Source organism: Rhinoraja longicauda, chromosome 6 (assembly GCF_053455715.1).
Source record: "Rhinoraja longicauda isolate Sanriku21f chromosome 6, sRhiLon1.1, whole genome shotgun sequence".
NCBI classification, from domain to species: domain Eukaryota; kingdom Metazoa; phylum Chordata; class Chondrichthyes; order Rajiformes; family Arhynchobatidae; genus Rhinoraja; species Rhinoraja longicauda.
This window is the reverse complement of record NC_135958.1, coordinates 65,926,627-66,214,984: the sequence shown is the minus strand read 5'-3', so window position 1 is coordinate 66,214,984 and position 288,358 is coordinate 65,926,627. Positions and strand designations below refer to the sequence as shown.

The window sequence follows — 288,358 nt, the reverse complement described above, 5'->3', positions numbered from 1 at the left end:
TCCTTTGGGCTTTCTCGTTAATCCCTGACGTCCGCGGGAAGACCGTGCAGCCGTCGTCCAGTAGCGTTGACCCCCCCGCTCCTTCGGTTTCCGTGTCATCCACCCCGACCGTCCAGGCCGTCACTACGACCTCCGACCCATTTGCTGCGATACTCGCTGATTTCCCGGAGCTCCTAGTCCAGCGATTCGACACACCTGCTGCCAAGCACGGAGTCGTGCACTTCATCCCCACGGAGGGACCGCCTGTTTTTGCCCGAGCCCGACGCCTACCCCCCGATAAGCTGGCAGTCGCTCGCGAAGAGTTCCTCACTTTGGAACGACTGGGGATCATACGCCCGTCAGACAGCCCGTGGGCCTCACCGTTACACATGGTCCCAAAAGCATCTGGGGGGTGGAGACCATATGGCGATTACCGACGCCTGAACGCCATCACCACGGCTGACCGATACCCGATCCCGCATATTCAGGATTTTTCGGCCAGCCTAGAGGGTGCCACGGTTTTCTCAAAACTGGACTTAATCCGAGGGTATCACCAGATCCCGGTTCGCCCTGCAGACATCCCTAAGACCGCCACCATCAACCCGTTCGGGCTTTTTGAGTGGCTGCGGATGCCTTTCAGCCTCAAAAACGCCGCCCAGGCGTTTCAACGCCTCATGGATCATGTGGGTCGGGGTATGCCTTTTGTGTTCATCTATCTGGACGATATTCTCGTGGCAAGTCGGTCGGCTCACGAACACTGGTCCCACCTGCGCTCCATATTCCAAAGGTTGCAGGACCACGGTCTGATCCTACACCCGTCCAAATGCCAATTCGGACTATCCTCAGTCGATTTCCTGGGCCATCGGATCACACAGGCCGGTGCCGTTCCCTTGCCCGAGAAGGTGGCTGCTATCCGCTCTTTTCCCCGCCCCGACACAATCAAAGGGTTACAAGAGTTTGTAGGGATGGTAAACTTTTACCACCGCTTCGTCCCGGCAGCAGCCCGGATCATGCGCCCCCTTTTCCAATGCCTCGCGGGTAGCCCCACCGAGCTCGTGTGGTCCCCTGCTGCCGACGCGGCTTTCGCGGCAGCCAAGCTGGCCCTCGCGAACGCCACCATGCTCGTCCACCCGCGCGCCTCTGCCCCCACGGCCCTCACCGTCGATGCCTCCGGCGTGGCGGTGGGGGGCGTCTTAGAACAGCAGGTTAACGGCCTCTGGCACCCTTTGGCCTTTTTCAGCCGCCAGCTCACTCGCCCCGAGATAGCGTACAGTGCCTTTGATCGGGAACTCCTGGCCCTCTACCTGGCGATCCGTCATTTTCGCTATTTTTTAGAGGGTCGCTTTTTCGTGGCTTTCACTGACCACAAGCCACTGATGTTTGCTTTTTTGAAGGTTTCCGATCCGTGGCCGGCCCGCCAGCAGCGACACCTCACTTACGTTTCGGAATTTACCACCGACGTTCGGCACATTGCGGGAAAACTAAACGCCGTGGCGGATGCCCTGTCCAGACCGGCGGTTTCCCCGGTTGCCGAGGTAAGTTCCGGGGTGGATTTCCAGGAGCTCGCGGAGGCTCAGCGCCTGGAAGACACCCCATCCCTATAACCCCACACCACCTCGGGGTTGCGGTTGGCACAGGTAGCCTGTGGTCCCACGCGTACTAAACTCTGGTGCGACGTTTCCCTGCCGCGCACCCGCCCGGTAGTACCCACTTCCATGCGGCGCCAGGTTTTCGACACTATTCACGGCCTGGCACACCCGTCCATACGGGCCACTTCGGCTCTGATTGCGGCTCGATTTGTCTAGCACGGGCTGCGGCCTCCTGGGCCCGCTCCTGCATTCCGTGCCAAACCTCCAAGGTCCACCGACACACTCGGCCCCCCGTCCAGCAGTTCACGATCCCCGCAGTCCGATTCCTCCACATCCATGTAGATATCGTCGGCCCGTTACCCCACTCCAGGGGCTACACCCACCTCCTCACGGTAGTCGAGCGGTTCACCAGGTGGCCAGAGGCGCTCCCGTTGTCCGACATCTCAGCAGCCTCCTGCGCGCGGGCTCTGGCGCTAAATTGGGTTGCCCGTTTCGGCACTACCGACCGGAGCGCCCAATTCACCTCATCCCTGTGGGTTACAACAAACCACCACATATCACCCCCAGGCCAACGGGATGGTGGAACGGTTCCACAGGCAGCTTAAAGCCTCACTCACTGCCCGCCTGTCCGGCCCCGACTGGGCCGACCAGCTCCCATGGGTTCTCCTGGGTATCCGCACGGCTCCGAAGCACGATCTCGGAGCTTCCTCGGCAGACCTGGTCTATGGCTCGCCCCTGCGGGTACCAGGCGACGTTCTCCCCCAATGCTCCACCCCCCCTCCCTCCATGACAGCACTCTTAGCTGCACTCCGAGCGCGGGTGGGGTCCCTGGCCCCGGTCCCTGCTTCTCGTCACGGGGATCCCCCTTCACATGTCCCGCCGGCTTTGGGCGACTGCGAGTTTGTTTTCCGGCGCATAGATGCCCACCGCCCCCCTTTCCGACCAGTTTACCAGGGTCCGTTCAGGGTAGTGAAGAGAGGCACAGTCACCTTCACATTAGAAGTGGGTACAAGACAAGAGGTCGTCTCGGTATCCCGCCTTAAGCCTGCCTATTTGGACCCAGACCAGCCCGTCACAGCGGCTCAACCTCCTCGCAGAGGCCGCCCTCCGGCCGCGGCTCCTGTACAGCAGTTTCCCCCCTCGCTGCCCCCGTTCGGGACCCCGCTTCCCCCGGTCTCCTTGCCACTGCCCCCTCAGGCTCCGGCAGTTTCCTCTCCTCCCGCGGTGCCGGTTTCCCCGTCCCCACCCCCGGCAGGGCCCTCCTCTCCTCTCCGCACCCGCTCCGGTCGGGTGGTCCGGGCACCTGCCCGGTACCGCACCGAGGGTTCTGGGGGGGGGGGGTCATGTAGGGAGACAGGGATTGGTCCAGGCCATCGAACCCTCTGATTGGTAGACGAGGTGAGGTGGTACGCAGGTAAAGGGAACGAGGCAGTCTCGTTTAGTCCTCCAGCGGAGACAGTAAGATTTATGGTTGTCTGTCGTTTGATGCGTTGATTGTCACGGTTGTTAATGTTATAATAAACGTCTACCTCAACGTACTTCGCCTACGACTCGCCATAGCTCGATCATTACAGACACGGCTCTCCCCACCATTGAAAGTATCTACATGAAGGCTGCCTCAAGAAGGCAGCATTTATCACAAAGGATCTCCACCTCTTCATCTCGCTGCGCAGGTGACGTTACAGGTTGGGACCCATCTTTGGACAAAACAAGAGTCCCAATCTGAAATGTCACCTATCCATGTCCTCCAGAGATGCCGCATGACACTCTGAGTTACTCCAGCACTTTGTGTCCTTTTGAATTGGGTGCCTGTTGATCTGGCCAGTTTTATTCCATAGTCTTAATGCTGTCAGCCACATCACTATTAGTCAGCAGTCACCAGGCAAGGACAGAGGAGTCCCATCCCTGAAGGACATCAGGGTACCAGATGGGTTTTTATGACAATTTAGTTTGTTTCATAGCCTCCATTAAAACATCCCAGATTTATTTAATTAGATGATTTTGAATTCACCAGCTGTGATGAGATTTGAAGTTATAACTCAGCATCGTTAACAAAGTCTTCTGTCCAATTACGTAGGTTCCTCTGCTACTTTACCTCAATGTTGTTAATGAACACACAGCAGAAGTTTTGCAGAAGTTTAATTGTATCAGCCAAGGCCAACAAGAATTTTTTAACCTAAGTCTCACTCGCCATCTTGTCTTACATTTTGTCAAGGGTATGATGGACTAATCTTCTCCCACCTGAATAGGTCAAGCATGAACAGTCAGGAGATTGAGGAGTGCTCACACTGGAAATGTTTTCTCCACTAATGGCCTAGTCAGTCGTCTCCACATCCACAAGTGCACTGCGCTGGAATACTTGCCAGTCAAAGCAAAGTCTCACAAACAGAATGAACATTTCAACCAGTTTAGCTGCTCGTGGCAATAGTCACAAAACATGATTGTGCTAACTTTTGACAAATCTACCCAAATACATCTGAAGTGGGTGGGATCGGCATGGGCACTCAAAATAATGAAAACACAAGGAACTGCAGATGCCGGCTTGCAAGAGAAAAGCACAAAGTGCTGGAATAACACAGCGGGTCAGGCAGCATCTCTGGAAAGCAGGCAATGTTTCCGGTTGCACCCTTCTTCAGACTGATTGTGGTGGAGGAGCAAAAGCTGGAAGAGAGGTGGGGGCAGGACAAAGCCTGGCAAGTGAGTGATGCTTTGAAACAGAAAGTAGTGGACTGATTCTCGAAACAATCAAATAGCAAATAATTTAAATAATCCAAAACAATTCGAAACATGAAAGTAAGTCCAGAAGGTGATTATTGCCTGGACCTTGGGAGAGCAGTGACTAGTTTAGAGTCATGGAGTCAGACAACATGCAAACAGACCCTTTGGCCCATTGAGTCCACAATGTCCATCCAACATCCATCGGTTCTGTTTTATTCCTCTGACATTCCAAGCAACTCCCCCAAATTCTCATCTACACACTAAGTGCAGTTTACAGTGACCAATTTACCAACAAACATGCACATTTTTGGGATGTGGGTGAAAACCAGAGTATGGGGGAAGACAATTAACCTACAAACCTGTACATCTTTGGAGATGGGACTGGGGAAAACCCACAAAGGTCACAGGGAGAATGTACAAACTCCGTACAGACAGCACCCGTAGTCAGGATTGAACCCGGGTCTCTGGCCATGTAAGGCAGCAACTCTACCGCTGCACCACCATGTCGCCCAAGTCTCCAGGTCTTACTGTCTGATCTATGATAGCTCTGAGGCCTAATCTTGAGATTGAGACTACCTTGATCAGCCTTTTCATATCAGTGATGCCACAACCTCCATTGCCCAGATATATACACAACTCTCACACTATTTTATTTCCCAACCTCTGGCAAATTGTGTCCAATCAGTCCCTCTATTGGCTTCATGCAAATGACATCTTAACAGTTCAAAAGCCTTCATCAGATAGTCGGAAGTCATAATGTGTGGAGCCTTACATCACAGGCCGACATATCAGGAAGTCTACGCAAACTAAAGACAGAAGTGTATCCATTAATATTACTTTTGACGCCGACAGATTGCATTAAACATCATGTTAAGAATTAATGCTGCAATATCTCCAGGCCCCAAAGCGACTGTAAAAAAAATGACTGCAGTTTTCAATGCTTCATGACTAAAATATGAAAATTAGAATTTTTCTATGGATTTCGTGGAACTGTTCATTTTTCAAACAAACTTATTGGGACGCGGTTTCAATCACAGTTTCTAGTTGTTACCACAATGTTGAGAAAAATATGTCAAATTGGGAAAGTTGGGCTGGTACATTGACTGGAAAGTACTGTAATGCTGCCACGTTACACCTTAAGCTCAAAGAATTCATGATGAAATAATTGGAGTCTTAAACTTCAATTAAAGGCTAAAGATGAAATAATTGGAGTCTTAAACAACATAAAATAAATTGTAATATCTGTTTCTGGCAGTTCTGGGGAGAGTAGAATTGGGAAGCGAGAAGATGCCAAATACCAGGCCGAGGCTGTTGGGTTGTGACTGCTTTGGGATGGAGGGCACCCACCTTAGACTGTGCTTTGTCACAGTCTCTTGCCCAGAGTAAGGGACTCAAAAACAGAGGGCATAGGTTTAACATGAAGGGGGAGAGATTTTGTAGGAACCTGAGGGGCAACTATTTTACGCAAAGGGTGGTGGGTGTATGGAATGAGCTGCCAGAGGAGGTAGTTGAGGCAGGGACTATTGCAACATTTAAGAAGCAATTAGACTGGCATATGGCTAGGACAGGTTTAGAGGGATATGGGCCAAATGCCGTCTAATGGAACATGTAGATGGGACATGTTGGTCAATGTAGGCAAATTAGGCCGAAGGACTTGTTTCCACACTGTATGACTCTATGACTCTTTGACCTCACTTGCCCAAGGCTTCATCACTGTATTTCTTGGATTTCTTTCGACTGTTTTTATGGATGAGAATTAAAATTTGTGTTATTTACGTCCAGATTCAGCTTCCAGTTCTCTGAGCTCAGGAAAGATGAAAAGCAAAGACCTGCCCACCCTGTCCTAATCTTAAATGCAGAAGGCCACCTTAATTGCATTGGTGTGATATCTGTGTTGTTACATTGGCCTTACCTATACACTCTGCGAGAGATTAACTATTCAGGGTTTCATTTATATTCTCGTTAAAATATAGCACAAACCAATTAGTGAAGTACTTCACAACTGCATTCACAGCTGGAAAGTCAATTTGCACGCAGCAAGGCCCTGTAATAGGATGGCATTAAACGGCATTGAGAAAAGTGATCATTTCGTCTGTTTTATTAGTGCTGTTGGTTTAGGGAAAAGTGCTGTGCAGGGAAAGCTCAGCTCTTTTTCAAATGATACCCCAGAAACTCGTAAGGCCATCTAAAAGGGCAGATGGGACCTCCGTTTATTATCCAATTCAATATTGATTGCCAGTTTGCATTGAATTACGGTAGTTTTGGAATGCGAATTTGTCTCCATTGGGAACTATGTGGAGACTGATGACTATTATCACGTTAATCTGGGCTTGATTCCAACCCTGGTTGCGGCACTGAAAGGACAGAGTGCTCAATGTCAGTGGCTAACTGCTAAACTGCACCAAGGGGAAATTTAACAGTTTAGTTCTTGCAGTGCGGGCTTTGGAAATGGAACCACATGTCGGGAATTCACGAATGGTGATCAACATGCCAATTCGTGGCCATATTTCTCAGTCTGTTTAACACAAAACATCCATCCAGAAATGTTAAACAAAGAGAGTTCAAACTTAGTTTCTGGAGAATTTGAGTTTTTACAGGCTTACTTTCTTGAATTCTGCCCGCTCCTTGACTTGATGGATATTGGTTCGTGTGACTGAGAATTAATGAGAGGTGAACTGTGCCACAGGCTAAAATTGAATAAAATATTTGGCCCAGACTTATGTTGCTATATGTAATTGATCTGCCTGTCTTTCTTGTCACTGGATCTGTAATGGTTGTAAGGAAGGTGAATTTGGTTACACAATCACCTGTTGTAGTGGGAAAATCTGGTATATTAATCAATGTTGAACAGTTGCAAGTTTTATTTTTCATTCCTTTTGGAATGAAACCCACATTTATTGTCTCTCCCAGTTTTGATGCAACAGCATTGCGTGCTACAGCACTTGGGAGAGGGGGGTCATTAAGATTGACTGCAATGGTATGGATTGGGAGCACTGGCATGTCAAGGTTAATACCTCCTCTTTATTTCACACATTTGTTAAACCAATTACAAAATTTGAAACTGCCAAGGTTGACTTTGAATTCACTTTCAACTTGATTATTGGTGCAAGTCTTTAGCTTATTTGTTTGGTAACGTCATTGGTACCCTTTCAGAAAACTTCAGTGAGGTGGTAACGCTTTTTCGGAATACAGTCCACAAGAGGATCATTGTTAGTCAAGCCATAAGTTGGAATGGTTGGCTGTGAGCAACATTAAACATTTGTGAGGAAGATAATTGTATTTTGCTGTCTGGGGAGGTGGAAGGTGGATTCAGTGCTGCTTTTGAAGAAGTTTGAAACTGGGAACCTGTAGTGTGGGTGAAGACAGTGCCTCTCTTAAGAGAGAAGTCACAAGTACCACTATCTCTATCTCCAGTCTCTCGTACTTTTATCATTCATCCTCTTTAAACAGAAGCCCAACATCCCATGTTTATGGGCACCAACTGTCATTCAAGTAACATTAAAATTGGAATAAATTTCCTCCATGATTGTCAAGCAAACCTGCAGATGCTCGAAACACTCAGCAGGTTAGGCAGCATAAGTGAAAAGAGAAAGAGACTTAACTTTTTACATTCCAAACCTCTTGTCTAGAACTGGAAAAGAGAGAATCTAAAACATTAACTCTGCTTTTCTTTCCAAAATATTACCCGAGTGTCACTAAGTGTTTCTAGCATGTTCTCTCTTTTATCCTCCATAACTTCATCCACCTCAGTCCCAATGACGTCTTCCACCCCCACACACCTCCATCAACTCCACATACCCACTTCTTTCAATCCAAGAACCTCTGCTACTTTTTTTCAAAAGGCCCTAAGTACTGGAATTTCCTCCCGAAAACTTCCGGGTTGTTCTTTCATTAAGCCAATTCCAAAATGTTGTCTGTTTGACTAAACGTTTGGTCAACTTCCCCACAGCTCATTTCTTCTTGTTGGGTTTTCGTGTGACAAGGTTCTGTGGGATTTTATTAATGGTTTATGGGACGGGATGGCACTGGTATTTAGTACCTGTTCCTTATTGCCTCTGATTTGGGAGGCAGGTGAGGCATCAAGTGCATTGGTGGATCAGCATATTGGCCCAGCACAAGTAAGGGTGGCAGATCTCCTCCCCTGAAGGACATGAGTGAACCAGATGCGTTTTTACTACCATTCAGAAGATTCATAGTTACTGTTACCGATAACAGATTTACAGTATAATTCTAGATTTATTTAATTACAGATATTTAAGTTCTCCAGCTGCTGTGGTGGTATTCAAAGTCAAGTCCCTCGATGCAATATTTCAGGCATGATGATGCTCGTATCCAAATAAAGCTTTGGCCTTTTCCTAAATTTCCGGGACATTTGATCAGTCAATGTGCTGCAAGTTGGTAAGGAGTTCAGAACTTAAAAGAAGACAAAGATTTGGCAAATAGTTACCAAAATGTAAGTAAATTGTAGATATAAGGCTGGGCTGCAGATAAAAGTAAATTCAAAGATATTTGATTACGGGAAAACAAAACAAAACATTGTCGGATAACAAAGAAATGTACTCGGAATAAACTGATGTAAACATGACAAATAGCACAGTGGATCAGTAATGGGAAATAATTAAACAGCAGATGGAGGAGCTCGAACTAATTATATTCCAGACGCTGTCCAGTTCAATATTTGACGCTTAAAAATATTTTTTAAAGCATTTAAAAGTAGAAAGAAGATAAACATGAAAAAAAAAGGCTTCAAACAGTACAATTAAATAGGCAGGATGAGAAGACGGTTTAAGATGATGAACATCGAGGTTATTTAAGAATGCTATTAGGAAGATGGAAGATTGAAGGCAAGTACCAGCTGGATTAAAGGACGGATGCTTTATTGCGGAGGGGGAATAGCGAGTGTACTTTGCTTCGTGTCAATAGGGAAGTATGTGTAGAGATTGCAGAGTCTTTGCAAACAGCTGTCAAACTGCTTTTAGAGATAATTGCCAAATGACAAACAAGACTAAAGCTGATACTTAAACCAACATACAAACAAATGAAATAGGAGCAGGAGCTGGCCACTCGGCCCCTCAAACCTGCCCCATCACGATCAAATTATGGTTGATCTGATGGCAACCAACACTGCACTTTATCTACCAATGCAAATCTTTCATCCCTTTGCCTATCAAGAAGCTATCTACCTCCACCTTAAAAATATTAAAAGACTCCATAGCGTTTTGATTCCAAAGACCTATAACAATTTGAGAGAAAACAAATTGCCTCACGTGTGTTTTAAATAGGATTTGTTATTTTTAAACAATGATTGCTCATTCTAGATACTCCCAAAAGAGGAGCCATCACGTCTGTATCCACCCTGTCAAACCCCCTGAGAACATTATCTGTTTCAGCCGGGTTCTCTCTCACTTTTCTAAACTCCAGCAGACGCAAGACTAGCCTGTCCCACTGTCCCTCAGAAAAACCCCCTACCATTCCTGCTATTTGTGTGGGAAACCTTCCCTTAATTGATTTCAATGCAGCAACAGCTTATGTTAAATAAGGAAACTAGTATTAAATAGTGTGCTCCCAAGGTGGTCTCACCCTATATAACTGAAAGCATACCACTCCTACGTTTACATTTAATTCCCCTAGCAATAACCAGTAACATTTGCGTTGGAAGGAACTGCAGATGCTGGTTTAAACCAAAGATAGAAACAAAAAGCTGGAGTAAATCAGCAGGTCAGGCAGCATCTCTGGAGAAAAGGAATAGGTGACGTTTCAGGTCGAGATCCTTCTTCGTATCTATAACAATTGATTAGTTTTTCTAATTATTTACCGTATATTTGTCTTTTGGGAATCCTACTCTAGAACACTCAGATCGCTTTGCCTCTCATAACTGTGCAACCCCTTTGGATATGCTTCCTTTTAATTTTATCTATCAATTTGTGCATTTCCCCACATTACATTTTTTTTTTTTAGAGATACAGTGCGGAAACAGGCCCTTCGGCCCACTGAGACTGCGCCGCCCAGCGATCCCCGCACATTAACACTATCCTACACACACTAGGGACAATTTTTACATTTACCCAGTCAAATACCTGTACGTCTTTGGAGTTTAATTGCATCATGGTCTGGTGTGGCAATTCCAACACACAAGAAAACACAAGAAGCTACAGAGAATGGTGGACTCAGCCCGGTCCATCATGGGCACAGCCCTCTCCACCTTGAAGAACATCTAAAAGACTACAACATCAATAAAGAATCTGTCATCAAAGATCCCCAACATGTGGGCCATGCCTTCTTGCCACTGCTACCATCGGGCACGAGGCACAGAAGCCTGAAGTCCCGCACCATCAGGTTCAGGAACAGCTACTTTCCTACAACTATCGGATTCTTTGAGCGAACCTGCACAATACGAATTCCATCTATGCAACAGAAAACGACAGACTACCACTTGCACTACCTTGGACTTGTCTTTTCATTGTGTTTTGCACTAACGTCTTGTTTTTTTGCACATTTCTTTCTTTTCACTGTCTGTAGAATGTATGTATAATTTATGTTTTTGTGTGTTGTCTGAGTCTATGTGTCTGTGATTCTGCTGCAAGCAAGTTCTTCCCTGTACCTGTACCTCACTGTGCTTAGGTTTAGGATTATTATTGTCACATATACCAAGATTCAATGAAAAGTGTTTGTTTGTGCGATATCCAATCAATGGCAGCACGGTTGCATGGTGGTGGAGCTACTGCCTTACAGCGCCAAAGACCCGGGTTCGATCCTGAGTATGGGTGCTTGTCTGTACCGAGTCTGTATGTTCTCCCTGTGACCTGTGGGTTTTTTCTGAGCTTTCGGTTTCCTTCCACACTCCAAAGACGCACAGGCTTGTAGGTTAATTGGCTTGGTACTAATGTAAATGTGAAATCGTTCCTAGTGTGTGTAGGGTAGTGTTAATGCACGGGGATCGCTGGTCAGTGCGGGCTCGGTGGGCCGAAGGGCCTGTTTCCGCGCTGTATCTCTAAACTAAACCAAACTAAATCAGATAATGCTATACATGAATACAATGAAGCCAAACACAGGACTTGTACATTTGCCAAGAAACTCACCGATTCCCCCATTGAACAAGCACGGTCACCACTTACCGCACCACTGTACTGTTGAATTTTAGGTGCCTTACAATTTTTAACCCAGGATGATTGACCACCTATCTTCACTCCCAGCGACACTATCTGCCTCACTCAACCCATCCAAGATAACTTCTGTTGCCAAATTTCTAAGTCAACTGATCTGTACTTCCGAAAGTCATTATATTGTCAAGTCAAGTCAATTTTATTTGTATAGCACATTTAAAAACAACCCACGTTGACCAAAGTGCTGTACATCAGTTCAGGTACTAAGAATGAACATACAATGGCACACAAACATAACAGCACATACATAAATAATTCACAGCGCCCCCTCAGAGGGCCTCAAACGCTAGGGAGTAGAAATAGGTTTTGAGCCTGGACTTAAAGGAGTCGATGGAGGGGGCAGTTCTGATGGGGAGAGGGATGCTGTTCCACAGTCTAGGAGCTGCAACCGCAAAAGCGCGGTCACCCCTGAGCTTAAGCCTAGACCGCGGGATATTGCTAAAGGTCAGATGAATTCTGATTATTAATTTTGGTGAAATAACTGTTCCAGTAAGCCTGCTCATTGCTCTCTCCTTCCTCTCTATCAATAATCATTCAACCTTCCTACACATCGTATGCACACATCTCTACTCAATGATTTTACCCTTTTCTCTACAAATGGTTTCTGTCTTTAGAAAATCAAATCAAATCGGATTCATCATTAATATATCACAATGTATACTAGCTAGACTCAGACAACACACAATCCATAAATTATATTTAAATTACACATAAATTCTGCAAGACAGTAAAGAAGATTGCAAGAAAAAGATATGTGCAAAACATAATTAGAAAAGAAAACACAATTGTAGTACAAGAGTTGTTCTGTTACTGAGATAGGATTCAGGTTGTGCAGGTTGGTTCAAGAATCTGATGGTATGTGACTTTAGGCTTCTATACTTTGCCCTTTACTGTCCTATTATTTCCCCCCATCAAAGATCTTCCCTTTGTTCCACCCTTTGCACCTTCACTGCCCCCTAGACTCATTTGTTTCTATCGCTCTCAGTTCTGATGTAAAGGTCTGAGACATGAAATATTGATTGTTTCACTTTCCACAGAGGCTGATGGGTGTTTCCAGCATTTTCTGTTCTTATTTCAGATCTGCAGCATCTGCAGTTATTTCTGATTTTCAATCGTTGACCAAGCTGGTTGAGTCTTGAAGGACATTGTTGCAGGGAGGGGCCTGTGATAAGTAATAAAACAACCAGTAGGAGGGGAAAATCTCCACTGATATAAAACAGAAAAAAATAGGAATACTCATCAGAAAAGTTAGTGATCTGAAATATTAACTGTTTCTCTCTCCACTGGTGCTGGCTGACTTGTTGATTAATTCCAGTTGTGTCTATTTATAATTCCGATTTCTAGCATCTGTAGTTTTCTGTTTTTCAATCATCTTTTTCCAATCAACCAAATGTATCTGTACACAATAGTATTGGTGTGCGATCTCACAACCTTTGTGAAGGCACAGCTCACCTTGAAGTTGGATCGGCTGGGACTTTTATTCTTTGCAGTGTACAGGGCAGGGGTAAACTTATTCAGGTGTACAAGATCATGAGGGGCATGATAAAGTGAATGTTCACAGTCTTTGTTCCACAGGATAAAGGATTCTAACACTTGAAATGATCGGCTGAAGGTGAGAGGGGAGAGGTTTAAGTGGGATCTCAGCAGCAACCTTTTCCACGCAGAGTGTGGTATATATCTGTGCTGCCAGAGGTAGCTATAGAAATGAATACAATTACGACTTTTAAAATACACTAAGACAGATATATTGGTAGGAAAGGTTAAGAGGGCTATGGGCCCAGTGCAGACAAGTAGGACCACCCCAATATGCCAACTTGGTCAGCATGGGAAAGGTGGGCTAAAGTACCTAATTCCACACTGTGTAGCTGTATGACTCTATTTCACTTGCATAATGAAATCACGTCTGTATTTCTGGACACTACAACCTGGGAATGATATATTGGCCTTGGAGGAAATGCAGTATTGATTTGCTGGAATGATACCTGGACTGCAAAGGTTAAATTTGCATTGGGATTGCACAATCTAGCATTGCATTCCCTCGAATGCAGACAAGTACAGAGTGAGATGAATGTCTGTCTAATGCTACCAATTGCCATTTCTCTCCCTAGTTATTGAAATGTCAATGACCTGGCAGCATATTCTAAACATTAGAGGCCACTCTTTCTGGAGTAAAGTTAGTGAACACTACAAAAGCAAAGGATGGAAATCTCTTCCAGGGATGTTAACTAAAGATAGGCCAACTATTAACATTAAATCTCAAACTCAGAGACTTTAACAACTGAAGGGAAGTGTTTTATAGAATGCTGGGGTAATGTGTCAGATCAGCCACTGTTTATCACAGAACATATTTGGGAAGTCAAATGGCTGACTCCTGCCCTTATATTCCTTATTATACACTCCATACACTAGTATCTGTAACATTATTATCATCACAAAACTTAGCACAGGAGAATACCTTACCCTGTCCCTCCCCCAGTTCTGTAGTTCAGTATTGATGTGCACAGTTGCACACTGTACACACAATGCAGAATTAAACAGTTAAGTGGAAAGTTAATGACCCCATTTCTCACCTTTACAACTGTTCATTGTTCATCTAAATGACTTGGTTGAACACCTCATTACTCAATAGCCAGCCGATTACATATTAGAAATGCCAAACAACCCAGCTCTTTAGGAATATCTTAAAGATCCTAATATCCTAATGATTAGTAGAATCACACAACAAAGGCTTGGGTGGAGGCCATTCTGTTTTGCAGGGTTGTTATGGTCCCTTGAAAGATCCATCAATCACGTGTCAATATTTATTCAGTCACGTGACGGTGGGCATGCAGCTCAGAAACTATTTTGTGCTCAAAAATATACTTTATGTATGAAATTTGCATTTAGATGTGACACGGTACATTTTTTTGTCTCTCTTCACAACATAAGATATTTGAGTAAAGACTCACTCTACATCAGGATTGCATCAACCTTTCTTTCGAGTGCCTTCTTTGAGATTCCTCAGTGTCTAGTGATGGAGGGCCCAAAGATGTGTCCTTTCCCTCTGGACCTTTTGTGTCTCTACACCAAGTTTCAGTGTATCCCTCAGCTCATATTCCTGGACCTTGCAACGTGCTGGTCATAGAGTCATAGGCATAGAGTTCTATAGTGTGGAAACAGGCCTTCGGCCAAACTTGCCCACATTGGCCAACGGCGTCCCAGCTACACCAGTCCCACTTGCCTGCGCTTGGTCCATATCCCTCCAAACCTGTCCTCTCCATGTACCTGTCAAACTGTTTCTTAAACAATGGGATAGTCCCAGCCTCAACTACCTCCTCTGGCAGCTTGTTCCATACACCCACCACCCTTTGTGTGAAAAAGTTACCCCTCAGATTCCTATTAAATCTTTTCCTCTTCATCTTGAACCTACGTCCTCTGGTCCTCGATTCCCCTACTTTGGGCAAGAGACTCTGTGCATCTACCCGATCTATTACTCTCATGATTTTGTACACCTCTACAAGATCACTTCTCATCATCCTGCGCTCCATGGAATAGAGACCCAGCCTACTCAACCTCTCCCTATAGGTCACACATTCTAGTCCTGGCAACATCCTCGTAAATCTTTTCAGAACTCATTCAAGCTTGACAATATCTTTCCTATAACGTGGCGCCCAGAACTGAACACAGTTTTCTAAATGCGGTCTCACCAACATCTTATACAACTGAAACATGACCTCCCAACTTCTATACTCAATATTCTGACTGATGAAGGCCAAAGTGCCGAAAGCCTTTTTGACCACCTTATCCACCTGCAACTTGTCCATGGTCTGCAACATTCGGTTGAGGAATACTCCTTGCACTGGAAGTCCAGCGAGCTTCAGGCAGATCAGGAAGTGTCCTTCTCCTAACCACTGCTAATCTTCCAGCTGCTTTAGTTTAGTTTAGTTTAGTTTAGAGAAGAGATACAGCGGGGAAAAAGGCCCTTCGGCCCACCGAGTCCTCACCAACCAGTGATCCCACTAACACGTCTCAGCGCCCGGTGCGGCTCGGCCGCGGGAACTTCCATCCCCTTGCGGGGACTGTGCGGGTCGGTCGGGGACGAGCTGTCTGTCCGTGGGCGTGGGGAAGAGAGTGGAAGTTTTGTTGCCTCCATCAGTGAGGGGGTGTTTGGAGTCACTGTGATGGACGTTTGTGTTGGGGTCATGTGTCTTGTGTTTTTTTTTGTGTGTGACTGCTATGTAATTTTGTTCGGTACCTTGGTACCGAATGACAAATAAAGCTCTGTTAAACTGTTGAACTGTTGAACTGTTGAACTGTTGAACTATCCCACACACACTAGGGACAATTTTTACATTTATACGAAACCAATTAACCTACAAACCTGTACGTCTTTGGAGTGTGGAAGGAAACCGAAGATGGCGGAGAAAACCCACGCGGTCACAGGGAGAACGTACAAACTCTGTACAGACCACACTGTCGATGTTTGCCTGACTGTCCATTCCTAGGAGAAGCCTTGGGAGCATAGAATCCTGAGTTAAGTAAGTGCACGGGTTAAACTGCAACAAAGATCATTGCATCTCTTTGTGGGTCTTTGTGACAAATATACTTTGAGTCCTAGGGTCATACAACACAGGAATAAGCCCTTCAGTCCAACTTGTCCATGCCAACCAAAATGCCCCCTTCTTAGCTGGTGATAGAATTGGTTCAGTTGCCTGATAACAGCTGGGAAGAAACTTTCCCTGAATCTAGAGGTGTGTGTTTTCACACTTTTTTAACTTATTGCCTGCACCATAGAATTACCAAATAACGATCAACTGCAATAAGAGGGTGTCCATCTACATGTTCTGGACATTCAGTGACAATACCATTACTGAGTCACTGAACATCAACATCTTGGGAGATCATCACTCACCAGAAATTTAACTGAGCCACATAAATATTACGATTATAGTTAGACCAGTGAATTGGTAGCCTGTGGCAAACGACCCATTTCCTGATAACCGATGCTAAGTGTTGCTTTTAAGATGTTCAACACTGTAATGGGGAGAGAAAATGAGCTGTGACGGAGGTGGAGGACACAACACTGAACCAGGAGGCTAACCACGGTACAAAAAAGTTTGTATTCTGTTGAACCTAGTTCCTTTGTCAGGATCTCAGTCACGTAAACATTTGTCTGCAATCCTGTACTCACGAATGATTACATTTTCTAATTAAGAGAACTAATAAAAAATCTTAATTGAAAATTCTATTTAGTTTTAGTTTACTGACTGTAGGTACCAGAGGAAAAGTTAATATCTACACAATATCTTATCCAATTCTGGGGGTGCTAATGAGAGATAGCAGAAGGACTGAACGCTGTGCTCTGGGGACCAGCTCTGTACACTTGTTAATCCTTTCATTCCTCTCGGTTGTCTGAGTCTCCTACAGGCAGTAGCTTCCGTGATTTAGATCATTTCAAATACTTCCCCTGGTCCAAAGTACAGGTGTCTCCCACCTTGAGATAAATCCTGCTCCCTTCCCGCTCTGAATGCAAGCTGTTATTGCTTTCCTCTGATTTATGGGGTGCAGTGCTGGACTTCTCCTTACTCCCCAACCAATTATAGCAAACTCCTCAAAGCTAATCTGCAAGAAAGAGCAGGAACAAAACAAATGAATGTCAATTACTCAAAACTGACAGGAAAACAGACCTTTCTCAACATCTGTGGAAGGCTCTCTGACATCAGAAAAATGAAGGGTTATTTAACAAAAAGCAAGGTGAACTTTCCTGCAGTCATCAGGTGTCAAGCACTCATGTTAACCTGTATCTTCCCACTAGGCTATTTTTAGGGGAAAAAAACCTGCAGACGCTGGTTTAAATCGAAGGTAGACACAAAATGCTGGAGTAACTCAGTGGGTCAGGCAGCATCTCGGGAGAGAAGGAATGGATGACGTTTCGGGTCGAGACCCTTCTTCAGTCTGATCTCCTCCTCAACAGAGTTGCGACCTTTATCGTGTCGTATCTCCGTTCGCACTACGGCCTAACACTGTGGAGTCGGCGGCCTCCAGCTGGGATCGACCTTGAAGACTCCAGTCGCAGGGCCTGGACTTACCATCTCGGAGGCTTCGGCTGTGGGCCCTGCAGACCGCAACATCAGGAGCTCGCAGGTCCCTGGCCGGCGACCGGCTTTCGGGAGCTCCAGCCGTAGCAGCTTCGACCGCCCCGAATCGCAAGGTTCGATCGACCCGCTCGCAGGGCCTCCATCGCCCTGCGTGGCTCGGCCGCGGCACTTTCCATCGCCCGGTGGGGGCTTAGGACCTTCATCGGCCTGCTCGGCTCGGCCTGGGACTTTCCATCGCCCGGCGGGGGCTTCAAAAGTCGGGAGCCTCGATCGCCTCGAGGTAGCAGTTTGTCTGCCTGACCACGGGAGAAGAATGAGGAGGAGTTAAGACTTTTCTTTGCCTTCCATCACAGTGAGGGTGTGCTTGGAGCAATCACTGTGATGGTTGTTTGTGTTAAATTGTAATTGTGTGTCTTGTGTTCTTTATTGTCTACTGCCGGACCCTGACGTGAGAGAACGCTGGCGCTATTTGTTCGCCGCTTCTCCGTCAGGACAAATCTTTTGTTTGTTTGTTTTTATGTCTTGTTTGCTCTGTAAAGCGTCTTTGAGTATCCTGAAAAGCGCTATATAAAACAAATGTATTATTATTATTATTATTATTAACATTCCCACCAATCTCACTCCGTTAAAATCACTGAAACAAAATCAAAACCAAATCCATGATTTCTCTGCACACTTCCCTGCCCTCCCCTGTCTCCAGTACCCATTCTCACGCGACACTAATCAGAGCCTCAGGAGTACTTTCCTTGCCAAAATAAATGATCATGGAGACAAGACCCATCCAATAGGTTTGAGCAAGAGATCTGAGCTGGCACTCTGGTGCAGTATGATGGGGTGTTACAGTGGAGGCTGTCGGCATGAAGAAGGATCGCGACCTAAAACGTTACCTATTCATGTTCTCCAGAGATGCTGGTTGACCCACTGAGTTACTCCACCACTTTGTGTCTTTTTGTTTTGTAAAGCAGCATCTGCAGTTCTCTGTTTATACATTTTACAGCTCCATTGCAAAATCTCCTCTACATATGCCTACTTTGAAGAAATTCTCCCCTTCCCTCGAATGAGGGTACCGTGGGACCCTCTCTCACTGCTCCCCCTCTGTGATTCCTGCTGCTCTTCGGCTCTACGACTACGCTCTGACCCGGACTCACGACCACAGCCACGTGTGTTTCCTCAGCACCTGCCTGCACCGCCATCTTGTGTCTTGTGGCTTCCACTTCTGTTTCCACGCCTCCCAGTTCAGACCCAACCAGGCAGTTTATTTCCAGCTGCTGCCGCGATATCAACTGGACGTCTCCACTCCCCTCACCCACTCCAATCTCACCCCTCTGAATGCAATATTTTGAAGATGTGTTGGCGCTTACGTCTGGTGATCATGGCAACACCGACCCATCAACAGACGACACTGGTGGCACGGTGGTGCAGCGGTAGAGTTGCAGCCTTACAGTGCCAGGGAACCAGGTTCGATCCTGACCACGGGTGCTGTCTGTACGGAGTCTGCACCCTTCTCCCTGAGACCCGGGTGGGTTTTCTCCGGGTGCTCCGGTTTCCTCCCACACTCCAAAGATGTACAGGTTTGTCGGCTAATTGGCTTGGTAAAATCGTAAATTGTCCCTAATGTGTGTTGGATAGTGTTAGTGAGCGGGAATCGCTGGTCGGTGCGGGCCCGGTGTGCCGAAGGGTCTGTTTCCATGCTGTATCTCTTAACAAAACTAAACTAAACCACTACATCGGATATTCTGGTCACTTCCCCGCTGCTGCTCGTGTGAGCCCGCTATCTGCAGGTTGGACGCTGCTTTTCCTATTTACAAGATTAATTACATTTCACAAATATTTCATTGGTTGAGAAGTAATTTCAGAAGCCTCGAGGTCATGAAAAAATGCGGCGAAGATGCTGGCATTTCTTATTTATTGAAACTTTCTTATTTATTTAAACTTTGTCACCGACTTATTTAACACCTTGCACTCCTCATCTCCCATCCGTCTGGTGTCTGCTGATCTCTCATTGAGACAGTGGTCGTGAGGAAGTTCTCACACTGGAGTGGCATTGCCAGCCTGAGCCTCTCTCCAGCATCACTGGTGAGGAGCTGAACTGCACCACCAGCTTTGTTTTGCTCCTGGTGAAGGAATAGAACGTTCCCAATCTGCCATTTGAGCTCATCTGCTGTGTATGGCATTTAGTGGCTCTTTTAGTGGGTGCTGGCTGTACGGAGTATGTACGTTCTCTCTATGACTGCATGGGTTTTCTCTGGGAGCTCCGGTTTCTAAAGATGTATAGGTTTTTGTAGGTTAATTGGCTTCTGTAAATTGTAAATTGTCCCCAGTGTGTAGGATTGTGCTAGTGTACAGATTGTTGGTGGGCATAGACTCGAAGAGGCTGTTTCCCGACTGTATTTCTAAAGTCTAAAGAGCCAGCAGGTTGAGCTTCAAGCTACCACTGATGCTTTCTCTGAAGAATGCAAGCGAATGGGCCCTACAATCAACATTTACGATTAATCTGCCTCCGCTGCATTGGGAGACCTGGAAAACAGGAGCTACTTCCCATAACTTGGGAGTCACCCATCAATGAAGGCAGATAACGATGACAAAATCCACCTGTCACATTAATGCACCTGCACTGCCTTTGTTCAATTGAGGAAAATAATATTTAAAGAGTGTGATCTTTAGACGACATCTCAGATCACTCTCTTTAAATATTCTTGCCTATCTTCTGCATTTTCTATTTGCTGTTAAAGTAAAATTGATTAATGGCGAGGGCAGCAACAAGAACCCCTTTGGTTCCTTGTGGATGGTGTTACAGGATGATATGTATCCACCTGGTTTGATTCCTCACCCACATTTGACTCCTATGTCAGGCAGCACCACAGGCTGTCTTCTAGATCCTGCGATCTTTTGACTCCGAGTCAGGCTTCCAGCAATGAGCTACCAAGGAGGATCCATATTTCAAAATCATAAATTACAGCAGAATTCTATTGGAACTGTTAGCAATATAGATTAATGCAATCCTGTCGAAAGACGTTAATTTAATTGGAATGGACCCTGTTTAAAGGGCTGAGTAACCTTTGCCCTTTAACTTTCCAAATGCTTTCATCTTTCTGACAAGCACTTTGATATCTCTATGTCTGATCTGTTTCTATGGGAATTGCAAAACAGAATTAAGCCTTATTCAGCAAAAGCAATAATAATAAAGCCCAAAGTTAAAAAAAAAATGTGATGAATTTCTTCTGTAGAAATGGTAAGATGTGAAAGCAATTTATTTAATAGATGGTTCTTTGGCAGAAATGAGAGAGATCTGTGTGTATGGAGGACATTAATTGCACTTTTTGCTGATGTGATTTAACTAATCCTTTAGCATAACCTCTGGCCTCTTGTAAGAGGTAAAGTACTGCTAAAAGGGTGACCATTTATAGATTATAATTAAATAATGGAAGTCTGAAACCAGTTGAGTGTGCGTAGGATGGGTTTTTCAGAGAAGATCTCCACAATGACTGTGAAATGGAATTGCTGACAAAATGCATTGCAGAAAACCTGGCCACACTTCATAACGAACCCACGTTGAGGAATTAGCAACTGAAATGGCAATGATGCGCACCTGTTAAAACAAAATAAAGTATTTGTATATTTTATATATGTGCACCATTAACTGTTCCACTCCCCCCCACCCCCCCCCCCCCCCCCACCCCCCCCACATAGAAAGCCACAATCTGCATTAGAGCCATAACATTGCAAAGCGCAGTTACTGTTGTAATGTAGCTGTAATACTGTAATGTTATTTTTCTAATGCAGGAATCTAGTCCATTACATGTGGGCCAAATGTAAGACTAAGTAAAGCGATCTACAGTTTGGGCAACTACTGGAGGTTCTGGATAATCTTGGATGACCATTGAAATAAATATTTGTGAGATCATATTTTTCTTCATTGAACACTATAAGATGGATTTCCACACAGCAACGTGTCACATGCAGCATGCGCCAATGATCAGATAGACTGGTTTAGGTGATGTTAACTGAGGGATAAACGAGGCTGGTACCTATTGAGCCACTGAAGCGATGTAGGAGTCAAGGATAGAGAGATGAGAGTAGGAGTGCGATGAATCATTAAAGTGCCAGGGTCACTTTTGCTGACTGAATGGATGTTCTTTGTAAAGCAGTTGCTTCAATACAGAGGTTGTCCAATGCAGTAAAACCTCAATGTTCCTTTGATCCAGAGTGGACCAAGAGTGACCACTGATGTAATGTACTAAAACATGAGCAAGTAAATCACTGCTTCATATGGAAGTGTAAGAAAATAACTGCAGATGCTGGAACAAATCGAAGGTATTTATTCACAAAATGCTGGAGTAACTCAGCAGGTCAGGCAGCATCTCAGGAGAGAAGGAATGGGTGATGTTTCGGATCGAGACCCTTCTTCAGACTTCATATGGAAGGATTGTTTTAGTTCCTGTATGGGAAAAGAGGAGGTGAAAAGGCAGGTGCTGCACTTCACACCATTGCTGGGGAAAGTGCAATGAGATGGGGATAGACACGAAAAGCTGGAGTAACTCAGCGGGTCAGGCGGCATCGCTGGAGAAAAGGAATAGGTGACGTTTCGGGTCGAGACCCTTTCTCAGATTGAGAGTCAAGGGAAAGGGAAACAAGAGACATAGATGGTGATATAGAGAGATAGAGAACATATGGATGAGTGATATGCAATTGGGGAATGTTTAATGGAGATGGAAGAGCAGACCAGGGAATTACAGAGGGGACGGTCCGTTTGCAATGCTGAAGGAAGAGGGAAAGATGTGACTCGTGGAAGCCCACTGGAGACGGAGGAAATTATGGAGAATGGGATGAAAGGTGAGGGTGAGGGGAATCTTGGTCTGATTGCAGGAAGAACGATATACTTTGTGTATAAATCACACCCCAATTATTTTCTTCTGAAACTAATCTATCTGTCTCAAAAAGATTACTGATCCTGTATGAAATCAACAACTGCTTTCTGCTAAGGTAGTTATATCCTATGACAAATAAAACATACAAACTGGAAGGAATAGGCCATCCCTTCTTGCCTGCTCCATAATTGTCAGGTCTGATTGTAACCTTAATTCAGCATTTGTTTCCTCCTGTGGCAATCTTTCACATCTTGACTTATCAAGTATCTCTCTGCCTTTGCCTTGAAAATATAAAGACTCTACTTTCATTGTCCTTTGGAGAAGTGTTCCAAGGATCTCACAATCTTATGTGTATTTCCCTTTGTCTCATCTCTGCCGTAAGTAGGCACTCCTGCTTTTTTAAGAGTGAATCCTAGTTCTAGATTCAACCACAGACTAAAACGTCCTCTCCACATCCACCCATCAAGTGGCCTCAGGATCTAATACTTCTTTCTTCTATACTCTGGGTGATACAAGTCTAGTTTGTCCAATCTTCCTTCGTAGGATTTTTATCCGGCATAGAGAATTCCAGAGATTCACCCCCATCTGTGAGAAGTTCCTACGTAGATCTGTTTGAAGTGAACACTCCAAACCTCGTCACCTCGTCCCTTCATTCAACATTCTCCACCAGAGGAAACATCTCAACACCCATAATGCTTCCCAAGGATAGAACAAAGAACAGTATCCTTGGGATCTTATATGTTTCAATAAAATCACCTCCCATTCTTTGAAATTCCAAAGAAACTAACTTTAGAAAACCAGCAAATGCGTTCTTCTTCAGACAGCCCCGGGTATGTTGTGGTGACTTGGTTAGAGGAGGTTTTGCCTGTTGTTGCAAGATCCCGATCCTCTTGAGTGGCCTTTACTGCCATGCCTTTACCGAAGCCACCAATTATGAAGAGTGCCAGCAAAATCACCACTATTTGCTGAGCAAGTAAATGCTGCATTCTGGTTGTAGTGTACTGTAGAGACCTGGGATGATGTTTGAATAGTCTGCTTTCTGCTCTAAAGCTGTACAACCAGGTCTATTAATATGAGCAGAATATCTGTATAAAAACGGAGAAAAACAGGAATGTAGCACCATGTGCTTCTACGTTGAGTGAAACTGTAGCTGGATGCTCATTTTTGGAGACACAAGAGATTACAGATGCTGGAATCTTGAGCAAAAAATGAAATTTTGATGGTCCGAACCCACAATGTCATCTGTTCATTTCTCTCCACAGATGCTGTCTGGTTCACTGAATTCCTCCAGCACTTTGATTCTTGTTCATTTCTGGAGCTTTGAGCACCACTTTATGCAGCTTCAGGCAGAAGCATACTATTTCCTATTAATGAAATCAACAGGTTTGTGCCTGATACCTGGAATAGACAGGCAATTGCATATTGAACATAGATGTATATATTCAACTTATTGTATTTTCTACAATTTCTCCTAAAAATGATCGTTAATGCAATCTAGTTCGGGAAATATGCAATTTTGGATTGGGTGATGAGTAAAATAATGGACAATCTAATTTCGAGGTTCATAGAAACATTGAAACGTAGAAAATAGGCGCAGGAGGAGGCAATTTGGCCCTTCGAGCCAGCACTGCCATTCATTGTGATCATGGCTGATCATCTACAATCAGTAACCTGTGCCTGCCTTCTCCCCATATCCCTTGATTCTACTAGTCCCTAGAGCTCTATCTAACTCTTTTAAATTCGTCCAGTGAATTGGCCTCCACTGCCTTCTGTGGCAGAGAACTCCACAAATTCACAACTCTCTGGGTGAAAAAGTTACTTCTCACATCAGTTTTAAATGGCCTCCCTTTTATTCTTAGACTGCGTCCCCTGGTTCTGGACTCCCCCAACATTGGGAACATTTTTCCTGCAACGAGCTTTTATAATTTTATATGTCTCTATAAGATTCCATCTCATCCAAAGTCATATATCATGTAAAATGAATGTAGACATGGCCTGTCACAGCAGAGGCAATACCTGCTTGAAAGATTCCACATTACACTTGAACCACACACCTCTGAAACTGATGGTTAAAGAGTAAAGTATAAATCCTCTCTTCCTAATTTTAAAAGGTAGAACCTATCCTGAAGCTCCTGTGTTGTAATGCTTACCGGTGTGTTATCATATGGATTCCATTTCGTTATTTTTAAACAGTGGATTGCATCCATCTGATAGAATGAAAGATAATTAACTTCTTGCTCCCGGTTAGAAGCTGAAGATGGGACTGATGTGGCTTCTGTTCTCTGGCACAGTCGGGCTACAGTTAGCAGCACTTTCACATAAGCATTTAAAGATGCTTATTTAAAGAGTTCCTGCCTTACTTCAGAGACTGGAACACATGGTCTAGCTTGAAACCCCAGCACATTATGGAGCTGAAATCCGTCAGATGATTTGGTAAAATATGACCCAATTTACCCTCCAGGCACAAACATAAAATAATTTCTCTGGCACCATTTAAAGGACAGCGTTTTCCTTGGTGTTCGGCATAACATTTACCTCTCAACCAATGTCACTAACAGATCATTTGATCATTGCCATATTGCTTTATGTTAACATTTTGTGTGAAAATGGGCCACTGTGTTTCCTACATTACAATAGTGATTTTGAATGAGAATGGGAAGTGACACTCTAATTCCCAGAGGTGATGGCACCATTGTATAAGGTTTAGCAATGCAACGGTTTACCAATTTACCAATGCACAAAAAATCTGGTGTGAGAATTGAATACATTTCAGGTAGTTGCAGTAGGACCATGGCTCTGAGACACAAGAGACTGCCCCGGTTCTAGAATCTGGAGCAACAAAGTATCTTCTGGAGGAACTCAGCAAGTCAAGGAGCATTTGTGTGGGGAAGGAATTGTCGGACAAAAACGTCCTCAAAGTGACAATTCCTTCCCCCATCCCCACAGGTGATGCTTGACGTTGAGTTCCTCCAGAGCAAGGGTTTTTGCTCAATGGGCTGAAGGATATTGCAGTCAACATGCACCCAGTTCCAGGATCGGCCAGTTAAGATTTATTTATAAATGTGACAAATATTTACTATTTTTGTTTCTGAACTATTTACAAGACAAAGATTTCACATTCGTGCAAAGGTATATGGGTTGATTGGAATCACACGATTTATATTGTCCTCAGTCATTTCCTGACAGATGCTGGAATCTTGAGTAAAACGCAAAGTGCTGGATATACTCAACGGGTCAGGCAGCATCTATGGAGGGAATGCACAGGCGATGTTTCAAGTTAGGACCCTTCTTCAGACTGATATTACTCCTGACATATAATGTCAGCAGAAGATGACAACACTGACATCATTAAATAATCAGCTGGCCAGGCAACATCTCTAGAGAACAGAGATAGGTGCCGTTTCTGATGTTTTCCAGAGATGCTGCCTGACCCGCTGAGTTGCTCCAGCACATTGTATCCAGGAGTACCAATGTCTTGTGTGCAGGGACGAGTCTTTCCGCATTATTATTACAATAAGTCAAACCAAATCAGGTGAGAAAATGGGTGTACAGTAAATGGGTGTACAGTAAATGGGTGGCATGGTGGCGCAGCGGTAGAGTTGCTGCCTTACAGCGAATGCAGCGCCGGAGACTCAGGTTCGATCCTGACTACGGGCGCCGTGTGTACGGAGTTTGTACATTCTCCCCGTGACCTGCGTGGGTTTTCTCTGAGATCTTCGGTTTCCTCCCACACTCCAAAGACGTACAGGTATGTAGGTTAATTGACTGGGTAAATGTAAAAATTGTCCCTAGTGGGTGTAGGATAGTGTTAATGTGCGGGGATCGCTGGGCGGCACGGACTCGGTGGGCCGAAGGGCCTGTTTCCGCGCTGTATCTCTAAATCTAAATCTAAATCTAAAATGCAGGACAGATATTGTGAAGAATAAAAATGGGCAGGTGTTCCTTTTGGGTGTATCTGATTGATCGAGAAAAGCAGGTAAAAGAACATCAGGTAGAGAGGATCATACATCTGTAAAAGGATTCATCCAAATATCCAGTGGGAGATCCAGATAATCTATAAAAGGCTTTCAGTTTTTTATATTTTTCAGATGACTAGTTGCATGCAAAATGCCTTCAATTATGTTTAAGCTGCCCATCTGCTTTTATTCATAGGGTATTAATGGTCTTGTGGATTCAGTAAGCAGTTGGATGTTATCAGATCATAGAGATACAATGACAATGTTGGTGTATCTACTTCATTGTGACAACTCTAGCAAAGCCCGAGAGCACAATGGCTCCTTTGAACATCTTTACTAGTACCCGAATGAGACCAGTTGCCTTAACACTGAATTGAGATTGAATTTTGGAACTGGACGAGGCATTAGCCTTTTTCCCAGCTCGTGCTACAATCAGCATGAGCCATCTTCACACACCAAAGGAAGTTAGGAAAATTGATTCGTATGGGTGTCAAGGATTATGGGGAGAAGGCAGGAGAATGGGGTTAGGAGGAAGAGATAGATCAGCCATGACTGAATGGCATAGACTTGATGGGCCGAATGGCCTAATTCTGCTCCTGTCACGTATGACCTTATGACTTTATGAAAAGTTGATCTGACTTTGGAAATGTCACTGTCGTTTACCTAAAGTAAGAATTCTTCAAATATCTGGAAGAGTGTGAATTAAGATTAGAACATCATAAGGAATAGAACTAGGTCATTCATCCTATTAAGCCCCTCGCAATATTCAACACCACTACAGCTGATCTTCTGCCTCAAACACAATTTTCCAGCCCTGTTCCTATATCCCTTGATTCCTTTATTATCCAGAAATGTATTGTTCTTGGCCTTGAATGCAATTAATGCCCGAGAACAATATCCAGACCTCCAGCATTGAAAATGTCAAAGTTTCACCAGTTTTCAAGTGAAGATATTTCAGTTCTAAATGGCTTACTTCATTTTTTCAGACTATAACGACACCTTAGCCAGGTGATGTATCTTTGTTGTGTCTGTTCTGTCCAGCCTGCAAGAATTGTATGTTTTAACAAGATCACCCGTAGTAAATTCTAGAGAATAGATGCCCAGCCTCATCATATGACAAACCCTGAAGGCAGACTGGTGAATCTCTGCTGCTCTCCCTCGATAGCAAGTCTACATATTTTTGGATAAGGAGTCCAAAATTGAACACGATTTCCCAGGGGACTTTTTGCAGGGGACACGGTGGGAAGAAGTGTAGTCCAGATAGCTGTGCGAGTCAGTGGGTTTATAGTAGATAGAAAAATGGAAAATTATCCACTTTGGAAGAAAGAATAAGAAAGAAAATTATTACTTAAATTGGGCGAGATTACAAAATGTCCGAACGCAAAAGGGTCTTGGCTCCTAGTACATGAGAAACAAAATGTCAGTAGCAGGTACAGAAAGTAATTAGGAGGGCAGAATGTATTTGTTCAGCTTTACAGCATGGGGTAGAGAGGGTAAAAGCAGTATAAATCTGATGCGTTTTACAATGAGACTGTACCTGGAATATTGCGTACAGTTTTGGTCTCCATTCGTGATTTATATTGGAGACAGCGTGGGGAAGGTTCACTAGGTTTCTTCCATAGATAAAGGGATTGACTTATGAGCAGGTATGGTTAAACTCATTGGATTTGGAGTGCATACTGTGAAGATGTTTCCCTTAATGGGCTTATCTTGAACTATATATGTATATGTTCATATTCAATCCATATGCAGTTCATTATGACACATGACGCATCCAGGTCAGCCCATCGAATTGATAAAGGCTCTCAGAGAAATGACATCAATCCCGTCACATCACTTATTTCCTATAAACCTATTCTCCACTCCCCCTTGATGGAGACACGGTTTCAAATTAAAGAGGTCACCCATTTAAGACAGAGATGAGGAGAATATGTTTTCCCCTTAGAGTATCAAGGATCTTTGGACATTCTATCCTGGAGAGCTCTGGCGAGACACATTCAAAGTGGAGAATGAAAGGCACTCAAACAGCAAGGAAGTCGAAGTGTTTGTGGAGAGACCAAGAAAGCATTACAGAGGCCAAGACTAGATCAACTATAATTTTATTGACTGGTGAAGCATGCTCAAGGGACCAATTTAGTTCACATCTATCTCTATGTTATGTTCTGATATTGCAAAGAACCTGTGCCAGTAGATTAAAGCCAAAGATCAAGTCCTTTCACGAACTCTGCTATTTACTTTAAAAAAAAATGGTGTTTATCTAAATTATAGGAGTTTTTATGTTTAGATTATTATTAAAAACAATATGCTTAAAATGCATAATTTATCAATTCGCTGGTACAACAATAACTAATAAACAGATTTGTAGTTTTTTTAAATGTCTCTGAACGACAGAAACATTAGTAGACATTCATGTCTTCGATAGTTCTGAAAGCTGTCTACGTTTGGAGGCAAAGCTTAGCCAACTGTCAAACTGAATTTAACATTTCTATAAGTGGGCCCCCACCATGTGAGGGAATGTACTTTGAGTAGAGATCACTGTTAAGCATGCGACCCGTTTCGCAACGGAGTTGTTGTCAAAGATTTATTAAAAGTAAGAGTGGAATTTGCAGATGGGTGAGTACCGAGTACTGGTAACTCACTGATTTCACAAATTCTGGGGTATTAATAATATCTGGAACTGCCGAGGGCAGGAGAAAAATAAAGAAAGAAGAAGAAAGGAAGAATATAATTTTAAAAGTTTAATTACTGCTGGAAGCAATTTGTACGAGATCCCAGAAACAGTAATCAGATAAATAAGTAGGTGGGTGTATTTAGAAATACGCCTTCAGACGTTAATGAGAGGTAAGTGACAAAGCCAATATTTTGTGGGATAAAGAACTCTTCTATCTTTGCTAGGCTTGCTAACAAACTTTCATCTGTACTCCAGCATTGGGATTCACTCAGTGTTTGTTCCCTGTGTGGTAGAAATAAATAAAGTAAGGCATGCCATTCAAATAGTGAACGCTTACAGCAGGAAGGGCTCACCAGAATCTAGAACTGTCATTGCCTAATCTCTGAAAACAATCTGCAGAAGAATTTGAAAAAGTTTGCGTCACAGGCCCACTACTGTCTTTGAAACGGTGACACCACATTATTGTCAAGACAGTGACTAGTGTTATTCCTACTGTCAGGGCTGAGGACAATGACACTGACTGGAAGATGACAAAGGATTTAAATGTTTATTTCTACCATCCTTCACTTTGAAAAAGGCAACTGTATAGTCATTCACTTTTGCGAATCCTTCTACTAAATAAACACTGGCAAGATATCAATGAGGCAACGTCAGATTCTGAAGATACAACATCAAATGCACAGTATGTGATCCTATCTTCAAAAGGATTCAAATCGACTAAACAATCTCACCCCAATAGAAATCACTCCTCCATGAGCTGCTTTGACTAGATGTGGCACAAAATTAAAATTTGGAGTCGTAAACTACTGAACAAGTGCCTGCGAGTGAAGTCAATGAGACCGCAAGTCCTGCTATACACAAACGCAAGTTACAAAGATACAAAGCAGCAGCAGGAGTAGGCACCTTGGGCCACTAATAAGACTGCACTGGAATTCTTTGTAACCTCAGTTACCTTTGACTTCCTTGCTTATCAGGAATCAATCTACCTTTGTCTTAGAAATGTTTCAAGGCTCTGTTTCCACGATCTTTGAGGGAGAGAGCTCTGAAGATCCACCAGCTTCTGAAAGAAAAAAAAATAACCTCATGTCTTCTAAACATAGTTGGAAATGATCTGCAGCTCTGACTGTTAGTGTCATACTCTCTGAGCTGTGCTGATGATGAGAAAATCCACCTGCAACTGTGTTAGTTTACATCTTAGACATGTGCAATTTCTTTTAACCCGATGAGTCAGTTAAGAAACCGTGACTCATGCATGAATCTAGATCACCAACAATGCATGTTCATGTGTGTGCATGTGCGTGCGTGACACAGGCACAATGCATACTCGTGCATACATTTAAACGCAGGTTCAAGAAACGCAAACAGGTACACAGAATCATGCATGCAAGCACACAAATACACAGTCATGTTCAGGTTCATACAACGTGCAGCCACACAAACGTATCTATGGATAAACACTCAGAGAAATACTCAGGCACACTCGCATATCCATATATATGCACATAGTTGCACAAATGCATACACAAAATTATGCATACGGGCACATTCACACGCACAACAAACACAGACATTCACACACAGACACACACATGTGGACACATGAACAAACACACAGACCAACATAGATACAACAGATACACACAAACACATAGACACACACACATACACAAAATTATGCACACAGGCACATTCACACGCACACGGACCCACAAGCATACACACAGACCAACATTGATACAAAATGGATATACACAACCACAAAGCACGCAAGCACGCGTACACTCAATCACACACACACACACACACACACACACACACACACACACACACACACACACACACACACACACACACACACACACACACACACACACACACACACACACACACACACACAAACAAACACACACACACACACACACACACACACACACACACACACACACACACACACACACACACACAAACAAACACACACACACACACACCCCACAAAAACACACACACACACACACACACACACACACACACACACACACACACACACACACACCAAGTTGGTGACTATAGAAGCCAAATGACCCTGATGTTTCCCCAGGCCGTGCTGAAGGATATGCAGCCTGGTTCAGCACCAAACTCTCATGAACTAATTCAGCCCAAAATTAGAAAAGGCTTTTTCTGACATGAGCAAAATGACTGGTTATTGGGCAGTTGAATGACTGCAACAAGCCTGGGAGAAAGCGAGTCTCACTTACATGGCACCACTCATACACGAGTGATAAGGGTTAGGCTGTGTGCACAACGCTTGTTTCATCTTCATAATCCAGTGCAGGTGTATGACCACCCGGCAGTCCTTGTGGAGACTAATCCTGGCTTCACACTGTGGATATCCTCTGTCATGCTGCTTGCCACCACGACCATAGTACATGGGATAAGTTCAGAATTGACAAGCAGCTCAAAGCTGAGCATCCATTAGGTCATCGACAGCAGCAGGGTTATATTCACCGTAACATGTAACGTCATGACCAAGCATATCCCTCACCGTGACATGTAACGTCATGACCAAACATGTCCCTCACCGTGACATGTAACGTCATGACCAAACATGTCCCTCACCGTGACATGTAACGTCATGACCAAACATGTCCCTCACCGTGACATGTAACGTCATGACCAAGCATATCCCTCACTGTGACATGTAACGTCATGACCAAGCATATCCCTCACCGTGACACCAGCATCAAGTCAAAGGGCTAGTTCCAGCTTGATGAGCACCAAGGGTGAGCACGCTGGGAGCAGTAGAAGGCCCTCATCCATGGAAGCCCAGGCAAAGGGCCACACATGTGTGAAACAGCGGAAGCTGTGTGCAAGAGGCAATAGATCAGATCAAACATCAGCAGTTGAGCCACAAGCAGTTGTGAGTGGTGGTGGACAATTAAACAACTGAAGGTGGAGACTCGGTGAACATCTGCCTGTTCAGTGTGGTGGGGGGAGAAAGGTTGTGATGCAACTCCAATCAGTTTTGTTATTTGCCAGCCCATTCACTACCTTAAATAATTACTACTCCACCACTGGCACATTGTGCTACAGTGTTTACCATCTGTACAAAGCGTCTGTCCAGAGGCACATGTGATTTGTATAATAGAACATAGAACATCAAACAGTGCAGCAAAGGAATGGGCCCTTCGGCCCGCAGTGTTTGTGCCGAACATTATGCCCAGTTAAACTGGTCTCATCTGCCTGTATATGATCCATATCCTCGATGCAATACTAGATATGTATTCCTTTAAGAACTGTACCATGCTGTATATGATCCATATCCTCGATGCAATACTAGATATGTATTCCTTTAAGAACTGTACCATGCTGTATATGATCCATATCCTCGATGCAATACTAGATATGTATTCCTTTAAGAACTGTACCATGCTGTATATGATCCATATCCTAGATGCAATACTAGATATGTATCCCTTTAAGAACTGTACCATGTGGCTATCTGTTCTCCATGCACATATTGCTTTATCGTGACTATTGATCTGAATTGACTGATTGCGCATCTGGGAGTAGGCTCACAGAAAAGAAGCACGCTGTCCCTGCTTGAAAGTTATTTTGTGAGTTTAACTTACTAAGGCTGCTCCATGACCAGTAAATGATACTAATACGACACCCTGTGTCATCAATATTACTTTAATGGCACTTGACAATTCCCAACCTGAACTATCTTGAAAGCCCTGCGGGGAACACCACCCCTTCCTCTTCCTTCGTCGTATACGTTATTTGACTTGGAAATGTATTTTAATTTTCTGTCATTGGTGAAGAGAATCCCACAGCTCAATTTTGAACAACACTGTAGGATTACCTTTCTCACAAGAAGCAAGAAAGTCTGGGCTTTGTCATCAATGTCCACATCCAATGAATGCTTTTTGACCTTCTGTGTTTGGGATATGCCAAGGTGAATTAAGTGTTTTTGAATTGTGGTCTCTGTCTTGGCGTAGGAAAAGTGATTGCCATTCTTTCCATAGGAGGCCCCCGCAAACATCAATAATGATTAGTAATAATGATTGGCTAATATGCCGTAAGAAATTTGGTTGGGCCATAAATATTTAAGAAATATCCATATTCTTCTTCCGTGCTGAAGAAGGATCTCGACCCGAAATGTCACCCATTCCTTCTCTCTAGAGATGCTGCCTGTCCCGCCGAGTTACTCCAGCACTTTGTGTCTATCTTCTTCTTCTTCAAGAATATACCTTAGGAGATTTTATCTTGATGGAAGGCTACATAGCATCATGTTGAAAGATGAACATTCATAGGTGATTATATAATTAAAAATAAAATCTGCAACCAAGACCTGAGACAGAGGAGCTTCACAATGCGTGCTGACGTTTGAGAGTTAGTGCAGGGATAATGACCACATCTGTATCTCTCTACAGCCATCAGGGCCATTAAACACTACAACCTCTAAATATTGAATTGAATTGAATTGATTGAATTGATACTTTATTGTCACATATGACAAGTCACAGTGAAATTCTTTGCTTGCATACCCAAGGTATGCAAATAGTCGCCTAGGGCACTTACAAAGTTACAAATTCCCCCCCCCCCCGCAACAGGTCCCCCTTTGTTCTTCCCCCCCACCCTCACAGCGCCCCCACCGCGCCGGGTCCTCCATGTTCATTGTTCCTCCTCCAATGGCAATCACGGAGGTCCCCCCATGCAGGGTCCTCCTTTGTTCCTTCCCTCAGCAGCGGCGTCCTCATTTCAACGCGTTTGTCCTTGTCCGTTGGTCGGCCCCATCATCGGCTGCCGCACTGACCTCTCCAGGGTCCTCACTGGATGTTTCCTTGGCACTGTCCCAGGCCCCAGCCGTGGGCTCCGCAGACCCAGGCACCGATGGCTGTGGGCTTCTTCGACCCGCGAGGCTCTACCTCCGACCTGTGAGGCTCTGACCCGCGAGGCCTCGGCTTTTCAACGGCACCTCCGGATAGCTCTGAACTACACAGATGGGGGCATAGGTTTTGTCTTTTTGCACTATTCCTAGTGTTTGTGGGTTTTATGTGTGTATATGTATGTATGTATGTATGTATGTATGTATGTATGTATGTATGTATGTATGTATGTATGTATGTATGTATGTATGCATGCATGCATGCATGCATGTATGTATGTATGTATGTATGTATGTATGTATGTATGTATGTATGTATGTATGTATGTATGTATGTATGTATGTATGTATGTATGTATGTATGTATGTATGTATGTATGTATGTATGTATGTATGTATGCATGTATGTATATATGTATGTATGTATGTATGTATGTATGTATGTATGTATGTATGTATGTATGTATGTATGTATGTATGTATGTATGTAGCCTGAACTTTCATTTATTACCCTGTTTACAGAGTACTATGTTTACATATTCTGTTATGTTGCTGCAAGTAAGAATTTCATTGTCCTGTTTGGGACATATGACAATAACACTCTTGACTACTGATTGAGACTGGATCTCTCCCTCATAAAAAAATCCCATGGTATGCACTTGTGTAAAACTACAGAAGAAAATTGCACCACAGTTTCAAAACATATTAGAGCATTCCCGTTGTTTTGCAATTACTTATACAACTTTCTTATTCCAGATTTTTACTTAACAAATTTAAATTAGCCAAATTCTGTGGTGAGGTTTGAACATGGTCTGTAGTTCAGTAGCATAACGACTGTGCGCCCATAGCCAAAGCCATAAACGTAAATACTGGTAATTATTCCTAATATGCGTAAATGAACAAAATCTCACTCCCTACTCCTTTTCTATTTGCCTGAAGTATGTATGTAGTGATGGAAAAGTTTGCAGTCTGGCTTTTCTCTTCTGGCGCCACACGCTCAAAAAGAACTTGCATTTATAGCGCCTTTAATATTTTAAAACTACCCATTGCATTTTATTGAGTTCGTTATTGGAAACATAATTAGTCACTGCGCTAGAGTTAGTAATCAACATGGTTTTGTGAAAGGAAAATCATGTTTGACCAAATTATTACTGTGTATAAAGAGGAGTTGGTGGATGTATTCAATTTCCAAAAGGCACTTGATGAGGTACCACACACAGATTATGGTGGATGTGGCCTCAATTTTTTCCCCAATTTCTATACATGACTTGGATGGAGACATTGACTTTATGGTTGTTAAATTTGTTGATGATTCAAATGTATATAGGAAAGTAAGTTGTGAAGAGGATGTAAGAAAGCAACAAAAAGACATACGTAGATTAATTGAGGGAGTAAAGATCTGGCAAGTGCAGTATAATGTGGGAAATAGTAAAATTTTCCTTTTTGGCTGGGACATTGAAAATCCATGCAAATTATATCACTGGTAAGAATTTGCAATGTTCTGAGTTGCAAAGTGGGATCCCAGGGTAGGTTCCTAAAGGGTAGCATGTAGGTAGTGTAAGCTGTTAGAAAAGTTGACAGATGTTATTGTTTATTGCTGAGAAGATAGGTAGGGGACCTATTCATATTTGGGCAGCACGGTGGTGCAGCGGTAGAATTGCTGCCTGACAGTGCCAGAGACCCAGGTTTGATCCTGACTATGGATGCTGTCTGTACGGAGTTTGTAAATGCTCTCTGTAACCGCGTGGGCTTTCTCCTAGACCTTCGGTTTCCTCCCACTCTCCAAAGATGTACAGGTTTTGTTGGTTAATTGGCTTGCTATAAGTGTAATTTGTCCCTAGTGTGTATAAGATGGTGTTAGTGTGCTGGGAATCGCTGGCCGGCGCAGACTCGGTGGGCCGAAGGGCCTGTTTCTGCACTGTATCTCTAAACTAAACTAAACTAAACTAAGCTAAACTATTCAGATGCATAAGAGAAGGCCCCATCAGAAGTCCCGTATACAGTATTGTTCCTTTTATTTAAAGAAGTAGTGCGTTGGAAACAGTTTAGCGAAGATTTAGTCAAGTTTATTGTCATATGCACAAGTACTGTGAGGCACAGGTACAATGAAAAGCTTCCTTGCAGCAGCACCACTGGCACATAGACTCAGGCCACACACAAAACATAAATTGTACACAAATTCTACAAGACAGCGAAAAGAAAAAGACTGTGAAAAAAAACAAGACCTCAGTTCAAAAATGCACAATTGGAATAACCAGACTAATTAATACCTGCTTTGAGCAGGTTGTTGTTGAAGAATGGTTGTCAGATTAATCTTGTATCTGGTGGAGATTTGCAGAGTGAAAGGAAAACTTGATTGAAACACGTGAGGTTCTGAGGGGCTTTGATAAGGTGGCTATTCTCTTATTGGAGAATGTAGAACTTTAGATTACCGTTTTTAAAAAATGGTTTAGTTTAGAGATACAGTGTGGAAACAGGCTCTTCTGCCTAAGTCCGCTCCGACCAACAACCACCCCATGCACTAATTCTGTCCTATACATTAGGGACAATTTACAGAAGTCAATTAACCTACAACCTGCACGTCTTTGGAATGTGGGAGGAAACCAGAGCACCCAGAGAAAACCCACGCGGTCACAGGGAGAACGTACAAACTCCGTACAGACAGCGCCCTCTAGTCAGGTTCGATCCCATGTCTCTGGTGCAGTGTCATACTTAAGACAGCGATGAGGTGAACATTTTCTTTCAGAATCATTGGGTCTTTGCCGAGATGCCAGAGGAGATGATAGAGGATAGATGATAGATGATAGTTTTCAAGAGAGAGTTAAATTTAGCTCTTGGGGCTAAAGGAATCAAGGAATATGGAGAAAAAGCAGGAATGGGGTACTGATTTTAGATGATCAGCTACAGTATGATCATATTGAATGGCGGTGCTGGCTTGAAGGGCCGAATGGCCTACTCCTACACCTATTTTTCTATGTCCTATGTTCTAGAGGCAGGTACAATTGCAACAATTAAAAGACACTTGCACAGGTACAGGAATTGGTAAGGTTTGGAGGGATATGGGACAGGCACTGCTAGTGCGACTAGCTCGGTGATACCTTTTAATCGTCATGGATACGTTGGGCTGAAGGCCCAAGTTGTTGGGCCAAACTGAAGTTGGGCTGTTTCCGTGCTGCATAATTCTACGGCCCCATCACTATCCTCATTAAAGTACCGTAGAGGCAGAGTTCAATGAATATTTTTAAGGTCAAGTTAGATGGATGCATGATGTGAAGGGTTAAAAGTTACCAACATTAGACAGGAATGCAGAGTGAAGTTACAATCTAATCAGCCATGATCTTTGTGAATGATGCTCCTTAAGGAGCTGAGAGGCTGACTGTAGCTCCTAATTTGTATGATTGTCTGTCAGGGGAGGTGACTGAAGGATTAGTCAGAGATTTGTCTTAAGGAGCTTCCGACAGTAAGATTGAGGTTTTGAGAGAGAGTTCTAGAGCCTGGAGCTCTGGCACTGTAAACATGACTGTGGTTAAATACCATCCCATGCAGGACAGAACAGTTCCCTTCCTCTCAGTTTAACACAATTAAACAGAAGGTTGGAACAAAGTGATTTTGTCGTTGATGGAAAGGATTTGGCCCGTTGGCATCCTTTTGCTGAATGAGTGTGGGGGAAACACTTGTTAAGGCGGGGTATATGGAGACCTTATCAAAGTTAATAGCAGGGCCCGAGAGCCAAGAGCTGCAGAAATTAAAGTGAACTGAACTGAACTGAACAGTTCAGCCCAACATCCTGCAATGTTTACAGCATGTGCAGTGAAGGAGAGGACAAGTCTTCTAGCCATGGGCGTGGGAGTTGGTTGGCCTACATTCTGGTTGACAGTGAGTTTGACCCAGGAACTGGTTTCCTGTGAATTTGTTCCTGGATATGGTTCTCAGGGGCTCTGCACAACATCAGGGTTTGACACAGGCTTTGTCTCTCGGTGAGTTTGGCCTGGGTTCTCAGTAGGTTTTGGCCTGGGCTCTGTCCCTGATGTGTTGGCCCAGGTTCTAGCTCGCAGTGGGCTGTGTACAGGATCTATAACCCTGCATCTGAGTTAGGCCCAGGGTCTGGCTCTCGCTGGGCTTGGCTGGTGACCTGACTTCCTATGGGTTTTTTCCAGGGTCTGATTCCCACTGTGTTGACAGGGGCCTGGGCTTTGACTTTGCGAGGAAAATGTTACCCTTACACTGCCAGTGGTGCACATGTTTATAGTTATGTAGGATTAAGTAATTTGATGAGAGACTTCAGTGAAGTCGACCAGGGGACTCATTTGTTGTACATACCACATATCGGGAATTTCTTGCTGCAAGAGTTAGAATAAGCACCCTGGTTCAAAGCTCTTGCAGCTCTTGCAGCCTGTAGTTGTGATTGTAAATAGAACTTATCAGAACTCAGGTGTTCTTACCTTGGGGCTTCCTGATGACAGTAAGAAATATGGCAAAAGAAGAGAGCAAGCAAATCTTGGCATTGAGCCCAATAAGGGCAAATGGTCCCATTGCATCTGAACAAAGGGGAGCAGGGAGACTGCAAGCACATCCATTTGCTTGCAGGACAACAGCACAGTGACAAATTATAAAGTGAAACTAAGGCAAGGAATACGGTGCTAATTTGTAAATAATAACGTCCATGTGGACAACCGCAAAGTGGTTTGAGGGGGGGGGGGGGCAACACTGACAAACAGGGGCAGAAGGAAATTGGCATTTCAAACACAAGTAGGCTTCATCAGCAGCCTGGGGTGTGCAATAAACCGAATGAATTAGTTACATCCTATGTGGAGAAAAGAGAGAGAGAGAGAGCATGAGAGAGAGTGCGAGAGAGCGTGTGTGTGAGCGAGAGAGCGAGAGAAATGCTTCTCATGCCCGATAATTTACGTGAGGTGGAGGACCGTGCTACAATTGCGCAGACGATAAATATTGCAGTGAGGTAATGTTAGGAAGCAATATTACTCACGGAAAGCAGCTCCAAAGTCTATTGCACACTCAATAATTTAATAGCTTGACAGTAACACAGATACCTTGTTTTGCAGAGATGGCTATAAGCTGGAAAAATGCTTCAACATGCAGCCATTTGAGACAGTGGAGAGCAATAAATTAGGCACATGAAATTAAAAGGTGGCAGAAACTGTGAGTGATTTCAATCTTACACTCAGAGACTGAGGAAGGTGGAGCAGCTACAGAGAGTTTCTAGATGAACACTCAGAGATGGGCTCATGTATGGCCTGACAAACGAAAGGGTCTAATTCAAGATGCTTGCCACAAAAATCATTATATTTGACTTAGCTTTGAGATTTGTGATTTCCAGAGAGTTGGAAGCCAAGAATGATAAGGAATCCCATCCTGCCTAAGCCATAAATAAGCCATAGCCTAACTTCAAGGGACAACTCTTAAGGCTCAGATCCAGATACAAAGGCATCGCAAAGTGCAACAAGATCAGCAATGCTGCAAGAAAAGCCCAAGAATGCAGCCAATACTTTCTGTCAGAGACCCTTCCACAGCCATCATTAAATTGAGCTACCATTATGAATTAGACAATTGTTATTCCCCAGATAACTCTTCTTTTAAATTGCCTAAGTATTACTCCAATCAGAAGGAAGCAAAGCAATTGTTTCTAAAACAAAACAAAATATAATAGAGGGGGAAGTAACATAAAACATATATTGGTTCTTATATATCTACCTGCTTCCAATCAGGCAACATGGAAACCCACACGAAGTTAAAAGAAGTCTTGAGGAAGGCTGATGCTCCAAGGTTACTTTAACTTCATGCTGCATTATCAATTGGCTAACTTTTAAAAAATGCCATAAGATTTTTATATTACCAGTTTTAATAGGGAGAGTTTTAATTGCACCCATGTCTTTTGCATACAGTTCAGCTTTCTATCGTTTTACTTAGACCAGAACAGCAAATGAAGGAAAAGCTAATGATTCAAGGAAGAGAAAGGCAAGTACAGGTATGTAGGTTAATTGGCCGGGTAAATGTAAAAATTGTCCCTAGTGGGTGTAGGATAGTGTTAATGTGCGGGGATCGCTGGGCGGCACGGACTTGGTGGGCCGAAAAGGCCTGTTTCCGGCTGTATATATATGATATGATATGAAGTGTCACTAAGTGAGAGAGCTTGCATCACCAAACCAGTGAGCAAGTAGGAGGCTCAGCAATGGGACCTTAGTTTAGAGATAATAGACAATAGACAATGGGTGCAGGAGGAGGCCATTCGGCCCTTCGAGCCAGCACCGCCATGCAATGTGATCATGGCTGATCATTCTCAATCAGTACCCCGTTCCTGCCTTCTCCCCATACCCCCATATAGATACAGCGAGGAATCAGGCCCTTCGGCCCACCCAGTCTACGCCGACCAGCGATCCCTGCACACTAACACTATCCCACACACCAGGGACAATTACAATGATATCAAGCCAATTAGCCTACAAACCTGTAGATCTTTGGAGTGTGGGAGGAAACGGGATACCCTGTAGAAAACCCACACAGGTAATGGGAAGAACTTGAAAACTCCATACAGACAAGCACCCATAGTCAGGATTGAACACGGGTCTCTGGCACCGTAAGGCAGTAACTCCTCCCACACTCCAAAGACGTACAGGTTTGGAGGTTAATTGGCTTTGGTAAAAATGGCAGATTGTCACTAGTGTGTAGGATAGTGTTAATGTACAGGGATCGCTGGTCGACGTAGACTCGGTGGGCTACCAATAGAAAAAAGGTGCAGGAGTAGGCCATTTGGCCCTTCGAGCCAGCACCACCCTTCAATATGATCATGGCTGATCATATAAAATCAGCACCTTCCTGCTTTTTTCCCCATATCCCTTGATTCCGTTAACCTTAAGAGCTAAATCGAACTCTCTCTTGAAAACATCCAGTGAATTGGCCTCCACTGCCTTCTGTGGCAGAGAATTCCACAGATTCACAACTCTCTGGGTGATTCCACAGATTCACAACTCTCTGGGTGAACAATGAAAAGCTTACCTCAGTAGGCGTGACAATAATAAACAAAATTATCCTTACAGACAGGATGAAATTATAAATGTGCAGATGAATCTCTTTGCATATATTTGAAGGGAACTTGCTAACTAAGTTAATGTATCATAAGGCAAAAGACTTATTATTACTCTGACCAACTTAGAAAGTGGCGCATTGTTTACCGATGAGAATGCCTAATAGCAGCATATCGCACCTCAATCATCGCTTCTTGTAGTTGGACCTTATTTAAAAGCCCGTGTTCTCAGTCAAGTCCCGATGGAAATCCTGGAAGATCTGTGAAATCCTCTCATTTCCTGATATGTTAACTTACTGGGTTATTACTTCTGTTGTTTGTCTGCAACAGTAAAAGTACATCTTTTGCTACTTCCTCTGGTATAGCCGCTGTCTTGTGGCAGTGTCTGAGCCAGTCAGTCTGCTACGTGAACGGTCTTTCCATGGCACACTCACTAGTTTAGTTGTCTCCATGCGAATGTGTGTCAGGAGACCCCTGTCTCACCCGTGTCCTTCCGGGTAGTAGGTTCAAATCATTCATGATTGCTTGTAGTGTAATCTGATAAAAGTCACACTGACGTTGGAACGCAAGAAAGTTGGAGCAAGACTAGCCCCCCTGGTCCCTCAGAACTGCCCCACCTTGATCATGACTGACCTGTCCTGGGCCTCAGCTCCTCTTTGGTTCAGGTGCCCTAAAGCTGTTAATTTCCCCATCTTTCCAAAATGTATCAGCCCCTCTTCAGATATCTCCAGCGGTCAAGCCTCCACAACCCTCTGGGGGTGAATAGTTCTGAAAATTCACTGCAAGGAGAAATATCTTTGCACCCCAGTTGTAAATGTTCTTACCCTTTTTCTTGTAACAATTTCTCCTCATTCAAGATTCTCTCAGGAGAAGAAACTCTTTCACATCCACCCCATCATGCGTCCTCAGGACCTTACCTGCTTTAGTCAGCTCATCCCTCATTCTTCTAAATGCCAAAGAACACAGATCCAACATTTTATATAGAGAGACACTGGAATCTGAAGCAAAGAAACTGGTGGAGAAACTCAGCAGGCAAGGCACCTTCAATAGAGGCAGACGAATATTAGACACAGTACAGCACAGGACCAGGCTCTTTAGCCCACCAGGTCCGCGCTGAACATAATGCCAAGACCGACCCTTTTTTCCCTGCACATAACCCATATCCCTCCATTCCCTGCAAATCCATCTGCCTATCTAAAAGATTCTTGGATTCCCCTATCATATCTACCTCCACCACTCCCCTGGCAGTGCGTTATAGGCATTCAGCACCCTTTGTGTAAAAATCTTGCCCCGCACATCTCCTTTAAACTTTGCTCCACTTATCTTAAAGCTGTGCCCTCTAGAATTTGAGATTTCCATCTTGGGGAAAAAAGGTTCTGATTGTCTATCCTAGCTATGCCTCTCATCATTTTATATACTTCTATTAGTTATCCCTGCGACCTCTGGCGTTCCAGAGAAAACAACTCAAGTCCAACCTCACCATACAGTTAATACCCCATAATCCAGACATCAATGTGGTAACCTCTTGGAGCTTTGCTGTCACTGGGATGGACCATGGGCACAGGAGTACACATTACAACCCTCACATCTTGCCGAGCTCCCGGGATCCCTTCAACCCACAAGTTTTTGGGATGTGGGAGGAAGCCGAAGGATCCGGACGAAACCCACATGGTCACAGGGAGAATGTGCAAACTCCGCACAGATGGCACCCAAAGTCAGGATGGAATTCATGTCTCTGCCGCTGCTCGACCAGCGTCTGGCATGTCTCTGTGAGGCAGCTGCTCGACCAGCTGCTACTTTTCCTAGGGATTTTTTTTTAGAGATACAGCGTGGAAACGGGCCCAGCGATCCCCACACATTAACACTATCCTACATCCACTAGGGACAATATTTACATTTACCAAGCCAATTAACCTAAAAGCCTGTACGTCTTTGGAGTGTGGGAGGAAACCGAAGATCTCGGAGAAAACCCACGCGGATCACGGGGAGAACATATAGACTCCATACAGACAGCACCCGTAGTCAGGATCGAACCCGGGTCTCCGGCGCTGCATTCGTTGTAAGGCAGCAACTCTACCTCTTCTGCACCCTCTCCAAAACCTTTCCTGTAATGGGGCGACCGGAAATGCACACAATACTGCACAAACAGCTGAACCAAAGAACTATAAAGCTGCATCATGACTTCAGTATAAGATGGGAGTCTCAGCCTAAACGCAGACCATCCCTCTGTCTCCACAGATGGTGCCTGACTTCCTCCATCAGTTTGTTTTTTGCTCCCAACATTTTTAGGCATTCATGATAGGACAACCCTCTTTTCCCAGAAATTAGCCTAGTGAACCTCTTCTGACTTTCTCCACTGAGTTTAGAGATTACAGATACAGCATGGCCGACCGGGCCCACACCGGCCATCAGTCACACTAGTTCTATGTTATCCCACTTTCTCATCCACACCCTACACACCAGGGACAATTTACAGAGGCCAATTACCCTAGAAACCCACATGTCTTTGGAATGTGGGTAGGAACGTACGTGGTCACGGTGAACATGCAAACTCTACGCAGACAGAATGTGGGGTCAGGCTCGGGTTTCTGGCGCTGTGCGGCAGCAACCCTACCAGCTGTGCCACCATGTCGCGAGCATATCCGTTCTTATCTCAGCACTTACAAAAGACATCTGTACCTTGCTTTCATTCACATTACTATTATTTGATGACACAACAAACTGCAGATCTGGAATCTTCAGCAGAACACAAAGTATTGGAGGAACTCAGCGGGTTGGGCAGCATCTGTGGAGTGAATAGACAGATGACATTTTGGATTGGGCCCTTTCTGACCCTGTTTGAAGAAGGGTCCCGACGCAAAACTTCATCTGTCTATTCCTTCAGCAGATGTTGCCTGATCTGCTGAGTTCCTCCAGCACTTTGTATTTTGCTCATTAATTGACGCTGGGCTTCTCAGACAAGCACATGGTGAGCTTCATCATGGAGGTGTTGAGCAACCACAGCTTCCGGCTACACACCAGCAACGGGGTGAGGAAACTCAAGAACGGCGTCCCACAGGGCTCTGTGCTGGCACCAATGCTGTTCAACATCTATATCCATGACCTGCCTGCAACCCAGTCAAAGAAGTATGGCTATGCTGATGACCTGGCCATTCTACTCAGTAAGCCACCCTGGGAAGCAGCAGAAGAGGGCCTCTCTGAAGACATGAACACCTTGTCTTCATATTTGATGAACTGGCATCTTAAGCCCAGCACGGGTAAGACAACATCCTCAATGTTCCATCTTAACAACAGGGAAGCGACTCTTGAGATGGACGTCATGGTGGATAACGCCCGGCTACAGTCCCAGCCCATCCCCACGTACCTCGGAGTGAGGCTCGACAGAACGCTGTCATTCAAACAACACCTGGAAGGTGCCAAGGCAAAGATAAGCGCCCGTGCCACACTGATACGCCGCCTAGCCGGCACCACATGGGGGGCCACGACGAAGACACTGCGCATGTCCACAGTGGCCCTGGTGTTCTCAGCCGCCGAGTACTGCGCCCCGGTCTGGTGCCGTAGCCCTCACGCTAAGAAGCTGGATGCTGCCATCAACAGCGCCCTACGGACTGTCTCCGGATGCCTACGTTCTACCCCAGTAAACTAACTGCCCGTCCTTGCCGGCATCGCCCCGGCCAACATCAGACGAGAAGCAGCCACGCTGGCCCTTTTTTCGAAAGGCACAGACTAGTGATTTCCACCTTCTCCATCAGATCGTCACAGAGACACCACGACACGTGCGCCTCAAGTCACGGCGCCCCTTCGCCATGCAAGCCCACGAGCTGTTCTGTACAACACCGGCTGACACTTCCAAGGTCACCTGGGTCAAGACGAGATGGAGAGACCAGTGGAAGTCAGCGGAACCATCTAGGCTACACCACTACATCGGTGAACCCATGGACGTCCCTAGCCAGGACCTGTCCCGAAAGCAGTGGATAACCCTCAATCGCCTGAGGACAGGCGTCGGACGCTATGGAGTAGCGATGAAGAGGTGGGGGCCTCCTGCGAGCGTGGGGACCCAACACAGACAGTGGAGCACATAGTCACCAGTTGCCCCAAATACCGGCCACCGAATAGTGAACAAGGTCTGATTGACCTGGACGATGACACATTGGCCTGGCTCGCCTCAATGGAGCTGCAGGTCTAAAAGACATACGGCAGAAGAAGAAGAAGGCTTCTCAGACCCAGACTCCCTCCCTCTCCATCAGCAAATATGCTTGTTAGGACAGGACAGAGATACCTTGGACTACTTTGCTGTTTGCAAGGAGTATCCAAAAAGGCATCTAGGATTCTGCAGAGACCCACTAGATTTGCATTGCCATTTAAGGATGCAGCTCGGGCTAGAGTGGCAAATGCTTCCATTTTTTGAAAGCTTTGAAAAAATGAGACAACAAGAAGCGGCAACAAGCGCCTGTAATGTGGACTTTACTGGAACCGTGAGAAAACAGCATGACTCGCAAAAAAACAATCATGTAAATATAATTTATAGAAAGGGGAAAAAAAGCAACAAGGAGAATAGAAGGCTGGCTTTCTTCTACAGGGCAGGACGACATGGGAACTGTAAGCACAAGTGAGTTATAAAAGCTTTCCCCTGCCACACCGTAGAATAGATTCACTGTTTTCCATTCATTTATATCTCAGGTAGTAACATGGGAGGAAGTAAATTAGTTTATTGAAAAATAAAGTAAAACAAAGCAAGCAGTTAAGCTCATAACGTCAGGATGCTGCTACTACAACAAAGCAGGAACTGTAATGACACAAAGGTAGTGTTAATCCACAAAACAGTGCGGCTCATGGGAGCCAAACATTGCTTCATAAAAATGACAATATTTTCCGTGGTACAGTGAGTGAGTGCTAAAGAGAAACTAAAGAGGTATCAGCCCTGATGTTACTTAATTTTGTGACTTTGCTGTTAATAGAGATATATATATATATATTTATACATATGTATATATTAAAAAATCAACAACCATTGCTCAGGACCACTGCAAGCAAAAAATAAAGTCAATCTGCATCGCAAGATGGACATTGCCCTTTTAAGGTGTGATGAAGATTTGAGTAAATATTGAGTGAAAAAGTCCACAGTTTTTCTTGGCGTCTTCAAGATCTGTGAAGCAGCAGATGCAGAATGCAGGCGAGCCCAGCACAGGTCCTGCGGGTTATAGATGGATGTGTTACATCTTCGACGACATGCAGACTTGGGCTGTTGGCAACCCGATGGCTTCCCCTGCTTCCGCCGTCATTCGGTTTGTCGTCACTGACTCCGCCCGATGGCCCACATCCCCACCTCCCCTGGCCTCATGTCACTCCCAGCCAAAGTTCTGGCCAGTCATTTGATAGAAATGCCTGTTGAAAGGGCGGTAGAAGTCTCGCAGTTTCTCGACCACCCCCGGGTCGATGTTGGGATGGATCCTGCCTTTTGTTTTGCCCAGGCAGTGAGGTTTCCCATTGCCCTGCGGCTTCTTCAGGCAAGGGAAACCCTTGGTCTCGTTGAAGAAGAAGTGGTCATCTGTTATGAGCCTCTGCAGGCCCAGGAAGTCTTGGACTTTGCCCAGCTCACCAGCTGGGTCAGTGATCAGTTTTTCCCCACTGACAAAGTGCATCTGGGACAAGGGGAAATACTGCAGCCAGTTCTCTAAGTGCTGGGCATAGATCCCAATCCATAATGGGCTCCACGACGCATCAACCAGGCCTGTAGTCCTGTTTTTGAAAGTGAGAGTTTCAAAGCCAGGGATGTCCGCAGATTTCGAGATGATCTGGGTATAGTCTGAGATGGCTCTGGTCACGGGGTCCCGCACGACCACAATCAGCTTGGTGTCTTTGGACATGGCGTGAATGCGAGCTGGTGCCTCAGCTGTCACAAAGTACCTGGGCGTCTTCTCCATCACAATCTGACCATCAAGCGCTTTGGGCATCAGATTCCTGCAACAGATCACAAACACAACATAGTTATGGATTAAGAGTCTTCCTTAGTCAATGCCAAGCAAGAGATTCATGGAAACCTTCAGTGTGATAACTATTTTCAGGGGTGATTCCTCCCGGCGACACGCTGGCGCAGCGGTAGAGTTGCTGCCTTACAGCGAATGCAGCGCCGGAGACTCAGGTTCGATCCTGACTACGGGCGCCGTCTGTACGGAGTGTGTACGTTCTCCCCGTGACCTGCGTGGGTTTTCTCCGAGATCTTCGGTTTCCTCCCACACTCCAAAGACATACAGGTATGTAGGTTAATTGACTGGGTAATATGTAAAAATTGTCCCTAGTGTGTGTAGGATAGTGTTAATGTGTGGGGATCGCTGGGCGGCGCGGACTCGGTGGGCGAAGGGCCTGTTTCCGCGCTGTATCTCTAAATCTAAAATCTAAATCTATTGGGCTCCCAAATCGGAGTGGGATGATGCAACTGCAAGCAAGATTTTTCATTGTGCCTGTATCTCTCTGTACTTGTGCGCATGACAATAAACCTGACTCGGCTTGGCTTGCCTTGACTCAAACCCTACAGCAGTCCAGACCACATAACATAATTAGCACATAATTAACACCAGCACTCTGATAAGACTCGAGCAGTTAATGGAGTTATTCCCAGCAGATGGAGGAAGTTGTAAACCAAAACAGAAACTGCAGGAGGTAGGAGGTGAGTCGACCAAGGTTGATAACTTAGTGTAAGAAAATAACTGCAGATGCTGGTACAAATCGAAGGTATTTATTCACAAAATGCTGGAGCAACTCAGCAGGTCAGGCAACATCTCAGGAGAGAAGGAATGGGTGACGTTTCGGGTCGAGACCCTTCTTCAGTCTGAAGAAGGGTCTCGACCCGAAACGTCACCCATTCCTTCTCTCCTGAGATGCCGCCTGACCTGCTGAGTTACTCCAACATTTTGTGAATAAAGGTGGATAACTTGGCAGCTTCTGGGGGAGCTCAACGATCTGAAATATTGATCCGACCTTCTTCTACTCTGACCACATTCAGAATGTTCTGTTTATATTTCAACAAAAAAAAATTGGATAAACAATTGCCAGAAATGTACCCTTTGGCAGAGTGATTGGGTAATGCGTCTTGGCACAGTCTACGAATTTGATGAAGTAACGCTCCTTAACTCATTGCTACACTATTGGAAAGAGAGAATTTCACTGGTGATTATTTCCGAGGGTTTGCATCCCTCTGAAGATCCAGTCTGAGCAGTTCTTGCCGTTTCTGCACGAGCTGAAGCAGCCAAGGTCGCTCCCGCATCGCACGTCTTGGAGCTTTGCTGTCACTGGGATGGACCATGGGCACAGGAGTACACATTACAACCCTCACATCTTGCCGAGCTCCCGGGATCCCTTCAACCCACAAGTTTTTGGGATGTGGGAGGAAGCCGAAGGATCCGGACGAAACCCACATGGTCACAGGGAGAATGTGCAAACTCCGCACAGATGGCACCCAAAGTCAGGATGGAATTCATGTCTCTGCCGCTGCTCGACCAGCGTCTGGCATGTCTCTGTGAGGCAGCTGCTCGACCAGCTGCTACTTTTCCTAGGGATTTTTTTTTAGAGATACAGCGTGGAAACGGGCCCAGCGATCCCCGCACATTAACACTATCCTACATCCACTAGGGACAATATTTACCAAGCCAATTAACCTAAAAGCCTGTACGTCTTTGGAGTGTGGGAGGAAACCGAAGATCTCGGAGAAAACCCACGCGGATCACGGGGAGAACATATAGACTCCATACAGACAGCACCCGTAGTCAGGATCGAACCCGGGTCTCCGGCGCTGCATTCGTTGTAAGGCAGCAACTCTACCGCTGCGCCACCGTGACAGCCATGAATGGCATGCTGGATTGTTTCCTCTTATTATTAAATCAGTTCATATGAAGTCTTGTGTGTTATCAGTGGTTAATTCAAATAGAGAAATGTGGCTCAGTTATTAGTCTGGGAATTGGAGCCCTCTCCCTTACTATTCAAGTCTTGCTGGAGAAATTTAGTGCAAAGGCTGACAATTTAGTTCAAGACTGAAGGGGAATGGCACTGTTGATGAGACTGTCTTTGGGGCATTATGCAATGAAGGCTCAGTATCTACTGCCAGACCACAGGTACTGCATATTCACTGACCATGATGTGCTTTTCAATGCCCTTAAGGTCTTGTGGTAAAACGTTTTATGCATAATTAAACAAGGAGGCTCACATCAATAGACTTCTGATTTGTAGAGCTTGCATTCAAGGCTCCACGTTGAAGTTGGAACAACACACTGCAGATACCAGAAAGTTAAAGCACCAACAGAAAATGTTGGCACTCAACAGGTCAGACTTCATGACGTGGACCCTGAATTGGTCACGTGCTCCCCCATTGATACGTCTCTTCCCTCTGCCAAACAACTTAAATATGCCAAACTGTAACACGTCAGATAACCAAGCTTCTACTGTATATTAATGCTCTTCCCAGATAATATGGCTACAGCAGCCTCCAGACGTACAGGATCAATCCTGAACTCTGATGCTGTGTGTGCAGAATTTGCACATTCTTCCTGTGCTGTGTGACAAAGCAGCCAGAGAAACGGATGTTTGCGGCCAGACCTGTGACAGTAGTAATTGATCACCCCACACCACCCCTTCTGTCGGCTTCTCCAATCAATACTGCCCTGAAGCTGTAACAAGTGCTCTTGAATTGATAGATACAAAATTCTTGAGAAACTCAGAACGGGTCAGGCGGCATCTGTGGAGAAAATGTATTGGTGACGTTTCGGGTCGGGACCCTTCTTCAAACTGATTGTGGGGGGAGGGGAGGGGAGGGGAGGGGGGGGGGTGGGTGGGACTGGAAACTACAACAACAAAAAAGGGCAAATTGGGGCCAGCCACATTTGACCTCAGGCAAAGAGGTTCTCTCTTAGGCCAATTGTTGGTAAGAGATCGGACTAAAAGGGATACCCCGTTACAAACTATGGCACTGGTTAATGAACATTTAGTGGAGGAAGAGGGGGGAAGGGGCAGGAAGAGGGGGGAAGGGGCAGGAAGAGGGGGGAAGGGGCGGGAAGAGGGGGAAAGGGGCAGGAAGAGAGGGGAAGGGGCGGGAAGAGGGGGAAGGGGCGGGAAGATGGGGGAAGGGGCAGGAAGAGGGGGGAAGGGGCGGGAAGAGGGGGAAGGGGCGGGAAGAGGGGGGAAGGGGCAGGAAGAGGGGAGAAGGGGCAGGAAGAGGGGGGAAGGGGCGGGAAGAGGGGGGAAGGGGCGGGAAGAGGGGGGAAGGGGCAGGAAGAGGGGGGAAGGGGCAGGAAGAGGGGGGAAGGGGCGGGAAGAGGGGGATGGGGCGGGAAGATGGGGGAAGGGGCAGGAAGAGGGGAGAAGGGGCAGGAAGAGGGGGGAAGGGGCGGGAAGAGGGGGGAAGGGGCAGGAAGAGGGGGGAAGGGGCGGGAAGAGGGGAAGGGGCGGGAAGAGGGGGGAAGGGGCGGGAAGAGGGGGAAGGGGCAGGAAGAGGGGGAAGGGGCGGGAAGAGGGGGGAAGGGGCGGGAAGAGGGGGGAAGGAGCGGGAAGAGGGGGGAAGGGGCGGGAAGAGAGGGGAAGGGGCGGGAAGAGGGGGAAGGGGCAGGAAGAGGGATAGGAGGGGGGGGGGGGGGGGTGGGAGATGTTTGTAGAAGTTACCTAAACCTGGACAATTTAATGCTCTTACAGCTGGGTTGGAAACTACTCCAGCATTTTGGCTCTATCTTTCATATAAACCAACAATTGCAGTTCGTTTTTAACACGTATAGCTCTTGAATTGATGTTGAGGAGGACCTGTGAGTATTGCATTTACCACACATATTATGAATGCAATAGATTTTTGGAAAGGAAAAGGAGGACTGGTGTTCAAAATGGAAGCTGTGCCTGAGGAAGTCGCTGGGCATCGGCAAATGGAGCTGAAAGGCTGTTTGCGGATAAATTCCAAGCACCAAATCTCCACCTGGGCCCGTTGGCTGAGCAGGCAGTGATGGTACTGCTCCAAGTCTGGGCCCAGGCACCAGGTCCAGCATCCTCTTGATCCTCTCAGCTTCAACAATCTGCTCCTCTTCCCACACACAACATATGGTTGAAATAAATTATCGAAGATACAGCCAAGATTTCTGCTAACCAAATGCTCGGTGCAGTACGCCTGAAGAATATTAACATCAACCCACGAGCAATGATAAGTTACCAATGTCAAATCAATCTTTTACTTAACTGGAAACAATTATGCAAATAATCAAGGCCTGAATCATAAATGGAAGGCTGGTCAGTGTGTAAACATGGCAAGTGTTCTTCGCTCCCCTAGGTCTCTTATTTCTATGCAAAATGCTTTCACTAAACAAGTTAATTGATTCTGTCTTTGGATGGTGAATTCCCTTAATATTTTTTTCCCAGCGTAGCCAGGCAGCAGTACTCCATCATTATTCAGTATTTAGTGCTGTCCTTTGAATACAAGGCCTCAAGGACTTTTAACGCGTACAAAGTACAGCTTTTGATCACACGACAAGTGGCCATACCTTGTTCAAGATTCACGTCTCAGACCAGAGCACAGCAGGAGATAGAGCCAATATTTTTTAGCCAAAGGGTGGTGAATCTGTGGTGCAGAGCACACAGATGCAAAATGGCCACCAGTTCAAAGGTTATTTTCCAGTCAACATCCCAGTCAATTAAACTTGCATGCCTGAATTCAATAAGGCAATTCACCAACATTACCATGGGTATGTCCATAGGACATAGGAGCAGAATGAGGCTACTCGGCCTCATTCAATGAGGCTCTACCATTCAATCATGGCTGATCTATTTTCCCTCTCAACCCCATTCCCCTGCCTTCTCCCAGTATCGTTGACATCATTACTAATCTAGAACCTTTTACCTATCATTCTCCGATTTAAAAATACCCAATGACTTGGCCTCCACAGCCATCGATGGCAATGAATTCCACAGATTCACCACCCTTTGTCTAAAGAGATTTCTTCTCATATCCATTCTAATTGCAGTTGTGTGCAACATATCATAGGTGTGGCATGGGAGACCGGTTTGATTTCATGAGTCTGACAAAGGGTCCTGACCTGACATTCGCCTGTCCATTTCCCTCCACAAATGCTGTTTGACCTGCTGACCTGCTGAGTTTCTTTAGCAGTTTGCGTTTATGCTCAAGATTCCAGCATCTGCAGTTCCTTGTGTTGCTGTATATAGTCATTGCATAACAGTTATGGCCAGGTGAACGAGACATCAACCAAGTGATGAAGGGAGCAAGTATTTAAGATGGTGGATGGGATGCAGATCAAGAAAGCTGCTTTTTTTCTACACAATTGTGGGGTTGGGACCTTTTATCCAGGTGCGGAGTGTATCCAGTGACAAAGGGTCTCTCGACCTGAAACGTTGTCTGTCCATTTCCCTCCACAAATGCTGCCTGACGCATTGAGTTTCCCCAGCACTTTGTTTCTAGCTCCAGGTTCCAGCATCTGCAGTCTTGTGTGTTGCTGCTGTTGTGTTTTCCCATTGCCAGTAACGTGGGAGGCAGAAGAGCAGATGGGCAACTCTCCATCAGGGAGGTGGAAAGTGAAGTTAAAACAGATATCTCAATGCCAATAGATAAAAGAGTGCAGAAAAAATGGCCCCAGGACATAGAACATCGAATGTAGAATGTAGAACAGTCCAGCACAGGAACAGGCCCTTTAGACATGTCCACCTCGATGCCGATTTAAACTAATCCCAAAGGCCTGCACTTAGTGCACATCCCTCCGTTCCCTGTCTGTTCACGTACCTGCTTCTGAAATATTGCTATCGTATCTGCTTTCACGACCTCCTATGGCAGTGTTCCAGGCACCTACCACTCTATGTAAAATCTTGGTTCGTAAATCTCTTTTAAAATGTCACCATTTTCACCTTAAAGATATGATCTTTAGTATTTGACATGTCCACCCTGGGAAAAGACTCTATCTACCCTATCTGTGCCACGTATAATCTTATAAACCCATTAGAGGTCTCTCAGCGTCCAACACTCTGGAGAAGATAATCCACGATTGTCCAACCTCTCTTTCTAGCTAACACTCTCAAATCCAGGCAAGAGTCTGGTGAACCTCTGCACCCTCTCTAAACCCACATGTGCACCACATCCTCCACATCCACCTCTCCACATCCACCTCTCCACATCCACCTCTCCACATCCACCTCTCCACATCCACCTCTCCACATCCACCTCTCCACATCCACCTCTCCACATCCACCTCTCCACATCCACCTCTCCACATCCTTCCTGGAATGTTAAGAGCAGAGCAGCACAGAATAACAAAGGTTATCGAGAGTAGCTCACAGTCCCCTTCTCATGGGCAGTAAATGGTGAGCAATAAATGCCCATTTTAACAGTGATTCCCACTTGCTGACAATGAATAAATTACAGCATCCACTCCATCGTGCTTTAGAAGCTTTGCTTTGGAACTCTGGAGTTTTGCAAAAGTATATAAAGGCAGGTCAGATTTGGAGAGCAATTGCAATATTGAAACAGCTGTTAGGCCACTTTGATGTAATAACCATGAGTGGGCAACACTGTGAATTCAAAGTTACTCAGATGCCAGAACCGTGACTTTGAGCTTCAGCTGCAAGCCTTCCCCAAAGAGGAAGGGCTGCATTCTAATTCTTAGCTTGTTCCAAGGATTTCTGCAGTGCAAGATTGAACGAAAAGGATCGTTTCCCAACCACCATCTATTCAGCAAGCTCTTCATGTCTGCTGGGAACTTCAACCTCTGCTCTCTGCCTGAGCAGCCAGCATCAAACCAGTTGTAAGACAATGGGAGTTAAGGGAATATTAAACAACGTGGATTTACACTATCTCCGATGGAACTGCTGTGAAACAACTTTGCTTAACATCAATGGTATAAATTTATCCTGAAGCTAGAATGCTAGTAAAACAATCACATGAGCAAAATAGGGAGAGACCTATTCATCTGCATCACAGTTCATCTGCACTCAACAGTTCAAGTTCCATGGCCTGATTTACCAGTAAAGGAATATTTCGAATTCCCGGAATAAGAGTGCTCTGCAATACTCAATGTATTTAGAGGTACCAATGTAAGGATTAATACCTTTGAGTGGCCTAGTTGTACAGAGGTAATGCCATTTAAGGTCCAGGGTAATGGTTTGGACCATTTAGTGGAGCCGGTGTAAAGGGTAATCCATTTAAATGCCCAACTATAAAGATTTAATGTAATTTAGCAATGCCGATATTAAACATTAATGCTATTCAGATATCCCGGTGAAAAGTTAAAAATATAATCAATTTCCTGTTACGTTTACAATGCTGAATACTTTGCAGATGAAAGGGCGTGGTGTGGTTAAGGGATGCTCATTTTGATATTAGTCCTGATGCCCTTTTTGTAATGTAGCCTTTTAGGCTTCATTGAATAGTCTCTTATCTGTGTACAGGCTTGACAGGGGTGCTGCTGCTGATTGACTCCATTGAAATTATCAATAGAGTTCCAATTAGTCATGCACTCAAATGAAGTGGCTCTGTTTTAAAAAAAATCTGAAAGAGTTTTAATGACCACATAAGTATTTCCTTGCCTATGGGATCAGACATTCACATGAATTTTTGATCTCGGCACTCTTTCAGGCACTTACAAGGGTGCACTTAGAATATTAAAACACTAGTTGGCAACAGTTAGCCTTTGAAAATATCATGAGAGCAGTTTAGAACTTCACTAACTTTTTTTGCAGGAGGATACACAAACTCGTTTGGTTTGGTTGAAAATGATTGATTAAAGAAAGAAAATACTTACTGCTTCAACAAATAATGCTGTAGTTGAGTATTTAAAGTGCAATGATTTTCTATGATTTCAGTTGAATTATTTTTGTAAAATCTGCATTAATAGCAGAATGAGCCGGAAAAATAATTCCAGCAATTGTAAGATTTGCAGAAGTTTTATAACGTGTTGAGAAAGCTTCAAGTCCCGCATTTTATATATGTATGTACTTTAGTTTATAGAATGTCAACAACTGGTGCAATTTTTGAGTGCGCAATGCAAGCAGTCCATGTCGTACCATGCCAACACAACTTGCATTTATAGCATCGCCACTGTAAACAGGGACAAAAGGGGAAACCGCTACAAACTATGAATAAGAAAAATAAGAGAGGAGAATATAAATTTTAAGGAGGACATTGACTGAAGAAGCAAAATGGAACATAAATGAATTTCAGGCAAAGGATTCTAGCCAAAAATGACAATATTTAGAAAGGGGGTGGGATGGAGTGAGTGGTCTAATGCATGGTAGAGGGAAGAGGCAAGTGTTAAGTCAACCAACATGAACCTAAGAAAGCAAAATGCTGCACATGCTGGAAATCCGAAATAAAGTGGAAAAGATTAGAAAATCTCAATAAATCAGGCAACATGTATGGCAGGTACAGAGTTAATGTTTCAGGTCAATGACCTTTCATCAGAAGCTTCAACATGCAGAGAAAAGAAAAGGGAAGAGAAAATCCAGCTGAAGTGCTACATTTGTTTCTCTCTTCAAGTAATAATCAAGAGTAGTATTTTATAACTGCTGTGGAACCGTGGAGGAACAATGAAATTGGAAGTACGCAAGGTACTAATGCCATCTGTAGATGAATGGTGGCCTTCTTACTCCTGAATCACAAAGTAATGGTTTCCATTCCCACACCAGAAACTTTAGCCCCAAAATGTTGCTTCTCTTCCTCTGAAATCAATTCCCTAATCGCATGAGAATCAGGAGCCAGGGAGAGCTGGAAGCAATAAGTGATGAAAATCGAAAAACCCAGTCTGTTAGAAATAGTCTTCTCCTCAATTAGCTGTGGCCTACCTGCTATAATAGTGAATTTTGTCAACTTTGGGAATTTAAAAAAAACTTATTTATTTAACTCCTTCACTGGACTGGATCGAGTTTTTTTAATCGTTACCTCATTGGTCGAGGCAGAATTACAATAGACTATTGCTTTTAGATTGATTTTAATTCTGAGCATTGGCCCAGGCCAATCTCTGTATTGTTGGCAGTGAAATGTGGTCCCATGCATAAACTCTAGGTTGGAGGACAGGGCAAGAGATAATTAATTCCTTCTTGATGGAATTTTCCTGGTCGTTTGCTGTACTATTGTTCTGTTCCAAGCTAGGTTTTGGACCCTGACATAACAGTTGTTGGAAAGAGTGTAGGCAGGGATGCTGTCAATGAAACAAAAGCTTTTACTCATTCTATATTTCCTCAGAAATATGTTTGAATTAGGTTTGAGTTCTATGAAATTCAATGAGGTATAATAAGCTTGATGTCTTTAACTGGTTGTCAATGATATACTACTGTTTAGTATACACCACGCTGTTAGAGAAATGACATAAAGTTGCATTTATGCAGCAATATTAATATTCACCAGGCATTCACAGAAGATGGGAATGAGGTATGGTGAGGTCGTGGAAATTCTTAATTAGGAGTAATGACATGAATTAGTGGGGGTAACCTTGATTTGTGGGATAGTGTAAAATGAATGATAAGTGAGTTGACAGCTGTTTTATATCCTTCTGATTGATGTTGATGGAAATAAAAGTCAGGGAATATTAATCAGTCTGCTGGCTTAGTATCAACCATTTTACACATTTGTACAAAGTCAGAATCTATCCCAATGAGCAGAGCAAAGAGCTGTTTGATCCCGAGGGAGTTTTTGAAAGTGATAGAGTTGCAGGAGCCTGAGGAGGGATGTCAGTATGGATGACTTTAGACTTTAGCGACACAGCTTGGAAACAGGCCCTTCGGACCATCGAGACTGCGCTTGACCACTTCTAGAGGAGTGCTGTGCGTCTGTCTTTAACATTGGCTTAACATGGCCCCAACCTCACGTTATCTGCCAGTTTTAGACTTTTGAAGAGAGAACAATGCTTCTACCTGGCCACACCCACTTGGTCCCTACCTTCACTGAGCATGGCTCCATATCCCTAAAAGAGGAATGAAAGGAAAGATTATTAAAAGAGGCTATTTGCTGAAGGATGGAAATATAACCACATCTTGGAAAGAAATGTCAAATCTCTGCATTAATAAATTAGTGCGAGGGACATGATGATAAGAACCTCAAAGCCTTTTTCCTTCAAAAGAACACCACAAATTTTATTTTTATTTTACTTTTTCAAATCACTCAAGTCTGTCTCCTGAAGTTGCAAGCACTAACTTAACAGCTAGTGACATCTGTACCCATGTTCAATAAAGAACAGACACAAAAAGCTGGAGTAACTCAGCGGGTCAGGTAGCAACTCTGGAGAAAAAGGATAGGTGACGTGTTGGGTCGAGACACTTCTTCAGACTGAGAGTCAAGGGAAAGGGAAACAAGAGATATAGAAGGTAAATAGAACAAATGAATGAAAGATATGCATTCAGAATAGATGGATGCTCAGGTGCAGGTAAGTCAAGCAATCTACTGCAGTTTACTGATGTGGATAATTTCTGAACACATCAGTCATGGAGTGCAACTGAAATGATCATATTTCACCAAATTTACCATATTTTTTTACCCGCATTTACCATTTTTGGTGGCCAGCAATAGAGTTGCTGCCTTACAGCACCAGAGACCTGGGTTCGATCCTGACTATGGGTGCCATCTGTATGGAGTTTGTACATTGTCCATGTGACTGCATGGGTTTTCTCCGGGTGCTCCGGTTTCCTTCCACACTCCAAAGATGTACAGGCTTGTAGGTTAATTGGCTTTGGTAAAAATTGTAAATTGTCCCTATTGTGTAGGATAGTGCTAGTTTATGTGGATCGCTGGTCGGCATGGACTCGGTGGGCCGAAGGGCCTGTTTCCGCGCTACATCTCTGAACTAAACCGCTCCTCCTTTATGGTTTTGGAGTCTGAGTCTCAGTGACAGATATAAATGCTGAGCGTATTTTTCCCAAGACTGTGTTCCCTGGAGCAAAGGACACTGAGGGATGTTGACCTCGAGATTATAAATTCATGAGGGGCATAGAGAAAGTGGATGATCACAGTCTACCTCCCAGGGTAGGGAAGCCAAAAACTAGAGGGTATAGGTTTAAGGTGAGAGGTGAAGTATTTAGTAAGAACCGGTGAGGCACGTTTCTTACACAGAGAGTGTTGGGCATATGGAATAAGCTGCTCGAGGGAGAGGGAGAGGTGGGGAGAAATGCAACTTTTACAAGACAATTGAACAAATACATGGATTGGAAAGTTGTAGGGGGATATGATCCAAATGTAAGGAAACAAAAGGACTTCTTATAGGAGGTTTACGAGAATGATCCCGGGGATGATTGGGTTCACATATGATGAGTGTTTGCTGACACTGCTCTGGGCCTGTACTCGCTGGAGTTTAGAATGATGCGGGGGAATCATTGAAACTTACCGCTTAATGGAAGGCCTAGATGTGGAGAGAATATTTCCACTAGTGGGAGAGTCTAGGACCAGAGGGGACAGCCTCAGAATAAAAGGATGCTGTTTTAGAAAGGAGATGAGGAGGAATTTCTTTAGCCAGAGGGCGGTGAATCTGTGAAATTCACTGCCACAGATGGCCGTGGTGGACAAGTGTCTGGGTATTCTTAAAGTGGAGATTGATAGATTCTTCATTTGTTAGGGTGTCAAAGGTTACAGGGAAATGGTAGGAGAGGGAAAGATAGATGAGGCATGATTGAATGGTAGAGTAGACAATGGGCCTGGATGGCCTGATTCCTCTCCTATGACTTTTGAACATGAGCTTCTTTCAAATCTGTTTAAACCTCAGGACAATTTATGTACAACCCTGGAATGATTTATCTACAGGTACCGGCAAAAAATATCTAAATATAATTTCATCTATCATCAGAATAATTACATGAGTATCCAAGTTGCATTATTAACTGTGCCAGCTCCAGACTGGCCTAAATTGTCCATTGTTTTGCTGAATGTTCTTCTAATGCTCCCCTTAATTTACCTGCTGTTTTATACACATTCTGAGTTCTGTGCAACAAGGAATACATTGAAATAAAGTATAGGAATGGAACTGCAGATGCTAGTTTACATGGATGGTAGACACAAAATGCTGGAGTAACTCAGCGGAACAGGCAGCATCTCTGGATAGACCCTTCCTTATCGCTGTGTCTCCCTCTCCCCTGACTCTCAGTCTGAAGAAGGGTATCGACCCGAAACATCACCCATTCCTTCTATCCAGAGATGCTGCCTGACCCGCTGAGTTACTCCAGCATTTTATGTGCATCTCCATTGAAATAAAGGCCCATCACTTCCTGCTTTAACCTAAAATGACGGCTTTCTTTTCTTATTTTACAGGATTTAAACCAAGCTGGGCATCACAGCTTCCTGATTTACCCCACCACCTCTCTTTCTCAATGCCATCTGACAGTGTTTTGAAATATATTTCTTTGTCACTTGACTGTAAATTAAAGAAAGCATATCAAGGAGTTTCAAGTATGCTTTGTTCCAACAAGATCTAAGTTCTCAGAGAAAAAAAAATCCTCAAATATTACAAGACAGTGATAAAGTGATTCACAATAAAAATCATTTCCAATTACTGTGGAAAATCTTAATTTCAATTCCCAAATATCGGGATTTTGGCAGACATCAATGTGGTAAAAAAAAGCTGGAGATGAAACCACATTATCTATAGATGAGGTAAAAATTCCCAATAATAGTATTTATTAATCCTTCATCATTGAATACAATAGAAGCATTGAGTTCATTAATTACTTCCCCACAGGCTTATGAGTTTTAATTGGTTATTAAGTACTCTTGAGAAAACTATTTAATAATCTGTTCTAGTGATCTAATACCATTGAAAATAGTAATTAGCGTTTAATTAGGGAGGCGTGAGTTAAGCATTACACTGTGAAATGAATGAGTTTAGCAGTCTCAAGACAACCAATTGAAACCACACAGAGATTGTATTTATTTAATACCCTCCCAGGTCCCACAGACCAACCCATAGCCTTCAAATTACCCATTGTCTCCTCAGTGTATCACAGGTCTTGTACTTATTGCCCACATGCTACCTGCTTTAGTTCATACTAGATTTATAAAGTTAGCTTTGCAGTGCACCTGTAATTCAATATTTGTTATCAGTTGTTTTACTGAATTTACAGTCCATACACATCCAAATAGATGCAAATGTTTCCCTGGTGCCAATAAAAAGAAAAGGTTTAGTATGAAGCACATACTCCATATTTGTCAGTGAATTCACTTCCCCTGCTGGTTGCATTGAGTCTGGGAGGAGATCTTTTGAGAAGTGTTCAATGACTTCTTGCAGAATGGATGAAGATTTGATGTAGAAGTCTAGCCATCACCACTGTAGGTAAATTATTCCTGACCAACCTTTAACCTGCACTTTTTTTATTCCTTTTGTTTGATTTTTCTCCTCGCCCAGCATTTTCTTTTCTGAACGTGTGTGTAGGCATCCTGACTGAGCAGTTCCAATACACCCTCCAAACATGAGGCATGGAAATGCGGTTCACTCTTAACTACCTTCTGAAAGGGCCCAGCATGTTAACCAAGTGGATCAAGAGGGTCTAGGAATTAGCTCCGCACCGTGTTCTCTAGAGCACCGTGTTAACTAGAGAATCCCGATATTAAATAGTTAACCAGTAGGTGGTGGCAAACTAATGGACCACAAAGTGTTGGCTTGACATCAACTGGTGCATGTTTTGTGTGAGCTTTACAAGCAGATCATGATTGTCCAGCTTTCTCTAGACATCCAGAGAGAACTAAAAGTTCTACTTTAAATAATTTAATAATTCCTGTAAAACCGAAGACCTTGTGCACAGCCAACATCAAAGAAATACAAAACTACAATAAACAGATAAAACTAAAAACATATTCCATCTGTTAAAAGTCATTGATCATTACCCTCACTTGCAGGAGCTTTACCAGGAAAGATTCAAGAACTAATCCACAAACACCAGGCTGAGTGTAAACCAGTTGCCAATTGCCGGCCACTGTGGACATTCAGTGTGGTTCGGGAAACATCGTTGCCTTCTTTCACTGACACAAGACAAGGCTCTGAGCATCATTATCACAAACACCCACATTAATAATAGTCCAGGAGGCAGGTGTAGGGCTTGAGCAACATTAATCATGATGGGCTGTTGACATACATGAGGAAGACAAATGGACTGAAGGTGCCCTCTTTTCATTTCAAGATGGGTAAGGGCAACACAGCTATCTAATCTGCACCCCGCAGTCTTGCAGAAGAGGCTGGTCTGGATAAAAGCAGCAGTAAAGCTGCGCTCTCATCCGCCTCAGGACCCCCCTGTTCTTGCATCTATCTGACGTGCTGTTCATTAGGCTCGCATGGAAAGTCTTGATCACCGCACCTGATGTTTGTCACATGTGCGAAGTGCAAAAGCACAGTGAAATTCTTTTCTTACATCTCGACGACTCATATGTGGTCACCTTAATTGCAGATTGTGTCAGGGGCCCCGATATTCCCAAAGTAACTAATCATCAGATTCTTCCAGATGTAACGTCGCCAGGCTGATGCTGATGCTGCTGCCCCGGGCGGTCTTGGTGCTGAGAACCAGGGCTAGGATAGTGATGAGTCCTGATGCAACATAACAGGGCGATGTGCATGGGCCACACCAAGCCTTACCCCTGGAACTCCACTGGAAGTCTTTAACTGCCAATGAAGTCCCAACATTCCACAGGGTTTTTTTTTTAAACGTCTTTGACATCAGGAAGCATTCATAAACTATTAACAAAGAATTGAATAATCAAAAATAATGAAATTATTTTAAAAATTCTACAAATAAACTTTAAAATCCTTCTTAAAAAGTTAATAAGCAAACACAACTAAATTTCAACTCTAACCTTACTGCAAACCGAGTTGTCTCGTGCATTGTCACTAAAGTAACATGGAAGTAATGGCATCCTATTTCTATACAGCAAGGATGTTGAAATAGAAAAGTGACATTGGCCATCTATTCTGTGTTGTTGTTGGGACATGTGAGAACGTTTAATGCTTTTCTTTCCACATATGCAATTGTTGGGCAGGTCAGTTGGGAAGGAGAGGCCAGGTAGCTTCCACAGCCTCAGACGCACCTTAATGGTGTAAAGGCACAGTGGCTGAAGGCACCCACTGGGCACCGTGGCCTTTGCGGGCAGCCGGCATGGAGTGTGGTCGACTGTAAGAGCCGGTGTGGCCGAAAGGAAGACCCGGCATGGAGTGAGGAGCATGGACTGCCCTATCTCCCTTCCCCTGTGTCTTTCCACCCATATCCCTCCCTCCAGCTTTACATTTCATTCCTCCTCTTCTCTCTTTATCTGTCTTCTTTCTAGCCCTTGACACTTATTCCACCATCTGCTAATTACCCACTGTCACCTGTTTTCACCTATTACTTGCCAGGCTTTGTGTCGCACCCCCCCTCCCCCCCACTTCCCTTTTCTAACTTTCCTCCCTCCTATCAGTCTGAAGAAGGGTCCCATCCTGAAAGGTCTGCCCATTCCCTCCATTGGTGCTGCCGAACCTGCTGATTCCTGCCGCACTCTGTGTGGTGGTCAAGGTACATGGCATGCTTGTGGCAAATCTACTTAGTCACAGAGTCATACAGCAGATCCATGCCAACCAAGCTGCCTTCTGATCTAGTACCATTTGTCTGCATTTGGCTCATATCCCTCTAAACCTTTCCTATCCATGTATCTATCCAAATATCTTTTAAATGTTGCAGTTGTACCTGCCTCTACCACTTCACCTGGCAGCTTATCCCATATACACACCACCTTCTGTGTGGAGAAAGTTGCCTCCACAAGCCCTCTTTAAATCTTTCCCCTCTCACCTTAAACCAAATACCCTCTAGTTTTAGACTCCCCTTCCCTGTGACCTTCCACGTTCTCTATGCCCTCTCTCATGATTTTATAACCCTCCACAAGCTCACCCCTCAGACTCCTTCACACCAGAAAAAGCAGTCCCAGTCTCTCCTGTCTCTCCTGGTAACACAAGCCCATCTGTGCCAGTAACATCTTTGTCAATTTTTTCTGCACCCGTTTCCGTGCTGCAAAACTTGATCACTTTGTGACTCCTGTAATTTAACCAGCTGAAATCGCACAGACTATTAAAACTTGCCACGCCGAACTATTCCGCCAACTTAAACATGCCACGATTAAAACACTTCTTCCCAATTTACTTCAATACAGTTCAATCAGAGTAGATAGAGCTTTGCTCATCTTTTAAACGTTCCCTTCAGTAATCCACGTTAAAAATAAAAGAGGATGTTCAGAAGTTCATTGTATCCCAGTTCTAAGTTTAGAAGTAGCATTTTTTGTTGAGAAGAGCAGAGAGGTTGCCGCCTGCTCCAGAATTTGGTTCACATCGCTGTCCCTGAGTGGACAAGTGCAGCTGATGAGATACTTGTACAATCCATCTTCCCATTGAATAACGTGACTGAATAAGGGGTGGCAGCTGGATGCGCTAAAGGGAATCTTTGAACTGACAGCTTCACAACAGTGGGATAAATCGTTGACGTTGAACCTTCTGATCATCCATACTTTCCACTCAACAATTAATGGGTCAGACACAGGTGTGACTGATCGAGTGATTAGCGACCGTCCTCCACCAACATCCCAGTTGTAGTTTATTTTTCACTTCATTAGACAGGCTGCACATAATGACATCTTTATCCTTCGTGCTTCAGGTTTTCTTTATTAGCACTCAACGCCCCTCAAGGATTTAATTTTCTAGCCTTCAAAATGAAATGTGTTTCAAAATGTAGCAACAAAAGACCCATCCCTCTGTGTCGCTTGATGACCTGGCAGTAGGAATGAATTACTTCTTAAGTAAAACATTCATTTTAGATTCAATCTGCTGCAGACTGATGTCCTGGTTACACCTTTGCCTCCTTCTGAAATTGTTTCATTTGCATTATTATTGCGATCTATCTGCATCGCCTTGCAGACAATTTGGGAATTGGCACAGAAAAAAAATTACTGGGCATTTTTAAGCAGGTTGGGTTAAAAGATACAGAGTATGAAGTACACCATATCCTCAAAAATTAAAGCACAAAAAGCCATGCAATGTTTATTGCATTTGCCCTGGTGTTTTCCAGTCGTGTCTCCAAACTTCTGATCAATGTTACACGTTGGTTCCATAGATGTTTTTCTCTGAAGTGATCCATCCTAGACTGGCCATAAATGATCCATGCTTGGCTTGGATGCTCCTAAAATTAATCCCCGGGACACTACTGCACAGATCCCTGAAAATTCACAACCACATCAAAGAACATGCTTGTGCTTTATTACTGCTTTAGTTTAGTTTAGGGATACAGCGTGGAAACAGGCCCTTTGGTCCACCGAGTCCACGCCGAACAGCGATACTCTCACATTAACACTATCCTACACACACTAGGGACAATTTACACTTATACCAAGCCAATTAACCTAAAAACCTGCGCGTCTTTGGGGTGTGGGAGGAAACCGAAGATCTGAGAGAATACCCACGAGGTCACGGGGAGAACGTACAAACTCTGTACGGACAGCACCTGTAGTCAGGATTGAACCCGGGTCTCCGGCGCTGCAAGCGCTGTAAGGCAGCAACTCTACCGCTGTGCCACCGTGCCGCCACTGTGCTTTTGTGATCAAATTGAGAAAGAGTTGAAAGTGATGAGAAAATTATAGCGAACACTCTCTGCAGGCCAAGTTGGCAATCTCATGACAACATGGTAAATAAACAGAACCCTTTGAATTGAATCTACTTCGCCAGCCATCCTCCATCTACTGCGCTGCCTCTGTCCAAACCAAAAATCTTGCAGACCTACCGGAAATACTTTTGCATTCTCAGCTTTGAGTGAGCTACACTTGGTCTGATGCACACAGACCCCTCTGCTGTTTAGCAGATAAGGCTGTGAGATAGTAGGAGGGTCTGCAGTAGCATTGGAGGGTAGTTGCACTGCTGAAATGGGTATCTGGACAGGGCCATCCCTGTCAAATCACATAGGTGGGGGAGTCTAATGGGAATGTCTATGACACACTAATAGACTGGGTAATTGGCAAAGCAGAGATCAATACAGGGATCGAAAGGCAAAGGTTTTTAGTTCAGTTTAGTTTGGAAATACAAAGCGGAAACAGGCCCTATGCCCCACCAAGTCCGCGGCAATCGGCGATCCCCGCACATGAACATTATCCTGCACACACTAGGGACAATTTACAATTTTACCGAAGCCAATTAGCCTACAAACCTGTATGTCTTTGGAGTGTGGGAGGAAACCACTGCTCCCGGAGAAAACCCACACAGGTCAGAACGTACAAACCCTGTACAGACAGCACCCATAGATGGGATTGAACCCAGATCTCTGGCGCAGTAAGGCAGCAACTCTACTGCTGCGCTACCATGCTGCCCTACAAGGACGGTCAGAAGGAAATGTTCCTAATTTTTCAGTGGTCCCGTGCACAATGGGGTGGAGACATTGCAGACAGGGACATGCCAGTTGGATCCCCAGGTCAGTTGTGTGATGGTCTGCCAGTGGTGGTGCCCCACATCTCCTAGGCTTGGCCATTTTACCTGCTAAGTGGCAGAGAAGGTCTGCAGGCATGGTGTGAGGTGTGGAAGCTGAAAACTCAGACACATTCCAGTTAGCAGCGCAGGAGTTTGTTTTGCCATCAGGCGGATGCCGTTGCTCTGTTGCTTGGCAGTCCTACGTGCCAGCTTGCACTCCACAGCTGTGCCGTGTAATTAACTCTGTGGATCGTCCTGGCACCAACCTCAGACAGACACTTATCCTCCAGTCCACAGCCAAAAAAAAGCTGCACAGCACAGCTGCACAGTGCAAACAGATCCCAGTAATGCCATCTACCCTTAATGGCATCTCCCCAGTGGTGTGAATGTAACATTATGGATAGATTTATCCACAATAAAACAGCATATGGGATCAGGAAAATTGGCCGAGGATTCCGCCTGTAAAATAAGCTATTATTAAAAAAAAAAATTGAATACCAAGCGCAGAATTAAGATCCATGGCACTGGAACGCATCAAGGTCAAAAAAGATTACAAAATAAAGCAAGAATATTTAGCTGACTACAGGATTGTTTGTAAAACCTCCGTAGGAGGATTGAGGTAGAATGTGATAGAGGGCATAACTTTAAGGTGAAAGGGGCAAAATTTAAAGATGTGCCAAGTAGGTTGCCTGGAACACATTGCCTGGAACACACTGCCATTGGAAGAGTGGCAATGGAAGATACAATTGTGACATTTATGAGGCTTTTCAAAGGGCACTTGGATGTGCAGGAAATGGAATGCCATGGATCATGTGCAGGCAGATGAAATTAGTTTAACTTGGCACAGACATTGTGGGCCGAAGGGCCAGTTCCTGTGCTGTACTCTTCTATGTTCTATGTTTTATGTTTTTTGCTCTGTGAGACACCTGACACGTTCTCTTTCATTTCCTCAAATGCAAGGCAAATTTAGGGTGAAATACCTAAGGAATGAATGAGTATTTATAGAGCAATCCTCCTAAACCAAGGATGGTTGAAAAGTGCTTGAAAATAAAAGGACACATTTTTACAACCAATGGAATATTTTTCTTACATTCTGTGGAATTTTTAAACATTTAAAGGCATATTCTTTTACAACCAAGAGTGCATGTTTTACAACTAATGGTATTCATTTTTATGGCCAATGCAAAAATTTTCTCAGCCAATACAGTATTTGTTACAACTAACGGATTATTTTTTTACTTTGGTCATTGTTTTTAATGGATACGAATCCTGCTCCCATAAACAGGCACGAAATATTTAATCAGATAATTTGTTTTATGTGCTGGTTGAGAGGTAGTCAGGCAATCAGGAGAAATCTCTTGTTTCTTTGTTGAAATACTGCAGTTAGATCCTGTGTATTCATTTACCAAGATGCATGGATATCTTATTTCAACTTAAAACTCCACAAGTTAAAAGCTTGTGTGGAGTCATTGCGGATGAATTGCCAATGGAATAAGAATATAAGGAGTACAAGTAGGGCTAGGTCTTCAAGTCTTCTCAATACGAACAATATGCTACGATTCAACATTTTAGCTGCCTTCAAAATTCTGATATTTTAGCAATCCATGCCAGCAATCTCCTCAAAAACGTTGTTGGATGCCAAACACTACGAGTATCTCTGAAACAAAATGTAGTGAAATAATTATGGAAATATTCTTTTCCTTTATGCTTTCTCTATTATCTTGTAAATTCCAAAAATGATTAAGGATTACTCTTTGTGTGTAACCGAGTTTAGTTTTGTGGAGAGATTGGATAGGCTGGGCTTGTTTTCTGAACAGCAAAGGAAACTAAGGGGTGACTTGAAAGAAGCATTTAGGATTATGGGAGGCATAGATAGAGTGGAAAGTCAATATCTTTCTCCTATTGGTAAGGGTATCAAAAACGAAAAGGCAGAGGTTTTAAGAGAATGTTTTGTTTTAAAGGGGATGTTAAGAGTAAGTTATTTTTACACAAAGTTTGGTTCATAACTGAAATGGGCTGCCGGAGGAGGAGGTGGATTCACTCACAAAAACTATGTTTGAAGAGGCATTTAGACAGACATTTAAATAGGCAAGGCACAAAAGACTACAGCCTTAATGTGGGGAAATAGGATTAAATGTAGATTTGCAAAAAAGGTTGGTATGGACTTGGTGGGCCAAAGGGCCAGTTACTGTGTTATGTGACTTTTTGATTCGATGATACTATGACACATTAAATACAGAAAGAAAAATCACCAAAATTAGAGAGGTGAGTAAGTCGTTCACCTATTTTTTTGTTCTCCATGTGTATTGAGAAAGTTTCCTTGAGAAAGGGTCGAGCACCATCACTTCGCTCTTTGACCAGAGTCACTACTGTGCATTATTACTGAATTTATCGATGGGGTGAGTGGGGTGAGGAACCATTTAAATTTTTTACAATAATGCCTAACATGTAATACCAGCTCTGTTAATTGCGAAGCACTCCTTTTGTATTTTGTTTTCCACATGTGACTTCAAAAGTATTTAATCAGCCATAAGGCCATGGGCACAGCCAGAGGTCATGAGAGATGCGATACATAAATGCAAGTCTTTCTTTCTTTTATGACCTCTTACCCACATGCCCTCTGACCCTAATCTTCCACGGATTCTCTTTATTTTCCCCTTTCCTGGAGGACGAGAGGGAAGCACAGGAGTGCGATTGAGGCCGGGCTGACACCATGTGAAAAGTCCATGGCCTCAGGTCAGCTGCTAACTTGCAGCTGGCCAGCTCGGAGGGAGGCTCCCGTGTAATACAGCCGAGCTAATTCATTTTGTGGAAAGACATGGTATCGGAGGACACAGGTGCAAATTGCAATCTGGTGTGATGAAATGACTGGATGCACTGCAGCCATTGGAAGGACCAAGGCCGCAACATTCATTATTCCATCCAAGCGATCCCATGCCCACAGGTCCTTTAACCTTGCCACTTGCCGGGGAAGGGGGCTGATGGTTGTGCAGCTGAGTACTCAGTAATGAGGCCTAAGCAAGGTGTGGGGGCAACAACGTTTTCCACCAAACCGTCATCTAGTCACCTCATATTTGCCCCAAGTTGAGACGATTTGAATCAGCGTACAGTGTCTCAGTCTTTCACTCAACTTGGAGGTTTTTATGTGTGAGCCAAGACAATGAATCTTGGCTGGGGTAACATTACTGATGTTGTCACACACCTTGGTAGGTACGAAGCTAAGTTTATTACTGTCACGTGTACTGAGGTACAGTGAAAAACGTTGATTTTAATGGATAGCATGCAAAACAAAGCTTTTCACTGTACCTCAATACACGTGGCAATAATAACCATACTTATCTACCTACCAAGGTGCCAGGGTGTAGGCCAACATCAGTAATGTTGCCCCAGCCAGGTCTCATTGACTTGGCTCACACAAGAAGCCCTGAAACTTGGTGTAAAACTGAGAAAATTCACCCTGATTCAAATCATCTCCAGCAGGAGAAAGAAATTAGGCAAAAGACAATGTCTTTTGTTATCAAGTAAAATGTCAGCTTTGTGCATGATGCCATAGCTTTAAGTAGTGGATGAATATATACTGTAGCTGGCTTAAAATAAGCACATGTATAAAGGCAATGCGTATAACTTTTGATTATGTCTCTTAGAAAGATCTCACTGTTTCTGTGTGCACTGACAGTGAATGAGGGGATGCTTGACATCAGCATCTGTGCAAAAAAAAGAGAGATGAAAAGAATCTTTTACACTGCAAGCTGCAATGATTTAGAATGCATTATCTGAAAGGACAATGGAGCAGATTCAATCGGGAATTTCAAAAGGGAATGAGTTATGTATTCAGCTCAGGAAAAATGTTGAGTTTTGTAAGGAAACAGCAGGGACCTGGGATGAATTAGATCGTGCTTTCAAATGCTGACAGTGAAATAATGGACCGAATGGCTTACAATCATTGAGTTGTGCAGCAGTGAAACAGGTCCTTTGTCACAACTCACCCATGCTGACCAAGATGCCCCATCTAAGCTAGTTCCATTTGCCTGAGTTTGGCCCACATCCTTCTAAACCGTTTTTTCTCCATGTGCATGTCCAAGTGTCTTTTAAATGCTATTATACTATCTGCCTCAACTACCTTCTCTGGCAGCTCGTTCCATATACCCACCACTCTCTTTTCAGTGAGTGAGAAATGGGAAGCCAGAAGCTGCTGAGGGCTGCTGTGACTGAGGAAATGGGAATGCGGAATAAGCTATTAAACTGTGTTGCATTACATGAGGGGAGAGCATTCATTAGGACCCCCTACTTGTGCTTCAACTTACATGAGAATAAGCAGGAGGTAATGCGCTCCTTTGGTAATGGGCCGAGCTGGCATCCTGGTGATGTGCCCAGGTCCTGGAAAGGGTTTGATGTAACAATCTGAGTCAATGCCACCCACTGAGCTCAAGCTGGCAACACCAGGGCTTCAAATATAGACTTACACACCAGGAGTAAATTGTTAATATCTGTGACTGAAAGCATACTGCATGCCAATTCCTTTAATGATTTCCTGTTAATTCATTTCTTTCAAGCGCTGTTGGAGCTTTCTCACTGCAAAGGCTTTATTGAGGTGCCATTGCTAGGTTGGGGTGTCAGCAAGGCATCATTTGAATTTATGACACTGATTTAATATTAACATGGAGCTCAGTGGAAAAGAGCTTTGCAACAAAAAGACTGAAACACTGGCATCTATAAAGCTTCTTTCACCACCTCAGGACATCCCAATGCACTTTCCGATTAATTAGTAAATACAATGTAGGACACGTTGCAGCTAAATGCACACAGCAAGCTCCCAAAATTGATAATTGGTGAGAATTCCCCCTGTCCATCATCAAATCTGCACCGGGTGATTTTTTAACATATATTTACCTGAGAAGCTTAAACTTAACTGAAAGGTGGCAACTCTAAAAGGACAGCACTCCCTCCGCCTTATACCGGCATTTCCGTCCAGAAATTGTACCGAGTGGGTCCCAATCTCCCAACTCACAGGAGAAAATGTGCCCAATGACCTCTCAAGATGTTATTGAGAAGATTGAAGTTTGCTGTTTTAACACTGTGATGGGCTGGATTACGAATAGTGACGAGACGAAGTACAGGAAGGAGACAGAGAGCTTAGTAACATAGGGGCAAGACAACAACCTCTCTCTCAATGGCAGCATGATGAAGGAACTAAGTATTGACTTCAGGATGCATGGTGGAGTACATGCGCCAATCAGCATCAACGGTGCTGAAGTGGAAATGGTTGAGAGTTTCAAGTTCCTTAGCATAAATATTACCAATGATCTGTCATGGACCAACCACATTGAAGTTACAGCCATGAAGGCACACCAGCATCTCTACTTCCTCAGGAGACTGAGGAAATTTGACATGTCTCCAATGACTTTTACAAACTTCTAACGAGGCACTATAGGAAGCCTACTTTCTGGTTGCATCACAGCTTGGCTTGGGAACAGCTCGTCCCAATTCCTCAAGAAATTGCAGAGAATTGTGGATATAACCCAGTCTATTACATAGACTAGGTTCTCCACCATTAACTCCATTTCAGATCACTGGCTGAAAGTCACTGCTTGAGGTGGAAAATGAGGTCGTTGGTTCTGTTTGATCTCATACACCGATCAGCCAAAACATTTTGACTACTGGCAGGCGAAGTGAATAACATTGGTTATCTTGTTACAATGGCACCTGTCAAGAGGTGGGATATATTAGGCAGCAAGTGAACAGTCAGTTCTTGAAGTTGATGTGTTGGATGCAGGAGAAATGGGCAGGAGTAAAGACCCGAGCAACTTTGACAAGGGCCAAATTGTTATGGCCAGACGACTGGGTCAGAACATCTCTGAAATGGCAAGGCTTGTGGGGTGCTCCCAGTCAGCAGTGGTGAGTACCAACTGACAGTGGTCCGAGGAGGGACAAACCACAAACCAGTGACAGGGTGTTGGGTCCCCAAGGCTCATCGATGCGCGAGGCCAACGATGGCTATCCCGTCTGGTCTGAACTGACAGAAGGTCTACTGTGGCACAAGTTACAGAAAATTTTAATGGTGGTCACGGGAGGAATGTGTCACAATAGACAGTGCATCGCACCCTGCTGCATATGGGGCTGGACACGGACCAACAGCATATTAGGCAGGTGGTCATAATGTTTTGGCTCATCAGGTCATAATATTTTGGCTGATCGGTGTATCTATCCATTGTGTAATCAGCGATTTGACCTCAGCCGGAGCAATGTTGCATTTGGAGTTTAAAAGTACCTGAGCCTGTGAATGGGCTTGACCGCTGACCTTGGCATGTGTGGTCAGGATTTAACTCTGCTCAGGTAGCGAAGCAGACCTATTGAAACCTCGTTGTCCTGTATACACCGTTATTATTTGCACCTTAGCCAAGGTGTCAATGACAAGCAGATCACATGAAACAATACCCAGAGCAGGCTGCACTCCTGCACGGTTCGCAAGTCTCCACACGTGAATTAAGCTCCTGGAGCTGATTGCAAGAAGAACAGAGCAAATTCTCATGCAGGATTAAAAAAATATATTTTCTAACATTTCTCAGGGCATTTAGTCTATTGACTTCGCCACCTTTGATGGGATCTGCAGGAAGCTGGTCACACTCTCAACTTACTGCCTCCATCGGGAAGACGATATAGGAGTCTGAGAGCCGTTACCTCCAGATTCAAGGACAGCTTCTACCCATCAACCAGGAGGCCCAGACCACCTCCACAATCTTAATCACAGCTCTACCTCAGAACCAAACTACTATGGACCTTGAACATCTAAGGTTCTACGATGTACTTTGGCTTACACTATTGTGGCCTGGTTTAGAATAACTAATATTTGATTGTATATTTATTTGTTGGGTTGTTGTATTTAATATGCAGTAGCAAGTAGCTGCAGCTATGACTATGACTCTATTGCAGGCAAATGGGACTAGCTTAGGTGGGGTATCTTGGTCAGCATGGATGGGTTGGGCCGAAGGGCCTGTTTCTGTGCTGTATGACTCTGTGACTCTCTATATAAGAATTCATTGTTCCGGTTCTTGTGTATATGATAGTTAAACATACTTGACTCTTAAATCCTATTATTTGAGCAAAATCAAAAGAGATATGAAGAAACTGGTTGGCCTGAATCATACAATTTAACATGGAGATTATCCTTTTTCACCAGGTAATGTGGGAGTCGGAATCCCATGAGTTAACACGTTAAGTGATCAAGCATGAAAACCTCCAGGAAGGCAGGTGACCACAGCTGGCAATCTCAGCACAGGGTGGAGATCTCATCAAAGCAAGGGAAATTAGAAGGAGGAGCCATGGGAAAACAAAGTTTGAAGCAGCTTCCCACCGCCCTCATCCTTCACCCCCAACATTCACTCATTTACACTGAATGAACTCTTAAACACAAACCCTGCTCACCACCTCTCTCAGGCAGGGTAAGCTGAAATACAATATAATTTTGCAGATTGCTGACACTGTAACGAAGATTATTTACACATTTCTTACCAGTCAACATATCTTTTTGTTGTTCAACTTTTGCTTCTGTTTGTTATTGGTATTGATTTCCAGGAAAGGCCCACAATGGTCACTAAGACTCCTCAATACATAAAATCAGTGAGAACTCACTGAAGCCCACGATACATTATCTGTTCCTTTATTCCTGCCTATGCTTCTTTCAAACACTTCAGTGTTTACCCTGTCCCATTAGGGAGCCGTGAGTCTATTAGAGAAGTGCATCAATTATTCAGACACTGCTCTTTGCAAGCTCAATATCGAGGGCCAATGTCTTTTTTCTCTCTTTTGCTCTGACCCTTTGACAATGGAGACAAACCAAGTTTAATCCTTTGCTTTATCTTTGATCGCATATTACCAGAGCTGCAATAAAGGCACAGGAGCGAAGCAGGGGAAAGGATTACATCAGATCAAGACTCTTATTATAACTAAACATAAGAGGAATAGATGCAGAAGCAAATCTTCCCCTACAATTCCCAAATATTTGTTGGTTAAGTTACTAGATTGAGTTTGAATGAAATAAAGTCCAAAGCACAATTTTAACCAGCCTGGACTCAAAAGATTGAGTTGCCGCAGTTTCTTTCAGAACATATTAGATATTTCCTTTCCTTAGGCAAAATATAAACTTCCTACATAAACATTGAAAGGAATCCCATTCAATACTGAACTCTTGTGAACAGTGATGTGCTGTGATAATGGTGAACCTCAGGGCCTTGCAGAGAAGAGCAATGTAAAATTCCTCCAGTTTTTGCTGATAATGTAGTTCAAGAGAAACATCAGAAAGCGGGGATATGACTTGCAGCTTAGGTATTTTGGAGTTGATGTGGATTTATTAACATTGTGATTGGGATGTGTGGTGCACAGTGTGGTGAGGGGGTTGCAAAAAGAAGGTAGATTCAGAAATAATCATTGGGGAAAAATTACATACAGTGGGGAATAATTATCCCTGGGAGTTTTTATAAATGGATATGCTCCCTAAATACTATTTACACATCTCCTGTCCCAAACACCTTTGACCACTGCTACGTAACCATCAGGGATGTCTATTGCTCCACCCCCTGCCTGTATTTTGGACGATCTGATCATCTGGCTCCTACTCCCTGTTTATAAGCAGAAACTAAAGCGTGAGGATCCCATATGGAAAATTGTGCAGTCTGAGGAAGCACATGAGATAACACATGACTGCTTTGAGTTGGTGAACGAGTTCATATTCAAACACTCTACGATGAGTATGCGTGCAGTCATAGACTATAGTCAGCTCATTGGGCTGAATGGCTCTCTGATGCAGTGAATAGAGGTTATGATGATTGTGCACAGCTTCACCAAAACCTCAGTAGCAAATCTGACCCTTCAGCAGAGGTCCCAGTCCCAATGGCATCACCGCATAATATCGGGTGCAATAGCATCCGTGAGTCTGGGCTAATTACCCATAGATCGAAGTTTGAAGCGAACCATGGCAGCTGGGGAATTCAAACTCAGTTGGTAACATAAACCTGGAATAAAAAGTTAATAACAGTAATAATGGTTAATTAGTAATATAGTTAGTAATACAGTAATAAAGTAGTTGGTTAGTGATAGTTAGTAAAGCTTGTATCACTACAGCAGTAGAGTTGTTGCCTTACAGCGCCAGAGACCCAGGTTCAATTCTGACTAAGGGTGCTGACTGTACGGGGTTTGTTCGTTCTCCTTATATTCACATGAGTTTTCTCTGGGTGCCCCAGTTTCCTAACACACTCCAAAGATGTGCAGGTTTGTAGTTAATTGGCTTCAGTAAGTTGTAAAAAAATTGTCCCTGGTATGTATGATAATGTTAGTGTACGGGGTAATCACTGGTTGGTGCGGACTCGGTGGGCTGAAGGGCTTGTTTACACGCTGCATCTCTGAAGTCTAAAGTCTATTGATCAAGGTGACATAATTTGATTTTTACAAAAGACCAACTGGTTTATCAATGTGCTTCAGAATTGGAAGATCAACTCTGTCATTTTTATCCTTCCGGCCAATATGTGGTTTGCTCTTAACATCCTCTAAAATGGCCTGGCAAGGCAGTAAGTTCATGCACAATTTGGAACGTACTTTAAATGCTGATCCAGCAAAAAAGTCACATCCAACAACGAAAATAAAAGCATGAGATCACGGTCAGATGGATTGTAGGCATGAATCTTGCTTTGGAGGAGGTATTTATAAAGCATCTGCTCACATTTATATATTCTCCTGCTGTTTAAATAATACTTAAGGATTTTTACATAATTTACCTTGAGTGAGTTTGCTTCATCCTACATTTTGTTATCGTTATATGATCACAGAGAATTAACTCCCTGAGCCACAGAAAGCCATCTTAAAGTATAAGAAAATAACTGCAGATGCTGGTACAAATCGATTTATTCACAAAATGCTGGAGTAACTCAGCAGGTCAGGCAGCATCTCGGGAGAGAAGGAATGGGTGACGTTTCGGGTCGAGACCCTTCTTCAGACTGATGTCGGGGGTGGGACAAAGGAAGGATATAGGTGGAGACAGGAAGATAGAGGGAGATCTGGGAAGGAGGAGGGGAAGGGAGGGACAGAGGAGCTATCTGAAGTTGGAGAAGTCGACGTTCATACCACCGGGCCGCAAACTGCCCAGGCGAAATATGAGGTGCTGCTCCTCCAATTTCCGGCGGGCCTCACTATGGCACTGGAGGAGGCCCATGACAGAGAGGTCAGACTGGGAATGGGAGGGGGAGTTGAAGTGCTGGGCCACCGGGAGATCAGTGGCGTTAATGCGGACCGAGCGCAGGTGTTCAGCGAAGCGATCGCCGAGCCTGCGCTTGGTTTCGCCGATATAGATGAGTTGACATCTAGAGCAGCGGATGCAATAGATGAGGTTGGAGGAGGTGCAGGTGAACCTTTGTCTCACCTGGAAAGAATGTTTGGGTCCTTTGATGGAGTTGAGGGGGGAGGTCTTAAAAGCCATCTTAAATGTAGATTAGGCAGACTACCAAATCAAGATTGTGTACTCTTGTATAACACGTTAATATTAAGACGGAGAGAATATGTTGAGCATTCACATAGCAGTTTGCAGCTCAAGTGGACAAGCATATTTCATTCAATGTATACAGAAGGGACAAATTTAATCGAGTTCTCAGGTGCCTTGGCACCTTATCGAAGAATGAACAGGGGGTGGGAGGGAAGCAGGGGACAGTAAGAAAGGCAATGCACTTCATTCAAGGTGCTATGCTTCATAGGCAGCTATCCCATTGTACAGAAGAGTTACAATACTTGTGTTTATCCCGTGTTTGCACTTTGGAGACGTCGGTCCAGGAAAGGTGTTCCTGGAATAGTTAGAAAGACAGAGGGATCACATTTTCCAATAAGCTACAGAGAGACCGAGATACTCCAGGTACTGAAACAAACATGTACGGCCTAGAATAGAGAAGGTTAATATTGCTGGTCAATTGATTCTTAATCTGCGCAGGTATTTAATTCACAACTGGGACAGGTATAGATATTTGGTGGAAAAGTACAAATTATTGGCAAGGATACATTGATTCTTACTTTAGGAACTGTTTTCTGTTCATTCATGAAAGTTGACTAATTCTCAGTATCTTTGGAAAAGCCTGGAGAACGTGTGGGAGTGACATGCAAGATTTTATATTCAGCGCACGAAAGGCATCAGTTGCAATGAACCTCAAATCACACTACTGTTTAACTAGATATCACCGAATAATAATAATGTGCTTTGCTTTTGAGGGGGTCGCAGGGATCACTTACAGGAATGTGTAACTGTGCTGAGTCTGAGAGACTGTCAACTACACACCTACAATTGTTTGGACATATCATAAGCCTCACTTTGATAGTGTAGCCTATACTTCAGGGAATAAATCATTGAACTAACCGGCCGTAAAGTGGACAATTTGTACTCTATTTAAGTCGTGCAAACAATCTGTTTCACATAGCAAATTCTGTGCACGGATGTCAGACTCTGCAGATGTTTAATGAGTAACATGCTTATGGTTATATAACACCTTTCACCTGCTTTTCAGAACATGCCAAAGTACACTGTGGCCAATTAAGTTCTTTTGGAAATGCTGCCCCTATTGTACTGCTGGAAAGGTGACACGCAATTCATACCAACAAGCTCTAAGTAGCATCAGTCAAATTGATCAGTACCTGATCAAGGACAGTTGATAGAGGGATAGAGGATTTGATAGAAGACAAGACCTGGCTTTGGAACAGGAATGTGGTGCTCTTCCCAACTACACCCCAAGAACTCTTGGGACTTCAGCATGGCACTTCTGATATTGCAGCACTCCTTCAGAATTACTCTCCAGTGTTAGTCTATGCTTTGTGCACGTCTCCACAGCGACACTTGAATCTATAGAATGAATGCTGTAGTAGGATATTGCGTTATACATGAGTGAGCAGTCAGTAATACCGTTGCAATAGCAACCTCATTTGTCAAACCGATCCAAAACATTGATTGTCTATTTTCTTCCACAGATGCTGCCGGACCCACTGAGTTCTCCAGCACATTGTTTGTTGTATATTGAGTTCTTCCTGGCATGCTTTTTATTGTGTTCAGCAGTGTGCATGACATGCTGTACTGTAAGGCAGCAGACTCCATCCATTTAATCACTGGTAGGTCTTCCGCCATTGCCAGTTTAAGAGACGTGAAATTGAGTGCCGCCATCTTCACCACTGGCACTACAACAGTAATATCTCTTTGTTAAAGGAGATGGCACAATGGCCTCTCTACTGCAAGGAGTACAAGTGCTGCCTTTAGTTGTTGTATATCCTGGTAGTTCTCACTAGTCTCAAATCTTTCTGATTCTCTTCTATATCTGTCTTTTTCCTCCTCCATCCCATAGCTTACCCAAAGGAGAAAGGATTACGACTGGAAACACTTGCATGGCTTTGTGGGGTGTTTGTCTTTCTAATGAGACAAAGCTGAGTTCTCTGGCTTACCACTTACACAATGATTCCCATTTATATTTGTTAGCCGAAAAACTAGTCTTTAGTCATTCAGAGCATTTTCGGAAAAAAAACCCTGCTCCCTTTGAAGTTGGCTTTAAAGGCTTAGTGTCATGTTGAGCACATGTCAACCCTCCTGGTGATAAAGTGTCCTATTTAGTTGTAACAGAAAAACTGATGCACGGTTTGAGTCTGCTATGATTCTCCCATTTTGTCATCCTGCATAGTCTCCAGGATGAACTCTTCATGAAAGTAACATTTGCATGCCGATCTCCCTCTTCCGATTGACAAAAAATATTTTCCAGCAGATTTAATTTGTCCAGTACCCTCGAAGACATTACTGAGGAGTTAGTTTATCCCAAATGACATCTAAATGTGCAGAACGAAGCAGATAATTCAATTGTTCATGCTCACTTTTAATGTTTGATTAGAAAACCATTACTTTTATTTAAAAAAAAATGAAAGTGTGATAAACCAGTCTGGTCACAGGATGAAGTTTGAATAGTGAACATCTTCATTGAATTATTTCACGTCAGCAAAACATTTTGAATGGAGTGGTGAATCTGTGGAATTCTTTGCCCCAAAAGTCAATGGATATTTATGAGGCAGAGATAAATAGATTCTTGATTAGTACGGATGTCAGGGGTTGTGGGGAGAAGGCAGGAGAATGGGGTTAGGAGGGAAAAATACATAAGCCATGATTGAATGGCTGAGAAGACCTGATGGGCCAAATGGCCTAATTCTGCTCCGATCACTTATGACCTTATGATTTTACACACAAGCTAACTTTCTCTTCTCGGTGTTACAAAAGTTAACTGATGGACAGACAATGTACACTATTGTACATATAACAAACTGAATAAGAATACCATAGCTGCAAAATAAATGCTTTGTAATATATGCAGTACTGCATATATATTGATATTAACTATTACTTTCATAAATTTCACTGCTATAATAATTTGGTCTCATTCTCAATCATGGAATAATCCTGACACAATCCAATCAGTATTATACATAACAAAAATCCATTGATATTTATATACAGCATATATTATGCAGAGGCAGACTATTCTACAACAGCCTAACAACATTGGTCATTACCAAAGATCTAATAAAGTGCAAAATTATTTCTCCATTACCTTTGCTGAGCTAGAATTAGCTGCTTCATTCTGCATATTAAGATGTCATTTGGGATAAACAAACTCCTCAGTAATGTTTTTTAGGGTAGTGGACAAATTACATCTGCTGGGAAATATCATTATTAGAGAATCTGAAGAGGGGAATCTGCATATAAATATAACTTTTATCAAGAGCTCACCCCAGAGACCACGCAGGAAGACAAAATGGTTGAATCATGTTGGATTCAAACTATGGATCAGTTCTTAACCAAGAGAGTTCTCTGCCATTATCCAGTCTACATTCCACCTTAGGCTGATATTAAGCTCACACTTGGGGAAATGAGCACAACGATTAACAAGTGTAAAATAGCATCCCTAGAAACAGTCAACATCATTACTGGGGACTTCAACCAGGCTAGCTTGAGGAAGTATCATCAACACATCACCTGCAACCTCAGAGGACCCGACACACTCAACCACAGCTCCGCCAACATCAGGAGCATCTACCATTCCATCACTCGCTTGTACTTTGGAAAATCCGCCCAGCTGACTGTGCTTCTTCTTCCTGTGTACACTTAGTGACTGAAGCCAACGAAGAAAACTACAAAGAGCTGATCGGGGTGCAGAGGAGCAGTAATGGTTCGGCTTCACATCGGTGTATTGGACCTTGCCCAAGGATTTATCAGTTGGTGATAGTTGGAAAGGTAAAAAATTTTTTTTTTTGTGCTGATGAAGCAGCTGGGGGATGGGTGGAGACAAAGGCTAAGAGAGTCATAGAGTCATGCAGCAAGGAAACAAGCCCTTCAGCCCAACGTAGAGAAATACAGAAACAAAGGTTGGTAGAAAAGCAGAGGGTGAAACAGTTGTTTGGGGCTGCAAGAGTTAAAAATGACTGAGCGAGAGAGGAGGGAGAGAGTGAGACCATCCTGCACCTGCACACTGAGCCTTGTGGACGTTCATCCATCGTCATTGCCTGCGATGGACGCAGATGTGAACAACATGGCCCAGATGCCAGCGAGGCCATTTGACAAATGACTTGAGGAAGCTTTGTATGTTTGTCGTCATTTGATTGATTGATATAGGAGAGCAAGTGGCATGCAACATCAAGTGTGGAGACCACCGTAACAACTGAGCAGTTTTACTTGTCTTCTCTTTGGCCTTTCCTCACGGAGGCAGTGGTGGTGATCGTCCTGCTGCCGATTCCTTGTGCACAAGTCAAGATGCAGGAAGTCAGCAGCCTATTGAATGTGCCAGACCTGCCACTGCAAACGCACAGTCTGCAGCAGGGATCCCACAGACCTTCAACCTTCTCCTTGTGGGCATCTCCCCCCCCCCCCCCCCCCCCCACACATCTCTTTCCTTACATTGGAGCTTAGAAAGCTCTCCAATGCCTCCTTTAACCAACTCTGCTTTGTTCCCTACATCCCACTTGAAACGGTGCTCCCAAGCACTTGAGAGTTGGGACTTATCAACTCCCACCCTTTTCCCCTCAAATCATGTTCCCTTCCCATCTCCTCCCCAACATCATCACCCTTCTGAACACTCCTCAGACCCCACTTCCCTCTCTAGTCCCCATCTTTCTCTCCCCACAACACTCACAGTGCTCTCTCCTCAACCTGTACTACACATCTCCTCCTGCTTCTTAAATCCCCACCTCCCCTTCCTATTTAATCTGCACATCCCACTGCCCCTGAGCCTTACCTCCCTTTTCCCTTCAATCCCTGCTCCTTTTTCTCTCTAGTCCCTACTTCCCTCTCCCCACCTAATTTTCCTCCTCAATTTGTTCATCTCTTCACAACCACCATCTCTCCCCCCCCCCCTCCCCCGTCCACTATTGAAAACCACTCCACTTTTGTCTTTGAAATGCTCTGATATCTCCTTCTTAAATATAAGAGATTAGTTTCTGCCATTTGTGGCCAGAAATGAGAATGCGGATTCACTTAACATTCACAATGAGTTCCATAAACCCACAACCCTCCCCTCAAAACATACCATCCCTTGACCCATTTCCATTCAAAATTAACAGCATAATCTTATGTTCTGATCTTTAGCAGTCAGGGAGGAATTTCCCAGCGGCCTTTCTCACTGACTTGGCCTATGACTGCTTTTGTTGTCCTTCCGAGGAGATTAAATGGCTGTTGGTCGAGTGCTCACTGACCTGCGTTGTCTTCTGATCCAACAAATCTTTGACTTTACCCTAAACATTCTTATCCATGACCTTATCCCTCCCTAAATCAGAATAACAATGACCAGCCAGAGTAACAACCTTCTGTAAATACCCTCTTCTGTGTGTCAGTCAGTTCTGCATCCAAGTGGCCTTGTCAACGTTGACAGAACTTTGACAGAGGTTCAAGAGAGTGTCCATCACTGCACCAACCAGTAACCTCTGTGAGAAAACACGAGTGCGTTACAGGTAAGAAAAGACTAATTGAGACTCAGTTTTGCATAAAGTGAAAACGTTATGCAAAAAGTTTTTGTTGCATTTAAAAAAAAGCCTAATTTCTTTGTGAGCGTGAGTTTGCAAAGGCACCTATGACACAGGACATGGGGCCAAAATGAGCAGTTCATTATTGCTCACCTTATTATTGTGGAAAGAGACCAGCGGCCTTACAGTGAACAGAAAATACCCATGAGATCTGAACCCCATGAACAATGCGTGATAACACCTCCAGGCAGGAGAACAGCACCAAACTCACAACAGCACATGAGACCCATGAAGTTGCTGATTTTGCACGTTAATTGGCCATTAAACTCATTTCAGAGATGGCCGGTGCTTAATAGTAAGCCTGCATTTTAATGAGGAGATTTATGTATCTGCATTGCCACTCAGCCTCTCTGGGACAGACAAGGAATAATGGAAGCTATATCTGGTAAATTATTGTCGGTCTTTACATCCTCTTGCATCTCGTCTACATATTTAATCTAATCTTTTTTAATCGACTCCAATTTATTCTATTTCCTTCACTATCATTCTTGGTGTTCTTTCTCTCTGCGCTTAAATCCTGATGATTAAATTAAAAGCAGCGAATGAAGACACTTCATCAGAGCCCAGTCAGAATTCTCCCCAAAATGTTAATCTTGTTTCTCCTTTCACGGATTCTGCCTGCGTTTCCCATTTTTATTTCACATTTCCAGCATCTATAGTTCTTTGATTTACATTGGCTATGGCGATGGACTCGACTCCCCTGGTTCACAATGGTGCCAGTCAGTCAGACTATCCATCAACCATCAACTAATAAGGAACGTGTGAGGCAGGATAACTGATCAGACACTCCATGAGGTACACTGCAGCAGTGAAGCCGGGGTTTGTGTATTGTGTCAGGACCGTGTTTAACCACGATAGAGCCATTATATCATTGGGGAGCTGAAGAAATGAGCACACAATATAATCTTTAAAATCCCTCTCTCTGTGTTTGCATCACTGGGTCTCAGTTACCTTTAATTTGATATATCAAACTGTGTGAATCCTTAACATTTGTAAGAGCAGCAGATAGTGGCTGAATGGTAATAAGTTTTTAGCCCAGGGGTGACAGATCCATATGCAGAAGCAAAGAAAACCAATTTTTCAATTTTCAATAGCAATTTTCTTTTTCAAACTGGGATTGCGTCAGCTTTAGTGTCGAGTTTCTTCAAAGACCAGTCCCCCCCCTTGGGGAGTCTACAACCTTGCAAAAACGGGCAACTCAGTCCCTAAATTGAACAGTGTTTTCCTTTCCTCCTAACCTGACTGTAGTAATGGCAACCACATATGATAGAATCACGTTAAAATTACAAAATAAAGAAGATATAATTTTGTTTACAGTACCTGTGAGGTGCCGGTATAATGGATGGTTCTTTTCTAAGTTTTGTGCAGCTAGTGGGAAGCTCCCGTGTGAACGAGGAAGGTTAATTTAATGTGTGACTCTACTGGCAATGAGCTGTCTCTCTTTACTGCTAAATGCTGTTTGTCGGGAGCTTGCCTTCAGATCCTGTGCGAGGTTAGACTGGGCGAGTGATATGCAAGATCTTCAATCTCAGTTCAGATGGCAAATGCTATCACCTATGCGTATTCCTGGTTGCTAAACATTTTAACTCCCCTTCCCATTCCCATACGGACCTTTCTGTCCTGGGCAACCTTCACTGTCAGAGTGAGGCCACACACAAATTGGAAGAACAACATCTCATATTTCATTTGGGCAGCTTACAATCCAGCTGTATGAGTGTTGATTTCTCTAATTTCAAGTAACTCCTGCATTCCCTTCCTCCCCTCCCTCTCTGCCCCCTCCCCCACCCTAGTCAACCTACTAGTTCCACTGTTCGCATCCTTGTATCCCTCTCATTAGCTCATCTTCCCCAGCCATTGTGGACTCCACCCTTCCTTTCATATCATATCATATCTATACAGCCGGAAACAGGCCTTTTCGGCCCACCAAGTCCGTGCCGCCCAGCGATCCCCGTACATTAACACTATCCTACACCCACTAGGGACAATTTTTACATTTACCCAGCCAATTAACCTACATACCTGTACGTCTTTGGAGTGTGGGAGGAAACCGAAGATCTCGGAGAAAACCCACGCAGGTCACGGGGAGAACGTACAAACTCCTTACAGTGCAGCACCCGTAGTCAGGATCGAACCTGAGTCTCCGGCGCTGCATTCGCTGTAAAGCAGCAACTCTACCGCTGCGCTACCGTGCCGCCCTGAGGTCATCTGTTCTGGCCTTTTCTCACTTTGGCTGTGCCTTTGGGATCTGGGCAGTTCAGTTGGCAGAGGTAGTCACTGACTTTGTTACCCCCTCACTCCTTTATTTTGAGATCCCCCACCTGCTTCCAGAAGACCAATATCACCCTGGTGCCAAAGAAAAATAAAACTTGATGACTAATGTCCAGTGGCTCTTATATCCACCGTCATGAAGTGCTTTGAGAGATTGGTGATAGGGCACGTTAACTCCAGCGTCCATTGGCATTAATATTACTAATGTAAGAAAATAACTGCAGATGCTGGTACAAATCGAAGGTATTTATCTCACAAAATGCTGGAATAACTCAGCAGGTCAAGCAGCATCTCAGGAGAGAAGGAATGGGTGACGTTTCGGGTCGAGAATGATCTGTCTTAGAGCAAAGACATTGAGGAGTTAACCAAGAACGCACACCAACTCCTCCAAGTTCAGCATATCTCCAATGACTCTTACAAACTTCTACAAATGCACTATGGAAACCATTTTGTTGAGTTGCATCACAGCTTGTTTGGGAACAGCTATGCCCAAGACCACAAGAAATTGCAGAGAGTTGTAGAATTAGCCCAGTCCACACACTGACTAGACTTCCCACCACTGAGTACATCTATACTTCATGCTGCCTCGGAAAAGCAGCCAACATGATCAAAAACTTGTCCCACCCAGGTCATTCCTTCTTCTCCCTGTTCCTGTCAAGCAGAAGTACAGAAGCTCGAAAGCGAGCACCATCAGACTCAGGAATAGGTTCTTCCTCTCTGTTATCAGGCTTCTGAATGGTATTTCCATAATCTGGGACACAGTCTGATTCTCCTCTACTCCATTGTGGACCATATATTTTAATGCTACAATGCTGTTTACTGTATCTTCCTATTTGCCCTATCTATTGTACTTGAGTTTTACACGATTGTATTTATGTACAGTATTATCTGATCTGCTTGGATAGCATGTAAAATGAAGCTTTCTAATGTATCTTGGTAGAGGTGACAATAATACTCCTAATCCTAAACCGGCCACTTTGTTCATTTTAGCAAAGCAATCAAATTCACATGGAAAGCAGAATTTAAAAAAATTAAAGGCAAGGGAGAGAAATCAGCTGGAACATTTCCACCCAAAGATTAATAGGGTAAAGAAACATTTTACCATAAGGTAAGCCCTTGAACTCACAGGATAAACGTGTCGTAAAAGCAGTTCCGATGTAGTTCTAGAGTGAGACACATTGAGAAACATAATCGAGAAGGAGATTTGCATCTGATATCTCACTGTAAAAGTAATTGGATCGCGATTACTGACTGGGCCGATGTAAAGGAAACCCGTCTCGTAGCCTGTCCTGTGAATGAGAGCATTCTGCTGGCTCCTTCACCTTGCTCAATGACAGCATGCCTTCCTTTGCAGGGTCACCACTGACCATTCCTCTGACAATTTCTGTCAGTGTATTTTTTGCCAGCAGTGCTTGGCAATATGTTCATCAAGGAGCTGGTCCAGAAGAGCAATTGTAAGTCAGCCGAACAAACACCCACATTTCCTGCAGCTTATGAATGATGTTTTCACTGATGCTAATGCCACCACATGTCATGGCATCTCCTCCTCACCGGCCCACAATTATACAACCTTCGATATTCCCTTAAATAAACATATTTAACGAATCAACACAAAAATGAGAAGAATTTAGCAATTATATTTGTGGCAATTCAATGAGCATGCCCCTTTTGTAAAAGAATTTGAAAAGTTTTAATGAGTTCATGAATATCACGTAGTCTGAATATTTCAGACCAGTGTTTCTTCTTGGATCATGAAATAACCACTTTGTGATCAAGGTAGAAAATGGCTGCTGAAAATTTGAACAAAAGAGCGCTGAAAATAGTGAGAAAGTCAGAGTTTCTGTGAAGTAGGTGGGGGGTGGGAGGAAGTGGGGGGGGGGGGGTTGGGGGGAGAGGGAGAGGAAGAGATAGATGGGAAAAGAGAGCATGAAGAAGCTTGGGGAGAGTGAGGGGAAGAGAAGGGGAGTGGAGACAGCAAGGGATGAGACAAACACAGAGGAGATAGAGGGAATGGAGAGAAAGGGGAGAGTAAGAAAAAGGGAGAATAGAGACAAGGGAGACACAGAGGTAGCGAGGAGGATAGATAGAAAGAGAGGGAAGAGCAGGAGAAGCAGAGAGGGAGGGGAAGAAGAGAAGAAGGTAGTGAGATAAAGGAAAAAGACAACGACAGGGACAGAGGGAGAAAGGCAAATCAATCAAAAATGGGGACAAAAAGTGAGGAAGACGGAGAGTTGAGGAATAGAGGAATGGGATGGAAAAAGGCAGTGAAAGGGTATTAATGTGTTGGGTTGTATGTAGTTCTGTTGAAGGATTTATGGCTTGAAATATTAACTCTCTTTCCATAGATGCTGCCTGGTGTGCTGAGTGTTTCCAGCATTTCTGCCCACTTGCAATCATGATGAGTGAGATGGAGCTTCTCCCCAGCCTCCTCCTAAAGAACCTGACTGACAATGAGGAAATATCGATGAAGCTCCCTACTGCAAAAAAAAATGCTGACAATGGACAATATAAATCAACTATGAACAAAAATCTAAGAGATATAAAAACAAAATTTAATTGGAAACTAGAACAGGATGGACCCGTTGGGCCCAAAGCTCTCCTGCATTGGTCTAGCACCCTCCCCTCCCCCACTGCCCTTCCCCCCATTCCCTCCCCCCCGCCTCCCACTCACCCACTCCATCTCCCCTCAACCTGGGCATCAGTCAGACCCCCCACATCCCCCTCCCCTGCAAGAGATTAATATATATTAATAGATATACAATATAACTTTTTATATACTTACATTATTATATTTTAAGTATTATTATTATTATTATTTCATTATTATTTTCATAATTACCCTGGAGATATGTGTGTGTGTGTGTGTGTGTGTGTGTGTGTGTGTGTGTGTGTGTGTGTGTGTGTGTGTGTGTGTGTGTGTGTGTGTGTGTGTGTGTGCGTGCGCGCATGTGCCACGCTGCCCGCTGGGTGTTGTAGTCCGGGGTGCTGGGGTGATGGTCCGGGGCGCTGGGGCCGGGCGGGAGCGTGGACTACACCTCCCGCCTGGCAGCGCGGCTCCTCACTCCCCCCTGATTGGCTGCCACTCCCATCACTCGGGTGGGTCCTGTCCCCCTCCGAGCTCACAACCGCGCATTGGGTCCAAACCTCTCCTGATTGCCATTCCCGCCCCGCGGTTCCTCTCTTCCCCCCCCCCCCCGCCCACCCATTCACCCACTCCATCCCCCCTCAGCCCTCCTTAAAACTCCTCCTTGGCCGTGGGCGGGTGAGGGGGGACAGGGAAGGGGATATGGAGCGGCGAACGGTGGCGACAGCCATCTTGTTTGACCCTCTGCCGCCACGCTGCACCATGGGAGGAAAGTCCGCGCTGCACCCCGGGAGGAAGGTGAACACTCCCCCAACTGCACATGCGCAGAACTCCTCATTGGCCGCCACTCCCGTCACTCTGGAGGGTCCCATCCCTGGCGGCCATCCATTGGCCGGCACTCCCGTCACTCGGGCGGGTCCCATTGTGACGTCAAACGTGGCTGCGGCCAGTGGAAATGGAAAAGGTACTTTCTAAACTTTAAAATGTCAATGACTTTAAAAATATAACACCAATTGGAACAAAACTTCCTCCAACCCGCCCTAGGACAATGGTGAATAAGGTGGGCCTAAAATGGTCATGCTATCGTGTACCGTTTTGGCTGTATTTTGGGATCAAGTAAACTGACAAACCAACAAACCAACAAGATGAGAGGTTTAGTAATATATACATAGATAGATAGATGCTGAGGGCTATGAACCTATGAACTCAACTAAAGGTAATTCTAAAACAGTATTTTTCTTCAATTGAAGATCTATGTTTTTAAGGAGCATGCTAATCCCAGCACCTGCCAGGAGTTTGTGCAGTCTCTCCACCCCGTCCCTCTACAATCGCCAGGCTCTGCTCTATCACCTTCCCCACACATGCCCCAAGTGATCGGTTTGTTCCCTCATTCCTCTGCCCCACAGCACTTCTCGGAGCTTCTCTTGACTCTTCACTCTCCATGTTCTGCTCTGTTTCTTTTCTCCCTGTCCACTGCACTGTGCCTTAGCTTCCTCTCCTCCACCCCCTACAGCGCAGCAATGTCGGAAACACGCTTTCACACAAAGGGCAGTGGGAAGCTGCAGCTCCCTGAAGAAGATGTTGAGGTGAGCTCCACCCACAATGAAGCTCTTAGGATTTTGTTAGGGTGGGAAAATATGTAAATGGAGTTAAAATCCCGGTCGGAAATAATGTATTCAAGGTACTGGTGCATGCTCTTTGTCAACATTGCACTACACGAGACCCCACTCTCCTCCAGCCACCCGTCCCAAGCTCCCACATGCCAGCATTCCTCAGGACACGAGGCCTAGTTCATGAGAACGTCCGCCCAGACCATGGGGCAGGGTACTCCTTCCTCTCACCATCACACAACTTAACGCAGGACCACTGTGTGTCGCAGACAGTGCGTCTGCACACTTATCCAGCTCCTCATCTCCACCAAGTCAATCTCCCCCACCACACACTCTACACTGACAAACTGCATCACTGAAATAAAATCTTGGCTTCAATCAAATTTCCTCAAACTCAATTGCAACAAATCTGAAATCATCATCATTGGTCCAAAAACGCTCACCAAATCCACCCAAAAGTTCATCCTCAACATTGATGGTCTCCCAGTATCCACCTCCCCTCACATCCGGAATCTTGGAATCATCTTTGATCAAACCCTCTCCTTCGACAAACACATCAAACACATCACAAAGACAGCCTTCTTCCACCTCAAAAACATTGCCCGTCTCCGTCCATCCCTCTCCTCCACAGCTGCAGAAACCCTCATCCACGCCTTCATCACCTCCCGTCTGGACTACTGCAACAGCCTCCTCTATGGCGCACCCTCAAAAATCATCAGTAAACTTCAATACATTCAAAACTCCGCTGCCCGTCTACTCACCCACGCCCCGATCCGTGACCATATCACCCCCGTCCTTTACAAACTCCACTGGCTCCCCATCCCCCAGAGAATCCAGTACAAAATCCTCCTCATAACCTACAAAGCCCTCCATAACCTGGCCCCATCCTACCTGACCGACCTCCTCCACAGGCACACTCCCACCTGCACCCTCCGCTCTGCTGCTGCCAATCTCCTATCCCCCCACATCCGGACCAAACTCAGATCCTGGGGGGACAGGGCTTTCTCCATCGCTGCTCCCACCCTATGGAACTCACTAATCCAAACCGTTAGAGACTCCTCCACACTCACCACATTCAAAACATCGCTGGTCTCACCTGTTCAGTACTGCCTTCAACCACTGAAGGTCACCTCACCTTCTGTCTCCTTTCTCTGTTCGTTTACTTATTTACTTATTTATCTATTTATTCATTTCCCTATGTTCTCTAAATCTCTGTAAAGTGTCTTTGAGTATATGAAAAGCGCTATATAAATGTAATGCATTATTATTATTATTATTATTATGAGTGCATGTGTGGGGATCGGAGGCAATTATAAATGGTAAAGAGTTGTGGACTCAGCCCAATCCTTCACGCAAACCAGCCCACCCCCCCACTCCCCCCCCCCACTCCCCCCCCCCCCCCCCCACTCCCCCCCCCCCCCCCCCCCCCGTTGACTCTAGCTACACTTCATGTTGCTTGAGGAAGCAGCTAATATAACAAGGACCACTCACACCCTTGTCATTCTCTCTTCTCCCTTTGGGCAGAAGATGCAAAAGCTTAAAAGCACTTACCAACTGATTCAAGGACAGCTTCTTCTCCACTGCTTACAGCCTTTTGAACATTCCTCTCATAAGCTATGGATGCATTCCTCATCTCCTATTCTACCCCATTGTGACCATTGGACACAGGAGCCACATTGGAGAGAAGTACCTTTTGAACTGTGGTGACTGCGAGTCACTAGGATGGCCTGCCGACCGGGGGGGGGGGGGGGGGGGGGGAGAAACATTTTTCATGCAATACTGACAAATAATGGAAGGGAAAGACCAAACTGTCCAATTAGAAAGTTGAGTTTAGTTTAGAGTTACAGCGTGGAAACAGGCCCTTTGGCCCACCGAAGCCGTGCCGACCGGCGATGACCCCATACACGAACACTATCCGACACACTAGGGACAATTTACAATTTTACCAAAGCCAATTAACCTACAAACCTGTACGTCTTTGGAGTGTGGGAGGAAACCGGAGCACCCGGGGAAAACACACGCGGTCACGGGGAGAACGTACAAACTCTGTACAGATAGCACGTAGCAAGGATGGAACCCGGTCTCTGGCACTGTGAAGCAGCAATTCTACTGCCGCATCACTGTGCATCCCCTAAAGGAGAGAAACAATGAGATGAGAATAAGAAAATGGACGAACAGGCAATGCTGGCGGCAGAGACAAGAGAGGGTCTATTATTTTTGTTTTATCGGGATGGTAGCAGCTTCAAAACAATCAGCAGCCTATTGTCCCAGTAACATTGGGGAAGCAGCCAACAAGATTCAGAAGGACGGGTGTTCAAAAGCCCAGCTGTTCAGGCATCGGGGCTCGAACGTATTAATTGGTCCAATTGCTTGGCTGGCATTGCTGATACCCAATTTAGTTTGGAACCTGGGAAGTTTAGCTTCACATCAAATTACATTGGGTAGTCCAGCAAAAGTAAATCTTGAATTGTTCATCTGGGCTCCCAGAGGAGGTGAGAATCGTTCCTTTATTTCTGACAGACTTGGTTATAAAACCCGACCACGAGCCAGCGTTTATTATTAAGGCGCAGGCCACCACCATCAGGCATCAATCCCACACGACACAAGTGCTCATGAAAACCAAAGCAAATACCCAGTGCACAAGTGAGCCCCTGACAGGCAAGTAATGAGTTCTACATCATCTCTCCCTCTTTTTTGGCAAATAGCTAATAAAATGACTCCAGAAATAAATGGGAGTTAGCCCCTCCTCTTCATCAGTTTGTCTTATTGTATATAGTCTTATTTCTTTGTGTTAATATAGCAGAGCTGTGATGAACGATGCAGTTGCTAACACTAACGCAGACATTATTCAGAAGTCACTGTGGATTCTAATCTCTAAATCCAAAACTAATTTCCAATGAAGGCAATTCATAACTCATAGATTAAACACAGTTTCAGAAAGCCGATTTACATAAAGCCATTGTATAGATAGATTTGATGTCAACTACTTTGGCATGTTAATAACTACTTCCCTGGATCATAAGGGGAAGCACAGACTGGCTTGGTTAAAAGGGTGCAGTTGATGGAGGGAGGGAGGAGGCAGCAAAGCAGTTAACAATGTATTGATTGAGAATCCATCCATGGAGGATTTCTGCTGGGCAAACTGAATAGGGAGAGGTGCAGGAAAGGAAGGGAGTGATTCAGAAGAGCTGTAGAGCAAGAGGGTGGTGTTGAGGGGCAGAGATTGAAAGGGTGCAGAGGGTTGAATGTGGTTGGGGTGGGAGGAATGATTTAGAGTTGTGGGGTGATTTATATTGCATCCATTGCCGAAGATGAACTGATGTTCGACACCTGCAAACAGAGGCAGGCAGAAAATTAAAGAAATGACACTCACATGAATTGTTGTGTGGAAACAGTGCCGGTCACATAAACAAAGCAATACCAGGTCACAGCAGTCAAAGATAGCGGGCAGACTGTGAGAGACGGTTGCAAACACACAGACAAACAATATCGACATGGTGCATCCACAAGCACAGTCAAGGCTGCACAGCGAGGATGTCAGCTCCATTAAGATCTTGCTGCCTGCCAACATGTTGTAACTGGAGAACAAAGAAACAAATCATGACTGAGTTCAAAGACGTTTCTGTCGACACAGGTGTTCTGACTGATGAATTTCACGCAGAGCCACAAAAGCAGGACCCCGACACTTAGCACAAGGTCGTGTGTGAGGCACATCACGTGGAGCCTGTGCAACAGCGAAGATTATCATACCTAAGACCATGCTGCTATGGTGACGCGAGGAGAAATCCTAAAGACGAATGAAGTCGTCAAGATGAAACATTCTGCCATTTTGCCAAGAAAAGTTAATGGCTGGATTTCGTTATTTCTCTGCCCGCAGTGCCAGGCCGGAGGAACTAGCAAGTCCCGTCACTCCACGTGCCACCCATGTCAGTGGCAAACAATGTTATCATAGGCACAGCGCACATTTTCCTGGCATCAAATTGTTTCATGGAGCTTTCCAGAGGAGCTCACTCCCTGTGGTGCCTTGCACTGTGGTGACACTGTGGTGACACTGTGGGGCACCAGGTGCAAGAATGCATTGATCGGCATTATGTTTACTAAGGAGGGGTTTTAGCTGAGCAAGAATTGTACATCTCAGTTGATTGCTTAACGGACACGGGAGTGGGAAGAGGTTTCAGCTCAGATGCTGGCTATCTCTCCTCCATTCTCTCTGTCCTGGTGCACGGTTTTGACCCAAAGCGTGACCATCCCTCTGCCTCCATAGATGCTGCCTGACCCGCTGAGTTCTCCCAGCAGTTCGTTCTTTTGGCTAGAGCTTAGAAAGTGGGTTTCACCATTTTTTGATGCGATAAACTGGCATTGCATTTATCAAGAACGTTCATTCATATTCCTTGCAAAAGAAAAATAAACTAGCCAGGAAGATGTTTAAAGCAGCATTAATGTGGCTTTTGCCCAGGAACATACATTATTGAGGCCACACTCAATTAAACAGAGTTGAGGATTGCTAGCTGTGCATCAATGATGGAGGTGTATGTTCTTAAAGGTACACTCCCCATGACAGCTAGACAACAGCAATGCACACTACTGCAGGCCTGGAGGAGAGAGATTGTGCAGGTAGAGAAAGGAGGAAACAGCTCAGGCTCACATTGGCGATATTGAAATGCTGATGCAGGTGGTCAGGATTGATGTTCTGCTCACTGAGATATAGGGGTGGGGTTGTGGTGCAGCAAGGTACCTACACAACCGTCAATGGAGATAGCTGGGACTATATTGACTGGTACTGACAATCCCTGAAGTAGGGGAGACATTTCCCCACCTTATTACAAGTGTCAAGGCAAACACTCACATTCCACCTTCTGCACTCCAAACCATTGCAGATGTCTCGATAAAGACAATGGTAAAATGTCAATGTCTTTCATCACCTCCATGCAGATAAGGAGAGTGAGGAACAGACGGGGGCCATTGCCAGTGGAACTAATGTGCCTGATGAACACTGCACCTCCAACCACCACAATGCACAATAGGAGGAGCCAGTGCTGCCCTCGCAGCTGCGGCTTGCCTGCAGTCCGTTTGTCTTTTGTGTTTTTTGTTGTTTTTGTCTTAATTGTAGTTTAAATATGAAGTAGTGTTTGTGGTTGTGTGTTATGGGGGGGTGGGGGGTGGGGGGGGGGGTGGGGGGGGTGGGGTGGGAACTGTAAAAGTGTCTCTCCCGAACGGAGTCCCGACCTTTGTTTTCTGGGTGGTGTCTCCGTTCCCGCTGCGGCCTACCACCGGCCATGCACCTGGAGCTGGCGGCCTCCACCTACCACCGGCCATGCACCTGGAGCTGGCGGCCTCCGGCTGGGACCACCTGGGCTCTGGTTCGCAGAGCCCGCGGCCCGGACTCACCACCTGCGGCGCTGGCTGCCTTCAGATGCTGCGGGAGCGGCTGCGACTCGTCTCCGGAGGCTTCGGCACGGGCCGCCTTGACGTCGGAAGCCCGCAGGCCCCTGGGTGGGGGCCGACATCGGGAGCTCCGGCAGCGGCAGCGTCTTCGCCCGCCCCGAATCGCGGGGCTTGGGTCGGCCCGGCAGCGGACCTTTCTCCGCCCGGCGCGGCGCTTCAATGTCGGGAACCCCGACCGCCCCGACGTGGCAACTCCAACAGCCTGACTCCGGGAGAAGACGGCAGGGGAAGAGAAAAAGACATTCTGGCCTTCCATCACAGTGAGGAGGTGACTGGAAGAGACTCACTGTGATGGATGTTTCTTTTGTTTGGTGTTGGTTTATGATTGTATGTGTTATTGCATATTTTTATTGCTTATTCTTATTGGTCTTATTGTTGAACTGCGGGTAATTTTTCATTTCATTGCACATTTATGTGTTTGTGACAAATAAATTGACTATTGACATTCCATTGCGCTCGCTACCTCCCCCGATGAGTGCAACTCTCTGATGTTTTGTTTTGTGGGCTATGTGGATGGGCCACATGTTTCGTCCTGCCCAGAACACCATCTGTCTGACACGGGAGTGGAAGGGGACACTGGAGGGAGGGTGGGATGATGATAATGAAGAGCAAGGTGCTTCTGAGTGTGACAACCTTCAGCATTATCACAGGGACTGGCACCACAAGAGATGAGCAGATTCAGGTTCTCCTACTAGAGACTCGCTTAGTAAGCTGCAGTTTGGCATGAGGCTGAGGGAGCAGGTATGGGGCTTCTTCCAAGTGGTGGTCGTGCATGCACACCATCCCATGAGCTTGGGCTGACACACATCTCCAGGCTACCGAGGGAGTTTGAAGGAATTCTCCCCCAAGCTCTCAGTGGAAACTCTGCAGAGCCAGAGCCCATGACCTTTTCTGGAGGTTATCCATTGGTTTGCCGAGATTTGAGAACAGTCCTGTCTCAGAAATGTATACAGCTCAGATAGCATGTGTGGAGAGTGAAAAAGAATGAATGTTTCAGGTCGATGACCTTTCATTGGCACCGTTCCAAAACTTTAAACCTGGCTCACTGGGAAATCTTGTCCACTTGAATGGATTTGTCAATATTTAAATGGTGGAGAAAGAACACATTGTTATATTAAAGCAACCTCTGTGGACCTTGGTGGTTGAACAGCCCAAAGCAAGTCAAGAAGCTGCTGATCGGTTTTCCTGCGTCAGAAGGGTGTGTTTTAGTAGCAATAAAGCACACAAACCATGCACACTTTGTGATATTGCGACACTACCAATTGTACCAACCTACAATTGTCGATTGACTCCTAAAGCTTTCATTTATCTTTTTTAAAGACAGCAATGGTCGCTGAATAACTGGTCATACCTGATGCCAGAAAGGTGTTGGGCGAGATAACATTTGCGTGTTCTAAGTTTGCCATTGCAATTTCACCAAGAAATGGGTTGCTGGTAGGATCTTTAGACTTTAGAGATACAGTGCAGAAACAGGCCCTTCAGCCCACCAAGTCCGCATCAACCGGTGATCATCCCGTACACTAACATTATCCTACACACTTGGGCCAATTTACAATTTTACTGAAGCCAATTAACCTATAAATTAACTGTACATCTTGGGATTGTGGGAGGAAACCGGAGCACTCAGAGAAAACGCATGCGTTCACAGGGAGAACGTACACATTCCGTACAGGCAGCACCTGTAGTCAGGATTGAACCCTGATCTCTGGCATTGTAAGGCAACAGCTCTACCCCTGCGCCACCGGGCCGCCACCAATCTACCTAAGGTTAAACTGATTACTGTGTGACTTTTGTACGATTTCAATATAAAACACTAATCAATATGGACACTAATTGATGCAGTTTTTAGGCTGGAAGTGACACTGAAAAGTGATCAACAGCATCAGCATGCCATCCCATCGTGCTCGAGCATTGTACTGATAAGCAGAGCAACATTCATGCCCAGACTGTGAACACATCACTACTCACGATTAAGGAACATCTGGAACGTGGTACAGCTGTGCTAATTTACCTAACAGAGAACATCTCAATAAATTTCTAAAGAAAGCAGGCAGGTCAATGTTTGGTTAATTTGTCAGGTGGGACATTCGTACCGTCACCACTTGATCCCCAAACTGTTGGGATAGATTACTCAGGGGGAGTGATAATGGATAGAATTGGCCAATGCAAAAGCCATCTTCTTGACCAGTTTACTGCCCTGGCCATCCCTGTGTTCAGAACTCAAGATGGCCCAATTGTGCAGCTCCATTAAGTAACATTGGCTCACCAGGGAGTTGGTGCATTCCCAATGGAGTGCAGCATTGCCAGTAATACCACCTGCACAGAGATCCATGCCAGGGAGTCAGGCCAAGGCACATTAGCCTCATCCGAAATAATCATAAAAAATAGTAAAAACTTGATACCCTGGAACATATTCTCCCTATCTCATTAGGGGTAAGCACACACACCTCCCCAAAGAACTAAGCATTTAAATTCCTCTGTCTGGTGTATGTAATATTGATTAAGAATAATGATAGTTACTTTAAGGTCTCACTGTTTCATGTGAGTAACTGCTCACTGGGTTGTCTTGTCGAAAGTTCCAGAGAGGCAGTGTGTGAAGAGCCTTTAATAAACACGAGTGTTTGTTTGTGTTTCACATGTCCCATGTGTGTGTCTCTATGTTCTTGCAATGGACATTTTTTTAAATTAAGAGGCCAGTGAGCACTCAAACTGTACTGTGTGAGACCTACTCTGTGTCATCAAAAGCATCACTGATTAGGCAGAGGTGCAGACATAAACAGAACACTCCTCGTAGAAGGCAGTAACTCTCAAACAACTTGTACTAGATGATTCTTCTAGAATCATCTAGTACAACTACCAATTAACATTATACTTTGTGGTACAATCACCTATCGACATTATTCGTACCACACACTGGAACAAGAACAAAAAAAAAATCACTGCCATTAAAAGTAACAAATTAACTGGGGACATTGATTGATAGATAACAGTTTTATAGGGTAAGTACGTAAATCTCATGATTAATTGTAGCAAGTCTGAGTTTCGACTTAAGAATGAGAAAGCTGAAGAAGACAGTGCCTACAAACTGACTACAGAGAGAGTATCAAGGCTCGTAACTGTCAACATTGTGAATGATATGAAATGGCAGGTCGATCCTACACTAGTTATGTCAGAAAGCTTGGTGGCTACTATGAAGCACAGGAGCCCTTCAATTTGTACGTAAGATCGATGTAAATGTTTTATTTTGAGTGAATATTATTAATATAGAGACCGAGGATGAAGGTGTTCAGGACAAGTATATACCTAAACGCAAGGAAATGTTGACAGTCATAGGATCAAACAGTATCCCCAAGGACAACTAGTTAGTCTAAGTGCAGAAAAGGTGGGAGAGGGCAATGGGGGGATAAAAAGTGAATGTTCACAATTGGGGAGAAAAGATGCATCCATTGAATGGTCATTCAAGCTCTATACTACCCTGCCTTCTCCCTTTCTCAGCTGTGATGATGGGGCTTTCACCTGATTTGTTAATTGTTCCTCTTTCCATAGATGCTGCCTGACCTGCTGCGTTTTTGCAGCATTTCTGTTCTTATTTCAGATTTCCAGCATTGGGAGGTTATTTTGATTTTCAGCCACTTTGGAATATCCTAAAAGGTTCGATAGACATGCAAATTGCTTCCAGCTGTACACCACTTCAAATATTGCAGCAGCTGCAGTAAAATGGCTCTAAGAGTCTTCCAGTAAGCTGTCGAAACTTTGTTGTTAACTGTTGTTAATATCAACAGAGCAGCCAATTGGCCACTCTGGATGCTGCTGACATTTGGCCACCAATGTGCGTACCCACCCACAGCCAGGCTTTCACTAATGAGCATCTTCCTCGGTGTAGCTGGGCTCTGCCAGGGTCCGACAATGACTGCTTTCATTCAAGCACCCTGGTGAAGATTTAAAATAAACTGCTGTGCAGCTACCCAGAACATCACCCCCTATCAAGCAACACAGATACGTTGCCATTTCCCCGTGTCAATTTATTTGATTGGTACCATTTTGTGCTACGACTTTCTGGTGCCAGAATTTTTAATTAATAAGCTACAGCGCCGTAGGTACCCATTGAAATAACCTTATTTGCTAATCGTGGCGCAAAAAGGCAAAAACGTTCAAAGGTCACTGACACAATATTGCCGGCTGGAGTTGTGTCACAACATCATTTATTCAAACCGAACCCTAATAAGCGTGTCGTGAATTAGGTCAAAATCACCAAGTTTGTCACCGACTCCTGATTAATGCAGGCTGCTTATGTTAATACAAGCCTCAGCTGGTTAAAAGCTGGCAGCTGGAGTGTGTACACAGACTGGGGGTTGATCTCCATCAGCTGCTTGTTGTGCTATAGCAGATGTGCTGCAATTACAGAGCCATTTCCCTTCAGCTGTTATCTACCTGCCTTGCTTAAATTGCAGTGCGCTTGCAAAACCCTCCCTCCTGCTCCCCAAGCCCAGGGCATAGGTCTGTCCAATCGAAGATACAAGCGGACACATTGACCACAGGCATCTCCTAATATATATATACACGTGCAAAATCCCAGTATAATTATTTGTCCAAAAATACACGTTCACTTTGGTTTTCAGGAGTTTTCTGTAATGATTCTATTATTCTCCAGCCTACTTACACTGACCCCTACTCTGCTCTACACATATCTTGTTAATCAAGATAAACTCGGAATTAATGCTTGAAAAATTAGTGGCATCTATCTTCTGGCCGATGTGTGACAGAGTTGTCAGCTGGGCTAAGGTTTTCCCCTAGTGCCTGAAGCCTGGATTTTCAGCCAACAATTGAATGCAGTCCCAGGTGGTTATGGAGAGTTAACAGGAAGAAAATATCAGGAAGAGTCTTGTAACCAAAATGAAAGCCGATTCAGATTTTCTTCCCGTATTATGCTGTCTCATCTCATAATGCCTCCACAAAACAACATGAATTGGGAGTCAAGGCTGGGATTTAGATTTGAGGTTAAGTGCACTACTTAAACAATGGAACATAACAACTTAATCTCATCCCATTTTCCCTCAATGTATATACAGTTGCATTAGAGCCATGGAAGAATGCAGTTCCTGTTTGATTTCCCACAACAAAAACTTTGGAACAATGAGGCAATTTCACACTTGCTCACAGAAGGGAAATTGAAAAGGAAATGTACTGCCTTGCGCATTTAGAGTAATTCAGAATGATACTCAGTTGCTTGTTGTTTATATTCATTTTCTATTGATTCTATTATTTCAGATATCTTAAAAAGTTCACCTTCTTAAGATATTCTACAAAGCTATTCTAAACCATAATAGGGAAAAGATGACTCAGCAAATGTTGAGTACATTACAACTCAATTGCAGCACTTAAACTTATATAACTCAAAGAAAGGAAAATGACTCAAGATTATGGATCTATTACCTACAAGGTTTTAGGAGCCTTTTGTACACAAGCAGGCCAGAAGACTATTCAGTCCTTGAATGAAAAGCAAAAAGTCCAGTGTTGGAAGTCTGAGATAAAAACAGGGGTTATTGGAAATATTCAGTTGATCAGGAAGCCTCTCTCTCTCTCTCTCTTTTTCTGGGAGTTGGGGGTGGGACTGCGAGTAGCGATGGGGGTGGGGTGGGACTAGGAGTGGGGCTGGGACTGGGACTGGGGGTGGGGGTGAGGTGGGGGTGGGAGTGGGACAGGGAGTGGGGGTGGAAGTGACTAAACCTGGGACTGGGAGTGGGGCTGGGAGTGGGGTGCGGTGGGGGTGGGAGTGTTGTTGGGGGTGGGACAGGGAGTGGGGTGGGGCTGGGGATGGTGGTGGGGCTGGGACTGGGACTGGGAGTGGGGGTGGGTCTGGGGGTGAGGTGGGGATGGGAGTGGGGATGGGGATAGGGGTGGGACTGGGTGGGACAGGGAGTGGGGGTGGAAGTGACTAAACCTGGGACTGGGGTGGGTGGGGCTGGAGATTGGGACTAGCAGTGGGATGGGAGTGGAGGTGTGAGTGGGAGTGTGAGTGGGAGTGGGACTGGGAGATGGGATAGGTGTTAGGGTGTGGGTGTAGGTGGGGCTGGGGGTTGGGACTAGCAGTGGGATGAGAGTGAGGGTGGGGGAGGAGGTGAGTGGGGGTGTGAGTGAGAGTGGGACTGGGAATGGGATAGGTGTTAGGGTGGGGGTGGGGGTGGGGCTGGGGGTTGGGACCGTCATGGCCAACTTGCCATTTGTAGCAATGTGGCATTTCATTTCCTTTGTACTGGGATCACTGCGTCTGTGATGCAGTAGAGACCGTTGCTAATTACAGGCTCACTGTATTTATCGTCACTGTATATATTCTGTTTACTACATGAGCTTTTTGTCAACAAGGCATTTCATTGCACCCTGGTGTATATGGCAATCAACTAATGTGAATCTGATTCTGCCCCCGAGAAAAAAAAGAGAGAGAGAGAGAGAGAGAGGAAAGAGAGAGGAGAGGAGAGAGAAGAGGAGAGAGAAGAGGGGAGAGAAGAGGAGAGAAAAGAGGAGAGGGAGGAGGAGAGGGAGGAGGAGAGAGGGAGGAGAGAGGGAGAGAGGGAGGAGAGAGGGAGGAGAGAGGGAGGAGAGAGGGGGGAGAGAGGGGGGAGAGAGGGAGGAGAGGAGAGGAGAGGAGAGAGAGGAGAGGGGTGAGAGAGAGAGAGGAGAGAGAGAGAGAGAGAGAGAGAGAGAGAGAGAGAGAGAGAGAGAGTGAGAGAGAGAGAGAGAGAGAGAGAGAGAGAGAGAGAGAGAGAGAGAGAGAGAGAGAGAGAGAGAGAGAGAGAGAGAGAGAGAGAGAGAGAGACAGAGAGAGAGAGAGAGACAGAGTGCCGTGGAGATTCATTCAAGAAGGCAGATACAGAGCTCTAGTTTGGATGAGCAGTGACCTGCAGATTGATGAGGACCGGAAGCAGCAGTCTGCTTCTCTATCCACCATGTAAACAACAACAAAGTTATGTCAAACTTATCTTTTCACCGGGTCAACACGCAGTCTATATAAGAGGAGAGGTTAGGATGTGGTGACCCAAGGCAGGTAGAGCATTAGTTAAGCTGCGTCTCAGCTCACAGGACCTGCCCCTCTGGTCTGGAATTTCACAGATTCATGCCTCACTCCAGAGAACCGAGCATAAAAAGTTAAGCTGATGCTTTAATGGTGTTGTGTTCTGAGCAGCCGCTGCCTTTCAGGGGAGACATTAAAGTGAAGCACCATTTCCACCCGTGGATGTAAAAGATGCCGTGAATTATACCAAAGTGCAAGTAGCTCTCAACTATAACTTGGCCAATCACTTCTCATCAAAGTATGGGAATGGCATTGAGATGAAATGAGGATGGGAGAAGCTATTATAAAGAGACAGGCCTGAGCTATTTCTAGGCTCTATTTTTATGCAGCCGGTTCTATTGCAGACGTTTGGACCCTAATGAACCCATTTATATTTCGGGGGCCTTAGTATCTACTCCTGGCAGGAGCTTTGCACTGTCTGATCACTGGCTTACTCCTAGGGCAATGTGGGGGCAAATTAATTGGGAATTAGTTTGTTGCCAAAAGAAAGAAAACAATGGGAGTAATTTTCTCCTCATGACTCTGGGACATGTATTATAATGCCTGAGATTACACCATGAAAGATAATCCTTTTAGACACAAAGAGCTGCAGGTGCTGGTTTTCTTTTTCCAGTTTGCCACGTCTTCACAACTTTCTTCATCTGTCTATTCAATCTCATCTTCACGATTGGCATATTTTCAGCCTCAACACTTAAAGTTGGAAGTCAATTGTGCAGCCCTGCAAATTGGCAGCAGTGGTTTGCCTGGCCTCTGTTCTATACATTTATAGGGGTAGCGAATCCTTCTGAACCCCAGCCACTTGAAACGTTTCCCTGTTAACTCGGGGCAGAGGGTTCTCATTACTCAAGCATCTGAAGACACTTCTGAGCAGATAAAAGTGTTCCAAGCTGCTTGCTTGAGTACAGTTCAATAATGTGTTCTTTGCTGAGCATTACATCACTCTATTGAGGTATGTGTGATTATAGTTAAGTTGCAAAATGAACACCAGGCTTGCTTGCACATCATAGTTCACCATTGGATAATGGGCTGCTGTTAAAAGTCTTGAATCCTTTGTCTGTCAATATACTGGCCATACTTGTAGTTCTATCTTTTCGAAAGAAGATCGGACCTGGATTAGATACAAAAGGAGGAGCTTTGGGATGGAGGGTCATTGGATTTACAGCATTTAAATTTTGTCTCAGCAAAATCCCTTCCAGTTTCTTTCAGAACCAATCCATCAGAACCCACCCTAAATCTCCATCCCAATGATACGGCTCACTTTCCTCTCACCTCACACCTGGCCACAGACCAGTGAATTAGGTGGTGGTAGGGAATGGAGGGAGAAAAGGATCAGGTTCAATTGCCATTCTCCATCATTATTGTCCAATGTCCATAGATCTGGTGAAGCCGGTTTATCTGCTGAATTAAGCAATGGCCAAGAAAGCACACCAACGCCTCGACTTCCTTAGAAGGCTTAGGACATTCGGCATGTCCCCAACAATTCTCACCAACCTCTATAGATGTGCCATAGAAAGCGTTTTATCGGGATGCATCCCAGCACGGTTTGGTAACAGCTCCATCCAAGACTGCAGAAATTGCAAAGAATTGTGGACACAGCCCAGACCATCGGACAAACCAACCCTTCCTTACCTCAGCTCTCAGCATTGATTTGCTTGAATATTACTTTCCATAAACCTCCTTATCCAAAAGGAATGCATTTTTTCCTTCCATTGGAATACATGACCATCCACTCATTATTTAAAAATCTAAATTTCAAAATCTGCCGCAACCTTACACCAAGCTGCCTCAGCCTTATATCATCTCCCACCATACCCTTGCATTATTATCTCTGACATGCTGTTTCCATTTTACTTCAACCCAACCCTGGAAGAGAAGGAATCTAACCTGCATAGACTTTGGGCGACACATGTAGTAGAGCTGCTGCCTCACAGTGCCAACCACTAGGGCTCAATCCTGCCTGTGTGGAGTTTGTACGTTCACCCTGTATCCATGTGAGTTTCCTATGGGTGCTGCGAATTTCCTCCCACATCCCAAAGACGCCAGGTTTAGTTTTTTAGTTTCGTTTTAGAGATACAGCGTGGAAACAGGCCCTTTGGCCCACCGAGTCCATGCCAACCAGCAATCCCCGCACACTAACACTATCCTACAGTTGGGACAATTTTTACATTTATACCAAGCCAATTAACCTACAAATCTGTACTTCTTTGGAGTGTGGGAGGAAAGCAAAGTTCTTGGAGAAAACCCACGCGGTCACGGGGAGAACGTACTAACTCTGTACAGACAGCACCCGTAACTAGGATCGAACCCGGGTCTCTGGTGCTGTAAGCGCTGTAAGGCAACAACTCTACCGCCCTTAATGGACGCTGTTAATAGCTCTTAGTGTGTAGGTAAGTGGTGGAATCCGGGGGGAGTTGGCGGGAGTGTGGGGAGAGTAAAGTGAGAACGGTGCAGGATTAGTGTAACTGGGTGCCGATTGTTTACATTCTCAGTGAGCTGAATTGAACCTAATGCTCCAAAAGACCCCCTAACCCTCTCTTTCATGCTGAAATACAATTTATGCAGCAAGCTTACCATCAGTGCATGAGAAATTGGAAAAAAAACCCAGACATTGGAAATCTGACATAGAAACAGAAAATGCTGAAACTCTCAGCAGGTCAGGCAGAATCTATGGAAAAAAAAACCAGAATTGACATTTCAGTTGGAGACTATTTTTCAGAACTGAGAAAGTGATTTAAACATAATTTAAAATTGCATAGTAGTTGGTAGGAGGAATAGATGGGCCAAAGGGAATATCTGTGATAGAGTGAGACCACGTCACATGTGTGCTAGGCGGTGATTATGCTCCTCCATTTGTGTCATGCTTTGCTGTACAATATAACTAGTGCATCACCTCTTATGAGCTCCATCCCCATCGATTAACATCTTCTCCTTTGATCAGTTTTTAGCTATTTCTTTCCCTCGTTCAGTGAAGGAGAGTTGGCATATTACAGTCATGATGCAAATGCAAGCGGTCATTGGCACAGATGGACAAAGAAAGTACAAGACCAGCATCTTAATGGGACTAGTAACACGTGGGAAACATTTTGCATCTCCTTAAGCAGATAGTATTGCAAAGTATATCCCATTCTTGCTTCAAACAGTAAGAGTGCCTTACTCCAGTCTATTTAGCAATCCCTTACTAGAACGTCAAAGGATCTCAAGGTCTGAAGAAGGGTTCCGACTCAAAACATCATGTATCCGAGTTACCCCAGCACTTTGTACCTTTTTTTGTAAACCAGCATCTGCAGTTCCTTATGTCTCTAGAATCTCCGTGTGATTTTTTCTGATTTTATTTGCAGCTGATTATAGAGTTAGAAAAACCGTGATCATTGCTGTATTTGTGGTCTGATTCTGATGAGATTGCTCTTCCTTATTCGATAATTCAATTCAAGCTATTGGGTAATAGTCTAAATTATTGGGAATGAACTGTATCATTAGCAATCTCAATGGGATTATAAATTGTGAAGAAACAAAGAGATTAGGTATCCATGTACGCAAGTTATCAAGTGGACTAAGTGGATAAGTGCAGTTAAATGGGATTAATAGGGATGGGTGTGTGATGGTTGACAGAACCAGTTTCCATGCCTCATGGCTCTTTGACTCCATAGATGCTCTTAATATCAAAGGGTTCAGATACAAAGATATTATACTTCCATCGTATAAACTTCAAATTCCATATTATGTTCGGTTCTGAGCATTGTGACTCAGTGTCAGGATTGGTATTGGATGGAAACAGCACTATTTAGAGGGTTAAATTCTGAATCAGGTTGGATATATTTCATTTTTATTCCTTTAAGTAGAGAAGGAAGAGGATAAAGTAACTGCAGGTGCTGACGGTAACAAGGAAAATTGAGTAATGCAGATAAAGAGAAGCAATTTCCTGGGGAAATCCAGAACAAGTGGACATAAGCTTAACGTTTTGGTTGAATATCCCTTCACGCCACGAAAATTTGGAATTCTTTCTGTTTCAAGGGACCATTTGTTCACCCAAATGAACTTTCAATGCTGAGACTGAGAGATTATTGTATCTTTAGCAATGTAGCAAAGACTAGAAACTGGTTTTCAGAGCGGCCTTTGGCCTGTCTGAAGCATTACCAGTCAGTAAAAAGCACCCAATGCTGATTTTCCAGAGGCAATGTTGAAAGGCAGAGGCAAAACTGAACACAGTGTCATTTGAGTCATGGAGTGATACAGTGTGGAAACAGGCCCTTCAGCCCAACTTGCCCACACCGGCCAACATGTCCCAACTACGCTAGTCCCATCTGCCCGTGTTTGGTCCATATCCCTCCAAACCTGTCCTATCCATAGGAATGGAGAACTTAAAGAAATCAAACGTTTTTGCGCCAGAGCCAGGTCATCCCCCTCACTGTCCTCACAGATACCCTCAGCATAGATTTCTAAACACCTCAAATATCAAATCCCTATCATTGTATCAATGCCTCGATGCTGTAATTCGCACAGCAGCACTACATTCTTCCTAGCTCTCCATTCCTGTTCACAATGCCCTTTCTTGCAGTTGCACTTACACCTTCCAGGGTCCTGCAGTCTGGAATTATCACTCCAGGCTAGTCCTTCTCCTTCTTTAGTACCCTGCTGTGAATCCTGACAGTAATAGTTATAACATCTTCCGTTCCCTGCCCATCTTTATTCTGAAAATCACCATGGGACATATTTCTCCATTGAAAGCACAGGCTTCAATAAACCTACAGTGCATGGACATCGTTGATCTTGCCTCCTCCATTGTCAGAGTGAGGCCAAACGCAAACACCCTCAGCTAACAATGACCTGTTTCCATTATCATCATTATTTTTTTTGCATATCTTTCATTCATTTGTTCTGTATCTCTTTATATCACCATCTACTTTGGAAGAGGAAGAATGAGGACCCACAATCCTGCTTAGAGAGAGTCAAAAACTTCAAATTCCTGGGCATGCATATTTCCAGATTTTTCCAGGACCCAGCACACTGATGCAATTATAAATAAAGCACCATCAACACCTCTACTTCCTGAGAAGATTAAGGAGATTCAGTATGTCAAAGAGGATTCTCTTGAACTTCTACAGGTGTACAGTAGAAAGTGTATTGACAGGTTGCATCACGGCCTGGTTCGGCAACTTGAATGTCCAGGAGCGGAAAAGACTGCAAAAAGTTGTGAACACGGCCCAGTCCCTCACCGGCTCTGACCTCCCCACCATCGAAGGGATTTATCTGAGTCGCTGCTTCAAAAAGGCAGCCAGCATCATCAGAGACCCACGCCACCCTGACCACACACTCATTTCACCCCTGTCATCGGGAAGAAGGTACAGGAGCCTGAAAACTGTAACGTCCAGGTTCAGGAACAGCTTCTTTCCTCCTGCCATCAGGCTATTAAACACTACAACCTCAAGTAAGCTCTGAACTACAATGGACTATTATTATTACTATTATTATTATTCACAGTGTACTATGTTTACATATTCTGTTGTGCTGCAGCAAGTAAGAATTTCATTGTTCTATCCAGGATATATGACAATAAAACACTCTTGACTTGATCTATATCTCGTTTTCCTTTCCCCTGACTCTCAGTCTGCAGAAGGGTCTCGACTCGAAACACCACCTATTTCTTTTCTCCAGAGATGTTGTCTGACCCGCTGAGTTACTCCAGCTTTTTGTGACTATCATTGATCTTGGAGTCAGTTGAGAGATTAGACATTTACAGTATGACTGACACGTAATTAGAGCACTTCTCAAGTCGATCTGTGCACAATTCCATCACTTTAGTAAATTAACAAAGTAAGAATCAAAGGCGCCACCACGTTGAGAAGACGCTCCCTCTGAGCGGTGTTTCCCTCTGGAACCACGAGATCACAGCTTTACCTTGTAAAGGTCTGTCAATGTCTTAAATCTGAGTGCAAACTAATGTTAAATAACACTGGTGGAAAATTGTTTGTAGTGTCATTGTTAATGCATTCTAAAATAATATGCTGGTGATATAACTAACACACAGGAACTAGAACAATACCTGATGTAATTATACATAGAAGAATGCATAAATGAGTTATGAGGCAGGAATCTATTCAGGAGGCTCCCACAGTTAATAACTACCATCTGACTTACATGATTAAATTTTGACTTCGAACCCAATCCCAGATGCCCATTACATTTTCATACCATCTACTGTTTTATTTGTGGAAGGTTTCTGTTTTACTTATAGTGTGCTCTCTGCCTATGATGAATGATGATTTTCATCGTGGAATATTAATGAGTTTTATTTTACCATAATTTACCAGGGTTTTGTATCTCCATTATAGTTTGCAATTCAATAAACCACTGAATTACAAGCTGGTGATATAAAGGGAAATCACTTCTCAGTAATGTGTCACAATGGTGCGATAGTTATGAGAAAAAAAATTAACAAGAAAGTGTACTGAATTTGATCCAATGTAAGATCTGAATACTTTGGGAGAAACAGTATTTGCTATTGACCGTAATCAGTATTTAATAACAGTGTTTTTTTACACCCCCAAAGTAATCTATAAATGTAAATCAAAAATTGCAAATGCAAGAAATCCAAAAATAATTTTGATCTGAAATGTTAACTCTATTTTTCTTCCCACGGATGATGCATTATTAGTTCCAGCATTTTTATAAATGTTATGCTTATCTAATTAGAGATAGAGTTATACAGCATGGAAACAGACCAATTGGCCTGCCGAGTACATGCTGACCATTGATCGCCCCTTCACACTAGTCCTGCCTTATCCTATTTTCTTATCCACTCCCTACACACTACATCAATTTATAGAGGATAATTAATTTACTAACACACAGGTCTTTCGGGATGTGGAAAGAAACCAAAGCACCTGGAGGAAACCCATGTGGTCACAGGGAGAACATGCTAACTCCACATGGACAACACCCGAGGTCAGCAACTGGATGAAGTTTAAGACGTTTGAGTGATACCTCTTTGTATCTATTTCAATGAATTTCAATTTATACTTTAATGGGCGTCACAGCGGCACAGTGGTAGAGTTGCTGCCTTGTAATGGCAGGGACCGAGGTTCAATCCTGACCATGGGTGCTATCTATACGGTGTTTGTACGTTCCCTGGGTGTTCCAATTTCATCCCAAACTCCAAAGACGTACAGGTTTGTAGGTTAATTGGCTTTTGTAAAATTGTAAAATTGTCCCCAATGACAGTGTTTGTGTACGGGATGATCGCTGGGCAGCATGGACTCGGTGGGCCTGTTTCCGCACTGTATCTCTAAAGTCTAAAAAGAATAAATGGAAAATCCTTTGGGGCTCTCCCAGCTCGGCCTACCTCCATCTTCTCTTTTTAGATGATATTTTTTATTATGGTCAATGCAGTGCCCAGTTTGAGTTATTGAGGGATGCGTAAACGACTGCTAACTTATGACGGGGATTTCAAAGTAACCCATTTGTCAGGAAACTGATAGAGTCGTAAAGTGATACAGAGTAAATACAGGCCCTTCGGGCCAGCTTGCCCACACCGGCCAACATGTCCCAGCTACACTAATCCCACCTGCCTCCGTTTGGTCCATATCCCTCCAAACCTGTCCTATCCATGTACCTGTTTAACTGCTTCTTAAATGTTGGTATAGTCCCTGCCTCAACTACCTCCTCTGGCAGCTGGTTCCATACATCCACCACCCTTTATGTGAAAAAGTTACTCTTTGGATTCCTATTAAATCTTTTCTCCTTCACCTTAAACCTATGTCCTCTGGTCCTCGATTCAACTACTCTGGGCAAGAGACTCTGTGCATCTACCTGATCTATTCCTCTCATGTTCAGTATTGCCTTCAACCACTGAAGGTCACCTCACCTTCTGTCTCCTTTCTCTGTTCGTTTACTTATTTACTTATTTATCTATTTATGCATTTCCCTATGTTCTCTAAATCCCTGTAAAGCGTCTTTGAGTATATGAAAAGCGCTATATAAATGTAATGCATTATTATTATTATTATTATAAGATCACCCCTCATCTTCCTGCGTGCCAAGGAATAGAGTCCCAGCCTACTCTGCCTATAGCTCAGACCCTCTAGTCCTGGCAACATCCTCGTAAACCGTCTCTGTACCCTTTCCAGCTTTCCTGTAACACGGTGCCCAGAACTAACCACAATACTCTAAATGTAGCCTCATCAACATCTTATACAACTGCAACATGACCTCCCAACTTCTATACTACTGATGGGAAATGTAGCTTTACCCTACACCCAATTTATGCTCCTCTGAAGAGAACAAGATAAGACAGGGTTGAAAATCAATGTCCTGCTCCATCCATGAGTTAGATGAACATAAACTCAATTTCAATATAAAGAATGTGTAAGAAAGAACTGCAGATGCTGGTTTAAATCGAAGGTAGACACAAAATGCTGGAGTAAATCAGTGGGACAGGCAGCACCCAAGGAATGGGTGATGTTTCGTGTCGAGACCCTTCTTCAATATAAAGAATATGTGACATAATTATGTGGATTTTTGTAGTAGGAAGGGACAAGAATGGCATAAAACGTCATCAATTTGAAAGACACAAGGAAGGTTGTGACAGAGAGAAGCAGAGGTTAGAAGTTATTAACAGGCTCCCCTTTATAATCAACTGTACATTAATACAAAATATAACAATTTAGTGATATGCGATTTAATACAAACAAAATTACAGACAACTACATTATAAAAATAGTTTATAGTCTGGCTCTCTACCATGCAATGACCAAGCAGGGACTGAGGATGCAAATTACAACTTTGTTGCCAGCTTCATGGCACTGGTGATGCTACTGTCATTCAATATAACCTTCAGAGAACCAATCACCTCTGTTGCATGGTACATTTTCAATATCCATTTTAAGATGTCTCCTACTCTTTAATTCTTGGATGTAAAATGGTGCTAGTTATCACTGCCCATGTGGGACATCTTTAAGAAGCATTTCCTTGTTTTGCTTTTAATTTGGACTGTAGGTTTTTAATTGCTGATACATGCTTCAGCGTAATTGTTAATCGGGTTATGTGTACACCACATGGACTTTTTGTGAAGTTTGACATCAATTTGAACACAAAGCTTTATCAAATTGTGAATGTTAAAAATCCTAGTCCTAAACTCGACTCAATGTCCCTTCATGCACGCACAAACATTTCTTATCACTCAGTCTCGAAAACAATAGGACTCAATGGATTGAGTGAGGGAAAGGCTTTATCCTAAATATAATTCTGTACCTTGACAGTCATTCAATTTCAATATTGATTTAAGATGCATTCAAACAATAACTCCAACTATAGTTGGGAAACACACGTGAAAGATGCTTGACTTGCTGGGAAACTCTACATATCAACTTTCCTGCAGGTGGCTGTTTATAGTACAATTTAAAAAAAGAACAGAGAAGAGTCTTATTTTTCACTCAAGATAAAGGTGGACTCTGCAGAACAGTTTCTGTCATAACCATCCAAACCATCTTGTCCTGAGATTATATTACGGTTATTTATTTTTCAGATTCCATGTGCTCTTCTTTGCCCAAGTAAATTCAGCCTATTTGGGAATTATACTGTGATAAATGATGTATTGAATGTAGCTTGTTAGACCTTGCCCGTACTTCCCCAGTGAGTTCATAGGTGACAGGGTCAACACGCAGGAGGTGTTGCATGATCACTGAATGGAAAATGGTGTGTGACAGGTTTTTACTGTAACACCTCATAGTTTTAAATTTGTGGAACAGGCCGCAAATGGGCAGCACCTGGTCCAGCATACATTAGGAATAAGTGTAGACCATCCAGCCATAATGAGTGCTCCACACATTAAATCAACTCATTTATCCACTTTCGTCCCATGTCTCTCGATGCACTTACTAAATAACTCTTATCATTTAGTTTTGAAAGCTCTGATTTCCTTACAAAATCCAAAGACTTTCAGAGAGAGGATTCCAGGTTGTGTTAACTAGTTCCTGACCTTTCCTTCTGAATGAATTAACTCTCATTTTAACATTGTGGCACTGGTTCTGGGATGGTTTCTCACCCTCTGTATTAATAAGTGTTTTGTGGGCTCTTGTGGTTTCCACAATCAAAAGCCCCTGTCGGACCAACAACTCCAAATTAGCTCGTTTCATCAAAGCTTAAAGTCCAAACAAATCAGCCAAAATTAAAACTATATGAACATTCTGTTTGAACTGTTTAAAGAGTAAGTTGGATGTTGAAAAGTATTCTTTATAAACAGAATGCAGAGTATCATGACTGCTGCAAGATGCGGAGACTGATTGCGACAGTAATTGTATTGAGTGGAAATGGTTATAGACCTTTGATTAACGTTCAGTTCAAGTTAAACTTACCCCAATAGCTCTTTAATGGCAGTACAGATTCTGAAAGGAAACTAATTACATGAAGGCAAAACAAATGAATGCAGACTAATTCAATAAATAATGTTAAGACTGCAGCTAATGACCCCTATTACATTTCTCTTTGTTGATAGCAGCAAGGGGAGAGCTGGCTAGCTGATATTCATAGCTGGAAGCTATACATCAATGTTTAAAGTGCATTAATAATATAATTATGCAAAAGAAACTGTAGTTTTTCCATTTGTTTCTCAAGTCAAATCATTTTCTGTGAGATAAATTACATTTCACACTCTTTTCACAGGGGCATTCAGATTCCCCACATTATCTGTAATATGATGAATACCATTCTCATTAAACATGTTTCTATTCAAAATGTAATAAACCAGTAATGGATTTTACAAGACTGCTACCAACAATTCATGTTTTGCAATGAGGCCTACGAAGGAACAAACCAATTATTTCGACACAATAGGTCAGCATTTCATTTTTACATCATTAAATTTTAATTTGGTCCCCAATATTTAATCCTTTTTTCTGTAAAGTCCATTTCTGACGAGCTTTTTTAGTTTTAACTGTGGTGATACTGCATGGAAACAGGCCTTTCGGCCCACCAAATCCACGCTGATCATCGATCTACCATTCGCACTAGTTCAATGTGATCCCACTTTCTCATCCACTCCCGACACGTTAGGTTGCAAATTACCGAGGCCAATTAAAACCACAAAGTCACGTGTCTTTGGGATGTGGGAGGAAACCGGAGCACCCGAACAAAACACACAAAGTCTCCGGGAGAACGTGGAAACTCCCCACCGTCAGCGCCGAGGTTGGGATCGAACCTGGGTCTCTGGCACTGTGATGCAGCAGCCTTACCAGCCGCACCACTCTGCCGATCAGTGTGGTGGGGAGCAAACTGTTCCAAGGGCTCATCACAATGGTCTCAATGCCGGTCTTGCTGCGAAGCTTCATCAGAGGACAGCACGCCTGACAGTACAGCAGGCTCTTGTCCTGCCTCGACATGCCAGTCAGAAATATTCCGTGGGCAGTGGATCCATTGAGCTACAACTGCATCTCTCAAAGTGCAACTATATCATCTAAGGTAGCTTCTACCCCAACAAAAAAATATTGACAGTAAAAACATGTCTTCCGCATTATTTGCTCTGCATTTTTTGGCGTGTTCGGTTTTTGTTTTATTATATTCCGTGCATTGTATTTTTAGTAATTCTCAGGGACCAGAGGAGAAAATGAATTTACCCTCAAACAATTGAATGGGCAGGATGATAGAAAGGTCTCTGCAACAGAAGTGTTGCACGATTAAATGGCAATGGGCCAATTGCTTTCTAGCCTATATTCTTAAAGTAAGGCAACAAAGGGAAGGAATTAGTGATTGCAGAAAATGACTTTTTCTTTTGCTCTTTTTCTGTACATTTTCAATAAGCCTACTCAAGAAACCAGCATCCCATGAGGCCAACTGCTGGGGATTTAATCACCTCTTCCGCTGTTACTGGTTCCAAGGAGCCTCTGACTGTATCGCAGGCTTTGCCAGCCTTCCAATAAAATCTGCAGCTTATTGACATTCCCTAAAATCACAGAGTGCTTACATGTGGAACCTGAATCCCCGTGGAGAATGCACAAATTAGATTGAAGCAGGATGTGACCCCTGCTAATTGTAACTGAATATCCACTGACCAGGGCTAAGCATTTTGATATCTATTTTAACTCAAGGTCAAATGGGGTGTCTATCGATCCCAGGCACTGTGCAGGCACAGTTAGTATTATTGCATTTTTTATCCTCATTGCTTGCACTTGTTTTAAGATGACCACAAACACAGACCCGCAGTTATATAGAAACATAGTCGACTTTTCATGAAAAGCGTATGAAATGATTGACAGATGTTGAATATTAACAAAGAAAAGAGATGAAATGCCACCTTCAGAAAATACATTAAGATTGGCTCCCATCTGTTGGGAGCCCACTACCCCTTTCATCCCTTCAAAAAAAACTGTCAATATCTATTTGCCTGTCTATTACTCTCTTCATTTGAATTAAAGTCAGAAATGTAAGCTTGACTCAATTGCTACCAATTGGCTTGTGTCTCCACGCCCCAATCTATCCACTTCTATGCAAATTTTCCATTGCGAGAAATTGTGGGCTGCACTTAAGGTTCAAAAATGAAATTCAAAATACCAAACACAATGACTTAGGTGAATACTACCAATCCCATTCAGCTATCTCAGAGTACTATGGTTCCAATCCCACTACCTCAACCAATAGATTCATTAACCATTTGTATCCTGGGTGACTGTGGGATCTGAGTTGGCCCGATAATGTTTCCTCACATACCCACGGTCACATTACCTCTGAATCCTTTCTGGAAGGTTATATAATACATGCCAAACTTTCTGTTTTCAGGCTACTTGGAAGTCAAACCAGACCTGAAAAAGTGTCTCAATCCGAAACATCACCTATTCCTTTTCTACAGAATGTACTACAGTACAAGGTGGAACTAAGATCAAGTAAAGTGGGAGTGCACAGGTATAATGAAGTTATTACTGAAGCAGGGTTCTGACCCAAAATGTAGCCTATCCATGTTCTCCAGAGATGCTGGCTGACCCATTGAGTTAATCCAGCACTTTGTGTTTTTTTAAATTGAAGTTATTGCTGCAGTCACACGGTGCCATGGTTAACGTAATGTCAGCATAACTAATTATCATCAATGAACATGTAGCTTAATTTTGTTTAATGCTTGTAAACAGTATAATTTTTCCCCCAGCTATTCCTCCCTGAAAAAAGATGTCCATTGAACCACATGTGGACCTCCATTTCATGCTCTCTCTCTCGAGTCCATAAAATTTATCTCTCATATCCAATCACGTCTGCCTCTCAGGAGTTCTCATTCACTTCTAACAGCTTTGCCAAATGATGGCTAATGGCCCATTATAGGTTTTACTTAAAATCAGTGCACATGTTACCAACTTTTCTATTTCCATTTACCCATACTTTAATTCCAGTCTCCACACATCAATAACAGTGATTGACAGTTGGCTAACTCTATTCTGATCAGTCCAGACTAATGACAGACCTTGCTAATGTTTGCTGGTTCTTGTCTGACATTGTCCCTGCAATTCAACTGCGTTCAAGGTCAAGTTAGTGCTAAGATTATGGCTTGTGACAATCCACCCAATCTAGTGAAGAAGAGCTTTATATTTATTACTTTCTAAATACCGCTTCAACACATCACAGGAAACACTGTAATGTATATCACTGCTCTGATTTTATCATAGAAGTTGCTTTCAGATTATTTACTCAGAGCATGGCCAGATAGTTAACTTCACCTTGCATCATTTTGTTTCTTCTTGCATTATTATTATTATTATTATTATTATTATTATTATTATTATTATTATTATTATTATTATTATTATTATTATTATTATTATTATTAAGCTTTTGTTATGTGAAGTTCACTATTAGTGACATCAATAATAAACAAAAGATATTAGTGCATTTAAAAAAGATTGTTGAACACTTCAAATATTCATTTCTAATGGTTGTGAAGTAACATTTTAAAAATAATGTAGATACAATAATGCTGAGAGGAATTTAATGCGTAACTATTAGGTGTTGTACACACCAACAGAATCTGGACAACATCTCATTTTATCAATATTGGAAATCAACCTTTATAATCCATTGTGTCACCACTGATTCCTCACAAAGAACGGTTTTGCCCATTGTTTGCATTGAACTATAGGGATTGGTCTGATGCCCCCCCACAGTTAAATAATCAATTTATATTTACTGATTTCATTTACCACAAAAAATTGCTTAAGTGAGGTTTCATTAGATCCTCTGATACCATGAGACCATATTCCAGAATCTCATCTGCCAGTGGCTGCTTATCGAATAGTTGGGGCTGGCACATAGCAGGAGTAGAGTTTGTATAACAAGCTCCAACTATTACTCACTCGGAATGCTGCTTCAGTGCTGAGTATTGTCTCTCAGGGGAGATAATCTAGCTGTGATAGGAGTGGTTGTTGTGGCGTGCGTATAGTGGAGCAGGTGTGGTTTACGTTTACCAGAAGTATGGTGGGGCTATAAGAGGACAAGTTGCATTGACTAGATTAGTACTCCTCGGCTACTGAAGATTAAGGTGTAATCTAATGAGATGTTTCAGATTTGAGACGAGAAAAAAGAAAATAAATTAGTTCCTCTGAGCCCAGAAGACAAATGGTACTTGGGTCATTTAGGGGAGGGAACACAAAGCACTTCCTGAAAAAGGTAAGGGAAATGTTGGCAATCTCTCCCATGGTGTTGAGGCTAGAGTCAAGATAAAATATTCAAAACTGAGTTTGATCAAATGTTACATGAAAGGCATTGAATGCAGTAAAGATAAGCTGCAAATCAGCCAAGAGCCGACTAGAATATGATAACATAAGAAAATAAAAGCTTGAGTAGGCCACTTGGCCCCTCAAGCCTACCCCATCATTCAATACGATCTTATGACTGTATCTCAGAACACGCGACAATAATAAACTAATACAAATAATAACAAATTTCTTGAAAAGTCACACATGATTTATTTCATGGCTTGACATGGAAAGAACTAGTAGAATAACTGTTCACCTCCTCTTCTTAGGACTCCAAGGTTCAACTGAGAAGCTCCTGTTAAAAGATTCCTGAGGTGGTATGGCTGAATGTCCTGTGAGTAGCTGATAGTTGTGGCCCCTCAAATCCACTTGCTCAACATTTATTCAATACTCTTCAAATCCTTTATTAAAAAATCTATCTCATTTGTCCCAACTTTCCACGGCCTTCCATGAAAGAGGGTTTTTTTTGTCGCTACTTGTTATGAGAAAATGCTTCAAAATTCCTGCCTTTAAATTTAAGGTTGGGCCTGTTATTGTTGATTCTCTACACTAACCAGCTTTCTCTGCATCCACCCTATCCATTTCTTTTGATATTTTAAACACCACAGTCAGATGACTTCAGTCTTCCACGCTCCAAGAAACCTTGCCTCTTTATATTAAAGAGCAGATTCCACATTCCAAAAGGAAGAGAAGATTAGAAGAAAGAACAATTTTTACACCAAGATACACCATCACCAAGCCTGCAGTGGGACTTTGGATACTGGGGAGAGGGGAGCGAGGAGAGAAAAGAAGGGTAAAATGGGAAACGAGGAAGGAGAAGGCAACAACACAACAGAATTGGCGCAGCTGGTAGAGCTAGTGCCTCACGGCAGCAGACCCAGGTTCAATCTTGACCTCAGGTGCTGTCTGTGTGGTGTTTGCATGTTCGCCTTGGGACTGCATAGGGTTCCTCCAGGTGCTCTGGTCTCCCCACACCTCCCAAAGATGTGCAGGTTTGTAGGTTAATTGGCCTCTGTAAAATTGCCCCTCATGAATGGGGAATGCATATGGAAGTGGGATAACATAACACTTGTGTGAATAGGTGATCGGCCGTCAGCGTGGACGGTGGGCCAAGGGGGCTGTTTCCATGCTGTATCTCTGAACTAAACACGAAAATAATATTTTTAACCATATTTGAAATTGATGTGGTCTTGTTACTGATCGCCAAGAGTAGCTCTCGACAGATCACTCTGTTTATTTATGTGACAGGTGCCATGTTAAGCATGTGTTGGAGTGTGGACCATATTACCAGCAGTGCAGAATTGTGAAAGGTTCTGCTATCTTCATTGTGGCAGATTCAGTCAAGCACACCACCTTAAGTGAGGGACCTAGTGCTTCTGGGAATGCAAGTAATGCCAGCAGGTCATTACTTACAGGTGGGACTCACAGTAGCAGTAGTCAGTTTAAGAGAGGGACTAAAAGTGGCCACTTAACAACATCTCTGTTATATGCTTGATTTACAGCAAGGTGGAGATACACAGAAGTTTTCCTGGCAACAACGCATGAGAAAGAGAATACAAATGGATAGAGTCAACATGGCTTTCACACACTTGCCAAAATATGATCTATCCAGCATATTCAATAGGACTACAAAATCAGTGTGCATCTATTCTTGGGCTTCCCACCTGACAAGTTACATTAAAATTGCTGCACCTCCCCTCCACTCTCCATGTCCCCAACCAGATGTGAGTTACAATAGATGCTAACTCTCTTGCTAAAAATTTCCAATTTCCTGGTTTTATTTTCTCTAAGACATAATAAACTAATATACAGTTTTTATTAAGAAACATCTTGGTATTCCATGAACAAAGGATTCTCTTGAACCTCTACAGGTGTACAGTGGAGAGCACATTGACTGGTTGCATCACGGCCTGGTTCGGCAACTTGAATGCCCAAGAGTGAAAAAGACTGCAAAAAGTTGTGAACACAGCCCAGTCCATCACCGGCTCTGACCTCCCCACCATCGAAGGGATTTACCGGAGTCGCTGCCTCAAAAAGGCAGCCAGCATCATCAGAGACCCACACCACCCTGGCCACACACTCATTTCACCCCTGCCATCGGGAAGAAGGTACAGGAGCTTGAAAACTGTAACATCTAGGTTCAGGAACAGCTTCTTCCCTACAGCCATCAGGCTATTAAACACTACAACCTCAAATAAGCTCTGAACTACAATAGACTATTATTGTTATTATTGCACTATTATTGTTTGTTTTCTGTGTGTACGTGTGTGTGTGTGTGTGTGTGTGTGTATACACACACACACATAATATATTTGTGTGTTTTTGTGAGTATGTGTATATACACCCTGAACCTTTTTTTCCCTCTCCTTTACTATATTGTTTACAGTGTACTAGGTTGACATATTCTGTTGTGTGCAGCAACTAAGAATTTCATTGTTCTATCTGGGACATATGACAATAAAACTCTCTTGACTCTTGACTCTCTTGAGCATGCATATTGAGTTATCTATGTTCATGGGATAAGAAAATGCTCCTTAAACAGGGAGGAATACACCTCACCTCACAATGGGAAAATTCACCCCAAAGCAGGCTTGAAGTGGGCAGTGAGATAAGTTGAACAGTGGTGGGCACCTTCGAAGGACAGTTCAAGCTCTGAACCAGGTAGAGAACTACACAAGAACTGCCCACCTCTTTGTTCGGATATAATGAGCATCACGTAGATCCCTCTTCTCAGCGGAACAGATTATTCATGGAGATGTATTTTTGAAGGAAATCAATTGAAGTGGCTGTAAGTTGAAAATGAATGTTTACCGCTTTCTTCATTGCCACCTCCCACTGCTGCTCCCAGCTTGATGGATGTGGCAATACGGTAAAAGTACAACAAGCTGCGTTTAACCTACTGCATAGACATCTGGAAGTCATTACTGCTCCTGACATCCATCTTGTTGCTGTTGGATATGCTCAAGTCAGTGGTCTTATGCAAATTACTGAAAATATTGACAGCAGAGACTGCCTCTTCAGTGACTAACTTTTCCAGTTTAAAGAATAAAATGCGCTGCACTTTGGGGTTTACAATCTCAATCAATCCCCGCTTCACTTTGAATGCACACTAACTGTTGCAGACTTCACAACCAATGGAAACTAGTTGATTAAAACTGGGGCTATGATAAATTTCTTCTACTTGCTTACAGATGTGACGAGAGATTATTTTCCACATTATTATCAGACGAATTAAATACAGTGAAGATAGACACAAAAAGCTGGAGGAGGAGGAGGTAAGAAATAGGTTCAAGTCCAGGTGGGTCAGGCAACATCTCTAGAGAAAAGGAGTAGGTGACGTTTCAGGTCGAGACCCTTCTTCAGACCCATACAGTACCTGTATCAGATAAATACAATATGTGATGAAACATAGATTTGCAAAACATATTCTGCAAATGTAAAATGGGAAATTTTATTTCTTCCCAAATTTGATCTAAATGATCCACAGAAGGCCACAGTTAGGCTGTTAAGTGTGGGGAATGGGGAAAGGGAAGTACGTGGCTGGTGCCACAATTTCTACAGGTTCTACATGTGATCATGCATTTCTGACTGACTCAAACAACCATATGGTTTGCTCATGTCTAGAAAAGTACAACAATTCACCCTCAACCAGACTATTTTCTTTCTACTTTCCCTTAAAGACCTGCAAGCATGACTGGAGAAAAATAAATTTCATTAAAGCGTAATGAGAAAGTTACCGACTGCATCTTGCCATTTATTCACTGATATTCTGTCTCAAGACCTTTTTATTATCATCCTCCTTGGCCCTGCCTTCTGGCTGCCTTGACCCTGCCTTCTGGAACACTCCTCACTATCTCAGTTAGTGTTCTCCAATCCTCTGGTCTTCCTCTTTTCCTTCTATTTACCTATTCATGTGCATTCCATCTCACTAATACTGATCTAATTACTAACTACAAACCCTCCCCCTTCCCTTTATTTCCCACCTCCCTTTCTTTACCTCCCCCCACCCCCCCCCGCCCCAACCTCACTCCCCTGTGTCCCACCTGGACTTGCACCTATTTCTTACCTCCTCCTCCTCCCCTCCCACCTACATTCTTTTCTGTAGCTTTACAATTCACAACTCCTCAAACCTTTTGGTCCATATCTTCAGTTTTTTCATCTCTGGCCTTTGTCCAACCACTTGCCCATCAAAGCCCCTCTTCGCATGCATCCACCTATTTCTTGCCAGGCTTTGTCGTGCCCCTCCTCTCTTCCTCCTTTCTTTCCCCATGCTAATAATCAGGCTGAGGGGTCCTGACTGAAACGTCACTTATCCGTGCTCTCCAGAGATGTTGCCCGACCCATTGAGATACTCCAGCAATTTGTATCTTTTTTTTGAAACCAGCATCTGCACTTCCTTGTTTCCATTAAATTTCCATTGACTCTTCCAACTTCAACTCTCCTTCAACTCCCACCAGATTCACCCACTCAAACACACACCAGGTGTGGTTTCTTGTGGGCAGTTAAATTGTGAAGTAACGACTAAGGCTACATTAAAGCTTCACGTTGACCGATTGTTGGATAGAAATATTTATCTCTCTTTGGTGCTTCTTGTGTATGAATGCTGTAAGAAATCATGACCAACATTTCCAAGATGAATTATCCCACTGCACCAAAATTCAAATGCAACTGAGACCAGTTTGAAAGAGACCAAGAATTGAATGAAGAATTGAACAGGAATGTATCTAGGAGGCCATCAGATTTATACGCAGGGGTGAGGGAGGCTAATGTGAAGGTGTATGTGTAAGCCAATGGGGTTTTCAGCAGGATTGAGGGTTGGGAGGGTTGTAGGCAGAAATCCACTGGATCAGAAGAATCACTGCTCAAGGAAAGGTGACTGAGTGATCAGAGGAATCGGGGGTGGGGGAAGAATTGCTTCAATGAAGGGGGGGGAGAGGATTAAACTGAGGATTTAGCCAAGTCTCTCACTTATCTGCAGGTGTGACATTTAGCAAATCCATCATTAAAACCATGTTGGCCCAGAAATGCCTCAGGATGGCAGAGCAACAACAACTTGACTGCCCCGTGACCCCCTCCAATGGCCCAAAAGACCTATTGCTCACACAACAATATAACTGAGTGGGTCCCAAACCCCAAAATCACGTTTGACTCATGGCAGGAAATGTCCTGGCGAATTTGTCTGATTTGTCTGATTTGATCTAGAAATTGCAGCAAATGCAATTTACTCATAGTTAAATTGATTTTCATTCACATGTTGTGAAATACAAAGCACTGTATGTAGTCAACCTTCTAGGTAATAGTGAGAGAGGTATGAGGTAAATTGTTCAGCCAACCTGATCAGAACAGTTTGTAATGTCACATCAAACTGTCAAACATCCCATGATGGAGATGTTGATGTTTTGATGGATTAAATATCATTGAATAAAGCCAAGGTATGCAAATGATGAGAGTCCTGGAATTGTGCTTCAGTGTCCCCATCAGATTCCTGATCTTCCATCAACACTAAATTCCCATTTTAAAAATTGACAATGGCAAAAAAAACATCCTGTTGTGGGAATTCAGGATAGCCCACAGGAAATGTATATGAATGACTTGCATTCGATCCCACTCACTCCAATAAAGGCGAATGACAATAGACAATAGGTGCAGGTGGAGGCCATTCGGCCCTTCGAGCCAGCACCGCCATTCAATGTGATCATGGCTGATCATTCTCAATCAGTACCCCGTTCCTGCCTTCTCCCCAAACCCCCTGACTCCGCTATCCTTAAGAGCTCTATCTAGCTCTCTCTTGAATGCATTCAGAGAATTGGCCTCCACTGCCTTCTGAGGCAGAGAATTCCACAGATTCACAACTCTCTGACTGAAAAAGTTCTTCCTCATCTCAGTTCTAAATGGCCTACCCCTTATTCTTAAACTGTGCCCCCTTGTTCTGGACTCCCCCAACTTTGGGAACATGTTTCCTGCCTCTAAACTGAGTCCAACCCCTTAATAATCTTATACGTTTCGATAAGATCTCCTCTCATCCTTCTAAATTCCAGTGTATACAAGCCTAGTCGCTCCAGTCTTTCAACATATGACAGTCCCGCCATTCCGGGAATTAACCTAGTAGACTTTCAAGTTGAAGCAGAAACACAATGCTAAATAATCATTGCGCCTTGCATCACTGTCCATTTATTCCAATGCCCCCTATCCCCACATGTTTCATACTAGGTCCATTGACGACTTTAGCTGTGACACCAGCCTCGAGCTCATGATGGCATTAGTGAGATCATTAGGCTTTTGTTGCAGCAGGATAACAAACTTCAGAATGTGATCCCCGAACATTGTTAGAAATGTAGCAACCTGATCCAGAGAGAGGAAACCACTGAATCATTTTGAAGCTGTGGCATTCTTCACAGGAATTTATTCCAGGTACTTTTTGAAGTTGCACATTATTTTTGAGCGCTCATCTTTTGGAGGCTGTGTCAGCTTTAGTAAACGTTGAAAATTGGCACCTCTGCTATCTATCAGTGATTTATGAGCACTGTGTGTAAGATGTGCTGCAAACGGTAAAACAAATCTGGCTACAACGCACACACTTCCTATTTCATTCACTTTGACAACACAGCAAGAGATAGGTCCAATGTTTGGATTGACCTTTCCTCCAGACCTGCGCTTTGGAAACTTGCCACGAGCAATTTAGACCAATAGTTTTATTTTAACAATCTCCAGCCATCTGCTATACTGAAAATGTCCAAAAAAAACCCTGCTCCCAATAACATTACTTGTTTTTGCGGTAATGAGGCAGCGGTCGCAAGGATTCGTTTCTCCAATGAGCTGGTAAACGAAGACTTCCAATGCCTCTTTCCGCATACTTCGAAGAAGAACTGTGGTGCTTTCCCCAGTATGCAGCTCACCATTTCCCCACAGCCAATGTCATCAGGACAGAGCATCCAGTTATTATCATATTGCTGTGTGTCAGCCCCGACTGTGCATAATTAGGCCGTCCATTCATGCATGCAATGTGGCTTTGTCTTTCTTTCTATAACATAACATTGGTGGCGCAGCGGTAGAATTGCTGCCTTACAGCGCCAGAGACCCGGGTTCGATCCTGACTACGGGTTCTGTCTGTATGGAGCTTGCACATTTTGCCTGTGACCTGCGTGGGTTTTCTCCGAGATCTTCGGATTCCCCCCCGCACTCCAAAGACGTACAGGTTTATAGGTTAGTTGGCTTGGTATAAATGTAAATCGTCCCTAGTGTGTTGTGTGGAGCATAGTGTTAATGTGCGGGGATCGCTGGTCGGTATGGACTCGGTGGGCCGAACGGCCTGTTTCAGCACTGTATTTCTAAATTAAATTAAAGTAAAAATAGCAGCATTTCATTGGTAATACTGTGATTTGTTCTCTTTGTCCACATAATCTTTGGTCCCCTATACCCCGGATATTCCTCTTATCTCTCTTGCTCTTCGGTCACTTTTAACCAAAAATCCTTACTTTGTTGCCAGTGTTTTTTATACCCTGTCTTTGGTTCCCATCTAATTACACCCCTGCATGTTCACACCCTTCAAGGCTTTCCGAATCAACTCATCTCGACATAAAACTTCTTACATTGGGCATCGTGAGATTATGAAAGATGATATATAAATGAGAAAACCCCACAAAATGTTGGACAAATAAGTTATACAAAACCAAGTTTTAGAGGTTGACTGGAATGTCCATCTCTGTCCATATAGGGCATTTAGCACCACTGACTGGGGAATTTTGGGGGCCATGGAATTTTGATGATTTGTTCTTCCGTTTTCTGTGGGAAAGTTATTGCATGTGTTGGATAAATGTACCAGTCATCTCAGTGTACAACTTCAACAGCTAATTAGAATCCATCGCCAGTCAGTCTCTTAAGCCATGGCAAGGTCAGAGGTTGGAAATTACTGCTTGCAGTTATTCATAAAGGGTTCATGCCCAACGTCCCTCTCTGCTATTTTAATGGCATCAACCCATTTAAAATAAACAGGTTGATACCTCTGTGAGAAAGGAGAAAGGTACTAAATCTAAGCACATTAATCTTCTGTGTGGCATGAATGACAGCTTTTGGATTCTGGGTGGTACTGGCTTCAGACAGTAGACGAATGCTTGGCTTTGAAATGTTCAGGAGTTAGACAGATGCAGACAAGTAATTGAGAAACAAAGAAACTATGGAAAAAGGGGAAAGAGAAATTAAAAATGAAAGAGGAAGCAACTTACACTTTCTCTTTCATGACATCAGGAATTCGCAAAGTAGTTTTGTGAAGAATGTAAAATTCAACAAGAAATTGATGAAAAAGGAGAGAATATAAGAGCTGAATAAAGAATACAATACTGGAAGAAATAAAAACAAATGGAGAACATTTCTGCAGGAATGTAAAAAGATAGATATTAGAAAAAGTAAATATGGGTTCCTCACTGGCTTAGTCAGGGGAAATTTAAATGAGGAGCATTTTGTATGTTGTCACAGTGGAAGACAGAAGGAATAGTTTAGAATTAGTGGGTGACTCCGGTATCAACGTGAATGAAGAGCTTAAAGAAATTAACATTAGTAAAGAAATAGTACTATAAGGAATGGAAGTGGACTGAAAGCCTACATATCTTCTCAACGTCACTTTTCCATGGTGTAAGGTGACATGACTACTCACATGTTACTGTGAACATTGCCTGGATTCTCAGCTTCATAGAAGAAATAAAACAGGGTTTCACATCCTCAAAGTCCATATATTATACTGTAGGTAGAAAATCGTGCAGGTGAACATTGATAACTTTGCAACCTTCAGACCGTTGTGCCAGCTGTTGCAACAAATGTTGCCAGTGGTGGCTTGGTTGTAGACTGCGGTGCATACCCTATGCATCCTTGGATATGACTGCACAGGGGTATGTTTCTAACCCTATCCCAAACCCTAATGCTAAGCCTAACCCTTACCCGATTGTGACAGAGAACACACCTAACTTCTTGCAACAATGGCACCATGACTTGGTCAACAGCAGTACATGGCAAAGTCAGTACCAAGACTCGATGCTGCAAAACCTCACCAAAATGTGGTGAAAGCCGTTGCCACAAGCTCTAGGTTGAGTAGCGGAGGACTGGGAGCAAGAGGAGGATCAGAAGGCAGAGGAACAAGGAAAGAATGCAGAAATCTGGACATCGCTATCTGCATGGGTTATCCATGGTTAATGGTTACGATGGTTAATACCAATAACCAGTAGTACCTAATTCCTCTTTCACCAATTCCCTCATCCACTTGCAAATCCAAAAGCTGACACAAAACAAATATTCTAAATAAGATAAATAATCGAAGTCTTGCCATATAGCACATGCAAATCTCCTCATCAACCTCATGTGTTCCTTCAGCCTGTTCCTTCTTTCTGGTTTTGCAATATGGTGGTTCTATTTAGTACCGTCCCGCTTGGAGTGGCAAGGCAGAGAAAGGCAACTCTTTTGCTGGTGGACGCAGTAGATGGCCTTAGGAGATGCCTTTTGCATGAAATCAGTGGCGCTCTTCAATGAGGCTCCTCGACAGTCCAAGGAGCCTGCTGGAAGACAGAGCGCTAGATTCTTGACATAAATTTAAAGTCATTGTTTCCACATTCTCAGAGTTTCCACTGCAGCATTCCAACATTTACAACACCTGCCATCAGAGGTTGTACCTTGGTGAAGCCAACAACTGTTTCAATAGAATTTACCATCGCTTACAGGATGGAAATAATGAGCTCCAAGTGCTGGTAAGGTCTGCAACAAGTTTGTGTTAATCTCCTCCATGCAATTTAACATAGAAGACAGTTCGTGTCTCGACCCAACACATCACCCATTCCTTCTCTCTAGAGATGCTGCCTGTCCCGCTGCGTTACTCCAGCATTTTGTGTCTACACTCCCACAGTGTTCCTTTCCTCAATGTTCACCACCTCAGATTCATTACGGAGCATCTCCCGGTACCTGCTCCAACAACAAAGAGCTCCCTTCTGAGAGGAGTGAATGAATGATACTTTATTGCCACATGCACCTCGGCACATTGAATTTTTTTGTTTCGCATACCATACACAAGTATGCAAAGAGTTGCCACTCGTAGAGTTGGCTGGCTTTCAGTAGCATGGGCTAGATTGGGCTGGTGCTTGCTGCACTCTTAGCTCCAGACAGAGGGCTCACCTTGTCGACCTCCCCGTGGTGAGCCCCGTCAACTGACCTCAGTCAGGCGAACGACAACAAACAGAGACAGCAGAAGCAGAAGCAGCTTCATAACTTCTGCTGCCTCAAACGCAAGAAGAAGAAGTTCCAGACAATCAACAAAGTTAGCACTGGGTCGATGCAAAAATCGCCACCGTGACTGGGTGCGATTCTTGCATTACAATCAATGGTCTCTGATCAATTACGCACTTCCAACACCACCACTACTCAGTAGCCATCAAATTTAGTTCCTTTCAAATGTCCAGATAACCGTTCATCAGGACACTTGGAGCTGCCTACAGCAGATGGGTGCATCTGGCAGAGCAAACTGGAAACATGGAGCAGCTCAGCTTCCTTTTGAATTAGTTTACAGCAATGTTGACTCATTCCAGGCACAGAAGCTGCTCACTGCAGCAGTGCGAGAGCTCAGCTAAAGGCACGTCTCTCAGTCTGTGGACAGGCTTCAGTTATAATCTGTGGATGTTAATGCTCCAGAAAAATTGAATAACAAGATGATGAAGTGACTCATTTGTAACCCTTGGTTTCCACTGGAGACTGCTGGCTCTCCCACATTCTGTTCCCTAAAGGGTGGACCTGTCGTTGCCATCAAAGCTGATTCATTCACACAGTAACACGTGGACTTTCCAAAGTTACGCTGTGAAGGGTTTTCACGGCCCGATAAATATCCATGCTTCTTTTTAGGCTTTCAGCTAAATTTAAGAAAATTAATTCCTTTTAGATATCAGTGCAGACCAAAAAAAAATCTATCTTCCTCTCTTCTGTTAGAAAATGGCCACAGTTTAAGCACAACTGCTCATGTTATATCTTTGTTCTTAAGTTTGCAAGCTGTGCTTGCCTCGTCATGCCCATATGAGAGATGTTTCCCAACTAAATCCTGCCAATTGCTCCACTTTGACCTTATAATCCAATGAGTCAGCAAGTTCACACCAACCTCCATGGGTAGCTGTCATATCATAATGGACGGCGATATTTTGCTTCCCTAAATATATGATTCGGGTTGAAAGACCATGTCATACATAGGTCTTTGTTTTCAGAGGCAAATCAATGGAATAGAGTTTGTATAACCTGCTGGGGAGCGCCATGAGCTGAGCAGCGGGTTAAACTAACAATAAGGACAATGTAGCAGTTCATGAGTCTTTTGCAAGACAGGCAACAGTAGAGTCCCACTCAGTCCACATTATTAAGGTGAAGACTCTCAGGTAATGATGGCAAAGTGGCTGTCGTGGCAAACTGGAAGTCTTCCACGCTGCACAAACCTTGTTGCATAAACATGCGTGAGAAGATGAAACATCTTAATAAGCATTAACAGCCAAAAAGATTGCTTCTCCTTGGTGTATGGCATAAAAAGTAACATAATGCAACAAATTAATCATTGTAATTAAATTTAAAAAAAATAAAGCCTTTTGCCAGTCCACAGAGAATTCTGAATTGCCCAAAGAAATTTATTCTGTTGACTTATACCTCTGAGGACCAGAGCAGTCTCTGTACATAATTGCTTTGCATAAACCAGATTAGGAATTGTATTTTCTTTGTAATTCTAAATGTAACTAAACAATAGAGCCTCAAATGACGAAGAAAACTGCGACGGGTGCAGTGAGTCTGTCAGCATTAAGACGAGATAAGGCAGCTTAGAGTTCTAGGGGTGAGATACGAGAATGAGCAGGGCTGGTTACACAGTGAAAACAAATGCAGTGGCGTTAAGAATGGCAGTCGAGTCCAGATGATTTTGAGACTCAAAGACAGGAGCTCATTTGGAATCAGTTTATATTGTCATTAATGGAGGCGATATGCAAACAATATCTGAAGACTCCAAGCTCACTAAAATTATTTTCTATCAACGTAAATTGAATCATCAGAAAACAGTGGGCATTAAGTCTACTATCGGTTGGCGAACAGGGATCTCTCGTTGTCATCTGCACATACAAACTAAAACCATCTTTATTCTTCAAAACTGTTTCAGAACAATAAGGTTATTAGGAGGCTGCAAAAAGTAAGAAAAACTGATACAAAATGTTGATTCTTATTAGTCACAGAGTCATACAGCGTGGAAACAGGTCCGTCAGCCCAACTTGCTCACACCGACCAACATGTCTCATCTACACTAGTCACAGCAGCCAGCGTTTGGCCCATATCCCTCTAAACCTATCCTATCCATGCACCTGTCTAAGTGTTTCTTAATAGTTGAGATAGTGCCTGCCTTAACTACCTCCTCTGGCAGCTTATTCCATATACCCGTCACCCTTTTGTGTAAAAGATAACCCCTCAGATTCATTTTAAATCTTTGCCCCCTCGCCTTAAACTTAGGTCTGGTTCTCGATGCCCCGACTCTGGGCAAGAGACTGCGCGTTTACCCAATTCCTCTCACATCTTATGTCTTCTTATTGGTAGTAAAAGTTAGTAAAAGAACTGGAAGATGAACAGGGATCGAAGCGTGTAGCCTTTTCAACACTCACAGTCGCACTTCCACCCACGTGTTCACACATGCATTTACACAATGCCTAGGAAAATAACTGCAGATGCTGGTTCAAATTGAAGGTAGACACAAAATGCTGGAGTAACTCAGCGGGTCAGGCAGCATCTCAGGAGAGAAGGAATGGGCGACGTTTCGTGTCGAGACCCGAAACGTCACCCATTCCTTCTCTCCTGAGATGCTGCCTGACCCGCTGAGTTACTCCAGCATTTTGTGTCTACCTTCAATTTACACAATGCCTGCTGGGTTTGAGCTGAACCTCCTCAGCTAATCCTGTCTCCTCCTCAGTCGTAGCCACATACTCATCCCCTGACTCTCAGCGGGGTGGTTGCAATCTTTCTCCCATGGTCTCAGGCTCGCCTGTAGGTGCATGCAGGGGCATCTATGTAGCCGCTACCTGTTAAAGACCCATCAAAATATTACTTTTCAATTGAATGGATGAAACTGATAACTGAAGAATCATCATTCATGGGGGCATACGATTAACCACAAGCTGCATGTCATGGGTCTTCATGAGCTCTTTGGCTGGCACCTCATTGATTAAGAAGTATCTAAAAATAAGAGAATGCATCTGAATAAAATACATGACAGATTTTACCCACACGATCTAACCTCACATCGCTCGTTCTCCTGAAACATTGACTCCTCCTTTAGCACGTGATCACGTCCTCCTGAAATGTTGACGTCCTCTGCAGTAAACGGCAACGCTGGGAAGTGGCCACCCTTCACAAGACAGGAGCCCAAACGTCGCCAGCTTGTTCACCCTTGAGCTGGCCTGAAAGCAAAGCTCCGTCCTGTCACCCACATTCCCACAGAGACCATCGCTCATCTGTGAGGAGTAACCACCCCTGCTGGTTTTTGTTTCTGCTCCCTAACACAGTTACCGAGACATAATTGTTATGATTAAATTGACACACCCTGAAAACCAAACCTGGCACCTTCTGGGCTGATTGGCCCAGTTCCAGTCTGCCTTTACTAAGTAACCCCATTCATTCATTGCAAATGTGACCAATTATTTGTGCCAGCTGCAACTTTATTCCTTCTGAGTTTTGTCCAATACAAATGAACTGCTCTCGAAAACTGTTTCCCGTCAGTAATGTTACCAGTTGTGAACACTGCCCAGTAAGTCCATCACTGGCTCTGACCTCCCCACCATCGAAGGGATTTATCGGAGTCGCTGCCTCAAAAAGGCAGCCAGCATCATCAGAGACCCACACCATCTTGGCCACACACTCATTTCACCACTGCCACCGGGAAGAAGGTACAGGAGCCTGAAAACTAACGTCCAGGTTCAGGAACACCTTCTTCCATACAGCCATCAGGCTATTAAACACTACAACCTCAAATAAGCTCGAACTACAATAGACTATTATTATTATTATTATTATTATTATTATTATTATTCACAGTGTACTATGTTTACATATTCTGTTGTGCTGTAGCAAGTAAGAATTCCATTTATTCCAATGCTTCCTATCCCCACATGTTTCATACTGAGTCCAATGACGGCTTTAGCTGTGACACCAGCCTTGAGCTCGTGATGGCATTAGTGAGATCATTAGGCTTTTGTTGCAGCAGGATAACAAGCTACAGAATGTGATCCCCGAACATTGTTAGAAATGTAGCAACCCGATCCAGAGAGAGGAAACCACTGAATCATTTTGAAGCTGTGGCATTCTTCACAGGAATTTATTCCAGGTACTTTTTGAAGTTGCACGTTAATTTTGAGCGCTCATCTTTTGGAGGCTGTGTCAGCTTTAGTAAAGAAGTAAAAATTTCATTGTTCTATCTTGGACATATGACAGTAAAACACTCTTGACTCTTGATCTTGTTACCATGTGTGGTAAAGTCTATGCGGCATGCCAGGGTCCAAACTTCCACGATGAATTTTCATTTTGTTAAATCAAGAATTTAAGATTTGATTTCTCCCTTGATTTCATTTCCGACATTTGATCCTTACACAAACACGTTTACTGTCCGAGTCCCAGGTTCCACAGTCTTCACTGCTTGCCCAACATCCACTAGTCAATCTTCACTTTTCTCTGTGCTCTCCCCCACTTGACCTCTGCAATCTTCGCTGGCCTTAAATCCTCATTGTCACCCTTTGGTCCACCATTTCCTTCCATGATTAAGATTCAACTGCAACCATGCTTTCTCTTTTACTTGAAATCCCCTTTCTCATTCTTCAATAATATAATCAATATTTACCCTTTCAATCACCTCTGTAACCCAGTTTTATTTTCCACAGTAATTGGTAGGGCTCTTTCAAACTGTCTTCACCTCGCAATTATATAAAATGCTTTCTATGATTGTAAGCTATTGTTGGCATTTCTGAGAAGTGCAGTCTGTGGGTTTAATTTGATTGCCTTTATACTTCCTCCATGGTTTATGTCCTACAACTTTTCTATCTCTGCTCATGAATTGGAGACCATCAATTTAGCCATCCAGTAGCACTATACCTATGACTGCAGATCAATGTGCGAAGGCAAGAGGGGAGGTTGAGATCCTGGATGGTAGGTAGATCACAGGTTGTTGGAACATGTGGGGTGAGATAATACAAACAGGGGTTTCTAAGAATAGTCTACATGCCTGGAATGGCCTGATTTTTGTCTGTATATTTCCATTTTTGATCTTGATTCTCTGGAGCAAATACATGACATTAATCACCCTTAACAATCAATCTCTACACGAGCACAACATGATTGCAGAATGGATCATCTGCAAAATGCACTGCAAATACTTGTGTTGGCACTCCGACAGCACTTCCCAAATCTGCAGTCTCTTACTTCAAGGACAAAGACTGCAGATGCTTGGGACACCACCACTAGAAGCAGCTTTGAACTCACACAACGCCCTCACTTGGAAACATGGACACTGCTCCTTCATGGTTGCTGGAACAAACTCTCTACCCAATAGCATTTTGGGAGTATGTTAATCAATAGGATTGCCACAGCTCAAGAAAGAGGCTCATCACTGCCTTCTCAAGGGATTAGAGGGATGGGGAATAAATATCTACCTTGCCAGCAAAGCTCAGGTCTTGAAAAATAGACAATAGACAATAGGTGCAGGAGTAGGCCATTCGGCCCTTCGAGCCAGCACTGCCATTCAATGTGATCATGGCTGATCTTCCACGTTCCTGCCCTTTCCCCATACCCCTTGACTCCGCTATCATTAAGAGCTCTATCTAACTCTCTCTTGAAAGCATCCAGAGGATTGGCCTCCACTGCCTTCTGAGGCAGAGAATTCCACAGATTTACATGAAAGTGAAGGAACAAGAATGAAGGGACAAAAACACAATTGTAGATAAGGGGGAAAATGGGCCTTTGGGCACTAACTCACCTGGGTCAACAAGCTCACGTCTACAGTAGAGGGACAGGGTTCTGGATGATCAATGGGCGAGGTACAGGGATGGAAATAGCGTGTGGGATGGGACTCGAGTGGAGGAATTATATTGGCAGGACTGAATGGCAGTAGGATTCTACTTCAAGAAGAGGGAAAAGGGAAAATAATCCAAAGTGAAAAATAACAGAAACTAGGGTGGCCCAGGAAAGTGTGCACCTTGTTCCATAGAGTAGTCACATTTATAGAGTGTTTAGTCACACAAGCCAACTCAGGCTCATCACAGGCCTGCAATGATGTGCCTTTTGTTAAATTGCCATTGATTATATGATTGATTATTCTCCATGAGGGTGTAATTACCATAAAAGGATTGCAGGGTGGAGATTACAGACAACAGCTGTGGCCAGCCCTGTGCACAAAATCACCTCCTTTGCTCACATGCAAATGAAGCATGTCTGGCATCAATACAAGCAATTAACCCAGTGTATAATATGTTGTCCCATGAAACACACGCTTTGCATCATGCTGCTCATTGCAGTAAAACTAACAAAGTCATTCATTTGCAGCAAATAAAATTCCAGCCGGGTGAAAGCTGCCCTGCTTTAGCAGCATCAATAATGGCCGATTAAAGCTGGCAGAATTATAGGGGCCAATACATAGAAACACAGAGGGATTAACAGCATCAATGTGGTGGTAGGGGAAAGCTTTGTTTACATTAACCCTTTCATTTAGCGCTGATTTTTGAACTCCTGTGCAAAAGTGTCAGGTCAAAATGGTTTGTCTAATCCAAAACTAATGCACATTCTAACTCCCATTTTAGCTCCAATTACTCTCCTCTGTTTCACTCACCACCCATATTTCAGCTGACTGCAGCTGGCATGAAGCAGTTTTATAGATTCTCAGCCACACACCAGATGGACGGCCTGATATGATGTATGTTTTATCTTGGGGAGTGACACAATCCTCCAAGGGCCACTGTCCATGCCTCCCTGTCTTGTAAAAAAAAAAGGTGCTGGATGTCATTAGATTGTACGCAAGGCTGTTTTATTCTGCTGTGCATGGAAACAGGGAAGCATACAAACAGTTATTTCAGATATGAACTGTTGTCTTGGCACCACATGTGCTCACTTGAACATTGTGCACCTATTTGGGGGTTGTAATATATCCCAAGGCACCTCACAGAGGTATTGTTAGGCAAACTGATTGGGAGGCATGGTGGCGCAGCAGTAGAGCTGCTGCCTTATAGTGCCAGAGACCAGGGTTCAATCCTGACTATGGGTGCTGTCTGCGTGGATATTGTACATTCTCCCCGTGACCGTGTGGGTTTTTTCCGGGTGCTCCGGTTTCCTCCCACACTCCATACAAAGACATACAAAGACATAATTGGTGTAGTATAATTATAAATGGTCCCTCATGTGTGTAGGGTAGTGTTAGTCTGAGAGGTTTGCTGGGCAGTGCTGACTCGGTGTGCTAAAAAACTCACATTCAGTCAAACAAGGAAACGTCATGACAACAAAAAGTAAAAAGCTCAACGAGGTATGTTTTAAAGGGCTTTGGAAAGAACAGTTAGTTATTGAAAGATGTGGAGTTGAGATAGTGAACGTGTTCCTGAGATTAGGGTCTTGGCAACTGAAAGCATGGCTGTCAAGTGCAGGCCAGGGGACATCGGGGATATACAATCATCACGGACTGCAGGAGCTCAAGGTCTGAGGGCTTTATGGGGGATGTAATAAAGACTGGAAGGGGTGAAGCTATGGAAGAGTTGGCAGAGTTTAAACAAACAGAATATTCTGCAGTGTTTTGATAATAAACCAATGTAAATCGGCAAACAATGGGTTAAATGGGCCTCAGGGAGAGTTGGGCTGTGATGAATTGATAGACAACCCAGTACGTCCCTCAGTACAAATCTTTGTGTGCGCCCGATCAAGTAAGCATTGGCAGCATTCTTGAGTTTGGGGATGGGTGGGGGTGGCTGGGGTGAAGTGAAATACATAATCTCAGATCTTCTGAATCACACTCAGGAATCATGTGTCTGCAAGTGAGAGGCAAGTGAGAGGCATTGGCTGTGGTGTTCTCCATAGCTTGTGCAAAGACCACCCATCACCTCACTGCCATTGCACACATTTAGAACAACCAGGCGAATGGGGTTTGCAAAGACCACCAGAAGGTGACTCAACCGAAAATGACGCAAAGCCTTCAAGAGGAAAAAAAAAAGTGAAGGAGACACCGCTTCTCCTTCTAAGAAGCCTGTTCAGAAACTGTGGCATATTATATCATATCATATCATATCATATCATATATATACAGCCGGAAACAGGCCTTTTCGGCCCACCAAGTCCGTGCCGCCCAGTGATCCCCGTACATTAACACTATCCTACACCCACTAGGGACAATTTTTACATTTACCCAGCCAATTAACCTACATACCTGTACGTCTTTGGAGACACACAATAGTGGCTTTGGTTAATGCAAAGGTGACAGAGTGAGGACAGATTTACATTTATGACTGCAGTAACAATGCTGCAACCCCTATCAATACAAAGCTAATTAGTCAGACCTGTGTCCATCTGCACCCCACCTGCATTGTGCCGATGTAGGGTAATATCAAATTAAAATGGCAGCCAGCTGTCTGTGTAGCGACATCATGCAACTTGCCCAGCCACCCCAGTAAATGCCAAGATTGAATTTTTAGTTTAATTAGCAGAGACCATGCACGCCAACACTCCCAGTCTGCCTGGGAGACGAGCCCTCAATTTTGTGCCCAAGCTTTTATTAACTTTTCTGGGCGAGTACATGTTCTGCATTCTCTAAGGCATGGTTTACTTTGAGAATGCATATTTTAACGCAAAATAATCAAATGCAATAGAACAAACATTCTCGATGCCATAAGTGAATGTTACAGTGTTGTTTGATGAATAGATTATTAGCCACCTGCATATCTGGCCCTTGAACTTGCAACATAAACAGATCCATCCTCAGGCCTTGGTGCCGTTTCCTTCTCAGCCACCACGTGCCAGTTTTAGAGCATCGTTTCCTGTACTTTGGCAGTGGATAATCTGCTCCCTTCTCTGCAAAATCCATGTAATCATCATTCACAACACTATCTTTATTGTACATCAGAACCACGGTCAGATCAACCAAAACATTGAGTTTAAAACTTGCCCTGTTTAAAAAAAAATTAGAATCTTCCTTTGAAAATTACAATCAGTCACGCGTTTTTAACTGGCAACGTATCTGACATCAAACTTCATGACATTTCTAAGGATTGTGCCTGGGAATTAGCTAGATCATTAATTAAACAATCAGAGTGTATATACTTGGATTGATTTGATGAATTTGGACAAGGGAATAGATTTTTCTGTCCCAGTAAAATTCAGTCCAAGTTGGTTAAGAAGTGGTGCGAATTTAGCCAGAAGGGCTGCTTGATAATAGAATGCCATGTTCCCTGGTTAATTTAATTTGCACAATTATCTACAATTCCCAGTGAGGTTTGGACCTTGTGCTGAGCCTTGTGTCTTGATACTGATCAGACATCCCACAAATGCTGGATAATTAATAGTTATTTATTTTTAAAGGTAATGGACGCATTTTTGAATACGTGGCAAATATTTTTATAGCTGCCTTTGAATATGTTTGTAGTCTTTGCCAAAGAAAAAAGCAGAAGGGAGGAAAGAGAGAGGAAAAGAGTGCGCAATGCAAATACGCCGTTCGGTTTTGGAGGTGCCATTTGTGGGCACTGTGCTGCGGTCGAGTTAGGGAATATTGTTGGAGCAGCTTTGTTGTACATAAGGTCAAGGTCGATGTGAATGTAACCACAAATCCGCAAGCCTGCCTACCCGTGGCAATCTTCCACCCTTTGTTTATTAAGAATCTATCTAACTCTGTCTTACAAATATTTAAAGACACTGCTTCCATCACCCTTTGAGTTCCAAAGATTCACTACCCTCAGAGATAAATTATTTTGCCTCATATATGTTAAATGGCCGACCCATTAATTTCAAACAGTGATTCCTAGTTTTAAGTTTTCCCAAAAGAGGTATCAGCCTCTCCATATCCACCCTGTCAGGACATAATATGTTTCAATTGGGTTCCTTCTCACTTGTTTAAATTTCAGTCGATACAAGCCTACACTTTATTCATAAGACAACCTACCCCTTCCACGTATCAGTGCAGTAAATCTTCTCTGAGCTGCATTAACATCTTTCCCTTAAAGGAAGAGACCAGTACTGCACATACAAATGTACATACTTAGCAATGCATTGTGTTACAAACAGAAACAAAAACCTACCATCCACTGTTCTTTCAGCTCCTCCTAACTGGGACAAATAATGTGACAATGGCGTGTAGCCCAACCCCTTTGTGGTGAGAGTTGCTGTAGACGCTGCATACAATGAGGAAGGTCTTAAGGAGGAATAAAAACAACCAAATAGAATGGGCTGGACAATCTGGAAATTAAAACCCTCCAGGCACCTCATAAAAATGTGTACAGAGGAGCATCACTTTATCGAATCTTGATGTTCCTATTCCTTTGTTCACAATGATAAAGGGAAATACTAAGGGAGCATTTGATATGGAGGTCTCTTCATAATATGAAGGGTTATAATTTCAGCTTTTATTTACTATTTTTAGAGTAAAAGATATGGTCAAACTGGAAAGGTTTATACAAGCATGTATCCAAGCATGTCCTTATAAATAAGGATCAATGCTTTTGTTCACAGGATTTCAACAAAATCCTTGGGATCCTGAGAGACATATGATCCTTTCAGCTCATTTTTTTTTACAGAAGTGATCATATAATTGGGCCTGATTCCTATTTAGTCCCAGTAAAGTGTTGAGTTTCTCCTGCAAACCGCATGGCTACTCTAACTGGTGGAATCCCAAGCCAGTCCACAATGCTTCACCCAATGCAAATTGATACCAAATTAGCTATCACCTATCGACATGACACAAAATGCTGGAGTAACTTCTTCAGGCTGATGAAAGGTCTCAACCCGAAACCATCGCTCCAGAGTTGCTGTCTGTCCCGCTGAGTAACTCCAGCATTTTGTGCCTATCTTCGGTGTAAACCAACATCTGCAGTTCCTTCCTACACGTATAGACATGACATGGGAATGGCAAATGTGTGGAGCAAACAAATTCATACTGGTGTGTCTACAGTTATTGTTGCCCATTAGAGCACTTTATAGATACTGCTACACACATACCATCTTCTCAGAAGTGGCTGTTGCTGGGTGTTGAAAGTGACAATGTTTTCCATTTCTAGGATTGATGTTCAAAATGTTGATTAATTGAAACATTCATCTCTGAGAGAGAAGTACATTAAGCCAAAGCCAGGCAAACTTCTATTAAGAATAATGTGCTTATATTTAGGAAGATACCCCAAAGCAATGTACAAAAGATTACACAGTTTTCAAACATAGTTATTGAAGTGAGGTCAAAAATCTCTCAGGCACTGCACTGCAAATGTTAAGGTGATAATGAATATTTTATTTCCTTGTGATCGTGGTCGAGGGATAAATATTGGGCAGGATAATGATAGACTCTGCTCTTTTTTTCACACAAGCCATGGGAATGTTTTTATGCTCATTTGAAGCAAAAGGGGGTCCATCAATCCATATTTCAACATTGAATGAAACCTCCGTCATGCCACCACGGTTTTGCACTAATCCATCTGGAATGGATGCAGGCTCTGAAGCCTTTCCCAGAAACAGTTTACATGTTTATTCATGGCGGACACATTGAATATTCAGAACTTTAGTCAAACAGCAATCCCCAGTGGTGGGGAAGATTGCGGAATCAATTATAAAAGAAGAAATTGAGGAATATTTGGATAGCAGTAACAGGATCGTTCCGAGTCAGCATGGATTTACGAAGGGGAAATCATGCTTGGCTAATCTTCTGGAATTTCTTGAGGATGTAACTAGGAAAATGGCCAAGGGAGAGCCAGTGGATGTAGTGTACCTGGACGTTCAGAAAGCCTTTGATAAGGTCCCACATAGGAGATTAGTGGGCATGATTAGAGCACATGGTATTGGGGGTAGGGTGCTGACATGGATAGAAAATTGGTTGGCAGACAGGAAACAAAGAGTAGGGATTAACAGGTCCCTTTCAGAATGGCAGGCAGTGACTAGTGGGGTACCGCAAGGCTCGGTGCTGCGACCGCAGCTATTTACAATATACATTAATGACTTAGATGAAGGGATTAAAAGTAACATTAGCAAATTTGTGGATGACACAAAGCTGGGTGGCAGTGTGAACTGTGAACAGGATGCTATGAGGATGCAGGGTGACTTGGACAGGTTGTCTGATTATCCTAGAGAAAGTATATTCTCATTTGATGCATGACTTTAATAGATTGTTCTTTAACTTTAGTAACATCCATTGGCCGGCCATCAGAAGAGTTCTTATAAAACCAACAACTGGTATTTTAAACACCAAAAGGCTTGAGGCAGGTGCAAAAGTTACATAATTATTGATAAACCAACTGACTGAAGTCAAGAAGAAAGGGTGGTGCAGTGGTGCAGTAGTGAGGGCCACTGTTTCACTGTTTAAGTGACCCAGTTTCAATCCTGACATCTGGTACTGTTTGGAGTTTGCATGTTCCCCCTGTAGCTGTGTGAGTTTCCCCCAGGTGCTCTGGGTTTTCCCCCACTTCCCAAATAATTACTGGTCACAATGTTAATTGACCATTTCAAATTATCCCGAAAGGTGGTTGGTGATAGGAGGATCAGGGTGTTAATGGACCCGAGAGGAAAGTTAGGGGAGGGAAAATAAGTGAGGAAAGGGAATAGATGGGATTGCATTGATATCCAGCATTGACTCCATGGGCCATATGCGCTCCTTTGATGCAATGAAAGATGTAAAAAATGGTATGTTAAATGCAAGTTTCACAAAGGTCTAACTTTGTTTTTAGAAATTACTGACTCCACTTTTGTTTCAGCATGGTGGGGCAATAATGTTTTTCTCTGATGATAAGGCCTGCCCCTTTAAGACCATTACATTTTACAGTTGGAAACTTCATATGCTGAGGTCAACCAAAGCATTTTTCATTGTTGAGGGATAGTTTACATTAAATCAGTGGGAAATATTAGTCCTGTCGGTTTCTGATCATCGGGTAGTTTGTCTTCAATCATTTGCAGAAAATAAAATGCAAGTTAAATTTTGTTGCACTGACGGGTAAATCGAAGTGAGGTTGGCATGTCCATCACATTATCGTCATCTCTTTCTATTTATGGACACTGTGCAACCAATACTCTGCTGAACTTTACTCTCTAGTTACAAATGTGCTGTTATATATTCACTCTCCTTTTTGTGTTCTCCTTTCTTATGTTGACCCAGTGCACCATTTTGACGCCAATGCACCCTTTCTACAAGACGTGAATATAATGGAGTTTGTATTTTCCTTCCAGTTAGAATTTATGGGACTTGGACTTAAGACCTGCCTCATCTTGATTAAATATGCTTCCATTCATATTTGATGGCTCACATTTCTACTTGACATGATAGTCAGCTTTTTTCGGCAAATGCGCATTTCCTTATAAATGTAAACTGCATAAAACATTTGAATGATAGGCTCCTTGGTAAACAAATTGGTTTCGCTTTGAATTTAGACCCAGAAATAATTTTTGATTTACGTGAAGAAAATACTACATCAAAAACTATTGTTTCATCTTAAATATTCAAGTACATTTATTAACCGCAAAGGTTGAACAGATGCAAAAAATTAAACAGTGGTGTCGGGGTTGTTAAACAAATTGTTTAAAGGTTGCAGCTTTCACAGTTCTCTTACATGTCTTGAAGACATGTCAGTGATGACCAATTTTCCATGAAAAGGAGATTTCACGGATTGCCCGATAAACCTCCAGCTAGAATATTCTGACGAGGCTGGGTTACCTGCCCTTCTTCCTTTTCAAGTCAACCTGGCACAGGAGGAAGATAAAGCACTTAAACCTTTACTGTCACGATAAATAAAACAGAATTGGTTTTGGAAATGGTTCGCAAAGCCTCAACTTCTCTCTTGCCCTGGCAGGACATGCCGAGTGGTAACAATCGTGCAAGGAATCAGCTTACAGCTGGTTACTCTCCTCCTTTGGCAACTGTCCACGAGGAATAATCAGAAATCAAATGATTGTTTAGCCATGAATGAGCCAACTTCACCTATTACACTACCACAATATTAGTTTTCCCCAGAGGATAATTGGGGAATCCATTTTAAACGATCTTTCAGGAAAGTGGCACCATTTAAATGTTAATTGAGAATATTAAACATAGAACTTTATAGAACTGAAATAAGATGATTTATTCAGGTGATTTAATCTCAACGTGTCCAGTGTTAGATTCCATAGCCTTATGTTTCTCAATAATGTAAAAACAGAAAGAGATGATAAGCACCATATTGTTAATACTGGTATGAATTGGAGGAACAGCACCTCATATTTCGCCTGGGCAGCTTGCCTCCAACGTTAGATAGTTCCTCTGTCCCTCTCTTCCCCTCCTCCTTCCCAGATCTCCCTCTATCTCCTGTCTCCACCTATATCCTTCCTTTGTCCCGCCCCCTGACATCAGTCTGAAGAAGGGTCTCGACCCGAAACGTCACCCACTCCTTCTCTCCTGAGATGCTGCCTGACCTGCTGAGTTACTCCAGCATTTTGTGAATAAATACCTTCGATTTGTACCAGCATCTGCAGTTATGTTCTTATACTACAAGTTCCTCATTGTGTGTTTTCATTATCAATAGTGCCATTAGGCAAGTCCCACTCACTCATTCGCAGTGCTATGCAAAATATTCTGCATAACCTACACCCAGAGCTGAATTTCTGGATGGAAGCAAGAATAGCCACCCTGCACATTGGTGGAATTCCTCTGAATGAAAGATACTAACATCAATTGAAATAATGGCTGGAGTAATTCCTCATTGCAGAAGAAGATGGTTTTTGAGGGCAGACCACTACTACCTCAGGACATTGCCATGGGAGCTTTGACGGGAACCATTCTTTCATTAATCACTTTCACTGTTGACAGTTCATCCACCATAGGATTGGAAGTGAGTTTCTTCACTAACAATTCCACATTTACAGCTCCATACATTAGTCCTCTCATAATGTAGGGAGCCTATTCTAACTTGTAACTGTATTTGGATAAAAATCAGAGTTAGTTTGGCAGGCACAATTTGCACGACATTCAGTGCCTGGCAAGACCATCCTCAAGGAAGGTAAGACATTCCCTTCGACATCCATGGTACCACCATTGCCGTGTTCCCCCCACACTCAACAGATTGGTGGTGGGGTGGTGGTGATGGCTTCCTCAGGCTGAGCTGCAAACTTCATGATCATTCGGCAGCACATACAGGGTTCGGGCCATGGAGAGCGATGGGGAAACTCACCACTGGACCGACAGCTGCAGTTACAACATCCAGCAGCTCACTTGATTGTTGCCTTGGCTCCAGACAAAATATCCATCACAGTTACGTAAGGGCGACAGTATGCAGTTTTACAGCATGCATACACAGCAACAAAACACCATCACTCCTTGTAACCTTTACAATCGAGTACAAGAGAAGTAACATTTGAAAATACCATCACCTCCAGGTCACACGCAAAACTAGCTCAGGCATACGCCGAAGTGCCATCATTGGCACCAGGTCAATGTCATCCAATCCCTCGCTTCACCGTGTTAGAACAACGGCTTCACCTTAAAGACTGCAGCAATTTAAAGTGACATCAGGATATCCTGGACAACATTGGCTGTGTCAGCCAAATCCCAGGAGCAAAGCAGAAATCTGAATGTTATCTGACGAGCTTGATTGAAGTAAACAGGAAATCAGCCCATTTCCCTCTGGAAGTTGCCTGTGACACACACTTCTCAATAACCCATGGAAAAAGCAACGATATCTAAATGAAACCAGCCACCTCTCAAGCTTCTGTTCAGTGCTTAACATAGAGTGTTGACACAGATACAACAGAAGGTGGTTTCTTGATTCTGTTGCAGTACCTTGCCAGTTAATCAAGTCTTTATCTTCTATTTTCATGATGCAAACATGATTAAAAAGGACTTTGCTTTGTTTTCTGCCTCACCTGTCCCCCTTCTGCACATTGTGTGCTGACAATATGAACCTCCATCAGTCATTAACCTTTACTCTTCGTGACAATGACAGATGAATGAGCACAAAAGAAAACATTGTGCACGGTGTAGCAATAAACCTTTAAAAGCTATCTGTCATTGATTTTATTTTCATTGCTGGGCAGATGCAAAAAGAAGAAGCCATTAATTTTTAGTGGCTTAGGCCAAATGTATTTCAGTAATCTGACAAATAAAGCCTACACATTGCCAAGAAATGATAGATCGGCAAATATACCGGCTCGGCATATCAAGACTGAGTGAGACAATTGAGGTTTTAGACTGAACAAGCATCTGGGCAAGGTTCCAATCCGTTCCCAATTGCAGCAATTGGACTAACAATTTCCATTACTTCCAGTCAATCTCACTTCAATTACTGTATGTTTGCAATTCAGTTTCTTTGTTTATTGTGTTTTTATTCATTAAATGACTACTCTTTATTCAGCCTTCTGCTGCAGTTATTGGTCCTGTCCATTATCGTGTTATATTCTCATCCTTGTGCCATCGAGGGAGCCATCTCCATGAGACATCCTGTGGCCAGTCAGTCGAGGCGTTGTTGACCCCCAGTACCTCGCGGTTTAGAAAATACAGAGGATGTGTACAAATCATACATTTCGAGCTATTATCGAAGGAAATTGGAAGCATTTTTTTCGACTCAAAAAATTCTGGCAAGTGCACCTTTAAAACTCAAGCTATAAGATTTTACAATTAGAGGGAAGATATAAATCCTTAAGAAAAAAATGGCCCATTCACTATTTTTGGTGAAAAGGAATAATTTTTCACTTCGTATTTATAATATTGAACCCGGCTGTGGTGATTGAAAGGGATTAGGTATTTGAACAGCAACATGATTCATGGAAATGACTCCAAGGGAAAGTAGTTGGGAATAAGTATATTTATCTTCACCTTGCATGAAAGAAAGTTAATTAAATAAATGTGTGGTTAAAATATGTTCACCTAGGAAGAGCCTGCAGAATATAATAGGAGGAAGGCAAGGAAGAAAATTCAGAGATAGTTCAAAGTGGATCTAATCACCTTATGAGCCAGCAGACACCAAGCTCATCTATGTACCAACGTCACCTCAGTCAATTTTTTATCTGTTAATGAAGTGGAAGATTGTGAAAGCTCTTTTAAGTCAAAACATTTTTTAAATTGGCCATTTGCTTTGGCGTGATCCGAGGTAAGCTTTGGGGGAAATTGTGGTTTCCATAATATTAGGTCTCCATCACAATACCTGGGTGAGGACTATTGCAGGCTAATGCCACCCGACCGACTCTCTCAGTTCCAGATGCCTGGCCCAGAAAGGGGAGTGAGAGACGAGGGAGAGAATGAGGCATCGTGTGAGAGGAGAGCTTGTTAAAGGAGATGGCTGATTGCTGAAGAAGGACAGCAGTTGTTTCTCAACAGGAGTCTCGAGACAACACGATTACATGTTTCCTGTGGATAGTAACAAATCTTTACAACAGTGAAGGACTTTATTTAACTCATTGCCTAAATCCATGTGCATTTGCTTCCAAAACTAAGCAGCAATGTGCTTATGTTTTGCAAATTCTTCCAATATTAGAGATCACCAGACACCCATCATCAACTTCACCATCTGTACCAGCTGAGGAAAGGAAAGCCACTGTACAAGGGAAGGGGAGAGAAGATATTCATTATTACCTGAGCATTTGGCAAGGCAGTGTTAACCATTGTTTCTTTTGTGTAAAAATGGAAGCGGTGAAGAGGATGGCACGGACTTCAGTGTCTCTTGGTTATTTGCATAACATTACGAGAGGTGGAGATTGGACGATGGAGAAGATACTGTAGATATGGATCAAAAATGCCAGTAATTGCCCCCTCTCCTCAAGAATCATTTAAGGGAAGGCAAATGTCATATGGCAGGAACTTAAGAAGTATGTGGGTGATGCATCGCCATCTACTGGCCGGAGGCTGCCATGGCTTCATTGTTATCTCACTCATTATAATTTGTGCTTGCTTAAGATGGTGAGGTTTTGCTGCTGTCTAATGATATCCTCAGGAGCTGCAGAAGATGACCAAGGATGGGGACTGTGCACACCCGTGCATGTATTAAATGAGATGAGACTTAAATGAAAGGGAGATGGTGGTTGAGGCAGATACGATCATGGCATTTGAGATGTTTGAATAGCCATATGGATATGCAAGGCATGGGAGGATATGGATTATGTGTGGGCAGATAAGAGTTGGTGTTGGCATCCTGTTCAGCATGAACATTGTGGGCTGAATGGCCTGTTCTTGTGCTGTCCTGTTCTATAACTTTATATCCCAGGGCAGACTATGTGTTCACTATCTTCTCCATCATCTAATTGCTACGGCTTATGGTGCCACAGAAAGAACCAAGATTGACATCTCAGACCAAGAAGTGTGCCCTGAGCAATTTGAGTAGCTGAGGACTGTGTGATCCTTTTTCTTGGAGGCAATGGTGATTTCAAGTTAGTTGCCACTCAGAAAACCCAGGACATTGATGGTAGCTCTATCAGTTTACTACAACTTTAATAGTGAGGTTTGGATGACATCAAGCATATGCTCCACCTATATGAAAGGATATGTTGAACATTAAATTGAATTATAAGTTCATAAATTCTAGGAACAGGATTAGGCCATTCAACCCACCAAGTCTACGCCATTCAATTATAGGTGAGCTATCTTTCCCTCTCAACCCTATTCTTCTACCTTCTCCCCATAACCCCTGACACCCTTACTAATCAAGAATCTGTCTTAAAAATCTGTCTCTGCTGTAAAAATATCCATTGATTTCGCCTCAACAGCTGAATTCCACAGATTCACCATCCTCATATCTTATGGGGATAAAAATTGGATAATAAGGCTTTATTGATTGTCAATAATGTCCCGAAGTCGCCCAATGTAGATTACCAAAGTATGTAGCAAAATCAGATGATATCCTTGCTGCCTCAGCATATTGCATGTCAAGGACCAATTTCAATGTTCAAGGTTTATAATTTAAATTGTATGATGTATCTTGTGATTTAAAAAAAAAATTCTATATGGAAGAAATACACCATAAAGGTAACAATTGACCCTTTTGTAGCCACTTGAGATAAAGTGAAACAAATCATGATGAATGGTGTTTGGCTGAGGTTATGCCCTGAAGCAGTGAATGACCTCAAAGGCGGTCCTGATGTAACCGGCATCAAGAATGATATTGTTTTCCGGGCAAGTGAGGCAAGTGTTGACAGTGGTGATGTGGAGGGAGTCAAGGGGAGGCTCCAGCCTTCAATACTGAGGAATCGACAACTGAAGACATTGAAGAGCTGATGAAGGAGAAGGCAGCTGAGTGGAAAGATTAAATGTTAATGTGGAAGTATTAAAGGATTTATTCGTCTCACTTGTCTGCATCTGAGCAATTTTATTGAAATTCATCCTGCAATTAGATAGGGCTTTATTCTGAAGTAATCTAGTTAGGGTATATTCTAATCACTGTATGTAACAAATAAAGTTTTACAAATATCATTAGAAATGCTTTTCAGAGTTCTCAGGAATGCTCTACTAATGTTCAAATACTTTTGTGTTAGGGCAAATCATCCTCTTTTTTTTTCCTTCCTCTTCACCTACATTTAACACTACAGGTACTTTGTTAGTAGGGGTTGCACAATGCAGATGGAACACTCTCTCAGAGCACTTGAGTAAGGCCTAGGGCATATAATCTGGGCAGACACACCAATGCAAAGCTAGAGGTCTACTGCAATGCCATTGCCATCATTCTGATGATACATTACATTATGTCCATGCTGCCCATTTCAGGTGAACAGATAAAGTAAAGATTCCAGGGCACAGTTATGGAACAAAGCTGGGGAGTTCTCCCTGGCATTCAGTTCAATGTTAGGCTAATATACCTATTATGCTGACTTTCTTTCTTTCTTTCGTATGTCAATTACAACAATGAAAAGTGGCGATTGGTGCTGCAGAGTAGTGTGAAAATTACATTTTAATAGAGAGTACACTTAAAAATGTGACTTTAAAGCACAGTGGGCTACCACATAATTGTTAAAAGTATTAGATTATTGCACAGCCTCCTTTTCTGGCTTATTGTCTGCAATATGTCTGAACCACTCCTTCAAGGCTCTGAATGTGCGGGAGCAGATTTTATAAAATAAGTGATGAGGTTTCATCAATAACTCCGCTGGTTAATTTAGCAAGCAGGTAAATGATACAATCCAGTTTATTCTCTAAACCCATTCTCTGTAGTCCAAAATTGGCCTTGTGGGGCCAATCCAAACTAAAGACCTGCAGTAAGTCAATATTGGAATTCCATGGACGTGATATGGTACTTCCTGACTCATTGGAAACTCATCAATTTCTAACCTACTGGGTAGCATTAGAAGGTGTCAACTGTTGTGTTCAATCCATTTGGACTGCAATTGTTGCAAATGCAACTCTGACAATTCATTGAAGCAGGTCAATTATGAATCTATTGCAGACAGAATATAGATCACCAAGCAAGCTACAAAGTAGTCCACTTTGTCTATCAGATGCTAATTCCTGGTTAGTTGGTTGAAAGATTGAAACTCAGAATCATACAATGTTCTAATTCACACTGAAGAAATTCTGTTTATCTGCTAAAGCTTTCATTGTGCATCGGGATATTACCTGTCAAAGCACAGGAAACAAAAGCTCGTGTTTCCTGAGAATATGACCTATGGATTTATCCGGCTCAAACAACATGGCTTATTAGCACAGAACAGCACGGCACAAAGGTGCAGCTGGTAATCCTGCTGCCTCACAGCTGGAGTGACGCGGGTTTAATCTTGAGCTCCAATGTAATCTTTCTGGAGTTTGCACATTCTACACAGATAACTACACAGGTTTCCTCCAGGTGCTCCAGTTTCCTCCCATTTCCCAAAGATGTGTGGGTTGGTATGTTAAATGGCCTCTCTACATTGCCTAGAGCATACTGAGTGGTAGAATCTAAAGGGAATTGATGGGAATTTGCGGAGAATAGAATGGACTAGCACCGGTTTTAAGTGGGTGGTTGATTATTGGTGCAGACTCAGTGGACCAAAGGGCCTGTTTACATGATGTATCTCTCTTTGACTCTTGAACTGCTGAGTATTCTGCCACATAAGGAATTAAGAGAACTCCTTTATGCACTAGGTTTGAAGGCCATGAGAGGAATGGCACTCCCTGCAGCCATCACCTAAGCATTACTTTAGTTGGTCAACCATCAGCTGGTCCAGAGTGCTGAAGTTTGGCAGAACCAGCCAGGCCCAGGGACATATGACTGTATCAGTCACAATCGACTGACCTGCCTCCAATCTTTCCTCTACTGGACATATCATTGTGCAGATAAATTCATCAGACATACTTCTAATTCCAACTTCCTGAGGGAGGACTGTCGTTATTTAATATTGGACAATCAACAAGACTAGGTTGGAGCCTGATTAGGCAGTTGGCACCCACATCTTCCCAAGGGGGCTAGGCGCATAACCATTCATTAACTCAACTCCTAAGTTCATGCACAATTTAATCCATTGCCAACTGGGCAAAGCCAACATGGAACTTTACTGATGACAGTCCTAGATATCTGCAAAGGGTAGAATTCCTTTTGAGAATGCATCAAATGAAAACTTTTACTGAGGCATTTTCCTTAGGACTGATCTCCAATTTACATGGTAATGGTAGGTCTACCTGCCAATTGTTGGATATCTGAAGCATGCAAAAACTCCAATGAGCCGAGGTGGCCAAAGTAGGAGGATATCAGTCTTCTCATTCAGTCCCCTTTGCAAGTTGGAAAGGGTGCAGAGAGGATTTATGAAGATGTTGCCAGGACAGGGTCCTGAGCTACAGGGAAGGATTGGGCAGGTTTAGATTTTATTCCTTGGAGCATGGGAGGCTGAGGTGATTTTATAGAGGTGTATATAATCATGATAAGGTGAATGTACAGAATCTTTTACCCAGGTTAGGGAAATCAAGAACCAAAGGATATAGGTTTGAGAGGGACAAGATTTGGCAGGATCCTGAGAAGCAACATTTTCACTCAGAGAGTGGTGATTATATGGAACGAACTATCAGAGGAGGAGGCTGATGCAGGTATTGTAACAGCATTTAAATGATGTTTGGTCAGGTATGTGAATAGGTACGGCTTAGAAGAATATGGGCTAAATACCGACAAATGGGACAAGCTGAGATGGGGCATCTTGGTCCGCATGGACGATTTGGGCTGAAGGGCTTGTTTCCACACTGTATGATTGTATGATTCTACGAGCTCAGTGTAGGTTCAGTCATTGAATATATTCAAGAAAGAGATTGATAGATTTGTAAATCAGTCAATTATCAACATTATCTATCATTAGATTGATATTGGCAATCAATCGATTGGCCCGCATGGGCCTGATCCACGCGCTGACCAAACGCACTGCCGACGACCGGAACAACGACCGAAGACCGGAGCGCGCCCCGGTAGGCACGACGCGCCCCACAGGCCTCACAGTGGACTGCGATGAAGCCGGGCGGTGAGGCCTGTCTGGGCAAAAGGAGCCTCAGCGGTGGCGGCGATGGGAGCCTCGGCAGCGGCAGCGGGAGACACGGCGGTGGCAACGGGAGCCTCGGCGGCAGTGGGGCCTCAGTGGCAGTGGAGCCTTGTGATCGATGAGCGTGAGGGGGAGGGGAAGACAATGGGGACCCGGCGTGGGGGGACTGCTATGAAGAACAATGGAGGACCCGGCATGCGGGGACAGCTGTGAGGGACGGAGGGAGAACAAAAAGGGGTCCCAGTGTGGGGGAGGGGGGTGCACTCTAGTTCAGAATCCACTGCCCAGGGGATAAGTCTGTGTTTGTTTGTTCGTTCATTTGTTCCGGTGAAGGCGCTGTGCACACGGCAGCCAGTCAACAGTCGCTTGTCTTTTTCTTTTTGTTTTCACTTTTAATGTCATGGTTTTGTGAACCTTGTGTGTTGTGACTGTCGGCAGACCAATTTCCCTCCGGGTATGAATAAAGCTTATCGTATCGTATCGTATCGTATCGTATTATGGGAGTCAAGATATAGAGTTAGCACAGGAACATGATGCTGTGGTAAATATCAGCCACAGTCTTATTAAATTGTAGAACTGGTCTGAGGGGGCGAATGGCCTTGTCCTGCTTCTATTTCTTATGTTCATAGAGTCATAGAGTGATACAGTGTGGAAACAGGCCCTTCGGCCCAACGTGCCCCCACCGGCCAACATGTCCCAACTACACTAGTCCCACCTGCCCGCATTTGGACCATATCCCTCCAAATCTGTCCGATCCATGTACCTGTCTAACTGTTTCTTAAATGTTGGGATAGTCCCTGCCTCAACTACCTCCTCTGGCAGTTTGTTCCATACACCCACCACCTTGTGTGTGAAAAAGTTACCCCTCAGATTCCTATTAAATCTTTTCCCCTTCACGTTAAACCTATGTCCTCTGGTCCTCGATTCACCTACTCTGGGCAAGAGATTCTGTGCATCTCTCATGATTTTATGCACCTCAATAAGATCATCCCTCATCCTCCGGCGCTCCAAGGAATAGTCCCAGCCTGCTCAACCTCTCCCTGCAGCTCACACCCTCCAGCCCTGGCAACATCCTGGTAAATCTTCTCTGCACCCATTCCAGCTTGGCAATACCTTTCCTATAACATATTCTTTTTTACATTAGCAAATTTGCAGATGACACAAAGCTGGGTGGCAGACTGTGAGGAAGATGCTATGAGTTTGCAGGGTGACTTGGACAGGTTGTGTGAATGGGCAGATGCATGGCAGATGCAGTTTAATGTGGATAAATGTGAGGTTATCCACTTTGGTGGTAAGAATAGGAAGGCAGATTATTATCTGAATGGTGTCAAGTTAGGAAAAGGGGACGTACAACGAGATCTGGGTGTCCTAGTGCATCAGTCACTGAAAGGAAGCATGCAGGTACAGCAGGCAGTGAAGAAAGCCAATGGAATGTTGGCCTTCATAACAAGAGGAGTTGAGTATAGGAGCAAAGAGGTCCTTCTGCAGTTCTACAGGGCCCAAGTGAGACCGCACCTGGAGTACTGTGTGCAAATTTGAGGAAGGATATTCTTGCTAATGAGAGTATGCAGCGTAGGTTCACTAGGTTTTTTCCCGGAATGGCAGGACTGTCGTATGTTGAAAGACTGGAGCGACTAGGCTTGTATACACTGGAATTTAGAAGGATGAGAGGGGATCTTATTGAAAGATATAAGATTATTAAGGGATTGGACACTTTAGAGGCAGGAAACATGTTCCCAATGTTGGGGGAGTCCAGAACCAGGGGCCACAGTTTAAGAATAAGGGGTAGGCCATTTAGAGCAGAGATGAGGAAAAACCTTTTCAGTTGTAAATCTGTGGAATTCTCTGCCTCAGAAGGCAGTGGAGGCCAATTCTCTGAATGCTTTCAAGAGAGAGCTAGATAGAGCTCTTAAAGATAGCGGAGTGAGGGGGTATGGGGAGAAGGCAGGAACGGGGTACTGATTGAGAATGATCAGCCATGATCACATTGAATTGTGGTGCTGGCTCGAAGGGCCGAATGGCCTACTCCTGCACCTATAGTCTATTGTCTTCTGTACAAACATTTCACAGTGCAATGTCACGTATCTTACTAACTGATCTTTACGCAATGACAATCCAGAATAAATGAAACTGCAGTAAAGAATGGGTGCAAGCAGTCTACTCTAGAGTAGATCAATATAGTGGCTAACTATACATCACTGGATTCAGAGGGAAAGATAAATTCATTCTTTGGAAAAGTGCGGGGGTCAAATGATACGATTACTAACAAATCCAGGATTTAAATGGCTACTTCCACTTAGAGATGACTAAAAGAGTGCTTAAGTAGACAGCTACAGCTCAATTATGTATTATTCCTCTTCTTCCAACTGCATCTTCCCTCCCCCGCTGCTCTAAAGGTGCTGATTCATGCTGAGATTTCGCTCCACAGACACCTGCCACCCTCCAGCTTCTCATCAACAAGCCTTTCTCCATCAGAGAGCATTAGAGACTGAATAGAACGTGATCCTGAACAAACGAGAGGTGGGCAGGACACAATCCTGACCTCGACACACTCAATCCTTGGGTCCAATGGGCACAGCAACATTGCTCAACTCCTCTCTTCCCTATTCTCACTTTGGAAGTAAGAATAGAAAGGCAGATTATTATCTGAATGGTGTCAAGTTAGGAAGAGGGGATGTTCAACGAGATCTGGGTGTCCTAGTGCATCAGTCACTGAAAGGAAGCATGCAGGTACAGCAGGCAGTGAAGAAAGCCAATGGAATGTTGGCCTTCGTAACAAGAGGAGTTGAGTATAGGAGCAAAGAGGTCCTTCTAAAGTTGTACCGGGCCCTGGTGAGACCGCACCTGGAGTACTGTGTGCAGTTTTGGTCTCCAAATTTGAGGAAGGATATTCTTGCTATTGAGGGCGTGCAACGTAGGTTCACTAGGTTAATTCCCGGAATGGCGGGACTGTCGTATGTTGAAAGGCTGGAGCAATTAGGCTTGTATACACTGGAATTTAGAAGGTTGAGGGGGGGATCTTATTGAAACATATAAGATAATTAGGGGATTGGACACATTAGAGGCAGGAAACATGTTCCCAATGTTGGGGGAGTCCAGAACAAGGGGCCACAGTTTAAGAATAAGGGGTAGGCCATTTAGAACGAAGATGAGGAAGAACTTTTTCAGTCAGAGAGTGGTGAAGGTGTGGAATTCTCTGCCTCAGAAGGCAGTGGAGGCCAGTTCGTTGGATGCTTTCAAGAGAGAGCTGGATAGAGCTCTTAAGGATAGCGGAGTGAGGGGGTATGGGGAGAAGGCAGGAACGGGGTGCTGATTGAGAGTGATCAGCCATGATCTCATTGAATGGCGGTGCTGGCTCGAAGGGCTGAATGGCCTACTCCTGCACCTATTGTCTATTGTCTATTGTCTTTTGTCCATGAGGTCAGCAGCACCTCATCTTTGCCAGGAACTGAGCTGGTACATTCCCAATTTGTCTACCTTAACATACAGCAACAGAAATTCAGATTTATGTACAAACATGTCCGGTAATGAGCTAGAAAAGGCATTAAGTGACTCCCGAGTTCTTAGACCGGAGGATGAGTTCAGGAGTTCCTCATCATTCTGTAACTGCAGTTTCCATTTTCTCAGATGCAGCCAATGATCCTGGTTTTGCCATGCATGCCTCCCCTTAAATCATCTTTTGTTTCTTACTATCAGTCTTGAAGAAAGGTCCGAACCCAAAATGTTGCCTGTCCATTCCCTCCACATATACTTCCGGACCAATTGAGTTACTCCAGTACTTTGTGTTTTACTCACAATTTCAGTATCTGCCATTCCTGTGTCTCTATTTACTCCCACTGGCATTCAATTCTTGCCTTGCACCGCCTTTTAGTCACTTAACCTCTCCCATCTCCAGACCAGCACAGATGCCATTTAGAATCTCCTTCCCATGATCACTTTAATTGTTTACACCTTGTTACACCTGCAATATTTCCAGGTTCCGTCAAAAGTTTAGGTCTATTTCTCTCCCCACAGTTGCAGCCAGGGTAGTTTGGTATTTTCAATATTTACTGTTAATGTTTTAGATTCATATTACATCTTGAAGATAATAAAACTTCCATTTGAGTGCAAGCAAATGATGTTTAACAGGAGGCAGATTAGGGCAATGTCAGGGCAAAAATTCAATGCAATAGTGCCTAGATAACTCAAAGCCATGAATGATAGTGATAGAATCTGGGGATAGGAAAGAGATCATAATGGAAATAGGACAGATATCTCAAAGGTTTAAGGAACTGCACAGGTATCAATAACTGGCTATAATTTTTATTTTTGGATAACAAAATGTGTCAGATTTTTGTTTTCTTTTCCACCTGGAGTCTTAATTCAGAATCACTTTGACACAGGGAAGGATACTGTGACTCTTTCGTCCTTTACGGCGTGCTCTCTACTCTCTAATCTTTTACAAAATATAATTTAGTAATTACAGTCACTGCAGGGTGACTTATGATGCAATTGTCACAGGACTTGTAATCTTTCATTGAACACCTACACGTTAAAACGAAAATAGTGCCCCTGTGGAGGCTGTTATTGCTCATGCCCATTACACAACGGGGAACTTGGAATCGCCAAAGCCAATGAGAGCCAAATGTGAGAAAATATGGGTGCGAGTGGGAGACTGAGAGGAGGTAACATGAGAAAACTGTTCATAATCTGGAGAATTGGCAGATGACAACAATAAGAATGAAATAACTTTGTAGACCAAGGGGGAGAATGGTGCACTTGATTCTGTTATGCAATTAACCTACAGTCATTTGACCGAGCGCAGGAGGAGCTTGTACTCCATACCACACTGCACCTGCATCTTGCTCAGCTAAACATTTTTTACTACCTTAAGCACATCCACAGGACCTGATTTCATGAGTGTCAAGCAACAGTTTAACGGGGTTAGTGGTGATTGAAGCCATGTCCATAGCTCGTAAAGGGGGCATGCTTTCAATCTGTGCAGCCTCACAACCGCATTAGGTACGTGTGCGTCTCCAATACACACACGTTCCACATCCCAAAGATTTATCACTGCACCGCCATGGGCCATACCTTCCCTCTGCAAATCTCTCTCCTTCTCCATCCCTCTCTCCTTTATAATAAAGACTCGGAGAGAGAGTCACAGGACAGAAACAAATCATTTGAACCACATCTATGCTGACTATCAAACGCCCATTTTTACATAATCCTACCGTAAACTATGTTATTGCCACAGTGATACTGTGCTGCTCATAGTTGTTGATGTCCAAACGCAATAGGCACATCACCCACACCCATCCTCATCAACTCCCCCCCAGATTCTACCACTCACCTATACACTGGGGACAGTGGCCAACCAAACCACCAAATTATATAGTTTGGGATATGGAATCGAGGAGCTGGAGAATACTCATGTGGTCAAAGGATGGAGGTACAAATCCTACACAGACAGCAGAGGTCAAGATGAAAACTAGGTCCTTGGAGCTGCGAGGAAATAGTTCTGTAACTGCACCTTCTATGCCAACCTATCAAACTGACCAAGGTTTGGATAGTCTGTCCTGATATCCTCATGCATGGCTTGATATGAAATGACTTCCTTGAACCATTGGCAGAAAAATAGAATTTGTTGGATGAGGCGGAGAAAAAGAGAAGCGTCATCAATCATCAAATTGATGGGAGAAACGAGGGGTGGCCTGGAACTACTCCAGGTCAATACTGAAGCTGCACTGGCTGGTCATCTCCATCTATGTCAATGCCAGGAATAAAGCCTGCACAAGTCTTGTGAAGTCTTGCAAGGGATAAAGGTCAATGTGAACACCAACATATTCTATCTCCGTCTGCCAGCTGGGGCTACATTTGGAATCACACTGCACGGAGATAAACCTCCATCCCCCAAAATTGACATCAACTATCAAGCATCCATTTACACAAATCCTGTGTTAATCCCTTGTTACTCTTTCCACATTCCCCAAAAACTCCCCTCAAAATTCCACCACTCACCTACACACCAAGGCCACATTTCAGTAACTGATCAACCTTGCAACCCATATGTCTCTGAGATGTGGGAAGAAACTAGAGCACGTGTGGGAAACCCATTTGGTCACAGGGAGAATGTCACAAACTCCAGACAGACAGCACCTGAGGTCAGGATTGAACCTGGGTCACTGGAGCAAAGGGGGCAATGCCACAGTGATACTGTGCCTCTCATGATTGTTGATGTTCAACCACAGCAGACAAATCACCCAGACACATTGGAAGGAACTTACTAACACACTGCTTCTCAGAGGAGACGGTGGTGTCAGCAAGTACAGCAGCAGAGTGCCGGGTAAAAGCCTTGATCCAGTGACCCACCATCCTGATGAAACTAGTGCTGACTGTTGTGGGTGGCCGTCACTGGGACCAAGGCAGCAGCAGCTTAGAATTCAACATTGTGATCGCACAAATCTTTCCTTCTCTGATCCAATTCCCCCATCCCACAAGCCTTCGGATTTTCAGCCAGTGTAGGTATCTGCCTCCGTTCTGCTTTTGGATGTTTTTGTGGCTTTCAGATGATGAAAACCTCTCATGACCATTGTACAGCAATGGAGCAGGCAGTCCATTGCTCAATCAGAGAGAGCCAGCTGTCAACTTAGACACTGGCATTCTGCGCACTGCAGAGGAGAACCTGGAAGTGGGATCTACATGTGATGAGTCAGGAAAGGGCAGCCAAGGTGTTCAGACCCCAGGGGGCAGGATCATACATTAATCCTTCAATTCCCCAGTTTCAGGCAAAGACTGACGGGGATGTACAACAAAATGCTTCTGGCTTTGGCACAGACCATTGTGAAAGTGTGCAAGACATGAGCACAGGTTAGTCCAGATCCAGGGTTTGGTGCAGTTTTACGGAGTCTTCTCTTCTCTAACAACTCTACATCTACACAATATGGAGCCCACAAACAACCTCCCCTCCTGTTCCAGGTTGTGAGGTAAATGTCAAGGCAGCTGCAGATCAGAACCCACCCTGGATCTACTGGGAGGTACCTCCCCTATGGTTCAGGAAGTATAAAAGGGCTCGCTAGATGGTCTTTTCATTTGTGTTGCAGTTAAGTCCATTAATTGCTGCCATAGCACCAGGTTGGTGCAAGCAGCCAGATTTGGGGCAGCTATTGCTTATTCCCATGTGGTCTCCATTTGGACTAAAGTCTTAGCTGACAAATAGTGTGCACAGAGGCCTGCTGAATTATCAAGGGGCTCCCACTGTCACAGAGGAATTGGGGGATGACCATCTTCTGGCCAGGGTCACTAAGGAACTTCCACACAGAGGGTGTCCCTTGCTTCAAATGCCTCTCTAAGTTCTGGTGAGCAGACTTCCACACCACAAGTATTAGCAGTGACCCATTCCACCTTCGCGAAAATCATTGTCACTCACTCGGTCCACCAGTGTTGATCTAAGGAGAGGAACACAGAAATGTGTCTCCAGCACACAGTCAGGCAATGCATTCCAAGCAGCCTTTAGGTAACAAAATTCTTCCTCAGTTTGTGTCCAACCCTTTTGCCCCATACCTTAAAAACTCTTTCCTCGTGTTTCAGGTGCTTGTCATTTGAAACTCAACGAACAAAGTTACCAAAATCCTTTGGTCTTAATTCAGCTGGTGTAAAGCTCTAATCCTTTTAGTTTAGTTTAGTTTAGAGATACAGTATGGAAATAGGCCCTTCGGCCCACCAAGTCTACACTGATCAGGGATCTCTGCACACTAACGCTATCCTACACACGAGGGACAATTTTACCAAAGCCAATTAACCTACAAACCTGTACGTCTTTTGGAGTGTGGGAGAAAACCCACGCAGGTGATGGGAAGAATGTACAAACTGTACAGATAGCACCCGTGCTCATGATCGAACCCGAGTCTCTGCCGCTGTAAGGCAGCAACTCTACTGCTGCGGTCCTGAAAATCCTTAAAATCCCTCTTGAAAACTACCCCAAGAATGAAAATGAAGCAGAACTGTCCAGCCAACTCATTCCAAACCAACCTGCAAGTCATTGGTTTTCCCTTTAAATGTTACAGGCTGGTGGGAACTTGCGGCTTCTAAACTCCGCCTCCAACCATTTGCTTCACACCTGGTACCAATTCAGATCTTTGCAATCTAATTTGCCTTGCATGAGAAGCGTCATCGCAATCCAAGTACTGACAGAATGAACAATGCACACAAACCACCACCGAAAGGTGCAAGTCATACAACAAAAAAACTGAAGCCCCAATTCACACACGAAATTGTAACAGATATGGTATCTTTACTCCTGAAACTATCAGTGTGGTACAGCATAACTTGGGCAGCCTATGTGTGTTTCATGTTAGCTAAACACGCATATCAGACATGAATGCAGTGTCAGAGCAATAATCTAATTGAACAAATAAACAAGACATGCCCAATAAACTGCCCAGGGAGGTCCTGCTCTCACTATGTTATCTGGTCAGAAAGATTACAGACTCACTCAGTCAATTTATCAGACTGATTACAATCTCAGACTCGTGTCCCGGTTGAAGAGAACACAGATGACGCAGTAATTTAATCAGGGAGATTACAGGCCACTCTATAATCTTATGAAATAGATTACAGACATTCAATAACCTTATTTGAGTGATTACAATCGATGTTCAGTAAAACAGTCAGAGATTAAGGACTCCAATTGGTAATCCTATCTCAGAGATTAGGGACTAGGTCCAGTAATTCTGATCGAAGAAGCAGTCCTATTTCAGTAATCTGGTCTGCCATGTGATAAGAACAACAGTGCCATGGGGCAGCATGCCCTTCATATAACATCAGGTTAGTTTAGTTCAGAGATACAGTGCAGAAACTGGCCCTTTGGCCCACCGAGTCCGCGCTGACCAGAGAACCCCACACACTAACACCATCCTACACACACAAGGGCCGATTTACATTTATACCAAGCCAATTAATCTACAAACATGTACGTCTTTGGAGTGTGGGAAGGAACCGAAGATCTCAGAGAAGATCCACGCAGGTCACTGGGAGAATGTATAAAGTCCGTACAGGCAAGCACCCATAATCAAGATCAAACCCGGGTTTCTGGCGCTGTAAGGCAGTAGCTCTACCAACTTGCCACCATAAAGATGTTATCTTTTTTGTCTAAACTGGAAGGTTATGGGTTCAAGTCCAATACTGAAAGGAGGGAGTGCAAGATTGCTTCATGTTTGGGATAGAGCATTAAACCAGGATCCCATGTAAACTCGAGGCTGCATGTTTAAAATCTCATGGTGCAAATTTTCAAAGGGCAGAAAAAATGACTGTGGTGCCCGTGTCAATATTCATCCCTCAACATCACTAAAACAGATGATCTCATCATTGCTTAAGGGACTTTGTTGCATGTTCTACATTACAACAAACACACTTTAAAACTACTTCACTGGAACATCAGCATAGCTAGTTCTTTTTTCCTTATTGTTGTGTTATCCCAATGTGCATCACCATTCTATTGTTGCCAAGGCCATGGAATGCCTGGGTGATCACATCTCTGGGAGCACCATCACCGGATGGACCACAGTGGTTTAAGAAGGTGGGTCCTTTGAGATAATGAGGGATGGACAATAAATGGCCATTTACCACAGTGTCAGGAGGGAATTGTCAGAGCTTGAATCTGGCATGGGATTTGGACATCGATGTGGAAAGAGTCTCAAATTCAAACTGATCGGAGAGATCAAAGATGCCTGTTTGCCAAGCATGATGGGAGCACACCCTCTCTGCAAGGGTTCATGCCCAGGCAATGTCACTGGGGGTCGGGCAGAGCCCTTGTCCTCTTGCCATGTTGAGATTTATGTTCAGCTGATCTTTTGGCAGAAGAGACAAGGGAGTTGGTGGATGTTCAGCAAAAGAAAAAAATTAACTGGATTCTGGCAGCATTTCAAAGTGATCGCTTTCGAGAAGAAATACAAATGGAGATTGTATCCAGGTTCCCTAAAAAAACTGTAAGCAATCCCCTTCACGCTGCAATACCAATACTGATTTAAACCCAACAACCCCTCAATAGAAACAATAACTCAGCGACACACAATGAGACAACCTCAGACTAAAACCACTAACAGACTGATGCCTAACCCCCCAAAAATATTTACAAGCATTGAACTAATACATCTTCTACAAAAATACATGGAAAGGCCCAAATCAAAGGAAAATAACATTAATTCTGCTGTTTCTAACTGTTGAATAAAATAAGCGGAGAGCTCTAAAGCTGGCAAGGCGCGCTTCAGAAAAAAAGCTGTTGCTTTAAGTAAATCAAACAATTAATTTAATTCCGGGCCTGGCTCAGCGCTGCAGGTGTTTATCTCTTTGCTTTGATTTACAATGTCCCCAGTTCTCAAACAGCTTGTGAACATGCATCAGGGAGCAGGGAACTGGTGTCTACTGAGTGAGATTAAAATCTGTTGGTCACATTGGAACATTTCTCTGATCTGCTGGTGCATTCTTCCTATGTAGGCAGGAGGCGTCCAATTGAAAAAAGAACAAGAGAACGATTCGGCACAGAAAAAGCTCACTCGGCCGATTTTATCACCGCTTATTAGGAGCAATTGATTAGTTTCACTCCCATGCTCTTTCCTTTATAGATCTGTAAATGATTCTTATGTATGTATCCAATTTTTTAATAAAGTTATTGTTTAATGCGTTTCCATCATTCTTTCAGGCAGGACATTCTGGATATTGACGTTCAAAATCTCCTCCTTGTGCTTTTGGCATTTAGTTTAAATCCAGCACTTTTGTGCTTTGCTCAAGAGCCCAGCATCTGTAGTTCCTTACATCTCCTCTCTCTACCTTTCTCTCTTCCTTCAAGATACTCCTTAAAAGCTATGCCTTTGATCGATCAGATGTATCTACCTACTGTCTCCCTATGTGGCTTTATGCCATACTTTCTTTACAAATGTTCTTGAACAGTACTTTGAGACATTTCGCTCAGTTATGTGTGATATGGAGTTCTGTTGTTGCTGCGGACTTACAGCAAACAAGAAGTCCCCAGACCGCTTCACCTTTGGTTGGAGCTCCACCCAGGTAAACCAGTCACTCAAACAACAATTACACAAATCATTTTTCATGTTATTGTATAATTACTCTCTTCACAACAAATGCCATATTTGGATGCTTTTCAACATTTGCGCATCCCTACTTCAATATCGAAACGGACTTTACTTTATCCTCAGCTGGGAAGCCGATAGTGAGTTGTGCCATTGGTAATAATACATTCCTACACATACTCCAACAACTTATACATCTATTCAGACAGGTGTGTTATAGCATTCTTACATAGTTTTATTGGAGTAGCGGCCGGGCGGTAGGTTTAGTAACCGAGCGCGGGGCTTTGTTTGGAGAGTATGACTGCCAGGGCAGTTTTTTGTTCTGGGTGTCGGATGTGGGGAATCTGGGAGTCTGATAGTCTTCCAGACATCCACATCTGCGCCAGGTGTGACGAGATGGGGCTCCTAAGGGACCGTATTAGGAACCTGGAGCGGCAGATTGATGACCTCCGTCTGATCAGGGAGAGTGAGGAGGTTATAGATAGGAGTTACAGGGAGGTGGTCACTCCTAGACCACGGGAGGTAGACAAGTGGGTCACTGTTAGGGGGGGCAAGGAACAGAGGCAGGGACTAGGGAGTACCCCGGTGGCTGTACCCCTTGGAAATAAGTACTCCTGTTTAAGTACTGTTGGGGGGGACAGACTACCTGGGGGCAACAACGGTGCCCGGGCCTCTGGCAAGGAGTCCGGCCCTGTTGCTCAGATGGGTAGGGAAAGGAAGAGGAGAGCAGTAGTAATAGGGGACTCTATAGTGAGGGGGTCAGATAGGCGTTTCTGTGCACGCAGTCGGGAGACCCGGATGGTGGTTTGCCTCCCTGGTGCCGGTGTCCGGGATGTGTCTGAGCGTGTCCAGGATATCCTGAAAGGGGAGGGAGAGGAGCCAGAGGTCGTGGTACATATAGGTACCAACAATATAGGTAGGATAAGGGAAGAGGTCCTGAAAGGAGAATTCAGGGGGCTAGGAAGAGAGTTAAAAAAAAGGACTTCCAAAGTAATAATCTCAGGCTTACTGCCTGTGCCACGCGATAGTGAGAATAGGAATGGAGTGAGGTGGAGGATAAATACGTGGCTGAGGAACTGGTGCAGGGAGCAGGGTTTCAAGTTTCTGGATCATTGGGACCTCTTCTGGGGGAAGTATGACCTGTTCAAAAAGGACGGGTTGCATCTGAACCCGAGGGGAACCAATATCCTGGCGGGGAGATTTGCTAAAATAACTGCGGAGACTTTAAACTAGTACGGTTGGGGGGAGGGACTCAAACACAGATAGCTAATAGGCAGTGTGTGAGGCAGGAGGCAGAAAAGGGAAACACTCAGACCCAATATGTAGGAGAGAAAGAAGGGAAAAGAAATAAACTGAGAATAAGAAATGATGGGTCCCTTAAATGTGTATATTTTAATGCTAGGAGCATTGTAAGAAAGGTGGATGAGCTTAGAGCCTGGATTGACATCTGGAAGTATGATGTTGTGGCGATCAGTGAAACATGGTTGCAGGAGGGTTGCGATTGGCAATTAAATATTCCAGGATTTCATTGTTTCAGATGTGATAGAATCGGAGGGGCAAGAGGTGGGGGTGTTGCATTGCTTGTCAGGGAGGATATCACAGCAGTGCTTTGGCAGGACAGACTAGAAGGCTCGATTAAGGAGGCTGTTTGGGTGGAACTCAGAAATGAGAAAGGTTTAGCAACACTTATAGGGGTGTATTATAGACCGCCAAATAGGGAACAAGAATTGGAAGAGCAAATATGTAAGGAGATAGCAGATATTAGTAGTAAGCACAGAGTGGTGATTGTGGGTGATTTCAATTTTCCGTATATAGACTGGGAATCACATTCTGTTAAAGGGCTGGATGGTTTGGAGTTTGTAAAATGTGTGCAGGATAGTTTTTTGCAGCAATACGTAGAGGTGCCTACCAGAGAAGGGGCAGTGTTGGACCTCCTGTTAGGAAATGAGATGGGTCAGGTGACGGAGGTGTGTGTTGAGGAGCACTTTGGGTCTAGTGATCATAATGCCATTAGTTTCAATATCATTATGGAGAAGGTCAAATCTGGACCAAGGGTTGAGATTTTGGATTGGAGAAAGGCTAATTTTGAGGAGATGAGAAAGGATTTAAAAGGAGTGAAATGGAAATTGTTGTTTTATGAAAAGGATATAATAGAGAAATGGAGGATATTTAAAGGTGAAATTTTGAGAGTACAGAGTCTTTATGTCCCTGTTCGGTGGAAAGGAAAGAATAATAATTTGAAAGAGCCGTGGTTTTCCAGGGAAATTGGACACTTGGTTCGGAAAAAGAGGGAGATATACAATAAATATAAGCGGCAGGGAGTAAATGAGGTTCTTGAGGAATATAAAGAATGTAAAAGGAATCTTAAAAAGGAAATTAGAAAAGCGAAAAAAAGATATGAGGCTGCTTTGGCAAGTAATGTAAAAGTAAACCCCAAGGGGTTCTACAGATATGTCAATAGCAAAAGGATAGTGAGGGATAAAATTGGTCCATTAGAGAGTCAGAGTGGACAGCTATGTGCTGAGCCGGAAGAAATGGGGGAGATATTAAACAATTTCTTTTCTTCGGTATTTACCGAGGAGAAGGATATTGAATTATGTGAGGTAAGCGAAACAAGTAGAGTAGTGATGGAAATTAGGAGGATTAAAGAAGAGGAGGTACGGACACTTTTGAAGAATATAAAAGTGGATAAGTCTCCAGGTCCTGATAGGATATTCCCTAGGACATTGAGGGAAGTTAGTGCAGAAATAGCAGGGGCTATGACGGAAATATTTCAAACGTCATTAGAAACAGGGATGGTGCCGGAAGATTGGCGCATTGCGCATGTTGTGCCTTTGTTTAAAAAAGGTTCTAAAAGTAAACCTAGCAATTATAGACCTATTAGTTTGACGTCTGTGGTGGGAAAATTAATGGAAAAGATACTTAGGGACAATATATATAATTATTTGGATAATCAAGGCCTGATTAGAAACAGTCAACATGGATTTGTGCCTGGAAGGTCATGTTTGACTAATCTTCTTGAATTTTTTGAAGAGGTTACCAGGGAAATTGATAAGGGCAAGGCTGTGGATGTTGTCTATATGGACTTCAGTAAGGCATTTGACAAGGTTCCACATGGAAGGTTGATTAAGAAGGTTAAATCGTTGGGTATTAATAGTGAGGTTGCAAGATGGATTCAACAATGGCTGAATGGGAGATACCAGAGGGTAACGGTTGACAATTGTATGTCAGGTTGGAGGCCAGTGTCTAGTGGAGTGCCCCAAGGATCTGTGTTGGGTCCACTGTTGTTTGTCATTTATATTAATGATCTGGATGATGGTGTGGCAAATTGGATTAGTAAATATGCAGATGATACTAAGATAGGTGGAGTAGTTGATAGTGAGGTAGATTTTCAAAGTCTACAGAGAGACTTGGGCCTTTTGGAAGGGTGGGCTGAAAGATGGCAGATGGAGTTTAATGCTGATAAGTGTGAGGTGCTGCATTTTGGTAGGACAAATCAAAATAGGACGTACAGGGTAAATGGTAGGGAATTGAGGAATGCAGTGGAACAGAGGGATCTGGGAATAACTGTGCATTGTTCCCTGAAGGTGGAATCTCATGTGGATAGGGTGGTGAAGAAGGCGTTTGGTATGCTTGCCTTTATAAATCAGAGCATCGAGTATAGAAGTTGGGATGTAATGTTGAAATTGTACAGGGCATTGGTGAGGCCGAATCTGGAGTATGGTGTGCAGTTCTGGTCGCCAAATTATAGGAAGGATGTCGACAAAATGGAGAGGGTACAGAGGAGATTTACTAGAATGTTGCCTGGGTTTCAGCACTTAGGCTACAGAGAGAGGTTGAACAGGTTGGGTCTTTATTCTTTGGAGCGTAGAAGGTTGAGGGGGGACTTGATAGAGGTTTTTAAAATTTTGAGAGGGACGGACAGAGTTGACGTGGGTAGGCTTTTCCCTTTGAGAGTGGGGAAGATTCCAACAAGGGGACATAGCTTCAGAATTGAGGGACAAAGGTTGAGGGGTAACATGAGGGGGAACTTCTTTACTCAGAGGGTTGTGGCTGTATGGAATGGGCTTCCGGTGGAAGTGGTGGAGGCTGGCTCGATTTTATTATTTAAGAGTAAATTGGATAGGTATATGGATAGGAGGGGATTGGAGGGTTATGGTCTGAGTGCAGGTAGATGAGACTAGGTCAGGGAGAATGGTCGGCGTGGACTGGTAGGGCCGGACAGACCTGTTTCCATGCTGTAGTTGTTATATGTTATATGTTATATGTTAAAAGAGCTGGAAGCCATCATGAAATAAAAGAAATGGGAACTTTAGTGAGGGAATTTCTAATGTTAGGATTTGGGTTTTGAGATAGTCAGGTTGAAAATGGAATTGTAAAGTTGGTGGGTGGTGGAAATAGGCACCAAAGAGAGAAGGGTCAACAATCGAGGTAAAACTAGAGAATGTTACAGAGTTGGGAGGGTAAAAAGGCCTTGAAATGTGTGTAAAGAGAAGGAGAGGGATAAAGAGGAAAAGTGTAGAGACAAAGGGGTGGGGAGAATAGAGATGGAAGGAGATTAAGAGAGGAAGGAGAAAGAGAAAGAGGAAAAGGGGAGGAAATGAGGAAGACGGATCAAGAGTTGTGGGATAGAGGGAATATTGAGAGGGAATTGTCTAAAATGTGGAACAATGAAGAGTAAATTGAGAGGATGGGTGGCAAATAGAGAGGTGGGGGAGAGAGAAAGTGGAAAAGAGAGTAAAAAAGAGAAAAGGCACAGAGAATAAAAGCCATGCCAAGTCATATATGTGTTTCACACAGACAGACACATACACACACGCACGCACGCACATACTCATACATGTCATGTCTCCATACATATTTCATTGAACAGACACAGACGACATGTGTGGGAGCATGAATATCACATTCAGCAAATACACATCCTCTGCAGAGTAACACACTCGTGTAAAAATAGGTTCTCCAACTGGGAGATGTTAATTTCTCATCCTACGCTGATACAATCTATAGTTTTCAAGCAAAATTATGAAGGCTGTGGGAGGTTAAACATTTCTTATTATTAATAAGGACCTGATTTTCTTTCAGTGGAAACCGTTTGACAACAGATGTCTGTAGTTTAAGTCATTGTACCTAGTATTCAACAAGAAATTATATAGCCCAGGTTTCAAGGCCACAAGAGTAAATAAACCTGAGAATAGTCTTCATCTGCGGGTTTGATCCTACACTGAACCACATGCCTGTTTGCAGATGTTGAATAGATCAATGGGTCAATTGTTCTCCTCAGCAACTACAGGAGATACAAAACCTGGTCTTTCACCCACATCCCTTCCCAACATTCTGGAACCCAAACATTATTATCAGGTGAAGCAGTGATCCACTGCACTTCCAGTCTGAAACAGTGAACACCAAACACACTGGCGATCTCTTCTTCTTGGGAGAAAGCAAACACAGATTGAGGAACCATTTGTAGAGCACCTGCTTTGAGAGCACAGGAGTGGCACTGAATTTCTAATTGTCATTGACATTAATTGCTGCCACTTTGGCTGTCCTCCTGCAATGTGCTGTGAAGTTTGAGGTATATCAGCACATCTTCCTTTTGGGCACATTGTAACCTCTGGAATCAATGGAGAATTTAACTTTTTTCTCTGTTCATTTCACAACTGGCCAGTTTTGTTGCAGATTATCCATCTGTAATATTAACTCAGGTATTGTCTGAACTGTTGCACGTTTCCACCAACCCTGACCTGCATTTCACATGATCCTTTTGTTTGCTCTCTCTCTAATCTCACTGATAAATGTATCAATTTTGTCAGAGGTTCAAATGGCAATCCAGCCCACACCCTCCTGAGGTCATTCCCTTTGTCCTTTCTAAACATTCCCCACCCTCTCTGCAATTTCTCTCTTTCCCAGCTTCATCGAAGAATCTTTGACCTGAAATGCTAACTCTCTTTCTCTTTCCACAGATGCTGCCGGACCTGTTGAAAGTTTCCAGGATTTACTGCTTTCATTTCTTTTTTTTTTTCATATTTCATCCCATATCAGCCTCATGCTGATTTTGATTTGTTGTAATTCTTGAACATATTTTCCAATGGTATTCAAATAACATTGGCTGACCAATTTAAACGGTGTTAGGCTGAAACTGTTTGTAATTTCCTCTTCTACTGGGAGCTCTGTCCACTACTCCATGCATTGATGGCATCACCGGGACTGCAGAATTTTACAATTATGCAGCCCAACAATAGCATGTCTGAAGAAGGGTGTCGACCCGACACGTCACCGATTCCTTCTCCCCAGAGATGCTGCCTGTCCCGCTGAGTTACTCCAGCATTTTGTGTCTATCTTCAGTGTGAACCAGCATCAGCAGTTCCTTCCTACACAATAGTATGTATTGCTTCTAGATTAGCAAAAATGGATTATCAATACCGTTGCCAGCATGCAAAGTAGTTGGTGGAGTTGCTAATCAATCAGTAAACAAAATGAAGTTAACATAATATGGGGTTACAGTGTGTGTGTGTGCATGTGTGTGTGTGCGCGCACACATATAAGCATGCATGCACGTGTTTGCATCTAGGTTTTGAGCATCTGTGCATGATTACACTTGGGTATCTTCATTTTTCAATGGACTTATTTCAGCTGAATCAATATTCAGATCGGAGGATGATTTAATCCAAGTAATTTTGTGTGCTTAACCCTTAATGTGGAAAATAAAACATGTTACAAAGTAAAGATTCTTGCTATGAGGGATTTCAAAGACCAGTAGCTGGGCAGTGCAATAACTGACTGGAACTCTAATTTATCATTTCCAATCCCCAGCTACCCAGACTCGACTTGTGATATTGCTGATTTGTCCCTTGGTCTCTGCAGGCCACAAGAATAATTTCCAGCTTCTATGGAAGAATATTTCTCTTAGGAAAAGAGAGACCCAAACACTCATACATTTTTCAACCATTTTGGATCGTTTGGAACAATAGCAGGCCATTTAGTCCCCGACCCCTGTGTTTGTCTGGCTCCCAGTCAGATCATGTTGTCTCACATCTGAACTCCATTAACCTGTCTTTGATGCCAATTTCCAAATGGGCTAATTTTGAGCCATTGCACTACGTTTTAAATGTCACAATTTTAAAGTTTCCAGTATAATAAACGGGCTTTTGAGCTTGGCTCCCAGCTGACAGTTCCTGGAATCTCGGCTCTCCCGTATGGAATGTCTGATTCAGAATCCAACTCCAGAAAAGAGCCTTCATCTAAAAAATTGCTGTGTTTATGTCTGATTGCTAGTGAGCTCACAGGTCCAGAGTCTGATCCTGAGCTTGGATGCTGCCTGTTTGGAGTTTGCACGTTCTCCCCGTGACCGCGTGCGTTTCCACAGAGTGCTCCGGTTTCCTCCTACATCCCAAAGACATGTAGTTTTGTAGGTTAATTGGCCTTTGTAAATTGCCACTAGTGTGCAGAGAGTGAATGGGAAAGTGGGATAACACACAACTCGTATGAATGGGTGATTGATGGTCGGAGTGGACGGTGAGCCAAAGGGCCTGTTCTCATGCTGTATCTCTAAATTATTACGCTGATAATGATGAAATATGTCAAGTTAGTACAAAGATTATTGTTTGTTATCTTACTAGATTAAAAAACCATAAAGTATTCTTAAAATTTTCAAATTCAATGGAAACAAATTATTTGAAATGGACCGATCAACAACTTTGAATAAACTGGGTAAACACCAAATTAGATAATTAATATTGCATTAACATTGGTGTTTGGGATACCATGGATCATTTTGGATCATATTTGTGACCAGTGGAGTTCCACAGGAATCTCTACTTGGACCTCGAAGGTATTTATTCACAAAATGCTGGAGTAACTCAGCAGGTCAGGCAGCATCTCAGGAGAGAAGGAATGGGCGACGTTTCGGGTCGAGACACTTCTTTCCTGTTGCTCTTCTTGGACCTCTGTTGTTTGTGATACATAGAAATTATTTGGATATAAATATAGATGGTTAGTAGGTTTGCAGATGACACCAAAATTGGTGGTGCGTAAGTAGAAACTGCAGATACTAGTTTACAGACAGTGTAGAAGGTTGTCAAAGTATGCAATGGGATATAGATCGGCCAAAGAAACAGGCAGAGAAATGGCAGATGGGGTTTAATTTGAGCAAGTGTGAAGTTTTACACTTTGGGAGGTCAAAGATTATGGGAAAATATACAATTAATGGCTATACCCTTAAGCATTGATGCACAGAGGAATCTGGGGGTACAAATGCACAGCTTCCTGTTTGCCTTCATTGGTGGGGATGGGGGGGTGGAAGTCAGGAAGTCCTTACGTAGATTTTGGTTAAGCTGCATTTGAGATATTGCATGTAGTTCAAAGTTTAAAGAATACATGCAGGACGTGTTTTACACAGAGGGTGGTGAGTGCCTGGAATGTGCTGTGAGGGGTAGTGCAGGGGGTAAATACAATAGTGGCTTTTAAGTGGCTTTTAGCTTGGCACATGGAAATGCAGGAATTGGAAGGGGTGTGGATCATGTGCCACCAGGCGAGATTAGTTTATCTTGGCATAATGTTTGGCAGAGATATTGTGGATTGAAGGGCCTGTTCCTGGGCTGCACTTTTCCATATTCTATGTTCCATGTTCTAGATCACTTTTGTACTTCAAATACCCAGTGCCCGCATTAGAAGCACCTTGACTATGTTAACTATGTTGCAATGCAGTGAGAGCTGGAGAATGTGCCTGAGCCTCATGGAAAATACAGCACACTCTTTAATTACTATTCATAACTTCATAAGTTCTAGCAACAGAATTAGGTCATTCCGCCCATCAAATCTAATCCGCCATTCAATCATGGCTGATCAATCTTTCCCTCTCAACCCTATTCTCTTGCCTTCTCCCCATAACCCCTGACGCCCTTACTAACCCACCAAGGATAGGTGGGCAATTTAAGTAGATATCAATACAATAGTCCAATAGAGTTGCCCAAAATGTTGTTTTGTCTTAAGGGTGGCACAGTGGTAGAGTTGCTGCCTTACAGCGCCAGAGACCTGGGTTCGATCCTGACTAAGAGTGCTGTCTGTATGGAGTTTGTACGTTCTCCCTGTGACCGCGTGGGTTTTCTCTGGGTGCTCCGGTTTCCTCCCACACTCAAAAGACATGCAGGTTTGTAGGTTAATTGGCTCTGGTAAGAATTGGAAATTGTCCTTAGTGTGTAGGATAATGCTAATATACGAGGTGATCGCTGGTCGGTGCCGTCTCAATAGGCCAAAAGGCCTGTGTCTACACTGTATTTCTAAAGTCTTCTTTATATGCATTAAAATATCACAAATGAACAAAGGGACTAGCTTAGATGGGGCATTTGTGCTTGTCATGGATAAGTTGGGCTCCAGGCTGTTTCCATGTTGTCTGACTCTAGGCGAAAGTTTTGAATGCTCTTTGTATTGAGAATGATATACTGTCCTGTACTGTGGACATTCCTACTGGCTGAGGTTAGCCAAAATAGTTGCATTGTAGGCTACCGAAGAATGATCACTTCATCCCATCAGTTCAGCCAAAAATAAGCCATCTCCCAAACATGGAAAATGACAAGTTCTTGTCAGGCTCTGCTTCAGTCTGCACTGTTATTCTACCTGGCATATACATGACTTCTCAGTAATTAACTGCTCATTGTTTGTGTCAAGGGTTTCATTAGCTCTCGGAGCATGGCATATGGCACAAGAATGTTCAACAGAGTCGCCTACCACTAACATGACACATGCCCACTGATTCCTCACCACACGCTGCTGCAAAGTGCCAAAAACCTATGCTTGCAGCCTCTGCCAGCCCCCTCCACTGGCCTGTTGCTAAGAGAAACCTGAACCGGGCCCAGAATGATTCCCCTGCTGATTTTCATCCATCCGGGTCCTGCTCCTCCCCCTCTTGCCTTCTATCCTCCAAAGCCCATTCTTGCAATCAATTTTCTACAAAATTGTAGAGTTTTTAAACCATGAAGGATAATGGGTGGTGCAGCGGTAGAGTTGCTGCTTCACAGCGCCAGAGATCTGAGTTCAATCATGACTACGGGTGCGGTCTGTATGGAGTTTGTATGTTTCCCTGTGACTGCGTGGGTTTTCTCCTGGTGCTCTGGTTTCCTCACACACTTCAAAGATAAACAAGTTTGTAGGTTAATTGGCTTCGGTAAAATTGTAAATTGTCCCTCGTGCATAGGATAGAACTAGTGTATGGGGTGATCGCTGGTCTGTGGGCCAAAGGGCCGGTTTCTGTGGGCCAAAGGGCCGGTTTCCACGCAATATCTCTAAAGTATAAGTAATATTAATAACAATTGAATAGCCTTACTCTGGCCAATGAGCATGGTATTAGTATTATTGTCACATGTACGGAGATACTGTGAAAAACGTTGCTGGATTTGATAATTAATCAGTGAATACATAAGAATTACATTGCATCAAGATATGAAGGATTATTACTTCCAAAGCTTGTTTCAACTCAAGAAGACTGCAAGTGCAACTCGTAGAATGGGACATAATTTTATTTTGCAAAGGAATAACTCACATTAATGTCTAAACATTGTTCCGGGTCAGTTGACCTTTTGAAAGGAACCCAGAAACACCGCCTGTCCATTCCCTTTGCCGATGCTGTCTGACCCACAGAGTTCCTCCAGCATTTAGTGCTTTGCTCAAGATTCCAGCATTTGCAGTTTCTTGTGTCTCCAAAACATGTTTCCCCCCCACCCCCCCCCCCCCCCCCCCCCCCGGACTTTCTATATATATTAGCAGTTTCTGCACACTCGGGATTCAAGTTGCGACCGATTAAACACTTACTGGATGGCATATCAATAAAATTAAAAAACTTTTCAAACAGTTCTTTGCACAACCCGCAGGCATTGCCACTTTCATTTCACTGCACATCGTGTATGTGTATGTGACAAATAAACTTGACTTGACTTGACTTGAACTAGTGTCAGGTGAGTGAGTGAATGGGCCGATTTCTCTGTTCGGCAGTGGGCTGCACAGTTGAGAAGCCCGGCAGGTGGCGCCGCTGCGCTCGCTTTTAAGTTTAGTAGGAAGCCCTTGTTCACGTTCAGATGTTTTTTCAACTTTTTAAACCATGCGGCTCACGGTCTCTCTTCCCCGTAAATGCACAGCAACGACTGCACACGCAAATGAGAGCGTAATCATATCGCAGTTGCGTGCAGAAACCATTAACACGAAGCAAGGAGCGACGGGCTGTCTTTTCAAATATTAATCAGCACTTTCCTTAAATCTGAGATCCGTGGATGTAAGTAGACCTCGGGGGGAGGAGAATCCATGCAACGTGCCTGATATAAATACTGAAAGACCCATCTCCCGCCTGACCCCACTGAAATCCCCAGGTCCCCGGGTGCAGCCCGTTAAGTACAAACCCTGTTCTCTTAAAACTGTCGAGTGCATTTTTTTAAAGGACCATTTATTATGAGACGCGCTTTAAAGATGATGAATCAACATTAACACTTTATTGCAAACCCATAACGTTTCCGATCGCCGCTGATCGGAAGCGAAGCCCCGCAACATGGGAATACCGACGGGACATTAACCTAGAGCGGTGCCGGCTCCACACACATGAGACCCATCCCTCCAGGTGCTCAAAGCCTCTGCTTTCAGTAGGTGAAGCAGGCGCGCACTCTTCACCGGCTGAAAACGCCTCCCTCTTATTCGGCTTTAGGATGAAATAAAATCAGCCCAACGTTTGATAAAACGAGACCACGTCTGCACCTTGGTAGCGCGCTCCTGGCCACGGGCGCGTCTTATCGGTCACACGATTACTAACTTGTACTTTGGACGGAGAGAGACCGAGCGGAGCCGGGTCAACTTTGATGCTCTGTTCGTATCGCCCTCGCCCCCTTTCTATGGCGAAGGAGGGAGGAGGAGGGAGGGGGGGGGGGGGGGGGGGGGAGGGTAGTGAATGGTTGGGACAGAGAGTCGGATGCACTTCTTGGATTCTACACAAGAAGAAAATGGGGTGGGGAGGTGGGGAGAATTCGGGGTTTGAGGGATCTAATGCAGGTGACCAGAATTATCTTTCTCCATTCGGTTTTGTCCAAACTGAACCAAACTCCAGGCAGGAGTCAACACAAAAGATAGGCGCAAAAAGCTGGAGTAACTCAACGGGACAGTTAGCATCTCTGGGTAGAAGGAATGGGCGACGCTTCGAGTCGAGACCCTTCTTCTGACTTCAGACTGAGAAAGCAGGGTCTCGACCCGAAAAGTCACCCTTTCTATCCCGAGATGCTGCCTGTCCCGCTGAGTTACTCCAGAATTTTGTGTCTACTGTGTAAACCTGTATCTGCAGTTCCTTCCCAAACATGAGTCAACAACACAACTTCATTTTATTAATCCTGGAATGTATACCTTTGCAGGGTTTAGCTCATAACTCAGTTAGCAGCTTCTGTTTCTCAATGTACAAGGGTCCGTCGGGGAGATGTGGCATGGAGCAGATAGAACGAGACTAGGGGCCGGGTTTTTACATTGATCGTAAAGAACAAGGGGAAGCCATCTGAAACCAACTGGCAGCCGAGGGATGCTCAGACCGCGGGGCATACACAAGGAAATGCACGGCGTTGTAGAACAGAGGGGGAGGAGAAGGGGGAGATTGGTGAAATAGGAAGGTGCAAACAGAAACCTACAAGGTCGTGAGGCAGAAAGATAAAAAATATATAGTGTATGGACGTATCGATCCGTGTAGTAAATTATGGCACAGTAATAGTTACAGATTATTTACAGGAGCAGTTAATAATGTGATATGATAAATAGATAAATAAAGAGAAATGGACCAGGATAATGACTTTGAATGGGACAGCCAGCCTGTAAATAGATAAATTATATTTATATACCGATATGGCTCGTTCAGATTAATAGGACGTGAAGACTTTTCATGTATCTGCCCACCCATCTCCCTCTCTGTCACTGAAACCCAGCTCCTTGCAGACGCAGGAGGATACAGAGTGAGCCCGGCACTCTGTCCACTCGCTCCGTCTGCCAAGCGTTGTTTCAAGGTAGTCGGGGAGCCCAAGGATTGGGGCGCCAGGGTTACTCCTCTGGGATTCGGGTCATCGTTCACCCCCGCTCTGGGGGCAAAGGGGGTGAATGTGTGACCCTGATGTGAGGAGGGGGTTGGAGCAACACGGATGAAGCGGTGCAAGTTCTCCCTGTGACCAATGCCCTGGTCTCCACCCGCACCCCGGAGATGTGTCGGTACTATAGTTGGGCAAACTCGCCTTCGTGTAGGCAAGTGTTCAACAGGGCAACAGGGCACCAAGGGGGAGTTAATGGGCAAGAGTGGGGGGGGGGGGGGGGAGGGGGGGGGGAGAAGGTGCATGGGTGCAGGGGAATACGAAAGGGTGGGACTGATGGGATAGTCGCCAGCACGGATCCGATGGTCTGAATGGCCGCTCTAGATGCCACAATGACCATGGAAAAGACCCGACCAGCGGGGGGTGGTAGAGGAAGAGGTTAGGGTCAAAAAAATCTCACTGTGAGGGAGGGAGGGTGGTCGTAGGGTCAGCGATTAGAGGGAGAGGGTCAGGTAAAGGAGGGGACAAATCAATGGGGTTAGGGGAGGGGAATCGGGGTCAGGACCCTGCCTTGGAGGGGAGGGGGAGATCGGTAGAGGGGTGGGTTGTGGCAATGATCGGTGACCCCGGGGTGGGGTGTAGGATCTGGTTAGCGGCGATGAGAGTCAGCAATTGGGACTGAGGATGAGGGTGAATGAGTGGCCCTGGGGTGAGGTGAGAGAGGGGGGTCGGTTGACCCAGGGTTTGTGGTGATGACTACGGGGGTCGTGAGCAGGTGGGGGACGCGAGTCAAGGTCAGGGTTCCTGTCACAGGGTGAGGGGTGAATCAGTAACCCTGGATGATAGCGGGGCGAGGAGGGGGGGGGGGTGAAGTTAGAAACCTCTGTGTATCCTGGACCGAGCTGTCCCGGCTCTCACCCTGCATCCCAGCCCCAGCCCCAGCCCCAGCCCACCCAGTGGATGCCGGGCGAGCGCCCACCTTACCTGTACCACTGCAATCCCTTGCCGTAGTGCCTGTCAAAGAAGTGTGGCTCTGCGCCCAGCGCTCTGACCGCCGGGTGTAGCCGCATGAACTCGAGCAGCGCACGGGTGCCTCCCTTCTTCACGCCGATGATGAGAGCCTCGGGCAGCCGCCGGAGAGCGCACCACCAGCGGCCGCCCGCCTTGGCCGTGCCGTTCAGCTCCCGGGCTGCGGGCTCGGTCTCTGGCCCGGTCCCGTCCCCGGCAGCCGGCGTGTACGATCCGGACGAAGTCTCCTCTTCCCCGGGCTGCACGGTGACCGCCCTCTTCGGCCGTCCTTGCCTGCTCAAGGCGGGCTCCAGCGGGAGGGAGTCACAGCAGCCGGCCAGCAGGTAGAAGCAGAAGAGCGAGAGGGTGAAGAGGGAGAGCATGGCCAGCAATTTGTGCAGGGATCTGCCGAGGCGGGCACCACAAGTGGACGGGCTGCGCTGGTGGAAGGTCCTACATGCCATTCCTCAGGGCCATGCCCATTTGCACCCATCCTCCGGCATCAGTGCCTCCTCTCATCAGTGCCGCTCTCAGCGTCAGTCCATCGCCTGCCTTCAGCAAACTCTCACTACCAACTCAACTTTTTACCCCTCCCTTGTCTGTGGCTTTAAAGGCCTGTGCCCCTGAGATGGAACAGTGTTTGTGCCTGTGTGTGTGTGTGTGTGTGTGTGTGCCTGTGTGTGTGTCTTCAGACAGCCGGGCTGCTGTGTTTAATGCCCTCTCCCTCTCCCTCTCTCCTGCTTCACGCCAGCTCTCCCCGTCTCTCCATCCCCAGCTCCCGGCTCTTTTCATTCATTCATCCATTCATTCATTCATTCATTCATTCCGGGAGCGCTACAACCAACCAGCTGGGCTGGCGCACCGGCTACTCATATTGGTCCAGGCGGGAGGGGTGGGCGTTGTTTATGCAAATACAGGGACGTACGATTGGACCAGACGCGAAGGGGGCGAGACCCACGATGCATAATTACATCGCGGAAGCCGGGTCTTTGCCATTTGTATTTGGGAGCAGAGGCAAGGGTGATCCATTCTGTAGAACTAAAAGGCAATCTGGATGGCAGTGGATACTGTGCTTCAACGCACTGATTATACAGTGCCCTCCATAATGTGTGGGACAAAGACCCATCATTTATTTATTTGCCTCTGTACTCCACAAGTTCAGATTTGTAATCGAAAAAATCACGTGTGGTTAAAGTGCACATTGTCAGATTTTAATACATTTTGGTTTCACCATGTAGAAATTACAGCTGTGTTTATACATAGTCCCCTCATTTCAGGGCACTATAAAGTTTGGGACACATGGCTTCACAGGTGTTTGTAAATGCTCAGGTGGGTTTAATTGCCTCCTTAATGCAGGTATAAGAGAGTTCTCAGCACCCAGTCTTTTCTCCAGTCGTCCATCACATTTGGAAACTTTTATTGCCAATGAAAGTCAAATAAGCCATTGTGAGACTGAGAAACAAAAATAAAACTGTTAGAGACATCAGCCAAACCTTAGGCTTACCAAAATCAACTGTTTGGAACACCATTAAGAAAAAAGAGAACACTGCTGGGCTTACGAATTGCAAAGTGACTGGCAGGCTCAGGAAGACCTCCACAGCTGATGACAGAATTCACTCTATAATAAAGCAAAATCCCCAAATACCTGTCTGACAGATCAGAAACAGTCTTCAGGAGACAGGTGTGGATTTGTCAATGACCACTGTCCGCAGAAGACTTCATGAACAGAAATACAGAGGCTACACTGCAAAGTGCAAACCACTGGTTAGCCGTAAAAATAGGATGGCCAGGTTACAGTTTGCCAAGAAATACTTAAAAGAGCAACCACAGTTCTGGAAAAAGGTCTTGTGGACAGATGAGATGAAGATTAACTTATATCAGTGATGGCAAGAGCAAAGTATGGAGGAGAGAAGGAACTGCCCAAGATCTAAAGCATACCACCTTGTGAAACACAGCGGTGGGGGTGTTATGGCCTGGGCATGTGCGGCTGCTGAAGGTACTGGCTCACTTATCTTCATTGATGATAAAACTGCTGATGGTGGTAGCATGATGAATTCTGAAGTGTATAGACACATCCTATCTGCTCAAGTCAAACAAATGCCGCAAAATTCATTGACTGGCAGTTCATTCTACAGCAAAATAATGATCCCAAACATACTGTTAAAGCAACAAAGGAGTTTTTCAAAGCTAAAAAATGGTCAATTCTTGAGTGGCCAAGTCAATCACCCGATCTGAACCCAATTGAGCATGCCTTTTATATGCTGAAGAGAAAACTGAAGGGGACTAGCCCCCAAAACAAGCATAAGCTAAAGATGGCTACAATACAGGCCTGGCAGAGCATCACCAGAGAAGACACCCAGCAACTGGTGATGTCCATGAATCGCAGACTTCAAGCAGCCATTGCATGCAAAGGATATGCAACAAAATATTAAACATGACTACTTTCATTTGCATGACATTGCTGTGTCCCAAACATTATGGTGCCCTGAACTGGAGGGACTATGTATAAACACTGCTGCAATTTCTACATGGTGAAACCAAAATGTATAAAAATTGCCTTTATTAATATCTGACAATGTGCACTTTAACCACATGTGATTTTTTTCTGTTACAATTCCCAATTATGGAGTACAGAGGCAAATAAATAAATAATGGGTCTTTGTCTCAAACATTATGGAGGGCACTGTATAAACTTTAGCCAAAAATGGTGAAGCGCACAGTGCCTGTATTTAGGAGACTCTGTCAAATGCCATGACAGTCAGATGACAAAACCAGCACCAATGGATCCGGTGTGAATTCAATAATATGTACCCAGTCAGTAACAAACTCCAAACATCAATTAAAGTTCTTTAAGAATCTTGCAAAACCATGACCAATCCAATTTAAATGTGTCCCAAGCAAATGAAAACCTCCAAGTCTCGCTCGGGGCTAAAGATGTTAAGTTATCACAATCCATTTTCTTAATTCTTAAATAAGAATAGGAAGGGATCTGGATCTCAGACTGATGAATGGAGTTAAGATGCAGATTAATCATGATCTAATTGGTGCAGAGGGTAAGGGATGGGTGAACCTGCTTTTAGTCAATGAGTCTCTCACTAATGTTTACTGTGCCACCTGAGATGTCCTTGTCATCTCTGAAGATTAAGGATGTTGTCAAGCTTGAAAGAGTAGATTTACTAGGATGTTGCCAGGACTTGAGGGACTGAGCGAGAGGGGTTTAGGGGTTTATATCAGAGTATAGAATGACGATGGGTGATCTTATAGAGGTGTGCAAAATCATGAGAGGAATAGATCAGGTAAATGCACAGTCTTTTGCCCAGTGTAGGGGAATCCAGATGACATAGGTTTAAAGTCAGGAGGGGAAAGATTCAATGGGAACCTGAGGGGTAACTGGGTGTCTGGAACAAGCTGCTGGAGGAGGTAATTGAGGCAGGTAATATCGCAATGTTTAAGAAACATTTGGACATGTACATAGATGGGGTAGGTTGAGAGGGATATAGTCCAAAAGCAGGCAGGTGGGACTTGGGATGATGGGACATATCGGTAAGTATGTGCAAGTTGGGCCAAAGGGCCTGTTTCCACACTATATCACTCTAAGGATGTATGTCCCACTCCTGAAACTCAAGGACTATAATTGGTACTGATGCCCAGTGCAGTATTTGAGTATGTCACTTTGCTGGAGGTAATATTGTTAGCTGGAGGTCATAGAGTCGTACAGCATGGAAACAAGCCCTTTGACCCCACTCGTCCATGCTGACCAAGATGTTCGATTTCCTCGTTCCATTTGGCTGCGTTTGAACCATATCCCTCCCAAACCTTTCCTATCCAGATATCTGACCAAATTTCCTTGAAATGTTGTTATCATGCTTGCCTCAATGACTTTACCTGGCAACGTGTTCCATATACCCATCACCCTCTGTGTGTAAAAGTTACCCCTTAGGTTCCTATTAAATCATTCCCAACTCACCTTAAACTTATACCCTCCTGTTCTTGATCCCACTATACTGGGAACAAGACTGTGCATTCACTCTATCCATTCCCCTCATGGTTTTAAACAGCTCAATAAGATAACTACTCAGTCTCCAGTTCCCAAAAAATAAAGTCCTAACCTGCCCAACTTCTTATGGATTAGCCGTCAAATCTTAATAATAGCCCTGTAAAACTTTTCAACATTCTTTCCAACTGAATGGCACATTTCCTATTGCAGGGCGACCAAAACTGAGCACAATATCCCACGTGCAGTCACACTAACATCCTGGACAACTGCAACATAATGTCTCACGAAGGCCAATGCACCAAAATCATTTATCACTGCCCTTTCTACCTGCTAAGCTACTTTCAGGGAACTATGTACCTGTACACCAAGAACACCAAGAACTCTCTGCTCTACACCACTCTCTAGGACTCTACCATTCACAATAAAGGACCCGTCCTGGTTTGACTTTCCAAAAAGCACCACCTCACACTTACCTGATTCAGTCCTCAGTCCACTCGTCCAACTGATCAAGATATGCTGTCATTCTTGTTAACCATCTGCACTATGTATGATAGCACCTAATTTAGTGTCATCTGCAAAATTACTAATCATACATTCTCATCCAAACCATTTGCTGTAAATGACAAACATCAATGAGCCCAGCACCCATCCCTGAGGCAAACCACTAATCACAGGACTCAAAATAACCTACCACCATTACCACCCATGTTTCTTACCATGAAGCCAATTCTGTATCCAGTTAGCCAGCTCTCCCTGGATCCCATGGAATCTAACCTTCCATAGCAACCTGTCATGCGGAACATTTTCAAAGGCCTTGCTGAAGTCCATATAGACCACGTCTATGCCTATGTCTATGTCTATGTCTGCCCTCATCAACCTTCTTGGTTACTTCTTCAAATTGCTTAATCAAATTAGTGAGACACGATGTCCCATGCACAAAACCGTGTTGACTGTTCCAAATCAGCCCCTGTCATTCCAAATGCATGTATATCTTATTTGTTCCTCACTCAGCATTACTAAAACAAATTATCTTGCATTATGGCATTGTAATTTTGAGAAACGTGTGCAAATTGGCTGCCACTCGAGAATATTTCAAAAGGATTTCCCTGGCTGTAAAGTGCTTTAAAATGCCCTAAAAATATATGAAAAGTGTGATATAAATGCTAGACTTTATTGATTCAAACATTTTCCAGTAGACATCTACAATGTTATAATACAATCATATAATTTCTGACAGGAAGACAAATAGCAGATCTTTCTGTTACTATTTATGTATAAAACTGCTTCCCGACATCATCTCTGAGTAGCCTAACTAATTTTAAAGTCATGTATTCTCCCAGCTCCTGGATTGTCCCATGAGAAGATAGTTTCTTTTATCCACGCTAACAAATCCTTTATTCTCCATCAATTAGATTACTCTTTCAATCTTTTGATACTCGGGGGGATATAAGTGTGACTTCAGGAATTTGCCAGCCACAGATCTCCCATGACATTCATTATTGGGTGATTTTGGACGAATGGAATTATTTTGTCCTGCTACGCATAATGTTCACCATGTCAACATGTAACTAAACAAAGTTGTTGTAATGTACAAAGAGGTTCAGTAAGAGTTTGGTTACTTGGTAAGGAAATCAAGGAGAATGTCCACAGGGGTTTTGCTGGGACCTCTATTGTTCGTGATGTATATAAATCACGATGGGCTAAATGTAGATGGGCTAGTTAGTAAATTTGCAGATGACATAAGATTCCTGGAGTTGCAGACAGAGGGGAAGGCTACCAAAGTAAACAGCGGGATATAGATCTACTGAAGAAATGGCTGGAGAAAGGGCAACGCAGATCTGAGAGCAGATCTCTTTTTTGAGACCAAAGGAAGTGTTAGAGTTCAGGTGAATAATCAGACTAGAAGGTAATTAGACAGACATCACCAATCACCCCCTGATCACAAGAGCATCCATCTGACATGTAGGAGTGGACATGATGCACAATTCCAAACAAGGGCATTGGTCGAACAGGAACAAAGAATCTTAAAAACAAAATATTCTACCAATAACTTGGGAAATTACGACCAGACTACAAAATAGTTAACGGGGGTGCACATCTATCCTTGGAAAATAGGTGAAACAATTAAAAGTGTGCTTTTAAAATCACTACCACCTCCCCTAAAAAGAGCACTTTAAATTTCTGGGTGGGTGGGGTCAGAAATGGGAGAGGTGTGACCACTCCAATGATAATAATGCAGACGCTGACTGTAGTGGATGCCAGTCCCACAGTCACATCCTGGCCATCGCACTGTCAAGGATTTTCATCTGGATGATCTACTTTATTGAAGGGAAAACCAATAACATGCTGCATATCCTATTTGTTTCTTTGTTTTCCCTAAAGGACCATTATGGAGATGATTTACTAGTTTAGAAAAGGCCAGGGTCCATTGAGGTCACCTCTTGCCATATTGCCGGTGACTTATCATGGCTGCCAGCTTCTATCTGTTCATCTTTACGGACTCCAGATCTAACACGGGAAGAAAACCCAGTGTTGATCTTCAGTGTATAAGTCCAAAAAATCCTTTATCATCCCAAACACTCCAGACCAGATAGTTATCGTGTAACAAATTACCCATATTTATTTCCAAGAATATTGTTCACTGAAAAGTATTAATTTTGCATTTGCATGAATCAATACTAACTTCTCCCTCTGTTTTCCCTGAGGGAAGCTGCTTCAGTCTCTGCTTAACGATCCCTCTGCAAAGTATGGGAATGTCTGCATTTCAATCAAGATTTCAGCACATTTGATTTATTTTCACTTACTTTTCATTGTCCTTAACAAATTGACAAGTCCAATTAGAAACCCGTAATTGACAGACTCGTTTAAGAAATTACGGGCTGTCATATCTGATGGAAATAACCACAACGCCTGCATTTTAAAAAAGAGCAATACTGAAGCCTACTTCCAGGCAGCAGGATGGAGTTCTATTGCAGAGTAAACGACGCAGCAAAATGGCCTGAGTTTTATTTCCAATTTTCTTCTATTGTGCTAAATTTACATGGCCAGGGGCAGACACAGACAAAACGATAGATTTTTGATCATTTTCATTGTTTCATGGATTTTCATGCAGAGACCCTGTTTCTGAACATCAGCGCCTTTGGCTGATATGGCCAAGATTCCGTTGTGTGTAATAGACATCCATGCAGTGACCAGGATGATAGGAGTAGAGCCCGTAAATGCCACAACCTGCTCAGTTGCCGACTGCTCCATCCCCCGACCGCAATTTGGAAAATCTGACCGCATGGCCGTGCTTCTACTCCCTGCTTACAAGCAGAAGTGGAAGGATCCAGTCCAGAAAAGTTGCACAGTGCTAGTCTGAGGAAGCTGATGAGCTGATGAGCTGATGACAGGTACATGGATAGGACAGGTTTGGACGGATATGGACCAAACGCAGGCAGGTGGGACTAGTGTAGCTGGGACATGTTGGCCGGTGTGGGCAAGTTGGGCCAAAAGGCCTGTTTCCACACCGTATCTCTCCATGACTCTACGACTCCATGAGATCTCGAGATGAATTCTCAAGATTCACGGCCCTTTGGCTGAAGACACTTCTTCTCCTCTCAGTTCTGAATGGCCAACCACTTATTTTGAGACTGTGTCTCCTGATTCAAGGCAGCCCAGCCAGAGAAAACATTTACCATGTCAGACGCTGGAAGAATTTTGTTTGTCACCTCCTCAGTGATCACTTCTGTGCAACACACATCAGCAAGATTGAGGCTGACAGATCACCCCACCCCTTACAATGGCCCGGGGGCACCAACAGGATGGGGTTTGATTAGTGTAACAGGGAGGTGGTGGGGACGATGCCACACAAACGGGAGGCTGTTGTTTACCCTCCCCCATGCTTTCTCTTAACTCCATGGCAACCCCTTCTGCAGCTGGTCTGGGCTGCAGTGGAAAGGGTTCCACAAGGGCTGGCCACATCCCCAGCTTCAGCTCATCAATGATACAGCAGCTGTACATTCTGCATGCAGCTCCTGATGGGAACAGCACTGATCCCATTTTAATGCAAAAATCACCATGGAAGATGGCATGCCACTGCCCTTATGCATTTTTGGCCAATTTAGTGAATGCTATTGGCAGATCTGAGCTGGCAATAGAGTGTGGTGGAATTGGTTGAGGAAGTCTTTCAGGGAAGGAAATGTGCTGTGTTGTACACGACTCGAATTTACAGTAGCATGTTGACTCGTTTCAACACGTTGAACATGTCAGTAACATGTTGACTAATTTTCTCAAAGCTTTTTATCTTCTTTTCACCTCTGGCCTTTGTCCAACCATCTACTATTCGACCGCTATATCACCTATATCCACCTATCGTTTACTAGGCGTTGTCCCATCCCCGCCTCTTTTCTAGCTGCCTCGCCATCTCCCCTACTCCACAGTCTGAAGAAGGGTCCTGACCAAGAACATCACCGATCCATGTCTTCCAGAGATGCTGCCTGGTCTACTGAGTTACTCCAGCACTTTGTGTGTTCCCTAGTTGATAGAGAGGCATCCATAAGGAAGTGTAGCCAATCATCAGCAGTAAAAGTCTAAATCACCAACATTCATTTGAAACCTCATGGGGCTGGAAAGCAACAATCAAGCCAGAGGTAAACCCTGATTCGATGGAGGGGGAGGAGGGGCTAAAGGACAGGCTGAGACCTGCACCTGATGTATCTAAAATGAGGAGCCAAACTGATGAGGAACAGAATGACGTGCAAACCAAATAAAAATGAAAACAGCATGCGATGGACAGAGTTAGCAACCCCACAACCAACATATCAGATTGAAGCTTGCCAGTCCTGCCGCCTCTCGCCGTGAATGGCGGTGGACAATTATATAGCTGAAGGAATGAGAAGGGTCTGAGAAACTTCATGGATCACTAGTGATCATAACTTCAGCTGGTCTAGCTCATGAATACCATGGCTACAAGACCAGGTCAGTGCCTAGGTGGCATGTGGGGAGTGACATATCCCCTGACATTTCTCCACCAACTACAAGGCAACAAATCAGGAGGGAAATGGAATAGTTTATGCTTGCCTAAAATAGTGCCAACAACTCACGAGAAACTCAAAACTATCAAGAACACAGCAGGCATTTGATTAGCACCCCCATCAACCACCCCAAATATTCATTCATTCATTCCACCAGCAGAGATAGTGGCTGCAGCGTGTACCATCTACATGCACTGCAGCCATTCATCCAGACTACTCCACAGTACCCTGCAGACCTGCAATCTCCACCACCATAAAGAGCAAGCGCTGCAGGAGTATGGGACACCACCACCTGATTTGGAAATATATTACCCACCTTTCGTCATAGTTAGGTCTAAATCCCAGAATTCTCTCCTGAACAGCACTATGGGAGGACCTTCACCGGAAGGACTGTGGTGATTCAAGAATGCGGTTCATCATCATCATCTTCTCAGTGGATTTAGGGCTGAACAATAAATTAAGGCCTTACCAATGATGCCAAGAGCCTGAAAATGAATAATAACAAATCCTCATCCTCAGTGCTGTTGAGTGCTAAAGACAAGGCTGGAGCATTTACAACGATGTTCAGCCAGGAGTACTGAGTGAATGATCCACTTCTGTTGATCCTCAGTCACAAACATCAGCCAATTTGATTCTTTAGATTTTAGACTTTAGAGATAAAACACAAAAATAGGCCTTTCGACCGATCAATGATCAACCTGTACACTAACACGATCCTGCACACCAGACACAATTTATAATTTTAACAAAGCTAATTAACCTCCAAACCTGCACATCTTTGGGGTGTGGTAGGAAACAGAAGCAACCGGAGAAAACCCACCAGGTCACAGGGAGAACGTACAAACTCTGTACGGACAGCACCTGTAGTCAGGTTCCAACTCACGTCTCTGCCGCTGTAAGGCAGCAACTCTACCGCTACCGATTCTCTTCATCTGAACCTCAGAAACACTGGGTACAGAAATATCTATGGGATCAGACAACAACCGAACTATAGTACTGAAGATATAAGTTCTGGAAATAGTCATACAGTTCCAACACGTTTGCAATGCTGGCATCTATTTGACAATGTGAAGAATTGCCCAAGTATCACACAAGAAAGCAAGAAAAAACCCCAATTCAGCCAACTACCACCCAGTTTACACCCAAGCATAGAAGGTGTTGTTGGCAATGCGAGCAAGCAGCACTTACTTTCCAATGACTTGCTCACTCATGCCTAGTCTGGATTTTGCCAAGGCAACTCAGCTTCAGAAGTCATCACAACGTTGGTCCAAACATGGATCAAAGAACTATTGACGTCAAGGCAGCATTTGGCAGAGAAAGCCGTGGATTACACACATAGTTCATTGAAAGTGGCATATCTAGGTCTGCTGCGCAGATTGAGAAATTGCCTTTAAAGGCATATGGGATGCTGAGCATTGACCAAGTTCATGATAAACGTTTATCACGATGACCACCAAAGTATTGTGTTAAGATCTAGAGGAACTGAGTGAAATCCAGGTTAGTCGGGAAGTGGTGTTAGGTAAATTGAATGGATTAAAGGCTGAGAAATCCCCAGGGCCAGATAGGCTGCATCCCAGAGTGCTTAAGGAGGTAGCCCCAGAAATAGTGGATGCATTAGTGATAATTTTTCAAAACTCTTTAGATTCTGGAGTAGTTCCTGAGGATTGGAGGGTAGCTAATGTAACCCCACTTTTCAAAAAGGGAGGGAGAGAGAAAACGGGGAATTACAGACCAGTTAGTCTAACATTGGTAGTGGGGAAAATGCTAGAGTCAGTTATTAAAGATGGGATAGCAGCACATTTGGAAAGTGGTGAAATCATTGGACAAAGTCAGCATGGATTTATGAAAGGTAAATCATGTCTGACGAATCTTATAGAATTTTTCGAGGATGTAACTAGTAGAGTGGATAAGGGAGAACCAGTGGATGTGTTATATCTGGACTTCACTGCAGGAATTCCTCAAGGCAGTGTCCCAGGCTGTTCATCACAAACTGAGAAGTTGAGATGTCAGGTTCATAGGTTCATCAGTTGAAGGAGCAGAATTAGGCCATTCGGCCCATCAAGTTTTCTCTGCCATTTAATCATGACAGATCTATCTTTCCCCCTCAACCCCATTCTCCTGCCTTCTCCCCATTATCCCTGACACCCTGATGACTGCACAATGTTCAATTTAATTTGCGAGTCCTCAGCTAATGATCCATCCATGCCTTTGTGCAGTAAGACCCAGACAGTGTCCAGGCATGGGCTGATAAGTAGGAAGTAACATTTACGGTACTGAGATGCAAGACAATGAGCATCTTCAGAAAGAGAGAGAATCCAACCCTTGACATTCAATGGCATGAGCAATGTTAGGTCCCCCCTCGTCCTCCCAACATCCTCCCCTTTGGCCCTTGCAAAATTCTGAAGTCACTACTGATCAGAAACTCAACTGGGCCAGTCACATAAATACCATGGTGGTAAGTGGAGGTAAGATTGCACAACCCAAAACCACAACCCTACCTCAGCATCAAACCATCGTGGACTTTCTACAAGGTTGTACTATATACTTCAGCTTGTACTCTTATAGCCTGATTACCTAATATTATTGTTTATTATATATTTAGTTGCTATATCGCTGCATTATTGAGTTTATAAAGTTACAGTAAGTAAGAATTTTATCATACCAGTCCCGGTGGGTGTAACAAATAGGCACTCATGACTCTTCTCTCTGGATTCTAGTTTCCCATGATGGAATACTCGTCTCCCAACATCTCCACTCCCACCCACCCTTTAGAAGAGTAAGATGGAATATTCTCCACATACAGGAGCACGATGGATTATTCTCCATTTGTCTGGACTCAGTGTAGCTTCAACAATTCTCAATGAGCATGACCACATCCGGGATAAAGCAGCCTGATTGACTGGTACCCAATAAATCACCTCAAAACATTCATTCTCTGCACCATCAGAGCAAGTAGCTGCATTGGGCACAATGAACAAAATGCTCTGCGATTACTCAGTAATGTTACTCTGATGGCACCTCCCAAACCTGCAGTCTGTACCACCATTGATCAGGTTTCACATGTGCATGGGACACCACCACTAACAGGTTCACTGCCAAGCCACACAAACTACTGACCTGCAAATACACTCTTCCTTCATTATCACTGGGATTCCTAGTCCTTCCTCTCCAACACCAGGGAGGGAGTGTTCTAACAGGAGTATAGCAGTCCAGCACCACATTCAGGAGCAATTAGGGATGGACAATAAATAGTGGCCTTTTCAACAATGCCCACATCCAAAGAATGATTGAGGAAAAACATCAGAACATCTTTCACATCAAAAGAATGTGAATTCCAATTTCTAAGCATAAAAGGTTACTGTGCAACACATGTGGCTCATGTAATATTGGATGTGTGCCCTGTTCTGAATTGTACCATGCAACATCTGTCCACCATCTTTATATTGTTACATTCTGAGTATTAAACTAACTCAAACCGGTTGCATTTTGGAAGTAGGCACATGGATAATGGACTGCCTCCTGCTCCATGCAAGTTGTCTTTTTTTAATAAAGCACCTTTAATTTAAAATGACACAAAGTGCTGGAATAACTCAGCAGGCCAAGCAGCATCTCTGGAGAACGTGGATCGGTGATGTTTCTGGTCAAGTCCTTTCTTCTGACTGATTGTAACCGAAACGTCACCTATCTATGTTCTCCAGAGATGCTGCCTGACCTGCTGAGTTACTCCAGCACTTTGTGTCCTTTTGTGTATTAACCGACTTCTGCAGTTTTTTGTTTCTACACCTTTAATTTAACCCCAGCGACCATTCAGCGTCAACATTAACAAATTTACTCAACGTCACCAAAACCAAGGAAAGTAGTAACATAGAAACATAGAATCATAGTAAATAGGTGCAGGAGGAGGCCATTCGGCCCTTCGAGTCAGCACCGCCATTCATTGTGATCATGGCTGATCATCCACAATCAGTAACCCGTGCCTGGCTTCTCCCCATATCCCTTGATTCCACTAGCCCCTAGAGCTCTATCTAACTGGTTGCTTGGGGAAGTTGGAAGACCATGAGCCACTTTCATCAGTGATTCAGTGGTGGGGAGTGTTGGCAACGTCTAATTCCTGGTTGTTACCGTCGTGGATAACCTGTCCTGGATGCAGCACATAGAGGCTACCATGAAGAAGTGTGCCAGCACCTCGACCTTCCAGGGAGTTTTAACAGATGCAGCAAGCCACCAAACACTCGAACAAACCCCTACAGATGGACTGTAGAAAGTTTGGTTGTATTGTGGTCTGGTACAGCAATTCCTTTGCACAGGAGTGCAGTAAGCTGCAGAGACTGGTGAACAGCCCAATCCATCACAGGCACAGCCCTCCCCACCATCAAAAGCATCTACATGAGGCATTTCCTCAAGGACGTAGCCTATATCTTCAATGATCCCCACCATCTGGGCCATCCCTTCTCATTGCACCATCGGGCAGGGGGTATAGAGGCCAAAGTGCTACACCACCTGGTCCAGGATTAGTTACTTACCTACAACCATCAGGTTCTCAACCCAAATCCTACCTCAGCAGTGGAACACTACAGTCCGCCACTTGCACCACCATGGACTTGTTTTCTAATTGTCTTTTGCATTAATGTCTTGTTTTTGTACAGCCTTTTTCTTTTCATTGTCTTCATACGTACAATTTATGTTTTTGTATGTTTGAGTCTATGTACCTTTGATGTTGCTATAGGTGAGATTTTTATTGTACCTGTACCTCACCATAATTGTGCATATCACAATAAACCCGACTCGTCCTGACATGACTATATTCAGGAGAGAAAAAGCGCATCAGAATTTATTTCCTAAACTCTATATTGTATGCTTTAAAATGAAGGACGCACGCCGAGAGATTGCGAACTGTGCGATTTAAGTGAGATGCTGCATCACAGAATAAATACAGAGAGTTCAACCACTGGATTTTCAGCAAGTAACCTGAATAAAGAATGGGGACCATGGAGAGAAAACTATGCACCATATATTTGAGCAGATTCTGCAAAATTCACTCAAAGAGGCAAAAGTAAAGAGGCTATTATGTCTCATTGCCCAGAAGAAGTGGACTTGTACCATACCATAAACTCTAGAAACGAGACCTTAGAGAATGGATTTGATACATTACTAGAACAATGCAACCACCTAGAAATGAAACAGTTATAGAGCAAAAGATTCAGAATCAGACACCATGGAAGCCGGACATTCAGCCCCATGTTATCATTTCTTTATGTGCCACCAGAGGTAGGGAGAATTTCTTTGATACTTCTTCATAGATCTAAGGCTGCTGGCAGATAATTATAGTTGTGCGTACTATCTTACTGGAGATTATTTTATCTGTGGAACCCAGGAATCCAGCCTGAGTCAAAGGTTGCTACGTGAGGTTGTGTTATAGACAATAGACAATAGACAATAGACAATAGGTGCAGGAGGAGGCCATTCGGCCCTTCGAGCCAGCGCTGCCATTCAATGTGATCATGGCTGATCATTCTCAATCAGTACCCCGTTCCTGCCTTCTCCCCATACCTCCTGACTCCGCTATCCTTAAGAGCTCTATCCAGCTCTCTCTTGAATCATCTCCAGAAATAATGCAAAGCTGAAGGCTTCATGACATCAAGGTTAGAAATGTTGTATGGCCAAGCGAAGGAAGCACATGTGATGAGGGGCGAGGCAAAAGGCTCAGTCAAGGAGGCTCAGGTGTTTCAAACATTGTAGGCAGCAAACTGAGGGGGACAACAAATAAATACAGTATGGATTGGAAAATAATTTCTGCAAATAACGCATGAGGAGGAGGTCAATCCATGGAGTGGAAGAGTTGATCCATGTGAGGACTGAAATGGCGGTCAGCTTCAGAATCATCAGATGAAGGCAATGTATCTGCTTCCAAAGGAGGCTACTTTCTGTGGTGGGTCCCCAACAATGCATCTACTTAAAGATGTTTATTTCACAAAATGCTGGAGTAACTCAGCGGGTCAGGCAGCATCTCAGGAGAGAAGGAATGGGTGACGTTTCGGGTCGAGACCCTTCTTCAGACTGATGTCAGGGGGGCGGGACAAAGGAAGGATATAGGTGGAGACAGGAAGATAGAGGGAGTACTGGGAAGGGGAAGGGAAGAGAGGGACAGAGGAACTATCTAAAGGTTGGAGAAGTCAATGTTCATACCACTGGGCTGCAAGCTGCCCAAGCGAAATATGAGGTGCTGTTCCTCCAATTTCCAGTGGGCCTCACTATGGCACTGGAGGAGACCCATGACAGAAAGGTCAGACTGGGAGTGGGAGGGGGAGTTGAAGTGCTCAGCCACCGGGAGATCAGGTTGGTTGAGGCAGACTGAGTGAAGGTGTTGAGCGAAACGATTGCCGAGCCTGCGTTTGGTTTTGCCGATGTAAATAAGTTGACATCTAGAGCAGCCCATTGTTTCTGCCTGTTCATGTCCCACCAAACTTATTTCCACCTACCTCGACTCCATCCTATCCCCCCTGGTCAAATCCCGCCCCACCTACGTCCAAGACACCTCACATGCTCTCTGTCTCCTCGATAACTTCCGGTTTCCAGGCCCCCACTCCCTCATCTTCACCATGGATGTCCAGTCACTCTACACTTCCATCCCCCACAAGGATGGTGTTGAAGCCCTCCGCTTCTTCCTCGACCGTAGAACCAGCCAATCCCCATCGACCAACACTCTCCTCCGCCTAGCAGAGCTGGTTCTTACCCTTAACAACTTCTCCTTTGACTCCTCCCACTTCCTCCAAACCAGAGGCACTCGCATGGGCCCTAGCTATGCCTGCCTCTTTGTTGGGTACGTCGAACAATCCCTATTCCGGACGTACACTGGCCCCATCCCCGAACTCTACCTCCGCTACATCGACGACTGCATTGGTGCTACCTCTTGTACTCATGCAGAACTCACTGACTTCATACACTTCACTTCCAATTTCCATCCTGCTCTTAAATATACGAACTATCTCCGACATCTCCCTCCCGTTTCTGGACCTCACCATCTCCATCACAGGAGACAGACTAGTGACTGACATCTACTATAAACCCACTGACTCCCACAGCTATCTGGACTACAATCCCTCCCACCCTGCCTCCTGCAAAAAATCTATCCCCTACTCCTAATTCCTCCGTCTACGCCGCATCTGCGCCCGGGATGAGGTGTTTCACACTTGGGCATCAGAGATGTCCTCATTCTTCAGAAAACGGGGCTTCCCCTCTTCCATTATAGATGAGGCTCTCACTAGGGCCTCTTCTATATCCTGCAGCTCCCCTCTTGCTCCCCCTCCCCCCATTCATAACAAGGACAGAATCCCCCTCGTTCTCACCTTCCACCCCATCAGCCAGCGTATCCAACAAATCATCCTCCAACATTTCCGTCACTTCCAATGGGACCCCACCACTGGCCATATCTTCCCATCCCCTCCCCTTTCTGCGTTCTGCAGAGACCGTTCCCTCCATAACTCCCTGGTCCACTCGTCCCTTCCTACCCAAACCACCCCAACCCCAGGCATTTTCCCCTGCAACCGCACGAGATGCAACACCTGTCCCTTTACCTCCCCCCTCAACTCCATCCAAGGACCCAAACAGTCTTTCCAGGTGAGACAGAGGATCACCTGCACCTCCTCCAACCTCATCTATTTTATCCGTTGCGCAGGCTCGGCGATCGTTTCGCTCAACACCTTCACTCAGTCCGCCTCAACCAACCTGATCTCCCGGTGGCTGAGCACTTCAACTCCCCCTCCCACTCCCAGTCTGACCTTTCTGTCGTGGGCCTCCTCCAGTGCCATAGTGAGGCCCACCGGAAATTGGAGGAACAGCACCTCATATTTCGCTTGGGCAGCTTGCAGCCCAGCGGTATGAACATTGACTTCTCCAACTTTAGATAGTTCCTCTGTCCCTCTCTTCCCCTCCCCCTTCCCAGTTCTCCCTCTATCTTCCTGTCTCCACCTATATCCTTCCTTTTCCCGCCCCCCTGACATTAGTCTGAAGAAGGGTCACGACCTGAAACGTCACCCATTCCTTCTCTCCTGAGATGCTGCCTGACCTGCTGAGTTACTCCAGCATTTTGTGAAATAAATACCTTCGATTTGTACCAGCATCTGCAGTTATTTTCTTACACTACTTAAAGATGTTGGTATGGGGCAAAACAGTGATACGGAAGCAGTATGTAAAGCCACCAGTCCAGAGATGGTGATGTTAAAACCAATGTGTTGTGTGTTGGTGATGTACAGCACTACCACGTTGGAGCCCCATGGGAGACAATCACTGAAGGTGATTAACCCAGAGGATCAAGAGAGATTTAAGCTTTGTACACCATAAAGAATTCGCAGGATAGGTTGCCAACTGTGCTATAAATAGCTGGGAGCATCTGTCGTTAGAGTTGTTGTGCGACATATGGGAGAAACAAGGAACTGCAGATGCTGGTTTACAAAAAAAAGACATAAAGTGCTGGAGTAATTCAGTGTGTCATGCAGCATCTCTGCAGAACATGGATAGGTGACATTTTCGGTCGAGAGCCTTCTTCAGGCTGCGGTGGGGGTTGTGGGGCACAAAGCTATAAGAGAGGACGGACAGGACAAAGCATTGTCGGTGTTACGTAGGTACGTGAGGGTCTTTCTTTGATAGGCAGATGGTTGCACAAAGGCCAGAGATCTGGCTTCACAATTCGCATTTCTTCTATCTTATCTCACACCCAACTGCAATCAGTCTGACGAAGGATGTCGACCCGAGGCGTCACCTTTCCATGTTCCCCAGAGATGCTACCTGACCCACTGAGTAACTCCAGCGCTTTGTGTCTTTTTTTGCAATATTGTATTTGGGAGCCAGATATCTTGCTATCCTGCACTTGACTGTATATCCGGAGTGGGAATGTTTGGCACTTCCCAACACTAGGTTTCAGAGATTTGTTTTAAATTAGTTTACTTATAACAAAAAACAAAAGAATCCGCTGATATTTGCCCTCCACCTTTCAATCATCATTAGGAAATAAGGGCGGCACGGTGGCGCAGCGGTAGAGTTGCTGCCTTACAGCGAATGCAGCGCTGGAGACGCAGGTTCGATCCTGACTACGGGTGCTGTACTGTATGGAGTTTGTACGTTCTCCCCGTGACCTTCGTGGGTTTTCTCCGAGATCTTCGGTTTCCTCCCACACTCCAAAGACGTATAGGTTTGTAGGTTAATTGGCAGGGCAAATGTAAAAATTGTCCCTAGTGGGTGTAGGATAGTGTTAATGTGTGGGGATCGCTGGGCGGCGCGGACCCGGTGGGCCGAAGGGCCTGTTTCTGCGCTGTATCTCTAAATCTAAATCTAAATAAGAGGCATTTGCATTGCAACAAAGGCATGGAAATGTTCACTCATTTTGATGAGCATAGTCACTGTATGACAACCCATCACACACTGAGGTGACCGATCACCACAGGAGATTGAAGTACAAGGACTACAGGTTACATCACAATGGTTTTGAGAATTTCTCACCCCTACTGTCCACACTTCAAAGTGTTTATGGACAAATGGCCATGCTTTCCACCAAATTGCCTTCATTAATCCATTGATCCGATGACCTCAGGGATAGCTTCAGTTCCTTGAAGTGTGGACAAGGAACTGCAGATGCTGGTTTTTACCAAAAATTGACACAACCCTGCTCTACCTTGTCAGAAATATTCCCTTTGTCCTATTCTTCCCTCCCCAGCTTCCTGGAAACTGACCAATTCTGACCAGATCTGAACCATTAACTGTTTTTCCTTCCACAGTTGCGGACTGACCTGCTGAGCGATTCCACCATTTTTTGGTTTAGTTTCAGATTTCTTGCATCTGCGGCTTTGTTTTGATTTCCATTTGCTGCTAACCCAATGCCAAGAGAATCGTTTTACCTTTAAAAACATGTAGCTTGCTGTTTCCTCATCATTCACCAAGGGAACATGAGCACTCGCTGCCTTCAGGCGCCAGATCACCAGTTCCTTCCGCATTCTTGGCACTGAGCAGCAGCATGCTCAACAATGCGGAGGATTCTTGAAAGGTACATTTTTGCAGGTCTGTAAATAAATGCAGCAGTGTGACTTGTGTGGAAGGATGTGTTCAAGGAGGTGTGAAGTTAAAGAAATTAATCTCAGCGCTTAACAGGGAATGTTGCCGAGAGGTGCATCTAAGTTTACACAAGTAGTACTGGGTCAGATCTTGTTGACTCGCCCTCCAACCCCCCTCCGACCCTGTCGTCTCAAGTGCCTGCACTCACCTGGACAAGATATGGAGGGTCAGTCTCGCTGGTCCTCTGCACTCAGGCTAAGAAATGACATCTGAATGAGAGCAGTCCTCAAAGAGGTGCAGTGGCCCCAACTTCAAAACTCTGCCAGACACATAGAGCTCCACAGCATGGAAACAGGTCCATTGGTCCAACATGCCCATGCCAACTAAGAAGCCCCTTCCAAGCCCCTTCCAACTGAACGGAACACAATGCTCCAAACCAATATTTGCAATATATTTAATAACAAACCTTTAACAAGGTTTAATGAATGTAACAAACCCTTCTTATCCATATACCTGTCTAAATTTCTTTTAAATGTTGTTATAGTATCTACCTCAACTACCTCTTCTGGTAGATCGTTTCATATATCCACCACCTCTGTGCAATATATCCACCATCCTTTGTGTAAAAACGTTGCCTCGTAGGTTCCTATTAAATCTTTCCCCTCTCACCTTACACCTATGTGCTCCAGCTCTTTGTCCCCTACTCTGGGTAAGAGACTCTGTGCATTCACCCTACCTACACTATTCCCTTCATGATTTTATTCACCTCCATTAGATCACCCCTCAGCCTTCTGAGCTCCAAGGAATAAAGTTCTCACCTGCCAAATGTCTTTTACAGCCCTTGAGTCTTGGCAACAACCTCATTGATTTTTTCTGCACTTTTTCCAGCTTAATGACATCCTTTCTATGGCAGGGTAATCAAAACGGAACATAGTGCTCCAAATGCGGCCTCACTAATGTCTTGTACAACTACAACATAATGTCCCAATTTCTATAATGCCCTATGTTATAAAACGGAACTGCAGATGCTGGTTTATGCCGAAGATAAACAGAAAATCTTAGTGTAACTCAACGGGTCAGGCGGCATCTCTGGGTAAAATGAATAGGTGCCGTTTCAGGTCAAGACCCTTTGTCAGACTGATTTTTCCAGAGATGCTGCCTAACCTATTGAGTTACTCCAGCAATTTGTGTCAATTTTTGGTAAAAACCAGCATCTGCAGTTCCTTGTTATTACACAAGGGAGGGACAGTACAGGTACTACAGGCGAGGTAGAGATGGAAGTGAACGAGGCGGGATTAAGGAGAACATCACTGCAATAGTCTGAGATGATGTTACTGATGGTTCATCTAGTGAGGTTATATGGGTAGGAATGAAAATTAAAAAGGGGATGATCATCTTGTTAGGAGTGTACTATAGGCCCCCGAATAGTCAACGGGAATTAGAAGAACAAATATGCCCTGAGATCTCAGGCAGTTTGTCATAGGTGGGGATCTTAACTTTTCCAATATAGACTGGGACTAACATAGTGCCAAGGGCTTGAATGGGGGGAGTTTGTCAAATGTGTTCAGGAAGGTTCCTCAGGCAATATGTAGAGGGGCCCTACAATGAAGAGGGCACAATTTGACTTACTCTTCGGAAATGTGGAAGAGCAAATGACTGAAGTGTCAGTGGGCGAGTCTTTTGGGGCCAGTGACCGTAGTTCTATTAACTTTAAAAATAGTTATAGATAAGGACAGGATGGGGCCACAAGTTCAAGTTCTGAATTGGGACAAGGCCAACTTTGAAGATACCAGGCAGGAGTTTGCTAAAGTTGATTGGATTAGGGCGTTTGCGGGCAAAGGGACATCCGGCAAGTGGGATGCTTTTAAAAGTGTGATGGTGCGAGTTCATGGTTAGCATGATCCTGTTAGAGTGAAGGACAAGGCAGGTGGGAGTAAAGAACCCTGGATGACGAGACAGATTGAGATGCTGATTGGTAAAAAGGAGATATGGGTCAGGTATAAGCAGCTGGGAGGAGTTAAGGAGACTGAGGAGCCAATTTAAGAATTAAATCATGAGGGTAAAGAAGGGCCAGGTGATAACTCTGGCAGATAAGATTAAGGAGAATCCAAAGAGATTCACAAGAAACAAAACTAAACCAAAAAAAGTACCTCAAGAAAAAAATGGTAACAAGAGAGAGAATAAGTCCTCTCGGAAACCAAAGGTTCAGCTATACGTGCAGCCACAGGAGATGGGTGAGGTCCTCAATTAGCATTTTTCTTCCTTTTTTAGCATGGCGAAAGACATGAAGACTGGGGAACTTGGGACAGTTAATGGAGATGTTTTGAGGACCGTCTGTACAATGATTGAGTAGATGCTGGACGCCCTATTTCTTTTTAATTGAAAAAAAACCCTACTTTGCATTCTAATCTGCAGGCCTGGACTTCCTGACAAAATCAGCTGGCAGAAACAGGACATTTTTCTCACACGGAGAATAGAGGGTAAAAAGAACGAGGTGCCAGAGGAAATGGTCGAGGCATGTACATTTACAACATTTAAAATATACTTAGATTGGTACATGGATAGGAAAGCTTTAGAGGAATGTAGGCCTCTGAGTCAGAAGGTTGTGGGTTCACATCTTGACACTATCGTGCACAAGGTACACAGTCAAACTGATCTCCCGGTGGCCGAGCACTTCAACTCCCCCTCCCATTCCCAGTCTGACCTTCTGTCATGGGCCTCCTCCAGTGCCATAGTGAGGCCCACCGGAAATTGGAGGAACAGCACCTCATATTTCGCCTGGGCAGTTTGCAGCCCAGTGGTATGAACATCGACTACTCCAACTTTAGATAGTTCCTCTGTCCCTCCCTTCCCCTCCTCCTTCCCAGATCTCCCTCTATCTTCCTGTCTCCACCTATATCCTTCCTTTGTCCCGCCCCCCTGATATCAGTCTGAAGAAGGGTCTCGACCCGAAACGTCACCCATTCCTTCTCTCCCGAGATGCTGCCTGACCTGCTGAGTTACTCCAGCATTTTGTGAATAAATCGATTTGTACCAGCATCTGCAGTTATTTTCTTGTACACAGTCAGAGTGCGATCTTTCAGATGAGATGTTAAACTGAGGTCCCATTTGATTAAGGATTCGGTGGTGTCATTTTAAAGTGGAGGGGATTTCTTCCTCTATGGGAAAATGGGACTAACTTGAATGGGTCGTCTTGGCTGGCACGGACAGCTTGGGCCGAAGGGTCTGTTTCCATGCTGAATGACTCTATGACGTTAAAGGTAATTTCCCCAGAGTAATGTTGAGGAAATCACAGTAGGGTGAGACCTTTTCACTGGAATCAATGGGGAGCCTAGTGTGGGAGCATTGTCCCAGTCGCACAGCTCATCGATGTAACTCCAGGACTTACTTCACTTCAAACAGTTGGGTATTGACGAAGCTTTTTGGGATGAGCATGGAGAGAGACACGAAGACTAGGGAACTTGGGACTGAATTCAACTCATTGTGATCATATATTATTGCCAGACATCCCTGCATGAACACCCCGATTTCACACACAGGCAAACAGACTTAATTCAAGTGACACACACATATGCGATGCATTCAAAGAAGACATAGATTTATAAAGCACATTTTAAATCCTTTTCAGGACATCCCAATGCACTTTACAGCAGTAGAGTGATTTTGAATGCTGTCACTGCTGCACTCAAAGATAGGGAACAGCCAAGTGGTCCACAACAAACTCCCATAATCCGAGTTTGGTAATGATCCAAAAACAGATAATCTGTTTTTCTTTCACTAGTGATAACCAAAAGTAAAAAATATTGGTGAGGACAGACATATATCTTATAAAATGCAGACGTATCCAATAGTCAGGTCAGTCAGATGGAAAATATGCATATCACGAAGGCAATAAATTCAAGTAAGCTCCTTCCATGCGCACACAAATGAACGCAGACATGTATGATAGATGCGGAGACACAAACATAATAAGCACAGGCAAAGGTACACACAGGCCGACACATACATGAAATTCAAGGAAGCAGAGAAGCAGCCGTGTGCACACACAGGCCCGTGTCAGCTGCAGCTCAGCTGGCAACACTCTCACCTCTGAGTCAGAAGGTTGTGGGTTCACATCTTGACACTATCGTGCATAAGGTACACAGTCAGAGTGCGATCTTTCAGATGAGATGTTAAACTGAGGTCCTATTTTATTAAGGGTACCGTGGTGTTATTTTAAAGTGGAGGGGAGTTCTTCCTCAAGTAATTAAAACAGATTAGTTGCTGACAGAGGAAATGGTTGAGGCATGTACGTTTACAACAGTTAAAAGATATTTAGATGGCTACATGGATAGGAAAACTTCAGAGGAATATAGGCCAAATATAGTAAGGGCAAATGGTCATCTTGGTCAGCATGGACAGCTTGGGCCGAAGGGTCTGCTTTCGTGCTAAATGTGGAATTTGCACGTTTACTCTATGACCCCGTGGGTTTTCTCTGGGTGTTCCAGCATCCCACATCCCAAAGATGTGTGAGTTTGTAAGTTAATTGACCTCTTCTATAAATTGGTACTAGTGCGTAGGGAATGGGTGTGTAAGAGGGATAACATAGAACTGGTGTGAGTGGGTGGTCGGCATGGACTCAGCGGGCCGAAGGGCCTGTTTCCATGCCGTATCTCTAAACTAAAGACTTCCTTCCACAGCACGTCTTTTTTCCAATTCTGCAGTGACCAATGACGGCAACTCGTGAACTGCACGTTCTTCTTCTACAGAAGCGGCAGGAGATGCCTAATAGGGCAGGTAGTTTGTGAAGTGCTGCATGCCTTTCCCTGCTTATGCTGGGGTTTTGAGCGCTCCTGATGCATGGCCTTGGGCTTCTCTAAACCATCCCAAATGTTTATTCTGTACTTTGAGTGGCCATCATCCGTGGAATCCTGGGAGTCACTGAGGACATGGTTCTTCAAAGAAGCCTTGAGCCAGTCCTTGAAACTGTCCATCTGGCAATGTCCTTCCGTCACACAGCTCGGACTTGAGTGAATGGTGTAAACTTGCCCAACCCATCCTGCTGAGGGTAACTATGGCTTGATATTGGGAATGGTGACCTGGGAAAGAACACTGACACCGACATTGGTTTGATTAACCTTCCAGTGAATGTAGAGGACTTTGTGGAGTTGGCTTTTGCGGCATTTCTCCAATGCACTCAGATGTCTGTCATAGGTAGCCCAGGTCTCAGATGCTAACATAAGGTCCAGGATCAATGCTACCGAGGGCATTGTAGGATTTTGTGCCATGTCTGAGGTCTTAATCTGAAAATGTCCTTTTCTTCAGTCGACCAAAGGCTGTGCTAGCATGCTGAAGGCAATTGCAACTTTCATCACTGGTGTCGGCCTTTGCTGAGTTGGGGGAAGTGATCCATATTCCCTGGTTTTGCTGTGGATATATTCTGGCATATTCAGTGTTTCACTGCATGGACAGATTGGTAAAATGACCATTGCCTTTGTTAAGTGCGTTGCCACCTCTTGTAGGTTTCCATGCATTATTGGACAATAGGATGAAGCTTGGCCTCTGATTGTTTTACTTTGCTCCCCCAACACTGTAACCTTCCAAGTCCTGCATTGTTCCCATTCTGACCTTTCGCACACTCTAATTTTAATTGCTCCCTCATTACAGCACATGTATTCAGCAGTTTAAGTACCGGAGTTTCCTCCTTCTGCCCTTCTCTGTTCCACAGATAAAACCTATCCCTTTCACCACATTTGTGATTATCGATGTGAACATCTTCTGCGACTGGACGAATTTTGTTTTGCTAATTCCTTGCAATGTTTTAAATTATTGATGTCAAATACATGCAACATCGTTAAATGGAAAGGTGCTGCTCTCCTTCGATTAAAAAAATCTAACTTTGGCACCATTTTCCTGTGAAATGTGATCAGGTCTTCACAATCATCTGGCATCTGAGATGCTGCCTCTGAACACGGCAACAGCGCATGATCCTGTCATGATACATGCACTTGACATGACATAAATTTATATAAATTAAAATATGAGGTGTGCAGTACCTAAGAAATTGGATGTACATTTTCCCCCATCTCTATACTAAAACTCTTATTTGTTTGTTTGTTCCTGAACTAATTGTAGACTTTCGAAGAGATCCCTCTCCCCTCCCCCCACTCACCATCAACAACACCATAGTCACATCTGTGGAGTCATTTAAGTTCCTTGGAACCATCATCTCCAGGGACCTTAAATGGGGGGGAACCATCGACTCCACAGTCAAAAAGGCCCAACAGAGGATGTACTTCCTGCGGCAACTGAGGAAACACAATCTGCCACAGGCAATGATGGTCCAATTCTATACTGCTATCATTGAGTCCGTCCTCACCTTCTCCGTCATGGTCTGGTTTGGCTCAGTCACTAAGCACGACATCCGGAGGCTGCAACGGATCGTTCGCACAGCTGAGAAGGTTGTTGGCTGCAACCTTCCCCCCATTGACGAACTGTACACTGCAAGGGCCAGGAAGTGAGCGGGCAAGATTATCTCTGACCCCTCTCACCCTCGCCACAAACTCTTCGAAGCACTTCCCTCTGGAAGGCGACTCCGGACTGTCACAGCAGCCACAGCCAGACATAAAAACAGCTTTTTTCAACGAGTGGTAGTTCTACTCAATAACCAAAGTCTGTAGTCTCTTTTTTGCTCTGGTTTATTTTCACCCACATGTTTAGACCATAATGGTCCTTATTGTTTTGATGTGTTTATGCTTTATTCTTAATTATTAACTGTATGTTTGTATTGCCATTTGTGAGCAGAGCACCAAGGCACATTCCTTGTATATGCAAACTTGGCCAATAAACTTATTCATTCATTCATTTATTCATTCAAACGGTACACGATAGCGTGACAATTTTAGGCCCACTTTACTCACCGTCGTCCCTTTGGTGCTAATGCAAGAAGTTTCATTGAAATCGGTGCTATATTTTTAAAGTTATTCACATTTTAAAGTTTAAATCTATCTCTGAGGGAGGGAGGGGGGAGGGAGGGAGGGGGTGGGGGGAGGGAGGCAGGGGATGGGGAGGGGATGGGGGAGGAGAGGGTGCTGCACCAATGCAGGAGAGGTTTGGGCCCAACGGGTCCACTTGGTCTAGTTTACTATAAAACACTCAGCAAACCCATAAACGATGCCCACAAGCACTGTTAAGGGCGGCACAGTGACGCAGTGGTAGAGTTGCTGTATTACAGCGCCAGAGACCCGGGTTCGGTCCTGACTACGGGCGCTGTCTGTACATTCTCCCCGTGACCACGTGGGTTTTCTCCGGGTGATCTGGTTTCCTCTCACATTCTAAAGACGTACGGACTTGTAAGTCAATTGGCTTCAGTAAAAATTGTGAGAATTGTTCCTAGTTTGTAAGATAATGTTAGCGTATGGGGTTATCACTGGCCAGTGCAGAGTCAATGGGTCAAAGTGCCTGTTTCCCTGCTGTAACTCTAATGTCTAAAGTAAAGTCTAAAGTAAAGCACATTCTAGAATTATTGAACACACCCATAATGGTGGTATCTATTTGGAGGACAAATTGGAGTCTATTTGCCCCATTACACCAGTGACAACTCTTGAAAAGAGTTATCCAACCAATCCAACTCCTTCACTCACTTCTTACAACTTTGCAACTTCTTGCCCTTAAAATTTCTTTCCCCGGTTTGAATATTTCTGAACTTCTTCTTGCGTTTGAGGCAGCAGAAGTTGTGTAGCGCCCTCCGGGCGCTGTAGACAAGAGTGGCAGTCCCGTGGGTGTTGCTCTCGGTGTAGGCGGCCAGGGTATATCCACGGATCTTCAGATGGGAGCTGTCACTTTTATGAGTTTCTTAGATCAGGATTGCAGTGACTGTGGGTCTGTAACAGATGTTCAATGATGGGGGTCTTCACCTTGGTGAGGCCTTCCGCATTCAGTTGCAGCAGGGTGATGCCATCCGGTTCGACATCCGTAGGTGGCCGCCCTAAGTAGAGCGCATGCTCTGGGTTGGCGCCAGGCTGCTGCGACTGAGGTTGCATTTGGGCTGCAAACTGTTGTTGTTTGTTCATTGTTATTTCTGCTATTTCTGCTTCTGCTTCTGCTGTCAGCATGTTTCTGATGAGATAGCATGTTTCTGGCGAATTTCCTTTTACCACCTATCCAGCAGTGCACATGAGACCACAAAGTCTCCTTGTGTAAAAGTGGTGCAGCAGTAGAGTTGCTGCCTTACAGCGCTTGCAGCGCCAGAGACCCGGGTTCGATCCTGACTAAGGGTGCTGTCCGTACAGGGTTTGTACGTTCGCACCGTGACCTGGGTGGGTTTTCTCCGAGATCTTCGGTTTCCTCCCACACTCCAAAGACGTGCAGGTATGTAGGTAAATTGGCTTGATAAATGTAAAAATCGGCCTTAGTGTGTGTAGGATAGTGTTAATGTGCGGGGATCGCTGGTCGGCGCGGACCCGGTGGGCCGAAGGGCCTGTTTCCGCGCTGTATCGCTAAACTAAACTAGACCAAACTAAATGCAACAGATTACAATGAAATATAATGCAGCCACCCAGCTTCATGTTCAAACACATGAATAGAGAACTCAATACACATGAAGCAAAATGTAGGAGACGCTAATGAGAAACAAACATTCAGCAAAGGTTAATAGATACAGGTCCTTCGACCCACTGAGTGTGCGCCTACCCCACACGCTAACACTATTCTACAAGAATAAGCAGATGCACAGCTCCCGAGGCTTAAAGCACATTTATATGATAAAGTACAAAGGACATAACATCCATAGGCCCATTCATTATACAAACTCAGATCAAATACAGTTGTACGCGTAAAATGAAACAAACTTGCTCTTGTGTGGGCTATAGACTTTAGACTTAGGAAATATAGCACAGAAACAGGCCCTTCAGCCCACCGAATAATCACCCCACACACAAACACTATCCTACACACTAGGGACAATTTACAATTTTACCGAAGCCAATTAACCTACAAACCTGTACGTCCTTGCAGTGTGGGATGAAACCTGAGCACCCAGGGAGAAAGTACAAACTCCGTGCAGACAGCTCCCGTAGTCAGCATCGAACCTGAGTGTCTGACGTTGTAAGACAGCAGCTCCACTGCTGCGCCATTGTTCTGCATATATATATATATATATATATATATATGAAGTTTTATAACTTCAGGATGAGAGATGTCTGACAAGCATTTGCAGCTGCAACGTCAACCAATTTGTGGACAGATTTGGAAGAGGCACTTACACATACACAGATGCATTCAGGAAGGCAGAGAGGTGAATATCTAGCAACAGAAAAAAGGCTGCTACAATGTGATATCGCTGCCACTGTGTCCTCTTAGGTTTGAGGGCAGTTGGGAACACACTGGTGCAATGCGCTCATGAGCACTTGCGATGGCAGCAGCAAACACATCCCTTGGCATTGCATACTTGTCACGTTGCATTATAACAATGTGCAAAAGAAATGAAACAGAATGGCACTTTGTGTGTACAGCAGCAAGATATGCATGCATGCATTTTGAGCCAGAAAATCTTGAGTGGTTGTAAGGTTAAGTCATTTTGCAAAACTGGTGAAAGATGTGTTGGATGAATACTGTTTAAAATTTCACCTGGTTTCATGTGAGGATTCGGCAGGGTTAACAGGGTTTGAACATTATTAGGAGCTCTGTGGTTTAAAGAACACTGCAATCTGTCCACTATACAATCTCTTCATTTCTCTGACTCTGAGATGGCAGCTGGTGACACTAATTGTTCACCATCCCCCAGCAAAACTCCTGTCCAGCTGTGCACAACTGTGGGCACCTACTATATAGATGTGGACAGTCTATGATCCAGCCCGGTCCACAACAAGCCCCAGTTAGGTTCAACAAGGGACAGTCATCCATCAGCTGATTTACCTACACAGAAACCATTGAATTTACTTCTAGTCTAATATATTTATGTGATGCCATGAAATATGATTTTTTTCACAAGGCTCTGAAGATGGCCAACATCCAGAAAGTTTCTACCACATTCATTCTGTTTGATTTTTGCAAAATTAAAGTGGGTTACTGACCTCCTTCCAAGTTTGGAATCTACACTGAACAGATTTGCACATAGAAATGACATACAACCACCAACAAAGTGTAGGGTTTGTATAACATTTTGTGTTTGTGAGGTTCAGATAATGTATGTCACATTATATGCACCTCCCTCAATCTACCCTTCAATAATTTTCATATATTTTAAGTCAAAGATGCATGTCACCCTATTTGTCCGAATAACAATGCTTGCGGTATTTCCACATTAATAACTAGGTGAAGCTCCCTGAGTTCTCTGAGAAACATATTACTGGGAAAATCCTCAGCATTTATTCTCTGATTTACTGTCAGAATGTTTCTGCTTCGAGCCACCAGCAATAGTGCATTGGGAGCAGAAAATCAGACGTGCTCTATCAGCATCTCTGCTTTGCGCTTTCTTACAGAGTGGTTTTGGAAAGGAGGAAAGTTTATTAAATCTTTAAAACCATTGCAGTGGAAGTGCATTCCCTTTGCCCTAATTTTTTTCACAACTGTGCAAAGTAGGCACATGTCCAGGCAAAATAGGCTTTTCGTAGCTGTCTTCGAGCTTGACGTTCAGCTTGGCCCACTGGTCTCCCGCTGAAGACCAACGTCCTGTTCAAGGATTTGAGAATGTAACCTGGGCTGAGATTTCACTGGGGTGATACAATGTTAGTGTTGTAGCATGAACAACATGTCTAACCATGTGCTTCTGCCTGTTCAGTTAAATGAAAACTATCCCATGGGATTGCTTAAAGAAAATAACCGACTCCCGCTGATATCCTGACAACCGACAGATCCCCAAACAAAACAGAAACATGGCACAAGATCATTTATCCTATGATTAGTCGCATTTCAATTTGTCCATAAGTTGGTGGAGGTGCTGATTATCTTTTTGTAATGAACGGGCATTTCATTCTCTTGAAGAGTTGGGGAAATCTTGAAGATATGAGAGTTACTAAATAAATGTTCTCCCTTGGTGCCTCTCTTGGTGTCTTGTATTTTTGTCTTAATGAGTAGTTCAGTTTGTTCCCATGTTAAGTTTCAGGATGGCTTTATTCATCTACCTTCTTGTGGCTTATTTCTAGCATATTCATTCCATATAATCTCTGCAAAATCCAAGTGGATACCTCACATGCTTCTGGGTTTGGAATCGATGTTACACACGTTGGCTCAATAGAAGTTATATACCACTGCCAAAGTCCAGGGTGGATATGTCTTTTTAAGGTTCTGAAGTTGGAACAAAACATGTGTTTTGTTGGGAATTTCTAACAGATCCTGCTGGTTTTTTTAATATATATTTTGGAATTCCATTTGCCCTTGGGAAGAAGAGAAAAAGTTTCCAGAAAGATAATCAGAACCTGAGGCAAATTGCAGAGACATATAAAGTCACAGAGAGACAAAGCACTGAGCTTTGGTCCACCAAGTCCACACTGATTGTCAACCACCCATTTACATCAATTACATTAATCCCATTATTTTATTCTCTCAACATTCCTAACAATTCTTCCGTATCCCACCACTCACTTCCAAACTTGGGGCAATTAACAGTTTAGTTTGTAATTAGTCTGCCAACCTGCCCATCGTTGGGATGAGGGAAAAAACCAGAGCATCCGGAGGAAACTCACGGGATCACAGATAGAACGTGCAAACTCCAGACGGACAGCACCCGAGCTCAGGATTGAAACCGGGTCTCTGGTGCTCCAAGGCTGTGCCTCTACTCGTTGCACCATCGTGCACCATATCCTTTGAGACTCATCCCCAGTCAGATACTGTCACAGGAGAGGCGACTGGGCCATCCCCAACTGATCAGACACTCCTTTCTCCTGAAAACAATTGCGCTTGCAATGTGGCATTTTGCACAAGGATCTTAATGCTAAATGTTGGAAGAGTGCAAGTTTCGTCAGAGACACCACCAACTGAGGTAGTTCTACATAACCATCCATCATGCAGGTTGGTTCTTTTACGATGACCTAGATTTTATTGTTTTGAAAGATGTTTGTGTTGCAGCGTGGTATATTGAGCCTTTTAATATGTGCCAAACCAAGGAATGGGTACTCACCAAAGGGAACAAGAAAGTGTAAAGGGGTTCAGCACATGTGGTGTAGCTCGCCTGCTACTGATTCAGTGATGTAGGATCATTGGAATAAACGAGACAGTGAATTACATTTAACCTTTCTTTTTATGAATACAGGCGAAGGAGTTGTCCCAGGGAGCAGTGTAAGCTTCATTGCTCCATCACCCAAACTTCCCAAACACCTTAACAATAGAAACCCCACCCTGAACTTCCCATGGGTTTGCCTTCCCTTTGCCTCCTCCAGCTATTAATGGGCCCCATAGCAGAAGCGTCCACGTCGCGGGGCTGGAAACTGGAAGTGTCCTGAGCTAATTCTGCTACCACTATCGTCTACTGTACAAGTGATGGCTCCCACTGGTTGTCGCTGGAAGCTTCTGCCCTTTTCAGGATGGACGATGACAGTGATGTAACATTTGAATGATGGTGTAGCGACCATAGAGAGTGGTCCTAGTCGTCGAACCCTCAGATTGGCCAGCAAGGTCACGTGTGGGTGCGACCGTAGGGATTGGTCCAGAGAGCGACACCGCTGATTGGACAGCGTTGTCATGTGCACTTTTGCCGCCCGAAAAGAGTCAGTTGGGAGACGTCTTCGAAGAGAACAGTTAGTTTTAATGGTTGTCTGTAATCTTGTTAGGAAAACTTTGTAATCGAATATTGCTGTCGCAATAAACTTCTTCAACAAAGAACAAGTTTCCAGACTCGCCATATTGGTGACCCCGACGTGATCTGGACGATCACCGACCATGAATGAACATGACGCCCCGTTGTTGGCTGCTGCGCCCGGCGCACCGGAGCTAAGCACGGTCAGCGTTCACCTTCCGTTGTTTTGGACACATCAACCACAATCTTGGTTTGTCCACACCGAAGCCCAGTTTCACTTAAGAAACATCTCGGCAGATGCGACGAAATACTACTACCTCGTCAGCGCCCTATCGCCGGTGACAACCATACGCGTGATGCGGTTCATCGTAAACCCTCCCGCGGAAGACAAGTACGAGGCCATGAAGGCACTGTTACTACGAACCTTCGGGTTCAATAGGCATGACCGAGCTAAGAAACTTCTGCACCTACCGGATCTCGGAGATCGGCTGCCGTCTGTTCTCATGGCTGAGATGTTAATGCTAGCAGGTGAACATACGGATTGCCTCATGTTCGAGCAGGCATTCCGAGAGAAGCTTCCCGAAGATGTCAAACTTATGCTCACGGATTGTTCTTTTAAGGACCCCGTGGCATATGCAGAAAAAGCTGATGCGCTCATGGCGTCCAAATCGAAAGGTAGCGGTTCGATCAACAAGGTCTCGACATCAGTGACCACGCCACAGCGACATCATGATGGCTCCGCGTCTCCCGCCATTTCTCCAAAAGCCCGCCAAAAGGATCCGCACAAGCGCGGCTGGTGCTATTACCATCTACGATGGGGTGGAGAATCCCGCAACTGCCGCTCACCTTGTACCTTCTCGGGAAATGCCTCGGCCGATCGTACATAGGGGCAGTTGCGATTGGCCAGAACCAACGCCTCTACATCCGAGACCGATTCATGGATACAGAATTTTTGGTGGACACGGGAGCCATTGTCAGTATAGTACCGCCGACCGACCTTGAGACCAGATCGGGTAAGACAGGTCCTACCCTCATCGCGGTTAATGGCAGCCCCATCCGCATGTTTGGTATGCGGAAGATGTCCCTGGTTTTAGGCCTCCGCACGTATGAATGGCCATTCATTATAGCAGACGTCAGCCAAGCGATCCTAGGCGCAGATTTTCTCTGGGCCTTTTCACTGGTCCCCGACGTCCGCGGTAACGACCTCCGACCCTCCGCCAGCGATGAGCCCGTCACTCCGACAACCGCCACCCCGCCCAGCCCAACTGTCCAGGCCGTCGTCGCGGCCCCCGACTCGTATGCTGAGGTCCTGGCGGAGTTTCCAGAGCTGCTCATCCAGCGTTTCGACGCCCTTTCGGCCAAGCACGGCGTTGTCCACCACATCCGCACCGAGGGCCCCCCCGTTTTCGCTCGGGCCCAGAGGCTACCGCCCGACAAGCTGGTGGTGGCACGGGAGGAATTTAGGAAGATGGAGGAAATGGGAATTGTCCGTCAGTCTGACAGCCCGTGGGCCTCGCCGTTGCATATGGTCTCCAAAGCATCTGGGGGGTGGAGACCATGTGGCGATTATCGGCGTCTCAACGCTGTCACCACGGCTGATCGCTATCCCGTACCGCACCTGCAGGACTTCTCGTCTGGGCTGGAAGGTGCGGTGGTGTTCTCCAAGATCGATTTGGTGCGGGGATACCACCAGATTCCTGTGCGGCCGAAGGACATACCAAAAACTGCCACGATCACTCCGTTCGGGTTGTTCGAATGGTTGCGCCTGCCTTTCGGTTTAAAGAACGCGGCACAGGCTTTCCAGCGACTGATGGACCGTGTGGGTCGGGGTTTACCTTTTGTGTTTATTTATTTAGATGACATCCTGGTCGCCAGCCCCTCAGTGCAGGAACACCTGGTCCACTTGCGGACTGTATTCCAGCGGCTCCAAGAACACGGGCTCATCATCCAACCCTCCAAGTGTCAATTCGGCCTCCCTTCTCTCGATTTTTTAGGGCACAGATTCACCCCTGCCGGCGCCACCCCTTTGCCCGAGAAGGTGGAGGCTATCCGGGCATTTCCCCGGCCCACCACAGTGAAAGGTCTGCAGGAGTTCGTAGGCATGGTTAACTTCTACCATAGGTTTGTTCCGGCAGCTGCGCGGGTCATGCGCCCACTCTTCCAGTGCCTTGCGGGTAAACCTGTAGAGTTGATATGGTCCCCGGCCGCGGAGTCGGCTTTTGCAGCAGCTAAGGCGGCTTTGGCAGACGCCACCATGTTGGTCCGAGCGCCTCCGCCTCCACGGCCCTGACGGTTGATGCGTCTGAAGTGGCGGTGGGTGGGGTTTTGGAGCAGCAGGTCGGTGGCCTTTGGCAGCCCTTGGCGTTTTTCAGCCGGCAACTGAGTTCGGCTGAGCTGAAGTATAGCGCCTTTGACCGAGAGCTTCTGGCCCTCTACTTAGCTGTTCGTCATTTCAGGTATTTCCTTGAAGGCCGCCCCTTTGTGGCCTTTACCGACCATAAACCATTAACTTTTGCTTTTTCCAAATTGTCCGACCCATGGTCGGCCCGCCAACAGCGGCACCTGACTGCCATCTCCGAGTTTATCACCGATGTCCGTCATGTCGCTGGTAAGCTTAATGCCATTGCTGACGCCCTGTCTCGGCCTGCTTTTTCCCCCATTTCGGCGGTGGACTGCGAGGTGGATCCCCAGGAGCTTGCGGAGGCACAGCTTCTGGCGGATACCGCCTCGGTATACCAGTCCACCACTTTGGGGTTGAAGTTGGCCCAGGTGGCCTGCGGGCCAGAAGGCACAAAAGTCTGGTGTGATGTTTCCCTTCCCCGTCCCAGGCCGGTAGTGCCGCCCTCCCTTCAGCGCCGGGTGTTCGATGCTATTCACGGGCTGGCGCACCCGTCCATCCGCTCCACCTCTGCCTTAGTAGCCGCTCGGTTTGTGTGGCATGGCCTGCGTAAACAGGTGGCTGTTTGGGCCCGTTCCTGTGTTCCCTGCCAGACCGCTAAAGTCCAGCGCCATGTCCAGCCCCCGGTACAGGAGTTTGAGGTCCCAGCGGTCCGTTTTTTCCACATTCACGTGGATTTAGTCGGGCCCTTGCCTTCCTCCCGGGGCTACACCCATCTCCTCACGGTGGTGGATAGGTTCACCCGGTGGCCAGAGGCTTTCCCATTGTCAGATACCTCTGCTGCCTCTTGTGCCAGGACTTTGGCCCTCCATTGGGTGGCACGTTTCGGGGTTCCGGCTGTTATTACCACCGACAGGGGGTCACAGTTCACTTCGACCCTCTGGGCCACGCTAGCAGAGCTGTACAGTTCCCGGTTACAACACACCACAGCGTACCACCCCCAGGCTAATGGGCTTGTGGAGAGGTTCCACCGTCAACTCAAGGCGGCTCTCAGTGCGAGGCTAGAAGGCCCGGACTGGGTAGACCAACTTCCCATGGTCCTTCTGGGCATCCGGACTGCTCCTAAGTAGTATCTCGGTGCTTCATCCGCGGAGCTAGTATATGGCTCGCCACTTCGAGTACCCGGGGATTTGCTTCCGGACCCCTCCGGCCAGCTGCCTCCAGTCCCGTCAGTCTTAGCATCGCTCCGGGCACGCGTGGGTTCCCTGGCCCCGGTTCCGACTTCACGTCATGGGGGTACCATGGTACACGAACCGCCTGCCCTGAAGGACTGTGAGTTTGTATTTCTGCGTAAGGATGCCCATCGTTCCCCGTTGCAGAGGGTCTATGAAGGGTCGTTCCGGGTTTTGCGTAAGGGGACAGTCACCTTCACCTTAGACGTGGGCGGCAGGAGTGAGCTCGTCTCGGTGTCCAGGCTTAAACCTGCGCACTTGGATCCGGACCGCCCGGTCCTGGTCGGCCAACCACCTCGGAGAGGCCGGCCTCCGGCAGTTCCGATCAGACCAGGACCCCCCGCTCGGGCAGTTCCACCAAGTCCGGAATCCCCTGCTCCTGTGGTTCAGGCTGCCCCTCTCCTTACTCGTTCTGGTCGCGAAATCCGGCTCCCTGCTAGGTTCCGTACCTTGGGTTCTGGGGGGGGGTTATGTAGCGACCATAGAGAGTGGTCCTAGTCGTCGAACTCTCAGATTGGCCAGCAAGGTCATGTGTGGGCGCGACCGTAGGGATTGGTCCAGAGAGCGACACCGCTGATTGGACAGCGTTGTCATGTGCGCTTTTGGCGCCCGAAAAGAGTCAGTTGGGAGACGTCTTCGAAGAGAACAGTTAGTTTTAATGGTTGTCTGTAATCTTGTTAGGAAAACTTTGTAATCGAATATTGCTGTCACAATAAACTTCTTCAACAAAGAACAAGTTTCCAGACTCGCCATATTGGACATGAAAGAAGAAGCTATTAATGAAACTTGGCCTATAAAATCAGCGCCACATCTGCCCACTCACTTTCCTGCTTCTAATTCCTGTAATATTTGCTCCGTACATAGAAAATAGAAAATAGCTGCAGGAGTAGGCCATTCGGCCCTTCGAGCCTGCACTATGATATGGATCCATTCTCTGGATTACCTGGATCCCTCATTATTTCCTTTATGGGCCAAAGTTACTCTGGTTGCTCTGGGAAATAATTCAAACCGAACAAGCACAGAAAGTTTAAGGGCAGAGAACTCACAGTACTGCCAGCTGGCCCTACTCTCACTACAACTTCAGCCATGCAACTTTGCAGATGGCTTCCTAAAACAGTGCTGAGTGGATCAGATTCTGTTTGTACCCATGCACAGCAACCCTGTGCTACACTTTTTACATGTACGGACACACAAGCGTATGCACTCATTGGCATAGATCCAAATGTACACAGATAGAAAGAGATAAAAAAGACAGAGTAAGAGTAAGCGATCGAGTGAGGAAAAATTGAGAGAATAGAACGTGAAAGAGAAGAGGAAGGCAAAGAAAGAGAAAGAACGAAAGAAAGAACTTGCATTTTTATAACGCCATCTAGAAAGTCGTAAAGAAGTGCGTTGAAAATTAGTCATTTCCTTAATGTGGGAAACATACGACATGCAATTGCACAACATGCATATCTGCACCAAAGATATTGTGTAAAATTAAAATCATGCTCACCCATTTAGACTGTGCACACAAAAATGCACACAGACCTCTTCCAGGCCACCAGAAAGAATTGATTTAGTCCAGGCCCCTCAGGGGAGTGTGAAATTGAATCCACGGGTCTCCCAGTGGGCAAGGGAATGACCTGGATGGTTCCCAACCATTCGGGCGAAGAAAGCTCCCAGTTTCAGTTCCTGGTCTGCACTGAGTTAACGGATTGCAGTTTGGACTGAGGAAAGAGTAATACAATTTGTCATGGACTGGGCAAGAGAAATATCAGACTGGGTTTCAGTTAGCCCTGTCTATACAACTTATCTGTTCTGTTGCACACTGTGAAGTCACTAGATGCAGCTGGCAGTCTTTAGTGGTGGAGGAATAGCAATTTCAATACAGTATTAGATGCTTGCTATAACCAACAGAGTCATGCCCTGCAGGAGAGGCAGAGACAAGGAGACAGAGCTGTGGAAACACATTGGGATTTGTCAGTACAGGTGTGTGATCCCAGTGCAGGAGGACATCACAGAATGCCACTATCATAATCATAAACATAATCATAATCATACTTTATTAGCAAAGTATGTTTTGCAACATACAAGGAATTTCATTTGTGGCGCAGTGGTAGAGTTGCTGCCTTACAGCGAATGCAGCGCCGGAGACTCAGGTTCGATCCTGACAATGGGCGCCGTCTATACGGAGTTTGTACGTTCACCCCGTGACCTGCGTGGGTTTTCTCCGAGATCTTCGGTTTCCTCCCACACTCCAAAGACGTACACGTATGTAGGTTAATTGACTGGGTAAATGTAAAAATTGTCCCTAGTGTGTGTAGGATAGTGTTAATATGCGGGGATCGCTGGGCGGCGCGGACTCGGTGGGCCGAAGGGCCTATTTCCGTGCTGTATCTCTACATCTAAAAATCTAAAAAGATCATACCAATAAAAAGCAACAGACCACACCAAATACACTATATTTAGAAGGTCATTGATAAATGGTGATTGTGGCCAACAGGGGCATAATGCGCATTATAACCTTATTCTTTGTCTGGAAATTAGAGTTCATTCTTGATGCTATAAACAAACACTGCATGTAGCAACAACACTCAAAAAACAATCACAAGGTTGTGAGGGTACCATTTCAAGAATCATCCTAACATACAGGAAAGATTCGCCAGGGGCTTTCCCAAATGAAGCAGCATGTCGAGTTCACAGCTTGTGAGCCATTGCCACGCTGAGCAATGGAAACCAGTCATGCCCTTCATATTAGTAGCCATGCAGCTGCATGGTGGCGAGTACAAGCACGGAGGTTATAGGGGGAGGGGAACATGGTGTCCTCTTGGTGCAGTGGATCTGATTCCCTCTCTTGCTGTAGGTGTGGATCTTGGCCTGGTCACAAAGGCAGTGACCGCTACATCCTGGACTGAGAAGTATAATGCAGACCTTTCCCAATGACCCCCATGGACAGAAATGGACCACGAACCTTGAGACGAGCTGAAGCTGAGAACAAAACATCAATGTCTCCATGGATGCTCATTAATCTGTGTTTCCCTGCTGTCTGGCTTGGTGCTTTGGTCCTTGTTTAACTTTGATTGAAAAGTATAACTTTTTGATTGTGTCTTTGACTGCCAACTAAATTAGGACGCAGCCATTAAGATTATTTGTGGATATGCATTTGGTATCATGCATATCTCAGCGGTATGCAGGTGAAACAAGCTCAGAAGTGCCCAAGCCAAATTGTCATTAATTAAGTGGAAAATAGTTGTTTAGCTTTGCGTGACATATTTATTTCCAATTATGGCAGGTTGAAGTGGATAATCCATCATCCCCTCACTTCAGCTTTCCTCATTTACATCTCGGTCAATTAGCACTTTAGAGCTGACCTCGTGGACTTTGAAAGAGATTGAAGGGGTAGATATAGAATGGCTGGTCCTTCAAGCTGGGGGTGTGTAGCACTGGAAGCACTGCCACAGGGGAGGCTCAGCCAGTGTGGACTGAGACGAGAAGAAATCTTTACGTAGAAGGTTGTAAATCTTTTAAATTATCCATCTCAGCTGCTGAGTACGGTCAGGGATCAGTACATTTTTGGACTCTAACAGCAGCAGGAGATGCAGTAAACAGCTGGAAGATGGACTTGAGGCACAGATTCAACCATGATTTTCCTGAGTAGAGGAGCTGGATTGAGAGACCCCATGGCCTAATCTTTGATTTTGACTTTTTGAACACAGCATGAAAGGAGCAATTGTCTGACAATTGGCTCAAAGGCCAGTCTGCCTGAGTCATTGTCTCCACTTTTACACAGTCAGAGAAATATATGGCATTGACAAGCATGAAAGGTCAACTGATCCACAAAACTGCTTATGAACATGTCGGGCAATGCTTCGTAACTGCTCACTTTTCACCTTGTTGTACATAATGTTCACTCCTCCAGTCTGGTGTGGAATTATCAAACAATTGATCTGGTATGTAGAACTTTCCAGGTGGGTTTACCTCCATTCGATCACTTCTGTGTCTCTCATCTCTGGTATTAAAACAGATTGAAGTCCTGGGTAGCCAAGGTATTCTAAGCTAAATTGAATTCTTGTGTTTTTCCTCTGCACTTCCCCAAGACTACTGTATCATACACTCAGAAGCTGACAAAGATTTCCAGGTAGGAGCTTCCCATATACGCATTCCAGACCCACATAATATCACTAAGTGCTGGAGTAACTCAGCGGGTCAGGCAACATCGGGCGAGGACACGGATAGGCAATATTTTGGGTCAGGACCCTTCTTCAGACTGGAGAATGATCCTGAACTGGAAGGTCACAGTTTGAAGAAGGGTTCCGACACAAAAAGTCACCATCCATGTCTCCACATGCTGCCTGACACGCTGTGTTACTCCAGCACATTGTGTTTTACTCAAGATTCAAGCATCCTCACTCAGTTCCTTGTGTCTCCACATGATATCAGATAGGACCTATCAAATATCAGAGTTCAAAATCAGCTTCTACTCTTCCCCACCAATTGGTCAGTAATTCATGAGAGTAAACTAGAGAAGCGGGGGTTGGGAATCAGAGGAGTGGGTGAGAAATTGGAAGCAGTGATGAGAAGATAGAGGCTAGGATCAGTAATAATCAAAGGAAAGACAGGCGTGGAGAGGTGAAGCAATATGGTGACTTTGATGGGCTGAAATGTGCTTATTTCAATGCAAGGAGTATTGTGGATAAAATAAATGAACTTAAAGCCTATAGCTTGGGACTATGATGTTGTGGCCATTGCAGAAACATGATTACGAGAGGGACATGTCTGGCAGCTCAATGTTCCAGGGTTTTGATGTTTCTTAGGTGATCGAGAGACAGGCAAAAGAGGTTGAAGAATTGTGCAACTAATCAGGGAGATTGTCGTGGCGGCACACATCGAGGATATTCTGGAGGGTTTGTCCACTGAGGCAATATGGGTGGTACTTAGAAATAATGAAGGTGTAAGCACTCTGATAGGATTGTACTATCGGTGCCCCCCATAGCAAGCGGGGGGATAGAGGAAAAGATATGCAGACAGATAACCAAAAGATGCCAAAGCAACATGATTGTCCTAGTGGGTGTCTTTAACCTCCCCAATATTGATAGGGATCTACTCAGTGCCAAAGGTTTAGACAGGGCAGAATTTATGAGAATTTCTTGACACAGTATGCGGCTAATCCAACCCGAGAAGGGAACATACTAGACCTTGTGTTGGGAAATGAGCCTGGCCAGTTGACTGGTGTCACAGTGGAAGAGCATTTTGTGAATAGTGATCGCAACTCCATAAGTTTTAGATTTTTTAGATTTAGATATTTTTTAGATTTTTTAGATTTAGACATACAACGCGGAAACAGGCCCTTCGGCCCACCGAGTCCGCGCCGCCCAGCAATCCCCACACATTAACACTATCCTACACACACTAGGGACAATTTTTACATTTTACCCAGTAAATTTAAGATTGTTTTGGATAGGGAGAAGGTTGGACCTTGCGGGAAAGTACCAAATTGGAGTAAGGCAAACGACAATTTTATTAGGCAGGAGCTCAGGAAGATGCACTGGGGAAAATTGTTATTGGGCAAGTCTACATCTGACATGTGGGAGCCATTTAAAGAGCAGTCGATCGAAGTTCAGAGCATGTTCCAGCAAGGAGGAAGGATAAGGATGGCAAACTAAGGGAAGCACGGATGACCAATGAGATTATAAATTTGGTACAAAAGGAAAAGGGAGTGCATGAATGGTTCAAGAGGATAAAAACAGAGCGAGCCTTAGAGGAATACACAGAAAGGAGGAAAGAAGCAGGCATTTAGAAAGGCCAAACATGGACACAAAATGGCTTTGGTGAGTCAGATTAAAGAAAACTCCAAAGGTTTTTATACCTACATTAGCTAGATAGAGCTCTTAAGGATAGCGGAGTCAGGGGGTATGGGGAGAAGGCAGGAACGGGGTACTGATTGAGAATGATCAGCCATGATCACATTGATGGCGGTGCTGGCGCGAAGGGCCGAATGGCCTACTCCTGCACCTATTGTCTATTAAAAACAAGAGGGTAACCAGGGCGATGGTAGGACCACTCAAAGATTAAGTAAATTTGTGCTTGGAATCTGAGAATGTAGGCAAGGTACTAAACAAGTACTTGCCATCTGTTTTCACCAAGGAGAAGACCATGGAGGACAGTAAGATCAGTGTGGTGGAGGATACTAATATGCAAGGGCAGTTTGAGAGAAAGAAGGAGGAGGTGTTGGGGGTCTTGAAGAGCATTAAAGTGGATAAATCCCCAGGACCCGATGGGAGTTATCCCAGATTATTGAGAGAGGCAAGAGAGGAGATTGTGGGAGACCTGACGGAGACCTTTGTGTTTTCTGTTGCCACAGGCAACGTCCCGGAGGACGGGAGGGTAGCTAATGTTGTTCCTTTATTTAAGAAAGGAAGGAGAGAGAATGCCGGGAATTGTAGGGCTGGGAGTCTGACGTCAGTAGTAGGGAAGCTATTGGGGAGGATTCTTCGGGATAGGATTTTCTCCCATTTGGAAGAGAATGGGTTAATTAGGGACAGTCCATTTGTACAGGGCAGGTTATGTCTTACAAACTGAATTGAGTTTTTTAAGGAGGTAACGAAGGTGATGGATGAGGGTCGGGAGATGAATGTTGTCTATATGGATTTTAATAAGGTATTTGATAAAATTCCTCAAGGTAGGCTGATACAAAAGATTAATATGCATGGGAGTAACAGTGACTTGGCCATTTGGATTCAGAACAAGTGCAATGATAGAAGACAGAGAGTTGTGGTGGAAGGTCAATATTCAGGATGGAGGTCTGTGACCAGTGGAGTTCCACAGGAACCTGCGCTGGGATATTCAATATGGCCAGCCATCATCTGTGGAAAGAAAAGCAGAGTCAATGTTTCCAGTCATAAAGGGGATACCTCTGATCGGGGTGAGAGCAGAGTTGCCGTGAGGAGAACCGTGGATAAGGTTATCCAGTTGATCTGTTAATAAGGGAGGTTAAAATGAGACAGAGCACAAACAGAGGAAGGTAAAAGCCGTGAAGGACGGAGGTGTGTGCGATGCCCAGCTGGTCAGGCGGTGCTGAGTCAATATCACAGATGGATGATCTGCAGGTGAAATGGGCCATTCTGACACAGAAGACGAGGTGTTGTTCCTCATTCAAGCCGATGTCAGCTATAGGAACAGCTCCCCATCTCCCATCTAGGCATGTTTGCAACCTCTGGACCCAACATCTGGGCATGTTTGCAACCTCTGGACCCAACATCTGGGCATGTTTGCAACCTTTGGACCCAACATCAGATTCTACAACTTCAAGTAGCTTGATTTTTCTGTTTGTATCAGAATGGAAACAATGCACGTGACAACCTTAGCCATCCGCTGTTGGAGATAGTTTCCTTTGTTTACTACATTTCACCACCAATCTCTGCATTTTTTTAACTGCTTTGTGTTGTTGATGTCAAAGCAGGTATTCAGGTTTGAAATCTAAATGTATATCTGAAGTTGCAAATAGAGTTCAGCATTGGAAGGGTTAAAGAGTCCCACAAGGAGTTCAAGGCACAATGGCTATCATATTGCAATCCACGATGTTTTCTCTTCTCTTCCCACACTCTTCCAAAGTGACCCGTTGGATCATGCTCCAAAGACATCCAGGTGTCCAGCTGCCGAGTGGGAGCACAGTTAAAAAGATCTGCTGATTGCCTTTCCTATAACTACCAAATCAGACAGCTCTTTATAAAGCAAACATTGCACTGAAAGATACCTTGTGGATTTAAGGGAAGGTTAGAAATCTGACACAAATTATACAAAGTGGTTCCAAGTGTTTTCTATCTGGTTTCTGTTGGTTTTAGCTGCAGTACGATGAAATGTTTTCTTTGGTGTCCAAAAGCATCAATACTGGACAAAGGGCTACATTTTGACATTCAAAGGGAGCTATTTTCCATGTCCACTCTGTTAATAGCCTTTATTATGAGTCAGTGGAAGATTAGTCTGGTTTCGTTTATAGTAGTTCCCTCTAGTCCACAGGTCATGGATTCAAACATCACCCTGAGATATGAGCACATGAGCTTGTCTGACCCCCCAATGCTGTACCGAGGGAGCATCTCATTATTGCCGGCATCATCCTTCCATTAAAAGCTCAACCAGGACCCTGACTGCCATGCAGCCATTCATCACTGAGGAATAGTCAGGAACTCCCAAGCATTCCCTAAATCAACACCACAAAACTACATAAACTACCTATTGTTTTTCTGGAGTTTTGCTACATTCAATATGTGTGGTACTAAAGCAAACAATCCTTTTGCTTCAAAATTACTGGTCTCTATGCAAAGTGCTCCTGCATAGCTTAGATATAATGGGATGCTGTAAGAAGCTTCCCTTCTACAGCTCCACACAATCCCTGCCATTCCTACCTTGTGCTCCATTCCTCTGCACCTTGCTGCAGGAACAGCGTCACCCAGAAACAGCTTCTACAGTCTTCTGTTGACAACAAATGGTCCTTCCATAAGCTTGGGTACTGTTCGATTCACCTCTACCCCACTGAGCTCATTGGACTTTGTCTAAAGAACTGATGCACTACAATGTGCCACATTGGTATGAACGAGATACTGCACTCTGTACCTCCCCCATTGCTCAGTACTTGAGTTTGCTCTGATTCCATCTCTGTATGGAATGTCTCATCTGTTTGGATAACGTGCAAAACAAAGCTTTTTACTGCATCTTGGTAGATACGACAATAATAACCCTAAACCTAAACCAGGCAGCACTTTGCGTTCCTCTCCCATATGTAATTTTGGCTTTGTGACTATATTATATCAGACCATATAATCCATATTGGGCAGAAGGCTTCCCGCCGGACCGTGGCTGCGGACTGGGAATGCAGCCGGAGGCTTTTATCGGTGTGCCACGGATGGTCGCGGAGAAGCCGGGGAGAGGCCCAGGAGGGGCTTCGCAGCTGGGGCCCGGGTCGGCATCTCAGCGGTCTCAGGAGAGGACCTGGCAGCGTTGTGGTGAGGTTGGTGCGGCGGCCGATAATGGACACGTGAAGTAAGGACGTCGCTACGGAGGGAAGGAACGAAGGAGGACCTGGCGCGGGGGGGACCTCCATGAGGTGGGGGGGGGAGGGTACAGTAATGGACAAGGAGGACCCGGCGTGGGGGGATCGCTGTGCAGAACAATGGACAATGGGGACTTGGCATGGGGGGACCGCCATGAGGGAGGGGGAGGAACAATGGACAATGGGGACTTGGCATGGGGACACCGCCATGACGGAGGGGGAGGAACAATGGACAATGGGGACTTGGCATGGGGGGACCGCCATGAGGGAGGGGGAGGAACAATGGACAATGGGGACTTGGCATGGGGGGACCGCCATGACGGAGGGGGAGGAACAATGGACAATGGGGACTTGGCATGGGGACACCGCCATGAGGGAGGGGGAGGAACAATGGACAATGGGGACTTGGCATGGGGACACCGCCATGACGGAGGGGGAGGAACAATGGACAATGGAGGACCCGGCTTGGGGGAAGCGCCGTAAAGGAGAGGGGAGGGGGGAAAACAAAGGGGGAACTGGCGCAGTGGGCGGGCGGGGGGGGATTTGTAACTTTGTAAGCACCCTTCATGGGCCACTATTGCATACCATGGCAAGGTTTGCAAGCAAGGAATTGCACTGTGACTTGTCACATGTGACAATAAGATTTTCATTCATTCATTCATTCATTCATCTTTTTGCACATATGCTTTTAAATATTTGGAAACAAAAACAATTCTCCTTAACGGTACAAGTGAAGGAACCCCACTTAACCACGTGTGTATATTAGATCGTTTAGATGAAGTGCACTGTTCTACAATTGCTTGTAACATTGTTCAGCTAGCATCGTTCGAACAAAGTACAGGACAGGGAAACTGCAATATCAGGATGATTCATTTTTTTGCTTTAAAAACTGAGGGAACTGAAAATAAAAATGTCAGATAACATTTCTGGTTGCATCTCCAAAGCCAGTTACTCTGCTTTTGTGGGTTCCATTGGTCTTGAAACAGTCCAAACATCCTGCCCTTTAATTTGTCACTTTGTTAAGCAGGCAGTTTGGCAGCCAGTGGAGATGCTGCCTGACACACTGGGAAACAGGGATTAATCCTGAACCTGGATGCTGCCTGCGAGGAGTTTGCAAATTCTCCCTGTGCCTCACGTGGGCTTTTTGGCCACATCTCAAAGACGGCAGGGTTTAGAGGTTAATTGGGAACTGTAAATTGCCCCCGGAGTGTAGCTAAATGGAAGAATCTTGGGGTAATTGATAAGAAAGTAGGCAGAACAATAAATAGGATCAACATAGGATTCATGTGGCGGTGATGGGTGGTGGTGGGCAGGCAGTTGTTGGCCGAAGGGACGGTTTCTGAGCCTTGAATTTATGGCTCTATCTCCACTTTAGATATTACTTAGGTTGCCGGCATGAGTGACAGAGCAGTATTTATTGCACATTTCTAATCAGACTGGAGAAGGGCAAGGTCCTCAATGAGTATTTCTCCGCTGTATTTCCCGAGGAGAAAGACAGTAGGATGGAGGGACTCGGGGCAGTCAATGGAAATGTCTTGAGAGCAGTCAATATTACCATCAAAGAAGTACTGAAGGTACCATCGTAAATGAAGGTAGACAAATCTCCCGGGCCTGATCAGATATATCCAAGGGCATTGTGGGAAACTAGAGAGGATATTGCAGGAGCCCTGGTTGAAATTTACGAGTCGTCCTTAAATACAGGAGAGGTGTTGGAAGACTGGAGGGTGGCAAATGTTGTGGCACTATTCAAGAAGGGCTGCAGGGAGAATGCTGGGAACTATAGGCCGATGAGCATAACATCTGTAGTTGGAAAGTTACTAGAGAGTATTCTGAGGGAGAGGTTATATAGGCATTTGGATGGGCAAGGGATAATTAGGGATAGTCAGGATGGTTTTGTACATGGGAGGTCGTATCCCACAAATCCGATTGGGTTTTTTGAAGAAGTGACCAAAAAGGTCGATGAGGGCAGAGCTGTAGATGTTGTGTACATGCATTTCAGTAAGGCATTCGACAAGGTTCCGCATGGCAGGCTGCTCTGGAAGGTTAGATCGCATGGGATCCAGGGAGAGATAGCTGAATGGATAGCAAATTGGCTTCACAGAAGGAAGCAGAGGGTGATGTTGGAAGGTTGCTTCTCGGACGAGAGGCCTATGACTAGTGGTGTGCCTCAGGGTTTGGTGCTGGGCCTGTTACTGTTTGCCATCTACATCAATGATTTGGATGAGAACATACAGGGCAAGATTAGCAAGTTTGCTGGTGGTACAAAAGTTAGTGGTTTTGCAGATCGTGAAGATGGTTGTGAAAGATTGCAGCAGGATCTGGATCGATTGGCCAGGTGGGCGGAGGAATGGTTGGTGGAATTTAATACAGAAAAGTGTGAGGCATTGCATTTTGGGACATCAAACAAGGGCAGGAACTACACAGTAAATGGTAGGCCACTGGGGAGTGTTGTGGAACAGAGGGATCTTGGAGTGCGGGTGCATCGCTCCTTGAAGGTCAAGTCGCAGGTAAATAAGGTGGTCAATAAGGCTTTTGGCACATTGGCCTTCATCAGTCAGAGTATTGAGTATAGAAGTTGGGAGGTCATGTTGCAGTTGTATGAGACGTTGGTGAAACCGCATTTAGAATATTATGTTCAGTTCTAGGCACCATGTTACAGGAAAGATATTGTCAAGCTTGAAAGGGTTCAGAGAAGATTTATGAGGATGTTGCCAGGACTAGAGGTTCTGAGCTATAGGGCGAGGTTAAGTAGGCTGGGTCTCTATTCCTTGGAGTGCAGGAGGATGAGGGGTGATCTTATAGAGGTGTATAAAATCATGAGAGGAATAGATCGGGTAGATGCACAGAGCCTCTTGCCCAGAGTAGGGAAATCGAGGACCAGAGGACATAGGTTTAAGGTGAAGAGGAAACGATTTAATAATAATCTGAGGGGTAAAGTTTTCACACAAATGGTGGTGGGTATATGGAATGAGCTGGTACTATTGAAACATTTGAGGCAGGTACTATTGAAACATTTAAGAAACATTTGGACAGGTACATGGATAGGACAATGCAGGCAGGTGGGACTAGTGTAGCTGGGAAAAAAAAACTGTAGGAAAAAAGTGTAGCTGGGACATGTTGGCCGGTGTGGGCAGGTTGGGCCGAAGGGCCAGTTTCCACTCTGTATCACTCGATGACTCTATGATGCAACCTGTGAAGTATGATTGTGCACCAGTTTGATATTTGTGGCTTGTTGGGCCACTTTCAGGTACAGTAAAGAGACAACAATGTTGTGTGAGGGTGGACACAAAAATCTGGAGTAACTCAGCAGGTCAGGAGCATCTCTGGAGAAAAGGAATAGATGACGTTTCGGGTCAAGATCCTTCTTCAGACTGACCCGCTGAGTTACTCTAGCTTTATGTGTCTATCCTCGGTTTAAACCAGCATCTACAGTTCCTTCCTACTCATGTTGTGTGAGGGATTGGACTCCACCATAGGACGAGATAAACAAAGCAGATCTTCCATTCCTAAAGGACAGAAATAGTCTGGCTGACTTTTTTTACAACATGCTCATGGCCAGTAATGAATGAACTCCTGAAACTCCTTGTATAAATTCCAAGAATGTTTGTTCAACAGATTCTCAAAGAGCCAGGATGGGATTTGAACTCATATTCAAGAGTCCAGGCATTTACTTTATTGGTCCAGTATGGACATGCAATGGTGTACTGACTAAGCTACATACTAGACTCAGTCAGGCACCTGATCAAACTACTTCCAGCCTTCTGCCTCGAAGACTTTACTCACACTTCCCGGATGTAGAAGCGTTCAATTCACAAACACCTGCATCATGAACAGCTGCCCATAATTAGCATCCTTCAATTACAGTGAGGCATTCATATCATCTGTCATTAAAAACTTCCATTAGCTGAAGGGGGAACTGAAAACAGTGTAAATACAAAATTGTTATTTGCTGCAACATCTGCAGATTAAATAATTTAAAATGAAAAACATCTCCAACGTGAAGCGCTAATCATTGGCTTTTAAAGTGGTTCAGTGGCTTCCAACCATCTGAATGTAGCTGCAGATGGTGTTTTCCATCTTCTGTTCCTGCCTCCTTCCCCCAGAGGTGATGGTTGTCCCTTACAATCCCAACCAGTCGAAGAGCAATCATGCACCCGCTCCCAGACGGTGTTCCGACTTGCTGACAGATCAACTCCTGTGTAACAGGGATCGTGTATCCCAAATCTGGATTTCTTTTGAGAAGGTAACTTGAAAAATTGATGAGGGCAAAGCTGCAGATGTAGATTACATGGTCTTTGGCCAGACATTTTATAATGTCCCACATGGCAGGCTAATCCATAAGATTAAGGCACAAGGGAACGAGGTCTGTTGGTAAACTGGATCCAACATTGGCCTGGTGATCGGAGGCAGTGGGTGATGGATGGGTGTTTCTCTGACTGGAAATCTGTAACAAGTGGTGTACTCCAGGGATCGGTATTGAGACTGTTGTTTTAAAAAAAAAAAAATCTTATTTTTGTTGGTCTACAACAAAAATGGACAGGCTTAAACTGAGAGGTGAGAAATTTAAGGGAGATTTGAGGGGTATGTTTTTCCATAAGGAAAGGTTGTTAAAAATCTGCCAGAGGATGATGTGGAGGCAGAAACCACTACAGCATGTAATGTTTGAACAGGTTCTTAAATAGGAAGGAGCAAAGGGATATGGGTCTAATGTGGACAAATGGGATTAACGTAGATTGACGGCATTGTTGGCATGGGCAAGGTGAAAGGGTACATTTCTGTGGTGTATGTATTGACAATTCTGTGATACTAGTAGATAAGATGGCAAATATCATATATCATATATATACAGCCGGAAACAGGCCTTTTCGGCCCTCCAAGTCCGTGCCGCCCAGCGATCCCCGCACATTAACACTATCCTACACCCACTAGGGGATTTTTTTTTAACATTTACCCAGCCAATTAACCTACATACCTGTACGTCTTTGGAGTGTGGGAGGAAACCGAAGATCTCGGAGAAAACCCACGCAGGTCACGGGGAGAACGTACAAACTCCTTACAGTGCAGCACCCGTAGTCAGGATCGAACCTGAGTCTCCGGCGCTGCATTCGCTGTAAAGCAGCAACTCTACCGCTGCGCTACAAATATGTTGGTCTTCATTGCAAGAGGATTGGAACACAGGAGGTAGGATCTGGTGAATCTTCACTAAAACTCTTTCTCACTTGTCCTGTATCCTACAACTATGACCCATCTTCCATAACTCTCCAGTCAGGTGAAACATCCTTTGCCACACCACACCCACAATTCCATAAATTCTGTCAGAATTTTGTACAATTCAGTGAGAATCCCTCTCCTCAACTTTAGTGAGTTCAGGTCTAGATGGGCCAATCTGCCACCCTGGTGAACTTTCACTCCATTCTCTCTACGCAAGGAATATCCTTGCTGAAGTAAGGAGACCAAAACAGCACACAATACTCAAAATGTGGATTCATCAACACCCTGTATAGCAAGACATCTTTGGTCTTACATTCAAAACCCTTTTACAATGAATACTATTCACCTGCTTAATCACATCCTGTAACTACATATTTACTTTCAGGGACTGGTATACAAGGAGACCCAGGTCCCATTGTTTTGCTTCATTTCTCAATGTGTCATCATTTAAATAATTTCAGCTCTTTCCACTGTCAAGGATAATTCCATAGTTAGCTCCATTCTACTGCATCTGCCAAGCATCCACTCCACTCAGTTCCTTTATCCAAACCGTTGGTGTATATTGTGAAAAGTTGCGGCCAAAACTCTGATTCCTGCGGGTAGCCCACTAGTTACCGCCATCCACCCTGAGAACGTTTCCTTTATCCCCTCCCTGCTTCCTGTCTATAAACTCATTATCAGTCGGTACAAGTATATTACACCTTCAATTTAAACCAGATCTGCAGTTCTTTCCTACACAGTATATTACACCCTATCACATGGGCTATAATGTTATACACTAACCTCTTAATGGGACTTTATCAAAGACCTTTTGAAATTTCAAATGTACCACATCTACTGGTTTCTCCCTTATCTATTCTACCAGTTACATACTCAGAAAGCACAATTTCCCTTCTGTTAATCTATATCAACTTTATCTTATCCTCTTGATATTTTCTGAATGTGATCTTATCACATCCTTCATAATAGAGACCTGCGTTTCCACTACGAATTACATTAGGAAAGCCAGTTCTGTGCTTCCGTTTTTTCTCCGCATTCTTTCCCCTGAATCATGAGGGTTACATTGTCTACCCTTCATTTTGTAGGAATTGTTGCGCAATCCGTAGAAATTGATTATATTTTAATCACTGCACCCCAAAACAATTTCCCGTCAGGCACCGTTCCACAGATGCAGATAAATTTTCAGTGTTTTTACCAACAAAGTGCAACATTTCTCTAACATCTTGATCCAAGAAGGACACCATATGGCTCTTTGCTGCACTGGGAAAAGAGACAGCTGAAAAAAGGCCTAGTTTGGATGGGTGTCTTTGATGTAAAATGTTAACTGTTTTTTTCTCAATACAGACATTGTCTGACATTTTTTAGTATTTTCTGTTTTTGTTTCAATAGACAATAGACAATAGACAATAGGTGCAGGAGTAGGCCATTCAGCCCTTCGAGCCAGCACCGCCATTCAATGCGATCATGGCTGATCACTATCAATCAGTACCCCGTTCCTGCCTTCTCCCCATACCCCCTCACTCCGCTATCCTTAAGAGCTCTATCCAGCTCTCTCTTGAAAGCATCCAACGAACTGGCCTCCACTGCCTTCTGAGGCAGAGAATTCCACACCTTCACCACCCTCTGACTGAAAAAGTTCTTCCTCATCTCCTCATCTCAGTTTTCATTCATCTGCAATTTTCTACTCTTCGGTGAAGGAGACATTCGGAATATACTGGAACCCCAAGAAGGAAGGTTTTAAAAGCAGAGAAAGAAGTGAAGTAAATGAAGGGGCTACTTGCAGACCATAAAGTTCGGAGTGCAGATTTCACACCTGCTGAGAGACGTCAGAGGATTGTCGGGCTGCAGAGATTATGGAGACCAAAACTCCGTAGAGATTGGAGCACAAGGAGGAGAGGTTTTACAACAAGGTATTGGTGGACTATACCTTCTTGCCGTGCATAGTGGTGCAGTAAACATGCTTGCTTCCTCACAGCTCCTCAACTCCGTTTAATCCTGACATCTGATATTGTCTGTTTGGAGTTTGCATGTTCTCCCAGTGACCACGTGGGTTCTCTCCAGGTGCACTGGCTTTCTCCCACATATGAAACACATGCAAGAATGCTATGTTAATTGGCCACTGTCAATTGCCCCTCGTTTATAGGTGAGAGGTAGAATCACGGGTTGTTGACGAGAATGTACGCCAAATAAAATGGCTTAAAGTAGAAATGGTAGTGTAAATGAGTGGCAGATGGTTAGCAGGGACTCAGTGGACCAAAGGGCCTGCTTCCATGTTGTGTTTCCCCTTGATTCTATAACTAATGGGACTTGATGAAAGTCGGCACAGCTTTGGACAATCTTGTTTTCATCGTGGAAAAGAAAGCGAAGGCTGGGCAGAAAAACATCGAGATGGGTCTGGTCTGGAAGTAACTGAGGCATCAATGGGGAGCGGTTCGGCTGAAGAAGCAGTGTTGTCGAACATGAAAGAAAACGATCAATCTCAACATTGAATTTTTAGATAAATAAATTAATTTTAGACAATAAAGGCAATGCTTCCAAGGGGAGAGATGTGTGTGCAGGAAGCAAGAATCAGATGTAGAACTCCAATCTGCTCTTGAGTTAATTTTCGACCTGCAGTGCAAGCTTGAAGCCAGGTGGTTATTTCCATTATCCATTATCTGACCCTTAAGTTCAATTTTAACAATGACTTTATCCCTGTCACTATTTCTGCTCAGTACAATGTTGGAACCAAGTGTGAGGTTTTGCCATTTTGTATGGCTGCGATCCTCACTGTGAGTCTCTCCAACACACTAATTTGTCAGGGAAATGCAGGTGGAAGGTGACTGATCCCCTGCATAAGCAACATGGCTAATCTGTCGGGCCAAGTAAAGAGAAATCAGCAGATGAACATGTTAATAGAGTTGCTTCATCTCAGATTAATAGTAAAGAAGGAGATGAGATGCGCGCAAGGTCTTGCAATTGTACAGAGCACTTTCGGAAAATCAAAACATCTCAAATGATGAAGTACATGTGTGGATTACAGGATGTGGTCGAAAGCTTCAACAGATAACCAAAGAAAGGATATTAAAATTGCAGATGGAGAGGGCGTGGGGCTGTTGAAGTTCTAAAGAAAGGATAAGAATTCCTATCCAAGAGTTGCTTCCTGTCCTTAATCATTCAGTGTTGTTCAGGTCAGAGATTTTCTTGAGAATTTGTCACGCTGACATAGGCTGATGCATAAATTTATATTTCCTCTATTAGCAGAAGCTGTTAGCCAAGGTACCAGCTGTCCATATGTTTGTTATTGTTGATGCTACTGGATATTTATACTGAAGGATTTGTGTTCGTGCCATAATTACTGCAAGCTGATTAAGAAATTATTTGCAAGTGATGACTAGGAACTTTGACAGCCGGTACATATTGAGAGGGATTAAATGGTGGGTTTCTGTCGTAGGAGCAGCCGATGGGCAGCTCCAAGGCTTGCTCACAGTCAGTGAACAGGCACAACAGATGTGATGCAATAAATGCTGCGTGCGTGTGTGTCTGCGTGTTTGTGCATGTGCGTGCAGTGTGCGTATGTGTGCGTATGTGTGCGTAAAATGTCTGCGGTGTGCGTGCACGTGTGCTTGCGTGCTTGTGTGTGTGCGTGCGTGTGTGTGCGGTATGAATGCGTGAGTGTGCGTGCATGTGTGCGTGCATGTGTGCATGGAGTGTATTGCCGGTGCTACAACACAGCACGCAGGCATCGCTTTAATTTCAATAAATTAGCTCTTTCGCAGAGATCACCTTGATAAAAACAACCATTGAACAAAAGCAGCCATTGAAATACTGGAAGCACTCAAGTCAGTCAAACAGCATTTGTGGATAGGGAAATTAGTTAATGTTTTGAGTGAGGTCCCTTCTCCAGAAATCACATATTTTCTGCAGGAAGCTTCATGAAATATTGGTTGTGACCATCCTTTTCAGTAAACTGCCTCAATGTGTATAAATATCATATCATATCATATATATACAGCCGGAAACAGGCCTTTTCGGCCCACCAAGTCCGTGCCGCCCAGCGATCCCCGTACATTAACACTATCCTACACCCACTAGGGACAATTTTTACATTTACCCAGCCAATTAACCTACATACCTGCACGTCTTTGGAGTGTGGGAGGAAACCGAAGATCTCGGAGAAAACCCACGCAGGTCACGGGGAGAACGTACAAACTCCTTACAGTGCAGCACCCGTAGTCAGGATCGAACCTGAGTCTCCGGCGCTGCATTCGCTGTAAAGCAGCAACTCTACCGCTGCGCTACCGTGCCGCTACCGTGCCGTGTTGTACAAATATATTGTACAACAAGTGTGAATAGGAATACAAGCAATATCCTTTCACCATATCTCATCATTCACACGTGCTGATGGATTGCTTCATGAAATGACTGGTGGCTATTAGCGTGGTAGAGTGGTATAGCAGTAGAGCTGCTGCCTTGCAGCGCCAGAGACCCGGGTTCGATCCTGACCACAGGTGCTGTCTGTACAGAGTTTGTAAGTTCTCTCTGGGTTTTCTCCGGGTACTCCAGTTTCCTCCCACACTTCAAAGATGTACAAGATTGTTTACTGTAATTGTTTACTGTATGTCGTGTTGTTACTTGCGAGCAAAGCACCAAGGCAAATTCCTTGTATGTATACATACTTGGCTAATAAAATGTATTCAATTCAATTGTAGGTTAATAAGCTTCTGTAAGTTGTAAAATTATCCCTAGAATGCAGCGCTCATGTATGTGGTGATCGCTGTTCGGTGCGGACTCGGTGTGCCGAAGGGCCTGTTTCCATCTGTATCTCTAAAGTCTTTTGTACAGTTTCATCTGCTGTGACCATCGCCTTCATTACTGGCACACGTGTCCTCCGTCTTGCTTTCGCAAACATTAGACTGATTCTGTTTTCAATTTCAGTTTCATTTCTGCACCTCTCTCTATAAAAGGTGAAATTAGTGTAATGTCTACAACCTTGCACAAAATTTCACACTACTGACACCATTTTTTTTGTGATTTTGCTCCTTATAAGCTTTGCTTTTAAAATTACATCTCCCGATTCACAATGGATTTTCCATTCCATCCTGCAAATCTATTTAATCCTCTAAGTACAGCCATCAGATCAACTCCAACTTTGTGGTTTGCAGGAGATTTCAAAACAAGTTTTGGCAACCTGGTCCCATAGTCTCATAGGCCAGAAACTTTCTGACAACCTTCACTAAACCATTTCCAAGATCAATGCATTCACCCTGAGAAGCAATGAGACCTGGATAGGAACACAAGAAACTGCAGATGCCGGAATCTTGAGCAAAACACAAAGTTAATACAAATCAGGCAGCAGTTCCGGAGGGAATAAACAGACGTTTTGAATCGGGACACTCTTCCAAATGGGGTCTCAGAACTATTGGACTTCAGAACAATTACTTCTTCACTTTGAAATTCTAACCTCCTCCTCCTTTCCCTTTTGCTGGTTATCGCAGTACAGTCCAATTTTTAGAACGCTGAGAATAAATCAGTTCTTCGTAGTAAAAATCCATCTTTGGTGGCTACTACTAAATATGTGGCAGAGTCTGTGTGGAGTTTGCACATTCTTCCTGTGACCGTGTGGGTTTCCTCTGGGTGCTCCAGTTTCTTCCCGCAACCCAACGACGTGCAAGTTTGTAGGTTAACTGGCCACTGTAAATTGCCCTTATTGTGTAGGGAGTGGATACGAAAGTGAGATCACGTAGACCTAGTGTGAACGGGTAATCGATGGTCGGAGAGGACCACAAAATACTTGGTGGGCCCAAGGACCTGTTTCCATGCTGTATCTCTAAATGTAAACATAAACAGTATTAGCTGCAAATCACAATTCCATCCTAACATTGAATCCCATTGAATTCAGGGGAACTGAACATATGGAAGGCAAGTAGAACTGGTCGCCCACACAAGTGTCCTGGCCAAAGGCTCCATGCCTTTGGAGCACTGAAGCTCCCTCGCTGGACCAGTGTCATGTACTCAGGAAAGGGAACAACATACCCACTTGCCCACATTGAGGGGATCAGCTGTTATCAGGCAACTGAATCATCCTACCACAACCAGAGGGGCAGTGCTGAACTACTATCTAATTCTTTGATGACCTTCGGACTATCCTTGATCGGAAATTGGTGGCTTTCCTTTACACTAAACATTATTCCCTTATCATGTATCTATACACTATAAATGGATCGATTGTAATCATGTATTGTCTGTCTGCTGACTGGTTAGCAGGTAACAAAAGCTTTTCACTGTACCTCGGTACACGTGACAATAAACTAAACTAAACTAAAAGTACTGATAGTCTGAAAGGGCTGAATTTAGAAAGCACTGTACTTGAACAACACAACAATAACAGGCATCAAACCCGATGGTGCAAGTTTCCATTCATGTTTACCTCCAAATTCATTATTTCCTAAATTCAGTTTTAATTAATTCAGCAAGAGAGCAGTGGTTAGTAGAAATAAATGACCTGTACATAGTGCTGCAATTTTGAATTAGACCTGTCTGCCCCTTTGTCTGCCTTTATTATTAATGCAAATGATAGGGATTAAATAGAATGATCTGAAAGGACATTAAATAGAATTATCTGAACCTCCAGTTTAAATTCCATTTGGAATATTTTGTAGGACCAAGAACCAAGAACCAAGACAAAGTCTCGTGGACAATTGATTATTTCAAACAAAGTTATTCATCTTGCTGCTACTTATGAGATCTAATTGCTTGTTGACTGCACATCAGTAACGTACACATTTCAATGTGTAACTCATTGAACGTGAATCACACCGAGCTGTTTCAGAGGGGGGATGTGTTAATGTGCTAAATAAATCTGGATCCTTTTTCCTTCCAATGACCTTGTGATCTTCAGCCCATGTACACCTGGCTGAAAGCAGTAATTCACTGAAATTGTTTGAAGGATTAAATCCACCCATGCTCATTGTCAGAGTCTGCTATGTGTTTTCTCACTGTAAAATCACCTCTGAAAGGCCACACTCCAATCCTTTCATTTGTCACCTTTATATTCTCCTACAACCACAAGGAGTTTATCGGTTGTTGAGGAGACCACCTTCCCCATTCTTCAGTTTCTTCTCAAGCTCCTTAGGCTTCCTTTGGAGACAAAAGTAGGTCGGCATATTTTCCCCTGTGTCTATACATCAATGCACCATTTCAGATTTAACAGAGCATTATACCATCTCAGCTTCCTCTCTGGTACAAATGGACTCCGTTAATAGACTGTCCATGGAAATCAAAGCTGGCTTAATGCAACATTGAAATTAATTGGGCAATTTTGCATGCTGATAGAAATGGTGCATCCTGATCATTCTCTCCTCCTCAATGAAATCATGCTGAATATTCATCCTTATTTTGCAAAATGTTATATTAAGCTCATCATTAAACAAAGATGAGGAAGAATAATCTTAGTTGAGGTTTACATAGACGTACAAAAAAAACAGTAATTTACCCCACAAAACCAAGTAATCCGTTAAATAAAATGCTATTGGATAATTAAACTATAAAATAATGCAGAAAAACCTAACCGCAAGGAACTGCAGATGCTGATTTACATTAAAAAATAGACACAAGGTGCTGGAGCAACTCAGCAGGTCAAGCAGCATGATACAACTTGGAAAGGCGACGTTTCAGGTTGGGACCCCTCTTCATACGATGATGCAGAAGGTTTATTGGGCTTGTTTGGGAATTCTCCAGGAGACGGTAAGCTTGTTAAAGTGCACTGGCCATGGCGCAAAATTAGACCAGGGCCACAAATGTATGAAATATAAATCTCTCATAGAGAGACCCTAGATTGCAGTTGCAATGTAATGGGCACAAACCACACTGGATCAGACCTGCTTTCGTGAAAATCAATCATAAATTGTGTCCGAGATGTCAACCTTCAGCGGCCCATAGGATAGTCATGTTTAAGTTTACAATGTTCCTCGTAACATTCAACAGGATTGAACCCACCGTTATGACTATTGCATGACGTCAGGAGGGACACGGGATTACGATGAACTACGACACTTTACCGTTGTCATGCAGAGGTTCACTCAACAGCCTAAGTTTACAGCAGCAGCCCTATGATTTATTTTGGGCAGTTATGAGGGGCTCAGAAAACTTTCTTTTCGGGCATGGCTATGGAAGTGACTGTATGCCATGACTCTTGCCCACATCTCCCTACCTGTCCGCTGGCTCTGCTAATGGAACAGTTAATGTGAAGAGTTATAATTACATGTTGTCAGAGTTACACAGTTGTTAAACTAATCCTTGAGCTCTGTGAGTTACCCAGCAGAGTTGAAGCATGAAGGTGTGTGAGCCTGAGCTGAGCTGAGCTGTGAGGTACGTGAGAGGAGGAATGCTTTACTCACTGGGTACAGCTATAAGTTTCACAGCACTAATCTTGGCGGTGCTAGTGAGGCCATGCCTCATGCTCTGTTCCCAGGGGCTGGGGAATGAATTCACCAGCCATTCCTTGCAGCTTCCTCTTCACCTCAGTCTACGGGGTCTGCCTGGCACCTCTGACTCGGAAAACATGGCACTTCTTCTCAGCCTCGTCCACAAGGATGTGAAGGTTTGTAACGCGGCTCTCTTCTCTATGTTGCCTCCGTAGCAAACAAAACAGCAGCAAACAGACTTCCTGCAGTGCTGCGGGTTCGGGTGGAAGTGCCCTTTGAGGGCTGGACCCCTGACATCACATAGCATGTGAATGGATTGCCAGGTGTTGGGTATTATGAACCATTACAACATGTGCGTCAATGAAAGAAAGGAGGCATTGTACATTCAAAACAGTGTTAGAATGACCACCCGTGCATCTCCTGTCCCAGCTGGTTCAGTATGAACTGCTGAGGTCGTCCGTGCAGCGCAGGTTTAACATTCTTCCACAGGAACAGTCCAAATCCTCAACAAAGCCGCCCCATTCCACGTGTGTTTTATTTTCTTTAAGAGTTATTAGAAATGAAAAGGTCAAAAATTGAAGTTCTTTGTTATTGTACTTTTGCACCCACTAGGGGCAATTACTGGGGGCAATTTACAGAGGCCAATTAACCTATAAACTTGGCCATGTTTGGGATGTGGGAGAAAACTGGGGCACTTGGAGAAAACCCACATGGTCTCAGAGAGAACGTGTAAACTCCACACAGAGAGCAGCCGAGGTCAGGGTCGAACCTGGGTCTCTGACACTGCGAGGCGGCAGCTCTATCTGCTGTGCCACTGTGCCACATGTCTTGGTATATTATCATGTGTACCGAGGTACTGTGAAAAGCTTTTGTTGCGTGCTAACCAGTCAGTGGAAAGACAACGCATGATTACAATCGAGACATCCACAGTGCACAGATACATTATAAAGAGAATAACGTGAAAAATGTTTAGTGCAAGATAAAGCCAGTAAAAGCTTATCAAAGATAGTCTGAGGGTCTCCAATGAGGTGGATGAGTTCAGTTCTGCTCTCTAGTTGAAGGTAGGAAGGTTCACTTGCCTGATAACAGCTGAGAAGAACCTGTCCCATGTACCAATGCAGCACTGTTGATGTATAAATCCTTGTTAGCTCCACTACTTGTGGTAATGCTGAGAAACCCACTACGCTCCAAGGCCAATCTGGGCAGAGGTTCCAGCTGTGCTCGCTCAGATACTGACCTCAGTTACACTGAGTATTACATGTTGAGCATGGCTGTGGTATCTGCATGGAGTTCTGATCTGCCGCCAGCTGGTCGCCTCATTCAATTCTGGGCACCTCATTTCAGGAAGGACTGAATGACAATGAATATTGGAGGAAGTGCACAAATTGCTGCCACTGCTTTATTTGGCACTCTTGACGAGTGGTAGAGGGGATGTTGTCAGGTGGAGCTGATTCCACAGGTTGTGAAGGTCCATGCTAGAATTGACTCATGGGGCAGAATGGCCTTTTCCTGATTTGAGCTCGTGCTCCTAAAGCTGTAACATGAAGAGCTGGTGTGAAAGAAAACATCTCCTTGCTGCTATTGAGCAAAACACAAAGTGGTGGCGGAACTCAGTGGGCCAGGCAGCATGTTTGGAGGGAATTCCTCCACCACTTTGTGTTTTGCTCAAGATTCCAGTATCTGCAGTTCCTCATGCCTCCTTCCTCGTATTGCTATCCGATGGGCGGCCAACTGGTCCCCGCAGTGTGGTCCATCTGGAGTAAAACAGCACCACAACCTCTGGCTAGTTTGCACTATGAGGCCAGAGTTTCAACATTTAAAGTTTGTTTTGCTGCAGATAAAATTTTAATTGAAATTCTCAGTAGTCTGAATGAATAATTTGTGATCCCTGTGACTAGCCGATACGGTGTGTATAATGAACTATATATTGGTAATAACCTTTGTAATTAATCACTTCTATAATTAATAATTTCTAGCATTGATCATCTCCATAAATAACTAATTAATAATCTATAAGTGCATCCGGATGATAAAACTCAGATATTAGTGCTTAAAATGGGCTTTTCTATGCCTGAAAGAACTTCACTGCGTTATGATCAGTGCACAAACAGTGCTTAGTCAAATTCAATTTTTCAGTCTGTTACTTGAACAGAGTGCTGCCCATTTACCTTGAATAGGTCAATGCCTGCCCAGAACAGCAGTCGAGGGAGCACCATGCACACTCATTAAAGGGTCGATAATGTTGACCCAGAACGATAGTGTTGGTACTGCTTTGATCTGAACTCTGGCTGCTCCTGTGGGACAGGAGCGTTGAGAATGTCAAGTTCATTACCATATGTCCTGGAGAAGGTGAAGAATGTGATGCCTTGCAGGGGAAGCTGAGAGCGGGGAAGAAGCAGGAGGTGACGCGGTGAAGTAAACTGGAAGGAAACTCATGTCACGCATTAGCACCAGCATGGTGCTGCCATTTTGTTTTAATGCTGCACCATTCTGCATGAAAACTAACATCAGATTTTTTTGTTCCTTGAGAGTATCACTAACAGAAATTAGGTCAGGTCATGGCATTAAGATATGGATTAGCCATCATCTAATCAATGATAGACTAGATTAAAAGGGTCGAATGGCCTGTAATTGCTCCCACATTTCCTTATTTTATAGTATTAAGTCATGGATGTAAAATATTCTGTTGGAGTCCCCAGTCTGTACCCAATGGTGCCCTGGAAGAATGCTGTTGGAGTAAAGGGCAAAGCATTGGCTGTCGGCAGCAGCTGAAGTTCTGTCGAATCTATTCAAGAGAGTGGCTGTTTAAAAACAATATATTGGCCTAATTTATGGAAGAGGCAATGATAAAATATTATCAGATTAATTTATAGACTAAGGACTTGAGGCCAAAGCATTTTACAACCATTGGAGCACTTGTGAAGCACAATCATTTGTAAGTACTTTGCAGCTAAGTGACATTGAAGAGATTACTGCCGAGCAATTGTTTATGCTTTTTGGTGTTGTGTTGTGCGGGCATTAGTGAGTGGGTGTTGCACATTTTCACAAGGCAATCGTATCCTCTGGGACTGGACGCGGTCTAGGATGAGGTACCGGATGAATGGAGTGTGACTAATGTTGTGTCTGGATGGAAATGCCTGGGAACTATAGACTAAGTGAGCTTAATATCTGTGGTCGGTAAGTTACTGGAGAGGATTCTGAGGGATCAGCATAGTTTTATACGTGGGAGATCGTGTATTACGAAATTGGTTCTAAGGACGATGTCAATAAGCTGGAAAGAGTGCAGAGATTTATGAAGATGTTGCTGGGACTCGAGGACATGAATGATGGGGAAAGGTTGCTCAGGATAGGACTTGGAATGGAGGAGGCTGAGGGGTGATCTTACAGAGGTGTATAATATCATGAGGGGAATAGACAGGGTGAATGCATAGAGTCTTTTACTCATGTAGAAGAATTAAATAGCGGAGGATATGGGTTTAAGGTGAGAGAAGCAAGATTTAACAGGAGCGTTTTTACTCGGAGGGTGGTGGGTATATGGAACGAGCTGCCAGGGGTGATTGTTGAGGCAGGTACTATAACAGCAATAAGACACTTTGACTGGTACGGATAGGAAAGGCTTAAGGGAATATGGGCCTAACATGGGCAAATGGGACTAGCTTTGATGGGGCATCGTCGGCATGGATGAGTTGGGCCGAAGGGCCTGTTTCTGTGCTGTACGACTCAGGTTTTTGGGGAGATATGGAGAGCCACAATGGAATTGTGTGGTAATCGGGTAGAGATGAGGGTTTGGACCAATGGAGATTGGGGCTTCTGTCTCCGGGGAAGGAGGCTTAGAGGGCCGAGGGGGGGGAGGGGGGGGGGATGGAGGGGGATGATTGTAATGTCAGGGAAGAGACTGGTGGGTGGATATCATGGTGATTGTCGGGACTGTGAAAGGTGAAAGGTGAGTAATGGACATATTATGGCAGGGTGTAGTTTCTATTAAAAGTAAGCTACCCAGTGAGCAGCTTACAACAAACCAGTTCACTCTTTAGTTATCACGGAGAATGGCGTAACTTGCCCTGCATCTGAAGCAAAAGTCACATCAAAATCTGAAGCACAAGTCACTTTGGAAATTGATGGATTAAATTCCCAAAGTGATATGAAATGGTTGTTATCACACTCAAAGATAATCGCATTTTCAATCAGGTAACGCTGATCTAAACAGTACCATACAATTTAATTCCTGGCTAATATTATTGATGTTGATCAAAGGATAAATAGGAGCCAAATACAATGGAAAGCCCTACTCCGCTGCCCTCCGCTCCACCCTCACCACACACCTCAACATTCTAGTTTTTAAAGCAGTGTCAAGTCAACTTTTATCTTCAACTAGACAAAGTGGACCCATTGGGCCCAAACCTCTCCTGCAATGGTGCCGCATCCTTTCCTCCCCCTCCCCCACCCCCTCTCCTCCCCCCCTCCCCCTTCCCCTCCCCCTCCCCTTCCCCCCCTCCCCCCCTCCCCCTCCCCCTCCCCCTCCCCCCCTTCCCCCTCCCCCTCCCCCTCCCCTCCCCCTCCCCCTCCCCCTCCCCTCTCCCCCCTCCCCCTCCTCCCCCTCCCCCTCCCCCTCCCCCTCCCCCTCCCCCTCCCCCTCCCCCTCCCCCTCCCCCCTCCCCCTCCCCCTCCCCCTCCCCCTCCCCCCTCCCCCCTCCCCCTCTTCCCTCCCTCCCCCTCCTCCCCTCCCCTCCCCTACCCCTTCCCTCCCCTTCCCCTCCCCCATTCCATCCCCCTCAACACCCCTTATCCTCCCTCCTCCCCCTTCCTCCCTCCCCCCCCTCCCTCCCCCTCTCCCTCCCTAGGAGATAGATTTAAACATTAAAATGTGAATAACTAAAAATATAACACAGATTTCAATGAAACTGCTTCCATTAGCACCAAAGGGACGACGGTGAGTAAGGTGGGCCTAAAATTGCCGCGCTATCGTGTACCGTTTTGGCTGTAGTTCAGGAACAAACAAACAAACAAACAAGAGTTTTAGTATATAGATGGCAATTTCTAAAAATGCTGCAGATTCTGGAAATCTGAAATAAAAACAGAACATGTTGTAAACACTCAGCAGGTCAGGCAGTATCTGTGGAGAGAAAAGCAGAGTTAATGTTTGAGATCCAGGGTGTTTCAGGTCAGTTCTGACGAATGGTCTCGGATCTGAAACGTTAAGTCTTTCTCTTTCCATCGACACTGCCTGACCTCTAGCATCTCGACCAACAAAGCAGTTCCTGCAGAGAAGCCCTCCTGGCCTGGATTCTGTGCTCAAGTCCCTGGAGTGGTGTGTTGACCCAGAGACAAGAGGGCATCAAGTGATACACTGCAGCAAAGTCTAGAGATAACTCATCAAGGCGAAAAAGAACCAGACTTAGGGTAACGGGTTTTAAACTGAGGGTACAACATATTTAATCAAGTTTCCAATTGGCTGGGTGCTATGGGGAATGGGCAAGTCCATTGACCAGTGACCAGAATGCAACAGTGACTGGGGGGGGTGACCTCCTCTGGATATACTTCCAACATTTTGTTCAGCATCTCCATCAGCCACAGACAAGGAAACAAGTTCTGCAGTGCATTCGCCAGAATCATTCGTGTAAGAAAATAACTGCAGATGCTGGTACAAATCGAAGGTATTTATTCACAAAATGCTGGAGTAACTCAGCAGGTCAGGCAGCATCTCAGGAGTGAGGAGGAGAACTTCTTCAAAGTGGACATACCTTGAGGAGAAATCGCAGTGGAGCAACAGGTAGCGTAAGAAAATAACTGCAGATGCTGAGGGGAACTTCTTCAAAGTGGACATACCTTGAGGAGAAAAAGATCTGAAGTAGGGTCTCGACCCGAAACGTTACCCATTCCTTCCCTCCTGAGATGCTGCCTGACCTGCTGAGTTACTCCAGCATTTTGTGAATAAACACCAGAATCATTCACTGACTGAGGACTGCAGTCTTAGCTCTGGAGTTTTCAAGGAGCTCACACTTGGCCAGTCCCACTGCTGGGGCGAAGAAGTAGCTTTCTGCCTCTGACTTCTGACAGAGTGTCCTCTGGGTGTGACATATTAACAGGCTCGAGAAAATTACTTCATATATTCACTGGAAAGACAGGTTAATATTAAAGCATCAATACTGGGTGTGAAATTGAGACACGTCGAGAGTGATTGCTATCAATTACAGATTGAAGGCTTGGGTAAAAAAAAGCTCTGTGTGTGGGAAGTCATCTTTTACTGCCACGGTGGCTATTGGAATCACCTTTACTGCGCCCTGACAAATGGTTAAAGCCCTTGGCTGTGCTACAGTCATTAGACGCCAGTAACTAGCATATTGATTTAATTATGTGCAAAAGTTTGACAAATGCTACTGTGTGTCAGTTAAGCAAAGAAAAATAAGGCCTGCTTCATTATAAATTTTTGCAATTCGCATAGCCATTTATATCATTTAAACGAAGATGGCAGGTACCGATATTAAGTATTGATCATATGCGTACTATGGGGAGTCTCCGTCATTCTAAAGGACGGAGAAATCTTAATGTGTGTGTTTCACATAACCTTCAGTGGAGAGTAAAACTCAGGAGGGAATATTATATCTCCAGCAGCTGGTTGAGGTTTAATTTTTAATACTGATTTTGTGTAAAGTTTCATTCCTTCGTCCCTCAACATAATTCACCCACAACCTCTCACCCGCTCTTCATTGCTACTCATGGCTTATGTGGAAAAGGGATAAACCTGGCTCCTCCTATCACCAGCACACACCCCAGCCTTAATACACCAACAGAGAGAGAGACACACAAGGAACTGCAGATCCTGAAATCCCGAGCAAAACACAAAGTGCTGGAGGAACCCAGCAGATCGGGCAGCATCTCTGGAGGGAAAAGACAGGCGATGTTTTGGATGGGCACTGTTCTTTGGACTGATGGTAGTGGGGCGGAAGAAAGCTGGAAAAGAGGTGGGGGCAGGAGAAAGCCTTGCAAGTGATAGGTGGATACATGTGAGGAGGGTTTGATTAACAGATGGGTGGAGTAAGTGACAACGGATATCGCTGACTGGATAGCACGCAACAAAAAAAGTTTTCACTGTACCGGCACATGATAATAAACTAAACTAAACCAAACTAAACTGAATTGAACAGAATGGAACTAAACTAAACTAAACTAGAGATGAAAAGAAGCCAAAATTGTCAGATAAGGAGGGGAGTGAAATATAGAGCCAGAGGGAGGGTTATGGGTGGAAGGAGAAATAGGGGGGATTGAAGAGAATTAAAGGACGGGGACCGGAGATGAGCATGCAAAGGAGGGGAGATGATCAGTGTTAGTGGGAGAAATGGGGTGTGGATGAGGGGTGGGCTGGGGGTGGGGAGGAAAAAGAGAGTGTGATTTCACTTAAAACTGGAGAATTCAATGTTCATACCTTTGGGTTGGAAGCTGTCCCAGACTTATTAGTTTGTTCAGGAAGTCAAACATTTCTATTAGCCATCTGCCGACTCCTAGTGTTGTTAGACAGCACCGATATACATGCAAGCCTTTTCCCATGTAGTCACTGAGGACCCTCATGCATCTGCATGTTGCTGGCTGTACATGTTATGTCTGCTTGTATACACTGGGAGACAAATGCATATGGCCAAACATATTTATATATATGATTAAAAAAGAAAATAATAGGATCTCTGCTAAGGCAACAAACACATGGTAAAAACTAAGAGTTAGCACTTCAGTTTGATAATCTCTCATCACTGGTTTTTTGATGAAAGATAATTGACCGCAAGCATTAAACCTGTTCTATCTTTGTGTCAGGAATGGAGCATCTGTAACATTGCGATTCTCTGTGTGTTTCCGTAAGTGGGAAATCCATCCAACACTTGCATCTGTCCACATGCACATGACGTTTGGGAAATCTCCGACTATGTTTAATTGGACTTCACTGGATTTTATCTTGCACTAAACTTTATTCCCTTTACCCTGTATCTGTACACTGTAGGTGGTTTGATTGTAATCATGTATATATTTTTCGCTGACTGGATAGCACGCAACAAGAGAGGTTTTCACTGTACCTGCACATAATAAACTAAACTAAACTAAGCTAAACTGAACTGAACAGAATGGAACCAAACTAAACTAAACTAAACTATTAACGTTGACTTACCTGATTCCCGAACGGATCTGAGCTCGAGAGAATGAGAAAGCTCAAACATCAGTCCAGTGTGTAGGAAGAAACTGCAGGCGCTAGTTTACACCGAAGATAAACACAAAATGCTGGAGTAACTCAGCGGAACAGGCAGCATCTCTGGATAGAAGGAATGGGTGATGTTTCGGGTCGAGACATGTGCATCTTCAGATCTGCATCTGCAGTTCCTTCCTACACATTTCGTCTGCTAAGTCTGAAGAAGGCTCTACACCCGAAACGTCACCCATTCCTGCGATCCTGAAATATCAGTCCAGCGTCTGTGCTGACTGATCTTGTGAACAGTGGTCTACGACTGAGCCTAGCACCCTGAGCTGAGGAGATGGTAGTGAATGTGGGGTCCCGTGCTGCATGTGGACAGGTTTAGTCTTCATTATGAAACGCTCCCATGGTATAACACCTAAAGGATAGCTACTCTCCAAAATAAAGCTAGTGGCTGAATTACCATGACAAAAACCGAAAGTGCTGGAAGCATTCAGCAGACCAGGCAGCAACCACAGAAAGTGATCCAGATAGGCCCAGAACTTTAGCTGATGAAGGGTTAACTGCTTCTCTTTCAAGGGCTGCTGTGCAGCCTGAGTGCTGCCAGCATTTCCTGTTTTTGGTTTGGATTTCCAGCTTCTGCAGATTTTTGTTTTCATTTGCAGCTGTAATGCTTTGTCTCGCTAAGACCCTCTGACCCTGGGGGATTAGTATTTGCATTTATCTAAGCACCTTTAACAGAAAAGGACTGCAAGATGAAAGAAAGAAATAAGTGCTTGCATTTCCATGGTGTATCTTCGGATATCAAATTGCAATTTTCAGTCAATGAAGTGGTCGGCAGCCAAACTTGAACACAGCAAGCTCCTCCAAGCTCTCCCGTGTGTACGGAACATGGGTGGTCTGGAGGCGGCAGGCGCTAGAAAGAGGGCCAGTAAGAAAATCCTTCCACGCCCTCAAGGTCGGCTGCGGGAGGGTCCCGGGGCACAAGGGCTGAAGGTGGCGTAAAGAGGAGAGGGACGATGGTTTGCTGGACGATCCGAATCATGGCGACGGCTGCAAGGGGCTTTCATGGCCGGCTGCAAGGGGCTTTCATGGCCAGCTGCAGGTGGGACTTTGAAAATGGCGCCAAAACTCGGCGACTCTTGCGTATGGACTTAGTGGGCTGGTTCTATGCATTCTGTACTTAATCGGGGTTCGTACTTACGTACGGCAATAATGTTAAGAGTCAAGAGATTTAAGAGTGTTTTATTGTCATATATCGCAGATAGAACAATTAAATTCTTACTTGCAGCAGCACAACAGAATACTGCATGTAAACATAGTGCACTCTAAACAATATAATGAACAAGAGAGAAAAAAAAAGTTCTACAACACAGTAAATGGTAAGGCCCTAAGGAAAGCTGCTGAACAGGGTGACCTTGGGGCTCAAGTCCATAGTTCCCAGAAGGTGGTAACGCAGGTAGATTGGATGGCATGCTTGCTTTCATAGGTCAGAGCATAGAATATAAGAATTGGAACTTTACGCAACACAGGTTAATTGGAGCATTGTGTGCAGTATTGGCCACCGCACTGTTGAAATGTGTGATTGCATTGCAGAACGTGCAGAGGGGATACATCAGAATGTATTGGAAGCCTTTAGTTATGGGGAGATTTTGGATGGGTTTAGTTGTTTTCCCTGGAGTGAAGGAAGCTAAGGGGAGACCTGATAGAGCTTTATGAAATGATGAGAGGCACAGACGGGGAATGTTCTTTTTGCAAGAGATGGTTAATATCTGGAACCCACTGCCAGAGGAGGTGGCGGAATGAGATATAATCACTACATTTAGACAGGCACTTAAGTAGGTGAGGCATAGAAGGATAGTGATCTAATGCAGGCAAATGGGATTGGTGCAGATGGGCAATATGGTTGGCAAGGATGTGGTCGTGCATGGAAGGGCCCATTTCCATGTTGTTCATCTGTATGACTCTATGATGATGAGTTAATAGCTTGCTCCATAGACCATAATGATTGAGGTATAAATACCAATTAAGACACTGGGGAGACTTTCCCTGCTGTTCTTTGAACCAACATGGCCTGAGAGTGCAAGTGGCTCACAAGAACAAAACCAGGCTAAAAGCCAGGCTGAGCCAAGAAGGTTGATACTTGATTGGGAAGAGAAAATGTGGGAAGTGAGGGCAATGAAAACAAATGGTCAATAGAGGTTGATGAAGAGATGGATGTTGTGGGGGGGTGGGGGTGGGGGGGGGGGGGGGGGTGGAGGGGTGGAGGGGTGGGGGGGGAGGGGTAGGGTTATCCAAACTCTAGGATCTAAAACTAGATTGTCAACGGTGGGTGAAAACATTCAGCAAAGGCACAAGAGGTCTGGATTGGAGGATTGTGGTCCTTGAAGGATTACAGGACTATGAATATTAATGGAAGCAAGCAGTGACAAGCATAAGAGGGAATGAGTATTTTAAGTTTATTAGCTCTCATTTAGATAACAAAATAAATCCAACAAATATATGGGGACCCAGAAAAAAGTTTGTTCAAGAGTAATAAAAATAGAAGGTGCCGGAAATTGGCAGGATGTGTAGAGAGAGGAACAGACTTGATCCTTCCAGGTCAATAACCCTTCATCGTGACTAGAAAAGTGAGGAAGATGTGTTTTAAGTGGCGGTGTTGGGAGTAGAGCAGACGGGACACCTATGACTGAGTGGGGGCAGATATCAATGCTGTTGGTACTGTCTGGTTTATAGATGAGCTTGGATAAATGTGGTATAAAAGGAAAAATAACATGCTGGGACTGAGATACAGAACACAACAGTAGCCAAAGAAACCTGAGTGAAAGAAAATGATGGAAATAATCAGCAGCTTGGACAATGTATCTCTGGAGAGACAACAACTGAGTTAATGTTACAGGTATTTATTCACAAAATGCTGGAGTAACTCAGCAGGTCAGGCAGCATCTCGGGAGAGAAGGAATGGGTGACGTTTCGGGTCGAGACCCTTCTTCAGACTGATGTCAGGGGGGCGGGACAAAGGAAGGATATAGGTGGAGACAGGAAGATAGAGGGAGATCTGGGAAGGAGGAGGGGACGGGAGGGACAGAGGAACTATCTAAAGTTGGAGAAGTTGATGTTCATACCACTGGGCTGCAAACTGCCCAGGCGAAATATGAGGTGCTGTTCCTCCAATTTCCGGTGGGCCTCACTATGGCACTCCAGTGCCATGACAGAAAGGTCAGACTGGGAATGGGAGGGGGAGTTGAAGTGCTCGGCCACCGGGAGATCTGTTTGGTTAATGCGGACCGAGCGCAGGTGTTCAGCGAAGCGATCGCCGAGCCTGCGCTTGGTTTCGCCGATGTAAATAAGTTGACATCTAGAGCAGCGGATGCAATAGATGAGGTTGGAGGAGGTGCAGGTGAACCTTTGTCTCACCTGGAAAGACTGTTTGGGTCCTTGGATGGAGTTGAGGGGGGGGGGGGTAAAGGGACAGGTGTTGCATCTCGTGCGGTTGCAGGGGAAAGGTTGCAGGGGAAAGTGCTCGGGGTTGGGGTGGTTTGGGTAGGAGGGGACGAGTGGACCAGGGAGTTATGGAGGGAACGGTCTCTGCGGAACGCAGAGAGGGGAGGGGATGGGAAGATATGGCCAGTGGTGGGGTCCCGTTGTAGGTGTTGGAAATGTTGGTGGATGATTTGTTGGTTACACTGGCTGGTGGGGTGGAAGGTGAGAACGAGGGGGATTCTGTCCTTGTTGTGAGTGGGGGGAGGGGGAGCAAGAGTGGAGCTGCGGGATGTAGAAGAGACCCTGGTGAGAGCCTCATCTATAATGGAGGAGGGGAAGCCCCGTTTCCTGAAGAACGAGGACATCTCTGAAGCCCTAATGTGAAACACCTCATCCCGGGCGCAGATGCGGCATAGACGGAGGAATTGGGAGTAGGGGATAGACTTTTTGCAGGGGACCGGGTGGGAAGAAGTGTAGTCCAGATAGCTGTGCGAGTCAGTGGGTTTATAGTAAATGTCCGTCACTAGTCTGTCTCCTGTGATGGAGATGGTGAGGTCCAGAAACGGGAGGGAGATGTCGGAGATAGTCCAGGTATATTTAAGGGCAGGATGGAAAATGGAGGTGAAGTGTATGAAGTTAGTGAGTTCTGCATGGGTACAAGAGGTAGCACCAATGCAGTCGTCGATGTAGCGGAGATAGAGTTCGGGGATGGGGCCGGTAGATGATCTTTTTGACACAAACAGTAAAGGCTGGTTATCTGAAGTTGCTGAATCCAGCAATGAATTTGAATGGCTGCAATGTGCCCAGATAGAAGATGAGGGAGACAAAGATAAAGAGAGAAGATGAGTTACTCAAGCTTATGTTTGGTAGAACACTACAGGAGACTAAAGGCAAGGAGATCAGAGTAAGAGCGAGACGTGGAATTAATGTGACAGGAGACTGGGAGCTCACAATTATTTTGACTGAAGGGAAGTGTTCTACAAACAGTCATGCAATCTGTATTTGGCTTCTCTACTGTGGCGAAATCATATTAGCACAGAATGTAATTCATCAGATTGAAAAAAGTGCAGGTCAATTATTTCAACTCGAAGGACGTTTTTGGTCCTCGACGATGAGTTTAAAAGTACCTTCTAAAGAACAAAATAACCTACTCTTGACTCCTGTTTGACCTATTTGTAGAAGCTGATATGATTGGCCACATTATCTTTCCACAATATCTCAAGACTATGTTTAAAACCTGCCTTGCTCCATTTTTATTTATTCAGTCGCAGCGCAGCCAATTGCTTGCAAAAGCCTCTCTTCCTGCAACTGCACAATTAACCCTGGGCTCTCCCAAGGGTGGAAACTTGGGCCAGTTCTACTTCTCATCTACGTCCTGCCCCTCAGAAACATCCTCTACACCCCATCGGCTTCCCCCCAGAGCTCCCACTGTCACCTGCCTTAGCTCTTATTCACTGGGTAAATTAAAAGGCTCTGCTGAGACTTCTTCCAGTTAAATAAGGACAGGCCTGAATTCATAGCCCTCTGTTCTCATCAAAAAAAGCAGTACTCCCTAACCACCGACTCCATCTCTTGTCTTCACTACTGTCTGAAATTAAAGCAGGCACTTCACATTGGTATTATAGTTGATCTGTAGATGACCTTCAGAAACATCTACACTATGAGTAACACTGCTTATTTCTTGGGCAGAATACTGCACTACTATACGACACCTTTTAGTGCTAATAGACGGGGAAATGAATTTCTATTTCTAAATGCAATTCGTGTTGTTGGGGGGAAAACAAGCAGTGAAACCTGTTAATTTCATATTTACAGCTTTGTTAGAGATAGCAGCGGAAGAAGTTAGTTTGTCCTACATTATGAATCAGAGACATAGGTGCAGTGAGAAACACACAGCGACATTTGCTATTGCACATCACGGAGAGAGATATAAACATGCACAGACACAGATATAAAAAGGAGGCATGAGGAACGATAAATTACTGGGCACTGACATTCATTTTATAATTACAAGTGTATGGAGATACATAAAGATAGACTAGCACCTACGGCACACAGAGCTACAAGGTCACAGACGCAGTATTTGCACTCCCTCCAAACCCACACACTTCAACCCCGAACACCTCATCTTCTTCTTAAACAGTTCCTCAGGAGTCAAGTCAAGTCAAGTCAATTTTATTTGTATAGCACATTTAAAAACAACCCACGTTGACCAAAGTGCTGCACATCTGATTAGGAAAAAAAAAAGAAACATACAGTGGCAGGCAGCCAAACACAACGGCGCGGCCATCTTAAACAAAATGTTTAACTAAAGCAGAATGGTGTCCCGCGGCCGCGCCGCACCGGGCGATGGAAGGCCCCGCGGCCGAGCCGCACCGGGCGCTGTTCAGTCCCGCGGCCGAGCCACGCCGGGCGATGGAAGGCCCCGCGGAAGAGACCTAAAAAAAAAAGAAAGATTTCCCCCACCCACACCACCCCCCCCCCACATACCCGTGTTCACAGTATTCATAAATTAGACTAATTATGTTCTGACGATGACTAGTTGCCTTTTCAGTCACACATATTCGGACACACATGCACACACAAAAATAGCCACCCTCACGCATCTGAACACACACGTTGACCCCACGCACACACAAACACATACATGCACATTCAGATAACCACACTCGACACAGACACACACACACAGCACAGGTTGATACAGACACACATATAGCGTAGGTTGATGTGCAAGGCAATTGCCCTCTACGATACAGATTGATTGTAAAAGGATGCGTAATGTCACCAAATGTATCCTTCTGCTGATCATGGATTTAATTTGATCTCATGCTTTAATACGATTTCGTGTGAACAACTCATAGTCCAGTCACAGACCATTAACAGAGCAATTTACTACATCAGGTTATCATTGTCGAAAAGCAGTGGAGACAATAGTAACTGAGCTGGCATGAAATAAACCAGCTTGTGAAAATGTTTCTCAGCTATTCCATGCTTGAAAATTATTCTCCAAGATAACTTCTTTGAAGGGAGTTTAAGCCTTTCCCTGACAGCCAATTCATCAGTGAGATTGTACCAGTCAAGGTTGGCCAGATGTCTGCATTAAACCAATCACACTCCCTTGAGTTCTACAGCCTACTTTGCCATAATTGTATCTTTTGTTAAGTTTCATAACTACTTTCAATATTGATGGAGCTCAGTCATGGAGCACTTGATATTAATAGGGTTCCAACCCAGAAGGAGCCTAAGTTGTCATGGAACTAGGCAAATACTTTGATTAGTTTTTATGTCTATCAGCAAATAATTGCATGACACCCTGGCTTCAGTTTTAAGTGCCACTGATCTTGCAGCAGGCTGCTCTGGAATTTTACTCAGTTGACCATTATCTCTGTCACATAATTTTCTTAAAGGAATAGTCCTGGATCGTCCTCCTTGTCTTACAAGTAGTATGAGTGACCGGACATAGATTTATACACTGTTACATTCTCCTAATGCCTCCTCAAGTGGACAACTGCCAACTTCGCATTTTTTCATGAAGGTCCACCCTCTTCGACCAAGCTTTCATTCAATAACCATTACATTTCCATATGTGGTGCAATAATAAATTTTACAAGTTTGCGCTTGTCTTGGGATAAGCTAATGCATTATATGTGCTTTGTAAATGGAATCTACTGTTATTCTCATTTAGTTTGTTTTAACCTGATTGCAATTTTTGTTCCTAGATTCTATTTGAGAAACAAAGTGAAGGCATTCAAAATTAGCAGATCATCTCTTGCTGTATAAGAAAGAATCAACATTGGCATTTGTAGAAACCCTACAGAGGGCCAGGACATGCTAAAGCCTAAACTGCCCATAAAATGGTGTTGAAACATAATGTTGTATGTAATACATGCCACCCAGTTTATCTGTAGCATGGTTCCACAAAACAGGAATGAGTAAAACCTACCTACTAATGTGAATTTGAGGTTTATTAAGAATTATTGGCCAGGCACCAGAGCGATACCTCTGAGTACTATGCTTACTTATCTGTTGTGTTAGAAACATAGAAAATAGGTGCAGGAGGAGACCATTCGGCCCTTTGAGCTAGCACCGCCATTCATTGTGATCATGGCTGATCATCCACAATCAGTAACTTTTGCCCAATGTTGCTCCAAGTAAGAATGTCATTGTTCTGATTCAGGACATATGATAATAAAACACTCTTGACTCTTGATTCTCTCTCTTGATCTTCTTTGAAATACCGTTCTGCACCGAGATACAGCGCAGAAACATGCCCATCGGCTCACCGAGTCCACGCCGACCAGCAATTCCCGCACACTAATGCTATCCTGCCCACTGGGGCCAATCTGCATTTATACCAAGCCATTGTACAAACCTGTATGTCTTTGGAGTGTGGGAGAAAAGTGGAGATCCCGGACAAAACCCACGCAGGTCACAGGGAGAACATACAAACTCCGTACAGACAAGCACCCGGAGTCAGGTTCGAACCCCCGGTCTCTGGCTCTGCAAGGCACCAACTCTACCGCTGCACCACCGTTCCTGGAATAATTTTTTTGGTTGGTTAAATGCCACAGTTTACAGCACAGATTGACTACCCTAGATATTTAAGTGAAAGATAAAGGAGGCTAAGTTTGATCGCTCTTAAAATAGGGTAATCTGAAACATGTCAGCAAACAATACAGAATAATACTGCCTGTTGAATAAAATAACCTTTAGCCAGGGCTTCCCACACAGGGCCAGGTGAACATGTGTGTGTCTCTATTTCTATGGAGTAAATGGTCAGCCCATCATTGGGATAACTAATGGTGAGGTCATGGCCAGGGACATGTCTGAAGTGATCAGCGATGACAATATTCTTAATCTTCCTTCCCACGTCCCATCTGTCCCTCAATACAAATGCTTAGAAATCCATCACTAATCCGGAGTGTTGGATACACAATGTAATATTGTCAGCAGGTTGTGCTTTACATCAGAAACCGATTCATTTAACTTCAATGGAATGGATTTTGAAAGCAGGATACAATAGTTTTTTTGATGTCCCTTCTCAGTAGCACTGATCGGAAATTCTTTCTTGCTGTTTAACTCTAGTTCAGCCTTGTGTGTTTAATTGAGGGCATTAATTGCAGTGTTGAGATCCAAAATAAGTACTGGAGTCAATTTATTGTTGTGCACAAGTTATTCACACAGAGGGTGGTACGTATGTGGAACAAACCGCCAGAAAATTTGTTTGAGGAAGGTACAATAACGACATTTAAAAGACATTTTGGACAGGTACATGGATAGGAAAGGTTGAGAGGGATATGGGTCAAACGTCGACAAATGGGAATAGCATAGATGGGTATCTTGGTCAGCATAGATCAGTTGGGCCAAAGGGTCAGTTTTCATGACTCTCTGATTCTGTGACACTATGACCTGCTTAATCTCCATTTCTCCATTGGGTATTCAGTGCATAAACACAAACACCCTCAACAACATGTTGAGTGGGTACATGTTGAATGCATTACCTGGAGGGTTGTGGAGGCGAGATTATTGGGGTACTTAGAAAGGAAGTGGAAGAGAATTGAGGAGATGAGGCCTGGAGCAGTTCAGCCACGATCATACTGAATGGCAGGACAGACTTGAGGGGTCTTGTGGCCAACCGCTGCTCCCATTTTCTTATGTTCTCACGCCCAGCTGAGTGCAGGAAATTTTTCATGACTGCATTTAATTTCACCCACAACATATTTAGAGTGCGGTGAATCCACACAAGAAGTGAATCTATCCTTTCTGATTATTCATTTTTACCTGTCTATCAAACAAACAGATGTTTATAAATTTCTGAGTGGCTGAGATAGGGTAAATAGCTGGAAAAGTTTCCCACAGCAGAGGTGCCATAAACATAGGGCATTGGTTTCGGGAAACGGGGCAAGAGATTTAGAGGGGATCCGAGAAAGATTTTTTTCATCCAAAGAGTGGTTGACATCTGGAGCACCTTACCTCAAGGGTGGAGACAGGCACTCTCACAACATTAAAAATACGTATCTGAATGAGCACATAAATTGCCACAGTACAAAGGCTGAGGACCAATTGCGGGTAAATGGGATGCAGGTCTGCGTAGACATGGTTGGCTGAAGGGCCTGTATCTGAATGAGCACATAAATTGCCACAGCACAAAGGCTGAGGTTATTCACTTTGGAAGTAAGAATAGAAAGGCAGATTATTATCTGAATGGTGTCAAGGGGATGTTCAACGAGATCTGGGTGTCCTAGTGCATCAGTCACTGAAAGGAAGCATGCAGGTACAGCAGGCAGTGAAGAAAGCCAATGGAATGTTGGCCTTCATAACAAGAGGAGTTGAGTATAGGAGCAAAGAGGTCCTTCTACAGTTGTACCGGGCCCTGGTGAGACCGCACCTGGAGTACTGTGTGCCGTTTTGGTCTCCAAATTTGAGGAAGGATATTCTTGCTATTGAGGGCGTGCAGCGTAGGTTCACTAGGTTAATTCCCGGAATGGCGGGACTGTCGTATGTTGAAAGGCTGGAGCAATTAGGCTTGTATACACTGGAATTTAGAAGGATGGGGGGGGATCTTATTGAAACATATAAGATAATTAGGGGATTGGACACATTAGAGGCAGGAAACATGTTCCCAATGTTGGGGGAGTCCAGAACAAGGGGCCACAGTTTAAGAATAAGGGGTAGGCCATTTAGAACGGAGATGAGGAAGAACTTTTTCAGTCAGAGAGTGGTGAAGGTGTGGAATTCTCTGCCTCAGAAGGCAGTGGAGGCCAGTTCGTTGGATGCTTTCAAGAGAGAGCTGGATAGAGCTCTTAAGGATAGCGGAGTGAGGGGTTATGGGGAGAAGGCAGGAACGGGGTACTGATTGAGAGTGATCAGCCATGATCGCATTGAATGGCGGTGCTGGCTCGAAGGGCTGAATGGCCTACTCCTGCACCTATTGTCTATTGTCTATTGTCTATTGACTCTACTTAACATGGTATAGGGAGGCTCGAAGATGGAGATGGCAGCCAACCACTAAACTATCAATGTGAAGATTCTAAGCTAAATTGTCAGTACAGCAAGTTCTGTATTTGGATTCAATAGATTTTGTAATTTGTGTCCGGGACCATAAAAAAGATTGTTGTGTTAACAAAATTGTACAGCATAAGAGCAGCCATTTAGCCTCCTGTCCCACGCCAGCTCTTTGAAAATCCAAATAATCCCATTCCCTGTGTTTCTCCCATGGCCTTGAAAAAGAATCCTCTCCGTGTATCCTTACTATTGCTATTGTATCTGCTTCCATTATCTTTTCCAGATGTGCATTCAGGTCATAACAATTTACCACGTGAAATAAATTCCTCCTCAGCTTCTTTTGCTAATTATCCTAAATCTGTGCCCTGTCAGAGGAAACACCTGATACTGGGCCTCAAACAGCATTTCATGGATGTGCTGCATTGTCAGTAATTCCGAGAATGCTAAAGGTACTATATAAATGCAAACTCTTTCTGCCAAGTTAAATCCTCCTCTCCTTTCAAAGACACGTAACAGTGAAATTGTAGAGCATACTTGGGAATAACTAAATCTGGTCAGCAATTGTTCTGCTGTCAGCAGACAAGGTTAACCAACAATTTGAGACAGACTTCGTGATTTTCCATATCTTATTTAAATTGCATTGAATAGGAGATTTATTTCAAAATTGATATCTTGACAGTAATAAAAAAATATCAACTTGATGAGAATAAAACAAATTGTAGCAGGAACATGTCTCGTGAGCCGACTCTAAAGAATCCTGGTCAATCTACGATCCCCACTGTCTTGCCTGGGTCACATATTTCTTATTCACTGAATATCCAAAAAACTATCAACCTCAGTGTTAAGTAAATTACATCACTTGAGGAAGAGAATTCCAAAGATTTACAATCCTCAGGTGAAGAGATTTTTCATCATTGTTGCTCTAAATGGCAGCCCACTCACCATGAGACTATTTCCTCTTGTTCTAGACCCTGCAACTTAAGGAAACAACTACCCAACCAATCGCTCTCAAAACAGCATGGTGGTGTAGTGGGAGTACTACTGCCTTACAGCACCAGAGACCCAGGTTCGATACTGACTACGGGTGCTTGTCTGTACGGAGTTTGTACGTTCTCCCCATGAACTGCATGGGTTTTCTCCGAGATCTTCGGTCTCCTCCCAATCTCCAAAGACGTACAGGTTTGCAGGTTAATTGACTTGGTGTAAATGTAAAATTGTCCCTGGTGCGTGTAGGTTAATGTTAATGTGCAGGGATCGTTGGTCGGTGCGGATTCGGTGGGCCGAAGGGCCTGTTTCCGCTCAGTATCTCTAAACTAAATCTAAACTAAACCTTACACCTTTAAATGAACAATTTTCATTCATTTACAATTCAGTGAGTAATGACCAATCTTAATGTTTCCTCACAGGACAACCTTCACCCTGTGAATCGATGTATTGAATCCACATTGCATCAAATCCAAAGAAAATATGTACTTGCTTGGGAACAGAGATCAAACCTACACACTGCACTCTGAAGAATCATATCAATGCTGCAAGACATCCTTATTTTTTTTCTACTCGATCCCCTCCCCAGCTACTGTCATTTAAATGTGTGAGACGTTAATGTACGGGGATCACTGGGCGGCACGGACTTGGAGGGCCGAAAAGGCCTGTTTCCGGCTATATATATATGATATGATATGATAATACTGTTCAATAATCTACTTCAGGGAGATTAAAGGAAGGATTCTTAACGTTTAGATTGATATTAGGGTCGCAAATGCAATTGAGATTAGAGTTTGGAGTTTAGAATCTAGATATAAAATGTGAAACAGCCCCTTCAGCCGTCAAGTCCGTGCTGACCAATGATCACCCGTGCACTAGTTCTATCCGACACACTAGGGGCAATTTTACAGAGGCCAATTAACGTACAAACGTGCAGGTCTTTGGGATGTGGGTGGAAACTGGAGCACCCAGCGGCACGGTAGCACAGCGGTAGAGTTGCTGCTTTACAGCGAATGCAGCGCCGGAGACTCAGGTTCGATCCTGACTACGGGTGCTGCACTGTAAGGAGTTTGTACGTTCTCCCCGTGACCTGCGTGGGTTTTCTCCGAGATCTTCGGTTTCCTCCCACACTCCAAAGACGTATAGGTATGTAGGTTAATTGGCTGGGTAAAAAAAATTTTTTTTGTCCCTAGTGGGTGTAGGATAGTGTTAATGTATGGGGATCACTGGGCGGCACGGACTTGGAGGGCCGAAAAGGCCTGTTTCCGGCTGTATATATATGATATGATATGAAAACCCACACAGTCACAGGCAGAATGCACAAACTTCCTACAGACAGCACCCATAGACAGGATCGAACCTGGTTCTCTGACGCTGTAGGTCAGCTATGCCACTGTGCCATCCAAGGGGTTGCATGTGGCACACACTGGTAAATTTTACGATCTCTTCTGAATGGTAAGATTCCAATTCATAGAATCATAAAATCATAGAATCACACAGCATGGAAATACATTTTTTAGTCCATTAAGACTCCACTGACTATCATTGACACTCAAAACCCATTGACACTAATCCCTTTTTTATTCTCCCCACACTCCCATCAATTGCCCCCTGATTTCACCGCTCACCTACACACAGTGCAATTTGCAGCGGCCATTTAACCTACTGACCTGCGTGTCTGTGATGTGAGGGGAGATTGGAATACCTGGAGGAAATGTGCACCATCACAGGGGAAATGTACGGATTCCACATGGCCGGTACTGGAGCTGCATGGCAGCAGCTCTACCAGCTGCACCACTGTGTGGCCACAATAGCAGGGCATGAATCACTTCTGAAAACAATCCATGATTTTCTTCCCCCTCTTCAAACGCCCCGTCCCTACTTCAAACACCCCAATCACATCTGCATGCCGCATCCTTGGGAATAATTGCTATTCTCTTGAACCGAACATGATTTGCTGAATATCTTCCCATCCCCTTGGCCCTACTGCACTCGGACAAGAGCTGGTCAAATGTGGAGGATGTGCTCTCGGCGGATATGGAACTTGTCGCGGGGCACCTTAAGACCTGGAGACTAAAACTGAGTGTGGCAAAAACCACCACAACGGCCTTTCACCTGAACAACAAGGAAGCTGAACGCCAGCCTCAATAGGTCACCCCTACCCTACAACCCACTTCCTACATACCTCGGGGTGAAACTAGATCGGCAGCTGACGTACAAGCAACACCTTGAAGCTCTCCGTGCTAAAGTCTCGGCACGGAACAACCTCCTGCATTGCTTGGCCGGATCGTCATGGGGCCCCAGGGCATCTGCTCTTTGAACCAATGCTCTTGCACTCGTGTACAGCGCCACTGAGTACGCCGCCCCAGCATGGTGCCGCAGCGCTCATACCAGCAAGCTAGACGCCACCCTCAACGACACCATGCGGATCATCACTGGCTGCCTACGCCCTACTCCAACGGATCTCCTGCCAGTGCTCGCAGGTATCGCACCCGCCAAGCTTCGCAGAGAGTTCTTCACTCATAGGCTGGTGGGCAAGGCCCCATTGGACGCCAAACATCCTTTGCACCACCTCGCCCAGAAATCACAGTAACTGGGACCTCAAACCCTGTCATCTCATCACCCTTTCTCCTGTCATGCAGCGACCCTCTGTGGCTCCGGTTTCAACATACTAGGAGCATGGAGAACCAGCTGGGAACAGCCATCGCGACCTCCTCAATTCACTGTCGCACCGAACACCACAGCCCCACCCGGCTCGGACATGCCCCGCAAAGAGTGGGTCGCCCTGAACCGGCTCCGCACAGGGGTCGGCCGGTTCAATGCCAACATGCATCGTTGGGGGTTGCATCCATCAGCAGCCTGCGTGTGTGGAGCAGACCAGCAAGCGGCGCAGCACGTCATTTTCAACTGCACTGTCCTCCGTCCCCCTGGTGGAGGGGTAGACCTCACGGCCCTTGACAACAGCACATTGGACCGGCTACAGCGCCTAGAGGGCGTTACATAATTTCTGTTGCCTCAAACGCAAGAAGAAGAAGAAGTTCCCATCCCCTTGAGATGGGTCCAGTGAACGATCAAAGGCTTTGTTTTGTCTTTCTTATGGGAGCAACGGGATCTTCCCTGAGGACGACAGGCAATCACTGTTCCAAAATAGAACAACGGCTCCATTCCCCTCACATCTGCCGATGTGACTCACATCGTTTTAAAAATGTTAGCCAACTGCTCTTTTTCAACTTAAATCAAGTCTAACCTATTCGTGCTTTGAGGCAAATGAAGGAAATTTGTTCCTGATTTGATTCAATGTTTATGTTTGGGTTAGGACGGAGAAACCTACAGCTGAACAGAAGGGGCATCCGTCCCATCCTCCTACGGAACTCCCTTTGGAACGGCAAAGTTCACCATCGGCACCTTGCAAGAGCAATTTTTTAAATATTGATTCATCAATAGCTAACCAATCAATTACTGGTATAGATTATTCAGTTAGAAGAGCATGCCACAGAATATATTGCCGAGGTCAGGATTTCTCTGTAAACCTGGCTAGGGTCAATGGTTTTCTGATGCTTCTGTTTTGGTTCCTTATTGGAAACACTCAAAAGGCAACTTTTCTTTATTAAGTATTGGACATCGCTAATGTGGGTCATTTTTAAAATGTATCTTCCTTTCATACAGACAGCCACAAGAGCTAAGGGAAGCTCCTCTGCTGGGAATATCTCTAAACTGATGCATGTTGTAAGAATCCCTCAGAGGCAGCATGTGAATATTAGTGTCAACCATTCTGACGCACGCCAAAACCTAAACCTTAATCAATTCCTATATTATAAATAAATCAGTGCCTAAATATGAAAAGAAAACAAAAAAACCTAGAAAGATTACAAGAGACAAATACATATGTAGCAGCATGACTGATATATGGTAGCTACCACTTGTTTGCATTAATGGCATCACAGATGGCATTATTTTGCAATTTTAAGGATAAGAATTTATTCGCCCATCATTAATTCCCCTTGAGAAGGTGTTGATGAGGCACCACGAACTGACTGTTGAAGACATGGTATTGTAATGGTAGATGGTAATCGAGTTTAATCGAGGCCAGGACTTTGACCCAGCGATAAAGAAGAGCGATATATTTCCAAGTCAGGTCAATGCATGGTTAGAGGGAAATTTGGCATCTTCCTATCTATTATTAAAGAAGACTTGTTGTATCGCATCTAGGTGGAGAGCACGAGGATAGTGGGTTGGATGCTGATTCAGCGGGAGGTTTGGTCCTGGGTGGTGGGTGGTATTGATATTATGTGTTGTCGGAACTGCAGTGTTGAGACGGGAAGACAGACACAAAAAGCTGGAGTAACAGCTAGACAGGCAGCATATCATATCATATCATATCATATCATATATATACAGCCGGAAACAGGCCTTTTCGGCCCTCCAAGTCCGTGCCGCCCAGCGATCCCCGTACATTAACACTATCCTACACAATTTAGGGACAATTTTTACATTTACCCAGCCAATTAACCTACATACCTGTACGTCTTTGGAGTGTGGGAGGAAACCGAAGATCTCGGAGAAAACCCACGCAGGTCACGGGGAGAACGTACAAACTCCTTACAGTGCAGCACCCGTAGTCAGGATCGAACCTGAGTCTCCGGCGCTGCATTCGCTGTAAAGCAGCAACTCTACCGCTGCGCTACCGTGCCGCCCAGCATCTCTGGAGAGAAGGAATGGGGGACATTTCGGATTGAGACCCTTCTTCAGACCGGTTAGGGATAAGGGAAATGAGGGATATAGACGATGATGTAGAGAGATAAAGAACAATGAATGAAAGATATGCAAAAAAGTAACGATGATCGAGGAAACAGGCCCTTGTTGGCTGTGTGTTGGATGAAAACGAGAAGCTGGTGTGACTTGGGTGGGGGAGGAATAGAGAGAGAGGGAATGCCGGGGTTACTTGAAGTTAGAGAAATCAATATTCATACCACTGGAGATGGGAGGTGAGTCTCTATCCACAGAATACATGGCCTCTGAATTACTCCTTTAGGGAACAGTGCACATGTGGCTGATTCAATTATACTTCCCCCAGACGTTGATGGTGGATTAAACAATGAGAAACCGATTCACCATTATAGGCATGGTTAGACTCCATCTCGCTCGAGATGGTAATTACCTGGCATTCTTTGGATGCACTTGTTTATTTTAACTTACCCACCTAAATCCGAATGCTTTCCAAGCCTTGTTGCATGTAGACATGGTCGGCCTCCTTAAATGAAGAATGGGGAATGGATTGAATCATTAATAGACACCCCCAAATGATTAATAAAGTAACTGAAGAGGATTATGTCAAGAACAATGCCCTATGGAATTCTGCCATTGCTTCCTCAGCAGAGATGAGTAGCCTCTATCAAACTCAACTACCATCCATCAGTCGTGGTGTGACGCCAAATGATGGAAACATTTATCCTTGATTCCTAATGGCTTCAGTTTCATCTGAATCCCTTGATATCACACTCAGTCAAATTCTGACTTTCTATAAAGGACAGTCATTCTGATCTCATCTCAAGTACTCAGGCCTTTTCTTCATGTTTGGCTCCAACACGTAATTAACTCTGGAGCCAAGCTGTCCCAGCAGAATCGATAAACAGATTAATGGTAAGTGCTCTTTGATTGGACTGTTGAAGGCTCCTTCCATCGTTTTGTTGCTGATTGACAGCCGGTTGATTGACCACTTTGGATTTGTTCTGTTGTCGGGCAGTTTTCCCACATTGGTGGATAGATGCCAGTGTTGTAACTGAGCTGGCAGCAATGAAATCATCCACTCAGCATGATTAACATGATTACAGGGGCTTTAATGTGGCCTTTTCCCCAGCTTTACCGCGTACATTGCTCTGCCTTCACTGGGGATGGTGATGTTCATAGAGCCTTCTGCTCCTCCCATTAATTGTTTATCTGCCCACCAAAGCAGGGCTGCAAAGCATCGTTGCGTGTGGGATCCCTCAACTCTGCCTATTGTGGTCCTGCTTTGCAGCTGCACCACATTGATATTCCCCTTTCAGATGTACACGCCACTACTCCTGACACACAATACTACAGTCTTCATTTACCCAGAGTTTGTCCATTGCCTAACGCTAATGGTTGAGTAGGAAATATGCCAAACAATTGTGTTGCAATATAATCCATCTGCTGCCGATAGCCCACAACAGCACGTGGGTGGCAGTCTTTAACCTGCTAAATATGTTCTCAATCTATCCAGCTCTGCATGGCAGCCATACCATGCAAATGTATGGTGGGTGTCTTCAGTACAAAGGGAAGGCTCATTCTTCAGACAGACACAAAATGCTGGAGTAACTCAGCGGGTCAGGCAGCATCTCTGGAGAAAGTGGATAGGTGACGCGTCGGGATAGGACCCTTCACATTGAAATGTTACCTATCCATTTTCTCCAGAGATGCTGCCTGGCCCGCTGAGCTCCTCCAGCATTCTGTGTCGATCTTTGGTATAATCCAGCATCTGCAGCTCCTTTATATTACTTTTTAAGACATTCTTCATCAGGATTGTCTGAAGGTCACTTCTAGCAATGGGATTTTAGACTTTAGAGATAGAGTGTTGAAACAGGCTTTTCGGCCCACCAAGTCCACCACTGAACAGCGATCACCCCCGTCAACTGGAACTATCCAATACACTCAGACGAAGAATAATTTTTACCGAAGCCAATTAACCTACAAACCTGTCCATCTTTGGAGTGTGGGAGGAAACTGAAGCACCCGGAGGAAACCCAAGTGGTCACAGGGAGAACGTATAAACTCCGTGCTCCAGAACATGGGTGGTAAATGAGTTTGTGCACTGAATTATCTCTCACATTTCCTATCTCAGCCTTTAGGTCTCAGCCAGTTTGCACATCGTCGGTGCAACAGAACAACTGCGGGTGATCAGTGGAACTGCCCACGCAATGTGCAGCCTGTGCCTTTGCTACCTTCAGTGTTTCTTGTAAACAGTGTGCAACATAGAGAGAAGTGACTCATCAGCTGAAGGAGGGTGTGGGTGTAATCAGCGGGACATCTTCTATTCAGTGTTTGACATGATGGCATGAGGTATCAGGAGTCCTGACTCAAATTGCCGTTGTCCCAGATCCATGTTAACCGTTGTGTCATCAGGTCTGGAGAGTCTGTCCAGTCAGTGGGATAGAACGTAGCCAAGGAAGGCACCAAAGGAGCTTCGGTAGGAATCAACAAGCATAAACTTGTTAGCATGACTGAGTGAGGCTGTTGCTTTTGTAATCATTTCGTATATCTATTCCACTTTGACCATAAGTCCCAAGGCGCTCAGAATGAGGACTCTGCAGAAAGACATTCTAGCCTTAGAGGGAGTACAGAGAAGGTTCACAAGATTGATCCCTGGGATGGCAGGACTTTCATATGAAGAAAGACTGGATGGACTAGGCTTATACTCGCTGGAATTTAGAAGACTGAGGGGGGATCTTATTGAAACATATAAAATTCTTAAGGGGTTGGAGAGGCTAGATGCGGGAAGATTGTTCCCGATGTTGGGGAAGTCCAGAACCAGGGGTCACAGCTTAAGGATAAGGGGGAAGTCTTTTTGGACCGAGATGAGAAAACATTTCTTCACACAGAGAGTGGTGAGTCTGTGGAATTCTCTGCCACAGAAGGTAGTTGAGGCCAGTTCATTGGCTATATTTAAGAGGGAGTTAGATGTGGCCCTTGTGGCTAAAGGGATCAGGGGGTATGGAGAGAAGGCAGGTACAGGTTACTGAGCTGGATGATCAGCCATGATCATATTGAATGGCGGTGCAGGCTCGAAGGGCCGAATGGCCTACTCCTGCACCTATTTTCTATGTTTCTATGTATTACATGGGGTGGATATGGTTTTGTCTGAACTTGTTGCCGAGGTCATTCCTGGGTCTTCATAAGTTCGGGTTGTTATTGACCCATATTTCTTCACAGCAATGCTCCAGATCAGGTAGCATTTACCACTGATGTGCACTCAGATTGGTAAGCTGAGAAACCTACTCAACCTACCATATGGAAAGGGCATTTATGAGACAATCCCTTTGGTGTAGGTCTATTAACGATGGCGCAAAGAATCACAAGGAATCAGATGGGTTTTTCTGGTTGTATCACGGACGTCATTACTGATTCCAGTTTTTTGTAAATCACAGAATATTTGGTTCGGCTGCATTTCGAGTATCGCTCGCAGTTCTGGTCGTTCCATTACAGGAAAGATGTGGAGGTTTGGAAAGGGCGTAGAAGAGGTTTAAAGAGTGATGCCTGGATTAGGGGGTATTAGCCGCAGGGGGAGGTTAAGTCTGAAATCAGACGGATTGTATTCTCTGGAATGCCTGAGGTTGCAGTGAGACCTGTTGGATATATACAATTATGGGAGACATAGATAGGATAGCCAGTCAGAACCTTTTTCCCAGGATCGAAAAAGTCAAATACTAGAGGGCACAGCTTTAATGTGAGAGGGGCAAAGTTTAAGGGAGATGTGTGAGGCAAGTTTTTTTACACAGTGGGTTGGGAGTGCCTAAAACGCACTGCCAGGGGTGGTAGTGGAGGCAGAAACAATAGTTGCATTTAAGAGACTTTTGGAAAGGCACATGGATATACATTGAATGGAGGGACATGGATTATGTGCAGGCAGTTAAGAATTGGTCTTGGCATCATGTTTGGCACATGTGCCTGTTCCAGTGGTGTATTGTTGTATTTTCTATGTTCCATTTTGTTAATTACGTCAAAATTCCCCTGATGGCATGGTTGCCCTTGAATTCATTTAATCATAGATTTATGGAGTCAAAGAAAGATGCAGCATAGAAACAAGCCCTTCGGTCCACTGCTGGCATCAAACCTCCCATTTATGCACTACTTACCCTGATCCATTTTATTCTCCCCATTTTAGACAATAGACAATAGACAATAGGTGCAGGAGTAGGCCATTCGGCCCTTCGTGCCAGCACCACCATTCAATGTGATCATGGCTGATCATTCTCAATCAGTACCCTGTTCCTGCCCATACCCCCTGACTCCGCTATCCTTAAGGGACTTTCTCATGAACGTCCCTCCCCGTCCACATTTCCGCACTCATCTACACAGTAATGGCAAGTTGTGCCAATGGCATGGTTTCAGGATGTGGGAGGAAACTGGAGCGCCCGGGGGAAACTCACACGGTCACAGCGATAGAGCATGCAAACTCCACACCGACAGTACCGGAGGTCGGGATTGAAGCCGGTTCACTGGAGCTGCAATCCCCAGAACTTTAGCCCAGCTCTCTACACTGAACCATTGGTCTCCGGTGTCATAAGCATCATGGTGTTATTCCTTAAATGTGTATTTAACATTCTGCATGGGCAAGGCGATTCTATCACTGATCAAAGAGAAGCAAAATGTCCAGTGATATCACTTTACATACAGGAGTGGTCAATAGCATCTTGGCAAATGACAGCATTTATGGAGACAGTAAATCAATAGCTCTGCACAGATAGCCACATAACTTCCAAAGTCCCTGGACAGATACTATAGCAGAAGCCTTTTATAGCCACGTTCAATTTGTGAGTCCAAAACAAAGTGACAGGAAGAAGAGAAATGACGATAACAAACCGTTGGGTCTTCAGTGATGTAGATTTCCTTAGGGATAGATTCACAATGATCTAGCTTTGCAAAAGAAAAAGTCAAAATAGGGCACTTTACTTCCAGTGGGCGACACTACAGTTAAGTGTTGATGACACTGTCCGTTCTGTTCAGGACCCATAAGTACTAGCATGCACTGCAGAAGTCCCCAGCAGTGAGAGAGAAAGTCTCGGTACATATCAATCACAGTAAGTGAGAATGAGAAAGCAGTCTGCTTCAATCACTTGGGATTGTCTCGCCTATATTGAAGGATGACAAAACGAGTTAGACAATATATGCAAGTGGGTGGATCAATGGCTGGTGGAATTTGATTTGGACAAGTTTAAAATACTGCATATGGGAAAGAAAAAATAAAATAAAATGATATTGAACTAAGAAGGATGAGGTATTACAAAATTCATTGTATAATCCGTTCACGTTCTGCGGAGGAGCAATCAACAAAACAAATGGAAAGACTGAACTTTTGCTAAAACAATATAATTCAAGGCAGGTAAATTCTTGCTGAAATTCTTTTGCTCTATCCATGCATTGTATCTTGAATACTATGATGAGTTCTATAAACAGTACTGTGGGTCAGCATAAGAATATAATAGGAGCATGAGTAGGCCCCTCAGCCTACCAAGCCTAGCCCACCATTCATATCATCCCACCTGATATGCTCCAGGCTCCATCTCCTCAGCTGTACCCCAGTTTCCTAGAGCCTTCAATTCCCCAATCATTCAAAAATATGTCTACTTCCTCTTTAAATCCCCCTAATTATCTCACCTCTACAATCTTGTTGGGTGGAGAATTCCAGGAATTTCATTAGGATATTATTGATAGCATGATCTACTATGGGTAAAATTAAATGTTACATGATTATCACCTACAGAAGGATCCTATATAATTCACCTTCTAGGTGCAAGACTCCCCTGCCCCTAGTTCCTCGGCATCTCTGTTGTTAATGAATGTTCTCTAACCTTGTAGTGATGATTTATCATTCTCCCATTGATGGAAAAGATAGGTTTAGTTTAGTTTAGAGATACAGCAGGGAAACAGCCCACCAAGTCCGTGCCGACCAGCAATCACTGGTACGCTAGTTCCATCCTACACATTAGGGACAAATTACAAAAGCCAATTAACCTACAAACTTTCATGTCTTTGGAAGATGGGAGAAAAACCAGGGCACCCGGAGAAAACCCATGCAGTCACAGGGAGAACGTACAAACTCCATACAACCAGCATTTGTAGTCAGAATCAAACACGTCCCTGGCGCTAGAAGGCAGCAACTCTATTGCTGCGCCACCGTGCTGAAAAATAGCCAACACTTTGATCTGTAGACTCGATGGACCAAAAAACAGTGAAAGATGGAAGACTCTTGAACCAAGAAGTTGAATCATTTAATATCACTTTCTGGGGAAAATCATGTACCCTTTAGTTTGACCCAGACTGTATCATGCCAGCAATAATTTCTGGGTGAAATTGTAGTAAAGGCAGAATTTAACTACGTGCTTGCATATAGGATCTACATTGGTGTGCCTGACCATTTCCCAACATCAGACATATTATTCATGTAATCTGTATAAACATAAATTAGAGCTCTTGCTTCTGTTCTACAAATATCATGCAACAGTCAAAATAGTGTGATCATTTCACAGGAGGAGTGAAGATCAAAATCTTATGCCTGACACATAACCTCTGGAGGGCAGTGATCCCTGGCATCCTCAATGCTTCCGAGACGAGGACTACCATTGAAAACCATTTGGACCAAGCGTTGAAGGCAGTAAAGGCTCAGAACATACACTAGGTGACAGACCTCAAGTCCATCATACAGACTTGCTGAGAGCATCACAAAGATCTTGATCTGGTCTTGAAGGACATCGTGGCCAGATGTGCCAGAATTTTGTGGTTAAACAACTAGCAGGAGGGAAAGAGACATAGTCATAGAGTCATAGATAAGATAATTAGGGGATTGGACACATTAGAGGCAGGAAACATGTTCCCAATGTTGGGGGAGTCCAGAACAAGGGGCCACAGTTTAAGAATAAGGGGTAGGCCATTTAGAACGGAGATGAGGAAGAACTTTTTCAGTCAGAGAGTGGTGAAGGTGTGGAATTCTCTGCCTCAGAAGGCAGTAGAGGCCAGTTCGTTGGATGCTTTCAAGAGAGAGCTGGATAGAGCTCTTAAGGATAGCGGAGTGAGGGGGTATGGGGAGAAGGCAGGAACGGGGTACTGATTGAGAGTGATCAGCCATGATCGCATTGAATGGCGGTGCTGGCTCGAAGGGCTGAATGGCCTACTCCTGCACCTATTGTCTATTGTCTATATAGAGTATGGAAACAAGCCCTTTGGCCCAACTTGCCCATGCTAACCAAGGTGCGCCATCTTTCCCACCAATGCAGGAGCCATTCTTCAGCCCATTGAATTCACTACATGTGACATGGATCATAGAATGGCACTGAGCAGGGAGAGGCCATTCAGCCTACTATGTCTGTGCCGACCATGATGCCAACTTTAATTAATCCCATCTGCCTGAGCATGGTCTATATCTCTCCATTCCCTGCCTGTTCATGTGCCTGCCTAAATGCCTCTTAAACATTGGTATGGTATCTGATTCTACCAATTCTCATGGCAACGCATTCCAGGCTCCTACCACTATCTGTGTAAAAACCTTGCATTGCAAATCTTTAAACTCTCCCCCTTTCACCTTAAACCTATGCCCTCTGATGTTTGACATTTCCACCCTGGGAACTTATGCTTTTCTTCAGCAATTGCATGCTGAGCTCCACTATTTCACACAGGTGTTTAAATTCTCAGGGACATGTACAGCGTCTTTTTCCTCGGATAGCGGAATCTAGAGGGCATAGGTTTAAGGTGAGAGAGGAAAGATTTAATAGGAACCTGAGGGACAATTTTGATTTCAGATGTACAGGATGCAGGTTTGGACTAAGGTTGTCATGATGTCTGGAGCAGAGTGGGCCTGAAAAAAGACAATTTGACCATTGGTTGGTGGATCTGGTGAGCAATAAGAACAGGAAACAGGAGGGGGAATAAGCCTTTTGGTCCTTCCTGTAATGCAGGTATTTCTCTGCCACAGAAGGCAGTGGAGGCCAATTCACTGGATGTTTTCAAGAGAGAGTTAGATTTAGCTCTTAGGGCTAAAGGAATCAAAGGATATGGGGAAAAAGCAGAAACAGGGTAGTGATTTTAGATGATCAGCCATGATCATATTGAATGGCGGTGCTGGCTCGAAGGGCCGAGTGGTCTAATTCTGCACCTATTTTTCTATATTTCTATGTTTCTATCGCTAATTCTATCTCAATACCATTTCCTTTCTCTCTCCCCACATCATTGATGCCTTTCAAATCAATATATCTACTTCTTTTTTAAATATATTCAGTGACTTGCTCCCCACTGCCTTTGAATTCCAGAGGTTCACCTCCTTCTGAATGAAGAAATTAGTTTGTCGCAATCCAAAATGGATTATCCTATTATATCGTAAACCTGTGAACTCTCAATCAACTCCTCCCGCGCAAGGAATATAATCTTGCTGCATCCAGTCCACCCTGCCCTGTCAGAATTGCAATTGTTTCAAAGAGATCCTCTCTCATGTTTCTAAACTCTAGTGAATGCACATCAAGTCAATTCAATCTCTCAGCAAATGATAGGCTCATCATCCCTGGAATCAGTCTGATGAATTTTCACTGCATGCCCGGTATAGCAAGTGTATCCTTGCTTAGGTAAGGAGAGCACAACTGTACAAAGTACAAAACCTCTTGCAATGAAGACCAACATACCATTTGCCTACTTAACTACATGCTGCACTTCACGAGTCAAGAATGTTTGATTGCCATATGTACCGACAATGAAACGATGAAATTCTTGCTTACTGAGGCTTAATAGGCCTGTAAATGCAATAACACACAGCTAATATTTAATAATTTGTAAAATATTATATTATGGTAACCATAGTAGTGCAGAAACCAAAGTCTCTAGAACAACCAAAGACAGATCATAGAACATCATAGTTGCTGAGGTTTATTGTTGCGTTGTGTTCAAGAGCCTGTTGGTTGCTGGGATAAAGCAGTTCTTGAACCTGTTAGTCTTGCTTTTCAGACTGCTGTTCCTCCTTCCCGATAGTAATCGCGAGATTAGAGCAAAGATGATCACTGATGATTTTAGGCACCTTTTTGGGACACCACTATAGATCCCTTTTTTAAAAAAATCAAAAATATTTATTCAAATATTAAAATAATATATACAATACAATAAAACCAAAACAGAACCCACCACCAGAATACTATACAAACAAATATACCAATTGAAACTATTATACAATTATATTACAATCCCCATCCAGGATACATCCAATCTCCCGCGGTGCCCAGCGGTCCCGGAAATCCTCCAGGGTGCCCGTGGATAGTGTGTAGTCCCTCTCAAACACCACCCGGGCGTGGATGTAACCCCGGAAAAGGGGTAGGCAGCTGGCTCGGGCAGGGCCCTCTTCCGCCTGGTGCCGTGAGTCGCAGATGGCCAGCTTGGCCAGGCCCAGGAGCAACCCAACCAAGACACACTATAGATCCCTTCGATGGCGGGAAAGTCAGTATCTGTGATGGACTGAGCAGTGTCAACCACCCTCTGCTGTCTCCATTGTTCATGGCCATTCACATTTTTGAATCAGGCCGTGATATAACCAGTCAATATAGTCTACCATACTCCTGTAGAAGTCTTCTAGAGCACGTCGACGTGCCGAACCTCCTCAATTTTCTATGGAAGTAGAGGCGTTGATGAGATTTCTTTGTGATTGCATCGATGTGCTGGGTCTAGGACAGATCTTCAGATATATGCACACCCAGGAACTTGACTCCAACACCGTCCTGTCGATGAAAACAGGTTTGTGGATCCCCCAGATTGCATCATGTGCCTTCAGTGACTGGTGTACAAGCATTCCCCGGCCCCTGCGCACGTCAATATTTCCCAATCCATCACCGTTTAAATAGTATGTCGGAAGGAACTACAGATGCTGGTTTTCACCGAAGATAGACACACAAAGCTGGAGTAACTCAACAGGTCAGGCAGCATCTCTGGAGAAAATGAATAGGTGAGCATTTATTACCCATCCCTACCGGCCATGAGGCGGTTGGGGGTATGGGGGGGGGGGGGTGGAATTGCCCTTTTGAACAAGGCTTCGTCTGGTGAAGGTGGTGGTAGGGAGGGAATCCCAGGAGTTTGGGTCCAGTCAAAGTGATGGATCTTTCTGAGTCTGACTGTTCTTCAGCTTTTCATGAGGTGTCCTAATATGACCTTGTGTGGTCAGATGTCAAGTTTTTGGTTCGATAACCTGCAGATCATCTTGCTGTGCACGAAACTTTCAATGACAATCGCCCACTTGAGAGTCCGGTAGAATAATGGATGGGGTAAAACACAATAGGCACGATGTGTTGGAAAGGCTAGACATTTTTGGAAAGAACAAACTTCCTGTCTGGGTGCTTTACACCCTAGGCTGGGGTAGAGATAGCAGCAGGGCTTTCCAGAAACTTCCTGTCTTCTCTGAAAGCAGGGGTATCACAGAATTGTAAAGTGGAAACTGGGAGAATATTCAGGAAAGGATGTCAGGATATTGCTCGAAACAATACAGCAGTCAGTTTAACATTGGTAGTGGGTAGGATTTTTGAAACAATAATTAAGGCGAAGCATTAACTGGCACGAAGAGCTTGAGCTAATTATGGGGAGCCAGCTCAGATTTGTAAAAGGCAGATCAATTTGACTAACCAAATTTAATTTTTTTGATGATGTATCAGAGAAGATTAATGAAGGGAATGCAGTGTATATTGTCTCAGGAAAGCTTTTGACAAAATTTATATTAAAGGCTGGTTAACAAAATTGAAACTCAAGGAATAGGATATTAGGTATCACAAAATGCTGGAGAAACTCAGCAGGTCAGGCAGCATCTCTGGAGAGAAGGGATGTGTGACATTTCGGGTTGAGACCCTTCTTCAGACTGATAGGATATTAGTGTCAGCTTGGGGAAAAAAATGCCTTAAAGATAGAAAACAACAAGTTGCGATAATAGTTTATCAGATTGGTGGATGGTAGAATATCTGTTTCTCCAGGGTTCAAATGTTCAAAGGTTCAAAGGTCAATTGATTGTCACATGAACCAATTAAGGTACAGTGAAACTCGAATTACCATACAGCCATACTAAAAAAAGCAACAAGACACACAACTACATAAAAGTTAACATAAACATCCACCACAGCAGATTCCCCACATTCCTCACTGTGATGGAAGGCAATAAAGTCCAATCTTCTTCCTCTTTATTCTCCTGCGGTCGGGGCGGTCGGGGCAGTCGAACCATCCGCAGTCGGGTGATCGAAGCTCCCGCAGCCGGTGATCTAAGCCCCTGCGTCGGGGCGGTTGAAGCTCCTGTGGCTTGGAGCTCCCGAAGTCGGTCTCTAACCAGGGACCACGAGCTCCACGATGTTAAAGTCCGCAGGCTCCTGCGGTTGCAGCACTGGAAGTCGGTCTCCAGCAGAGGCCGCCAGCTCCACGATGTTAGGCCGCAGTGCGGATGGAGATACGATAAGGAAAGAAATCGCATCTCCGTCAAGGTAAGAGATTTAAAAAGTTTCCCCTAACCCCCCCCTCCCCCCCACCCCACATAAAACAAGCTAAAGAACACTAAAACATACATTTAACACATACTAAAAAAACAACAAAGTAGGAAGGGACAGGCAGATTGTTGGCGAGGCAGCCATTGCTGGCGCCACCTGGGTTAGTGTTGGGAACACTGATTTCTGCTCCTCACCACAAGTTGTTCCAATGCAATTACAACAGTAGCATATATCACAAAATGAGCAAAACTGTCCAGTTCTACCATTCAAATAAAAGCAGGATGAATCCAATCTAGTTCATGACCGTCTAATCATTTCTTCTTTATCAATAGCACAGTGATGTATAGTGTCGTCAACATTGCTACCAAATGGCGTTTACTCACCAAAAAGCTACGCACCGACTCCCAGTCTGGACTAGCCAGAATTCCAGACCCCATCACTCATTTGTCCAAACATGGAGCTAAGAACTGAATACCAGACGTCAGATGAGAATGACTGCACTTGACATCAAGGCAGCATTTGGCTGAATGTGGCCTCAAAGAGTGCAGGTAAAACTGATGTCAATGTCATCAAAGGTAAATCACTCCAATGATTAGGGTCATGGCTTCCAGAAAGTAAGATGGACGTGATCTTTGGAGATGCATCATTTCATAATTTCCACAGAGTCCTCAACCCAACATTCCTCAACAGCTCCATCCAATGACCTTCCAAATGTCAGAAGATCAGAAGTGGGGATGTTTGCTGATGATAGCACAAGAATCAATTCCATTTGTAACTCCTGAGAGAGTGAAGCAGTGCGTGCCTGCTTGGAGCAGGAACAAGGCAATATTCAGGGTGCTGGCTGAGTAACATTCACACCAGAAAAGTGCCAGGTGATCCACATCTCTGAGTAGAGAGGGTTTAACCACCTCCTCCTGATGTTAAAGTAGATTACAATTGTTGAGTCTTGGGTCGGGAAGGAGTCGGGTTGGCGGGGGGGGGGGGGGGGGTCTCCACTAATCAGATATTAAATTGAACCGTATAAACACTATGGCGCATCTCCTGACATCTCAAATCTTTCCACCACCTGCAATGCACAAACCAGGATCATGTTGAAATACCTTCTGCTTGCTTGGAATGAGTGCAACTCCAATAAAACTTCAGGAGCTCCACACATTCAGAATAGAGCAGCCCATTTCATTGGTACCCTATTCCCTCCGCCAAGGCACACCGCTACTGCAGTGAGTATTAGCTGCTAAATGCACTGTTGTTTCTTCCAGGCTGCTCCAGCTGCACCACCTAAATTTGCAAACTGTCACCTTGAAGGACAAAAGCAGGGAAGCGATGCTCAAGCCTTGGAAAGCTCTATTTTGACGATAAGTATTGATAACCACACCTATGGAAGAATATGAAGGTTCTTTAAGAAAGATGCGACAGTGCAGCGAATATTACCAGAGCGATTCCAGGAACAAGGTATCTTAGCTGCAAGATTAAATTGAAAGTGTTACTGCCGTCTCTTTGAAACAAAGGTGAATGAAAGGTGAATGAAAGGAGGATTGACAGAGGTCAATGAGATTATGACAAGTTCAGGCAAGCTAGGCCAAGTGAAGATGTGTCCATTAGCTGATGGTACAAAGACAAGGAACTGATGTTTTTGCCAACAGGTACAGCAGGGACATGAGGAAGCTGATTTTGCTCAATGATGAAGACCCAGAGGCAGAGATGATCAATAATTGTAAAAGGAAACTGGACAGGTACTTGAGGGATGCAAACTTGAAGGGCCATGAGAATGAAAAGGAACAATGGGTCTGACTAAATTACTCGACAGAAAGCCAGCATGAATAGTTACTTAATTTGCCACAATGGCTCCATGATTTTACGACTGAACAACATTTTGAAACATACTCTAATTTCAGTTGAAATTGTGGAGAAGCAACATGTAGATGAGAAACAGAAGGGGTTAATGATAGATCTAGGGCTGCCAGATGAAACTGTACTGGGAGGATGATATTGCAGGTGATCCACTGGCTTTTAATGGAAAGCTAGAATGGAAAGAAGTGAAGTTTAAAATAGTTCCACCAAAGTAGAGGGCAGTGGGAAGCCAGGTCAGAACAGGTGTCCAAGGTTATGGGGAGAAGGCAGGAAAATGGGATTAGGTGGCAGAGATCAGCCATGATTGAATGGCAGAGTGGACTCAATGGGTCGAATGGCCTAATTCTACTCCTATAACTTGAGAACGTGAGATCAAAGGGAGATAAGAGTTAATGTTTCAGGTCAAAAATGAGAGGTCTTCGGCCTGAATGTTAATGTTTTCTCTCTTTCTTTTGATGATTCCTGACCTGATGTTGTGCTCTTATGATGGAAAAGTAAGGTTTTCAATAGGGAAGGATTGTGAAAGAATGTGATTCAACAAGTCACCAGGTGCAGAGCACAAAGACAGAACAGCTGAGATTCTGAAACTGATGTAATTAAATTATCACTATGGTCTTCCCAAAGGACTGTAATTGTGAGGGTAAAAGGAGATGTGAATAAAGAGCAATAATGAAGAGGAATTGGTGTTGGCTTTATCTGAGGTGAAACGTTGAGAATTGTGAAACCACATGAGATGGCATGGTCAAAGAGATAGTCCTAAATATTAAGATGTGAGTTTATGTATAAGAAGGGAATGAGGGAAGAACGAGAGCAGTAAGCAGACAAGTCTTTGAAGGTGAGCATCCCAGTCAGTGCCAATTTTTTGGGGGGGGGTTTGAATAACCCAAATCCAAATCACAATATATGAAAATGTCTACACACACACACCCAGCACACAAAACACACTGTACCTTCCACCAATAATGATAACATGTATAGAGATGGGACGCTGGTGGCTTCTCACACTTACATCTGAGGGTGGTGGCTGCATTTGTGGCATCCAAGGCTGCAATCCTAGATCAAGTCAGAGTGAGCAAAATGCATGCATAATTACAACCACACCGCACCCTAACCTTAACGCGCACACACACACAGCCACTCGATTGTTTCATCAGACAAATGCAATGCTTTGAACTCACATTCATCTGTCAGTTATTTCACTAAAACGGCAATCCATTTATTTTAATTGAGTTCATGATCCTGTTAACATAACAAGGGAAGTAATTCAAATACCGTCAACCATGAACATTGCAAGAATGTTCTCTGCTTGTCGGCTATACACATGGAGCAGGCTGCCAAACGGGAACTTTACTGTACAAGTGATAACAGAAGCTGCTGGAAATACACAGCAGGTCAGGTAGCATCCGTGGCGGGAGATACAAGTTAACATTACAGACGGCTGGCCTTTCACCAGAGTATCGGTTGCCTGACCAGCTGAATATTTCCAGCATTTCCGTTTTTAATTTGAAATTCAAGTACTTGTAGCATTTTGTTTTTGGGATGAGGTGAAGCTACAAGGCTTACACAGAGAATGAGGTGATGAAAACATTAGATACAACCCCTTTGAGTCCAGTATTTCTGTGAGATTAATAGATTTCTCTTCTGCTTAGGCAGTAATGCTAGAGATGGGATGAGCACGTGATGATAACCCATCCATCACAGGACATCAATTCACTAGATAATGCCCGTGACAACGTCACCAGGGCATTTGGATGCAGGGTTGTGAGTTGGATAAATATTGTACCTGACAGGTGACACATCTTTCATTTGAACACTGGTTGAAAATAAATGCAAGCCTATAACTTACAGTATGCAACACAGCAATGGATTTGTATCAATTTCCTCTGCAATTTTATGTTTCGGTTTAAGTTTATTATTGTCACATGTACAGTGAAAAGCTTTGTTTTTGCACTCTATCCAGTTAAATCAGATAATACTGTATATAAATACAATCAAGCCAAACACGTTCAATAGATAGAGCAAAGCAAAAGATACACAGTGCAGAATATAGTTAGAGTCCCAATTAACTACTCGAGGCAGATTCCTGACCTTTATTGCAATGGGGGCCAGACAATAAAAGTATTCTACATCTGAATAGGACATTGTCGAGACCACACCAGGGCATATATTATTGCTCTACTTATTTAAGGAAGGATATATTTGCATTGGAGGCAATTCAGAGAAGTTTCACCAGGTTGATACCTGAGGTGATCTTATTGAATTGAGGAAGACACAAGGAAATTCAGATGTTGTTTTACAAAAATAGACACAAAGTGCTTGAGATAGACACAAAGTGCTGGAGCAACTCAACGGGTCAGGCGGCATCTCTGGAGAAAAGGAACCGGTGATGTTTCGGGTCAGAACACTTCTTCAGACTGAAAGTAGAGTTGGGAGAACAGGAGGTAGGAAAAGGCCAGTAACAGGTGAACAAGGAAGAGTGGAGCCCATATGGCCCATTGTTGGTTGGGGGAAAAGGTGATAACGAAGGGATCCAGGGATGTAAACAGTGGAACAAGTAGGACAAGGGGCCTTTATTGGCTCCACCCTTTCCTGGCCATCTATTGCCAGCCCTGATACGTTCTGCCCTTTACCCATCGGGCCAAGGTCGGTGTCCATGGGGTCGGAGTCCCTCGAGGTCATCGCGAGTCGGGCCGAAGTCAGAGCTGCGAGGTCGGGCCGAGGTGAACGGGAATGCTGAGAATAAAGGGATACCCGACGTGATACCCGACGTGTGGGGGGGAGGGGGGACGGGACGAAGAAGGGATGAGTACTTTTTGTAACTTTGTAGGTGCCTTTGTGGCGACACTTTTGCGTACTTTGTATGCAAAGACAAAGAATGTCATGGTACCTAGGTACAAGTAACAATAAAGTATCATCATCATCATCATCATCATCATTCATTTGCTCTTTGACTGTCTTTTGCTCTTCTTCAGAGGACAGCACTTTGAATTGTGCAGCTCTCTCACCTTAGGGTCGGGTCGGGAGAGGGCATTGGGTGGAACGTTGGATTCAGCAACAGACTGGTTCCACCAAGATGCAGCACAGAACGCCACAGGAGATCCTTTTCCCCTATGGCAATCAAATGATACAACTCCTCCCCCTTCTGTCATGGGGTGTGGGGAAAACTAACTACCCTCTTTCCCCTCCCCCCCCCCCCCAAATCTTTGCACATCGTGCACCCTGGATTTTCCACTCGTCAGTTTAATTTCATGTTCATGTATCTTGTTGTGTTTTATGACTGTTGGCAGACCAATTTCCTTCCTGGGACAAATAAAGTCCTATCATATCGTATTGTAATCAATAGTCAATAGTCAATATCAATAGTCAATAGTCGTTTATTTGTCACATACACATAAATGTGTAGTGAAATGAAACATTACCCGCAGTTCAACAATAAGACCAATAAAAATCATCAATAAAAATGCAATAACACATACAATCACAACTAACACCAAACAAAAAGAAATATCCATCACAGTGAGTCTCCTCCAGTCCCTCACTGTGATGGAAGGCCAGAATGTCTTTTCTCTTCCCTGCCGTTTTCCCCCGCGGTCAGGCTGTTGGAGTTGCCACGTCGGGGCGGTCGGGGCCCCCGACATTGAAGCCCCCGCCGGGCGGAGAAAATCCCGCGGCCTATTCCAGGCCGCGCCGGACGGTGAAGGGTCCGCGGCAGGCTGACCCAAGCCCGGGAGGCGAGAGGAGGGGTTTGGTCCACCTGGATTTTGGGGTTAATTTTGAATCAAGGACTTTATCTTTTGTCCCCAGAGGCAGGAGTGTTGCTGTGGAAGCTGTGGCGGGGAGACTGGATGTTGGGAGTGGAGCAACTCCTGCTGGTGTGGGGTGCACAGAATCCCCCAGCGCCCAGTACTATTGCCCTCAGCACAAATCTCCCAAAATAGATCATTTTCCTTTCCTGAGGCAGCCCTACTAATTCCCATTGGTGTTTCAGCCACTGTCCAGAGCTACTCAACGGAGCTGCCGGGTCACACAATGTGAAAACCAGACCAAACGTGATTGAAGTAATTAAAGTAATGAAAGGGAAAGATAAATTAGAAACTAATACGCTCGTTGAAACTGATCCAGAAGGTTAGAATGAGGTGGCATAATTTTCAAATTAGAAAACTACTGGCAAAGCAAGAATTAATAAGAAAAAGAAACCTTTTCTCTCAAAGGTCTGTTGATTTATGGAATTTATTACCACCCGGCATTAATGAAGAGATGTTAGATGTATTTTAAGTAAGAACTGGGTGCGTTTCGGAGCCAGTTCGGAATTGCAGGCTTGAAGCTTTTACAAAAGGTTAACAATGAGCTTAGGTTTACCGTTTACAGGATAGAGTGGCTGTGAACACAGTGATCCAGAGATTTGGGGGAGGAAAAAAAAGATCTGTAATCTGTTTACAGTCCTCAACCTTTCCTCTTGATTTAATGCTTGTTGGTCTTTTATTCATTAAATTGTGCATCAGAACTCAATTTTCCACCACATAAACTATTTGTGGCAAAGTGTGTCCCACACCAGCTGGCTCGCATCTGTACGGGAAAATGGACAAAAGGTCCCTCATCACTGCCTCTTTCAAGCTGGTTTCATAATTCAAAGGCTTCTTTTAACCAGTGTTTCATGCTAGTTGCCACCATGAGCCTAAAAAGCCTACAGAAAGCTCATAAATAAACTAGATTGTTCAGAAACAGGGTCTTATTCGCCAATGGTTTTCCCCATCAGATCGAACAGTGGGAGGGAGAGGGTGATGCTACTTCATCGGCAGAATTCTGAGCATGTACATCACAGCAGCAACTGAAGGGAACTGAGGCCCTTGACAGTCTGTTTTTACAGTTTGAAACCATTTCAGGAAACATGACAAATCGCTGCTATCCGATTTATTTCATTTGCTAAAACCCAGTAGGATGAGAAGCAGACTTGAATACTGCCACCCTCTATCCCTGCAGTAAGGTCCAGAAAACACAAATAGATATCATCAGCTCAGTGCAAGGTGTCAGACTTGGCTGCCTGGAGGCACTCTTGCCTCTGAGGTACAAAGTTGTGTGTTTAAACCCCACTCCAGACATGCAGGCATGTAAAGCCTACATTCACATTGTTGTGAGGGGATTCTGCTCTGTTGGCGATGACATCTTGCAGATGAGGTGTTATACTGAGGCCCTCTTAGGATAAGAAAAAGATCCTATGACAGTTTTCAAAGAAGAGTAGGGAAGAGCCTTGTCCAACTTTCATCCCTCCACTAACATATGGAGTATTAGGTGCAGTTCTGGTCCCCATTACAGGAAGGATGTGGAGGCTTTGGAGAGGGTCCAAAGGAGGTTTAGCTGCCTGGATTAGAGGATGTTAGCTATAAGGAGAGGTTGAACAGATTTTGAATGTTTCCTCAGTACCGTCGGAGGTCGAGGGGAGACTTGCTAGAAGTATATAAAATTATGAGAGTCATGGATAGGCTAGACAGTCAGAGCCCCTTTCCCAGGGTCTTAGCTTGAAACTGAAAGTACACAGCTTTAAGGTGAGAGAAGCAAGGTTTCAAGGAGATTTGTGGGGCAGGGTTTTACACAGAGAGTGGAGGGTTCCTGGTGGAGGCAGGCATGACAGGGAGACAGTTAATTGGTCTTGAAATAGGTACATGGATATGCAGGGAATGAAGGGATATGGATCACGTGCAGGCAAAAGAGATTAGTTTAATTCAGCATCATGTTCGACACGGACATTTTGGGCCGAAGGGCCTGATCTTGTGCTGTACTGGGGGGGGGGGGGGGGGAGCGCCGAGAACAAAGAGAGACCATCGGGACTCTAATGAGTGCTTTGTGACTTTGTTGGTACCAGATAAGCATTGCAGGCAAAAACAAAGAATCTCACCGTACCCAGGTACATGTGACAATAAAGCATCATTGCATCATTGAGTCACTACACCAGATGGTCTGTTCAGGCATTGTATTTCTCTCTGTGGTTCCTTGCACCACTCAAGGGGCCACAGACAGTGATGGGGATTATAGAAGGAGTCAGGAATTCAGGATTCCAGGAAGGCAGGAATTCAGTGGGAAGTTAAATCTCCAGATGTTCTGATACCCACTAATGTCCCCTTCCCTTGGATCATCTACCTCTATAAAGTCCAGGGACCAACCTTTTGTAGACTGGAGTTTGCGTCAGACAATATCATATAATGTGTAACATCCAGTCGGCCGCCTATTATATACATTGCCTGGTAGTTCATTCCACTGCATTGGCTCTGTATCAGACACTAAATGTTTCACATCATCAACCAAGGCACATTTCTGCCATTAGTTTTCAATACCATGTAAATCAATTAACTTTTTATTTATAACAACGAATCCCTGCAATTAAATTTATATGGGGCAGTAGCTCTAAAAATTTATAGTCTGAAACTTTGCCATCTCAAACCTTAACTCTAGTTCCATTCCCTGAGATAGCATGAAAATGCTATGAAGAACTGGTGAAGATTTATCACATGGGAAGTAGTTTCCTATCATTTATCTTTTACGTCTAACCCTCTCTCCCACCGACCTTTACCCCCCCCACCCCCCCCACCCCACCCCCACCCCCCCCCACCCCCCCCCCCCCCCGCCCTCTTCCTCAATTCCTCACTATCCTTCCAGATCAGTGAAAATATTAACTAGAAACCTAAGACACTGGGACAATTCAGGCAACATCTCAGAGGAAGAAATACATTTGGGGACTAATGAATTTTTTGTCACGATTAGAAGAAGTTGGTGATTTATTCATAACCAGGTTGCGTCCAAGTAAAGGAAGGGAAATGGAGCAAAATACATGAGGGAGGGCCGGTCCAGGGTGAAAGGCATGGGAGACCCAATGGTGATACGGTATATGACAGAATGAATGGGTGATGGGTCAAGGAAAGAAACAATGGGTGCTCAAGAAGTGGAAATGACAGAAGTTGAACCATTGTTCAAAATAGTGGGAGCAGTGGGTATGACTGGTGATGATAAATAATGGTGAGTGTGGGGGGCTTTGGGGTTAGGGGTTGGTTGATGTTCACTGGGCATCTGCAGAGCTTTATTGGAACAACATGGGGTAGGGAGGTGAAATGAAAATGAATAGAGAGAGTTGCACAGTGGTTCAGCTAGTAGAGCTGCTGCCTCCCAGCGCCGGCAATTTAGATTCAGTCCTGACCTCCGATCTTGTCTGTGTGGAGTTTGTACATTCTCCCTTTGATTGCTCTGGATTTCATCTCGGTGCTCCGGTTTCCTCCCATATCACAAAAGACATGTGGGTTTGCAGATTACTTGGCAACTGTAAATTGTCCCTTGTGTAGATGCGTGTAGTGGGAGAGGTAGAATCTGGGGACTGTATGGGAACCTGGTGAGAAAACATTGTAGCAGGTATAAATGGGTGCTTGATGGTTTACAGGGTTTGATGAATTGAAGGCCTGTTTCCATGCAGTATTACTCAATTGCTTGCAGTAAATGGAGGTGTGCCTGTTCAGATAATGCCAAACGCTGCAGCGGACCAGAAAATAATGTCAGAACATCAGAGGCAGCTTGTAGAGTGACAGCGTTGGTAATATCCACTCTGAAGTCACTAACTAGCCTTCAATATCCAGTTCCGGTTGTCTACAGCCTCCTGCACCACAGGTGCCGAGGAACAATGGGCTTCACACTTGAAGAGCCCCCCGCTCTCTGACATGTAACAGCCACTGAGAACGACAGTTGCTCTGTTCTCCTTCCAGATCACTGATGCACAACCTGTTAGTGTCCAGGCAGTGAATAAGTGCTGATGCTGTGCAGATAGAGGGATAAAACACATCTACCGTGGGACTGAGTGCTCCCTCCGGAATAGTGAGTGCAATCTGCTGCTGATGGATAGGGAAGATGAAAAAAATATGCTGCTTCTGGTCTGGCCCAACTCAGATTAAACACACACTGACACTGATCAGCTCACGGAGAAAGTTTATCAAATCTGGATCGCTTCGACTGCCTGTGATTTATTTAATAGACTGTTTTTTTGCGAGGGTGGAAGGCTGTTTTTCCAACATCTTTCCTTCCCTCTCCTAAGGCCGTACCTATGGCAAGCAGCAAATCCCTGATGCCAATACTGTATTCATTCTGCAGCTTTACAGAAGGCTCAGGTTACCTACTGCTCTCCAATCCTCTGCAACAGCCCGTGGTCTAAGATTGGGATTTCATGCCATTACCATGCAGAAATTGAGGATTTCACTCAAGAAAGGAACTGCGTGCCCATCTCAGAAACTTTCTTTGCTACCCTACAAAAACAGAGTAGTACGTCAGAGGTTACAGGTTAACAACTGCCAGCAATCCTGAGTTTAGAGTTTAGAGTTTCAAAATGCAGAGAGTGGAAACAGACCCCAGGGCCCACTGAGTCAACTCCAACCATCGGTCACCCGAACACTGGTTCTATGTTATCCCACTTTCACATCCTACACACATGGGGCAATTTACAGAAGAAATTGTCCTCGATTAATATTTCTCCTCTGTTTTTACTGTGGAGAAAAATATGGAGACAACGGGGATTTGGAAACGTTTAATTTAGTTTAGAAATATGGTGTGAAAGCATGCCCTTCGACCCACCGAGCCCATGCTGCCCACCCGATCACTGGTGCACCAGCTCTGTCCGAAACACTAGGGACATTTTACAAAAGCCAATTAACCTACAAACCTGCACGTCTTTAGAATGTGGAAGGGAACTCGAGCACCTGGAGAAAACCCACGTGGTCACAGGGGGAACGTGCAAACTCCGTTCAGGATGGCACCCGTAGTCAGAAATGAACTTGGGTCTCTGGAGCTGTGAGGCAGCTCTACCACTGCACCACAGTGTCACTTGCACCAGGTCTGTGTGAGAGATACACCCCTGCTTGAGGTTCTGAATCACTGCCCTGTGTGGATGGCACTTTCTGACAATTCCTTCCACTTCAGAGTCCCTCGTCCTTCCTGGTTTGTGACATAGGCCTGTGCATACACTTCTCCCTCATTTTAATTCAGCATTTGTAGGACCGTTCAGAGCCATGTGCTACAATTAAATTATTGAGCATGTAGTCATAGAGTCAAACAAGCAGATATCCTTCAACCACCAGGTCCGCACTGACCATCAACTTACACTAATTCTACAGTGATTCCATATTTTATTCTCTTCACATTCTCATCAGCCCCCCCCCCAGCTTCGACCATTCACTTTCACACATGGCAATTTACAGAGGCCGAATGAACTGCCAACCCAAAGCCTTTGAGATGTGAGAGGAAATTTGGAGCACATAGAGGAAACACACGTAGTCAATAGACAATAGACAATAGGTGCAGGAGGAGGCCATTTGGCCCTTCGAGCCAGTACCGCCATTCAATGTGATCATGGCTGATCATTCTCAATCAGTACCCCGTTCCTGCCTTCTTCCCATACCCCCTAACTCCGCTATCCTTAAGAGCTCTATCTAGCTCTCTCTTGAATGCATTCAGAGAATTGGCCTCCACTGCCTTCTGAGGCAGAGAATTCCACAGATTCACAACTCTCTGACTGAAAATGTTTTTCCTCATCTCAGTTCTAAATGGCCTACCCCTTATTCTTAAACTGTGGCCCCTTGTTCTGGACACCGGGAGAATATACCAAACACCCAGACAGTTCTACAGTTTTCCAAACTCTGACAAGCTTTCCTTCTCTTTAACCAACTGTGCAGGTGTGTGTGTGTGTGTGGGCATAATGACTGGTTGACATTTGTTACATCAATGTCCATTTGTAAAGAGTTTTTAACGACCTCCTTCCACAGAGCAAGGTGAAGGGAATGTCACACAACCAAGCCTCTCCTTGTGGAAGAAACCTTGAAGCATTTTGTAGATTTTCCAGTGGCTCATTAAGTTATCTTGGTGTGCAGATCAGGGAAGTTCTGGATTTCTCATGTGGATGGAAGGAACTGCAGATGCTAGTTTACCAAAAAAGACACAGTGTGCTGGAGTAATTCAGCGGTCAGTTAGCATCTCTGGATAACACGGAAAAGTGGTGTTTCAGGTCAGGTGCCTTAAGTCTGAAGAAGGGTCCCAACCCAAAATGTCTCCTATCCATGTTCTCCAGAGCTGCTGCCTGACCAGCTGAGTTTCTCCAGCACTCTGTGTCTGGATTTCTCCATGTTTGTTATTGAGGGCACACCTATTAACCCCATCATCCTCAACATAAAGAGGATAAAATCAGCCCATAAATCATAACCCTACACTGAACAACAGAGCGGAACTGAGAACCTAATACCACATATTCTGTGTTTCCCCTGGTCACAGATCATGTTTCACAGTCAGGCTAAGTCCTTGCTGCTAACTGCTAGGACCTCCAAATTGAAGCCATGACTGGGATTCTGTGCACAAAGTCCGAGACCCACGGATGGATTCAGAATGCTGAGTCAGTCAAGACTCTCCACTGATAGAGTCATAGAATGATACAGTGTGGAAACAGGCCCTTCGGCCCAACTGGCCAACATGTCCCAGCTACACCAGTCCCACCTGCCTGCGTTTGGTCCATATCCCTCCAAACTTGTCCTATCCATGTACCTGTCTAGCTGTTTCTTAAACGTTGGGATAGTCCCAGCCTCAACTACCTCATCTGACAGCTTGTTCCATACTTCCACCACCCTTTGTGTGAAAAAGTTACCTCTCAGATTCCTATTAAATCTTTTCCCCTTCACCTTGAACCTATGTCCTCTGGTCCTCGATTCCCCTACTCTGGGCAAGAGATTCTGTACATCTACCCGATTTATTCCTCTCATGATTTTATATATAAGGTCACCCCTCATCCTCCTGAGCTCCAAGAAATAGAGACCTCGCCTACTCAGCCTCTCCCCATAGCTCAGACCCTCTAGTCCTGGCAACATCCTCGTAAATCTTCTCTGAACCCTTTCAAGCTTGCCAAAATCTTTCCCATAACATGGTGCTCAGAAATGCTTACACATCTGCAACATGACCTCTCAACTTCTACTCAATGCTCTGCCTGATGAAGGCCAATGTGCCAAAAACCTTTTTGACCACCTTATCTACCTGCGACTCGACCTTCAAAGACCATGCACCTGCACTCCTAGATCCCGCTGCTCTACAACACTCTCCAGATGCCTATCATTCACTGTATACGTCCTGCCCGTGTTAAGACGTCCCAAAATGCAACCCCTCATATTTCTCTGTATTAAATTCCATCAACCATTCCTCAATCCATCTGGCCAATCGATCAAGATCCTGCTGCAATCTTTCACAACTAATCTTGCCCTGTATGTTCTCATCCAAATCATTGATGTAGATGACAAATAGTAACGTGCCCAGCACCGAACCCTGAGGCACACCACTAGTCACAGGCCTCCAGTCCGAGAAACAACATTCCACCATCACTCTCTGCTTCCTTCCATGAAGCCAATTTGCTATCCATTAACCTATTAACCCCATCATCCTGAACATAAAGAGAATAAAATCAGCCCATAAATCATAACTTTACACTGAACAGCAGAGCAGAACTGAGCACCTAATACCACATAGTCTAGGTGATGGAGCCTAGTTTTGTTGAGATTGATCAGCATTTACACTGGGTTCCCTGGACTGGGAGAAGGTTAGTTCCTGTTTTAACAACTTCATGGAGCTTGATTGATTTTATTCAATTTTATGTTATAGCCATGTCATCTAACTTGATTTTTCAAGCAACTTTCATAAGTTTTAAACTTGGTGAATTATGCCCCAGATATTCAAGAATAGTTCAATCACCTTCCAAGCTGTTGCAGTGAACAAAGATGAAGCTGTGGCTTTGCCAGTTGTCAAAGGGACATTGGGGGGTGAAGCCTTCATGGTGCCCTGCTGCCAATCATGCCAGGTCAATGGAGTCCAAGGTGCTTCAGACCAACAAGGTGGGATTGATGCATTCAGTCTACATGTATCTGGGCAGGGGGAGGCCAAACATAGAGATTCTGGTCAGAACTAACAAGGCATGTGCGTAATTACTTTTTCTTACTAGTTATTATCTGTGAGATTTTTGTGTAAATTGATCCATCAAACACTTTCTTAAGCCTTGAGAGGAGACATTAACTACTTGAATATAACACTGCAAAGACCAGTTTGAGGGATTTCCGCTGGTGTGCTCAAATTGTTTTAATTGAATCCCACATGAAATAATATATATTTTTAATATTCTTTTTTAACATGATGAAATGACTAGAATGCAGACATTTGAGCAGGGAAAACCACAGCTGTCTACCTGCCGTGGTTCGGTTTCAGACGAAGCTGAGGACTTAGCAGCGTGCATCATTTGGCATGCAATAAAAAATTCACCAGACTGTGCCCTAAAAAACATTTATAGTAACTCACGCATTTACGAAAAAAAAAGGCATAAATAATGCAGAGGTTTAAAATGTAGATGATGTGCTGAGGGAATCCAGCTATTTTGGCACACACCAAACATTTGACTTATTTTCGGATACTAGTCTGCGAGTGAAGCAGTCAGATGAAAATGAAGGAGATTGTTTGTCAAAACCAACCAGTGGGAGCTGGGAAAAGAGTGGGGGGCCAAAGGCGAAAAATGCTTGCTTGTCAACAACGAACACGTTTTTAAGTTATCGAGACTGAAAGCTAATATCCTGTCATAACCTACTTTTCAGTCCTGTGCAACAGAACAGTTTACATAAAAACAAGGGCCCATCTCCCTTCTCAGGTGAAAATAAAAGCTCCCATGCTCTCGCACTAAGTTGAGCCGGGTAATTTTAGTTTAGAGATACAGCATGGAAACAGGCTCTTCGGCCCACTGTGTCTGTGCCGACCAACGATCACCCATACACTAGTTCTATCCTACACATAATTTATTGAAGATAATTAAACTACGAACCTGCATGTCTTTGGAAAGTGGGAGGAAACCGGAGCACCCGGAGAAAACCCACACAGTCACAGGGAGAATGTACAAACTCCTCAGAGACAGCACTCGTAGTCAGGATCAAACCAGGGTCTCTAGTGCTGGAAGGGAACAACTCTACCACTGTGCCACTGTGCCGCCCAATTCTCCCAAGATTTCTGGTCAGTAATTATCCCACAAGCCACATCAATGAGTCCGATTCTCCAGACATTCCCTAATTGCCAGTGGCAGCAGAAGATCACATTAACAATCCTTCAGATTTTTTTTATTCATTAATTTTTCACGATCTGGGCATCACTGACAGGCACAGAATTTACTGCCCGTCCACATTGCCCCAGAGAACGTGATGGTGAGCTGCCTTCTTGAACTGCCACAGGATTCTGATGAAAGGACTTGCTCAATGCTAATGGGTAGAGAGTTTCGGCTCACTGGGTCCGTGTCGACCAGCGATCCCTGCACATTAACACTATCCTGTACCCACTAGGGACAATTTTTACATTTACCAAGCCAATTAACCTACATACCTGTACGTCTTTGGAGTGTGGGAGGAAACCGAAGATCTCGGAGAAAACCCAGGCAGGTCACAGGGAGAACGTACAAACTCCATACAGACAGCACCGTAGTCGGAAACTAGCCCGGGTCATTGGCGCTGCATTCGCTGTAAGGCAGCAACTCTACCACTGCGCCACCATGCCGCCCGGTACGGGCTTGCAGTCTTGCAGCTCTCTGTAATCGACCAGCATACTTGTTCCTCTAATTCCCATTGACTATTTGGGGATATGTGGTACAATTCCAACAAGGTGATCATCCCCTTTTTATTTCTCAGCTCCCCCTAGGGCCTTGCTAGTCGATTAGGCGATCAGGAGTATTGTGAGATTGGTAGTGTCATATAGGGGCATTCTGTGGATGAAGATATTGGTTAAAATAAATTGCTCACATTTATGTGGGTACTCCACTCATAAAATCATAGTGATACAGCACAGAAACAGGCCCTATGGCCTAACAAGTCCTTGCCAACCAGCAAGCTGCCATTTACACCAATCCTCCCACTTACATTCCTTTCACATTCCCATCCACTCTCTCAAGATTCCATCAGCCACCGTTACATTAGGGGCAGTTTTACAGCAGCCAGTTAATCGACAAACCTGCACGTCTTGGGGATGTGCATCTGGAGCATCTAGCGTAAACCCATATGATCACAGGGAGATTGTGCAGACTCCACACAGACAGCACCTGAGGACAGGATTGAACCCTCGTCACGATAGGAGTGAGGCACTTCAGCATTAATTTCTGCATAATCTAATGAGCGCCCCAGCACAAAAACGTGATGCAAGTTTTCCGAAAAAAAAAAGCATTTAAGGAGGAATAATGTGACCACGTGCCTCCCCGTTGCAGAATCCATGTTTGTGATTCACAAATGGAGGTGGCCGGTCCAATTTTTAAGGAGGAATAATGTGACCACGTGCCTCCCCGTTGCAGAATCCATGTTTGTGATTCACAAATGGAGGTGGCCGGTCCAATTTCGCAAACAGTGTGATTTGACCCAGAAAAGATTGTGTGTGATTTACTCAAGACTGAATCAATTTTTTTAATTTCTCAATGCTGTAAAAGTTCTTAGACAATGTTCATTAAAACAAAACAATGCTAGCTATTGTTGTGATATGATGACAATAACAATGGCACATCACTTTAAAACTCCCCGCCATAATGAGCCAGGGAAGGAAATGAGACTGGTATTGATTTAACTGACTGACCATGGATTGAGCTCCACCCCCTCCCCACCCCCCCCCCCCCCCCCACCTCCCCCACAAGGAACAATAAGGAAATAGCTCTGGGGACTGGAGATGAGCAAGGGTCATCTGTCTTCGGCTATTTCTGCCTGTCACTAGCCAATGCGAAGATTCCCTTTCGTAATGAAGCACTCGTTGACCTAGATAAGTAACGTGCTTACTTCTCCCTTCCCCTAATATGTGGAGAATAAACAACAAGAAAAAGAAACATGTTGATGTTCTTAACAAAGTTATTTTTTTTTCATTAATGTGACATTTGTTTAATAGTTTCAATATCATTATGGAGAAGGTCAAATCTGGACCAAGGGTTGAGATTTTGGATTGGAGAAAGGCTAATTTTGAGGAGATGAGAAAGGATTTAAAAGGAGTGAAATGGAACTTTTTGTTTTATGAAAAGGATATAATAGAGAAATGGAGGATATTTAAAGGTGAAATTTTGAGAGTACAGAGTCTTTATGTCCCTGTTCGGTGGAAAGGAAAGAATAATAATTTGAAAGAGCCGTGGTTTTCCAGGGAAATTGGACACTTGGTTCGGAAAAAGAGGGAGATATACAATAAACATAAGCGGCAGGGAGTAATTGAGGTTCTTGAGGAATATAAAGAATGTAAAAGGAATCTTAAGAAGGAAATTAGAAAAGTGAAAAAAAGATATGAGGCTGCTTTGGCAAGTAATGTAAAAGTAAACCCCAAGGGGTTCTACAGATATGTCAATAGCAAAAGGATAGTGAGGGATAAAATTGGTCCATTAGAGAGTCAGAGTGGACAGCTATGTGCTGAGCCGGAAGAAATGGGGGAGATATTAAACAATTTCTTTTCTTCGGTATTCACCGAGGAGAAGGATATTGAATTATGTGAGGTGAGCGAAACAATTAGAGTAGTGATGGAAATTATGAGGATTAAAGAAGAGGAGGTACGGACACTTTTGAAAAATATAAAAGTGGATAAGTCTCCAGGTCCTGATAGGATATTCCCTAGGACATTGAGGGAAGTTAGTGCAGAAATAGCAGGGGCTATGACGGAAATATTTCAAACGTCATTAGAAACGGGGATGGTGCCGGAAGATTGGCGCATTGCGCATGTTGTGCCTTTGTTTAAAAAAGGTTCTAAAAGTAAACCTAGCAATTATAAACCTGTTAGTTTGACGTCTGTGGTGGGAAAATTAATGGAAAAGATACTTAGGGACAATATATATAATTATTTGGATAAACAAGGCCTGATTAGAAACAGTCAACATGGATTTGTGCCTGGAAGGTCATGTTTGACTAATCTTCTTGAATTTTTTGAAGAGGTTACCAGGGAAATTGATAAGGGCAAGGCTGTGGATGTTGTCTATATGGACTTCAATAAGGCATTTGACAAGGTTCCACATGGAAGGTTGATTAAGAAGGTTAAATCGTTGGGTATTAATAGTGAGGTTGCAAGATGGATTCAACAATGGCTGAATGGGAGATACCAGAGGGTAATGGTTGACAATTGTATGTCAGGTTGGAGGCCAGTGTCTAGTGGAGTACCCCAAGGATCTGTGTTGGGTCCACTGTTGTTTGTCATTTACATTAATGATCTGGATGATGGTGTGGCAAATTGGATTAGTAAATATGCAGATGATACTAAGATAGGTGGTGTAGTTAATAATGAAGTAGAGTTTCAAAGTCTACAGAGAGACTTGGGCCTTTTGGAAGGGTGGGCTGAAAGATGGCAGATGGAGTTTAATGCTGATAAGTGTGAGGTGCTGCATTTTGGAAGGACAAATCAAAATAGGACGTACAGGGTAAATGGTAGGGAATTGAGGAATGCAGTGGAACAGAGGAATCTGGGAATAACTGTGCATTGTTCCCTGAAGGTGGAATCTCATGTGGATAGGGTGGTGAAGAAGGCATTTGGTATGCTTGCCTTTATAAATCAGAGCATCGAGTATAGAAGTTGGGATGTAATGTTAAAATTGTACAGGGCATTGGTGAGGCCGAATCTGGAGTATGGTGTGCAGTTCTGGTCGCCAAATTATAGGAAGGATGTCGACAAAATGGAGAGGGTACAGAGGAGATTTACTAGAATGTTGCCTGGGTTTCAGCACTTAGGCTACAGAGAGAGGTTGAACAGGTTGGGTCTTTATTCTTTGGAGCGTAGAAGGTTGAGGGGGGACTTGATAGAGGTTTTTAAAATTTTGAGAGGGACGGACAGAGTTGACGTGGGTAGGCTTTTCCCTTTGAGAGTGGGGAAGATTCCAACAAGGGGACATAGCTTCAGAATTGAGGGACAAAAGTTTAGGGGTAACATGAGGGGTAACTTCTTTACTCAGAGGGTGGTGGCTGTATGGAATGGGCTTCCGGTGGAAGTGGTGGAGGCTGGCTCGATTTTATTATTTAAGAGTAAATTGGATAGGTATATGGATAAGAGGGGATTAGAGGGTTATGGTCTGAGTGCAGGTAGATGAGACTAGGTCAGGGAAAGTGGTCGGCGTGGACTGGTAGGGCCGGACAGGCCTGTTTCCATGCTGTAGTTGTTATATGGTTATATATGGTTATTTGATTGAGCAATTGATTAAATTAAAATCTTGGTAAAGATCACTCACCAATCCTCTTCGGGCAACGATGAAAAAAGTCTGAGTTTGATGCTGTTCCCTCAAAGGTCTCAGCTCCTTCCAATCACTGTTACATATCAAAGTTACATTTTCTTGATATTTGTTCCAAATTCTGCTCACCTCTGCTCCTGTCTCCCAACTTTTCAACCATCAATATATGTTCTGACTCTTGCCCTTGAATCAAAGGATACAGGGGTTAGATTACTCTGTGGAAATTTAGTCTAGACTGGTTGGCCAGGGCATCACTGAAGACGTGCCACACTGTTGGAGATGCTGTTCTTAAAAGAAAACAGTATTGTGAGATTCCATCTGCCAGGAAATTTCCAAGAAATGGGGGGCAGGGCAGCAATGTATCTGGGACAGCTGCTGCCTTACAGCTCAATTGACTCAGATTCAATCCTGACATCTACTGCTACCCGTGTGGAATTTGCACATTTTTTGTGTGAGTGTGTGGGTTTCACCAGGGTAGGCTGGTTTCTTCCCAGGCTTATTGGTAGGTTAATCGGCCATTGATAATTGCCTCTAATATGTAGATGTGCGTTAGAATCTGGGGGGGGGGGGGGAGGTGATCCGAATTAGCGACTTAAAATGGAGCAGTGTAGGTTTGGTGTAAATGGGTATGACAGTTGGCATGGACTCAGTGGGCTGAAGGGCCGGTTTTTGTGCGATATGACTCTTTGGTTCTCGAATATTTCATGATAAAAATAAAGCATTTGATAAGATCCCTATGGAAGGCTGGTCCAGAAGAATTAGGTACATGGAGTCCATGGTGAGTTGGTAAGCTGTATCCAAAGTCGGCTTGGTCAGAGAAGACAGATGGTGGCGGTGGAGAGGTGCTTTTCTGACTGTAGATTTGTGACTGGTGGTGTTTTGTGAGGATCACTGCTGGGATCTCTGCTGTTTGTAATATTTATAAATGATTTGGATGAAAATGTAGTGTAAGAAAATAACTGCAGATGCTGGTACAAATCAAAGGTATTTATTTCACAAAATGCTGGAGTAACTCAGCAGGTCAGGCAGCATCTCAGGAGAGAGGGAATGGGTGACGTTTCGGATCGAGACGTAATGTAGGTGGACTGTTTAGAAAGTTTGCAGACAATATGAAAATTGATGGAGTTGTAGAAAGTGAGGAAGGATGTTAAGGGTACAGCAGGATGGAGATCAGCTGGAAATTTTGGCAGGGAAATGGCAGAGTGAGTTTAATCCAGCCAAGTGTGAGAGGGTGCATATTGGGAGGTCAAATGGAAGAGGAAAGGATGCAGTAAATGCCAGGACACTCGGGAGCATTGTGTACGGAGGCATCTTGTGGTGCAAGTCTCTCTGAAACTGACCACACAAGTGGAAAGGGTGGCAATGATGGTATACAACATGCTTGACTTTATTTGTTGAAGTACTGAGTATATCATATCATATCATATCATATATATACAGCCGGAAACAGGCCTTTTCGGCCCTCCAAGTCCGTGCCGCCCAGTGATCCCCGTACATTATCACTATCCTACACCCACTAGGGACAATTTTTACATTTACCCAGCCAATTAACCTACATACCTGTACGTCTTTGGAGTGTGGGAGGAAACCGAAGATCTCGGAGAAAACCCACGCAGGTCACGGGGAGAACGTACAAACTCCTTACAGTGCAGCACCCGTAGTCAGGATCGAACCTGAGTCTCCGGCGCTGCATTCGCTGTAAAGCAGCAACTCTACCGCTGCGCTACCGTGCCGCCAATAAAAGTATAAAAGTTGGCAATTTATGTTGAGGCTATATATAAACTTTGGTTTAGGCCACATTCGGAGCATTGTGTGCCGTTCTGATCCACCCTTCATTGGAATGATGTGGTGGCTGAAGAGGTTCACAGAATGTCTCCTGGATGCAAGGGTATTAGCCATTTTACCGTGGGCAAACTTGGATTGTTTTCCCCGTTGCATGGGGGGCCATCTGATACGAGTGTATAACATTATGAGAGGCAGAGATAGGGTAGAGACTCAAAGCCTTTTTTCCACAGGATAAAAAAATGTCAAATATTAATAGGCAAAACTTGAAGATTTAGATTTAGATTTTTAGATTTAGAGATACAGCGCCGAAAAAGGCCCTTCGGCCCACCGCGTCCGCGCCGCCCAGCGATAAGAGGGGGTAAGTTTAAATGAGCACAGTAAGTTTTTTTTAATAGAGAAAGTGGAACATGCTGCCAAGGGCGGTGGCACAAGCAGATAGAACAGCAACATTTAAAAGACATTTAGATAGACACCTGAACAGGCAAGGAAGGAATAGTGGGATGCGAACTGCGTGTAGGCAGAAAGGAATCGTTAGATTGTGATCATGGGATCAGCGCAGATACAATAATAATAATAATACATTTTATTTATATAGCGCTTTTCATATACTCAAAGACGCTTTACAGAGATTTTGAGAACATAGGGAAATTAATAAATAGATAAATAAGTAAATAAATAAATGAACAGAGAAAGGAGACAGTAGGTGAGGTGACCTTCAGTGGTTGAAGGCACTGGTGGGTCAAAATGGCCTGTCCAGTGCTGTGCTGTTATCTGTTCT

General features: G+C 44.3%; 1 protein-coding gene across 1 annotated transcript; it reads right to left on the bottom strand.

Moving 5' to 3' along the window:
• Positions 1 to 45,642: 45,642 nt before the first annotated feature.
• hs3st3l (heparan sulfate (glucosamine) 3-O-sulfotransferase 3-like) lies at positions 45,643 to 173,699 on the bottom strand. Its single transcript, XM_078401191.1, has 2 exons — positions 172,826 to 173,699; positions 45,643 to 46,912 (listed from the first exon to the last, which is right to left on the bottom strand). The coding sequence occupies exons 1-2, from the start codon at positions 173,311 to 173,313 to the stop codon at positions 46,294 to 46,296; spliced, it is 1,107 nt and encodes a 368-aa protein (XP_078257317.1). The 5' UTR covers positions 173,314 to 173,699; the 3' UTR covers positions 45,643 to 46,293.
• Positions 173,700 to 288,358: the final 114,659 nt, after the last annotated feature.

Excerpts from the sequence above, each read along its gene's own strand:
- hs3st3l (XM_078401191.1), bottom strand. The coding sequence starts at position 173,313 with ATGGCATGTAGGACCTTCCACCAGCGCAGCCCGTCCACTTGTGGTGCC. Across the intron at positions 46,913-172,825 it reads AAGGGATTGCAGTGGTACAG|GAATCTGATGCCCAAAGCGC; the intron begins GTAAGGTGGGCG and ends GATCTGTTGCAG.